The sequence below is a fragment of the Halichoeres trimaculatus genome, unplaced genomic scaffold (genome assembly GCF_033239565.1).
Source record: "Halichoeres trimaculatus isolate MK-OKI-2021-1 unplaced genomic scaffold, fHalTri1.1 fHalTri1_scaffold_17, whole genome shotgun sequence".
Classification (NCBI taxonomy): domain Eukaryota; kingdom Metazoa; phylum Chordata; class Actinopteri; order Labriformes; family Labridae; genus Halichoeres; species Halichoeres trimaculatus.
In genome coordinates this window covers 21,672,383-21,916,175 of record NW_027437195.1, presented here as the reverse complement: position 1 = coordinate 21,916,175, position 243,793 = coordinate 21,672,383, and the positions used below count along the sequence as shown (strand labels likewise).

The window sequence follows — 243,793 nt, the reverse complement described above, 5'->3', positions numbered from 1 at the left end:
ACAACTTTTCCTTTCAACTAGAACAGAGCTGAGCGTGCTCCTGTCTGACTCACACAGAGGTTTAAATGTGGTCGTCTTAATTGACGTCAGCATTTAAAAAATACGAACAGTGTGTTTTTGAGACAGGAGGAATCTCTTCTTCTGCTCTCCTGTTCTAACGCTGGTCAACCAAAGAAGCAAAGACTGTACTTTTAAAAAAGCGGGGCAGACACGTGTTTATAATTAATGAGGCTGAGACTGACTTCAGTGTCATATGGTTATCTTTACTTCTCCACATGCAATCAGAAACAAGACAGCCATTTGCAGAGTAACACAGAGCAGAGCATAACGCTGGGTGAAGGCAGCACTCTGTGCGTGTTCCTGCTCAATGAACATTTCTCAAAACCGATCTGAGAAGAGCCAGAGTGTTTGCTTAATGCCTTAAAACAGCAGCATGGAGCACACAGGTGAGTACAACCTCCCAAAAAGAAAAAAAATCAACTGTGCTTGGATAATCACAACATGTCTGGTTTCGTGTCTTTGGTATGTGTGTGGGAGCAGGGGCGTAAAAAAAGGGGGGTAGCAGGTCTGCCTCGGGCTCACAGAGACAGCAGAATGACCACCGGTCAAGCTAATCAAAACTACATCATGATTGCGTCCAGTAAAAGCTATAAGGGTTAAACAGGTTAATGGCAGCGCCTCCCACAAAAAAAACAAGTCAGCTGAGTCGAGACGAAAAAGCACATCCCACAGAGAAGCACTGCCCCCTGAATCTAAAGATCCCGTTCCCTGATAATTCCATTTAAAGATATGTAAAAGACATCTATGAGCCCTGTTAAAAAGATGGAGAAACGTACAAGTGAAAGTTTCTTTACCCTCTACCCTCTACTAATGTGCTGCTGTGGCCCAGCCTGGCCTGTCCTCCCTGAACAAAGGCTTGAAAACATAGAACAAAAATAAACCTGAAAAAACAACAAAAAACAACAGTTGTGACTAAATTGCACCAAGAAGTCACCCATCTTTTAGTCATTGCAGCAACAATTTTTTTCAATGGCGCATTCCAGTTAGCAATGCAAAATTATGAGGGCAGCAAACTGAAAAGATGATCCTACAACTTTCGACGTGACTGTCGACACCATAATAATAATGTTAAAAAAAATGTCCAAAAGGTATTAAGCAACTACTTGAGATTCTCTCTGCCATTGGAGTTAAAACTGTGCGGCCAAATCACGAGCAGTTTTCTTTTTTCCCTCCTTAAACCCCTGTATTAGCCCAAAGAGCTCAGCACAGGGAGTTTTGTATGGAAAAAAAGTTGATGCTTCGTCTTTAAAAAGAAGTGATTTGCTGTGACATCATGTCAGGGGCCCGTTGTCATGGTTATCACTTCTGTCCTCTTGTCACCCATAAATGGAACAATTCATTGAATTATTTAAAAAAAAAATGTGCGTATCGTTGTCGTAGCTGGTTGAAATGGATGTTCAAATCTGATTTTCAAACTCAGTTTTAATAGTGAAAATCACAGTTACCATTATTGGGTTTAGTTTCTACAGAAAAAAACAGCATACACTGCCATAATAAATATAATAGATGCCACAAACAGGTTCCTCTTTTTAAACTGGCACTATGAAATAAAATCAGATCAATCATCATGTCTCAAAATCATACAAACACAATGGTGAGGGACAAGGGTAGTATCAGGAGGAACGTTAGGTGGTGCTTCACTGGCACATGTTACAAGTTTGAAGATCTTAAAAAAATATAGTTAATTAAAAAATTAAGCTGTCATCATAAAAAATTAAGGTATTTGAAATTAGCAAAAACATGAACCAAAACTCAAAATCAGAGTTAATATGACACTATGCATCAGATACCACCAACAATAGCTAAGCTGAAGACCAGATTGTATCTTAGATCTGAATCATGCCATACTACAATAAGGATAAGCTGTCGTCTTTAAGACCATACGCTGGAACAACAGCTAATTTTCTCAAACAGGGATCAGAACTGTACTCGGAAAGTGGAACTGGGACCGGATATCCTTGAGGGAGAGTTGTGTCAAATTTGAAGGGAAATCAGCGTGAGGCAGCTCATTGAATTGTAACGCGCATGAACCAGACAGGAACACAGATTGAAGTAAAGGAGAAGACTTCGCTCCTCGAGTTTTAGGATGACTGAGGTGCACAGGGAATTCAGGTGAAGGGTGGCTCAGTTGCCTAAGCGACCAGCAACACACGCAGCACACATTGCAAGCTGTCATCTCTGAAACACACACACACACACACACACACATTCAACACTCCATTACAGAAAGGCACACGTGTAACGCTTACAATTCCATCAGTCTGCAAGCTGCAGTTGTAAGTCTCTCAACACAGACCCCCTGGAGGTAAAAAACCAGGAGCTGGTGCATATCGGCAGAGAGAAACCACCACATTAATGACGACTGTCTGATGCCAGCGTGGCTCGGTGTAAGCTACCACCAGAAGAGGTTCCCTCGAACAGCCACTAGCCCTTTGGCTGTGCAACAGGTGTGTATGTGTGTGTGTTTGCATTGTGTGTGTGAATATTTGTGTAAGAGACAGACGGGCAGAGGGAGAGTATGTGCAGTAAAACCCCTTCTTCCAATCCTGCAGCCACATTTGCATTTCTTGAGCTTGTTGTTTTAGCTTGCACTGGAGCTGTGTTCAGGCCAATACGACTTCAACCACTGACAGGCTCTCAGCAACAAAGTGGTACAAAGTGGGGCAGGAGGAAGAGGAGGAGGGTGAAGATGAAACGAACAAGGTGAAACCAACAACAAAGAAGGGGAAAAAGTAACATCTTTCATCTGTACTGTGATAGTGAAACAAAAGCAATGTGAGATGGTTAAAGTCAATCAGAGGTTAACTGTTAACTAGCTTGCGAGACAACTGAAAATATGGCCATCAGACCCAGGCCTGCATCCAATAGGAAAAGAGTAACACTGCTGGGTGGGGAAGCATTGATTTATCGGTAATATTTTTTCTTATTTGAGGAAAAAAAATCTGATTTTTGTCTTTTAGATTTCTGCTCAAAAGAGACAGGAATGAAAAAGGACTTTAGCCTATACATTGACTTGTGTGCTTTGACACAGAAAAATAATTACATTTTTACATTTTTTTGCATTATGCATCATGAAAAAATGTTTAAAATATTCAAAGTAAAGCTCAAAAATATAGAATCAGGCTTAAAGGATGTGAAAGCTACAAAATCACAATTATTTTCACCAACAAAAACCACAGAGAAGCTGCAAAATACTCAACTTTGGTTAAAGACTAAAACAAAAATGGCACAAAACATGCCAGATTTACCTCAAACAGAATGTACAGGTAAGAAATGTTTTATCATTAATCATGCAAGGTTATGGTTTTATTTCACAATCCTTAATAAAATCCCCGTTAAGCAAAAAACTGTAGTACCCTGCTGAACACACACCCACACGTGCACACACCCAGAGACGCACACACCAACTGAGCACCCGAGTGAGGAGTTTAATTTCTTTTTATTTGTTACCAATGCTTGAAAATCATTTTCACAAATGCTTATAAAACCAATAAAAGCTTGAAAAATAAACATTTTATCAGATCCAGATTATAAACTTTCATAAAAATATCATTCATATAAAAATCATCTGCTAGAAAGAGAGTTTGCTTTGCTGAGAAATCTTGAAGCGATCACAGTTTGTGTGTATGATCCAGTTTGGATTGGTAGTGAAATAAATACACAGTTTGTGTGTGTCTTAGCGTGTAGTGTGCGTTGTGTTTGTGCTGCAGTGGATGTGTGTGCACTGCAGCTGAGTTTAGAAGCTGCTCCTCAACGAGAAGTTGAAGTGATTGAGGTGTTTGAGCCTGAGTCCTGTGGAGCTCAGGTGAGGTTCATCTGAAGTGTGTTTGTTTCTGTGCTGTCATGTCAGAAATCTAAGCTTATTTTGTTAAAGGCTTCACTTAAAAATTGTGATAATTCAAGTTAAACTAAATAATTCACTTCCAAAAGTTTGACCTTCAAAAACCCTCTTTAAGAAATGCGTGGGTGTCCTCCTCAGATTCGACTAACTCACAAAAATAACCCAACCACTGTCATCAAAGTTAAGATCTCCATTTGTTTAAACTTTGACTTCTTAACACGCACATGTACATGAAATCACTCCTTCCCTGAACTCAGCACCACCTACTTCAAGCTGCTGAAGAAGGCAACAAAAATCAAAAACAAAAATACATCAATCTAAGACCTCATTACTCACAGTGAGGGGCTTATTGAGAGAGCAGGCTATCAAAGCCTTTAAGATTACTAACTCATTAAGAAATCTGTTTCCTGTAGGAACTGTATTTGTCAGTTTTTATTGAGCACAGCTGGATTTTTTCAACTTGTAATATGAAGATATTTTGGTTTCCTACAGAAATATGTGTTTCAAGATTTACTTTCTCTTGTTTTCAAAGTAAAATGTGATGGTGCTACTTTTGTCTGACTCAGCTGGAGTCAGTGGACAGTGGAGTCAACCAGACTTCATTGATAAGGCACTAAGTTGGTTTTCCTTTTTCCTTTTAACTTTTTTTTGTTGTTACCAGTTTTTCTGTAGCCATTTAGACACGTACTCATAGACCAGCAGCATCACGGCTCCACCTGTGTGAAGAAAACAGAGCCACAGTGAGTCAGGGGTCGTGGTTCAGGAACCATGTGATCGGCAGAAGAGGAAAAAATTAATATATATTTGTATAAAAGGATTGTGGTTAAAATATCAAAAGCTCTGGGAAGAATTCTGTGTCGATGGGTTTGGGATTTATTGGGCACATGGAATGAGAGTGAAAGTATTAAAATGTCTCAGAGGAAAGTAGTGCTTGCTCCACCCTTTCCCCTCAGCAACACCCAAAGCAAGGTGAATTATTGTCTTTGGAAATTCTGATTAGATTAATAATTTCAGAGTTACTGGGCATTAAATATTATTTTCCCATCTAAACCTGAACTTTTTGCATCTGTTGTAAAAGGCAACATGTGATTACTCAGACAGTTTGAATATCAGTGTGAAGGACTTTTCCCATTACCTGGTCCAAGCCTCATTATCTTTGGCACCAACCCTTTATACAAGGCCAAATACCTAGAAAAGGAGAACAGGATGTTCATAATGTACAGTATACAGGAGTAACACACAGCAGAGTGTAAGTGTGTGTGTGTGTGTGTGTGTATGTGTGTGTGTGCAGTGAGATCTTGCCTGTCTGTCTGTCTGCCTGCCTCTCACCCTTTCAGGTACACAGAATCAGGGTCTAACGGCCAGCGTCGGCGAGGACCTTCCTCTTAATGCGTTCAAGGTGATCGGTGGCTGCCTGCCTCCGCCTCGTGCTCCCTGTCCCGCTCCCTGCCCCCGCCACTGATGGCGTTAATAAGGCTCGACCCACTTCCTCCCTGGCCCTCTGTCTGATTAGATTGACCCGTGGAGCGCCGCGCGGCTCGTTAGGGTCTGCTTAACGACGTCTCCCATAGGGACCACTAATTAGCTGGGACTGTGTTGTGTTAGAGCGGGGGGGACTGGATGTGGCAGCGGGGGCACCCTCCGTGCACCCCTGCGATGACAGCGTTCCAGTGGCGTTCCTGTAGCAGCCCCTGAGGGCTCCTGTGTCCACTAACGACAAACATCTCGCTGGCCCTTGTCTTGTGGAGCCGCATGGGGGGAAGTGGACGGCTGAGGGCAATTGCTAACATAACATACATCTTTCCTTGAGCTTCCATTTAGAGCTGTCATTCTCCGAGGCTTGAAAATATGTTAACATTTACTGTACGACTGACAGACTGCAGAAATGTATGATCACACACGAGGGGAGCACAGCCCGGAGAGTAACGTCACTGTTTGGATTCCAGTCAGCAGATCACGGCTTTGCATCAAGCTGCTCTTGCACTTCCCCTGTTGTTAGTGTAGGAAACTCACACTGCACAATCAAACCTCGCTAACTTGTAGCTGCAGCTGCTGCATTTGTCTTTTCTGACAGCCAGCTTGGCAGATTCCCAAGTATGAATTGCTAACAAAGCACACAAAGTGCCTCATTAATTCTTGGATGGACCAGTGACAGCATTTTCAAATTTCACCCCGAGTACCCTCCTCCAACGCCCCCACCCACACCCCCTGTTGTTCCTACCCTTCCTCCCGGTAGACCAGCGCCATGGTCTGGAAGCAGGTGCGGTACTTGATCTCTCCGGGCACAGGCTGGGGGCCTTGGATGCGGCTCTTGGCGACGTCGAAGGGAATGTTCACTATGGAGGAGATGGTCCCAGACACCAGGCCGATGGTGAACTTTCTCAGGAACTCCAGAGTGGGGTTCTGGTGAAGAAAAGAGGAGCAGGGGGAAGCAAAGGACATTTTACTTTTTGTCAGTTAATATCAAAGATCAGCACTTTTTAAGAACTGTAATTATTTGCAAGGCTTCATCATAGATACAATAAAAGAAAGAAGCAACGAGACGACTCAGAAAAGTCTAAAATCAAAACTAAAATTGTTTCAAAGCCTCAGTAGCAAAAACGAAAGAGTCAATTTAACAACTTGAGTCACATCACAAATTTCTGTAAAATAAAATAATACTCCACCCTGACTTTAACCTCAAGAAGCTCAGCCTTTCTAGAGTGCATTCAGGTGTTTGATATGATGAGACGAAACATGATTCAGACGTACCGCGGTGGAGAAAAGCAGCATCACGGAGCTGACATAATAAACAGAAAGGCTTTGTGCATATATAAATGTAAGCAAACGTGAGTGCCAGCATGGAGGGGGGGTTGTGCATATGATTGCAAAGCTGCCATGAAAGCCCTGATCATTTTATGGTAGCGGGGGGCAGATTAGTGCTTCCTGGCTGCGGTGCCGCACTCTGATTGGCTGAACAGAAGCACATGTTCTCCAGGGGAGCCAGGACGGAGGATTTATAAACAGGGTGCATGCAGGCAGACTGGGGAGGCATATGGGGACAATTTGGGTAATTGGGCTGTGACTCGGCACAGGGGTATTACTGTACCAAAGAAGCCCAGACTCAGAGAGCTCTGACAGCTAATTGGCCGGGATATTTTTACAAATGACAGCAGCCTCTCTGGTCCGGGCCTTTCTCAAGCGGCTGGACACCCTGAGAGCTGAGGTAAATCAACAACTAATCCTGCCTCTTCATGTCTTTGTGGATGCGGGGAAGGGGCTAACATACCCTGGGCCTAAGTACGGCCATCAACCCACTTCCTAACAGCCTTAAGCAAACATCCCCTCACACATTCACTCGCCAACGACGGCAGAGTGCTATCTGCCTCCGACAGTGACACACGAGAAGCCTGAGCTCGGCCTGCCTCGATTTGAATATGGACACGTTTGAGTTGCAAGCTCATTGCTCATGTTGCTCACAAAAGGGGTTTGGAAGAACGCCACTCTGAGCTCAGCCTGTGAGCCTGTCGGAGGCCGCGGTATTTATCCTGTTCTGCCTCAACAATAGCCATCGTTAGCCTCTCACAAACTGAATCAGTCCGTCAATGCTCATACCGGAGGATCATTCCCAAAAGAAATGGCTGCAATCTAAGACGAGAGCTATTTGGGTCATCCAGCCACATAATTATCATTCAGAGGATGACCACTTGGTTCTCTGTACAACATGCGTCACTGGAAAAATGTTGAAAATATAGCAAAGCCTGAGCTCCCAATGTAACCTCCTCTTGAAAATAGTATTGCTGTCTGCTTCCAATTAGTTCATTAGGGTTAATCTAATGCTCCAGTTTGTACATGTGGAACTGGCGTATGGTAACGTTTCCATTAAACAAAATTAACTTTTGTTTGGGCCATCAGGCTCTGCCGGATGTGTAATGTGAAACTTTGAGGATGTTATGAAGAGCAAACAGACGGGGTATTAGCCAGGCTGATCTTACAAGCTCCTCTCTGATTTTGAGCTTCCTCCTTGCCATGGCAGGCAGGATCACTAATCATACTGTCAAACACCCGCAGTTCCTCCGCTGCTGAGGTGGCTGGGACACGTGCAGATCATATAGCCTGGAGGTAGCAGAAATTAGGTGAAGTCAAGGTCACCAAAACAAAGAATTGAACGTGAATCAGCGTGACGGTCAAGTGGCTGGGTTAGCGAAAAGTGAAACACTGGAACAAAAAGTGTGCTCATAGATTCTGCTGCTCATATTACCGGGTTGGTAGGAATAGCATCCTTGACGTTGAAGTAGAAGCCAAAGTAGATCATGTTGAAAACTCCATGTCGTCCAAGAGTGGAAGTCAGTCCTTTATTCAGGCCCTTGAGTCCAAACCCGTCCGACTTTATTATGAGTCTTGCTTGGGCAAACGAAGAGGGTTGCTGTGTTGGAAAAACCAAAAGGTGGACATGTCAAAAAACACAAAACTCCTTACGGACACTTCATGAGTTAGACAGCATTTTTTTCTATCAACCTCTTTGAAGGCATCTCTGTTGGCCTGGAGACTGACTTTCACCACCTCGAACGGGTTGACGACAACAGCCTCAGTCAAGCCTGCGCCGAGCCCCGCTACAGACAGCGCCTGGAGGGAGGATGGACATAATTTAGGAGGTGAGAATGTGGAGATAATATTTGGGTAGAGACGCGGCAGTTTGGACACATTTACGAAGACAATGAGGAACACTGTCTGCACTGTGCGCTGGGGCTGCAGGAGCTGCTGCAGGATTCTTGTTAAGATTTTCAGAGAACTTGTTCCCCGAGTCCTTTTGTCTCGACTTAAAATGGAAATATGTTTCTGTCACGTCTGTCAGTGTGGTCGTTTGACAAATGTTTGAAGACGCACAGGACACCTGTGTTTGTTTTTATTTGACAATATCTTGGTTGACAGACTGGAGAAAGAGATGTGAACAAAAAGAAGAAATTAGTCCAAAAATAGAAAGTGTTTTAAAAGTTTTCTGTTATTAATTTATTGTCCTGATTGAATATAAGAGGCAGCAAGTGCTCTACCTATTCATGAGTATTATCCTGGACATGTAATTAACAGCGAACGTGGCAGTGCTACTTGTATTTGCATTAGGACTGAATACATATGAGTCTGTGTGTGTGTGTGCTCACAGAGGAGCGTAATGGGAACATGTCAAGAACGTGTCTATAGCTCATTACTCTTCCTGCCTCTTTATTCCGCTGTCAGGGCCCGGGGACCCATCCTCTCAGACATGCCTGGTGATGTTTACACAGCCAGCTGGCCACGGTTTAATTCCTTATTTGTATTATTACTGTGTGTGTCCTCATTAATCAGAGTGAAGGCATTCAGCTGTGCCATGCTGAACGGCAGAGAGGGAGTCTTTCAGAGCCCATCACTAATTTTCTTGCACTAATGATCTGATGTGATTACTGCACTTGATACGTCGGGGCCTCTGGGGGGAAACGGGGTTGGAACCACTCGAGGAAGGGGAAGATGAAGAGATAGAGAAGAAGGAGGGGGAAGAGAGCATGATGGATGGGACAGGTAAACATTTCTCCACCATTGGCTGTAAAAACAAGACGAGGATAAGCGTCGTGCTCGGGCAGCTGACTCCGCGCTGAGTTGCAGGTAGGTCATCCATCACGGCTGACACTTGACTGCCACCTGAATAGGTGGTGTGTGGTGACCACACCCCCGCAACGCAAATCTGTCTTGCTTAAAACTCTGACTCAATGTAACAGAAGTGAGGTGAGGCAAGGATGAAACTGCGATCATGCTCAAAAGCTGTGGTGTAACCAGTCCAGAGAATCAACCACTACCGAGCAAACACACCAGGAGTTGGTTTCTCCGGAAAGTGTTGAGGCTTTACGACTTAACCGTCCGTGTTTTGGGCGTACACGTTGTTATTGATGCTAATCACACCTTTTATCTCCAAGATTGAATAAAGCAAAGTTCGTAGTGAAATCGTCCAAACAGCCCAACTAATCCTTTTGTGTTCTCTTTTATAATAGATTTTATTTATATAGAATCACAGTCATAGGAGGAGAATGAAGAACTGTTGAAAAGGGGTGGAGTTTGGATGAAACTTTGATAAATGTCAGTATTTTGGGCTGAAATTAAAACAATCGAACACATTAGAAGAACATATTTCATGTTTATAATCTGTGTCTGTAGATTAATTTATATAAACGCAACTTGTACAGATGCTGCATTCATGTGCTCATCATTCTTCTGACTTTGGTGTGTTGCAAGCTTTGATTTCATAAAGCGTAGTTTATGTAGTTAAAGTTCAAGCAATGAACAATAACCAGCGGTGGTACGACATTACAAAGTATACTGAAGCAAAAGTTGAAAAGTGAATGTCTTGATAACAAAAAGTTGTCTGTCTTCCATGTTAAAGATGAATATGAGGTCAAGTTTGCGATTCAGGCACTAAATTCCAGCTAGATTCTTAGATGTTCCCACTCAAGCAGATATCCACGTTCATTTTCCAACTCAAAACAGACCTTACATGAACTCAAGCAATCCACACTGAAATCTGCAACTTTTATCTGATGACATAAGAATTGAAAAAGCTTTGATTCTTTTTTTGTTTTGCTCTGGTTATGACTGCAGACAAATCAGATCTTTAAGACAGACTCTCCTCATTTTAATTTATGAGAGATCAGTTCAGATTTCTCTGCCATGATGTCTCAACTCTCTCTGGGTTGCTGTGTCAAAGTTTTCAAATGTGGCAACATGGAAAATAACAAGTCTGTTCAACAAAGCTATGAATCATGCTCCTTCACCAAAATTGCACTGAGGTGTTTGGGCTCCGAGGAAAACTGATTTAATGCTGATATGTGACAAAAGAAACTTTAAAAAAACCTGACCAGCCAGAGCATCAGGGACTCTGACTCATCTGTACAAATCCCAATGTGATCACGTTCAATCCAGATTAAGTCTACAAACACCAGCACTGATTTGGACAGGCTATCGCTGCAAATTAATGGTTATTAAAATCAAAATGTGATTAAATGTAGTCAACACAGAACTGTCCAGACACTTTCAGTGCCTCTGTTTGAGTCATATTTTGATATCATTCATTTTCTGCTGGGACGATACACTATTCTCGCAATTCGATTCTATTACAATTTTTGGGGTACGGATTCGATTTCAATTGCGATTCTTTGATATTGACGATTTTGTGATTTTTGGTTTGCTTTTTTTTTAAAACCAGACCATGTGAAAAAGTTGCATGATGATGATAATGTCTAGAGACTAAATCTGGAGCCATGTTTTCCCATAAAATGCACATCACATGAGTCAGAGAGAAACATTTCCCCCTCTGCTGGAGAAAAATGGTAACTTTTTTCCAATCCAGTTTATAAACAAAGACTGAAATGAAGAATTTTAATTTGGAAAAAAAAAAAAATTCGACAAAGAATCCCGATTTCGATACCAAAAACTCATGATATATCGATTTTCGATTTGTTCTCCCACCCTTACTAGCTGCTCTGTTGCCTGAAATCCATCTCATTTTTCATGGTGGGGATTGAAGGCCACTTGGTACTGACCTGACCAGCTTATGAGAAGCTAAGCTACAACTTCCCTTTGACACATCTTTTTAATCCTACACTCTGTTCTCTTCAGTCTTCTGTGTAGTTTCCTATGAAACTATGAAATAGGACACGATTCAATCTGATTGACATTTGTAGTCATAACCAACCTTACAGTTGGCCCTACAACCTCACATCAGCGCCATGGTTTACTTTACTTGGTTAGACGAGAGGGAGCATTCTTCGCTGCTGGAGGCAAGTGAGGCACGTTATTATTTCAGCGCAAGGTTTGTTCACTGGTTGTTCTTCACCTTTATCATACAATCAGCGATACACCCGTCATTTAAAGGCACTCGTTTATCATCAAGGATACTTTAATGTGTACCTAACTCATTATTTACGTGTTATTTTAGTCTCTGTTCATTTAATCCAAGTTTGAAAAGTCATCATCATTGTTATGTCAGTTATAAGGTGATCTGCAGGTTAAAGGGCAGAGCCAGTATTAGGACAACTCTGTCTATCACAACAGAGTAATCGTTTATTTAGGCGAGCCAGAACTGGAGATTAGAATTAAAAGATGAAAAGGTTTGAACAAGACATTAAGTGTGTTCATGTATTAGATGGATTTCAAACAGCGCTGCTCACAACTCTACGGCAACAAGATTCATATATAGATTTATCCAGCTGTTTAAATTATTCTTGGCGTTAGTCTTTGTTTTCACAGCATCCGAGGTTGATTTTCTGGACACAGGGTGTAACGCGTTTCTCTGATTCTCCGTCGTACGTGTGTTTATTTTCCAGGTGCGAGTGTATTCAGGTGTTTCTGGGTGAACGACTCACCAAACCAGGAGACAAAGGGGTCAGATTCAGCAGCTTCTTGTACTGCTCAAAGGTGAAAAACTGCAGAGGAGAGATTGGGGAAAAACAAAGTCATAAACTGCCACACACTCGCACGTACACACACTTATGGTTAAGAGCAGCAACATAAAAAACAATGAGCTGGAAAAGGGAACTTGTTGATCCTTGATAATAGCACATGAAAATTAAGACGTGCTGGAAAATGAGAAGTTGGTCTTTAAAAGGAGACACATCCACTGATTTGTTTATTTGATCAAAGGGCAAAATGCCAGCAGAGGCGTCTTAATCGGACCTTTAATTTGCTTTAATTCTTCTCTCCAGACGGTTCTCACCATTGGTCCGCTTTGTTCGCTGTGTGAGCGATTACCCCATCGTCTGAGTGAGTACTTATTTTTAAAGATCTCACATCCTTAGCATCTCATTACAGAGCTGCCTCGTCCTTCCTCTACCTCCCCCAATACCCCTTTATATGTTATGTATACGTTTGTGTAAAACAAGAGATGCTCAGCCGTCCAGTTTACAAATATCAAAAGAGCGAGCTCTGGGGAGGGCTTGCTGTAAATGCTTGTAAGTCAATATTTGGTTGACCGACACAGCAAATAGGAGGAGGCAGACCAGGCGGAGGGCGTCATGTGTTTAATCAACATGTGCGTACCATGTTAGAGCAACTGCGGTCAGAGTGTTTTCATATGGCAGCAGAGCGGCTCCTGGTGAAACCAGAGGCTGAGCTGGGCAGAGCGGAGCCAAAAGCTGTGTGTTTTTTTTAACCTAAGCTGATGTTCACATCCTTTATCTCACCTTGACCGCTCTCTTTGGTGTCTCAGCCAGAATGGGAGGCAGGATCCCTTTGTAGAAACCGAAGACTCTGTGAAGAGAGGTAGTAAAACAGTCGGGTTGAATACGATCTGGTTTTGACACAGTTTGCTTTATTTTGTAAGTCACTGGGCGTTTATAGAAAATTTTAGGATCCCTGTCCTTATTGTGTTTGATCTGCCCTACAGTGATTTGATACGTCACAGCTTGGGCATCCAGAGAAAATTGGATAGTTGCAGATATGCTGTGACCTGCGGGAGCAGGGGCGCAGCTAGACCCCAATGGAGCAGATCCAGTCTAAGTTGACTTGAATGGAAACTTGTCTGACCCAGTGCTGTGACGAAGCAGAGCTGCACCAGAGAAACATACAGTGTATTTGAGTCGTAAGCCCTGCGATTGGTCTACTGAGCCGGATTGTGCTTCATGTTTTCACAATATTTCTGAAATAGTCGACATCGGCAGTACATTTCATCTCCTCCTAAATCTCATCTCTATCCAGTGATAAATGCAAACATGTATTTGCTTTAATATATAATAACCTTAAAATCGCTGTGAAGAAGCAAGCAGGAAAACTAGCAGTGGTTTGATGATCAAACAGACCACACTGCCCTCATGTGTGTTCTTAGAGGACTGCAGAAAAACAGATCAAAGCAGAATTAAGTAGTGCCCACGACTGCATCGATCATTATGGCGTAGATTTAATGCAGGAGTATCAACCAGGATTTCCGCAGTTAAAGAAAGTTGGCAGTTTGTAAAACCTTTGAGTATGGCAAAAGCTAATGTTAGCCTCGAGAGACAAGACAGACTATAGCGTGTAAAGCCTCAAAAAGTTTGAGCCTTTATTTCCTGTACAGTAACCCAGAAAAAGCATTTGGACCCTTTTGTCTGCTTATCACCATCACCTTTTTAATTCAGCACCCTCAGTCTTGAATGCATTTCAGTTTGAAATTAGCCGTTGCCAAACCAGAAGAGACAACCCTCCAGGGCATGGCGAGAGCTACTGTCTCAGGTATGAAAAAGTCTCTTTACCACATTCAATTCATGAAGAGCTACTTTCATTTTCATTGGCTTTCATTTGTCCTTTCACAAAGCACATGCTCCTCGACTCAAGTCTCTGACATCGCAAGACTGATACCAAGGACAGAAAGTGGAAACAGAAAGTCAACTGCTGCCGTTTGGCATCGCAACTACTGAGATATGTTTTCAAACCACAAACCACGGCAAACAAGTTCTCTGGGAATCTGGGAGGAATGATTTAAGAGTTATTTTCCTGGGTTTGATATACTGGATGTTTCTGAAGACGGTAGCTGTGTAATTTTAGTCCATTTGGTAGTTTTCCTTTCCTCAATCATACGCCCAGCAGTGATTTAAAGCGCACTCAGACAGGAAAAATAACAAAATGATACAGTGAGTTATGTATATGAAGATGTTTACCTACAGTTTACACAAGCTTTATTTTGTAGGCAATCCATTTTATGGAGTGTATTTACAGTGTAAATGGACAGTCTGGTGAGTTGTGTAATGCAAGGTCCCAAATTAAATACAGGAAAAACACAAACAGAAATATGGTTGGGTGCTCCTTAAAAACTCATAAATGTCTTGATGGTGATAATTTGGAATTTCTTCAAAGTGAGTAAATTTTCTGGACATCTTAAGCTTTTACTAACAACTTGATGTGACAGCCTGTCGATCCAGAATCTTTTGAACCTTTCAAGGGACGCACAGTCTTGTCTGGGTCGACTGGAAGATGAGACAGACTTCAAGTGTGAATACTACGGGTATAACAATGGACAACACGACAGCTCCCTTACAGTGAAGCCAAGCAGTTAAAGCTCCTTTTAACAAAGTGTAATGTAATTGTGGAAAAGAAAGGACAGAGCTCCAGCTGTCAAACAAAAGATATCTTGCATGAAGTCGTATCTTTTAGAGCTCCCCCTGGTGACCTGCTGCAGGACGGGTTATAAACTCGACCTTTTCAATGTTAACAGACGGAGCATGGGTCAAACTTCAACATCACATTGCATGACTGTTTTTCTTCAAACTTGGTTAAAACATTGTTAATTTTTAGTGATTTTATCCAAATATCCTTTTTTGCAGGAGTTCTTGAACTTTGAATTTAAACAAGCAGAAGGGGCGAGGCATCAACGTATGTAGATTTACTGAACTACTCAAATTACGGTTTTAAACTTTAGCACTAGGGGTGCACCGATCACAATTTTCTGGTTGATCACGGATCTTTAAAAAGCCTGACCTGCTAATACTAATTTTTCATTTTTTATAATGTTCCAATCTTATTTTATTGAAAATCATTGAACATTACCAGTGAAACTATAAGGTCTTAATGTTTTAACTTAAACAACCAGTAAAGTGTGTTGAGTTTTAGGTCTCAGAGCAAAAAAGTAACAATGGCTGGCTGTCAGACCTTCCTGCAGGTTTGTAAGATCAGTTTCATATTGCAGTTCAATTCAGTTGCTAGACGCCACCCTGTTGGCTATGGCTGCCTTTTGCAGCAGCTCTCTCTTCTTTGTCCGTTTCTTGTAATTTTTTCGTCTCTTTTTCGTAATCTTTGTATTTGGAGTGGGTCATTACTTTGTATGACTCATTTGTTGGTCATGGACACCAAACTTTTTGTGGCTTCAGTGATATTTTTACTACTTTTCCTCCTGTGTTTGTCTGGAGATCCTACATGTAATCGTGGCTGCATTGTTTATATGTGAACTCAGCTGTTAGCAGCCTGTAGCATGTCAATGCTGGTGCAAGGCCTGATGTCTTGGAGAGAGGAGGTGAGTATGACGTGCTGTTCTCAGGTGAGAGCTAAGAAGTGACAACATGGACCTGTCCTTCCATCCAACGTAAGATCTATCTCCAATAAGATGGACGAGCTAGCTGTGCTAACCCAGCAACAGAGGGAATACCAGAGGGCAGAGTAGCATCATGCTATTCACAGACATGGCTAACAGAGCTAACACCAGACACCAACGCCTCATTGGAAGAGCTTCACCTGATGTGAGCAGACAGGATCTAGGAGACAGAGATGGAGCATGACTGAAGAAGCTGAGTCCTGGACCCTGTGGAGGTGGAGACTGACTGAACTGGAGAATGATGGACAAGCTGTTATCATCTATTTTCTTATGGACCTTTTTGCATTTTCTATTCACTTTCTTACTTTTGTTTTCTTGATTGCTGATGTGACTTCAATTTCAGTGTACTTGTTACAATGACAATAAAGTTCTATTCTATATGTAAGGACAGGCAGATCGCTGATCCCTCATAGTTAAGGAAATCGGCACCAATCGATCGGCGCATGTCTATTTAGCACTTGTCTAAGGGGGTTGTGTGATACTTGTGTTTTAAATAGAGCATTTCACTGAGGCAGCTTGATCAGGGAGAGGTAAAAGTGAAAGTCACTGTTGGCTTTAAATGTAATTTCAGGTATGTTGATATAAAATATCATCATGGTGAAGGTTTCCTCCAAACATCTGGTCAGTTTTTTGATGTAATCATGTAATTAGATAGCTGTATGTTTTCTGTTTTCCAAATAGAGCGTGAAGCCTGTTTTCTATACATACAGTAGAGAAGTGCATGCATGTGCATTTCCCCCACTCTTCGATCTTTAGTGAAAACATGGGTCGGACAGATCATTTGTTTGAGCTTGTCAAGTTCACAGCAGGCCGGGTAGATGAGGTCAGTTAAGTTGTCAATCAAACAGAATTGCGCACTTGTATTTTAAGATTTCATCATTTACTTATCGTTAAAACCCATAGACTCAGGAAAGTAGTGTGAATCAGAAAATAGGGACAAAAGGAGTGTCTTTGGCTGAAACCCACACCTGCTGACAGATGATAACACACTGTCCTGGCAGCAGCAGACTACCTTTGGGCTTTCATTCTTAAATGTTGTTTTAAGGGGATTGTCTCAAAGTGAAACAGGTACAACAGGTCTAAATCTTAAACAAGAGAAACAGTAAACACAATATCATCTTTCGCCGTCTTTTAGAGCTAATTAATGTGTTCCAGGTGCTGTAGATGTGACTTAAATAATTATCTCCACCCACATGCGTTTATAAAGACAATCAACCAACCACCAGGAGGAGGTCAGGGTGATGTAATCAGAGGTCAGATAGAGGTCAGTCACACATTTTGGATCTATTCTGGTAAGTTCTGCAGTCTTGATAGCATGGTATAACATAAGAGCAGGGTGATTGAAGTTTTAAAGAATGTGATGAGCTCAGAAAGTAAATGCAAAAATTCCCTCTCCTATTATTATTTTATCTGAGGGATAAAGAAACTTGACCTGATGTTAACTTTGGGCGGGACAATATGTCAGTATGATTGAATTATTGCTCTGCCTACGACAAATATCTGTTCTTTTTACTGTAGGATAATATGACACTCTAAACCTATGACACTCTAAAATATATTATATTTATGAAGAACACTATTTAGACCAATTAAACACTATGAGTCAACAGAAAAGTGGCGGCAAACCATGCTGAAAAATGCTGGTTGCAGTTACACAGAGGGCCTCAGCCTGCAGGTAGCAGAGAGAGCGTATGAGGGAGTGAATATTGATAGTGAACACAGATCTGTGGACAAGGAGGACAACGTAGCGTGACCGACTGTATCCTGTGAACGGCGGCACCAGCTCTGTTGTGACAACACTCTCTACAAGTCAACACAGATGATCTTGGTTGATTTGGTCCAAGTGTAAATATTTTCCCTGCTGGCAAACATTTCAGGAGAATTTCACCTGAGAAGGACAAGCCATTCAAGTTCACCTGAATCCCCGAGCAGCCGTCCAAAAACAGCAGTGAACCAACACTAATCATGAAAACACTTGTCATCAGGTGACAGAGCCAACCTGCTTCACCCACACCTGTAGTAACACAAGCAGCGCTGGTTGTGGGTAATCCAGTCATTGTGATAACAATGCTGAAGGAATTATGACAGAGGAAGAGCCCCCTCTAAATTAATCCCTTCTATTGTTTGTGTAAATAAGTTATTTCAGCCAGACGGAAGAGCCTGCCCTCTGCTCTCTTTGTCCATGCAAATGCTGGCCACAGATTTCCCGGGTGTGGTCAGGCTGGGCAGCCGCCAGGTGATGGAGAGGGAGTGAAATTTGTTACAGAACAAATATGGCTTCTAGTGAGTGGCCGTCATTTGAATCCTGATTTGATTTCCAATGTAAAGTACACACTAAGTCCCTTTTTGGCTTTCCTATACAAATGGCCTCCTGACACAGAGCGCGGGGAAGGGGGGCAGAGGGGTGTGTTTATGTGTTTGTGTGTAAACGATTTGTCTTTGATTTTCATAAACCTTTCCTTTTTTAACAGCCGCCATCCATCTGGAGAGGAGTGTGGCTCTGACAACGTGCACATCAGGGATTAAATGAGCCGGCCGATGATATCAATCAATCTGACTCAAATTCAGGCTTCTTATCTTGTAAGAACATATGCAAAGTTACTTTTTTCCCAATAAAAAACTAACACGGGAGGGAAAATCATTATGTGCTGCAGGCTAGTGAATTTTCTCAGCACTGTTGTGATGAAATCTGCGGGAAACATGAGCCACCCAGGGGAACATTTTACCACGTAAACAGCCGGCATGCTTCATCTGCAAATATTTTCACTTTCCCAGTGTCGAGTCTAACCTTGACATTGTCTCGAATAAGGCAGCAGAAACCACTATATCATGTTTATGCTAATGTGCAACGCATTTTCGAATGTAGAAGCAAATTTTAGCCAAGAGTAGGACAAAAAAAAGGAGTTGAATTACAAAGTTAGTTGTAACTGCCAGGAAAAAAATAATCTACATCTCATGTTCATTTTCATATTCTGTCAGATTCTGGAAAATGTGATGCCACTCAAAAGACGACACCTTGAAACCCTTACTTTCGCATGAATGTTGACTGTGTACCAGAGATAATCAACAGTTTACAGTTTCATTCAAACAATCACACTCTCAAAAGAATAGTTTGACATTTTGTAAAACATGTTTGTTCACATTCTCGCTGACAGTTTTATGAAAAGACAAACACCCACGTCTGTGCTATTAATACGAAGCACCAGCCGGCAGATGGTTCACCAAAACGCTAAGATTGAAAATGAGGGACTGCAACTGGTGTAAGTGAAAAAGCTCCCAAAAGCCACTGAGGCTCACTAATTAACGCGCTGCTTCTTGTTAAATCCTCTAGAATAACTGAGGTGAACAAACATGTTAATCTTGGTGGAGAAGTTAAGAAGCATGTTTCATTCAACGATTGCTGCTTCATACAAACCAGGCTGGAGTAAAACATGTGTCATCGGGTGGTCACACTTATCTGCACTTCCTCCGGTGTAGAAAATGTTGCATGGGTGGTCCTAGCTGTACCCCTCCCTCCTTCCTTCCCCTTTTTTAACGTGCTTTGGTTAGGCATCACTCTCAGATCTACTGTACACACTGTGCTCCACTGCGTGGACCTCTTTAATATTCCTGTGGCCGTGCTCCGGGTCTCGACCCAGCCTGTGGATACAGCACCGGTAAAGAATGCTTGAGAAAAGAGACTTTTTGTTTCCCTCCAGACGGAAACACTTAACACATGCTCAAACTGCTACACCCACACGCAACACAAAGAGGAGCGTGGCGTGTAAGGGAATACACAAACTGAGTGTTGGTGAGCGTGATTCACACTGTCACACACTTTGCAGCTCTACTATATGATGTCATACTGGATTAAATTCCAGTTTAATAAAATTTAATAATTTCAGATTCAATTATTCTGACTCTCAGAGCTCTGCTCTCTGCTTTGGGTGTTTTGGTACTCAACAGTAGACTTCAAAACAGAAAAAAAGTTATAAATATAAAATGAACTGATTTATATGTGCACTACTTGGAGATAAATCAAGATAATCAAAAATAAAACAAAGCTTTTTTGTAGGATTTCCTAATACAGTTATTAAGTCATGTTATTATTACCATTATTATTAAATACAATCCAATTAATATCGCTGGGGAGAAAAGAGGGTGAGACAGAAAAGAGAATATGAGAAAGGGAAAAATATGAGGTAAAAGAAAAAATAGGGTGAGAAAAAAAAAGAGAGAAAAAAGTGAGAGAAAGAAAAGGAAGTAAAGGGTGAAAGTGTAAGAGAAAAGAGTGAAAGGGGAAAAAAAGAGAGCAAGTGAGCGAAAAGAATAAAAATGAGAGGTGAGAAAACATTAATGAAGGGAAAAGTGAGTGTAAAAAGAGAAAAGAGAGACAAAGAAGAGAAAAAACAGTAAAGAGATAAGTGGAAAAGTGAGAGAACATATAAAGACGGAATAGTGAGAGAGTAAAGACAGAAAACCGAAAGAAGAAAAAAGTGAGAGTAAGGAGCCGTTTACACGACAACGGTTTTAGGATGAAACGCAAAAGTGTTGTTGTATTTGGCCTCTCGTTTACACAACCTTGATTTGTTGTGGTCCTGTTCACTCACTGCTCTAAGTTGTATGCGCCTTTACAATTCCCAGTTTTGCATGGCGCACAGTGGAGTTCTCCCTGCTGTGCGCACAAAAGACACACAGGAGAAAATAGATTCCACTCTTACTATGATCATTTACCTAACTCTAGGTACATAAATATTCCATGAGGCGCAGAGAAAACTTTCATCTCTATTTCAGGTTTATATCCACATAAAGTCAGCATCAGCAGAGGTACTCTTTGTCACTCTGTGTGGCTTGTGTTTTTGTGTTTTTAATTTTCTTATTTTAAGAATGGATCGAAGAGCCACAGACCAAAAAGAAAAGAGCCACATGTGGCTTGTGAGCAACATTGCCAAGGAGGAGTTGCTGCTCATCAAATTTGAATCCGAAATTCTTCTCATTAAGAAAAATGGATTAACGTCAATTCAGTTCAGTTCAGTGCAGCACTTTAGGAACAGGCATTTTGTTTTGGAAATGTTTTATTTTTTTTAATGTTTGAGATTAAAATGTTCAGTTTCAATGAAGCACTTTAAACGCTTACTAAATTTTCTTTTTCTATATTAATTGTGCCTCAAATAAAAACAAACATTTCTCTACACCATATTTTGGTTTGAAAATTAACATTATATGAAAGCGATGAAAAAGTAACCTGATGGCATTTAAGGTGGGGCAATTGCAAATTTGGGTGCAGCTTAATTTTGTTCTGGTGCGCCTAAATAACAAAAGTTAGGCGCACCAGTGCAACCAATGCAAAATGTTAGTTTGGAGCGCTGCTGTCTTTCAACAAAATGTGCATTTGTTGCACCACTTCTGCACTTAGCATTCCCTAATACACTAGATGTTCAGCCTAACTCTATTTTAGTGGAGATCTACCAAAAGCCACTTCTGGACAAGACAGTTATAGCATCCACTACAGGCCTGGCATGCTTACTACAAAGTTTTCAGTCCCACAGTGCTTCCGTGAAACGTAGATTTTTTTTTTTACTGTTAATGCATTTTTGTATGAAATTTTCAAAAAGAAAAGATGGAGGAAGAGAGATAAATGTGTAGATATCACTCTACCTGTAGTACTTAAACTACTGTAAACTAAAAATAGGGAATGTTATGCAGCAAATGATTGTGGCCTGGATTTGAATGAACCATCGACTGAAGCGATGAAGACAACAGCCTCTGTGCACAAGTCACGTAGTTAAACTGCTAAGCCAATGTGACCCCGAGAGTAAAACATTTAACACAGCAGGCAGATAAAATACACAAACTGACTGTCTCCTTTCTTAATTTTGTATTTCTTTAATATCCACAAGGCTTAAATTTGGTAGTTTCTATTTCCAGGCCTCAAAGATGGTGTCATACATCTGCACATTTCCATGTCTTTCCTCAATTATATCACCACACTCAGACTCAGGGCTCAGATTTCCTCCCTCATCACCTCAGAGAGAAAACGAGCTCTGGTTTTGGCTCAGTTCTGCCATCAGCTGACAGAAGGTGTTTATTTTTAATAATAATTCTGAAACGCTGAGGCATAACTCTATTTGTACAAGTTATAACTAAGTGGTTTGGCCTGGAGGTAATTCACAATGTGCTACTGGGGAATAATTACAGTTAGTAAAAATATACTTTCTGTTATAATCGGTGGATGAGGAGGCAGCTGATCAGTCAGAGGGGGTGCTTCAACACGCAGCACGGCTTTATCTCTCAGGCCGTCACTCAGAAAGCTTTCATAGCTGATGGTGTAAATGCTGTGTAATTTGGCAACCTTTTTATTGTGTCAGAGAATTCTTTGGAAGTACATGCAGACCTACTCCCTGAGGACACACCCAGAAAGCATGCAGGCGCAAAGGTATTAGATTTCACCCTGAGAGACTTTGTGTGTGAGTGGGTGTGTGGGGTGAAGAGGGCACAGCTACTGTAGCAGGATCGCTGTGTCTGCCGAGCTACAGCCCGGGTAGCACTTACAACCGTCACCAGCAGGCCTCTCGACGCGCACTCGCTCACACCTCGCAGCAGATCAACTTTATATCCGCTGTAAAGCTGTCGACTCGCCGTAAACAGAGCGAGTGGCAGCCACTTTCTCTTGCACCTGCACTGTCTCACAGTCCTGTCACCGGCAGGCAGAGGAGGAGGAGGGGGCATGGAGCTGGGACCGTCTTTAGGTAAAGTTTTATGTTAAAGATTTTAAGAGGCACAGTCCTTTACACTGTGAGGTACAATTATCAGGCACACTCAGGGGCCAACTGCAGGAAACTCATGAGGACCGTTGACAGACTCAAAGGTGAGTTAACAGAAGTGGAACCGTTCAAAGAGAGCACTCAAGCTACTTCAGTATTTATAATCAAAGACAGTCTAAACACTTTCTGACAACACAAATCTTTGTAGTGCTGGAAACTTAGAAGTAATGGCACTGATCAACACTTTATGCTGTAGTATACAAAAAACAACATCTTTTCAGGCAGAGGCGGGGTCTGGTTGTGCTGTGTCTTAGATTAAGATCTGGTGACAGCAAGTTCACTATTGTAAATGCTGGATTCAGATTTAGTGATTGCATTTCCCTAGACCAGCTCTACCTACCTTTAGTCGTAGTTTTACCAAGGGATCTATACTCCTCTGCTCATGGCAAACATCTCAAGCTCCTGTTATGATTGTTCTAAACTTAGCACAAAAAGTCAATTTGTGTTTGTTAGATTATTTCTTTGTTCAAACTTCCTGGTTTAAAATCCTACACCATTTTAGAGCCTGTTTGTTTCTCTTTAAATGAAGCCACATTTGTAGGAACTTGTATTTGTGGGGTTAGCAGCTGAGATGACTTTGTGGGTTGCCAAATCTACACTGCCAATGCCAAACAGCTTGTTCTGCTGTTGCTACTGACTCTTTCAGATTCATTGCCAAGGAGCTTTGTGACAACAAAAGATACTCAAACAAACACAAATTGCCCTCTGGTGAATCAACAAAAAGTTATTTCTTTGAATTTAAATCATAACCCATGAAACACCACCTTGTTGGTCAACTTGCTAACTATAACTGAGGAAAACCTACCCCTCATTGCGGAAGATGGTCCTGAAACAATCGCCCAGACCCTTGTAGCTGCCCGCTTCACTGCTCCCCCTCTGGATTTGGAACCTGAAAGCACAAAGTTGATGACATTAAGAGCTTTTATCATTATTAAAAAAAAACAAGACATTAGCATGATTAATTGTGCACTGGCAGTGTCTTACATTGTTAGTATTTTTTGTTTTTATTGTCCTGATTGTCTGGGACACCTGTGTGTAAAACACACTCAGAACAAACTTGATCGCTTCATAAATGAGCTCATTTCCCTCTCCATTTTCCTCCCCTCTCCCTTTCATCCGGCGTTTTTTCCTTCTCTGCCAAGATTAGAGGCTCCCACCTCCAGGTCCCCCCTGTGTAGGGGAGAACTCAAACATTTATTTAACCCAACCGATCCAATTAGCCACCCAACTCCCCGGGACAAGGCTTTTTGGAGCAAGCGTTTCTACTACTTACATGCTAGTAAGCCAATTGAAACAGCTCTTGAGTTACGTGTAAATTTTTAATATGATGGAGCCAGTCGAAGGACTTTTTTGTTGTATGGCAAACATGCTGGTACCTCCCTAATAAAGGCTGGTGAGCTGTGTGTAAACCTTTTACACAAGAGAGGTTGAAAGGATGAATATAAATGGGGCCTGTTAGAGATAAAGTTTCAGGTTTTGAGGAGACAAGAAGAGATCTCATTATATACCTTTTTTTAAATGAATGAAATTTGGACATAAATTCTATGTTTAACTGTGTAGGCAACTAAGATGACCCTGTGAATTAGAGTCATTAATGCAGATCAAATAAAAGAAAAAAGATAGGTAGTTCGATGCTTGAAATGTAAAATTTTTATCAGCAAAAATCAAGAATATCAGTTCTGATGAAAGAAACAGGGGCACTAAGAGAGACCAAGTGAACAGGACAAGAGAAAGATTCCTCCTCATATGGCTTCAACTGCAAGGTCACAGGGTCAGCAGTAAGTCGTCCATGCGGGTGCCTGATGGGGCCATAAAGGGCCCCCAGGTTCCAGTGATGGGGGGGTTTAGTGGGGTGAGCGGCCTTTCATATCGCTAACAGATTAACATCTTAGAGGGGTGTCCCTCAAATCCTATTTGGTGGATTCCCAAATAGCTTGTAACTCGTACCTGAAAACCAGTTAAAACAGTGTAATAAATAGATGTCTGACACCATATTAAAGGGAAGAAGAAAAAGAGGGTCTTGAGGCATGAGGGGACGGTGGGATAAAGGATACTGAAGGGGGCATAGACTGGGAAGATTTAAGACCACTGGGGCTTGTAAACAAATTCAAATTTGGCTAATTAAAGGCATATGATGCTGAGGTCAAGAATGGAAGGGATTCTGTCCCCAGACTCCCCCATCTCTTTTGCATTGCCTTCCTCAAAGCGGACTGTCCCTCAGAGAGTGGGGTTGGTAGGGCCGTGGTCCAGTTCTAGCCCCCTGACTCCATTTGTGACCCTGGGGTCACCTCATTTCCTTGTGGCCCTCTCCTACCCTGCCATAAAAGCCAGGGACCAAACAGCAAGGCCCAGGGAGTGGGAGATAATAGGGAGGACTACAAGAAGTCTTTGCAGCAGGGGAACCATCAGGCCCCTGGCTAGGAAGGTGCTAATGTTCCTTTTCACAGCAACAAGAGTGGAAAATGAGACTTAGCACTTTACTCAGACCTGGTTTAGTGTTGTTTTTATAAACAGGCAGAAAGCTATAGACTCTGCTAATCAGGCCTCTGTGAAGAAGTACTGGTTAGCTGAAAGAGAGGCAAAAGATAGCCTCCTTGGCTCTCCCAGACTCACTTGGCCTTGGAAATCAGCCATGTGGATCGTAAACTCAGTAGACAGAAGCGCCAAGGAAAACCCTTGGGCTTCTTTAAAACACACTGCTCAGAGTAACCCCCTCAATCATCGGCAAAACCAAGTGGAGATTCAGCATACACAGAGGTGATGAGATCTGTGAGTTCATCAAGAGGACCCCCCCCTCTCTTTTCCTTCCCTTTTTTTCCTTCCACTGTTTGTGCTTTACAGGCCCAGAGCTGCCCAGGTGAGGGTGAAGGCAAGGGCAGGTTGGCGTTTCTGTGAACGAGACAAGCACTCAGGGGTAAATAATTCAGAAGACCAGGTCCACCTGACCTCAAGTACCAATAAAAGCCCAAATCCTAGGCGTCCACAAAGAAGTTAAAAAGGTAAATGAGGGCGTTGTGGCTGGCAAGAGCCCCATTCTTTGCATTTTTATAGACAGGGGTATGGTGTGTGAGGGCCTTACAAGGCTGTGTCCGCTACTAGACCCCATGGTAATGGGCTGGATTGGGGGGACCAACAAGATGGGCTGTCACCTCTCAGAAGATGAGATGTTGCGGTGAGGCTCATTAATGATGGTGGTAAAAAATACCTGCGGAAGGGGGGGGTCAGGGTTTTTTGGGGGTTGATCAAAAGGTAGAGGCTTGTTGGGCCTTCTTTTAAAAGAGGCAGCACATGCTTTTAGGAGATCTCTTAAAAATGGCCCATTAAATGACCACTATTCCCTTAGTGGCACTGAGACCATTTCTGATGACTTGGTCACTTTAAGATTTATTGTCTAATAAGGCTAAAGTGAAATATTTTTTGAAGTTACCCGGACCGACTGACATATAATTTAACTCTCAATATTGGGAAGTAATGACCTAATCCAAAACAGGTAGTGGTGTTATGCTATTTATTTAACAGCAATATTTCTGAAAAGGCAAGTTCCTCCAAGAATGAAAGTTATGATTTATGTCTGTTGCTGTGTATTTTGACTGGTTGCTAGAGTGAGAGCCTTGATCCACATATGCCTTTCTTCTAGGAATGCTGTGACTAAAAACAACAGAGACAAAATATATGATTGAAGAAAAAGAAGAAGTGACTCCCAGAAGGGGGGAGGGGGAAAAGTACAGCAGTTTCTCATGTAAGATCTGAAGCGCATAAGACAATCCAGAAGGCTACATAAAGTGGAAATCTTTCTTTTACAGCCAGACAATTAATTTTAATGAGCAGAATCATAAAGATGGTAGAAGACCATTGCACTGCTACATAAGGTTAAGAGCACTTGTCCAACCTAAATAGTCCAATATGGCAAATGTGGCCAATTGGGACTTGACTTCAAGAATATTAAAGGTTTTGCTGTAGATCCAGTTGCCTCTGGTTTTGGCAACTCTGTTTTTCACAACACTGCTGACCAACTTTCATTGAGTAAGAAGTTTGTCTGATGACTCACTTTAGAGTTAATATAATCAAAACAAATTTATTTACACACTAAATATTTGGCTGGGACTCCTCAACCACAAAATACTGCATCACTGTGGCCTGTGGTACCTCTGCTTTGATGTCTTTCAGCTTTTCAGTATTTTTGTATTGGGTGGTTCCTAATCAGGTAAGGACAGCTGGCTGGCCTATCAATCCAATATTATCATGGCCAGCAAACCAATCAGTAGAAGTCTTGGCACTGTGGGCAGGTGCCAAGTTGACTGATATATCATATCATATCAGCATCGGCCTTTTTTAAACTCCGACAGCCAATATGAAACCTATACAAAACTGTGTTGTTTTGGCTCTGATGCTTCTCTGCACAGAATTTCTCCCTGTCTACACTATGGAAGCCCTAGATGGTCATTTAAAATTAATCATGTAAAACCAAACAGAAAATTAATTCAACTGCATTACATGCCTGTAAAAGGCAGCACAAACTCAATTCTAGCCAGTTTTACTGCAGTTCAGAAATAGAAGTAGAATTTTTGAAAACTTTTTTACTGTACAAAACTTAAGTCATTTATTTTTTTAAATTTCATGTTAACTTTATAAAGCATTCTGCTAAGCGTGGGAGCTGTTTAATAAACAAATGCTTGAAGGCATTTGAATGCAGTTTAAGGGGACATATCATGCTTGTTTCTTCTTTTCACTATTCCAGACTAGGATGCCTGTAAAGCATTTCTGCCCTCAGTACAAGTCATTTAGTTCCTTCATTGCCCCACAATAGCGTTCTCAATATCCTCAGTTTAGGCCATTCTGAAGATCTCGTTGGATCGCTCCGTTTCGAGAATGACCTCCAGTAACACCGCAACGTCACAGCCCTTTGTGCTCTGATTGGTCAGTTCTATCAGAGGGGCAGAGGGGGTAGAGCCAAGGGGCGGTTTTTGCAGCATGGCAGTATTTACAAAATTGCCATATTGGATGTAGCAGACCGAGCAAGTTTGCTATTTGCCAAAACTTCACTGCAAGGCATTGATAGCAGTAACAAAATGGCAGAGTGTGGGACACGTCCTTTTGTTTTGGACCCCTAGTCAGACCCAGACGGTTCTGCAGCTCAGGAGGAAGAAAATCCACCTCAACACAGATCATCTCAGGACGCGAAGTTCAGTGTGGTGAGTCAAACCGGTACTGTAACACGGCCTCTTTGCCTACTTATAATCAGTATCTGTATCGGCCCCAAAAAATCCATATCGGTCTATCTCTAGTGGATAATCCTGTTGACTTTCAGCTTAATAAACAACAGTGGATGATATGGAGCTTCACATCATGGCAAAATGCTAAAACTTTGCACTGAACTTTAAACACCTTGGATTCTGTCCCTCCAGACTCCAGGACCTTGATTTTCAAAGGAAAAGAAAAATTAACTTTTATCTAAGAAGAGGACTTAGGAGCACTGAGCTACAGTCAGATTCTGTTGCTCCTCGTTTAAGAAGCTCATCACTCTATCTCTTGTGGATGTCTTGGTGTTATGAATGCAGCAGTCGTAGTCCTTCAAGAGGTCTGCATGGTGGCTCTTGAGGCACTGGTGCCAGACTCAGCCCACTACTCGTCAAGCAGCTCTAGGTTCTTGAATCAATCTTCTTTGACTATCCTCTTCAGGCAAAGATCACCCTGTTGCCTGTGCACCTTTCAACACTTTTTCCCTACCTATAAACTTTGCATTAATTTGATTAGTTACAGAACTTCGCAGACAGCCAGCTTTTTCAGCAATGACCCTCTTTGGTTTGAGGGTGTTGAACAGTACATAGGGAACACTGCCAAACACCTTTTTGTACTATTTGAATGCTAATTTACTAAAAGTTAAACTATTCCAATATAAAGTATATTCAATTTGGACTTTATTTAATAACTAGTGGCAAATATTGAGCTTTTCCCCTTGTTTTATTTTCTTAGCTGCACTTGAAGATTACAAACACATTTAAAATGTCTTTCTGCACAGTAAACAAAGAGCAAGGAATTCAAAGTTTTGATGGACTGGGTATATTTTATATTTTAAAACTTAAAGGAAAAAGTGTTTGAGCATAGCAGGAGGAGGCCAATAAAGACAGACTTTTGGAGAGAGCAATAGGAAAATAAAGTAAAGGGGAAGAAGATGCAAGATGGGAGCAAAGGGGAAGTGATAAACCTTTGGCGCTTGTGACACCGCAGGCTGCCAAGGCTTGATCTGGACCAGGCCAGGTTGGGTTTCACCAGCACCACAAACCTTTGAGTCTTGGGACAACACAGGTTATGGAGCAGGCATTGCTAAGTCTAAGGGAGAATAAGATACTCTGGTTGTTAAAACGGTATGACATCCTTCCGTCATTGTGGATTCTTTCTCACTCTGATAAAACAGACTCCTGTGATTCCCTATGGTGATGTTGGGACCAGTGTGCAGGTCCAGATGTCTGCTCATATACTGTGACCTCTGTGACCTGGGAGCAGGCTGTGTTACAGAGAAGGAGCAGGAAAAGAGCTGCATAAAACAGCACGAGGACAGGGCCAGGCCAAAGACTGCGGCTCAGATGTTTAGAGTATTACAGACCTCTAGTTGACAGACAGATTGCTATATATGTCTGAGTAGACTGCAGCACATTCAGAAAGTCACTAACACCAGAGCAGAGCAGATAGGTGGAAAAAATGAGAAGCCTTGCTGCCATTTCCACTATGTGGTTGCATAACCGAAAGGATTTCTTGGGTGTTTAAACCGGGGTCTCTTAACCCCTGCCAAACGCTGTTAACTGAAATTATGGTGCTAATGTCCGAGCATTAATTTTGATTATAGCATGCATATAAAACTATATAACAGATATAAACCAACATAAAAACTAAGGGCCCACTGGTACTTAGTATAGAACTTTCTCTTTAACATAAACTAGACTGATTCACAATTTCTATGAAGAAGAAAGACGCAAACCCACAGCTGGAAAGAAGCCATGACAAGATAATAGCAGGCCAGACAAGCTGGGTCAGGACTTCCCAGTGATGGACTGGTCCGGGGCCAGGACAGTTATAGCTACTTTGATGTGAGGGGACGCTACTAGATTTCAGAGACTCCCCTGACAGCAGGAAACCCATATAACACAGTTAGTACCAGACAGAAGACAACTGCCAGGGAGAAACCCGAGAGTCAGTATAACTTGTCGAAGCCTTGTTTTGCAAGGACAAGACTTACTATTATGTATTGAGGCCAGAAAGTACTCAGAAATGTTGAAAACAAATTAGAACTTTAGAAGACTCACTGGTGCTTTAAAATGGACAATAAACCTTCTCATTGTAGTCTTAAATCTGTAGAAAGATTCAACAGTCTCTCATTGATTTTCCACCTCAAATAAATTGGTCGCTTGTGCTGCTTTGTATTTTATTCAATGTACCTCTGGTGGGAGAGAACTGTAGAGGGTGAACTGATAAGCTCAGGCTGTAGTGCATGTCTGAAAGGGGCTGGTGATAGGGAAGTCAGTTTGCTGTAGCCTGTCAATAAAGTTTGTTATTGAAAACATACAGCAAGAATGTTTTTTTTTTCTGAGTGAATGAGGAAGCAGAAAGAAACAATGTGTTAAAAAAAGACCATAAAAACTTGGTTCAACAGGGCCAGAAAATGGATGTATAGAAATGCATGTGTGTGTTTTGATAGTCAAAAAGAACGACAGAGATTTGGGGGGCTGTGGTTGCAGCACAGTCTGGGTCTAGTGAAATCAAAGCACACAATGCCTCCACTCTGTAATTAGTGCACTGGAATGTGAACCCCTTCACTGATAATGATTACAGGTGCTCCAGTACGACACTAACACTCTGACATGCACATCTGTGCTTTATGGGTTCCCCTATCTATATGTGAAATCTTCATTGTAGTCATACATTGATCACTGCCAGTTATAGCTCCAATATCTCTGAGCAGCTGCAACGTCTGTTACAACATTAAAAGTTACAGCATATGGTTTTTAAAGCTTACACATGATGCAACAGTTACAGGGTGTATGCATCATATACATCGTGGACCACTGGGATGCTTGATCTTGCTAAAGAGTAGCCTATAGGAGCAACATCCAAAGCTTCAGGCCCTCAAGTGAAGAAGGCAGTTAGCAATGAAGTGCGTTTGGTCATGGCTTCCTCGCCTGTTCATTTCTATTGTTGACGGGCTGACAAGCATCATAGAATACAAGAAAACTGCAGGGGTTAAGAAACAAGGAATAGCATTTAAAAGCTAAAGAGCTATCAGGTCCTGAGGTTGCTTCTAAGCCAGTTCTGTTGACCTTTTTCATCCTTAGCATGCGATAGTGGCAAAGCTACAACCAAGTGGTGTTGTGACCTTAATGTTGCTGTCTTTGATAAGCAAACTAAAGCCTTGTTTCCACAAAGAAGTCTGGTTTAAATCAGTACAGTTTGGTACGGGTTGGCTCGGTTAAGCTTGGTCCTGTTTGCGTTTCCACTGCCAACTGTGCCCCCTTGTGGTAGGCGGCGTGTAAGCTGGATGCCAACAGCCGCAGTAGTAACATAATAGCGCGACGCCATAGCAGAGCAACACGGTGTACTCCGCTAATAAATCCAACGAAGTAGAAAAATGTGACACAGCAAACAAAGAGCAACAATGGAAGACATCCAGCATTTTGTACACTTCGTGATTGGCATGTGGCTCTTTGATACAAAGTGCATCAAGCTTTGTTTCGGAGAAGACTGTGTGCTGCCAGGAAAATGCAGCTGCTGTTGTACAGTAAGTGACGATTCTTTTGGCCAATCAACAGTCTGCAGTGTTGTAGCCCCACCTTCCGAGATTGGATCGGTTTAGTCTGGCACCCCTTACAGAAGGGCACCAAAAAGTGAGACTGCTCATCTCGGTTATTTGGGGATCTGTCCCGGGATTAGTCAGTGGAAATGCTGTAAAATGCGTGCCATGACGAGATGAACCGAACTGAACCGCTTGGTGGAAACAGGGCTTAATTGTCCTGACCTGAACCACGTAGAGAATTTATGGACTATTGTCGAGAGCATTCCATCATTTCGTTTGATATTCTTTGATAAAAATCTTCTTTTTAACAAATGTACAAGCTAGCAGCTGTGTAAGTACCTCCTGGAGAACTAATAATTACAGAAGTTGCCCGTCATCAAATTTGACTAAGAAATTTGAGTTGAGATTTTCAAACACACTTTCCAAGGTGGAGATTTTTTAAAACTGACGTAGCTGTGCATGGTAATTGTTGTTTGTATGTATTGTGCATTCGCCAAGATGGGCGGCTACTGGTTTGTTTGCGTCTGCTTCATACAGTTAGATTTAATTGCATGTTTAGAAAGACACCTTGTGGTTCTTAATCATTATACTGTGGTGCAAGGTGGAATAAATATAATAATCAATAGTTTTTAATTTGCCACACAGTAAAAGAGCAATTACCACTCAATCAAGAAAGCCACCCAACACAAATGCACAGTAAGGTCTTCCAGGGTGTTTGACGTGACTGGCTCAACACATCTTCTCATCATTTACTGACTTTGTACACTTATGCAGGTGTTTGGACCAGTTCTGTGTTCATGTAGACATAAAAAATATTCAAAAACAATTTTAGCGTATACCGATTTTGAAAAATGAGAGGAAGCAACCTGTTAGAAATTTACATGCGGACATTACTCTGATGATAAGTAACACCCACTTTCACAGGATCGCAGGCATGTTTTCTCTTGCACTGGCACTGCTAATTAGGCGCTGACTGACTGAGTATCTTAGTTGTTCTTCGAGAGACTGCCGGTTGGTGTGTTGAAAGGTGGTTTATTTATCATCTGTTCATCCCTCACATGTTCAACATATCGAACATTTTTCCAGAGCCACATTTTGCAACGACAGTGCATCGTACTGAAAAGTGTGACTGGAATCTGAGCACATTTTTTAATCCTTCCAAATGTGCTTCTGTGTTTTAGTCACAAGCTCTTTTCCTTTCCCACTAACTGGGCTCACTTGTCCTCAAGCTTTAGTATCACAGGTGATGCACAGACTGAGCTTAGCTCAACCCGCAGGCCTGCTGCACATATTTGCCTTTACACTGTGAGTAAAGTCTCACCCTGCAGTCTCAATCCCGGGGGAATTTGAGGTCCACTTGATGACTGCTGACCTGCCTACTCCTTTACAAGCAAAGATCAGCTATCAGGCTGCTGCTGCTTTGTGCCCTGCTGTTTGAGGGTTGTGTCAGGGATTCCTCCAGAAGTGCACCGGGGTTCACCGAGCAGTTGGAGGCAAAGGGAGGTGGAGGTGGGAAGCAGGGGGTGAAGCCTTTGGGCCATCCTTGGCGCTGTCGTGTTTTCCCCAAACAGACTGGACGTCATCTGTCAAAGACCTCATCAAAGATCACTTTCAAGCCCCCTGAGTGGGACACACTTTCATGCATGCTGTGACCAAATGGAGGTAGTGTTGCTATAGATATCACCACAAGCAAGAGTTAGCAGCAGGTTTTTCTAATCAGGCTTTAAACTGGGCGGCTTAGTGGTTTGCAACGGCTCTGACAGCCATGTCATACAATCGATTTAGAGAATTGCATGATTAAATACAAATACTCCAGAACATATGTATGACTCAGTTTAAAGGAAAATAGAACATGATCCCTCAAAAAGCAAATACAACAACTTAATGCTCTCAATGCTGTTATATAATCCGGTTAATCTGAACAAAAACAGAGACCGGCCCAAAAATAGAATGACAGTAGGTTGCAGTAGTCTAAAACATATCAAAAATTAAAATTGTAAAAACAATCTTCTGAGTGGTTATTTGCCTGATGTGTGACGTGACAGAGAAGTGAACATGCCTCTCACTGACCTGACTACTGGCCATACCGTGAACCGGCAACAAAGGTTTTGATGGCTGTCTGTGAATTACTGCTACTCTTTAAAATGTCACTTTTTCATCGTCTACCAATCAAAAGATGGAGGGAACTTTTGATATCACCCTTGTCTGCAAAACTGGCATAGGCAAAAATTCAAGATAAGTAGTTGCTATATTTTTTAAGTGATGAAAAGTAGTAGGTTGTTTCCAAACTGAAAGCTTTGCAGTGGAGTTTTAAATGATCAAAACAATCATTCCCTATCATCAAAAGAAAGAAACGGTCAAGGATTGACTGACGTTGCGCTGGTTGAAGCTGTTTTGGGCTTTCTGTAACGGCTTTGACACAGATTTGCCACTAGCACTCTCCTTCAAAGTTCTGATTCAACAAATCCATTTGAAGTGCAATGAAGGACGATTAATGCCAAGACAGGCTAAAAATCCTTCTTTTTATTAAGCTAACTGTAATGTTTGTATTTTCGGAGTGATCATTATCGTTGTCTTACTGCCCCTTGCTGGTCTGGTGGTGAAGTGCAGTTGCTTTTATTTTTTCTCTTTTAGTCACCGGTCTAACTTGAATAATCTTCACAGACTTTTTGCATGGTGAACATGCAGACAATGGGCTACAGGATCCATTTAGTTCCTGGAAGAGTTCCTGGAACTTCTGGTTGAAAAGTACCTTTAGATAAAGTCTGCAGGTTGTATTTAAGCATAAATTAGTCCTCAATAGCCACGTATACATGGACCCAAATATTCCGCTTGCATTCGGTTTATATGCTCAAACGGAAAGAATTTGACCTTTGTATACACCTCATTCCGAAAGAAAAGTGCCAATCTGAATGGACATTTAATCGGTTTCACAGGGGTGGAATATTCCTTTCCCCAAACCGATTGAGGTATCATGTATCCACTCAAACGGAAAGTTGTCAGGGTACGTTCTTTCAGCACATGCTCAGATATGATGTAAGACGCAACTAGGGACGTTCCTCAACTTTAAAAATGGCCGCGAGCCGTCAGCACTGGACTGCTGCGGAAAGTTTGTTTTTGATCCAAACTTTGAAGGAAATTAACATAATATCAAGATTGGACAGACGACACACTCGCAATACGGAGTATTGCAACACAGTGATAAACAAACTGTCGTCCTCCAGCTTTGAAAAATCTTGTGATGTTTACGTTTTTCTGCGCATGCCCCTTTGACTTATCTGTTTGATTACAGCGGCGCATGTAGACCAGAGATTGGAATATTCCTTTCCATGTATACTATTGTTTTCAGAAAATTCATTCAGAAAGATTCCATTCGGAAAAACGAAAAACTCTTCACGTAACTGTGGCTAATAACTCCAGGTGAGGAGATTGCTTCCACTTCAGCCAGGATGATGCTTATTGTAGAAATCTCCTCTGGCCAAAGAGAAGGCAACAGAGGATATGAAGGGTTTGGGGACACATGATGGTCACTCAGCAGGGCGATACATAGAGAAGCTGTCAGAGGGGGATCTAGCACAACAAATAAACGCTGTATGCTTCATTTTCACGGGCTGATAGATTTTTTCATTTGACAAATCAAAACCCTCAAATATAACTCTGTCTGAGAGAGCAAAGAGGAGGAATCAGATTTTGGGAAAGCATGAAAAACAGGATTAGAGAGAGAGGAACCTGAATGGAGCAGAGAACCGAGGAAGAGAAGGAGTGGCTTTGTCAAGATCTATAGCACAAAAAATCTGTCTTGGGGGATCATTAAGGCAAACACATTGGATTATTTGCACACTGCGGAAACTGCAGGAAGTTCATGATGACAGGAGGAGTTGTTCAGGGAGAAACAAACATGAGGAAGGCGCGGCTTCAATCTTCGAGCGGAAGTGAAAGGGGGTGATGAGAAGCTGCCTTCAGATGAGAGTGCATGTGCGTATAAGGGTGGAGCTCTGTGTAACAGGATCTCGACATGAAGGGAAACGCAGGCTCAGTGCGACTCTCTAATGAGAGCGAGAAGCTGATCAGAGTCAGATGGGGTGCCCCGAGCGCACAGCCCCCTGCAGAAAGTGCCGCCCGACACCCTTTGTTACCTCCAAGTGAGCTGAGACCAGCCCATGAACCATGTAACTAGGTGGTTTCCAGGTTAATGAAAAGCTGTAACTCCGGTCCCACTGTCTCTCTCAGCTAAACTGACGACTGACCTCCCTCCCCATGCCGCCTCACGCCCACTGTCCTCACCCCACATTCCTGCCCCTGCTCATAGAGGGGGTCAAGGTGAGAGACAATTAGGGCTTTACTTTGTGCAAAGTACTAGATTTACATTAAAGGCTAAGTTTTATCAACACAACACAAAAGAGGGGTTCAGTTTCTGTTTTATGGGTTGTTTTGGACTGCATGAATCAAAAGCAACAGGAACAGAACAGACCTTGATAAACCAGATCATAGAGACTTATCACTCACACCAGTCTTTTGCGTCATTTGACACTCTGCGCCCAAAATGCTTTTGGATGTGACATCTTTATCTGACTTGTCATGTCTGCCTGTATATTTCATCCAATTTAAAGTCCTCCTTATGGACAAAAAGACCAATATACCAGTTATCTTTAGGGATGCACCGATCCAATCCTGGTGTTGGGTATTAGCAGCGATGCAGCCCTTCAAAGCTGGATCGGGTATTGGTGGGAAAGGATCAGTCCAAACTTGACACTGAGGCTAAACTATGATATAGTCTACAAGGTATAAAATTTTACAATCAAAGAGTCATTTCTGTAAATTCTGAAGGATTTTTTTTAAAACCAAACTGCTGTTAAACATTTAAACACTTATAGTTTAAATTAGGGATGCACAATATCGGTATCGGCTGATAAAAGCTGTCGATAGGCACAGCCAATAAGGTGCTTTTCAGTAAGGTTTATTATTATTTTCCATCTGAAAAATAAGCTCCTTAAATAAAATGTAGCACTTCATTTATTTGCATACTGCAGAGCTCTGTGTCTGTCACCAGGTTGTTACAGTAGCTCTAAAATAATCAAATGCAACTTGGTTATGTTTAAAAATGCATTGTACATTTATAGTTCATGTGATCTAAAGAAATTATTTTTCTGTATTTCAATACTGAATGTCTTGAGTTTGAAAAAATAATACATTTCTTATTTATAGTAAAATCAAACATTTTTTGTCTTGTTTTATGTGTGTTTCTTAAACAAATAAGACCGTCACAATAAGAGTAACATATAAATTCCAGTGCAGGATAGACTTAGCTTTCTTTACAGTGAAAAAAACAAACAAACTTGTGATTATCAGTATCGGTATCGGCCAAAAGGGGTTTCGATATATCGGCAACAAATCCAATATCATGCATCCCTGGTTTAAAAAATGCCAACTTCAGTAATTCCATATGTATTCATTTTCGTCTTTTACTCAAAACATTACCCGTCTTATCCCATAGTGGTATCGGATCAGGAACAGGTGGATACCCAAAGCCCAGGTATCAGTATCAGGACCAGAAAAGCTGGATTGGTGCATCCCTAATTATTTTGATCAATCAGAGTGTTTTATGGATCCTTGAAGCTGAAGATGATGTCCATAGATTTCCTGATTGTCAAAAACTCAAATAAGTTTGGCTGTTAATTATGTGGAGGTAGTGAAACCACAAATCATTTTTTTCTAAGAGCTTTAATTCTGCTTTTCAATCCATGACTTAAACTGATCGCCGATTGACTTTTCCCTGATTCATTGTTCCAGCATGATTGACAGCCATCAGCTCAGTAAAAGAAGTCCCTTCGAACATGCAAAGCCAATATGCACTAATTCCAAACATGCCATAAAAATGCATGCATGCCATACTCTTGTTTGAAAGTGGCTGTAAGTCTCTCTGATGGATGCTTTGCTCTGCAGGAGTCCCTCAGATGTAAGATAGATGGACTTGTTAGCAAAGGTGAGTAACAGGGGTCATGGCTCGACTGGTCAGCGAGCATCACAACGGGGAGTGAAAGTGCAACAACAAAGGAGAAATAGAAACACTGTGAATCATTTGACCAGACCTTCGCTCTACTTCTCATTTTGAAGGTTCTGACTGCTGGTCGTCCTGTGGAACAGATTTCCTGAGCAGTGTTTCAAAATACTGATTCCTTTCTTGCTCAGCTCCCCCCCAATCAAATTTTTGGGTTATCAATCATGTTTTTAGTCGTGTCACGATTTCTCCAACCTCTAAATCTCAGTGTTTCATTTATGGGCCAAAGCAGTCAACTTAAAGAATGAAGCCATGTTTGTTTACACAAAACAGCCGCCAAATCCTCCTTTTTCATTTTCAACACCACTATCTGGCTCCTGGCGGACTATTTTCACACCAACTGCTGCAAGGATCCCTAAGTCTTCAGCTCACCACCCTGCTCCTCCTCCCTCACTGAGAGGAAAAAGATAAACCCTCATTTGGAAAGTGGGTAAACATCAGCTCCCAGGCAGGTACACATTGAGTTACATTTACCTTGCCAGGAGACAGAAAAAAAGGAAAAGAGGAGAAAAGAAAGAAAGAGAAGAAAAAAATCCCTTTGATTTGGAGTTGGTGGAAAAAAGTAAATTTACTCCAGTTGCCGCTCAATTTGGACCGGTGGACATTAAAGCAGGAGCCGGTGCTTAATAAGAGCCATGCCTGAGCGAGGGTGAGCCAGTGGAGGTGTGTCTGCGTCTGATTCTCGGCTCCAAGGTTCCTGCTAATAGATTTCAGCTTCCTTAGTGTCCCAATTAGCTGGTATGTATGCTCGCTTTATGAATTCATGAGTGGATGTAAAGTGTGTGAACATACACGAACAGATTACCCACTCGTTGACGTGTAGTGATTTTTTGTGTGTATATCTCAATCAAAGAGAGCGTCAAACGTGTTGTTTTGAGAAGCTTAGAACAACCAAAACAAGCTTTTTACTTGACCTGTGGACATAAAGACATGGCGACACAAGCAGAGAAGACAAACAGATAAAGCTGTCCACTTTTAGAGCTTTTAACACTTTTTAAAGGAAGAGCATTACAAAGAAAGTTGTAAGTGCACTTTTAACCCTGACCCGGTGTAAAGACGGACAGGCCGAGCTCAAGACTTACCTGCAATAAACCCTTTTAGCTCCTTCACGTGGGCATAAATCACACTGTGTGCCTTCAAAGTATCAAATATCGACTAATACAATGCCGCTCACCCCGGGGCTTTTATCCCCTGCGTTTCCCTCCCCGCGTTCTGACGGTGGCACTGCCTTCAAAGTGCAACCATCTCATTTTTTTTAAAGGCACGCCAAGCAATTTATTTACCAAGAAACTGCTGCCGTAAATGACAGAAAAGGCAGCACGATTTACTGACAAGTAAGGGGCAAAGGAGGGAGAAGGGGGGCTGAAACTGAAGCCAGAGGTCTTGGCTGGGCCTGTGAAGGACTATAAAGCTTTAGTAGTAGCCCACGACCTGTTTATGGCTGGCTGGGACACTGTGGTGTGAGGCTCCTGATCACTCTGTGGAAACTGCTGCCGCTCTTGCAGAAAGCACAAACAGGAGATGGCAACATAACAAAAAGTCATTCATTAATCCATTCTTTTGGTGGCATCTCATTCATCGTCTGAATTGTTTAAAAGAGCCACAAGCCGAAAACTGAAACGCTCACTTTTGTTCATAAATTCAGTAAAGAGGTTTTTAAATTAGGGATGATGTGGGAACACAGAATCATCTGACCTTTCCAGTGTGGGGAATAAATGAGTAAATGATGCATTTCATATCCCTAACATGGTTTAGACTCTCAGGGGAGGATTCAAAGCAGATGTGGACTGTAACAATCTTTAAATTGGCTCATGGGTTAGGGTAAAGCTGCTTTTCAACCACTGGAATTTTGTTCCAGGAAAGAGGGACTTCTTGAGGAACTATGAAGTTTTTGACTACAGGAACTTGATATCTTGAGAAACTTGACTTTTTGAGGAAATATGTGCCTCTGACAGCAGGAACTAGGGTCTAAATATTGTTCTGGGGTAACAGTCTCCACTAGGGGAGGGGGGTAGTTCCAAGAACCACAAGGGCAGAACCTGCAAGCACCAAACGCCTCAGATTAAATCACCACGAGTGTTTTTAATTCACCAGCATCCATGGATTAAAACCAGCTGAGGCTGAAAATCCTTCATGCTAACAGGCTAACACAAATGAAGCCTACCTGACTGTCTCTATGGTGTGATTTTAGCTGAACGGCCTTGCATATTTGTCTTACTGCCCTCTGTTGCAATAACTTTTTATTTTTCTCTATCTAAACTGGTTTGCATAATCTACCCGGGTCTTCAACCCTTGATAGAAACAGACAAAAAAATTGGCCTCACGAACCATGTAGTTCCTGGACCTTATTGTCCAGAAGCACCTTAAGCTACACAACATATGAGATAACATTAAGTTAAAATTGCTGCTTACCTCGTCTTCACCACATCAAGGGGATGCATCAAGCAGATCTCCACCAGACCTGGGAAGAAAAGAATGGTCAAGGTTCAGACTTAATAAACCATCGATCTGAAATAGCCTGCAGACAATTTATGCGTTTTTGAAGCACTCTGGGCTTATTTTTAACACATATCTTAATTTTATTGTATATATTTGTTTTGAATTGCCAATAATAGTACCCATAAAATTTCATTTAAAATAACCACCGTTTGTCTTTTTTTTTTTTTTTTACTTGAACCTCCTCATCCAATTACATGATTCGCTTCCTGTGTTCCCTATTGGTTCCCATAGTTCAAGTCCTGATGATTACCTCCACCAAGGAGGTTATGTTTTTGTGAGAGTTTGTCTCTTTCCTGTGAACAACATAACTCAAAAAGTTATAAACTGATCTTGATGAAATTATCAAGAAATGTTCAAAATGAGATAAGTAGGAATTCACTACATTTTGAAGGTGATCTGGATCACCGTTTGGATCCAGGATTTTTTTAAAGGATTCTTTATCATTGCGAGATAGGGCCGTTTTCACCATTTGTGTATATAACTCTACGATAAACTCTACTGATTGCTTTGCAAAACGATACAAGACAAGGTCACCATAATTTTTGACAGATGTAAAGGTACGATCCAGATCCTGACAATAATCTGGATACTAAGATCTGGAATATGAAATATGTACTGGGTCATCATAATTTTCAACACTGTCAGGAAACAAATTATCGCACAAAACAACTAACAACAAATTGTAGCAGACAGTCAGCTGAAAGGGAGTATAACATTAAAGTAGGACTAAAGTGTTGCGCGTGTGTGCTCTCAGAGTACTTTTATAGCCAGACATTTGACAGTAAGTGTGACATTTCACCTGAGAACCATCTGATGAAAAAGACTGCCAATGAAGTCAGAGAAAGTTTCAATAATTCAAGTTTCCTCAAGTCAAATGGTTACATCTGCCAACCACCCACAAAAAAACAGAAAATCAGAACTATATCCTGACTCAATAATTCAGGACTTCTGAACAATCATTGTCAGGATTGTGTCAAAGGAAACTCTTGTCAGTGACTCAAATTCCCATCATTCGAAAGGCTGAAGCCACCAACCATATCATGCATGCAAACCTGTTTTTTCTTGCCAGCAGCTGGAGAATCAATGCAGCCGGATGATCAGCGAGGGACTCTGAGGTTTCACACACACGCTAACTATGTGCATCTGTGTTTAAAAAGCCACTGCTTTGGCACGCACGACTTCTGACTCAATCAGGTCTTTTTTTAACTCACAATCCTCCCTGCATCCCTTTACTGCTGCTCCGAGGGCTTCCCCTGCAGATTCCACTGTGTGTGTACACAGCTGCTGTGCAACACGGACTCTTTCTAATGTGCTCAATTAAACATATTGTCTATAAAAGAATGTGTCTTCTGGGCTTTTTCCATGGAAGTAATTATCAAGTGAAATACCACTGAGAAATGACTTTGTCCACAGTTGCAACCAAATGTACAAATGTGAGGAACCAGAACTACTGACCCGAGCTACCGGCAGGAAAGAGTCAAACAAAACTCCATCTGTCACGGCTCAGTTCACCTGACTGTGGCTGTTAATGAATCTCTATTATTAAGGTAAATACGGTGGACGCTTCATTTTCTGGCCCGGCTGCAGTGAAGAAGAGCAGCACCAGTTCTTTCAGCAGGTAATCAGATTGCATGGTGACACCAAACCTGCTTGATCAGCCTGTGCAAACAGGGGGATGCTGGGAAGCCAGCGAACAAGCTGCGACAGGTGATGCAGAGGTGAGAGCAAAGTCTGGGAAATGAGAAACTCTGAGCAAGATGGTATTCAAGGGAAGCTAAAACAAAAGTGAAAAAAGTTTACAAAATTCTCCAGAATTGTCCACTGACTTGTTCTACACTCTTACAAAAAGCTGTACAACAATCTACACGTTTTTAAGGCTAGCATTCCTATCAAAAACAATAATAAATAAAACGACACTGAGCAGATACAGTGATTGGCTCAGCGTGTTCACATCAGCTCTCAGCTAGATGATGTTAAAGTGCACCACGGTCTTCAGACGCAAAGTTGACGTCAGTTGCCGCATTGCATTTTCCTCAAAGATGGCAGTTGCAAAAAGATCGGGTGATGACAAGTATGCATGCAAAACCAGGCTGTGTGTATTTGAGCGTCTGTCTAACGCCCTATCCAACGAGACACTTGGAGAACAGCTGATGGCAGACGAGTCGACAGGCTGTAGGGGTTTGAAGAAAAAGTGAAAGGGGAGAAAGTGTGCAAACATAATCCTTTGAGTGACCGTACTTTGACATGTCATACGGGCTGTAAAACCTTATTTGATTTGTCTTTAACCTTAAGTTGGCTTTAAAAGATTAAAAAACAAACAAACCTGAGTTATTCTGCTCTCAAAGAAATAACTCTCACTCAGAGGGTTTGTGATTTCTTTCTACATCCTGGAACCTTTGTGACCAGGTCCAGTCACACTAGTTCTCTGTGTTAATGTTAAAGTGAAAAAGTCAACAATGAGAAGTTTTTCAGAAAGTAAAAGTCAAGAAAGAACACATGCTATACGCTATTGTATGCCCTGTCAATCAAATGACAAAAAAAGCAGCAGAAATGGGCGTTGTGTTGCAACTGACGACAGATCCAAGATCCAACCTGCCGTCGCAACACGTTTTATTCAGACTATTTGTAGCGAGCCAATTAACACGGATTAATTCTGTTTAACATGTACAGGAAATGTTTGGCAATTACACTCATTAAATTTTATGTCAAAATAACCCGTCATTTATTTCTTGAGGAGACACTTCACGGGAATACGTCAGCGTCAAATGCCTGAAGACATCATGTATGTATTTTTCCCTGACACCTCTGAGAGGCAGCGTCTCGCTCTGCTGCACCCCAGTGCATCATGGTTTTTCTACTATAGCTGTCAGCACATACTACTGTTTCATCATGCAGCCACACACACTGGGGAGCACTTCACACCCAGCTGCAGTCGGCGATGCTCTGTCACTGAGGGGCAAAATGAGGAGGTGATTCTGCTTAGCTTAGCTTTTACTTTCTGGCTCCTCCTGCAGGCACCAAACCAGGAAGAGGAGGAGGAGGAGGGTTAATATTACAGTGACCTGCCATCTGGTTGACATTTATGGCTTTGCTACGCATCATTGAATGACATATTGAGAGATTCCTTTATTTGAAGGTTCCTTTGTTGCAGGACCACAATGGTAGTGACAGGGCTTGTCACCCGGCACCTTGCAGACACACACAAAGACACACAAATACACACCTAGGCACAAGTGCTAATTGTAAAGAGGAGTGTCTGGAGCACAGCCATCGAGAAAAATACTTGCATATTTGCTACAGGACTGCAGTTTTTTGTGCCAAGACTTAGTGTAAAGGCAAATTGCATAGTGGAAACAAAAGAGCTGCCAGGATACAGTGAGATGTTTAACTGATTTTATACCGCAGCAAAGTGAAGGTTCAAGTCAGGGCCCGGTTTTCTCAGTGTTCACAGCTGATGCCATGTGCAGCTTTTACAGCAAGAGAACTCAACTTTTGTTTCGGGTATGACAGAACAACAAACAAGCCGCATCGCAAATAAAAGTGCTGCATCATCCCTTGTAAGATGAGGTGATCTTCGAGACTTAAGAAGTAGCGTCACAGGTAGCGCTGGTGTTGCCACCGCCAAACTGGCACGACATTCCAGGTCATCTGATGACTTGTCTCCCGGAGAGAGATGATCATACATCACGCGGATGAGATGATTATCTAAGTTGGTTTTGGCTCGGGAATGCACACGGTTTCGCTCCCACGCAAAAGTGAGAAAGAAAAACAATAGTGCGCCAGGGAGCGATTGCTCAACGGGTGCAGGTGTCATCCATCATGCTGAGACACCCGGTGAATGACTGTAATTCCCAGCAGCCACAGGGAGAAGGTCACTGCCACAGGAAGCAGAGCTCACATGGTTAAATGGGCTAATACATGAGAGACGTACTGGAAGTGTATTTCACACGCTTACTTGACCCGCTCAGTACCAAAGCCTCTAATGATAGCTTTCACCCTACCATCTTAAATATGTTAATTATAGCTTCTGGAATAAAATGAATAAAATAATAAAGATCTTTCCATTAAGTGTTAAATATTTCCTGGTTTGAGGATTCAACTGAAGTAGACTGTCAAAACTGTATACTTTTAATTACAGCAAACAAAATCAAGATCCTAAAAGTAAATTAATGTACAAATGAGTAGATAAAGAAAATGAGGAAAACTTGATCTCAGAGAAAGCTAATTTTCAGAAAAAGTTGTTTTTCCACTGCAGAAACTACAGATACTAGAAGGACTAAGTGTCTTTAAGCAGAAAAATGTCAGCTCTTGCAATAAGATTGAATCTTTTAATGCTAAGAATAGTGGCTTGTAGAGCATTTACACTGCAAGAAACACTGTCAAAAGTTCCCCCAGGAGTTCAGGAACTTTGGGGTGAGTGTGTCCACTTGGTGGACTTGTTGCATGCCAACCGTAGATTGTGAAAAACACAGAAGTGGTTTATGTGAGGTCATTCACCGTTTCTGTAGAGATACCAAACAATGGCAGGCATCCTATTAAAAATGCTGAGTCATCCTAGCTTTTAAAAGTAACCTCCAGCCTTTATAATTATGACACATATAAAAATTTAATCAGACTGTAAACAGGTTACTATAAAAAGGGACCAAACGAGAACTCCTTTGATTTCACAGCCAGTCTCAAATGAACAATTTTTTTTTCTATTTCTCTATGGCATTGCCTTCATTTTTTGACAGTCATTGTTGCAATGACCTGTTGATTAATCCATATTAGTTTGAAGGCCCCAGTGGAAACACAGAAAGTGAAAAACTTCAGGGAACCTTAAAAAAAGCCTCAGAACCTTTAGTTTTCAGGTATACTCAGCTAGTTCACAAAGCTTTTTAAATAACATGTAACAGAAATGTGGACATGTACAAGGCAAATTGTTTTAAAAACATGTTACGACACAAGAATTTACCGGTTCACTGGGATCCAAGCAGAAAATCATTGCTTTTCCCCAGTTTTCCAAGAACAAGACAAATGTAATGACAGATTTTTACCTCACAGGTCTGCTCCAGTTCTGACAGGAGCTCCTGACTGAACCTGCAGGTGAGCGCTCAGGCCTCCATGTCCTCCATTAATACTTTTCAAAACAAAGCAGATCAGGAATGCTAAACAAACCCGGTGAGCTGCTGCTCCCTCGCAATTTGTCATCCGGGGTAACAAAGCCAAAGTGATACCTATCAGCGACAGGGCCAGAAGCTTTAATCACACCACGGCTCTTTCAGCGCCACAACGGAGGTCAAAAAGCCGAAATATTTACAAGGATTAATAAGAATGCATAAACACAACAATCATTACACACTAAGGTTTTTCTTGATAACATCTTTTGTGTGACTTCTACAAGGTTATGCCGATTTTATCTTTCATTACAAACCATTAAAGCCTGCCTGACTACATTTTTATGGGACATTTATTGTGTTAGTTTATTAAAATATAAACCTACTGTGACAGATGACAATAACTTTACACGGTATCTGTGGGAGAACACATACACTTGGCATAAACATGACAAATCAAGGAAGTAGGTGAAATAAATGTAACATAAAGGGAAGCCGAATAACACGGGGCCCGCCTGCTTATGTGAGGCCAATAAACTATAATTACGGCCAAATGAGGCACGCCATGCCACTGAAATACGGCTACAGTGCAAAACCTGTTTTCAAAGCAAACATGTGGCGCAACTATCTGAAACTTATCGCATTAAAGTTGAAATGGATTGTAAAACATTTTGATATAATAACAGAAAAAGTAGACCTTCATGAAGATATATAATCACCTCACAGAGAGCAGAGGGTTATGGGTACACTAAGAGCTGGGATTCCTGAATATTATGTTTTTTGAGCAAAAAAACTGTTATTAATGCAGTAGAAGGCAACCATTACTAAAAGTGATTAATGCTCCCATCTAACTGTGCTTTCTGTGAGAGGTGGATGAATCCGTTCCCACAAATTAGTGGAGAAAAAAATAACTCAGAGCAGCAGGAAAAGAAGAAAAAAAGATTATATTAGCTCTATCTCCTAAACCAAACACTCTGCTAAAGAGCGACTGATTATGTAGGAATCTACATATAAAAAAAACACGCATGTTAATGGCTCAGGACGTCTGAGGGGAGAGAGAAAGAGAGCTATTAATCACAGATATCACCAATCAGACTTCCTGTCTTGGCAGCTGAGACGCGTCCCGTGAACTCCCCAAACAGTCCATAATGCTGCGCTTGAAAAAGCTCAAAGGGTGCTTAGAAAAACAACTGAGGCCATCTCCAATGACAGTAGGGGGTTTTAAACTCAGAGTTAAAAAATGCTGGTGTCGGCTATGCTATGCTATGATCACACGGATCATAGCATTAGTATGATTGCGAACTATTCAAGTTTTTTCGAGTGGGTTATATCCACTATATCATCATTTATAGGTCTCACTCTTTTCTGTATTTGTCTCTGCTAAAATGTAGATCAACTGTTGGTAAATAGGTCCTTCTAACTACAATTTTGATGGTTTCATGTCCACTTCTTATTTTCTACTTGCAGGTCCATGGTTTCCAAAAAGACTGTCAAATCATTAGAAATGAGATAATTTAATATGATGAGAATTCTATTTTTAAGTCTTGTCTGCTCAAAAGCTATTCAGAATGGAGGATGTGGTATCCCGATATGATGTAATTCTTAAAATGAATAAAAGTTTTTCTAAGTCATTTGTCGTCCCCTCTGCAAATAGACTACTGAATGCTTCTTACCCATCTTTACGCTGCTTATCTCTTATCTTTTATCTGTCTTTTATCTTATTTATTGAAACTTGTATTTATTAAGTCAGACTGACTTTTAACCTTGTCCACTGTCATCATCTCCTTTAGTCTTTTTATGTTAACTTTTAACTCCTTGTGTAGTTTTTTACTGTTGCTTTAAAATCAACTTGTCTTTGTTGCTGTTTGTGTATCTGTCTTGTGCAAGCTGCTCCACACGAATTGCCCTATGTGGGATTACTAAAGTTGTTTGAATTTGAAAGATAAGCAGACTGATAAATGCATTTTAATTTGTCAGGCTTCTCTCTTTCTCTTCGAATGGTAAAGTTTAAACCAATATTTTTAAATGCAGTGACAAACTTCACAGACAAGCTTCATAGAGATATTCTTTTATACCCATACAGAGACTTCCACTACAGAGTCATTCACATTTTTAATGCAGTGCTGCCTATGTCTCCCTCCTTGATTATTTAAAATGTTATTCAGAGAATTTCAGTGAAGTTGTTCAAAGTATTTGCTCACACAGTCTCCCACAATGTGGTCTTTGCATGTATACTTCAGAGTCAGCATCTCTGAAATACATTTTATGGACCTGGTTATGTTGATAACATGTTGCACTATTTTCAATTACACATTTTTTTCCAGTTTACAACTCATATGAATTATTTTTTGCCAATATTTTCAATATTGGCTCAATGTTTTAGGAATTGAGATTATAATGTTATAACCACAAAACTTCTAAATCAAAAAATTTAAATTGTTTTTATCTAAATGGATCATGATTAATCGATGCCTCTTGTTTTATACTAAACACTTACAAACTTAGAACTTTGTCCTCAAAATTTTGTTCATAATTTTTCTAATTGATTAATTACATTTGATTTGTTGTATATATGTATATATCTATTGTACACACACACACACACACACCTCTGTTAATACTCTGATTATGGCTGCCTTTTCCTCACATTAGGATGAATAGTATGCAGTTTAAACCCTCCTTAATGTAAACTTGTTTAAGTTGACTTGTCCATAAGGGCGTGTATATCCTGGAGAGTTACTCTGTGTCCTGTTTGCGGGTCAGTGGACGCCCACGCACGACTTGCAATGAAAAGACAGAAACAAAACAGGAGAAGAAGGCTGATTTGCTCACTACACCTGAAACTTTAGCAGTTTTTGCATAACAGCCAGCTGCCAACACCCTCAGAAACCAAGCACCTTGTTTTTTTAATTAAACACTTAAAAAAAATCAGAGAAAAACAGAAGGTGAAATAATCAATCATTTCAAATATGGAGTAATAGATCATGTTTGTAAATGAATTATTGATTTTTCCGTTGCCTGTGCTGTCTCCAGGTTAGATTTATCATTGACAGTCATGCATCACGGCGGGTTTTCCCCACTGGCTATATGCACAGACAGCTCGGGTATGTCCCTGTCTGTCAAACTTGAGATGAACTCTGTGATATTGATGAAGTGTGGAGGGGTGTGTGTGTAGTGTGTGTGTGTGTGTGTTGATGACTGGGTCAGGGGCTGAGCAGCTTGGGCTGGCGTGGTAATGACACCTCAGTGACAGATTGACAGACAGACCGTGCCGACAGTGCAGCGCTGTCACTGTCTGACGCTCCCTCCTCCATTACTGTCACTGTTTCCTTCACACCTGTGGTCACATTTTCTTTCTTTACACACAACCATCCGATGCAAATTTGTACGCCAGCAGTGCGGAAGTGTGTGACAGGAGGAGAAGAGAGAGGACAAAATGGATGCAAAACCTGTTGTAACTGATGTTAGAGATGAAGTGCTCTGTGTCACTTTGGTGTGATTCTTTTAAGAGGAGTGCTTTTAAACAAATTGTCTCCAACTCCTGCAGGACACCTGTCACCATCTAAATAAACTGTTCATACCAGAACAAAGGTTTCAGGGATTAACACCAAGTCCTAAAAATGAGAGAACAGCCTGCAGCTACAGGCACCTCAGGACATTTCCATAATGAATGCTTATGTTGTCTACAAGTGGATCCCGCACCGAGAGTTCAAATGCTGTGCAGGGGCTGCAACAGAAACACTCAAGTGTGTAAAAAAACAACTAAATAAATCTTTAACAATAAAACGGAGGGGAACTTTTTGAGAAGTTGAGGTTTATTACCTCTTGCCTGTCAAAACCCTTAACTCAAACCTTTATTTTTACACACCTGAACCAGTCAGGTGATCATGGAGTTAATGCTTTATATCTAGAGGTCACTGGAAACATTTTTTAAGCAGCTACACCAAACTTATTTTAGTCTGATATGCACTTAAATCAACTAGCCCAAGAAACAAGGAGCAAGTATTAGAGATTGGCATTTCAACCACTGATATTATTTAATATTTGCGGCAAACAATTTGATGATTAATCTAACAGTCGCTGGGAACTATCTGACAATTAGCCTAATAGTCACCGGTAGGGATAGGTACCGAATTAGGTACTTTTACAGGTACCAACCGTATTTAGGTACCAACTGTATGAAGAATATTATGCTGAATTGAAAAAAATTGAGATTTTATTTTAATTGTTTAAATATATTTTTTACCATATGAACACAAAAAAGTACCAAAAATTGGTACCGTTGAGTACCGATACTGATTGCCAGGTACCGGGCATTGGTACCGGATCATTTCAACGTGAAAGGTACCCATCCCCAGTCACCGGGAACTATTTCATGATTGTTCTAACAATCACTGATGATTCATCTCAACATCAACTGGAACTATTTGACAATTAAACACATAGTCATCGGGAAATATTTGACAGTAAAGCTTACAACCAACAGGAATTATTCAGCAGCCAATTAAATAGTCACAGAGAACGTTTCAACTATTCATGGAATAGTCACCTGGAACTATTTCATGGTTGATATAATAGTGACCTGGAACTTTTTTACCATTCATCTATTATCACCAGGAACTCTTCAACAGTTACTGTAGTTTTATCTGCTTTAGAATCTTACAGAGCAAACACGCTTTGGCGGAGACAAAATAGCTTTCAGAAGGGCCACTCTGCCATATATACAGCTATAAGTTAAATAATATGTTTTGAAGGTGGGAAAATAATAACAGGAAATATCTGAATCTTCATGAATTAACAACTATTTGAAAATCCTGACCTATTTCAACAAATATCCCCAGGTAAACCTCGATGTTTCAGGTATCTCAGGCATAGTTTCAGGGAGTTTGTAGTATGGAGGTCATGTTTTTGAAAAGATCCATCAATGTTAAACTATACACCTACAAAAGGTTGTAAAGTGATTTATGTATATTTGACCATTTTGACTCAAAACATTGGAAATCAAACAACTATGTATGCAATAGGGAATAAAGTCATAGAAGAAAAATAAGTCAAATCAGTCAAGTCTTGGTTTCCTCAGTTGCTATTTTGTCCCTTTCAGCACACTGTCGTGAAGTGTTGCAGTGTCTTCTTGCTTTCTGTCATAAGCAAGAGGACACAAATGGATCTATGGATTATATATTCACACATGTCCTGGTGTCTGTTATAGTAGTGGGCGCACAAACATGGAATCACAAGAGTGTTATTATTTGGATGTGAAAGTTATTTTTCTATTCGAAATTAAAATAAGTATAGAATTATTTTTTATTTTCACTCATTGTAAAAGTATGAAAACACATTTCTTGGAATGTATCCTTATTTTATAATTGACATAATTCAGGATTGAAAGATGCAGTTTTCCCTAATCAACTGTATGTGTTGGCTCATTTTAGTTTGGCTTTTTAGGAGATAAGTCAAGTCAGTTAGGCCGCTCAATGTCAGCATCAGCCCTGTGTATTTAATATGACGCAATCCAAACACACAATCTAATCAATCTTCATTCTAGCAGGGATCTGTTTCTTGACTTAATCCGGGAGGTTATATGATGAAGAAACGCAGGGAACTTGTTTAAATTAGTTTCTTTTTCTTTCTTCTGGCGGAGCACCCCAACACCTCTGAGAAATATGTATCTTTCCAAGTTTGCACTCCATCCAAAAATGCAAGCAGGCGCCCTGGGTCCTTAATGAAACACTTTAAGAGTGCTACAGTGATTTCGTATGTGGCTTTAGATACCTAACCACATATTTATGATGTTATCCAACTGCCTCTACAAGTCTGTGATAGCATTTGCTGACTCAGGAGTCGACTGTGTAGTTCTTTAATTCAAGTAAAAACAAGAAAATCATCAGTATGCATTTTAAAGATGTTTTCACCTGACCAAAGTTATTTCACTTTTCCCAACCTCTAATTGAACTTTAGCTCATCAGTCTCACACGCCTACAGGTCATATCAAATCTAAAAAACCACAAAAGTACTTGTTACTCAGCTGTTGGCACCAGTTCTGATTACCAGACTGTAATTATATCAGCTTTATAGAAAGGAATAAATGATGCATGATGCAACTTTATTAAAATGTACTTCAAAAGTGACAAAGATTTATTTTGAAAAATTGGAACTAGAACATAAAGATCACTCAGAGCAGCTGTCACACTTCACTTTTGGGAGAATTTAGACAACCCGTCTGCGCTCACTCTTCAACTATTGTCTAATTCAGAAAAAGAGATACAATTGGAATTAAGTACAAAAAGGGTATTCTGCTGAATCACAGTTTTTTTAACTGGGTCACGCAATGCTTTCACTATGAAAAACGATCAGTCTGTCATTATTTTTCGCAAACAGCCAACCACTCGTCAGGTGAACTACCTTCTGTTTTTAGTTCCGTGCTGGCATGTGTCGGGTGTACGTGCAATCTGGCTGATTTGATTGCAGTTTACTGCGGCCATTACTCATTATTCTGCGGTTATCAGCCCACACTGCTCCAGTTTGCACATGTTACAGAGATACATTCGACAACCGCCTCCTGACACACACAGATACAGGAGAGGAGAATGACGAGGAAGCACTTCTTCCATAAAACCAACAGGAAGACGTTGTGGCTAACAACACCCAGAAAGAAGGTTGTTCTGACAGATAATGCGTCTCAAATTAACTTCAATAAAGGAACAAATGGAAGACTGTACCTTGTTTTTTCAATGTAAACACAAAATAAACAGGCACAGTATGATTAATTAACATGTTGCAACTGATACCATCGTTATCCTGGCTTTTCACCTCAAGAGTCTTGTGGAAAATGGTTTTATAAACTTTAACCCCTGTTTTTGTCTATATTTTACAATAATTTTCAATTAAGTTTTTGTTTTTATGAGGTGTGTCAGGTCAAGTTGTTCTAGCGAAGGTGTAAAACAGTCTTTAACATTTCAAGTGAAGAGACAACTGCAACAATCAGTCAGTTGCAAAGATTTAAATCTGTCATGACAACATTTGGAGATGCTGTCTTTTTTGCAAAACGACGGTGATAGTTTTGTAGTGTTAGTACAAAGCTGGTGAAAGTTATAAGAAAAAAAAAGTTTTGCATGACAAATATTTATATTGCTTTATGAAAATGCATCAAAAAGTGAAGTTTTCTTGCACTGAGCTTTAACTCATATCCACAAATCTTGAAATACCATCTTAAGAGTTCATCAAACAAAGCTGAGATACACATCATGACTAGGGGTGGGAGAAAAAAAATCAATATATTGTAGTATTGGGATTTTTTGTTTAACTTTTTAAATCCTGAATGTTTTTGTTCAAAAATCTTTTTTTGATTTTTAAATGTAAGTCCTTCATTTTAGTCTTTGTTCATAAGCTGGGTTGGAAAAAAGTTGAGATGTCAGATCCCCTGAATAAATCTTAAAAACTAACACAAATTATGTGCATTTTTGGGAAAATGTGGCTCCTGATATAGTCTGTAGACATCATCATCATTAATCATCTTTTTGACTAGGTTGGTGTTAAAAAAGTGAGCCAAAAATTGCAAGAATCAGAACTATTGAAGAATTGCAAATTGAACTGAATCAGCACCCCAAAAATTGTAAAAGACTCGAATTTAGAGAAAAGCATATTACCCCAGCCCTAGTTATGACTATTATTACCATCAACTCAACTACCCCTGCACTGCATCCTCTAGCACTACTCCTCCCATTACCTTCTTCATTCTTCTCCCATAGAAATCAAACCATCAACTTCCTATGTTGCACTTTTTGAGCTTTCACAGAGCACATGGACCAGACCATTATGGTGAGCCTTTATATGCTGCTGCTGAGTGATGTGAAGCAGAATGGTTAACGTGAAGTAAGTGGACTTCCCACTGCAGACACCACCATCATTACCTCCACCACCACGTCACCACATCACTGCAACATCACCGCCGCTGCTCCTGACACACCCACCCAGCCTACAACCTGCACTCCTCAGCCCATTCACCTTATGTAAACAAGAGATTACACCTCATCCCCATCCCCGGCACCCGGAGGAGAGAGCTGTGTCGTTACTGTCACCTAGTGGACGGAGGGGAGACAGGGATTGATTAATACACAGAGAGGTGAGACAGAGAGGGAGGGAGGGAGAGGGAGGGATGGAAAGCACATGTGGGAACCACACAAAAGATGGCTTTCTGCCTGCGAGGGAAGAAAAGCAGCTGCACAAGTACACTCTGTTTAATGTAAGAAGAAAAATACATATGCAAATTATCCATCAGTCCAATGTGTCACTTTAGAAACCATCATCTGTCAACACCTGCAAAACGTTGCACTTTCCCGTCTCTTAGTTGTGGAACTGGTATGAGTGGTGTTTCTCTTTTTTTTTTTTACACGCAGAGCGCGCTGACCACTCTGCCACAACAAGCACAACTTTGTCCGGAAGCTCACCTGAGTCCATAAAAGCTGATAATAGAGCCAATAATTGGGAGGGAACAGCAATAATGGAGTTTTAGTGAGGCAGTAAATACTTTAATTAGTTGTTAACACCCTGTGTCTATATGGATAGGCTGAAGCTTCCCCTCTGGCTGCTGTCTGGAATAAGCTGGATGGACATTAAGGCAGACGACATCTGTCTTTAAACAGAGAGAGAAGCAGCGAGTTACAGAAACAGAGAGTTTGGGATTTATGTGTTGTGATAGCAGGTTGCTAAAAGACGTCAAGTTGTATTGCTAAATTTGTTTTATTAAAATGGTTCCATGGCATGGGATGAATTCTTAAGTGTTTGTCCTGTTAACATTTTTTCTGTTACATGGAAGCTAACTTGGGATAACATGGGTACTAGGGATAGGCACTAGGGCTGAAAGATTTTGGAAAATAATCTAATTGCGATTTTTTTAGACCAATATTGCGATCGCGATTTGGCATACAATTTTTTTGGGGGGGGCCTTTATCCTCTGCATTGTTCCCTTAACACAAGTTTTAAGTCATTTTATAGTATGACTAACCAATAAAAGATACTGTTGGCATTTAAGCAAGTCTTTTTTGCATCTCTTGATTGAAAAAGAAAAAGGAACACTGTGAAATAATACTGACCTCCAGTTGTCACTAAGAGTAACAAACCATACAGAAAAAAGTGACCAAGGGGTATTGCTCTACGATCTTCTGGATAGATCTTTGTAGCCCACTAAGGTTTTTTTTGCCGGAAAAAACATTTTGACTTTTGCTGGTTTTAAGGGAGAACAAGTTCAAGTTACTACCCTCCCTCCAGGTCTGTGTACATGAAACTTTTTTTTTTTTTTCAAATTGCAGCCTTTGCGATTTGAAAATTGCATTCTATTACATTGCAATGTTGGTTTAAAATCGATTAATTGTTAGGCCCTAATAGGCACTACAAGAGAAATACTCGTTGGAAGTCACAATTCACCAATTATTCAATAGTTCCACATGCAGACATAAGGAGATAGAGATTCATTTACTAGTTGTATGAGGCTGTGGCACTTCTATCACTTCTATCACATTAAAACCAGGGTCTAATAATAATAATAATAATAATAATAATAATAATAATAATAATAATAATAATAATAATAATAATGTGGGTTAAAAAGTCATTTAAACTGTTTTTTTTTATTATCAGACAATTATTTGAAAATCCTGACTCATCCCTAGACTGTAGTTGTAGCATGTGTACTAGAACTGTATGTATTTGGACATTGTAGATAAGATGTTCTTGAAACAGACTGACTCACTCGCGTTTAAGAAATGCATATTTCTTCAAGAAAATGAATAATAAAAGGGATGCCTTCAAAACTGCTCAATGAGACCCTGGCACTGATAGTCCATGCTGGCAATGCCATTCTAAGCTCAGTAAAATGAATTAAGAAAAATTGTATCTCACCTAAATTTGTACAGAAGTGTGCACGTTCAAACTGGTACAATGGTAAGGTTTGTAAGTATATGAGAGTGCACTTTTGAACATTTTCCTTGTATTTCAAAATGTCCTGATCTACATGAAAATCAATACAATTTAAGTTTAAGACAAAAGAAGTGGATGCATTAACTGTGATGTCATCCAAATTTGTGTTAACCACTTCTTAGAAGTCTGAAGTTCAGCCTGTATGAAGTCCCTATTTTGGAAATCTTGGTGCCATGTATTAACACATTTGAAGAAAGGGTTAAATAGGCATTATAATTCTGAACATCTATGTAGATCAACTCATTAATGTGTCTATGATATATAAATATAAGATGGGAACACTCTAAAACATGGCCTTGACTTTTGTCAAAGGTAGGAATGCGAGTGTTTCACTGGCCCAATAATTACACAGCCTCACGAGTTGACACCAGGATTATTTTCAAGTTAAACAAATTATTCATAAATCTTTCAGGCATAAAAATGCTCCTTGGTTATTTGACAATTTTAATTTCTGTTTAAGCAACTATCAAATCAGTCCCTTTGAATCATCTGTAGTCTTAAAGGGACCATATCATACATAAAAACGCAATGTTTAAGGGCAGAGTTGACTTGGTATTAAATTCATAAACTTGATAGGAAATGTTTACTAAGCTAAAAGACCATCAAAACAAACAAACAAAAAAAAAACATATTTCTGTTTCTATCTGCCACACTTTTTGACGACAAGAAAGCCATGTATGTTTTTTAAAAGCTGTCCATATATCTTCATAAGATTTGAAATACAGTCGCTGTGAAGATCCAGTGTAACCCCCGAATTTCTCATTTCTTGCGGCTTGGAAGAAACCCCCATGTTGGCTGACATTCCTGGATGCATCAGAGTCGGGACGTCCTCCAAACATACAATTTTCTTGGGTAAAGAAACAGGCTGCAAGGTAGATAAATGCAAATGATGCAGCGAATACAAAACCAGCGGACATTCCTAAGGAGTGATACCATCTCTCAGTCCACAAACTATCCAAGGATGGGAGTGATACAGTGGAGAGAGTGGATAATCTGCCAGGGTGGTCCGACTTTGCGGTGCCGGGTTTGGATGACGGACTTGAGGGTGTAAAAGCTGGACCTGCAGCAGGAGTGAAAGGGGAGTACCCGCATGGTTTGCCCTTGTCCTAAGCCAGAGTTGAAGGCAGGAAGCCATTACAAAAGTGTAAATGCACTCAGCCATCACTGCTTAAACACAGTCAGAATTTGTTCCAGAAAAAAAAAAGTCAGCATTAATGTGAGGCAGTGTGTCCCGGACAGTTACACCAAGGCTCTCCTGTCCCCTCTGAATAAAAGTTGAGGTGGCACACAATCCTCCAAGCTTTACACATATTGTTAGCAAGCTAGCTGTGTGTCTTTCCCAAACATTGCATAATGGCGCTCCAGATGCAAGCCGCCGCTTTGAGCCTGATGAGAGGCAGTGATTACGTTACATACGGCGGCGGTTTGATGCAATAATTATGCAATCAGCAGCACGGCTTTGTGCTGCGTCTATGATTTATAACATTATTTGGATTGGGGTAATTAATTGTCACAAGCAGGCAGGAGGGTTTAATGGATCATTGTGTGACGGAGCGTCTATGACGGCTTTTGTTTTGGCAGATGGCTGTGTGCCACGTCGCTTACACATTCTCAGGCTTATTCACAATAAAGGCAGGCATTCTACGCTGTGCCCATCAGTGCTCTCTAAGCCATACACAAACAGATCTACAGATAGGGGAACAGGCCTTAAGAGACACAGATACTGGCTCAGTGTGGGGAAAAAAGGTCAAACTAGGGAAATCCTGCCTAAACCAGAGCAAACATGGCTTGATTCCTGCAATCTTAGACAGTTAAGTCAAGATTTGTATACATGATCGGCTGTCACTCAAGCTGGAAATGAGAGGCAAAGGCTCTCCGGTTGTTGTCATTAAAGAGACGAACCCTGGAGCTGCTCCACTGGCGCTGAATGACAGAGCGACTTTCCGCGCTGACTCAGAGTCCAAGGCGAAGCCGAGAAAGGTCAAGCAAACAACCTTTAAGTCCGTAAGTCTCTGATTCATCGTCAGTGGAGCTAATCCACAGATGTGTCCCCGGATGGCATCAGATTAGAGTGTCAGTTCTCTGGTTTCTGGCTTTGTGAGAGGTTTGTCGCAGAAACTGAAGATTACAAAATGCACTGAGCTGTATTTAGGAACTATTTGGGGAGACTGTCCAGAAAATAAACTACCAAACACACGAGAATAAAGGTGCACCAACTGAGTTCATTTCACATATGTGGATGTGAAAATGTTAATGAAATTCAGCTCCACGCAAAAGAAACAGCTCCATCATCCTGTAATTGAGGGGTCAAGATCTCCTCGTTGGACAAACTCCAACTGAACCGTGCTGAAATAAGGTGGTCTCTTTTATCCCGCTGGTTGTCAGGGAGGCTGAAATAACTGTAGAGACTTATGAATGAGACTAGTTCCTGAGAAATAGGAAAGTCACAGAAACCAGACTGAGAAGATCAAAATCAATTTTTATGGAATCTTGAGGTTTGAACTATTTTATTTCAAAACAAATAAATGAAATCTTGACCGTTGATATGCTTTTGTAAGCTTGATTTATAATTTCAGGCACCATTTTTATTTCTACGTCAAATGGAAATCCAGTGTTTTCACTTGGCGTTGGTTATGTAAAGGTTCATAAAGTAACAGATGACATCCTTGGCTTAAATTTCTCCAATGTGTGGGGGATCCTGGGACAGTTCCTAACAGGTCCCTCAGTTTGCTTACGTGAAGCCATCTCTGAGGCCAGTTTGGCGACAGCAGTTGCGTGGCCTGTGTACATTTGAATCACGGGCGAGGCGCTGCTGCGGTGCGAGAGAACCAAATAGTTTTTGGGCACCGGCTTTGCTATGACAGATGCTGACGATGAACTCTTGACACCAGCTCGACCGGTTTATGTTCAACATGTGTGTCTTTGTTACTGTCTCTGCTTTCCACAAGGCTGGTGTGGACGTAGGTATTGTGTGTGTGTGTGTGTGTGTGTGTGTGTGTGTGTGTGTGTGTGTGTGTGTGTGTGTGTGTGTGTGTGTGTGTGTGTGTGTGTGTGTGTGTGAGATGAGAGGAGCAGCAGGATCTGCAGCTATCTGGGAGGTTGAGCGTAATGACACACTGGGGACAGATTAGGTTCCTGTCCATCAGGGTTCCATCAGGAAGACTCTGATTTACAGCCGTGCTGACCAGCCGGGCAGCCCTCCACCCAAAGCAAACACACACACGGAAAACACCACGGCCTCTGTGTGGTGGCAGCTGCTGGGCCGCACACATGCTGCAGTTTGTGGACTGGGTCAGTTTTGACTTCAAGACTGGGGTAGAAGTCAGTGAGGGTGGTTCAAAAAGTGAAAGTTTAAACAAAAGGTAACTTTATATGACTTCGGTGCTTTTCATGTCTGTAATGCTTTATATGTGAAGTCAACATCTAACTTCTTCAAACTGGTCTGAACAAAAAACGTCAATAAAATTTGTGAATAGACCACATGACATTATCTAAAAGGCTAAATGAGGTCTTCAGGCTGCTTCTTTTCAACAATGATCCAATGCAAGAAGACACTTCTTCATAATTACAGAAGAGAAGAGAAATCAGCAATTAAATATTAAAACACTAATTTTCTTCTGTTCTACCACTTTGCAATGAATTATAAGCCATTAATAAATGAATTCATCAAGCCAAGTTGGGCCATGGATCCCACACACACCTCCTGAGAACAGTAAGAGAGGGGAGATGGACAGATCCATTAAACAAGACGTCACCCCCAAACACAACAATGATTAATCACACACTGCAAATTATAAGCACCTGTATGTATGAGTAGCAAAGCAAAGGCCTCCTCCACTGTCTGACTGCATGCTTCACTCCCGCCCCCCAACACTGCACACACACACACACTCACAACCCCCTCATTTTCCCCTTCCCTCTCCTCACTGACCCCAGCACTTGTACCAAGAGGAAGTCTGCCTGAAAAGAAATAACTCAGCACCTACACAAAAGGTCGTTTTGACTTTAAGTCTTCTTGAAATGATCAGTTTGGAAGTTGTGCGTGGAGCCTGCAGACAGGAGCTGTGAAACAGAGCAACACGCTAAGCTAACATGTGACACTTTGATTTTTTTAAAAATAAAATCCAGGAAATCAAATAAAGGTAGTTCCTTATTCTCCTTGCTTTGACTTATTGTGCAGGAGCTTTTTGACTCAGGTCGAGGTAGACTAATCATAAGACAGCTATGGACCAAGTTCATAGCAAACAGCTTACATTTGTCAAAAAACATATCAGAATTTTAACCTTTGACGTGATTAGAGCTGAAACTATTCAATGATTCAAGGTACTCTATTACAAAAAATACTTGAGTAATTTTCTCCGCCTCGAGGAATCGTTTAATTTTAAAAAAGATCAAAGAGTGGTGTTTCAAATAGAGCTGAGGCCATATTAAGAGAGTTTTCAGACCCAACAGGTCATTCTACGAAATGGGTGCCATTTGGGTCCGCAACATTTGATGAGATGTACAAGGCACAAAAAATGTGTCAAAGTGTGTTTACAGATTTTGGAGCTACCAAAGCAAGTGCTATTTTTGACATGCTGTATCAGAAAATTCTATTTCTTAAAGAGAACATTTTTCATTTGAAAAATAACTGCTCTTTAGCTAAACAAAAATGTATTTTATCCAATAACTCGATTAATCGATGGGATTTTTCAGTAGAATACTCGAATACTAAAATATCCGATAGCTGCAGCCCTAGACGTGATAACAATAAAAATTAAAGGATACTCTTATTCCATCTTGATACCACATTAAAAAGGAAAGAACCCTGGGAGCCCATAATGGAATTTGAATTAAGTTTCAGACATGTTGCTAGAAAAGTGCACTATAAATAAAAATAATAACTATAAATAAAAATGTAGCCCGTGTGTCTTCATGTGACACAGAATGGATTTTTTTGCCATCCTGTGAATGAAGAAGTAAAGTGTCTGTGACAGAGGGCAGAGCAGAAAGACACACAAACCCCCACCTTGGTATTTGTACCTCCTTGAAAATGCATCTTGAAGGTCATTTCTTTAATAATTCAGAGTTCTTTAGAGCATAGCTGCATTGAAAAAAACAGGAAATGACTTCGGATTTCTTGGTTTTACTGTGTTGTTTTTAGCCAATGGTCTTTCTCCACCTTGTGTCTGTGTCACTCCATTCTTGCTGCTCACTTTCTGATATCAGCTCTTGGTAAAAAAAAAAAAAGAAGTTTTTGTGATTCTGGTTTTCTGATTTTCTGTAGTTTTATTTGCAATAAATTATGGAGTCAAAAAGTATCAGAAACGTTAAGAAATTTCTACATACAAAAAAAATAAGCATGCATTTACATAGTGTCAATTCCTCAAAGTGTTTTTTGTTCTTACATGACACTTACAGCACTTTTTACAAGAAATGTGTCCTCAATGGTGAACAGACTTCAGCTGGCTCAAATATACAAAGTTGTGATGCAATTTTTAATACTCATTAATTTAGTTTCTCAAAAGCCAGAGTCACAATTAATAGTAGTCTTTGTACTTTTTAGAAATTCAGTTCACCACCTAAATGAAGCAGGAAAACGACGTGTTTGTATTTTATTCATCTCTAAACACACTGAATCCACTCTGAGAAGACTGTGGCCCTCTGTGTGAAACCACCTGAATTCATTATGCTAACAAGCCGGCCCTCCTGATCGGCACCCGGGCTGATGTGAGGAAATGTGAGTTTGATTAATGTGGCCAAAATTGAGCTGTGCAGACCGCTCCCCAGCCCCAGTTAAAGGAGTCGCCTGCCATCAGGCTCAAGAAGGCCTGCAACACTGCCGCTGTAGCTTCCAGACACTTTAAACCTGCAGACAACCCCCTCCTCCTCCTCCTCTCTCCTCAGTCCTCTCTCCTGCCTGGACCTGAATACATTGAGCTGGCACACAAAGCTGGAAATGAAAACCATACTTCTGATAGCTTACACAATGCAGGAGATGTGCTGGTTTCTGTCTGGGATCCTCCAGAGCTCTTTAACTTAGCCAGACCACAGCAGGCAGAAGGACCAACAACTGGGCCAACAAGGCAGACTCTCCTGAGAGCCAGTCCCAGGAGACAGACCATCTCACGGAGCTCAGCCAAGCAGCTCAAAGCTGGGCAATCTGCAGCCCTTAGGGGAGCATGGCCCACCGCCGCGCATGGAGGAGGCACAGAGGTGGAGAGGTAAAGGAAAGAGAGGAGGGGGAGAAAAAGAGAGATGGAGGAAGGGGGAAGCTGAGCAGCTAACAGAGCCCCCCAGGTACCTGCTCGTACAGTCGCCTCTCTCCAAATGTTTACTTTGGAGCAGACTGGCGGCCAACTGGTTGCAATTGACCCTCTACCAGGACGAGTTAGAGAGCGAACATGAGACTTTTCCTTCTGGGAAAAAGATGGAGGAGAGCCACACACGCTCACAACACAGGCTCTGCAACACACACACACATGCACGCAAATTCATCCAGACAGATGAAAAGCAAACACAAAAACACACAAAGCACTTTAATAGTCGGAAAAATACCTGCTAAAAAAAGACATGGATATGTTGGGCATCAGAGTTAAAAAGTGCCGACGTAAAAGTTTGAGAGCAAAGCTGGACTGAGGCCAGGAGTCAACATCAGACCTGAAAGCTGCACCACTCCACCTGCCACAGGTGCTAAAGCTCAGACCTGAAGAGAGTCAGACACTGTCACCACTAAAAACCCAGAATCCTCCTCTGCTGCCTGCTCATCCACCAGAAAGGTGAGACTGGGATGTGAAGGAGGAGGAGGGATGCAGAAAGGACGGCCGCTGGCCCCTTAGACTAAATAAAACCTCTTAATCCTCATAAACTGCTCCATATGAGTATTACATCTCCAACTCTGCACGGCTTTTCCAAAGGAATGGAACTCATTTCGAGGGTAAAACATTACCAGGGTTCCTTCATCCTCAGATTTTTTATAATCGGTTCCATGCCCAGGCTAAAAGGCCCGGACACTCAACTTCTCCGCCAGAAATATCGATGACAGAACGCGCTTAGCTTGAAAAATGCCCCGGAAAATGTAAATGAGGAGGAGGAAGACGGAGTGAAGTGATTGCTGCCTGAGCGAGCGTGTGTGTTCGGACAGGAGAAGCATGGACAAGAAGAGAAAGTATGTGCCGGGCAGGTATACATTGCACAAGAGGCAAGAGAAAAACTTGACATGCCACCCATTCACTAAACGTGATCGCACAGGCCTGCTCGGTCGATATGATTCATCAATTAAAATCACATTTAAAATAAACACGTCTGTGTAATCATTTCTCTTGTCAGCCGGGCTATTCATGCTCAGCACGCAAGCCCTCGGAGCGCACACCTGAGCAGTGTAAGCAGCAGGAAACAAGGAGGGGGGAGGGCAGGTTGGCATTTCACTCCGGGCCACTCATTTGTCACAATTGTCACAGAATGCACAAACACAAATTACTGAATTATAACTGCGGATGTGTGTGTCCTGTCTCGGCTGAGCGCTGGGAGCTGTCATAACGAGAGTGGGGGAGGAGTCTGAAAGGAGGTGGTCCAAGTCATTCCTATTTTAGTTGTTATATGTTTGTTTGCTTCATAAAATGTAATAAGTGTGATTGCATGGTTGACCAGGAATGAGGGAACAAAAATAAAACAATCAAGTTAAAAAGATACTCAAACTAATACTGATTTCTTCTGTCACTGACGTTTCCAGGTAGAAAACAAACACTACTGAAGATTAAATTTGCTTATATTAGCATTTAAAAACAGTGTTATGTCTCTTACTTTGATTTATTGGTGTTATGACAACAAACAAATGAGAAAATCACGTAGAAGAGCAGCCGCTCCTGAAACACTCAAACCTTCCCATCAAGAGAAGAAGTCGGTTCTTTGTTGAGGAGCAGATTTATTGCAGACAATAAATAATCCCTGACTGAGGTGAAAAACACAGTTGATTAATGATTATTATTGTTTTCTTGGAATTATTATTTGGGCTCTCTGCCTTTAGAGAACTTTAGAAAGACAGGAAACCAAGCCATGGACCAGGAACTGATTGTAAAACGAGTGCAATAAGGCCTGTAGCTTAAGTACATGGGGCACATTTAAAAAAAAAAAAGTCAATCTTTTTTTATCTTGTTTGAAGAAAAACAGTGAGTTTTTCTAAAAACTCACTGCATTCAGCTTTATGCAAGGATTTGTTGCATTTCTTTGCTGACATTACTTTGAGTTGTGTTTTTCTTTGGTTTGGAGGAATTCAACACAACTCAAGATGCTACCTTCCATAGCCCAATAAATACTGGTTGTCCAATGCTAGCATGGTAGCATTGTTTCAACAATATGTTACATATTTAATCAGTCAGTTACTCACTATTTCTTTAATAGGGAGGATCAAGATTTCAAATATTTTAAACATGGATCTTAAGTAACAGTCCTCAATGTTCAAACTAAACTTGTGCAGATTTTAAAATTACCTTATACTCATATGTTGTAGAAATCTCTGAATCGGTAAACCTCTCGAAACAGTCATGTGTAAAAGTAGCACAAGATCTTCACTAGATCTTTACTACATCTTTAAGAGATTTTTACAGGAACTCCTGAAATGATGAGATCACAGCAGTAGGATCTCCTAACTGTCTATGACACATTCGAGGGTTGGGCCTCAAACACCAAGGTCTGGCCGATTAGGGGGGGAAGGGGGTTTGTGGAGGAGGAAGCCTTGAAAAGACAGCAGCTAAAAAGAAAAGTTTTGAACGTAGGCTGGAATTTGGCTTTTCTAAAACACCAGTGTAAGAAAAAGACTGTAATACATGTAAAGCTACTACGGGATACAAGTGGGACAATATCTGTTTGAAGCAACCAATTTCATTGTGCACATATTCAACTTATGACTAATGGACAGAAAATAAAACAGCAGAGCACTGCCAGTCATCGGTCACACTTGCCTGCGCTGGTTACACTTTGCTCTGGTAAACCAGTTATATGTCTGTTCAACCAGACTCAGCCTACATAGGTGACATCACTCATTTGTGATTATTTACATCAGGGTAGTTGCACATCATAGCATCAGTCCTTGCTTTTGGCAATTCTGGCCGACAAAAATGTAAATATAAATAACCTGTTAAACTGACGAGTAATACTTGTGCAGCCTTGCAACAGTTACAACATTTCATTGTTTGGTTGACTTAATGTGTTCATACCTCAAAATAAGCTGTCAGACAATCAAGGTTATTGTAATCTGCACCCAAAATCAGCAAAATTACTGATTAAAAAGGAGAAGAGCAGTGCCAATTCAACTATAAACTTAAATAAATCAGAATGAGAATGTGGTCAATTCTGGTGCAACAGGGAAGCCTCACAAACACATAAGTCTGGCTTTACAGAGAAAGAAATTTGTTCAAAATTATTCACCCCAACTGAAAGATTTTCATTGTCTTCTTCAAATTTTACAACCATGAAAGCAGAGAGTACTGTCCGGCAATCAGCAATGGGATCATGATTCTAGGCTAATAAAATTCATCATCACAAGATGTTAAGATGTAAAGATGTATTCTGTGATAGAAGGAAGAGGCACGATTCCCTGCTCCTTTACGTGACACAGTCTATGTCCATCCTGCACGTACTGAATCCACAGCATGTCTAAAAGAGGTGCTGGTATGTGTCTGACTCGCTCTGTTGTGCAGCGAGTGTGTGTCGAGGTGAACCACACAGGTACGCTGGGCCAGACACAGGAAACGTATTAACATGGACCGCCGTTTACTCTCCTAACCACAGCGAGTCCCACAGGGACACGGATAAAGAGGCAGAGCCAAAGTCTCTTCTCACACACACACACACACACACACACATACACACACACAAATCCAAACATATAAATCCGGATGAACTAGACAGCTACACAGACAGACATACAATAATTTTAATATATGCTGCAAAAATTAAACCATAAAAATGCAAATAGAGACTCAGTCGCACAAAAATGCTGATATTAAACACAAATCAAGCCAAACACACACAAATAAAAACATCAATTAAAATATTTCTAAATAAAATACCCAAATATTTTTGCATGCATACAAACACACACACACAGACTCACTCATACTCAGACACAGTGACACTCTCACAGACAGAGACTGGCGTCACCTTCTCCACTCTCCACGTTAACACCTGTCCACACTATAGACATTCACACACCGTCCATTAACACCTACATAAAACACCTACAGGCACCCATACTCCATTAGAGGTCAGAGCCCAGCTCTTCAATTTCATGGCCCATGTATGAGGGCGGGAGAGGTGACGGTGATGACAGAAGGGCAGGTGGGCTGCACGGCTGCAGAGCCACAATCATGAACGCAGGAACAGACGTGTGCTTGTGAACACAGCTTAACTTCTCAATTAAAGCTCTAGGTATCGGATTCTACAAGAACTGGAGTTGAAACGGTGGATCTACTCATATTTCAGTCACATTTTTATCATGAGATCCGAAATGTAGGGATGCACGATATTATCGGCACAATATCGGTATCGGCTGATAAAAGCTTAAAAACACGTTTATCTGCCAATAGGCACAGCCGATAAGGTGCTATTCAGTTAGGATTATTATTTTCCATCTGAAAAATAAGCTCCTTTAATAAAATTTAGCACTTCATTTATTTTCACTGCAGAGCTCTGTGTCTGTCACCAGGTTGTTACAGTGGCTCTAAAATAATCAAATGCAACTTGGTTATGTTTAAAAATGCATTGTACATTTAAAGTTCATGTGATTTAAAGAAATTATTTTTCTGTATTTCAATACTTAATGCCTTGAGTTTGAAAAAATAATACATTTCTTATTTATGGTAAATCAAATGTTTTTTGTCTTGTTTTATGTGTGTTTCTTAAACAAATAAGACTGTCACAATAAGAGTAACATATAAATTCCAGTACAGGATAGACTTAGCTTTCTTTACAGTGAAAAAAACAAACAAACTTGTGATTATCTGTATCGGTATTGGCCAAAAGGGGTTTCAATTTCTCAGCATATCGGATATCGGCAAAAATCCAATATCGTGAATTCCTACCAAAATGGATACAAAACACATCACATTTTACATTACACATTATAATTCAGCAGTCATTGAGTGTATTTTTTCACCAACTAGAGCTACTTTTCCTTGCCTGGACTTGAGAAAAGTTTTTTTTTTTCCATTGTGTAATACTGAAATAATATCAACTGTGATATGATGCATATCAGACATGCAACAGTTTGTTGAAGTAGTATGATGGCATGTGTCACTTAGCCCCCCAGCAGGTCTGGAGATCTTCCAACAAACAGTTGGATGTGCAGTCTTTGCGTGCATCATTTGTGCAAATTGGTGCAGTATTTACCGTTCATACAAATGTTTCGGTTTTCTGCCGCACGATTCTTCTAAGGTGCGTTTTTGTCCTTGAGTTTGTTTTGCATGTGGTTTTGGATTTGCATAATTTGAGGAGTTGCAGAACATCACCTGCCCTTGTTGGCCACAGCTACAGTTTACAACACTAAACAACATAATGATTATGAGGCATGAAAACAGCAACCAGGGCATGACAGGTAAACAATGTGGAGAGCAACGACACTGGTCCTAAAACTTCTCAAGTTGAGGAGTCTTTCCCTGTCACCTGCTACCTTAGTATGTAGCTGGCTTAGTGTTTGAGGTCCCTGTCATGTTGCTAAGTTGTCTTAGACTAGATGAGGCAGACTCATGGGATACACATGGTTTTATGATTTTATGAGGTTGGTTGAAGAACGAACACAGAGGAAAATCAAATGAACACAGAATTTTGAAAAAAAAGTTGAAAGGAAAAGAAAAGGGAAAAGAACCGACATATGGGCAAGATGATCGGTCAGTCAGAGGTTCTGAAGGTAGACATCAGTAAACTTCTGATTAATTTCCAAGCCCTTATTCTAATGTTTATTAGCTAGAACTGTATGTCTGCTATTTCTTACAGAAGCCCTGAAAGGTCATGACTTTATATATTTCTATTTTCTTGAGATAAGTTAGTTTCAGATTTTTTTTTCCAAGATCAACTTTTTTCTTGTTATTTTGAGAAAACAAAGTAAATTTTTCTACAATAGCAAGATCATTTTTTGAAGGATCAAATTCAGTGGTTTCCTCAAGATCTTCACTTATTTTTCTCGTTATTGCAACAAAATCATTCTGTTTTTTCAAGATAACCGGATCATTTTTATGCAATCTAAAAAAATCAAACCAGTTGGTTGATAGCTGGCGTTAGCCAGGGGTTGGCATACCAAGCTGTCTACCTGCCAATGCCCACATCACCAAGGTAAGTGAAGCATATTTCTATTTTTCACTTTAAATAAAGTACCAAGGTGCACTGTTGTTTTGCTAATGATGGGAGTCAACCTGGTGATTTGATTTTTTTTTAGTTTTCTCAAGACATTGGAATAGTTTTAATCTTTTTCTAAAGAAAATGCCCCCGCAATAGTAAAACAACTTGAGAGAACTAGAAGCTAGTAAAACAGGTCAAGATCTTGAGAAAGCATCTGAAATGAACACAGATAACCTGAGGGATTAAATCAAAAGGTTTTTAATTATGACCTTCTTGGGCGTCCATACCTCTCACATAGTCAGAGATACTTTTGCATCATGACCCTTGTAAACCCAAACTTGCTTTTCTTTCACCACTTATTTTGCATCAGTAAAGCTAACTGCATTAGAAAGTATCATTACATCCAGGCCTCCATCCAAAACAGAAGTGGAAACAGCTCATTTACAGAACTTTTCTTTGTAACTGATTCAAATACAGACTTTTGTCATGTGTTTATGGTCAGTACTCTGACTTTGATAACGATGAATCTTATGTTTGGGGCAGCACGTCTTTCAAGGGATTTTGCTTGCTCTGGCGCTCCAGCCTCTCTGCTCCTTTCCCTCCCTCTCTCACAGGAACTGCGTCTCTTCCATGGCTGGGAGCTTGTAATTTGTTACAGGCGGCAGGGCGGGCTCGGAGCGCTCCCTCTTATCTGGACAGGGGATCACCGGGAAAATCATATCAGAGGGAAGGCGTGTTTAAATATAGCTGTAATTGCTGCAATCATTTCTTGCTGTCTCTTCGACCCCCCACCCCCCGAAAAACCGCCTGCTTTTCAGAGACCCCACCTCCAACTTTCTCCTCCTTCTCTGTCGACCCCAAATCCCTGCCTCTTTCCCCCCTGGCTTTTCTTTTTCAGTGCAGCCTCCCTCTTCCCCAGCGTTTCCTCCTCTAGTATCCAGTTAATCCCGGCTCGTGGTGTGGGCTCGGGGGCTGACAGTTGCATGACAAGGAATGTTTCCCTTTGTAAGGGCCTACTTCCTCCTCGTGCAGTTTTAGCCTAATTGAAATGTTTCCTATTGAGCTCAATCAAGGGGGCAATTACCTAATTATTCGCTTATGCCTTACTCGACCCTGTACAGAGAAGAGAGAAAGGGACGGGGAGCCAGGAGAGGGGGAGCGAGGAAGAGAGAGGCAGTACAAAGAAATAGATGAGCTGAGGCGCGTTTTTCAATGCAGTGAAATCAGCAAAATGTGCAACAACAGATCTGATTCTCAAAAGTTGCATGGTGAAAATAAATCTGTTGATTAATCTTTGCACACTTTTCTCGAGCCTTACTGCAAAAGCGAATGCAAGACAGCTTTAGATGCACTTTTTCTGCAACGCACAGAGGAAAAAGGCGCATGTCTGAGAAAGCGTCAGGTTTTATGGGCTCATAAGGAGACGTATTATCAAAGAGAGGAGCGAGGGGGACAGGAGGGAGACGAGAGGGAGACATTAAAGGAGCTGGAATGTTTTGTCCCAGCTCAGCCGGCCTCCTAACACATTTAATAATGAGACAGGTAATAAAACACACCGGCACACGCAGCCTCATTTGGGCACACATGCACATATCACGGGTTAAAAACGGGAGGACGTGTTTTCGTACGTTTCTTTCCAGGCTGCTCCCGGACATTAAAATAGATTGCCTATGTCATGTTCTGAAGCATAATAAACAACATTTTATAGCTCATTTGAAAAAGGAGTGTGTTAAAAAGCAATCAGTACGTCGTTAAAAGTATCCATCTTGCGCAAAGTAAAGCTTTACTTTTGAATAATTTACTTGAGCTCTGTGAAAAATGTCCCCCAGTGGGCGATGGACGGCGTGAATATGGCTACCTGTGTGAGGGAGGCTGTGTAGGCTCTGATCTGAATCCTGCCCTTCTTCTCTCCCTCTCATCTCAGCGAGCCCGCCCCCCCATCTGCTGATTCAACAAGTGTTGGCCGGGCTGCTCTTAAATCAATCATTTAAATATATGGATAAATCAGCGAGGGTCTGGGTTTAAGCACACATGCCGTAGCTTAATTCACCCGAGCAAACGAGCACAGCAGCCATATTTCAGCCAACATGTGCACCACTGTTGTCTAAACAAGCGCTGCGAGGCACGCCGCAGAGGAGGGTCCTGGCTGGAGGTCATGGAAAGCAGTTATAATGCGTGCACACAAACACAAATACATATACACACACACATATATATACACACACAGGCTGTGAAAGGAGTGAGCGCCCTGGCTTGAGGTCATGGAAATCCGTTATAATGCCGCCTTTCACCAGGGAAAATGAGAGGAGCAGCCGATCAGACACAAGCTGCTTTCCTGTGACACATATGAGCATGTGGACACACAATCCAGCACATGCACACACACACACATGACCTCAAAACACACAAAAATAGAGGGCCAAAACATATGACAGCACACACACACACACACACACACACACACACACACACACACACACACACACACACACACACACACAGAAAGAGTCACATTGACCTCCAGATCCACAGAGAGAAGAAAAATGGAAGCCCACTCTCTCACAGGCTGGGTGGGCTGGTCAGCTGGACTTAGCGGGGCAGTGCATCTGGGAATTCTGCTAAAACACTTACACACACAAGCAAATATATATTCTTCAACTTCAATGTTTTTCTTTTTTTTATAAAAAGACTGTCGTTTGTCCCAGTTTAAATGCACACAAAAAATAACGCTCCAAAAATGTATATGTACATTTTCACCGTGGATCGGTTTCCTGTGTAAAATATGAAAAACAAAAAATGTGCTGAAAACAAACGTGATGCAGGGTTTTTGAATGCTTGTTGTGTTTGAAAGTAGAAAAGAGGAAGAAATTCTGTCATGAATGCTAATGACAAAAATTAACCTCAATTTTCTTAAATTGTTTTTTCAAGTTACATTTTTTGTTGTTTTTTTATGCCACTTTTAGGGAGGGAATAGTGAAGTGGAAAGAGGAAGAAACCTCTTGAGAGACTGAGTGACAAATAGAAGAAGCTGCAGGTTGGATAGCTACTTGAAAATACCTCCATACATGGGGTGCCAAATTACCGCCTCCATTTTTTTTCTGGCTTCCACATTTATTAAGAGAGGACAGTGGATAGATTAATAAACAAGGTGAGATTGGGGAATTATGTGCAGGAAAGGGGTCCTAGAGTTAGATTTAAGCCTGGGCCAACCACTGGATGGCTAACTTCATTGGGTCTGCAAACTAACTGCTAGGCCATCCAAAAATGTTGCTGTTAATGCAAATTTATTACCGTTTCCAAAAAGAAAAAAAACCCAATACACAGAAGAAGAAAAAGAAGGACAAAACATAAAGAGAGCAAAGATCTGTGGAGCCATACTGATATACACTGAATGAAAATGTTAAAAAGGTAAGGACTTCTTTCTGCTTTTTTTACTATAAATAAAAAATGAATATAATCAATAAAAAAAATACAACTACTGCTACTACTACTAATAATAAAAATAATAATAAATAAATAAATAATGATAAATAATCAAATAAATACCAATAATAATATAAAATAGAAATGAAATAAAGGTGTAGAAAAACAAAAGGTCTGACAAAAAAACAACTAAATTACCGCGCTCCAGGCAAATGTGTTAATTATTCGAGCAACAAAGCCAGCACAAAAACAAACAACAAGAGACTAAAAGAAAAGATCTAAAAATAGATCTCAAAGAGGATTTGATCCAAGTGAAGACTGCAACAATAAAGCAGAAACAGAAGTCTCGAGCAGATCTGTGGATCATCCAGGTGGTCTTACCCCACAGCATGCACGGGCACTGCACTGACTCAGAGGCCAGAACCTGAAACCCATGCAAATGTGATCAGCAGAGCTGCTCTTGATTGGAACGGCCGCATACGATTAAACATAATTGCAAAAAACCTTTCCCAAATGCCTCAGTGGTTTTTGAAAAAATAGGAAGGAAGGATTTAGAACCAATTCCCTGATTTTTTTTCTTAAATGGGAGCAAAAGAGAGACAGAGAAGAAGAGGAGGTGTGTGTGTGCTTGTGAGAAAAAGTTGCAAGCCGTCGAGATAAAAATGTGGCTGACTTTTTTTCACATCAGGGCCGGTTTTTACATGCACACGCTGAGCGGGGAGGCTTTGCCGGCAGATAAAGTAGGCCGGGGTTCGGGGCAGAGCCGTCACACTGGGATGATTGATGGCTCAGTGTGAATGCTTAAGTCAACAGAGCGTGAGCACGTCTCAGCAGCCCTGCCCGGGCCCTCCACTCAGCACCTATTTAAGGGTCAGGTGCTTCAGAACACACTCACTGTGCAGCCGCTCCCATTATCTTATCAAAGCCTGCGCGGAGCAAAGGGAAAGGGGAAATCGGCACTCAGAGCTGGAAAACATGACACACATGATATTAGGGCCAAGTGTTGACGTCCTGATGACAGTGCAAAATTAACAAATGTATCTTTTTTAAATTCTTTGGGTAAACTCAAGGGTGACATGGATATGATCATATTTTTTAAAGCAGTCACACTTTCGTTCACACTCAGCCACTTTAGCTCAGCCAACACATCTGAATGGACAAAGTTTCACTTCAGGTTTCTGGATATTTTTAGACAGTTTTTCGAAAATTGGTGCACCCCTTAAAATAGATGATTGGTTATTTCGGAGTCAAAATGCATCATCTTTAAAGAGGGGTTGCAATGCTTCCACATATTTTAAACATAGATATAAAGTAAAAATACAAGGCGTTCATACACGAGATCTTCACAAGATATTCACAAGACTTGCTGGAATTATGTCATCACATTTATATCTCCTTACTGGTCCTTGACAAGTTTAAAGGGTGGACCTCAAAGACCAGGATTTGACCATAGCTCTGCCCAGACAGGGCTCCATCGGGCTGGCAAATCAGGAAGAAGGGGTTTGTGGAGCAGGGAGCCTTAAAGAGACAGGAGCTTAAATGAAGTGTTTCAGACAGAGGCTGAAATAAGTTTCCTTAAACACCAGTGTTAGGACAAACAGGGATTTTTTGAGCTGTACGTCACACAAAACTGCTACGGAGACACCACAGGGACAGTATAGGGGAAAAAAAAACCCAACAATACCCCTTCTTGAAAAAAATGTCAAGCCTTATTTATAACTTTAAGTACCAAAAAATCATAAAAACGTTTTGCAGCAACACCTGATTTGACTGTGAGATTGTGTGCATTCACTCATGCATTAGCATTTAAAGGACTTTAGGGCTAGCCAAAAATGTATGAATATTCTCCTGATATGTGTTTCAGAGCAACTTTAAAGAGTTGTGAGTTACGTGTTGCAGCAGGCAGGTGTCCACACTGCTGATCTGTGGGGCTGTTCCACTTCAACACCTAGTCAACAAACCCCTCAAAGCCTCCCCCAGCGCTCCACCCTCCCTCCACTCCATCATGTCTTAAAAGAATCCAGGTAAAAGAGCTGGCTTTTTTCTCTCCTTTGAATTTGCAGAACTTTAATTCCCATGTCTCACAGGGTGTAATTAGAAATGTGTATCCCCTCATGCTCCATCTGGGGACAATGATGGTGTTTACAGTTCACCAGGAGGCCGCACATTGTTTTAAACCTGAATCTTGTTTTCATGGTTTAGGGCATCTTTTTATTTATTTTATGATAACTTTCACTCACAGGGCACTCTTTGACACAGGGCGGTAAAGAGAGTAGTCTGAAGACCAGACAGTAACTGAGTTAGAACGATAAAGTGAAACATGAGTTTGTTTACAGCTTGTCTAAATGTCTGACCACCCTTTATACCCTGCCTGATGGACTCTTCTGTTTAAAGGCGAAGCTGTTGGACATAACATTGTAAAAATCAGAGTCAATGAAGAATGTTTTTCACGACTACAAGAATGTTGGTTTTTTTTGTACCAGGCATGTTTGTAAACATGCTTTATTAAGCTTTGTAACTGGGCTTTAACATGGACTCCAGTGAGGCCAAAGTGGCTTCAAAGTTTTTCTGCAAAAGTGCAAAAAACTGCAGTTCCAAATGTGTCCACTAGTGACTGGCTCCAAAAGCCAACTAAATCTCCATAAACAGCCATTTTAAATGTTCTGTTTAGTTCTTTTGTTTGTTTTATTCAATTTACAAATCAAATAATAACCAATAAAAGGAAGTTATTTTAAAGGCATCTGTTTAGATAACACAAAAGTTGAGAGCAACAGTAAATTCCCATATCTTAAAGGTACGGTGGCACTGTGGCAAATGATGTTTCAAAGCAAAAGATTTATTTGTTTGAGCAATTTTTTTATGTTAAACTCCTCAAAATATGCTTATTTTATGCACAAACTATTATTAATTATAATTGTTTTCAAAGATTGTTATTAAGACACAACATACAACTGACATTTGGGCCTAGGATAATAAACATTTGAATAATTTAACTCAGATCCAGGTGACTTTGTTAATCCCCAAAGGGCAATTCGGTGTGTAGTTAACCTGGCCTTATTGAGTCCATCATCTAAAACAGAACAAACTTCTCACTGACTGATAATTCTGGTTCCATTTTGAAAGGTTTTCCAATTTTATTGTTCCATCAACTAAACTTGTACATCCCTAGATGTGGCTGCTTCCCAGGATGCTATGAACCGCCTCGTTCCAAACTATTTGCCTGGTCCCTGCTGATTAAAAGTTGCGCTAATATGCTGAATATTTGAGCCGCAAAACTCATCGTACATTTCCGAAACGACGAACAAGCATTTTGAAACCTCACAGATAGATGCCTTCAAGGTGCATTTTGATTTTAAAGTTTGCAACATGTAAACCTGTGGAATGAAAGACAGATGCACCACAAGTACGCTCATGCATCTGAGTCTTCAGTGGGGGTTCGAAGCAGATTGGCGACATTGCCAAGGCAGCTCTGAGTGTGTGTTTAAACAAAGTGAAATTCAATTTTGAAGATGTGACTGGAGTTTGAAATGTGGACCATGTGCTGTGCAAATATATGTTTAAAATGCTGCAGATATGAACGTATACAATGGAGCTGGAAATGCCTGGTTGCTACTTTTGTAGCCCCCCCCCCCCAGTTGGAGAAAAAGAAAGAGCAAGGGGGGGGTGTCCTGTGGTCTGAGTCATTTTCATCAGTGTGTTTGTCTTCTACTCCAAATGAATGGCAGATGCTACAAGGTGGGCTGCTAACAACAGCAAGACTGCTACAACAAACAGAAGGCACACACACACACACATGCACACACATTTATACATACACAGCTCAGATTTATCGCTGTGATACGCTGCTGCTACAATCCCTGTCTGATTAGGAGCGGGCCTGATAAGCTCTGAGGGGCGGAAGGAAGAGGAAGCTGACATAGCTTTGACGTGCTGGAGGTCTCAGCTCAATAAATCAGCAGCATTTCAGGCTCTGTCATGGTTCCACCCAGCTCTGTGTGTGCATGTGTCCTGGCCCATTCACAGATGTCTCCCCAATAGGCGTACAAGTCTGACAGGACCTACACACCCCTGCATGTGCACCGTTTGTGTGTGCATGCCCTAAAGTGTCTTATACTGTGTGTCTTCCTGTGGGGGCTTGCAGCTGTGACGGGACCTACATCACAACACAAACATCAGGAAAAGAACTCTGAACACAATCACTGGATCACAAAGGATCAGATTCAGTGAGTCAGCAGGGGCCTGAGGAGCCCAAACGGAACAATCACATGTAGACGAAACACACACACACACACACACACACACACGCACACACACACACACACACACACACACACACACACACACACACACACACACACACACAACAGGAACAGAGTTTACGCTTCGCTCTGTGGGGGGAGTCTAGTCTCTGATTTCCCCAATTTCCCCCCGTTGATTCGCTCCCTGTTGGAGCCAGATGAGGACGAGGATGGCACAACAAAACCGCTGCTTTTGATCTTCCTCCTGGTCATCAGTGTCCGCATCGTCATCCCTACCAACCAACAACCTCTCCCTCGCCGTCTCACTCACCCACCCGCTGCCACCCCTCACCCCGGTTGGATTGGGTGCCTCCCAGCTGCAGCCCGGCTCGTCCTGATTGCGCCTGATTTGGGTTAAGTGATTATTACCCTGCTGCGGTTTGGGTAGGGACTCTCCCACAGGCTGGAAACAGGGAAGGACACACACACACACAGATACACACACTTACACAGTCTGTTTAGGTGACGGACTGCAAGAGAAAAAGACGGCCTGTAGGGAAAAGATGACTATGAACACACATGACGAGAAAAGACAGACATCACAGGAAAGTGTGTGTGGTTAGCCCTTGTGTGTTAGAGAGTGAGTGACACTATCCATTAGAAGACAAACTTCTGATCTGCTATCCTTAAATCAGCATGAAACACATATTAAATGGTCACAATAACGTGTTGTTTTAGCTTCACGCTTTAACACTAGTACTACATTTTCTTTAAGTGAAACCCAGTATGCTACTGAGGCTCATGTCTGTTGAATGAATAATCTGTTAAATACTTTTTTCTTTAGGCTTCAATCATCTAATCCAACAAAAAAAAAGTCAGTGGCAGACTTATCTGTCTGGCATTGGCAGGGAAGATTTGGCATGTTCTTTACAAACGTTGCACCATTCAGAAAGAAATTATAAGCCGCGTTTTAACCTAGCAGTCCGGTTTGGTTCAGTACGGTTTGGCATGGTTTGGTACAGTTAACCTGATCCCGTTTGCGTTTCCACAGCAAAACTGTGCCCTCTCGTGGTAGGTGGCGTGTAAGCCAGATGCTGAAAGCCGCAGCTGTCTAACAACAGCCTGACGTTGTAGCAGCGGTACACAGTTTACCCCGCTAATAAATCCAACGAAGAAGAAAAACGCGACACAGTAAACAAAGAGCATAGATAGAAGACATGCAGCATTTCATCCTCTCTCTGATTGACATGTAGCTCTTTGATACCAAGTGTAATCAAGCTTTGTTTCAGAGAAGACTGTGTGCCGCTGTTGCGGGGTGACAATTCTTTCCAATCGACCAATCAACGGTCTGCAGTGTTGTAGCACCACCTTCCGAGAGTGGATCGTTCAGTCTGGCACCTATACGAAAGGGTCCCAAAAACCGGGACGGCTCGTCTCGGTTATTTGGGGATCTGTGCCAGATAAGTCAGTGGAAACACAAAAAAATGCGCGCTGTATCGAGACGAACCGAACCGGTCTGCTTGGTGGAAACAAGGGGAACGCGGCTAAAGACACTTTCCAACAGGATACAATTTCTCATCAAGAAGACTTGTTGTACGAAAGACAAAATTAACTTAATTGCTTTTGTTTTCTGCTAAATTAGGACTCTCAGCAAACTCTCAGATTACTGATTACGTCAGCGTTCTGTAAGAACTGATGTCTAAATATATCATCTGAATCATGGTTGATCAGATGGGTTACTCATAGAGATGTCCTGATCTCAATCTCAGCTATCCCATTGGGGACGATCTGGGATGTTTTCAATTGTTTCGAGATGGGTGATCTCCATTCTGGCCGCAAGGGTCGCTTCAATGTTTACAGCAAAACAAGCTGGACCGAGTTGCAAAGTTTGCGCTTAACCTCATTTTTTGGTTTTGTTTTTGTCAAAGTTCTTCCAGAACTCTTTGGCCATCATAGTCTCATTAACTGTTTTAGATGTTTTTTAATAACTAAATGATTATATGAACATTAAAGAATTATGATTTATCTCTAAAACAAAGTAAAAAAAGAATTAATTCAATGCTAAAAGATGAAACTTTCTAACTGCTCCAATACCCATTTAAAAAAAAAAAAAAAAAAAAAAAAAAAAAAAAAAAAACTTGGCACAACAATTTTGGTCAAAAGTCTGATTTCACTGGCAGGTCTGTCTTTATTTCACGTTTGCAAGATCATCACCTTTAATGTTTCTTCCTCATTTAAGAACTTTGTGTTGAAATATCTAAACTTTCTGATGTAATAAATGTGTATAAAACAGGTGAATGGAGACACATTTGTTGAAAGAGAGTAGATGAGAAGGCGTGAGATGGTGTTCAAGTCGACACACATCTCTCAAAAAACAGCACAGTAAAAGAGAAGAAGCGCAAAGGGAGGGAAAAAGCGAAAATGTTCCAAACACATATTTATGACCTGGAGTTAAACTGTCTCTCAGTCTGTAATTCTCTGAGATTTTTACTGCAGGCTGGGGGTGAACAAAGTGCACGTTCTGTTATTCTACTGTCCGTCTCCTCTTACATCCACCCATCAGATTTAAGGGCTGAGGTTTCAGGGCCTCCGCTGCTGAGACTCGGGGCCGTTGGCTGCATGAGGAACACCCTGAAAACTGGGCAGAGTTCAGGATGAGTTGCTTTTCATGTTGTACTTTTTGATTTGCTTCTGGAGAGACAGTGTGATTTCCATGGCCAATTTCTGTGAGCACTTTTTTTGCTAAATCCTTTTCTGACGGATATTTGGGTGAAATCACTCATACTTTGATTTGTGGCTCTTGAAGGATTCATGAAAATCAGGATTTTTGTTTAATGGGGCCTCAAAAGTTTCACTGTCATCTAAAGGCCAGAAATCAAGGTTTCAATCCACACAACCTATGAACATAAATGCTTCTCCTGAAAGTATTTTTTAAACACTTTTCAGTACTTTTCCAGACCTAAAGTACAACACGGAGAGGACAGTAGTTTTAGATAGCAGTAAGAAGCTTATCTTTCCATCAGTAGATGTTGTAAGAATCCCAAAACATTTCCCTATCTTCCTCTCTTAATCAACAGCAGGATCTGATTTCCCCGTCTCATCACATGTTCCTATCTTTATGAACTCAAGGTGTCCTCAGTTCACATCTGAGTCTGAACAGCTGCAGTCCAGCTTTGGCTCCCTGATCGTGGCCCGTTTTCAGGCCGTTTTCAGCTCCCAGCTATGACACTCGGCCCAGGAGCGTATGAAAAGAGAAACAGAACTGAGTTCAAAACGAATCCACGCACAGCCTCAGCACGGCAGGGAGCCAAAGAACACAGCATAATCTGAAACATACCAATTTAATCACGGTGGGAAACATCCAACCAGGCATGCACACACCTGCTCGACGGAGCATTTCCTCACAGGAGAGATATTTCAATAGTCCGGTGATGAATTTTAATCATGTGACCGCAGCAGTCAGAATGCTAAGTAACTGTCAAAGTCAAAATGTGTATGGAAGCATTCCTATATGACCAACAATAATGATCTTAAACACAGCTGACGGGCATAGCAGGCGGTGAAATTTCTAGAGAACACTCCAAAAGAAATGTAATATACCATGGTGAGCTTCATGCTTCTGTCTTACACTTCTGCTACCACAGCAAAAAGCTGGAACATGGGTATCTTTTATAAGAAGTTTATATTACATAAATTTAGTTAGTAAATTTAATGTCACTATCAGGGCTGTTGGTATGTCAGATCTATTTTTTTTTTTTCCTTTTCTAGTTGTATGCTGTTTTGATCCTTTGGGCACACCGTAGACCAGAGGTGCCCAACATCTTCTCAGTGAAAGCCAAAAATGAATCAGGGTGGAGCCAAAACTAACCAATCATGTTGCAGTGCATGATATCTAATATGCCTATAGCATAACTGAGCAAAACAAATACTCATACAAGTAATTGTGAAAATGAAAACACTTTTCTTTACTATATTTCACAGCAAGAAGTTGCCGAAAATCCATATAGCACAAATATTAGGCCTATGTCTTCAGAGACATTTAGCGCAGTATAACCTAAACAACATGGGACACAACATGCTCCTATGAAATAAAATAATGCATTTCCCATCCTTTTATAATAATGAATAGTATTAAAACTGGACACCTGCTTTAGACTTTTCTCCCTATAGATGACTACTATTATCTTTCAGAGATAGACCGATAAGGAATTTTTGGGGCCGATACCAATTAGTGCTGCACGATTTGGGGAAAAGGTGCGATTTGCGATTAGGTGGACAATATTGCGATTGCGATTGTGCTTGCGATTTAATAAAAAAAGTTGTGTCATGATGAGTCTACGCGATTGCGATAACCTCTTTTGCGATTACGTAATTGCATGTGCTGACATTGCCATTGCGATAATGGTGTAGCCCTAATACCAATACTGATTATTAGTAGGCAAGGAGGCCGATAACCGATATTTGAAGCCGATATTCATTTGCTGTCAAAGCAAAAATATTGGCGTAAAAATTTTCCAACACTTAACTTCATTCAAATGCCTTTAAGCATATGTTTATTAAACAGCTCCCAGGCTTAGCAGCATGTTTCATAAAGTTAACTGAACACTTAAAAAAATAAATAGCTTAAGTTTTCTACAGTAAATAAAGTTTTCCAAAATTTCTATCTAACTGCAATAAAACTGGACAGAACTGGGTTTGTGCTGCGTTTTACAGGCATGAAATGCAGTTGAATTAATTTTCCGTTTGGTTTTACACAACTGGTTTTCAATGACCATTGAGGGCTTCCATAGGGTAGACAGGAGGAAATTCTGTGCAGAGAAGCATCAGAGCCAAAACAACACAGTTTTGAATGATTTCCATATCGGCTGTCGGAGTTTAAAAAAGGCCGATGTGGATATGCCCCTAAATGCTGATCAAAATCGGCCCTGATAATCAGCCTGGCCGATAATCGGTCTATCCCTATTATCTACACAAATTTAAGATATATTTGTACTAAGAAATCAAACGTGGACAGCGCCGCAATGATCCACAAAAAAAAAAAAAAAACATTGCGGGCCAACTTCGGCCCCTGGGCCCCAAATTGGACAGCCCTGCCATAAACAAACCACAGCCAAAACAATGACAGACCAGCGTTAAAATTTTAAATCTGTCCGTCTAACTAATATGAAAAAATGATTACGGAAGCTTTAAGCCTACATTTCACCTGTAATTTTCTCCCCTTTCAAACATATTTCAGCAGAGTATTTCATATAAAACTAAAATGTTATGGCTACAAAAACAGAGACAATTGTTCCTTATTTTGTTTTCAATGTTATCATGTTGGTCTGTACTTTTTACAGCCCCTTCAGGCTCATCATCTGTTTTGTGTTGAAGCGGTCTTCATTAAATTTCAAGTACTACACCTGCATGGCTCACAAAAGACCATGCATACATGCAATTAAGTCAAACTCAGTGATGATTAACAGCTTATTTCAACACTATTAAATAAACTAAAAACTAGCCATGCTTATGGTTTACCTAACTTTTAATCATGACTAAAAAGCTCCCTTATTATTATTGTAGATTCAAAATTCGCGAACATGTCTGAAGTATTGATCCCATTATTTTTAAAAAATATATGTTATATTGTAGGGAAAAACAGTTTTCCTCGTTTTAGGCCACCCAATATAATGATGTACCATTCAAAACCTAACAGAACAGCTGATAGTAACAGTGTTTCTTTTTAGCTACCCAATTAAATGATTTATTCACTCAGGTCCACAGACTCCCTCAGTGCTCTTTCCGTCAAGCCACCCATTATCGGACCAGTACAACGGTAACAAACCATTATACCTTTGGACAGTACTAATGAGTGAGATGTATGAGATGATTCCCGGCATTCAGCAGCTCAGGCGCGGATCCTGAAGCCCAATTACTGAAAAACATGGTGTGAACTTTTCTGAGAAGCAAATTGGTCTGCCTTTAATTATGTAGAGAAGCAGTTGGACATTAAGGCAGGAATGCAGGGTGTGAAGAGACTCTTCAGCAGCAACTCATTTCAGATGTTTAGCACGCATGAGCTGCTTTCAAAGCTGAAAACGCTGCGACCAAAGTGGAAAACATAACACTGAATATTATCAGAGCTGCCTTATGGAGATGAACAGAATTGCGTCTGACATTGATCATGCTGCATAGTGCTATAAATACACAGAAATCTGGAGTACTGTGCCATTATAAAGCTTTCATTTTCTCCTCATCAGGCTGCAGGACCAAACTCCTGACAGCTTAAAGAAGCACAGTACAAGAAATATATTTATGTTTCATTTGGGTGTTCTTGATGGAAAAAGGTGCATACATTGGTGTGTTTTCCCTGCCGCTCCATGTTTCTCTAAGTGCATCGACAGAGACCAGTGACAGCATGAAATTAGGCTCATTTATACTCGAGCATCGTGAATGTACAGTAGTGTACTCTCCACTAAAGAAAACTACCCGAGCACACCACTGGGGCAGCGCACAACACTACACACTGTTTTCCAAACAAGGGCAGAGGAGAGGGAAAACATCAACTAACGAGGGGGGAACCAAGACCCCCAGACCACCAGGGCTAGCCCCCCTCCCTCAATATTTACTTAAACTTTCATGGTTTGGCTCGGGTCCTGCAGGGCCATCTTTCACCCCACCTTTTCCCCTCCTTCACACCCAAAAACAGCATGCAGAGTGAGAGGTTTCCTGTAGCAGCAGACTGACGGGCATGTACATCCTAAACATGCCTGAACACACAGGAGGAGGGAGGGAAACACTCCTCGGTCAGTCTGACCTGTGGGTGAGGTCAAACAAATGGGAATGTTTCCCATCAGGAATAGAGATGTAGTGTGACAACGAAGATCACGGCTTCCTTTTTTTGACAGAAAATCAAAGCTGGTTTCTTGTAGCTGTGATAGAGTTTGTTTATTCTTATTAACAGAGAGTTTAAGGCACCAAAAACAGCTCAACCTTTAAATAGTTTCAGCTCAAACCTTTATCTGAAGTTAGTACAAACCATGTTGTTTCCACGTCTATAGCCAACCAATCTTTACAGAGAGCAGTGTACATTTTTTTTTACATTAAATTTCTTATTTTTTTGGAAAGCTAACCCCACTCTTTTAATCATGGCTTGTTGCCATAGTTAACAGATGATCACGTGGAAAACTTTTCTTTTTTTTTTTTTACTAATTTGGTGCAACAAAAAAATTTAGAGAGCATTTTAATTCTCTTGATACAGTCCAATAGCTTATAGTTATTTCGAAAAGTCATAGTATTTTTTACTTGTTAGTTCTAGTTCCACCAAAAATCTTAGGAGCACCAGTCAAATAATGCAAAACTGCAACTCTCTGAAGGCATTTCTGATACACCACTGGTCACTGAAAGAGAAAACATTTGAAAAAGAAATTGAAAATAGGTTGTCCAGGAAACAACAATTTTTTGCACAAATGCTACCAAATACATTTTAGCGGCACCTGTATGCTTTACTTAATGTTGGGGATTAAATTTCAGTGCCAATACCAACAGCTGATAGCTCAATACCTGGGTTTTGGTATAAGGTGAAATCACTATGATCTGAGCAGATACAAGTGTTTATTTAACATTCTTGATTCCTTGATAAGACTGAGGATTCTGTCTGGAAACTTAAGGCTTTCCAAACTTTTTAAACCAAAACTGAATTCAAATACATTTAAACTGACTTTTATTTTATGGGGTTAGGAATATGCAACTGTGTGGTGTGTAAATCTGCAGTACTAACAAGAGTTTAACTGTAAAACTCAGCAGTGAATAAGTGACGGACTAAACTCGCACATATTGCAAGTTGCCGACAGAGTTGTTGGTGAAACAAGCGTGAAATACCCCAAAACTGCTGAGTCACTGTAGTTGTCTACCTTCATATTATTTTAGCTCTGCATATCACAAATGCACAGATAGAATAGCATAGAACTCAGCTAAATCTGTCATATAGATTGACCGTTTGTCTGTGATATCTGATGAAATTTTTTGAGTCTGTATTGGACCAATACTAGGATCAGATCTCTGCAACCACCACCACAATGATCCACATGTTCACCAGTGTGCTGCAAGGGGAAACAATAGGTTTGATGTCCCCAAGTACCGGCTGGAGATGTAGCATTGGAGGCCTTACAGAAACATAACTCTGTATGTCAACAGCTAGGCCTGTCACGATAATCAATAAATCAATTAACCGAACAATATAAAAACGTCCCCGGTAAGTTTGCCAGCCTCGATAAACTGACACGTGCATGCATGTTTGTTTTCCTCCTCTCTTTCGACCAAAGAGGCTGAATGAGAAGATGGCTCCCTGCGTCTATCTTTCCTAACATCGGGGTGCATAGATTCTATAGCGGATTTAGCGGATTTATAGCGGAGTGAGCATCTGTCAAAAATGCGATCTTTGGGGACAGGGCTGCTCGCGCGTAAACACGGAGAGAGCTGAAGCGGGCGTCCTGAGGGGTAAGGAGGAAACGCGCTAACATGAGTGATGGCACGAAGGATACGGTTCTTAAGCCGCCTGCCACAGTCCCAGTGTGGGAATTTTGTTTTTTATCAGAATGAACAAAGTGTGAGCTCATGAACACCAACGAGCTGATATGTCGCATTTGTTTGAAAATAGTGGCGACGACGAAGAAGAAGAACAGGGAGGTGCGGCGGAGCCTTGTTCTTTGACAGTCCTCTCTTACTGAGGCTTTTGGTCGGCAAAGTAAATAGAAATAAAAGCGCCAAATGGTGGGCTCTCAAAGACCGCTACATTGCCAAAGAAATGCAGCCCTTCAATACGGTTGAAAGCCAGAATTGTTAAAAATGTTTGACAGACAGTACAGATTGACTGGTAAAAAGTACATGTTACAAACAATTCAGGAACTGTATAAACTCCCTTTTATTTAGGCTATAGTTTTTATTGTTTTAGTTTTTTTTGAGTTTTGTTTTTTTCTTTAGAGACAGGGTCTATGTTTTATTGTTTTTGATTAGTATTAATTATTTTCATTGACATGTATTTTTTTCTAAAAGAGAGTCCATTTCATTTTCATTGTATTTTTTTCTTTCTCTTTCTTGTTTGTTAAATTTATTATATTTTTTGTTTAATTTATTTTATTTAAAAGATCCTGACCTTTTAATTACAGTTAAATACTCCTAAGAAATTAAAGTTTCTTGCTTTTGATATGGTGTACTCACTTTATTATCCCATTTGTCATAATTATATCAATGAAAAAGTGGGAAAAAATTATATTGACAATAATATTGTTTATCGACAATAATATTTTGGAAAATCATCGTCTAGCAAAATTTGTTATCGTGACAGGCCTATCAACAGCTAAGCTAGCTAGATATGATACATATGCGTAAATATTGTGCCTCCTTTCCTTTAACAATGCTGTAAAGCTCTGTAAAGACAGCAATGCACAACTAGACTTTTTGGTCTGGGACTGTACAAAGGTGGCAAATATTCAGTCCTGGAGTCAAAAGGTCTGGAGTCCACTTGCTCTTAAGCATTCAGGATATGTTTTCCTCAAGCATTGGTTGAGCTTGTTTGGACTTAACTTTAGGGGTACAGCATTTGGAGTGGCAGGCAGACAGACAGCCTCCCTGCCTGCGTGTTTGTCCGTCTGGGTTTGGCATCTTAGCCCCCCCCAGGGGACCAGTACCACTATTTGTTGTTCTTAAGTCCCCTGGGATCCCCCTCACTGCCTAACACAACAACTAAACCACTAAAGTCACTGATGAGTATTCAGATCATGACATCATGTCAGGACGTAGCAGTGTGTGTGTTTTCTTGCGGCATGGAGAAGCTCTCACTTAGTATGAAGTAAGACCTCCTTGTCTGAGAGCGCGCACACACACACACACACCTCTGTAAGATACAGACTTCCCACAGAGATCTTCTGCTTTGACAGGGAAGGCAAAGGAGGAGGAGGAGGTTTTTTTTCTAGCCGTGGAAAATGGGGGCGAGTTTTATGACCCATGTTCCCTGTCCTCCTGTAAAAATCACACCAGCCGTTTTCCAGCATCGCAGCATCACCGGCTGCACAGCCAATGAAAACAAAGGAGCGTGTGGAGAAGAAACAAGGCAAACAAAGGGGAGGAAAAAAATGGTTTCTTGAACGGAAATAACTGCAGGTCTACTTTATACATATACATCATCCTTTCCCTCGCCATCAGACACTGAGGTTGACTCCTCACCTCACACACACGTAGAAATCTTTCAGCCTGAGAGGTTCTCATGGGTTTTCAGTGGCAATCCAGCCTGGCCATCTTCCAAAACCCTCTGCAGGCACTTTGTTTTGCAGAAGGGGGTCTTTTGGGCCGAGACCAAAAAAGATGCATGGACCCACCACGTGTGGGTGGGTGGGTAGCTGGGCACAGTTTGGTAATTCCATATTACGGAGAAGGAAAGCTGCCAAGCTGCTCTGCCCTCGCTCTAATTGTGATTGTCAAACTTTCTATTGAATTACGCTCAGAGAGAGGAGCGGGGGAGTGCCCGTCTCTGCTAAGCCTTGAAGATGAGAGAGCAGGAAATGCCAAAGTGGCTGTCCTGTGAGGTCCTGTCTGCAGAGGTCGGATGAAGACATGCATTGTGTGTATGATTCATATGCCACTCTGAGTTAGAGCACAACAAGGGCTGAGAGGAGGCAGAGTGGCTGGAAACGCCAAAGGAGCAGGACAAGGCATTTGTATTCTCCTGCGCTGCTAATGCATGCTAACAAGGGTGATTTGCACAGCTAAATCAAAACCAACTGATGGTGACATTGAAGTCTAATGCAGCTCAGGATGATGAAGCTCCTCGGCGTGTTTCACATCGAAGCCCACTGCGATCCATTTCGCTTCTCAGGAGACTCAGTCACTCGAGGTAACATGACGAGTTGGTTAACCTGCGAGAGCGTGCCTGGGCCTTAATGCGCTGCAGATGTAGTTGCTTAGAAGTCACACGTTTTATTGAAAGCTTGCCGCACCGCTGCTTAGTTGCTTCTCTATCCCCTTAAAATGTTTAGAGAAGGAGACTTGTATCTGTTTTATCCAGGGGGATGCAGGGAATGATGTTGCAAACACTTTGATCAAGACACACATGGTTTGCGTTTCCCTGAAATGACTGTACGGCTATTTGAGAGCATTTAAGAAAGAGCTAACGCAGGTTAGGTGCAAGATGGACGCATGATAGGCGCCTTCTGCACAGGCCAGGATGACACATTACTCATGTAGTTAGAAGGTCTATTATAAAATTGGCTGTGCATTTCAGGCAGCTCCTGGCGGTCCTGCACACAGCCTGCGGTCAGGCTATCTAACACAGTCAGACACGTTTATCTTCTGTTATGATCAGACCCACAGCAGACCGGCCTAAATACAGCTTATCTCCCTCTACATCCAAGATCGCATCTTCAAGCTCCGAATAAAGGTCTGAAAGAGCGCGAACAAGTCCAGATCACATTATTCAACCTGGAATCAAGCAAAAAAGCTCAATCCAGACCCGACAAGAGCCTCTAATTCTCCATCAAGGCTCCTCCTCGCTCAGACCCCCCTCCCTCCCTGGCTCCATTGCTCCAGGAGATCCTATCGTTTCTCCCGCAGACTAGATTTCTTGGGTGACTTCAAAGCTTGTTCGCTAAGTGTTTAGAAGAATGCAATGGAAACAGGAAAATAATGTTCTGATTTCTGTAAACTTTATAACATCTGCTTCTGCTTAGTGTCGCTGCAGTGCGAAGCAGCGGCTCCATACTGCGCTCGGTTTGGGACATTTTTTCCCTCCCACGGTTTAAACAGCATCACGAAGGGGAGGGTCTAAATAAAAGTGTCTGCAGAGCACGTTATTAGGGATGAAAAATTAATGAAGCTTCGGCGAGAGCTTGTTTTCATGGCGGGCAGTTTAATTTGTTCCCATTTTCAGCCACGTCACACACCATTTGAGAAGCAGGTGAGGATGAATCCCACAAGAAAGGTAATAGCTTCACCCTTTAAGACCTCATTTCCATCGCTGTTTGTGTAACCTTCATGTTTTGAGAATTGAGAGGATGCAATGAGTGGATTTCCACCGTAAGGGGAAAGGAACCAGGCGAGGCTGCGCTCGTGTCCCAAAAGGCCTGTGAGTAATGTTGCTGGCACCGTGCGAGCATACACACAGACTAACGCGAGCTCCTTGTGTATACACAAGATGACAAGCCGGTTTCAGGGCCAGGCCAGATAACTCCATCACAATCTCCCCACGCTAACAGGGCAGCATGACAAGAGCGCTGTGTATACACACACACATGTATACATACACAGCATCCGACTGGCAGCCTCAGGGCTCCTGTCTCCTTTCCCCCCTAACTCAATCATGCTCAGGTTTCACTCTCGCCCATCCGAGGCTAACTCGCTTCCTCTCTCCATCCCTGAACACTACCCCCAGTCCTTAAAGTCCTGCACCCACATCCCACCCATACTGTATCACTTCCTGCATGTAGGCTAAAGGCTAGGATTAGATTAACTGATTTTTTTTTCAAACATATCACCACCCAAAACTGGAATAACCCAGCATTCTGAATATTTTTAAGACATGAGCCTCTTCTATCCTCAGCACACAGCATTATTTGAGTCTTTCTTGGCAGGATTGAGTCCCAGTCCATGGAGCACACACGTCACAGACAGCAACTCCAAACATCAAATCCTCCATGAACACAGTTTAAGGAAAAAGTCCTCTCTAAATCACTCTGACACCGCCGAAGAAAAATACACACTGGCAACACACCTCGCTCGTCTCCATTTCATTGTTTGGTTGTATATTTCCCATATTCCAGTGGAGGTGCCAAAATACCCCAAACATGAAGTCACGTAGAGACGTCTCCTCAGCGCCGCCACACAGACGAGGAAACGGTTCAGCTGTTTCAGACAACAAATGTCAGATTTTAGTGTCCGAGTGTTTCGATTCAAGAAGATTTTTCTGAGATGTTTAACAATCTCACAGAGCGTAGCTATTGTAGAGGGGAAAAAGAAAACCTACTGTCAGCAGCCTCAAGAAACCATGAGCCACAAGAAACGCAGATATTTCTTTAGTCTCTGACCCAACTTTTGAGGCACTAAAACACACATTAGCAAAGTGATCAGAGCTTTCATCAGAAGCCTTGACTTTTTATGCTTGATTCCCTGCAATTAAAATGATTCATCATTATAACGTCATCCAAGCACCATTCTTCTTGCTCATCGTTTCTAATAAGTTAATCGTCTTGAAAAACTGGCAAAAAAAAAGCAAGCAAAGCTTAAAAACCAACTCAACTAAAGCTGTTTTTTGTGTTGAAAGCCCCAATTTTTTATCCAAAAACCAGTAAAATTGTGTTTCTTGTATACTAAGCATCCTGAGCACTAAAATGTATCCTTATTCTCCATTAAAAGGGGGCCCAATTTCTCTTGTTAACTTCATCAACCACAACAGAGAGAAACTAACTGCACTACTGATTTAAAGGGGTGAATTTCCAGATTTAAAGCTGCTGTCAAAACTGTCACATCAATGGTCACTACTAAAAAAAAATGAGAAGTGCTGTGTGACAACTGCTCTAACTGAGGACTAGTTAGCTAAGGGGAAAAGCGCGCTGAAATTGAGATTACGGGTGCTGCAAGTGCAAAAAAGGATGAAAATAAACACAGGATCTTATGCTAGTGGGTCTCCTAGGTTTGCTCTTGATGCCTGTTTCCATTTTAACTGAGAAAGATGCAGGTGAATGATTTTAAACCTATAAATTTGCAGCAATTGGTTGTGAATACACTGCACAACAACTATTGGCAACTACACAGGAAACACTTGCAGAAACTATAGACTGTATGATTAATGGAAGTAGTCTCTGCGACTTCACCCATCTGTTTCTGAAACAGAGTTTTGAAGCAAATCGTTGGCAGGAGCCATATTGGAAATGAGGCTTCCACACTTACAGCTACAGGGCGCCTGCCTATCAATCAGCTGAGTTGTGCTTCTGATTGGGTAAACTTGACGTCTTAATATCTTTTAAACTGCTGAGTTAGAAAAAATTTGCTTCCCCTACAATGTGCCGTTACAAATATTTGACTTAGACTTAAGCAATTTTTTATACCAGTCTGTAAACATGTTTATTGCGGCTGGGAAAGTTGTCTTATTTGACTTGGGACGCGGTCACACTGGCCAACCGTGCTGTGCCTAAGCACGCTTCAGCCGTAAAGCACGTTTGGAATGGCCAGTGTGACTGCAACTGTGTCGTGCTCTAGCACGATTTGCTTCCGTGCTTTGGCATGCTTCAGAGAGGTGGGCTTCGGCACGGTTCACTTCATGCATGGGCACACACACGCGGACAGGGCATGCGATTCATTACGTATGATCGCCGCGAGCGCATCTCTCGACAATCATTTTAAACAAAGCGGGGGTGTTAGAGGGCTGTGCCGGGCGAAAACGACTTACTATAAGTCCAAAAAGTCCCTAAAGTTGTAGCAGTACTCTCTCTGTCTCATTGTGCTGACTCTGATGAGATTGCGCTTCATGTAAACAGATGCTTCACGATGACGTAGGCGGACCATGCGCATGTGTGATACCCGCCAAAGTCTGGTTCATATTGGGGTAGTGTGACTGCTGGCCGTACTCTACAGCTGGGGAACAGCTCTGCAGGGGGGCAATCGTGCTTAAACACGGCACGGTTTGGATGGCCAGTGTGACCGCGCCCTTGGTGTGCATGTGGTTTCTGGTGGATACTCAACAGACTGCAGGTTTGAGCACTTCCACATTGCCTCATATCTTTAGACTGCTGCTTGGTAGAAATAGACAAATTTAGGTAAAATGTGCCAAGTAATCTTAACAGGAAACTCGTTACATTGTGATAAAAAGTGATATAGTAACATTTATTAAATGTTTTTAATGGACCACAAAGGGGTTTGAGAATGTAATGTTTGTTCCTGAAATTTGGTGGTGAATTTATAAAGTCACAGAGCGGATCACTGCAGGTACTTGAAGGTTAACTGAACTGAACTAGGCCACAAGTGAGGGGGTCCAAATCCTTGTCAGGTCAGTGTGAGGCTGAACATGTGCTGGCTCCACTCTACTCGACCCAGCTCTGGTCTCTGTTAGCTCAAACTTCACACATTCACTTGTAGCAACTGTGACAATATCATGTTGTTTACAGCATTGTTGTACTGCACATGTTTAAGGGTTAATGACTTGCAGATGCAGTGTCAGGTTTGTTTCTATGAGTTGGAAGCAGGGTGTTAAACACTGGGCATGTTTGGAGGGTCAGGTTTGTTGTGCTGTCAGACTCGTGTTGCAACATGCCAGGCACAGAGTATGAGGTCGAATGTGGGAAATACATGTGTTCACTGGGCTCTGATGCAGGAATAAACCCCCTCCTATGTGGTGAAATACCCTCAGTCACCTGTGTGCATAACTCTGCATTTCATACAGCAAGACAATAACAAATCACATTCACCACGTATTACAACAGCACAGCTCTATTATTGAAAAGTCCAGGTGCTAAACTGACCTAAGACATGTTAGCAGTCCCAACTTGTCACTTATTGAAAAATGTGGTTTATAATGAGTTAAAAAAAACTATACGTTTTTTTAGCTTACCTAACACAGTTAATAACCCATATTTCTTATTCAGTTACAGAAAACATACTGAATGTGTTCTGTGGTTTTGGCAGGAGTGCCTCAGATAAGAATAACCCAGATGATGTTATCAGGATAATTTCTGCTTTGCAGTAAGCCTTTGTTTGTTACAAATTTGAATCTGGCACTGGGGAAACATGTTTTTTTTTTTACAAAAATGGGGCTGATACCGCAGATTATTTAAGTCATTTTAATCATGAGATTCAGCTCCAAAGTCGATAACTTCATTGACTCAGTGAATCAAACAGGTAGAATTGATAAATATTAGCAAGTGTAGGTCTTTCCACTCAACACAGTAAAGCCAAAGATTAAATAATTTCATCTTTTGCTTTTTATTAAAATTTGTGATTAAAAAATCATACCAAAAAAGAATGGATTGCATATTACCAAGAAAAATCTGATCTTTTTGTATGACTAAAGATTGATGTTTAACAGAATATGAACAAACTATATTAACACTGAGGAAAGAGCCACATACTGGCAGAATAATCCAGGAGATTGATTATGACACTATCTCCACTGATAATCTTTTGCAGCTAACCGTCAGGGCCAAAGGAAGTGAGTTCTGCTGCTGCAGCTCTCCTTTGCAGGGTAAACATTAATTTCATGCCCACTTGGACCCAGGTGATGTCTCTTCTAATTGGTTAGAAGAAAAAAAGCTAAGTCTTCCTTCTCTAATGGCCCGCTCTTCCTCCGTTACCCGCAGGTTCCTCCCTCAAAACCTCTCTATCCAGGTCCAACGGTTTGTTTCCTGTTCTGGACCCCCCCACGACCATGATGAATGGGCCCAAGCTCCATTCAATTACGCCCAAAGTGCGAAGATGCAGGAACAATGGAAACTGGCCTCGGCAGGGCGGCGCAGACCTGCAGCATTCTTCGCAACAATTTAGTCTAATTAGCATCAACTCCTGCCCCATCCATCATACTCCTCAAGAAACATAAACAAACTGTCAGCTCTAGCGTAACAAACAGATCGCCCAGCTACTTAGCACAAATTATTCTTACATGAAACGCAGCTTCTCAGGCAACCTTCCCCCCCTTCAGGCCATCTGGGGGAACGGAGAGCGGTTCAAATTGAAGACATATGTTTCAGTCAAGTTCAACTCTCTAGAGTGCTGCAGCAGACACTGTGACAGTTTCCTCTGCTGGCTGCGGCTGTGGGCTGACTGAGAGGGGTGTAGAGACCAGGATCATAGGGTGTGTATGTATACATGTAAATACTCATGCAGTTTGTGAGTATGTGTGTGCACTCACACTCTGAACATCACGTACGTGTTTGCAAAAAAGTAATTGACTTGGGCATGTCTTCGAGAGGAGTGATTTCATTCTTTGCCATTACATACATGATCCTCTGACATACATGATGCTAGAGCCCGACCAGTATGGGATTTTAAAGTGATACTCAGATTTATATTTGAATGAAAAGGATCACAGTAACAAAAACAGGAAGTTTTATGAGTCTAAAAGAAAAATAGTATTTTTCATGAAAAGTATTAACATGTGAATTGTGCACCTATTTTATTTTGCAATGGTATTTAGAGGCTGGTGTGTCAACCAGTTATCCTCCTGCATTTGGCCAGTCATCTGTACAAACATTTGTTGATAAACTATCAAGTATATCAACCACAAAGAGCACCACCTTTGCTCGACTTCTGTTCTGACTTTCTTACTGTCTTTTTTTTTTCACCCAGATTTTGGCGTTGTCGGCAGGACACTAATGTTTTGAGTTTAGTTTTGATTTAAAATTTGCTGAAGGTAAACTGACAAACTCTTTCATACAATTTTGTAATATGACTAATCGTGAAATTCGACAACTTTGTAATTAAAATTAATGTCAGCTCCAAAAATCATTTATCAGCCTAGTGAACAACAAATAACCTCTATCTGTATTCACCAAAAAAAACAATATCAGTTGACCTCAAGTGAGCTTCTCTAACTGTCATGAGGGACAGTTCACGACTTTTGAATATTTATTTATTTATTTATTTATCTATTTATTTATTATTTCTAAATGACCGATGTATGAGTCACTGGGGCATTAAAAGGCACTACTATCTAGTTTGTGATGATTTTGTTTTATGGTCATCTCTCTTTTGGTTTGTTGGTTTGTTTGTTTCTTTGTCAGTGAAACTGGGAGGGGCTTTTACTTTGAAGGCTGGGTTTGGTGCTCATAGTGCAGGAAATAGGATAAAAACAATGCCGGTAGGTACGTCCTGCCAGGTGTACTCGCACTACTGAAAGTGATTAGACTAGCTTCTTGTTAGCTGTGTCTGGGGTCTCTGGCAGCCCCTCCTTTCTTTCATATGCATTAGTTTGTTTGTTTGGCGCTTTAAATGTTATGCTAACAGCATTACATAACTGTAGAAGAAGAAAGGCGACAGCATCAAATTAACCTGACACGCCATACACACAGTTTCATATATCTGCCACGGAAATATTTCACTAGTCCATCTGGGTCCCAGCTCTTCAGATTTGTTTTCAGAGGCGGGACCTTCAAAAAACAATCAGCAGCTGGTGATTGGATGACCGCTCTGATTGACACACTCAACACAGACAAATCCGCATCAAGCCACGGTATGACGTAGCTTATGTTTACCGCTGCTGAGAAACAATAGACAAACAACTACAGGAACACGAGAAACAGTTGTGATAATAACGTTAGACGACTGCTGCTGTTTTTGTAAAGTCCACTAAAGAATCAAAGGAACGCTGACAAGTACGAAAGTCTGCTGACGTCACGTCTTCTCGTCACTTACGCTGCTCCCACAGCTTCCACCTCTCTTCCCTGATTGGGCCGGTCAGAATTTAGCCGAGTGAAATCGTTGGTCATTGGAGCTTGACAAGATGGATCTACAGGATTTCAGGAACTGAATCAGGCAGGTCCATCTGCTCTGCAAGGTTAGCATCAAATAGCTTAAGAAGAAAAAGAAAGATAAGAATACAGAGTTGGTCATACAGTGACTTCATTATAAAACATTTATTGTCTCTGTATTAAAGTATGATTAAGTAATTGATGGAGGCGCTCATCTCTGTGCTTTTAATCAGTAATGAGGCCTTTAATTTGGACCGTAAATCAGCTAATGCATTGAAAATAAAATATCTTCAGTAAGGATAAAAACAGGGCATTAAAAAAGCCACAGCTGTACTGATTGGTGCAAATTGGACAAACTTCTGCAGCGAGCTTATTTTAAAGTGACCATGTGCTGCACTGGATCTCCACCAACTCTCCACTCCAGAAGAAAACCCTTCCAACTCCACACGGACCATGCTTAATTTGTCAATTTTCCATTTCCTTTTTTATGTTGTGCAGAGTGTGAAATGCTTCCCTAATTATCTGGGAAGTTTGGCAGGCGCGCCTTGTTGTTTTTAGGGAGCTGATGGCGAGCATCACACATCCCAGAGAAGAAAGAAGCATGACAAATAAACCTGCCTCTCTGTTAACGGCAAAAAAAGAAAAAAAAAAAGTTCAATAAAAATAACAAAATCGAGCTTTGCTTAACGTCAGCACTCATGCTCGGATTTCTCTCCTCTTTAAATGCACTTACTCCACATTTACACAGCACAGCGGAGGCAGGGGGAGTTGAGGAAGGCTTTGACAGGCAGATTCTGGAGCAGCTGGATGCCTGAGCCGAGGTGAGACTGAAGGGTTATTCTAATCAAGCTAATTCCCTCCAAACCTCAAAATGATCTCATCCAGTGTTTGCTCATTAGACATTCTTGTCAGAAGGCCAACACTAATTCTCATCCAGGCAGGAATGCAAATATGAACTCCTTCTTCATCGTCTTCTTCTCTGTCTTTTCACAGGACAACCTCCACACTGTATAAGACTACAGAAAGGGAGGGTACGGGCATCTATAGAATGACTTTAAACTAGATTACATTTGTCACATAGTCAGCTAAATGGGCCTCGGATGAAATGATACTCGCTTCACCTACATGCAAAAACACCCTTTTCCCACAAAGCTCAATTCTTCACTCTGGGTTTTTCTCTGCACGGCTTTCTGCCCCGTTTCTCTCCTGATCGGCGTCACTCACAAGCTGTTAAGCTCCTGAACGGCTCTCTGGCTCGCACCGTCAGTGCTGTGACTCAGCTTGAAGACTGATGCTCGGATCAGGTTCATGAATAGATCTGAAGGTTCTGTTGCTCTGTCTGCTTTTTCTTTATGCCAGTCTGTCATGTGTGCCGTCCCTACCTGCTCTTTTGTTTCTCATCTTCACTTCTCTGATTGTTTTTTGGATGCACCCTTCTTTTGATGACCAGATCACTCAAAATAGGCCTACTTCTGACAACTGCAATTACAGTATTTGTCTGCTACAAGAGAGTACTTTGTACTTTCAGTGAAATAAAGCTGCTGATTTCCTACTACACTGGCTGTTTGTTCTATTTAGCCATTTTTGAGTCCCCTCTGGACAAATCTTTTTGCTGATTCTATCTTGTGCATGACTGGGTCTTGTTTTCCTTTTTTTGTTATCAAGGTATTTTTGGGGCTTTTATGCCATTTAAATGAAGGAAAAGGTCATCCGTTTGGAGTTGAAACCAGATCAACCACTCGAGGGCTAACCTCATGAGGCGCATAATCTAATCTGCTAGCCAGTGTTTCTCAACCTGTGGGGACCCATTTCCACTGTTCTGTGTAAAATTCTTCTGCTGTTTTGAAAGGGATGTGCCATCTCCTTACACTCCAGAACAGTAGGTGGCGATAATGCCCTTTGATGCTAAGTGACACCATTTATTTCACAGTATAAAAGAATACAATCAAAGTAAGTTTGTTTATTATGGGAAATAAGCTCAGCAAAACCCAAATACGACAGGGACTACATAAAATATGGATTTAAATATATTTTATCAGTGCATTTTGAGCTGCAAGTATTGGCAGATCAAAGTATAAAGCCATAAAACTAAAGTGGCACATGGAAACAAAACACTTTTCTCTCAAAGACAAACCTGTCCAGTATTTTCAAAGATGATTACAAGACTTGAGGGCACGACAAAAGTATTTTCTTTTTCATGCTTGAAACGTAAACAGGCACTCCTTGCAGCCTACCAGGTGGCACATTGTTCAAACTCCACCATGTTTTTATTCAATGCATTTAAAGAGTTGAAATTTTTTCCTCAATTTGGGATGCAGCTTGTCATTGAGGGGGTAAAGGTGGGTCCCAAAGCAAGACCAGTTGAGAACCACGGTGCTAGACCATACTGACTAGGGATGGGTACCTTTCACAATTGAAACGATACGGTACCGATGCCTGGTACCTGGCAATCGGTACTGGTACTCAATGGTACCAATTTTTGGTACTTTTTTGTGTTTATGTGGTAAAAAAATATCAATTTGTTTCATAATAAAGTATTTTTTTCACTTTGACATATCTTTTCTTCAATATATTAACTTGCAATGCTGTGTTCATGTCCAGCATGGAAAATCACCTACTCTCCCACTCCCTCACAGTCACAAGGATGCATTTAGGTACCTAAACATGGAAACATGGTACCTTTTGATTTTACATGAATCGGTACCCGGCACTTTTGACAGGATTCTGTCGGTAACATTAAAGTACCTAATCCAGTACCCATCCCTAATTCTGACATCCTGTAGGTCTTGTTTTTTGGCTTCAAGCCTCATCCTGCTGTTTTACCTAGGGGTGCACCGATCACAATTTTCTTGCTGATCACCAATCACCAATCTTTAAAAAGCCTGACTTGCGGGTACTCATTTGGGCCAATACTGACTTATATTTTTTATTTTTTTATAACTGACAGCATTAACCACTAATATTACAATCTTATCTTACTGAAAATCATTGAACAATACCTGTGAAACAATAAAATCTTTATGTTTTAACTTGAACTGCCAATAAAGGGCCCAAGTTTTAGGTCTCAGAGCAAAAAGCAACAAAGGCTGGCTGTCAGACCTTCCAGGAAGTATACAAGATCAGTTTCATATGTAAGGATGGACAGATCACTGATCCCCCCAAATTAAGAAAATTGGCATGTCTACTTTTTAGTAGTTAGGTTTAAAGTTTATCTTGTCAGATATTCCTGTGGTGTGAGGTAGCTTAGAGTGGTTTTACTTCCTGAGCCACTGTAATTTGATATCTTAAATATTCAACATTTTCAATATTTACGACCTGAAAACCTCTTGTATTGGGGGAACCCAGTAGACAGCAGAGTAAGCACTCAGTTGAGTGTAAGGTTGGATGAAATGACAGCCAATCAGAAAGCATGTTGGCTAAGGAAATTCAGTCACAGATGGAAGACTTAACATTTAATAACCATTTTTCAACTGGTTATGAATTTTCATTTTTGGTATTTTGTGCGTATATTGGTTGAAGACAACTAAAAATCTCTTTGCTTCTCTCTTCCATTTGCGTTTGTAAATTAAAATTTCTATAATACAACTTTTCAAAGACATTTTAACAAAAAAATCTAATGTAAGACTCCAGGGAAACATACAAATCCTGTTTTATGTCCATTATAAGTCTAATTCATTTCCTCTCATTAAACATTGTGATGAACCATTAAAGTTAACAATTCTTTTCTAAACTTTTTTTGGGATGTTTGACTTATCTAAACTGAATGTGATATACAGCAGGTATTCACGTTGTGGGTTTGTTGTTAGTATGATGTCACCTGAACACCTGGACTCCTGTGTCTGAGCTTTCATCAAAGATCATTAGAGAAGTAAGTTTGAACTTTATTGCATTAACTCTGACACTTTTGTAGTTGTTTTCCATTTAGCATAAAGTCAACTAAACTTCAACTGCACTAAGATTTTCCTTTCAGTCTGGGCCTGTGCTGCGTGTTTCCTCGTGTTAAAGACAAATAGTTCAAATGCTGAACTGTTAGCTGACATGATAGCGGAATGGAAAGTTTGATTTATGCTGGTTAAAAATATGAAAGATTGCAGTGCAGGTTGATGATTCTTTTAAATAAAATCAAACCACAGAAACCACATTTGCTTTTCACATTCACATGTACTTATTAAGTTGCAGTGTTTGCATGCTGCCAGTTTATGACACAGTGTGATATCATGTGGGTTGTGCATGTTTATGGGTCCACACAAACATTTTCAAGCAGCCAAAAAAAGATGGCAGAGAAATGGTTTCTAAGGTCTCAACCACCGACGAGCTCCCTCCTCCCTGATCCCTGATCCTCTACACGGCTCTCAGAGTGAGGAAGCGGAGTACGAGTGCAGTAAATCACTCCCTCTGCTGTCTGCAGAGAGAGAAGGAGCAGGAGAGGCGCTGTGTTTCAGGTGCTGTTCATCTGGCAGAGGTTTCAGAGGCCTGCCTCCGGAGAAAGAAAACAAACCCTGATCCACTTCCCCACGCACGGCTCCCCGCGAGCCAGCCAGCCAGCGGCCTCCAGGAGGCTGTCCAGCCGCTCCGGCCCCTCGGACCAGGATGTTTGGGTTAGAAAATGACTTTCCTACTCCCTCAGCCCCTTTCTCTAATTGCCCCAAGGGTAATTACCTTGTCTCCTTTCCACTTAAGAAAAAGCGAGAGCTGCGGTGTTATTGTATCAAATAGAAAGTAAAGTCTTCTAAAATTAGCATGGCTCATATTTAAATTATTATCACAGTTAGAATAATGAGTGTTTTAAATCTGAGTGGAGCTGAGGTGGGTATCAGTCAAGGCCGTGCACCCACAGACGACTGGTGGGCTCATATTCGTGTGTACCTTTGTTTATCCAGCAGCGAACAAAATTACTAAAGAACGACAATTAAAACGAACAATTTTTACTAACAAAACATTTCCTCAAGTAATCACAATAAAAACATCTGCAAAACCGCAAAGGCCTGTGCACGATCACTCAAGACGTTTCCTTCGTGGAGGGGAAGAGAAAAAAAAACATCTATTTAAAGTACAGGGTGAATATGATGTGGGGGAGGGAATCACAGGGGCCTGACTGTGTCATTCTGTCTTCCTCCTGGGCCGGGGACTGATAGATTAGTGCAGAGAGTAGATTCTCTCCTGGGTGCTATACATCAGGCTGCAACGGTCCAAGTATCATTATGAAACACACCCGGGAGGACCGCAATTCAGGAAAGAGCAGAACACCAATGGAGCTCGGAGAAAAAAAAGAGTTCTTCTTGTGCGGTAGAGGGAATCTTAGACTGATAATTCTCGCTGTAGAACGAATTTAAACCTCCAACAAATGACAAACAGGAAAAAAACTGTCACCTGCTTTACTGCACACACAACAGACTGGAGGTAGACGAGTGGCCTGCCCTGAAGAGACGCAGACTGCTCCAGTTATTGTTGGATTCACATCCTCCTTTTGAAGACGTGAACATCAATGCCTTACTATGGAAACAGCTGGCCGCCTGTGTGTTCCCTGCAAAGCTTCTTATCGAGAAAGCATCTGTCAGAGCCTGTGATTACAGAGCTGCCCAGCTGAGCGCTCGCTCTGTCAGACCTGATAACCTAACCTTCCTCCCTGTCCTGTCCCTCGGCCTCAGCTCCCTCCTCCTCCTCCTTTTTGTCTCCTTGGTGTGCCTGCTTCAAATGCTCGCCCTGTGTGGTCCCTGTTCCACTAAACGCATCCCAGTGTGAGCTCCTGTTTTAAAACTCACACAGGCCATAGAAAACACAGCCTGTGTCGCGTCTGACTCATGATTTAGATCTCACAGTGGGATGAAACAATCTGAAGAATCGGTGCGCTGAATGAAAGCTTGGAGGCTGCTCAGAATAAATAAGTATTTCATACTGGTTACATTAACATCTCCAGCGATACCTGCGGAAAACTGAACGCAGATGTGAAAGGATTATGTCATATTTTCAGAGCTTTATGTCATGCTCAAGTAAAATCATTTTGTGCGTACATGTGAAAGGATCAGCAAAGTTATCCGTCTTTATATAAAGCTTTCAATCCAGGACTTCTTTCAAAGTGCCAGCTGGGCGCAGAACAAAGTTTAAACTCAAACATCACTGAGGCTGATTAAAACGCACCAATGTGGCTCTCTTCTGCCCTCTAGTCTGAGTCATCATATTCATAACACACTGAGGTCAAGCTCCCTTTAAATACAGGTCTGACTTTCTAAAAAATCAGGTTTCTATCAATCAAGATCCTATGACACAAGAATCAGAGCACACAGTAAGTCTTTAACTGTTATTTAACAGAAGAAGAACAGTTTTGGCTCATTAGCCATCACAATATTTAAGCCTTTGATGAGTGATCACATAAAACTTTAACTTTCAAATCTGCTTCATCCAAAGTCTCTTTTCTTCTAGATTACTTTCCATTTTACCAGAAAAACAAAAAAAGACACAAAAAACAGGTCTCAACTGTTGGACAGAGGACGTCCAATAAATCAGCGCTGAAACATGTGGCCTTTTGCTTTTGGTACATTCTGCTCTTTTAAAACGCTGAAGAATTCAAATAAAACGCATGATCCGCCATCAGAAGAACTACCAATGATTGACTTACAAAATGATAACACTTCGGTCTGGATTAGAATTTTAAGGCCAATAAACCAAAGCCTGCTGTTGTTGATCGACCAGCACACAGAGGACACACTCATTATGTAGCTCCAACTTAACTGACAAACTGTTGTTGTGAATGGAAAGGAATTTGAAGCATGTTGTCTAGTTTAGTAATCACTTTCTGAAAAAGCTGAAAAAGCTGAAAACTACAGACTTTTTAATCAATAGTTTAAGTTTATGTTAGTTTTCTAAACTCTCAATTCAGATTAAGTTATTGTTTTTTTGTAAAGCCTTGTTTTTATTTTTCTTTCAGGAAACAAAAATGTTTTCTCCCCCCACGATTTCGTTATTTCTCATTAACATTAATAACCTTGGTGCTGGAGACGAGCAACACCCTGACATGAAAATTCACTGACAGGCAAGTCCAAAAAAAAACAAAAAAACAAAAAAAAACAAAAAAACAAGTTAGATAAAATTACATAATACAGCTGATCAGTAAATAGACTACCTGTGTGCACACAGTGCCACTGATGTGTCATTGTCCTGGTTTATTCACCTCTAGGTGTCTTGTGGCACAAAGAAGAGTGAAAAAACACCTCAAACATTTTCTGTTTGCCTGTCTTTACATAAAATCGAATCCCTGTTTTTGTTTATAGTTAACAATTTTACTCTGGAAGGTGTTCCAAGTAGGAATGGGTACCGAATTAGGTAATTTTTTAGGTACCGACCGAATTATGTCAAAAGTACTGGGTATCGATTCATGTAAAATCAAAAGGTACCATGTTTAGGTACCTAAATGCATCCTTGTGACTGTGAGGGAGTGGAAGAGTAGGCGATTTTCTTTGTTGGACATGAACACAGCATTTCAAGGTTATATATTGAAGAATAAATATGTTAAATTGTAAAAAATATATATTTTATTATTGAACAAATTGATATTTTTTACCACATAAACACAAAAAAGTACAGAAAATTGGTACCGTTGAGTACCGGTACAGATTGTCAGGTACTGGGCTTCAGTACCGTATCGTTTCAAATGGGAAAGGTACCCATCCCTAGTTCCAAGTAGGGATTCACCGATCCAGCTTTTCTGGTCCCGATACTGATACCTGGGCTTTGAGTATCCACCGAAATAGATCCTGATCCAATACAGGTGTTAAATAATAACCTGCATGCTCTACTGTGGGATAAGACTGGTAGTGTTCTGAGTAAAAGACAAAAATGAGTACATATGTAATTACTTTAGTTAATATTTATTTAAAGTGTAGGTGTTTAAATGTTTAACAGCAGTTTAGTTTGAAAAAATTCTTCAGAATTTACAGAAATTTATTTGATTGTGAAATTTTATACCTTGTAGACTAAATCATAGTTAAGCCTTAGTGTCAAGTTTGGACCGATCCTTTCCCACCCATACCCGATCCAGTTTGAGGGGCTAGATAAGCGCCAATACCAGGATCAGACCAGTGCATCCCTGTTTCAAAAGAGTTCAAATATATAAGCTACTCTGCTTTTGGTTTTTGAGATCTCAAGCTCATTTAAATCATTTTTTTATTATCATGTAAATCTGTTTATCTCTAATGGACACCACAAAAACTTCCTACGGTAGAAAAGTGGAACAAAAGTGTGGCAAGGTTTGGTAGACAATTTGTAAAACTCCATATAAAATCAAAAATATAGATGTGACCCATAGTTTTGTAAAATGTTTGTATCACTTGAAGAAGACTGATTGGTTCAAATGCTTCAGTACCATTCTCTGAACTGCAGCTTTACCGACATGCTACTGGTCTCTTCAGCCTCCCCGTCTTTCTCTTCCCAACTTGTACACAACTGTTTTGTACGAGCTCTTTCCAGATTGTGGCATTCATGTCCCCTCCCGTTTCCCTGCGCGACTCTTTGATACCAAAATGATAATGAAATGCTGCATCAATTCCTGACATGACCTTTCGTTCAGTTTCGTTTGTCACTATCACATTTTCCCTCGTCTCCTGCCAGCGTTTGCTCTGTAAGTAAGTCGTCCTGCTCCCGCTGGGGATCAGAAATAATACAAAGTGTCCATAAATCTGGACGCTCCTTAATTAAAGCCTTCAAACATGCACTCACGTGGGCCACCAGGCGTGCATGGGATATTTCATGTCGAAATACGACACAAATTGGCCCGTGAGCACAACAAATTACATTATGATTACTGCACTGGCCTGGATGCTGCTCATCTTGATAGAGTTAAGCTCAAAGGGGCAGGCCTGAGAGCTAAAAGGGGAGGAAGAATTACAGTTTTTGGCCGGGGCTTACTGTAAAAACCTGGGCTGTAAATTTCCAGCTCATCCAGGGAATCACAGGGCACACACACACACACATACACAGAAACAGGCATGTAATTCAGCCTTTTTAGTTTGTCCAGTTTTGTTTTTGTTTTTTTGACAGTACTTATTATGTTTATTTATATTTCAGCGCTTACAGCAGGAGCATGGAGGGCTTGTAATTACTGTATCTGAACTCTTGAATCATCTATCAAATTCAGTTGAAATAACATGAGGTTTGCTTTGGTCTTGATTTTTTTTATGTCAGGGATTTCCTGAAACAAACAAAAAACTATTAAACAAAAGATCAAAAACCAGTGAGGTGGAAAAATCAGCTTTAGGAAGGCATGCAGCGGTTTTTTGTGCCCCAGTGCAGCGGGCCCATATGTCTGACCTGCTACCAACTGTGGCTACAAGCTGCAGGGCAGGAGGTTAAATGCCCAATTCAAGACTTTTCAACACACGTCAGTGTTCATGAGGAACAAGGTGGTGGAGGATAAACAGAGGGAATGCTGCGGCTCTGTAGCAACCAACCTAACATGTAAAAAAAAAAAACCCTCTGTTGTCTCATTTTTGATATTTTTAACACAGAAAGCAAGAACTTCAAAAACCACACAATGAGCCTACTGAGACATAACCTCCGACAGGATGAGCCTAGGCTCCTATTGTGGCTTAATTAGGAGGCTCACGACACAGCCGGGTCCAAAAATACACACACACACACACACACACACACACACATCTAAAAAACATAATCCAGATGCATGCAGAACACACACACACTCCGACGCTTAAATATATCACTTTCCTCTCATGCGTCTCGCACAAACGCACGCAATTATATCCAATTTCCCGGCATCAATCTCCCGCTCGGATGCACGCACATGCAAAACAAACAAACAAACATGTACACTTGACCAATTTGTGGCATGAAAACAGAGGCAATGCACGCACACACAGACATCAGCTTCTGCACGAATACATAATCCAGATGCATAAATAACCCACTCACACACACACATACACACACAGTGTCCAATCTCCTGACTGTAAGCGCTGCTTTTCTAACGGGGTCACTCTTTCTCTGCCCCTTGACTACTTAGTCTAAGTGTTCAATTAAGCATAGCTTGTTTAGCTGATTTCCCTCCCAGTTTTATTATTGCTGCCATGTGCTGCACGACTTCACGTTATACTTTTCGGTCGCCATAAAGCGATCTTATTTTACATTTGTCTTCTGTTTAGCATCTTCCGTGCTAAAAAACCTACTTAAAAATGATAAATTCCACTGTGTTGCTGGCTGGTGAAGGCTGAGAGTTATCGCCCCGTTTAAAACATGAATCCACAAAGATTTGAGGAAATATCGCTGCGGTTTCAGATCAGCTGCACTGCACTTCCTGCAGCGCTGCGTCCTGGTTTTAATAACTGAAACCTCTAAATAAGAACTAATGATCCAGAGAGAGCCTCCAATGCTCAGCAGTTACAATTATCTGACTGAACCTGCTCTTACCATAACAGTGTGACTATTATTATCATTACTGTTATGGATGATAAATGGCCTCTGTGTGTGTGTTTGTTGCCATGTCAGACCGCCGTGTTAGCAACAGGCGGTCGTGAGAAGAAAACATTGATGATTCTGACGGTAGAAATCATAAATTTTAAAAAAAGCAATTAAAAAAAAAGAAAGAAAGAATTTCTAAACGTTGATGTGGAAGAATCTATCAGGCAGGCATTGTTCCTAATTAGATTTATACAGTTAAAAGTTGTTTTAAAATAAACGTTTGGTTTTATACCCCATTTTCTACATTCAATATGCTGTTTTATTTTTTTTAATTACATTCACACATCATATCTTTTTCTTTGTGAAATCTTCTTGCAAAGACAGTTTTTTTGATAAGTCAACAACAATAAAGAAAAATTTGGCTTTTTATCGCAGCAGCAGCAGCAGCAAAAAAAAAAAAAAAAAAGGAAAAATGGAAACGCTAATCTAAAAAAGAGCTGCATATGTTTTCCTCACGCGTGAAACCCTCTCCTAGCTTGATGTTTTTTAGAAGCAACAAATAATTACATAAAGCCAGTGTACTTCATGAACCAGGCTGACTCTTGCCAAAACATTTTTCACCAATCTGGGAATTTTTGGCTGTAAAAATATTTTATAAACAGGGAATGAAAGTAATGAGAAGTATAATAAAAGGATGAAAGTCACAGCACCAGAGAAGTCATAAATAAACATATAAATCTCTGATTGGATACAAAACAACTCTTGTATAACAATTTCAATTGATTACTTTGGGCATCCATCTGTGATTGTTACTCCTCACATCTTTGATCCCTTCTCTCCATAGGAATCACATCTTTACTCATCTCTAACTTCAGCTCACTGGGGAAACTTTAAGCAAGATTTAATGTTCTCTAAAAATAATCTGACTTCATTCTCCTGTGGGATTGTCAATCTGTTAATTTGATCTGTTGGACGCTGGCCTGTGTACATGATGTAATGTTACGTCATCACTTAGTTTGTTAACTCTGTCCATTACTGAGCACTACATTCTTTCACATGTTGCAAAGTTTATTTTTTTCAGAATCAGTAGTTTTTATGTTTTTAATGTAAAGTTTTGCCCGTTTTTTTTCACATGACAATTCCAGGAACAGAAGGCAACAGCTATTGTTAAGTGCAAACTTGGCTATAAATTAATACGCTAGGAAGACTAAACTTTAACAAACAGTAATTTTAAGGGAAACTTTAATTCAATCTGACTCCAGAGGCTGTATAAATAAAACGAGCAGTATTTATAACCACAGCTTTCTTAGGCAAGAAAAAGATATGTACGTAACTGTTACAAGTTCAATTGTTGTCAATAAAAGTCAAGTATTAATTGAATTTTTTAAAACCTGTTGATGTTACACAACGTTAAGTTTAATTATTTGTGCACTAACGTAACATTGGACGTTGTGCATGGATAAAACCACGGCATTAATGTGTGTCAAATGCTTCACTCGCTCCCTGACATTCACAGCTGACTCAGGAGTCACTTCAGCGCGCTCAGCCTCCCAACCCTCGAAGCTTAACTGCACACGTGTGCCCAGTCCAGCAAATACATCCTATAATTGAGGGTGTTTTGCTCTTCACTCGTCTCGTTTCCCACTCAAGTCGCCGATGGAGATCTCTTCCTCCGCGTTCCCCTCAAACTGCGCCATGAAGCATTTCATAAATCACGTTATGAAGATAATGTTGCGAGCTCGACTTTAGCTTGTGTGTCACATCACAGAAATCACTAAACCCTGGAAATTCTCCAGCCCTTCATGCATGTAAAGCAGGCTGTAGTTAAACAGAATTACCGTCACAGAAAATAACTACAGGAAAACAGGGTTTCTGGCTAAATCAACAAAGATTCTTTTTGAATGATGTTGAATATTTTGTTGTTCTATTAACAGATGTGTTTGTTTTATTTGTTGAAAGGCTCTCGCAGTGTCTCAGAGTTTGAAGGATTGAGTTATTTCTGTTTGACACATCCTGACAGTTTGACAGAGATTGATCTCAGTTACGGACAGATAACTTTAGTTAGAATTGATGGCTCTTGTCAGATCATGATGATTCACGTGCAGCCTGAAGCCTGTCATGCCTCACCTGCTGGAAGAGAAGTCAAATATGAAAAGTCACGCATGGTTTTTATTCTGCTGCTGGCTGTCCATCAGCTCAGAGTTAGATGAGATACAAAAAAAGATAGATCCACATCTTATTTAACAAACAGATATGAAGTATGCTTTAGCCAAACCTGCTTGATACCAAATCTGTATAGGGGCCCATTTATGTCTGTTTGAAGAAATTAGAAACTAACGTCAACGAATGACAAGAAGATCTTGAACAAAGTGTGAGCTCATGAACACTAACAAGCTGATATGTCGCATTTGTTTGAAAATAGTGGCGACGAAGAAGAAGAGGGAGGTGCAGCAGAGCCTTGTTCTTTGACAATCCGCTCTTACTGAGGCTTTTGGTCTGCAAAGTAAATAGAAATAAAAGCGCCAAATGGTGGGCGCTCAAAGACAGCTACACTGCCAAAGAAGTGCAGCCCTTCAATACGGCTGAAAGCCAGAAATGTTCAAAATGTTTGACAGACAGTACAGATTGACTGGGAAAAAGTACATGTTACAAACAATTCAGGAACTGTTTAAACTCCCTTTTATTTAGGCTATAGTTTTTATTGTTGTTGGGTTTTTTTTTTGAGTTTTGTTTTTTCTTTAGAGACAGGGTCTATGTTTTATTGTTTTTGATTAGTATTAATTATTTTCATTGACATGTATTTTTTTCTAAAAGAGAGTCCATTTCATTTTCATTGTATTTTTTTTCGTTTTGTTTGTTAAATTTATTATATTTTTTGTTTAATTTATTTTATTTAAAAGATCCTGATCTTTTAATAACGGTTAAATACTCTTAAGAAATTCAAGTTTCTTGCTTTTGATATGGTGTACTCACTTTAGTATCCCATTTATCATAATTACATCAATGAAAAAATGGAAAAAAAAATCAAAATAATATTGACAATAATATGGTTTATCGACAATAATATTTTGGAAAATTATCGTCCAGCAAAATTTGTTATCGTGACAGGCATACTACTGCAAGAAATGGACTGCAGTTATGGTAATTTTTGGAACTTTTTAGGTAATCAGTGTTCATTTTTAAGAGATAAATTAATCCCAGGTAAACCAAGATGACAATGAAGCATGTTTTTCAGCACGTCTGCCCTAACGTCAAGTCCAGCCCTCGTCATGTATGAAGAGCAGCTCTGTGAACAAAAGACAGATGTGACGGTTAAGTAGCCATCCTTCAGCACTACCATGGCTCATTTTAACCCAGCCATCCACGTCCCCCCCTCCCTCCACACAGGGACGTCTGTCTGTCACGGAGGAGACCACAAATGTTAACGTGTGCTATTTAATGCGAGCCAAAGCACACATTAATACATATGAGGGATGTGAGCTCTCCCACACTGAGAGGCGGAGGGGGCTGGGAGTCGGAGGGAGCTGATTCAGAGGAACAGAATCAACATGACTTCAAACATGAGGTCATCTAAACATCTGTCTACAACATGTCCACCGGGAGTTCAATCAAAGCCGCGCTCCAACATGCACAATTGTTTCTGGAAATAAATATTAGGCCTAATTCTGCTGTGATTGGAGGAGTCGCTCGGGGATCGCTCACTCTGACTGCAGCCTCTCTGTTGACACACACACACACACACACACACACACAGTTTGTCTCTATTTATTTGATCCCCCTCTCCTCCTTTCGTCCTCTCCTTCATTTGGAATAAGTGGCTTTATTTGTTCTTTCCTGTCTGATTTCAGGTTCACTGTTTAAAACCAATTAAATGTGCAGTGCAGCCTGAGCGCAGCTCTGACAGTCTGGAGGGAAAGGGGGGAGAGGGGAAGGAGCAGGGGGGAGGCGGGGGTCTGCAGTAATCACACGCGGGGCGTCTGTCTCATGTCGTCACAGTCCATTTGCTTGAGACGGATCGATTTACTCATGGAGTTTTAAAACATGCATCTACCAAGGAAATAACAAAGAGCTTAAAGAAACATTACAGCCATAAGCATGAAAGTAGATTTTCTATTTTTAAATATGGCTCACAAGTACGTATTAATCATCGTGACATTATTATTTTAATGACTTTTTTATACCTATACTTCCACCTTTTAATCTACCTTTTCTTTCAAATAGGAGCGTATACATTTCATTTTTTACTGACTATACAAACAAGAGTGAGAGCACATATTCATCACGTCTGTCTCCTTCAGTCTTAAAGTTTTGACTTTAACCTAACCAGTGAAAAGTTTTATCACTACTTTACCATGAGGAGAGATAGAGCATGCAGCTACTGCCCCCTTGTGGAGAAAATCTGAATAAATGTTGAGTTTAAACCTTTGATTTATATACACTCCTGCATTGCAGGATCAGAGTTTAAAGAAACATAAAGATTTTAAAATCATATTTAGAGGGTGGAGGGGCACACAAACTAGAATTCCCACAGAGGGAGCAAGACGAGTCTCCTTCAAGCTTTGATGGTGACACACCTTCAACAAATGAGGCAAATGTCACAAAAATAGACTGCACAATATATGAAAGTAGTGTCTATGATGTCACCCATTTTTTTCTGATATGTGGTTTTGAAGCCTGTTGTTGATGTGGGCCATACAGATAATGCTAAACTCAAACTAGCTTCGAGTATGGATGAAGCAAAGAAGCAGAGAGAAATTAGATATTCAGACCAAAACAGTTTCTTTTCCTTCAGGCTAGCAATATGTTATTTTTTGCTGCTGTAAAAATCTGTTTTTTGGTATTTAGCACTTCTGCTAAGGCGTCAACTCATAAATCAGTCACAGATCAAAGCATTACTGCCATTATCACTTGTTCTGAGAGTTTAAATTACATTATAGCAATCAGCAACTTAGAGTTACTTTCAACAGCTCTGCTACCAGTGCATGGATTTTAGGATGGGATGATGCAAGTTTGTTGGCTCCTCAAGCTGCTGCCATGATTTTTAAGATTACAAGTGTCATGGGATTTTGAGCAATTCAGAATCATGCAATAGCCACAAAAGTAACTTTCAATTCACATAGAGGTCAAAGGTTTAATAACTGACTCCACATAAATTAGCAACAGCCTGTCTCAGTTCTCGTTAGCCCAGAATAAGGATTAAAAAAAGTATTTGAGCTTGAGCTGGGTGAGAAGAAACACTGCGTCCATTCTGGTCGGGGTCAAAACCCCTGTCCCATCATTCTCACCGAGGACAGACAAGACCTCCCCTCGGCTTCAGGGTGGAGGTAGAGGACAGCAGGTTGTCAGACCCAGGGGGCTTGTGAGTTGGGAACAGGAAGAGACAGGCAGCAAAGCCAGACTGCATGTGACAACCTGGTTCTCATAAAAAACACTACCTAAGACAACGGAGTACTTCAGGAGAACGTGAGAGTGTGACAAGAAAAGTTCATGGTTATCAACCGGTGAGTCAACTAAAGTTCAGACAACCAAGGAGCATAAATCCAGCATTCACTAATCCAGAACTTTTTTTTTGTCTCACAGCGGAAAAGCTGGTGCAAAGCCTAAAAACACTGGGTTATAAATTGACAAATCATGGGTTAATATAACATCAGCAGTAGGCTGACTTCACACAGAAACAGTGAGATGTTTTTGCAGGGTTTACTTTCACATTACTGCAAAATCACTAAATGCAAATACAGATCCTGTATGGTCATTTCATGTGTGATGATTCAAATTCAGATTCAGGATTATAATTCTATATCTTTAAAAGACTGATGAGGTTTTCAAATGAAAACCAGAAAAATAACACTGTTTGCAGGTTGTTTTAAAAAAAAAAATAAATGTAGCCACCATCACAAAGTCCCCTGAGTGGAGGTAGCAGACTTTATAGAATAGAATAGAATAGAAAATACTTTATTTATCCCCGAGGGGAAATTCAGGAGTCACCGCAGCATTTAAGAAAACAAAAGTAAGAAAGAGTATAGAAAGTGCAAAAAAAGTCCATAAGAAATTAGATGACGACATCCCGTCCACCACTCGTCCACCACTCTCCAGCCCAGCCAGTCTCTACCTCAACCTTCTGGAGAGGAGGGTGGTAACAAGAGTCAACACCTGCAGACCAAGTCAAATCTATGTGGTAACAAACTTACACCCTGCTTTTTGTTCCTTTTAGTCTTAGCAGGACCAAAACTCACTGAACAAACATGGTTCTGCATTAGAATACAAATATCTGACACCATTAACTCTTAAAGAGGATCTCAACTGACATACAGAGGCAGGCTCACCTTCATTAGTTTCCAGTCAGTCTAGTTTATGCAGACAGAGCAGTCGCCCCCTGCTGGTCATTAAGGGGAATGCAGGTTTGAAGCGCATCACCTCTGGCATCACTTTTTATAAAAAGAGGTTTCCAAATCTCATCAATGGATGAATCACAACTCTGAGATTTAACTGCAGCTGAGGGGAGAGGGGTTGTTTGTAACTTCTTGTAAACACTATGAATGTTTGTGTGGCGTTGGAAAGATGCAATTACATTAACAAAATAACATTTTTTGGTTCCTGTTTTTTTTGTTATGAAGAGTACACATTTAAAAAAAAATGGACAAAAATATAAATGCTGAAGAAATATTTCTAAAAAAAGATACACTTTAGCTTTCATTCATTTAGTGAGTAAGAACAAAAACAACACCAAGGATCACAACATGAGGAGAGGGTTAAGACGCCCTTATTGTTTACAGCTGTTAGCTCCCTGGGTTAAAAAATGGAAAAGAAACAATAAAGGAAAAAAACCCCACTAAAAATAGACTTTACTCTTCACTAGGTGTGGCAATCCCCTTTTAGTTCATCTTGCAACATTAACTTAAAACAGATGAAGAGGGATAAAATAGAACTTCAAATTTACACATCCTACTTGAATTATTTAAAGCTTGACTACAAAGATAAAACTGCAGAGGGTTTCTCTGCTAAACATGTATGCACTGATGACTTTATACCAAGCAGCCACGTCAAATGAATGTACTGAATGCATTCCACAAACAACCGCAACCACAGTCCTGCAATCCAGGGCTGGAGGATGGAGACTACAAATTCACAACAGCTGTTAATGAAGAGTTAATGATTTCTTGTTTGCTGTTCTGAGGGTAGAGGGTGAATGTTTGCCATCTTTCACTGTCATTACTGATGACAAGGCCAAAACCAGACACCATGCATATCCAAGACTTCTTAACCCATACTGCAATTGCACAATCTTGTCATGACCTACAAATGACAAACTGTATGCAAAAGAAACACTGCTGGAAACTACTCACTGATGTTGTCTTTGCTCACAGTTTAATGTCAAATGATTGCCAACCCTTTGACTTTGTCTTTTTACTCCTCAGAGGAGAAGTTTCAACATCTTTCTCGTATTAACCTTCATCTAAGTCACTGCGGCTAATTTCTTTTCAATGGGACATACGAGGCAGAACAGACAAAATCATGCAACAGTAACTTTAAACACACAATTCTTCAAAATTGCACTCTGCATGAGGTGCACTGCTGATCAATCAAACGTGCTCCACCGTAATGGCACGGATGTGTATCATAGACTGTGTTTTGGTTGTCAAGTTTGTTTTTTTTTACTTTAATGTTTGGTATTGAAATTAAAATTTGGCATCGAAAATCATATCCTGAAATTGTTAAAAAAAAACATGTATTATAAAAACTGTTTAATGACATTGATAACATTTTGCTGAAGTTATAAACACGGACATGAAATGATTTAAATTATTTCACTTTTAATTTTTTTCACTTTTTTATCAGTGACAGTTTATAATTTCAATGATGTTTTACTTTTTTGATCACACATTTTTTTTGTCTTTTTCAGTTTCAGTGGAGGGGAGGGTTGAGGGGGAACAACTAGGAGATTGGGATTAGCATGTTATTTGCATTTCGTCAGTGCAGCACTTGGCTAGACACCATACATCTGTGAAACCCTTGAGCGTGAGACATCCACAGTTCACCAAGAAATTAACACGTTAGTCTGTCATTCTGCTTTTATTCACCAAGAAGTAGGAAAGATTAAAACAGGCTTCAAAATAATGTGACTAAATGTTTGCAGGGGTCTGCTGAAACAAGCTAGCCAATGTTTTCTAATACACGTTATCTAGCTGACATGTGTCTAATCGTGTTAAAAAAAGTGTGTGTGAGTGTGAGGCTGACGTAATTGCTGACAAGGCCTCATAGGTGCATGAACTCAAGATATTCAGCTGCATCAATAATCAGTGCTGTCAATTCAGCAGGAGTAGGATTATTATGTCATTTTAGAATGGATCTTTAATCCATTCCACTTCTTGATAAACAACAGCAGAAAGATACAGACTTTCTTGTGGTTTTGAAGCTTCAGGTGAACTTGAAGATGTCCAAAGCTTTAGGGTCTTGTAGGTCTGTGGGGTCCAGCAGAGTGCTGTGATATTTACCAACAATATGCAGTAATATGCAAATGGCAGCCTCCCAGCCCTTCCCCTCAAACCCTCCCCTCCACGCCCAAGACAGCGACAGAAAGTTGAAACTAACAGTAAATGAAAAAGTGTGATCAAAAATGAAAAACATCATTGAAATGATAAAATGTCCTTGTTAGAACAGTGACATCAAATAAATATATGATTAAAATTTGAAAACAGAATCCAAAAATTTATAAAATGAAATAATATTAAACATTTGGTGTCCGTGTTTTTAACCTCAGCAAAACGTTATGAATATTTTTTCCTGTTTCGATACCTTTAAATTTTCTATAAAATGAATAATTCGTTTTTAGTTTACGTTTCATCACTGTTTTGACTTATATGAGCTCTTAAAACCTGATCTTCTCCTTTGAAATAACATACAGACTAAACGAGTAAAGTTATAGAAATTCTGACTTGTTCACTCGTAATTTTCAAATATATCACCTTAATTTTACAAATCTGTTAAAATCCAACCTTCGCACATAGCGTAGGAAACAGGTGTGTCGCTACCAAGTTAGTCCTAAAGATGGCGCCGCGAGAGCTGAGTGACGCAGCATGAAATTTGAGAGTACACGGCACGCTAGCTTACGACCTACTGAATTCACACACCCCAGAAAACGAAAATGCCAGCCGAAATAGCTTGACTGGACACAAAAAGCAAAACAAATATCGCCACCATTACAAGCTTCTCACAAATTCAACACATTGTCAAATAAAGGTCTCACAGCTTAGAAAGTATGGAGGCGAACACAGACCTCAAACGCCGCTTCTCCGTCAACATGTCACCAGACGTTCCAAACATCCGTTACAAGAGTTAGCTTAAAGATATAAACTCACCAAAAGCAGGACGACTTTTAGTTGATGTCTGTGGCGGCAGAAAACGATGTCAGGTGAGCTTAAAGCCATTAGAAACATGATAAACGAAGCCACGGAGGCGATGACTTCAGACGATTTTAAATCCAAAACAAACACGGCGCGGATAATCTTCTTCACTCGCTAAGTGAAAAGGGCTCAACCGATGGCAGCTCACTGCTGCCACAGGTGGCCAAAATGTGAACTGCTAAAACACTTAAACTATAAAACTTTCGCAGCATTTTTCCTCCCTTGTTGGAACTGTATCTAGTGCCAAAGGGCCTTTTAATAGTTGCGTCATGCATAAGTAATGGTATAACTGTTACAAAATACAGTCATATAAAAAACAGCAGAAACATAACTTGAAAGATAACAAATTACCAACATCTTTAGGAAATGAACATTTTCTGATTTCAATTATGCAAACCATTGACCCCTTGTTAAATTTACTGTAAACTGTACTGTATGGGTCTTACATAAGGTTTAGTCACAAACCTCTTGACCTTGATATATATCCCCAAGTCTGGTCTAAACAATATTTATTTATCCACTTTGAAATTAACTTGCAACACTGCAGTCATACTGCCTATACAGGTACCTCCATCAAATTTAACATGAAAGTAATTCCCAAAGTTGAGCAGTTTTACTGCAAAACTTTCAAATATTTAAGTTTTAAAACTAGTGTAACAATTTATTCTAAAATGGTTTATGCAAAATTCAATGTCAGTCAATACCTTTTTGGATTTCCTATTTAATGCATATCCACCTTACACGTTTCGACTGGTGTAACAGAGAAAATCCAGTCAAATGTAACATGCAAATTAGTTCAGACATGACAGCCAATGCTTCAAAGAGGTATAAAAGCCAGACGGAAGGAGTTATTGTTAAAGGCGTTACACATGAAGTTGCCACCAGTAGTACCTGTTTTTATTTAAGTTCCTATAAGGTAGCTTACAACAACCGAGTCACTCGATTGCTGTCAGACTTTAATAGCTGTACGCATGCGCAGAAAAATTTCTGCCCTGAGGTGCTTCCGTGTTCACAGTCTATGGTTCACACTCAAGCCCGAGCGCGTGGGAAAGATGAGAACTATCTTGGGGACACATGTCTCTTTGGCTGTTGTGTCCATGTGGACTCTGCGCTGGAAATCCAATACGATAGGTTTTAGATTTCATGTTTGATAGCTAACTGACTTTGTATCGGTCTCGCGGGAAACGAACTGTGAGGGGCGTTACTTCGTTTAAGCTGAAGGAGCTACACTTTACCTATGCATTTCTAAATGGTGTGCAAGTGACACGAACTATTACGTAATCTACATCAAGAAGTTTAAAAGAAAGGGTTGTTGGACTCACCAGCGGATCCACCGGCTATTATCTGATGAGAAGCTTCCCTGAGTATACTCTGCGGCTTTTTGGTTGTCATGTTGAGTGTCACAGGATTTCTACCAAAGCGGAGATATAACAGAAAACCGTTACAAGAAGGTGTTTTTAAATGTACATGAACAACATGAAGCCTAGTATTGCTTCTTCTAATGTGTCATAACCGTGTAAACGGTACGTCAAACAGTGGTGAAAGGCAGACCTACCTCTCCTGTACCGGCTGTGTTGTGGGGCTGGTTGTGTTGTCTGAGGCAGCCCACGCTGCTTGAAGGCGCAGCAGTGATAGCTCTCCGAGTGATTACACAGGCTAAGCTAAGCTAGGCTAATATGGAATCAATTACGAACAGAGAACTGCCTGTTCTTCGTACCCTCCCTCTGCCTCAAAGCAATGACTTGTTTGAATATTGTAAACAAAATATTGATTAGCCATGACCTCCTGACTGTAATCAATAATGCAAACAATCACATAATGAGCACAAAGGTCATTTTATTCTTACTGATGTGAAATTTTGTGTTGAGCTTTGACCTTGTCAACACTATCTGCTGTACATTTCAAGTTCCTGGGTATTCCACTGCAGCTGTTTTGTGTCTGGTATTTTATTTAATATGTATTGAGCATATTTAATAGATTAAGAGAATGGGATAATAAACTCAGATTAAAATCCCATTTTTGCAAATTCTGATTTAGCAATAAAAACTCAGCACTCAAAGCAATTGCTAAAACTACAAATGTAATGCTTTAAACTGTACTATTTTTTTATTTTTTTATATTTTGATAATTTTACTAGATTTATTGAGATCCCAGAACTTGTAGCATAGTTGCAGAAGCACAAAACAATCCAAAATAGTTCAATTTAACACGATGGTGTCAGCAATGGCAGCAATCATTTCACATTTGATAGTATCGCTTACTATAGGAACCAGTCTGTTCTTATTCTAGTAGAAAAATAAATAAATAAAAAAATAAACAAAGCTGCTGGGAAAGAATAGGCTGACACTTGAAATGAAACTTAAAGGTTTTTCCTTTTGGGCCGCCAGGTTATGCTGCTAAAGTGTCTTTTTGCTGCCCGCAGCACTACATCTTATTATAGCACATTGCAATTCAAAATACTCCAAGATAGCTGGTTGGAAACTGTAATATCAATTTGTTTTCTATTATTTTTCCAATACAATACAATACAAAAAAAACCTAGAGGCTGTCTTGAAGTGCAAAAAAATATGACAAAAAAGAATAGTACCTCCAAAGGGCATTTGTAGATATATTTAAGTCACTAAACTTTCAGTTGGAAAGGGGATTAAATGGGATTAATTTGTTACAGCAAGTTCCAACAAGTTCTGATTTCACAACTTTTTGACGTACAGTGCTCCACAGGGTCAAGCACCTGAGTATCTATCTGAGCTTCAGGTGTACACTCCTGGCAGGACACTCAGGTCTGTGTGTCACAACATTTTAATCGTTCTGTGCACCAAACTCAAGACTAGTGATTATGGAACTCTGTCCCCAAGACCCCTATCCCCTGTTTTAAAAAGCTACTAAAAAACCTACTTGTTCAAGCAGACGTTTATTTGACCCTGTTTGGGTTTCTTCTTAGTACAGAATGAAGCAGTGGTCATCTTTTGTGTTTATCATTATTTAAGATGTGTCTATTTTACCTTTTCTTTGGAAAAATGTATCACTTAAGGAGTCAATTTTTTCTACTGAAGAAACTTCGCAAGCACATGTTATAATTTAGTGTTTGACTCTTTGGATATTTTAATACTTAAGATTATAATTGCATTACTTATTGTAAAATGTAAGAAAAACCTAAGAACAAGTAAACAAACACCATCATGAAGACTTTCCACATCGTATTCTTTACCTCTGTCAAAATCTCCTGTGAGCTGGCAAGTTTACACAACAGGCAAACAGTGAATGAGTCGTCTACAACACACTCCTCAGCTTATGTAAAGTACACGTTGTACTTTAAAGACATTTTGGCCAGACTTAAATTGCAAAATGTTGTATTAGATTATATAAATTTAAAGAAGGAATGTTAGTCCCAAAGCCAGTTAATGAAGATGTCTCAACAAGTCTATTACATCATGTGCTCATAACACGTTGTACTACCTCGACGTGACGTCACAGACTTGTTTTAAAGGTGATGCATCAGGATGTCTCTTGCTCTCTTTTTAAAGGTGGCTGAAGTACTGCATCACAACAGGAGGTGGAAAGAACAGTTAACAGGATAATTACAGGGGTCCTTCAACTACAGTAAAACATTACAAGACCAACATTATGTAAGAGGTTAAGTGTTCACATCTTGATCATTAGAGTTACAATGAGTGTTTACAATGAAGAGGGAAGAACTAAAAATGAAAATCCAGAAAATAAATAAAAGAATGAAAGTAGAGAGTAGAATTCATGGTCCAGTGCAGATGAAGAGCTACTGCTTTACTGCAGTAAAAGAAAATATCACATGCTCAAGTAGATACGGCTTATTGAAGTGTAAACATGCTTGAGCTCTATATCCATGTTAACATGTCTGACTACTTTTTACCCTTAGTATGTAACAGTTCAGGAGTTGCACTTTTCACCCCAGCTGGAGGCCCAAAACATAAACACGTTATGCTGGTATCAAATGATGCAGAACTGCACTACTGCAGCATAGTTATGTAAAGCATCGACAACGGACAAAATTCAACATGCTACTGCTTTTATGCACATTTTGTTGGAATAAAAACAGCAGTATAATTTAAAGACAAATACTTAAAAACTAGTCATTCCAAATTATGAGAGCTTATTATATGTGATTATTTAAGTTATGTATTACGGTTGTACCATTTGTAATTTAACTAAAGTATCACAGAGGAATAATTATGATAATAAGACTGAAATATTTCTTTTAGTCCAGTAAAAGTTCAATTTTTCAGTGTGTATTTTTCTTATTCCTTGCCACTTAGAGCATTTTGATAATGGCCTTGGAAATCTTATATATTTCTAATAACCTCTTAACCTCTCCCAAGCTTTTGTTAGGTTTGCGTTTTTAAAATTCACCTTGCTATTTGGGATAAGTAAGATCTAATAAGTATAATGACTAAACTTCGTCTTTGGACAGGAAGTTTGTTTTTTTGTGTTATGTGTCTGTTATCAGGAATAGCATACACCCAGCAGCCAATCAAAATTGAGTATTCACCCCATTAGCGTCATTATGGATAACAAAGGGCAAACTGTTAAAAATAAATGCAACTATGCTGAGGAGAAAAACCACAAGACTTTATGTGACTTAGAATAAGCTTTAAACTATGTGAGTATCCCTTATTTACACACCTTTACAGTTAAATGTAATTTTTCCAAAATCATACTTCTGTCATATTTCACAGAGCATACATAATGACACAGTCAGCCTGTAAATTACTGTTCAAGTTTTACAGTGCGAGGAACAAAATGCTTTTCTATCCAACAACACTGGAATATTTAACTCTGGATTCAGTTTGATTTATAAAGTCACATTGCCACATGGAAAAAAAAGTTGTTTTTGTACTTGATGAGCACTGAGAAATTCAGCGCTGAGCCCTATAATGAGCATTTCATTTCGAATGAGAGCTGCTGTGGAACAAACAGAGCTTCAGACGACCTATTAAAAGCATGAATTTACAGCTTCTAGTTGGCAGGAAAATGCCATTACCACTTTGACCCCCTTGGATAAGAAAACGCAGAACAGCTTATATTCTGCAACCTGGACTCCAGTAAAACCTGTACACTGTGCAGGGAGGGTAACAGCAGCACAGAGGGGGAGTGTGTGGTTAGTGGATGGAGGGTTTCAATGCAAAGAAAAATGGTGTGTAGACACAGTGTTACTTTAAGCATAATATGACTCATGCATGAACCAGTTGTTTGTTGCAGATTGTGTGGGAAGGGGCAAGAGCAAGAGAGCTCCCACAAAAGAGCCATCGTGATACAAATAATGTATTTTGTTCAAATAACAATTTCAATACATTTCCTTTTATATACTTACCACTGCCTCTTGTGTTAAATTTTATTTTTTAAGGTTTAACCCTTAAATTTGGAGCTTCTCAGTCAAAGAAGCACATGATCCTACATATTACATAATTTCCTGTGCGGCAACATTTAATAACATTTGAGAAGTTCTGTTTTCAGAGACGTATGCCGTAACCAATTACTTTCAACTTCAGTCAGATCGCAGAACAACAAGATTGTACCATTTCATTTATTATCACACATACAAACAGGCAACACAGAAAATACCCTACAACCTCTCAAACATCTGCAACACATTCTAGTCCAGAAACAACACCCAAACATACTCTGCTCTTAAATTACTCTGCTACATAAAGGAAATGGAAGTATTTCCAAAGTTAAATGTGGAAAATTTAAGCAACAAAAAGTTGAAAATGAAATAAATAACTAACATGGACACGAGTGAAAAAGTGGTTTGATCCAAAACAGTTCAAGTCTTTCAAATATTCTGTTAACCCTTTTTTTTTTAGATTTATAATTGGCTTCTTCTTTTGTTTGTGGTTATGAAAGAATTTGGTGATCAGATGATCAACCTGCGGTATGTTGGGACAGTTACAGTGAAATGTGTCTAAGGATGACACCGTGGTATCTCACTGTTTTATGTACCTTAAAAACATGACATCAAAGTAGATACGGGTCTTACTTTCCATATTCTTCTATGTTAGATAAGTGACCCAATTGACAACTTTAACTTAGAATTACCTAAATGAGAGATAATGGTTGGCATTATGGTTGGATGGAAAACTAAGTGGATCATATGCTAAATCAGACTTTTGTATTACAGAGGTTTCATGTGGATCATATTGAACAAAAAATGTGGGTTCTAGCAGCTGAAAGTGAATATTTGCACATTGTTTTTCTTTAGTTCTCTAAATATAAACATAAACCTCTTGTCAGCTTGGTTTCTACAAAACTTACAAGAAACCTCTTTTTATTTTCTGACATTTTATGGACTAAAAACTTAATCATTACACTGAAAAACAACTGTCAGATTAATCAGTGATAAAGAAAAATAGTTGCTGAATCTCTAAGTTTGAGATTAAGATACTAAAAAAACGATGAAACTGAAGTACCAGATGCAACGTTAGTTCTTTTCTAACAGCACATTCAGTCATTTGAACTACTGTGAGCTGTATTGTACGACTGATCAATGGGGACTAATACACAGCGACAGCACTGTGCTCCAGTCAGCTGCAGCTCTCAGGGGGACAGATGTGTCTCACTGAAAAACTAGTAAAACACGTACTTGTAAATTTGACTAAAAAGGATTCCACTGCAGGTGAAAACAAGTCCTCAGAGCTCTATCATAGTCAAAAACATAAATTCCAATGCCAGATTTTTACATTTTCAAGCATGATCTTAGCTCCAGATAAAGCAGAGTTAAAGACTCCTTTGTTGTAGAAATAAATAGTCTAAGGCTGATCCTGACTTTTCTAAACCTAAATCTCCTTTAAAAAAGACTTTCAAAAAGAATCTTCTAGTACCTGTTCTGTAAAAATGTCAAACCCAGACATGCAACCTGACACTCCACATGTAGCTGGCTAAAGTTCACTGTTGTCATCGGGCCTCCCTGTACTCAAACAGTCTGTGTTGGTCTTCACAGTAAAGTGGGGCCCTTGGTGGTGTAGTTCATGGCGGGGAAGTGTCGGCTGTCTCCATCCCAGTGGCCAAGCGGCTGCTGGTGTGAGGCAGCCGGGAGGTTCGGGTTCCAGTGGTTCATGTAGCTGGCCATGAGCAGAGTCACCTCCAGGATCTGAGACAGGGTCAGAGCAGGAGTAATGACTTTAACATGATGATATGATTGAGTTTCATTTGATCACAGGGAGCAGGAAGCCCAAGCTGAGAGACCAAACTGACGACCTATTGAGAATTGAGTTACCCTCATTAAGTCATGCCACAATAGTCATACAACTCTGGGTAACAGCTCCGTTGAGATTCTGCATGTTAAACCAGAGGAAAAGCCTGTTTTCTCCATCAGCTATTATTTGTGCAAAACAGGTAAATAAATCAATCCTGCGGAGAAAATTTATTACACCTCCATCACCCTGACTCTAAATCTATTTCAAACATGTTTTAGCCGTTCATCAGTGGCTGATGGGCTGGATCTGTGATCCTGAGCTGTCTTTGAAAGACCCCAAAGTCCTGTAAAATACTCTATGGATATTTTTAATACTCTCAAACTGTATGTATGTTTCCATAAATCTAAAATAAAAATGTCAAATACCTAATTGGAGCCTTTATTCATCCTAGACGTTAGCGAGCAATCTCAACAATCCAAAAAATGTTACCGGTTCAATTTTCAGCTGAGGTTGTTGAATTCCATCGGTTTTTAAGTTAAATCTATTAAGAATGATTAAGCTATCAGCAACAGCTTTAATACCTAACCATGCCCAAAATGTGTGCATTTGCACTTATTTTCTGAAATGGACATGCTGGTTATACAACCCATTGTGACAGGTTAGCTTAAGGCTAATGAGCTACATTTCTACAACCATTTCTACAAATTACATGTTGTTTGACACAATACAACTTAAGATAACTACCAAATTTTGTATACAATACTAGTTTTTCACTTTTGACCTTTTATGGGGTCAACTTTAATCAAATTTCTGTACTTTAGTGAGAGAATCTTGGCAACGGTGGAGCCTACTGTTAGCCACTATGTATGGATTGCTACTTGTCTTAGAGAAAGCAGATAACCTCCAACTATTAGCTACATTACACTTTAAGTTTATCAACCCTACCAACTCATCAATACTGTTGTTTAAACTATTTATCAGTTTCTTTAAGCTAAATAATAAACAATCTTAAAATTGCTCTTTGCTTTTTATTCCTTTAAGCTAAACATTAGCTAAAATACCTTAGCTTTTTAACTATTAGTTTAGAGGTTTTAGCTATGCTAGAACTTTAAGCCATACTTTTAGCTTTTTTTTTAACCATTTATCCATTTATTTAGGTTTTATTTATGTATTTTTTCTTACCTCAAGCTGGCTATTCACACTTTTCCCCAACAGTATCAGCTGTAAATGTATTACTTTTGGTAAAAACAGGATTCAACTTTTTTCCAATTCTTTTAAAATTGATTATCCATTGACGTTCAGCTATGTAACAATTATCTATTGCTTCTAGCTAACCACTTAAATGAGAAAACATTTTCTATTGTTTATTCATGACTGTAGGCCATACAAACCATTTAGCAATCACTATTAGCGACTTAATTGTTGGTTTACTATTTAACCATTGATATTTCAAGTAAAAGGAAACATTAAACTTTCTTGTGCTTGCAATTTGTTGTCTTTCACAATTTAAGAAATAAAACAAAACAGCTAACTCAGCATTCAGATTTGTACTCAATTAAACTAACTTACATTTACAGACTTTACATTACAATAATGCCACATACTGATCAGGGATTAACCCATCGGGAAAAACTGCTGCATCTGTGTTTCGGTGAGGATCAGACAATCAAAGTGAACATCTGATTTCACTCACCTTTGGTTTCGCCATAGTAAAAACCAGCTTCTCCACGCTCTTCTTTCCTCCTCCTGGCTCCCTCTGCTGGCTCGTGACTACCATGAAATCATCACGACAACCACCAAAGGTTATCACAGACTGGTAGGAGTATGAGTGCAGTGTGTGCTGAAAAATGAAAGCAGGGCTGGTGTGAAATGTGTGGGGATACAGAGGCAAAGTGGGAGCATGCTCAGGTGTTACTACTGATCTCAAAACTGAGCCAGGAAGTCATTTTGGTTTCTGCTTTTTGGAGAGAGGAAGAGTGAAATAGTTTCCAGATTCTTCCTATGATTTTGTTCTTAACTATCTGAAAGCTTTTGAGCAGCACTCTCAGCCAGACCAATAATGAAATATATCCAAAAATTACAAAGCTCAAGCAAACATCCACATGGTGCAAGTCCTGTCTGTCAAGAATGTCTGCTGGGAGGCTGCCCATTTTATTTTCCTTTGGATATGTGGTGTTTGGAGCACCACAAAATGAAATAACTTTAGACCAGTGGGTCAACAAAGCTCTACATCTGTTCTCAAGCCAGCTGAGCAGCACAGCGGCAAAGAAATCCCCATTTTTGAGCTATGAACTTAAGTAATGTCACATAAAATGTATGAGTGTAATGAATTTAACTTAAAATGTTAAATGGAAGAGGACAAGAAATACAAAACAACTTCTCTGGATGTGAGGCAAATAAAGAAATAGAAGATTTCTTTCTGACACATATTCTGAAGATTCAGGTCAGAATTTTGACTTTAGTTTTGCTGGATCAAGATTAGAATTAAAAATAGTGTCTGCCTTCTATAAAGTGATGATTCTACAATTAGAGAGTTTTTTTTCTCCCCAAACTTTTAACATGGACATGAAGTCACAACACTGGACATACTGAATGTGCAGATTTTCAAACTGCTGCATAATTATATGTCATAGAAATCCTTTAATCTGTTGACCAATTGTTATAAAAAATAGCACAAGATCTTTATTAAACTTGTTGAAATCATGTTGGAGGAGTGGGCCTCAAACACCAAGGTCTACTCATAGATCAGCCCCCAACAGGCCTCAGGATGGCTGGGTAATCAGAGAGAAAGAGGTTTACTGACCATGGAGCCTTAAAGAGACAGCAGCTAAAACTAAGCGTTACAGACAGAGGCTGAAATAAGGGTTTTCTAAAACACCAGTGTGAAGAGCAAAGGGACACTATGAACATCCCCTCTTTAAACTCAGATGACTGATGATGCCTTATAATTCAAACTCACCATTGTATAATCCAACACACACAGTCCGTCTTCATTGACTGCCAGCCAAACCTGGCTCTGCTCTACAGGAGAGGGGGGGACTGGCTGTGGGCAGAACAAACACAGAAAGGTCATGTTTCTGGTGTAAACTGTCACAGCACATACTCCAGCTTCCTGCCCGGGTCTTCTTCAGGGGCTTAAACTGGTCTGACCTGTGTTTAAAAGTGTGATGGATGGCTGTGTTATGGTTGAAGACAACTAGACCAGTTTCCTTCTCTGGATGGAAGACTTCAAAACACAGAGGGACAAAGAGATGTGTACTGGTGTGAACTTTAACTCTCACCTTGGCACTGAAGAGTTTAGCTCCAAACAGCGGCCATTTCCGAGCCACGGTCAGGTATATTCTCACACACTCGGATGCACTGCACCCACGTAGCAAAGACCACTTAGTGGCCAAACGCTCAGTAAGATCTCTGAAAGCAAACAAGAAAAATTTTTAGCTTCTGGTGATTCACACAAAATTACTCTGTCACGGCTTGCTGAAAAACACCAATTCATAAAAACTTCAACTGTTTGAAAACAAGGATTTGACTGTTCATTTTGTGCAGCAGCAGTGTTGGGTCTACCTGAGCTGCTCTGAGCTGCAGTCCTGTTTGTAGCGTTTGGGGTAAAAGCGCTCTAAGGCCTGCAGGAGGATCAGCTGAGACTTATGCTGAGGAGAGGCAGCAGGAGAAGAGGCAGCCGGCTTCTCCAGATCACCGTGTTCAACCTGGATTAAAAAGAAAGTTCAAGGAGATACAGAATTTAACAAATCTACGGCTTATTCACTTATTTTATTTTTTAGTTAAGTTTATTTCGGTCACTTTGAACATAAAAACTCATATACATGATCTTCTTCTCAGCTTGCTACTCAGATTTGTATATAACAATAAGGTAAACATAACTACTAATTTATCAGAAATATACCCTTTGTCTATCCAAAATCTCAGACACACTATAATTTTACACCCCATTTCTGTAATTTGCAATCATCTTTTGTTTAAATATTTTTTTAAACCTACCATATGTTTGACATTCTTTCATTTCTGTGTCTAATCCATTCCACAGACTAACTCCAAATACCAAAACACATCTTAGCTAGTTTGGACAGTACAACAGAGGGCTAGTGAATAGACTGGTCCTGAATCCAGGCACATTACCAACCATCTGCCAATAAACCTGGGACCCTGGAAATGTGAGTATTTTAAATGCTTTGTGCTGTGGAGCAGATGTAAGAGGTTTTCCTCAGTGTCCCCCCTGTCTCTGTGTTAGCTTCAGGATGCTAACTTTAGCTGCGGTTAGCCTGTTGTTTTAGCCTGTAATGTTACAGTAAACAAGCTTTGCTCGGAGCTCGTGGCGCCACCCCCAGTGACGTGGAGAAGCGGTATCAGCAGTGGCTTATTAACATACGAAGGTCATGCCCACTAAATCAGAGCGTTCTGAACAGAGGGGCAATGAGAGCCTGGAAACAATGCTGCTGTGCTTGATTTATTGGCTTTTTGGACCAAAACATGTTACTACCATTTCATGAAGACATCAATGATCCATATTTAACTGCAGAAAAGGAGCATAATATGGCAGCTTTAAATCCACAAGTTCACAAAATTTTAGAGTCTGTAGATTTATAAATAAGTCCTGTGTTGGCTCTCGATAATCAGCTCGGTTAGGAGCCTAATCGCTTTCTTTGGAAGCAAAAAGGTGGGATTTGTGATTGCTTTGTATGTTCTTCCCCAAACTTCCGCACAGTAAGTCATGTATGGAAGAATGACGGAACAGTTAATAATCTGTAATACATTTAAATTAAGAATTTCTTAAGTTTTATATAGTATGGCAGTTGATATTTTGGTTTGAATGCAATTTACATGAGGTTTCCAACACAGTTTGTTAATTTCATAAACTTGTTTTATCTCCATATCATTAATCATGAGTTTTTTCTTGGCATTTTTGTCCGACTTCTAAATATCCTCGGCAAAGAAAATAAGATTAAACAATTCTGACACATCACATATATCAGTAATGTACAGTATATACAATTTAGGACCCAGCACTAATCCCTGTGGGACCCCACACGTGACCTGTAACATGTTAGACTTGTTATTGTGTATTTTTACATACTGTCGTCTGTTTTCCAGGTAACTGCTGAGCCATTTATGTGCTGTTCCTCTGATTCCATATCTTTGTAGTTTAGACAGTAATGGTGAATGGTTCATGGTGTCAAATGCTTTTTTTAAATCTATTAAAATCCCAACTGTATATTCTTTATTGTCAATTGCTGTTTATATTTGTTCCGTAAGATCTGTGACTGCCCTCGATGTAAAGCCGTTTTGATGTTTGTTCAGTAAACAGAAAAACATATTTTACTAATCAAAAATTACATTTACAGACCTGTGCCATGAGGGCAGCCACCTCAAGAGCCAGCTCTTTGTTCACAGGGAAGTGGCCTTGTTGAACTTCATCATTCACCTGGTACGCCAGCAGGAGGCGCTCTCGCTCTGTTTCTCCTTTCACCTGAGACCTGAAGCTCAACCTGTTTGGGCAGAATTGAAGAAATCTGTATGAGACATTTCTAATGAAGACTTTCATTATGTTTTTGTTTGATTTTAACGGCTGAAGTTTTACCTGTTTTTGTACATTAGACGGACAATCCTCGTCCCCTCGTTTTTCCCAGGATGCAGTTCTTTTAGAGCTTGCTCCCATTTAGAAATGACATCACAGATCTATCAAAAAGGATGCAAATCAGTTTCCAGTTGGTCACACAGAAGCTATTTCAATGTGCCTTTACTGGCTGGAGTTTTTACTAAATTGAAAATCAATAACTCACAGAAGAATGCCTTCATTTACTTTCTACTCCCCCTCATGTTCAGCGACCCATCCTCTTACCTTGGCAGACGGCTGCAGGCAGTGCTCCAGGTCTTTGCCTGACGGATCATCAGTAAAGAGGGCGAAACCTGACAGCTGAGGCTTTCTCACACAAATCCTCTGATTCAGCGTGTTAAGGAACTCTTCCACCGAAGTGGAGCCGTCAAATCCCACCACCTGGATTGAAGGGAGGACAAAGCAAACGTCTTATACCAGCACTGGAATGTTCAACAGGGTTTAAGAGACCTGATTTGACAAATCTGCAAAGTTACAGTGAAGAAAAGGAACACAAACATAACTGCAAAAACTGAAATCTGAGAAAGCACTTTGGCAAAAACTGGTTTTACTTAAACGGGGGTATTTTGCTTCCTCAAATTTTATACATGGATGTTAGGTAACACTGCTGAATGTTTATAACAAACGTACAGATTTTCAAATCACTACACATTCATATGTTGAAGAAATCCCTGAATATGCTTAAACACTGAGGTCAACCCATAGCTCTGGCTGCAACAGGCCTACAGAAGGCTGGAAAATCAGAAGCCCAGTTTCCACCAAGCAGTCCGGTTTAGATCAGTATGGTTTGGTCCTGTTTGCGTTTCCACAGCAAACCTTGCCCCCTCGTGGTAGGCGGCGTGTCAGCCGAATGCTGACAGCTGCATCAGTAACATAATAGTGAGGCGCCATAGCAGCGCGACGCAGTGTACTCTGCTAATAAATTCAACGAAGAAGAAAAACGCAACACAGTAAACAAAGAGCAACGATGGAAGACATCCAGCATTTTGTCCTCTCTTTGATATAAAGTGCAATCAAGCTTTGTTTCAGAGAAGTCTGTGTGCCACCAAGAGAAATGCAGCTGCTCTTGCGTCATAAGTGATAATTCTTTCGACCAATCAATGGTCTGCAGTGTTGTAGCTCCACCCTCCAAGATCGGATCGGTTTAGTCCGGCACCCCAACGGATGGGTGCCAAAAAGCGGGGCGGCTTGTCTCGGTTATTTGGGGATCTGTCCTGGTATTAGTCAGTGGGAACGAGACGAACCGAACTGAATCGCTTGGTGGAAACGGGGCAAGAGAGATGGGATTTTGTGGAGCAGGGAGCTTTAAAGAGACAGCAGCTTAAATGAAACGTTTCAGACAAAGGCTGTAATTCAGTTTTTTTTAAAAGCCAGAGTGATAAAAATAGATAATCGCAAAGCAAAAGACTTAAAATGAATCACCCTGTTGGACCCTGAGTAAGTTGCAATGATACGATGCTATGGTACTTAATTTTACTGATCAGTAGAAAATTAGACATCTTGTTGTTTCCTAAATTTGCCTGCCATTGTTATCTTGTCGTCCTGCTGTGGTCACCTCCAGGATCATGTGGCAACACATAAATGTGGAAAAGAAAAAAAAACAGTTTGTATGGTTTGTACAAAATGTAAGGAATCTTTTTGTTTATCTTTTAATGGTAGTATATGAAATATGCAATCCTCAATAGTTCTTGATTTTGGCAGGCATTTCCAGGATCCCCAGGGTGTCCTGAGCCCACATTTGCAAGCCGGTGGTTTACTGTACAGCAATGAATGTGTACCTGGTAGGTGTTGTTCATGAAGTGCACCGGGATGCTAAACGGCAGTGAGTGGTGGTACGGGTTTCTCAGCAGAATAGAGACGATCTCCATACGTGATGGTTTGGCTTCCCGCTCTCCGTTCTGCAGAGTTCTCTCCACAGACCTCTGACAATACACGGCGTACTTTCCCACCTCACTCCTGCAGGAAGAAAAAGTGAGAAACTGAAAAACTGCAAATAAAATACATGTCAGAGCACAGTGAAGGTTTTTGTTTTCCTCATGCTTTTAAAGGGAAACCTCACCTTGGGTCAGCGTTGCGCTGCAGGTACTGTTTCAGGTACCACAGAAAATGTTGCTGAGGCAGAAACAGAGCCACACAGAGAGACAACAGCTGCCAGCACTGTGGGTACAGGGGATAAAAAGAGGAAAACCTTTAGTTTAATTCGTCTTATTTCTCTTTACATGCATTTATTTTGAGGCTCCACTCTGCACCTGTGTCAGGGAGTAGTTGTGCGGCGTCCGCTGGTTGGTCTGCTTGATCAGCTGACAGTACATCTCGTTCTGCAGCTCAGGGTGGGTCAGGCACACTTGCAAAGCATTCTGGGCCAGGGAGGTGTGATAATCGATTGATGGAGACTCGACCAGTACGTTGATGAAGAGCTGACAGGACTGCAGAGATAAAAACACTGAGTTAGTTCTTCTGTTTGACCAGCAGGTGGAGCCAAACACACACGCTTGAGACTCCAGGTTCAGATAGGTGGTGTGGGTGCATCCCAGAGCGGCAGGGATCTTTTTGTAGCATTTTTGGGATTGATAGTTTTTTGCTTTTTCACCGATGTATAAATAGAAAATGCTCAGTAAATGTAGAGATAAAAATTAATTTGCCTAGCTTAGCATCAATGTTGCAAACAGGTGGAAACAGCTAGCTTTGCTGTGTTAAAATTTAGATAACTTGCTACTAGAGCTCTAAAACAACCAGTGAACATCACATTACATCCACAGTAATAATAGTGTGTGTATGTTTAAGTCAGAAGAAATAAAAAACAAAAGTAGATGGCATGAGGTCGGAAAGAGCTCAAATATGTGTCATTATTTCTGAAACAACCTTTGTTCTCATCCACATGCTCGACTGAAGACAAAGAACCAATTTAACAGTTTTCATCAGTCTTGTCAGATTCATTAAAACTTCAAAGGCCCGAAGCAGAGCGGAGACTTGAAAAGCCCATCACTGGCATTTATTCTGTGTCTTTGTGTGTGTGTGTGTGTGTGTGTGTGTTTGGGACTGTTTTTGAAGGCTGGCTGGTCAAAGAGAGAGCCGATCCATTCAGCTTTCAATCCAGCAGCGTGGTGACTGGGCTGTGAGGCATGAGGAGGGGGCTGCGGAGCTGAAAACAGAGGAAAGGGATCTGACATCCTCCTACAAGGTCTCTGATCTCTCTGCTTTATTTTTCTCCCACCCCATCCTGTGGCTTCTATATCCATGGCTGCCACTTTCTGAAGGCCCTGACCTCCCATGTCTCTGCTTCGAGGGCCTCCTTTCACACCAGAGGACAGTTAGCTTCAATCAGAGCAGATAATCAAGGCCATTATCTCTCTTCCACACTTTTAATGAGCTGGGGCCCTCGTCCTCGGCCCTTTGATCTGGTTTGGAGGCAGGAGGGAGGAGACGAGGAGGGCAACAGAGTGCATCTAAGAGTAGGAGGGGGATAACGGGGGCTATGGAGGGGACAAACTGGAGTAGGGTGCATGATGTGTTGAACAGACTCTGGTAGAAAGAGCAGGACAGACAGGAGGAAGAAAGGGATTCAAGAGAAAGGGCTGAAAGAGAGAGGAAAAAAGATTCAAAAGAGACAGACAGAGAGGTTAGAGGTGGAGAGGCGGACCTTGAAAAGCTTGAGAGCTTCTGTCTGCAGAGCTTCAGAGGGCAGCGTGGTGAGAGGCGAGCGCAGACCCTCCTTACAGAAACTCAAGGCCTCGCTCTTCCACAAGGTGGATTCTGGGAAAAGGACACACACACACATATAAACACATAAACCCCACATTGCACACACTCACACACACAAGTACAGATTGAGTTTCAAGGCTGTAATGACTCAACAGCTGACAAAAACTCACACACACAGAGCTGCAGTTGTAAACACCGTCTGCAGCGTGGATTACAGCAGTCAGACATCGGGGATCAAAATAACAAGTTGAGAGCTTCTGAGTGAGTTTGTGTCCGCTTATAGAGACACTTAGCAAGCCTTAAGCCTCTCAGTCAATTATTTTTAACTACTGTATGTGTCACGATGTTAGAATACAATTCTACTGTGTTTACCACAAAGGATATGATAAAAATGGACCAAGTTTTTAAAATTTTAAGCTGCTTTTAAATATGTTACGACCATTAGTTCTACTTTAGGTCTTCTCACAGAAACCCCTCCCCCTGACAGCAGCTAATGATGTTGGTTTTCTCACCAGGCTCCCCCTCAGCGTCCAGCAGTTTACCGATGAGCTGTTCGTACTCTGTGCCCACTTTGAAGGACGCATTGCTGCCTGCAGCCACCGTCAGATGATACAACCACGTGTCCTGTGTGGACAAAGGAAAGTATGTTATTAACATACCCTATCTAAGGGTTAATTACAGTTTCACTTTCAAAAGGTCTGCAGCAGTAACCTTCTCCTGCTTGGTGCCGATGAGCAGGTACGTTGGGCTCTGGTCTCTGGGTTGGACCACTAAGGTGCAGTGTGAGGAGAGGAAACCTCGACTGCCGGCTTCATAATCCTCGTCTGAGTCACAGGATCGATCGACTTCTTGTACGGAGGCCTCCCGCATCTGAAGCTGACCCAGAGGCAGCTAAGAACAGAAACATGAGACAATTAAACAAAATCTTTTCTTGCGTGGTTGAATGCTTAACCCTGTGGTTCTCAAAGTGGGATGCTTGTTGTAGGGGTGCACCGATCACAATTTTCTGGCAGATCTCCGATCTTTTAAAAGCCTGACCTGCCGATACAGATTTGGGCCGAAACCGATTTTTATTTCTTATTTTTTATAACTAACAGCGTATACCTTTAATGTTCCAATCTTATTTTGTTGAAAATCATTGAACAATACCTGTAAAACAATCCAATCTTTATGTTTTAAATTAAACCACCAATAAATTGTCCTGAGTTTTAGGTCACAGAGCAAAAAGCAACAATGGCTGGCTGACAGACCTTCCCGGAAGTATAAAAGATCAGTTTCATATGTAATGATGGGCTGATCACCAATCCCCCAAAATTAAGGAAATCCATACGTGCACCATAGTAGGACAGAACACATGAGCATTTGGCCAACTGTTTTACACAATCTTTTAACATAAAACATTTAAAGCGAAATCCCCATCTGATTCAAAAATCTGGGGGAAGGGAAAAAAGCTGATCAAAAAAAGAGTCTCCTGTCTTCAAGAGAGGATTACAGCCACTGAAGTGTTGAGACCAGTAAAAAAAAAAAAGAAAGAAAAAATCTCAAAATTCTGAGACTAAAGTCAGAATTCAGTTTTCTTCTCAGGGTTCTGACTTAAATTGTGGTATCTGGAAGTGATATACTTCTGGGAAAAAGTCATTATTCTAACTCTTCCTCAGAATTTGAGTAAAAAAAAAAAAGAATCAGAATTTTGATTTTTTTCTTAGAATTTTGAAAATTTTGATAGCATTCAGATTTCTCCTCAAATTCTGAGGAGAAAATGACAATTTTCTGCTTTTACTGTTTCAGATTTAAGACAGTGTTTAGATTGCTTCTCAGATTTCTGAGATAATTTCAAAATTCTAATTCTTGAAGTTCTGAACTTAAACACAAAAACAAAAACAGAGATTTAAGACAATACAGAACTTTTCCTCAAGTCAACATTTTTTTGTGGTCCTCAATGCTCTTCTATAGTTGCTCAACTTGAGCCAGTTTAACTTTTCTTGCTTGTTCAAACACAAAGTTACATCAGGCAAAGGTGACAACGATTAAAAACTGTAATTTTTCAAATCCAACTGCCTTCACATTTTGTTTGAATGCTAAATCATATAACGTCTTTTTAAACAAAACAAAATAACATTTAAAGCAGAAAGACAGAGAAGACCAGTCTTACTTACTTTATCTTCCTGGTTTCGGTAGTAGAAGAAGAGTTTTCCAACCAGAGAACACCACACCAGTTTAGAGTGCCCGTGTTTGACCTAAAAAACAAAACATAAGAAAAATACTTAGGCAAGTCACATGTCTGACAAGTAAATATGAATCTGTACTTCTGCTTCTCTGATACTAGCTTTACACGAGTCCTTATGAGAATTCCTGCATTTGCAGCACAGATGTCAGAGGTTTTTTTGTTTTCAAAATAAAACGTAAAATAGCGTTCAAGCTCTGATCTCTTTCAACTTTAATATAACCAGGAATGCAGCTGCAGATGATAATACGCCCTCTCTCTGTGCAACAGATTGTTTCAGTAAGTTTTGAAATATGAATGCTGCAGTGATGTCACTAAAAGACGCCATCATAACAAAGCCAGCTGTGCTCCTCTCAGAGGGGTCACCAGGGTTAACTATGCAGAGAGGCAGGACAACCCCCGTCTGCACCGAGATCACGTCATAACCAGTAGATCAAAGATGACTCTCAGAGAGGGGATTGGTGGGGGGTTTGGTTAAGAGGAGTGGGCGCCATCATCTCAGTTTGAGGCTTGTCTGTCATCTGTCAGACCCATCACACACCAGTTAGACGCTAAAGTGTCTTAATTTTACGCACAGACTGTCTCCAGCTAAAGAAAGGCAGGGAGAAGTGGTAGGCAGAGGGGAAAGAGATGTCAAGCATTCCAGCAGCTCCAGCCTTACAGCCATGTCTCAACGTGAAGGAGGTTTTCAAGAATCTGCCTGGAGAGGGTTCTGTCAAACCCCATCACCACCACCACCACCACTTCAGTGACAGACACTTCCATTTCTGTCTGAAAGAGGACACTGAGCCTGAAAAAGAGTTATCTCTGGGATACACTTCAGGGTAGAAAGCTGGCTATCTATCCCCCTTACATCAGTGCAGGGGGGGCAGGGCTGTAAAGTATCAGTCCCAAAAAGTGATTAACTCTTTAACTAGAGTCATGATGACTTTATAAAAAATATTCACTGCACTATACTAGCAACTGTTTACACTGTATACATAAATCACTATCCAGTTGGTAAGGTAGCCTCTAAATCCTGGGGGTTTGTGCTGTTGCTCTCCCTGCCTTTGCTTTGGCATTCCATTTAGGCCCATGGAAGGGCAGGGAGCTCCTGGAAGAACCATGCTGCCAAATTAAATGTATTGCATCCAATTCTTAAATTTTCAACAAGAGTAGTACTTTTTTAAAGCAGGGGTTAACCTGCTTTCCCATATATTAAACATGGACATAAAGAAACAATGTTGGATGTTCATGCGCAATGTGTGCAGATTCTTTAAGCTTGTCTATGTTGGTATGTTGTAGAAATCCCTGAATCTGTTTGATCCCCATGAGACTTGCCAAAATAATGAGGTCATCCCATAGGGATCTCCTCACTGGTTCATGAAATGTTGGGGTAAAGGGTAACTCAAACAAAAAGGTCTGCCCCAGTAAGTCACCAGGGGGCGGGCCAATCAGAAGGAAGGGGGTTTGTAGAGTTATGAGCCTTAAAGAGAAAGCAGCTATAACAAAGAATTTCAGACAGAGGCTAAAAAAGTGTTTTCTGAAACTCTGGTGTGTGAACAACAGAGATTTTTTTGGAGCTACAATTCATGTGAAGCTACTACAGGGGAACCGGAGGGACATTATAAAGCCTAAAAAGCACTATACTTCCTCTTTAGAGGTATAATGCATAAATTGTCCTTTCAAAAAAATGAAATGATTGATGGTTAAGTAATTTTAATCAGAATAGAGCCAGTGTCTGACATATGAAGGCAGAGACTGTAATGACTAGGCTTAGCTTAGCTTAGCCTAGCACAATGACCTAAAACAGCCATCATACATAAACAAGTCTTACTGTACTTTTTCTCTTTTTTTTTTTTTGTTTGAAAACAAGTATCAAAGAAAGGTGCTGAGATTTTACAGGTGGTTACAGACTTAATCTTGGCCTGGAGTAGTGACGTGCTGGAATCTCCATCAAGCTAAAAATACTGTACTCGTGTACGAGGCCATTAAACTGGAACCTATCATTATAACACAACACATATAGTTAGTGACACAATAGAGCTCTGCAGAGGCACGGGTAGACTGATTTTCTTACCTTTGGGAATAGCCAAGCTTATTTAAAGCCTCTTTTTATTTAGCTCACAGACATTTTTGTGCTATTGGTTTTATCTAAAGACAGCAAACAGACACTTTTTTTCTGAGTCTTTCATTGATTCAGTATCTCACAGCTTCTGTCTCCTGACCTTTGTGAGCCAACCTCTCGTAGTGGGCTTGGTGGCGGTGGTCTCCACCGTGACAGGACTGCTGGCCTGGACTTTAAGTATATTCTGCAGAACCCTGATCCACTCCTCCAGGATGTTGGGTGAATCGGCGGTCAGATAGAAGGTCTTCTTTTCTGTGATCAGCTGATGAGACACAAAAGGAGAAGAAATATGGGAGAAAGGCTAAGCCAAGCCGACTGAGATAGTATCACGGTGTCAGAGGAGATCAGAATCAGCCTTTCGAAGAGCCAGGAAAACATTCCAGGCCAATGTTATACCTGATGTAATTTTAAGCTGCTTCTCTGGTATGCAGCAGCAAAGCTCTACTGTAATGCAGTGCTATAATAAGACACAATCTGAGTGTGGAGTTGTATGTCCTCTCTAACTTATGTCCTCAAGTTTTTCTCTTTTAGTTTAAACATTGTTTAACCCATTGAAAGTAAATGACCATTTCAAGTCTGAAGAAAGAAGTGCAGCAGAACTCAAACTCTCCTTTTTTGGATTCTCTTACGTAAAAATGAGCTGTATTAAGATCCTGTGCTAAAGGGTTTGAAAACTTTAAAAACCATCTTAAAATTCAAGAAATATAAGTGATTAACATTTGGTATGATATTTTTTCACATTTATTTATTGTATCTAAGGTTATATGAAAGTAGTAGGAGAACTGTTTGTTTTGGGAATACCCTGCCCTTCCATGTGCTTATGTGGAATGCAAAAGCCAAGGCAGGGAGAGCAGCAGCAAAGACCTTCAGGAGTACAGGACTCAGTAAGCACCAGTGATAAAACATTGGACACTGGTAAAATCAGACACAGCAGTTCAATCTTATTTCATGCACCGTGAAAATTCAGGTATGTGAGTCTTTTGTGTTTCTACTTACTTGAAACGTCTGTGCTCCTTCTCCCCGAACTATACTGCAGGATGAGTTCAGCTCAATCTGACCCTGAGGTTTCCTGATGACATCACTCTGCATACACACATAAAAACAATCACAACACATTTTTAAATCCAAATTTCATCAATTTCTTTAAAAACTGTGTGCTACTGTAATCATAAATTCACATGTGCAATATTTCTAAACTACACTGTCAACATTGCCATTAATGAGCTGTAAAGATGATAATTACACCTTCACCTGCAGCCGTCTTATACACAAACACACAAGATTTTGAAGTATTCCTGCAATGTTTTCTGTGCGGATAATAAAACCTTAGAAGGAAGCAGACAGGCAGGCTCAAAGAAAGAGACACACACTCACAGGAGACTTGTAGTAGAGAATCTCTCCATTCCTCAGGATGAACCAGCGACGCTTCCAGGCTTTAACCTGACTGCCCATCTTCAGGAGGTACCCCGACTTCTCCAGCATCTCCTGCAAACACAAACAGCACGGGGATCATTCAAACATAGCAGGCCAGTCATACTGAATTCGACTTAATATGTATTTTGTAATATTAAATGCTGCATTTTTGCATGGAGACATCTGTTGAGTATTTCAGCTTTTTGGATGGCAAGTAAAAGTCTCAGGAATCCACTTACAGGCCCAGTGCTCTCACAAGAATAGGAAGACGTTCTTTGGACTTTGTGTTCTGGTTCAGAGTAGTCACTGTCCAGGGAGTAGGCATCAGGAGGAATGGCATAATCACTCTCTGAGCTAATGGAGGACATGGACACACCTAAGAAAATAAGAAATTGATTAAAAGGGGAAAATGAAGACAGAAACTCTTCAAGGGAATATCTAAGGGAGATATCCTAAGTAAGGTCTGCATGAAATCATAAAACTCAACCTCTTTTCACAGCCCGAGGGCTCCCTGGGACACTCCCCTTCCTGTCTGGATTCAGGATTGAGGTCCGTAAACTGGCCAGAGAGCTGCTGTCGTCCTCAGAGCCAGAGTCGTCGTCTGGCAGAGGGACACTGCTGATCTGAGTGGCTTTCTAAAACAAGCAATAGAAAAAGGTTCACATAACTTCCACAATTATTGCCCTGGTGAACATTTTTCACCATTTCAACGCAGTTAATTGCAGCTGTACTTCAGCTTTGAAAATAATAGGGAATGTTTCACTCACCCCTTTCAGTGTGGTGTAGACCGGTACGTTGATATTCTTATAGATCAACTGGGTGAATGGACCTGCTGCTGGATACTGGGGTAAGTTTGAAACTGCAACAAACAAAGAAAACATTTATTTATTAGCATTTTTAAACTAACAGAAGAGCGGTAAATTATTTGAAAGTAAGCGTACAAATACAAACACTGTGGCCAAAGAACCAGAGGTGAATTATCAATACCGAGGTTAGTCTGTTAACTGGCACTTAGGCGTCAAATACATCAACCTGAGTTAGCTTATTAGCTATTATTAGCCACCATTTGCAACTGTTTAGCATCCAAAGCAGCAGAAACTCCTTAGACTCTATAAATCAACCTATTACAAACTATTTGTAAGATGGATGTTGTCATTTATTTTTGCTGTAATTAATTTTTCCTGATTTTCTTTATTTTTAAAAGTCTCACTTTGAGCTAACCAAGTTAACAACGTGTGACAGAAACATTTCAATACAAGCTAGGACAGAGGCTCCATAGTTAGAATGGAAGTATTTCAGTCTATCACTCACTATTTGATGTCAAATATACCAAGACAAGCTAGCTAATATCAACCACCATAAGCTACTTATTAGCAACTTGCAACACCTTATTTCAACTTTATTTTTATAGGGAATAAGTTAGTTTCTGTTTGCTAGTTTCAGCCACTGTAAGCTACTAGCTAGCATCTGTAGCCAAAACCTCCCTTTAAATGCTGAATAATGTCATCATTATAAGCTTCATTTGTGGAAAGTAATGTTTATATTTGTCATTTTAAAGTTTCTAAAGTTAGTTCATTCTAAAGTTAGTTCTGCTTGCTTTACTTTCCTATTTAAAGTCTTTCTTCGGGCTGATAACTTTATAACTTGGGTCAGAGACATTTCAATACAGGCTTGTGTATGTAAGCTAATTTAAGCCACTTAAAGCCACTAACAAGCATCTAAGCCACAAAACCCACATGCTAAGTTGAGTCATTGTTGGTTTCCATATTACGACCTTCATTTGTAGAAGAAAATTATTTTAATCTTCCTTTTCTTTCTTTTTCTCAGTCTCACTTCTGCAAGCTAACAATGCTCTTACCCATTTGGCTAATACAAATGTACACAGAACCCACTTGAGTAAGAACCTGATTATTTATGTTTTTATCCAAGATAACTAAATAAAAAGTTATAATTTGGTTGGAAATTAATGCAAAAATGTACAAACTTGTTGTGTATTCGACTGAATTACATAAGTATGTGTGAGCAATTTAAAGAAATCCCAAACCAAATAAACTCGTATCAGAATCTATACAGACTTTTAAACAAATCTGCATTGAAGGGGAATATGCCATTACATAGATTTATAATACAATCTACACAAATTTAAAACAGAACTTTCAACATCAATTTCGCCAGGGATCAAAATAACCCAACATCATTTTGGGGTATAAACATGAGAAGAAGCTGAGTAAGCTACAAGTTAATCCACAACAGCCGCTTGGCAGTCAGCTCAGCGTTTCTGGCAGTCAGAATATTCAACATTCAGAGAGCTGTCAAACTTCAGCGTGAGCGAAGTGGATGATGTTGAGACAGAAAGCACAGCAGTAATTACACCCAGACCACGTCCTTTCATCGCAGCTGATTAAAAAGCAACCTCCCCTGCTGCTCCTCTTTAACCTCTACTCTTGTGCTCTTCCTCAGCTCTTTGAGAAGAAAGAGAGGGGTCTGAACATCCTCCCGAGAGCCCACACCTGTGCAGGTGTGTGCAGCCTCAGGCAGGGCGGGAAGTGACATCAAATGCGGCAGTGACAGATCCAAAGTAACCGCATATACACTCAAACACACACACACACACACACACACACACACACACACACACACACACACACACACACACACACACACACACACACACACACACACACACACACACACACACAGAAACACACCTCAGCTCCTCAGCGGGTTTAGACACAGCTGGAGGACATGTCATTTCAAAGTACTGACTCGTTTCCCATCCAAGAATATGACACACACGTGCACAAAACAAAATTAGACACCACTTTACAAAAAACTGCACAACATTCATTTTTAATGTATTGAGGGATGCTGAATTTGTCACTTGAGTAGCAACAGTGGATGATCAAGGTTTTTTTGTGTAGGTTACTCACTTCGTCCCAGGCCTCTGGCTCCAGGACCTGCCTCTGACACTCTCATTCCTGACTTTGCCACAGCATAGATCCGGCTCTCCTGCAGAGATCAACATAACAAGTTATAAGCCATTTAAACTCAGACATTTATCACATGAAGCTTCAGATTTAAAAAAAGTAAATAGTTCAGATGGGACACATAATATGAAGTGGTAGGGCTCTATCATACCCATGAAGGGAAGCGGTGCAAAGGAGGTGTTGGCGGCTTGAGAACCTCAGGATCCAGCCTCTCCAGTTCTTCCGCAAGCCCCACAAAGGAGACTCCATCCTGGGCTGTCTCCTCTGAGCCAGACCCCTCCACCACCCCATCCATGCTGTCAGAAAGCCCATCATCGATATCAGTTTCCTCAATGACCTGCGAGAAGGGCAAAGTGCCTGTGCTCTTCAGAGTAGAGGAGGTGGAAGAAGGGGTCATGATGTCGATGTTCACGTTCAGGTGGTGCAGCCGGTCCAGGCTGGGCTGCGGCTGGCTGTAGTGCTTCTTCACCAGCTGGATGCTGTCTCTGGGAGTAAGCGGAGTCCGTACTTTAGGTAACGTCATGCTGGTACCCGACAGGTGAGTTTGAGGGTTAGGAAAGGGGTTGTTAGTGGAGGGAGAGCGTGACAGGAGCGGACTTTTGGGTGTTAGTCTGATTGGGGGTTCCAGGACGCTCGGTCCATGGGCCATTTCATAGGCTGAGGATGAGGATGAGGAGGATGAGGATGAATGAAGGCACTGAGAGCGGAATTTGCTGTTGAGCTCATCAGAGGAGTTGTCTCTATCCGAGCCTCCTGCTTGACTCTCTTGACCTGCTGAGAGCTCTGGTCCACTGAGGGAAACAGGGCTGCTGGGACCTTCCCTGGTCCAGCTCTGAGAGAAGGCGTCGTGGGCTGCAAGGTCTCCGAGACAAATCCCTTTACTGGACTGTTCAGGTGACTTTTTCACATCTGAGGAAATAGATCACAATCATTATACGATGCTTTTTTACTTCTTTGAACAAATAATGTGAAAAGTAGCAATATTTAAGCTCATAAAGTTAAGATGTTGTAAACTAAAACATCTCATGATAACATGTATTAAGGGCAGCACACCTGGCAGTGCGGTCTTAATATTAGAGGCGGCCCTTCGAGGGCCTGTCTGCCTCCAGCTGTCGTCTTGGGCAGGTGGTGTGCCAGGGCAGCTGGGAGGAAACAGCGGACTACTAGGAACCAGGTGGGTATCCATTACAGGGGAGGTGGTGGGGGAACCACAGGATGCAGGTTTCTCCAAGAGAGCTGGAAGCGAGACAACAACAGTGATTCAGTCTCAGTCCGCTGATGCTCGGGGAGTCTGTTCATTAAATTCCTGCTAGGCAACATGATCGTTTCCATGCTTCACTAATGCTTAAAATGCTAACGCTTCGATGACTCTCCAGGAGATGTGATGCAACAAATAACAAAACCATGTCTTTCTTATGGAGACAAAATTAAACCATTATTTCTAAATTTATTCAACTTTTTTGACCTGTGTCACTGTATTATAAATAGTCCGATTATAGGCCAATTATCGGGGTCGATATTTGGCATTTTGAAGCATATCGGCATCAGCCTTTTTTTAATCCAACAGCCGATAAGAAACAAATTTAAAACTGCGTTGTTGTGGCTCTGATGCAGCTGCTCTGCTGTCTACAGTCACAGCCATATTGCAAAATTTAAGTCCCCACATTAAAAAACCCTTTTGACTAAATTCAGTTATGAACGTTCCACACCCTTTATTTCATAAAAATAAAGCTCCATAAATTTTCACCTTGTAATTTGTCCTGCAGCAACATTATCTGTTCAGACTGCTTCAGGTTGGCCATTTTCAGCTGCTGGTTCTCTTGCTCCATCTGTGGCACAGCACATACATCAATTTGATGACAGCTTTTAAAGCAAAAACAAGGACATGTGACTGTTTTTTATCTGAAAACTGCAAAAAATACAGATACACTTTGAAAAGAAGGGTTTTCAAAAACAGGACAAGGGCCTAAAACTATGTGTACATATGTGAGCTCACCTCACGAAGCTTAAACGTGACCCAGTCTTTGATCTTGGCAGCCTTCTCCTCAATAATCTTTGACTCCTGGGCTCTGACTAAGATCTGCAGTCAGAGAAAAAAGGCTTCATGGATTATTATATCCTCTTCATCGTGATCATAAATGGACATTTGTATTCTTCATCAGATGTCTTTCTCCATACCTGTTTTTCCAGCTGCATCTCTAATCTCTTTATTACAGCATCTTTGTCTTGAACCTGACTGCTCAGGTCTTGATACTTTCTGTACAACGAGCTTTCTGAGTCACTGGTTTGTATGTTTGCAGACTTCAGCTTCTCTTCCATGACATGGATCTGAAATGCATAATTAGAGGACTGAATGCATAAGGAAGGTTAAATTTGCACAGTTCATTTGGTTTTTAAGGGCAGCAGACAAAAAGCTGAGAAGAAACAGCTGAGGCTACTTTTTTTTTCGCCATCTCTGACGGGAAAAAAGCTTTCTAAGCCTTCAGGTATTTCTTGTTTTTAAAGAAAGGGCACCATCAAATTACCACCTACAGAAAACACCTGGAGCAGCCTGTAATGACAGCAAATGGCAGATTAAACACAACAGCAAGAAAGCGTATGTGTCACACATAACATATGAGGGTTCTTACTCTTAAACCACGCACTACTTTTGTTAAATCCCATCAAAGGCTGACTCATACTCAGACAAGAAACACTTAATCTGACTGCTTTTGTTACTTTATGGCGCCCAAATAGAGGATTTCCTCTTTTACATCACTAAGTGCTCAGCAGGTAACATCATTCTTGAGCTTGGAAACTAGTTTTGGGAATGAAAAATGTTTAACTCATAACTAACTCATTGTTTTTATCATTGTAACTTGAAAATACTCAGGAAAAAAAAAGCTGGACTTTAAGTCAAGACATCTTGAGTCTAGTCAAAACATCCAAGGTCGGCGGACCAACAACTTTTCTCTTTCAGAGAGCTTCTTAACTGCGCGGATTGTTGCTAAAATGTTATAAAAGTTGTCCATGGCACTTCTGAATCTCTCAATATAGAACATGATTTCTGTTTTAAAACACAACTTCTGTGTTTTTGGCAGGGATGTTACGTATATAACACAAAAATGTTTGATAAAAATTGGGTGTTTCTCTTCTGTGAAGCTGTTTCTGACTAAGTAGGTATCAGAAGTCCCACCTCCTCTTGATTTTGATTGGTAGGTGATAGAGAAATGATGCTGAAGAGCCAAATGTTATGTAAGATGTTGTTCAAAACTCCTCTCATCAGCTCACACTGCAAAAAAACTGAAATCTTATTAAGTTTTTTTGTCTTATTTTCAGTAAAAATGGTCTCATTATACTTGATATGGGCCACATTCACCTACCTAGTCCAGAAACATGTATTGTTTCAAGTTATTGAAAGACAAAAATGAGGTCTGAATTGCTTGTAACAAGTAAAAATGATCTGCCAATGGAACAATGGAAATTTGCTGGAAAATTTTCCCAAAACTAGAATAATGTCTTAATTCAAGTAACTTTTCTCTTGTTCCATTGGAAGATTTTTTTAACGTGTTAAAAGCAATTCAGACCTTATGTTTGTCTTTAAATAACTTAAAATAAAACACTTTTCTGGACTGGTCAGGCGAATGTGGCTCATATGAAGTCTGAAAAGACCATTTTTATTGAAAATGAGACAAAAACACTTGGAAGGATTTCAGTTTTATGCAGTGCACTGCTCATGTTACTTGATTCTAGTTGTTGTCACACATTCCCAGATCTCATCAAGTTTTAAAAAAGGGGGTACAGTCTTATTTTTCAAGCAAAAGATAAAGGACAACAACATCACTCTACCTGTTTCTCAGCACTCTCAGCTCGCTGGTCGGCCTCTGTCACCCTTTGCTCAAGCTCCTGCATCTGGAAAAGAGACACAAAGTTTCTGTTTTAATTGAAGCAGATCAGAAAAACTGGAAAGCAGAAGTTGTCTTAAAGGGGTCAGATTTAATTTGAAGAAAACAGAAGCACCCATGGCACGCTAGACATGCTCTGCAACCTGCTGCACAAAGTCCTATTGAACAGAAAGACTGTAAAAATAAATCTGTTTGTAATGTAAACATGTACACCAGATCATTTTTATTACACAGCTGTGCTAAATTATTGATTGTGATTGGTCAACAATAATCCACAGCAGCAGTTTTGTCATCTCTAAACAGTATTGTTTAGTACAGTGGCCCTAAATTGCAAAACATGACAAAAAAAAGTTGTTGGTTTTTTTTTCATTTTATTCTGTTTTTTTGTTCTCTTTTTGTTGTTTTGTTCATATTCTTTTTGGTTATGTCCTTTTTTGTTTTGCATTTTCTATTATATTGCTGTGTTTTCTTTTTTTTGGTTGTTGAGTTTTGCACTTCATGGCCACAGTTTCCTAGCCTTTGAGAATCTGATCCCTCAAATCAAATCAATCCATTTAAAAAAAAGTAATGCCACATTTCACATCTGCCTGTTGACACTGTGGCAAAATTATCCCATTTGATATATAGAAAACAGGTTAATGACCAATGAATTTATCTGTAAGCGTTAGGCCAGTGATTTCTTTCATTTTTCTCTCTTTATTCTGGGCTAACCTCAGAAAAGTTTATTCCGGACACCCCAATCCCTGACTCGGGTAAAGCAAGGAGGATATTTTTACTGTAACATTTGGTAGATAGAAGAGCAAAATACTTTTTTTTAATTGAATATGTTACTATTTAACAAGGAGTGTCACTTTAAGGCAAAGACTTACAGCAGGAGCCACCAATAGGCCCTTAGAAGAGGCCGGACATCTTTCATGCTGGTCAAACAGCAGTGTGATAGAAGAATGCTACTATGTGTGCACAGGCTTGCGTCACCTTTTGTGCAAGCATGCATACTCATGCTTCCAAAGACAAACACCCTCCATGCTGCAAGTATGCACACATCTGCAAGTGCCCTCTTCCCCTCGACAAGTTCAACACAGGACTCCCTTTCCTTTGAGTTCAGTGACCCAGGTGAAAGGAGAACAAACACGCTAATGGATTCACTCAGCCCCAAAGATGCATTTGAATTCCTCCCATCATCTTTGTTTCCCTTCCTATTGTTTCTTTGTCTCTTCTCTTCGCCACCTCCCTGAACACCCCTATTTCCCAGAATCCACCTCTCATAACATTTAAGAGCTGTCCTGAAGTCAAATGAATGCTCACAAAGGCTGGAGCCCACACTAATAGTTGATGATTGGGTGGCTCCTCACCTCAAAGTCAAAAGTCCTCACAGTGAGTCAAAAGAAGCGTGAGCCAAAAAGTGCAGGGCACTCTGTCCACCATTCAACAGCAATTACAGAAGAGGCGAGCAAGCACTTTAGGTGACTGTAAAGTGCGTCAGAAGTCACAATGTGGAACAGATGTGAGGAGAGGTTACAGAGGAAGCCAGAGGACTGCCTCTAAAGCTGCCACTTCCAGTTTATAGACACGTTAAAGGTCAGGAGAGGGTTGGACCTTCAGTCACTGGATTGAGTTGTGAGCTAGTGCTGTTAGCCTTAAGTTGCAACAGAGGGCTAAATGAAATTGGGTGTAAAGGTGGCGTACCATCAAAATATAACTGAAATGAAAAAAGATTATTCTGAGTCCCTGAAATTACTGATACTCTAACTGAGCCATCAGGCTGCATTAGGGCTACAATATTTATACCAGTTTTATAACCTAAGCTAACTAGCTTGTTATCACTTTTGGCTAACCCTTTCGCGTGTTAAATGCAAAATGCTACTGTCAGCTTACTGTTACGTACACTCTAGCTAACTGTTTATTTTAATGTCTAAGTTAGGCTAACTTTTTACATAAGCAAATGTAGCACCAGCAGATAACTGTAACACTTTAGCTAACTGTTCCCTTCATTTATTTGAATTTCTAAGTTTAGCTAACTTATTTGCTAACTGTCTGACAACATAAACTTACTGTTACAAACACTTCACCCCACTGTTTCGAACATTTGGTTCGATTTATATGTTAAGCTATTTTTCCTACTGTTAGCTAACCTTTCCTAGCTTGTTTTGTCATCTGTTTTTTACCTTCAGCTTCTTTGAGTTAACTTCTATAACCATTCATCCATTTGCTAACCTTTCCAAATACTTTTCTGTGTCATTAAGTTCTTTAACTAGATTATCCTCAAGCATGGTTCCACCTTTCTCGAGTATGCACATGCTACTTTTAGCTAGGTGATATAGTGTTTTTTTAAAAAATATATATTTAAAGATGCTATGAGGAGGTTTTGTTTTAATTTGACTGCCTTGCCCCCTTCTGGCTCAGAGTTTCAAGCACACTGTCGTAATGACTCTGAGTGGGGTGTGTGTTCGTTTTGGAATTAAAAGGAGATGGAAACAAATTTTCTTTGTTCAAGACAACTTTTTTCTGGATACAATGCGCAGAGGTTTTAGAGATTACAGATTTTATCGATAGACTCTCAAGTTTTAACAGACCACTGCAGAATAACTGCTGCATGTGGGCTAGAATGAACATTATCACAAACAGTTTAGTCCTCTGTGTTATAGTGTAAAGGCTAATTAGCCTTTAGCTTGGGCTGTATCACTTGCTCGTTTAGCTTTCTTCTGCTCCTCTGTCCTTTTTCTGTCTGACAGTTAGGCTGCTGTGTCCACCATCACTATAAAATTAATCACAAAAATAGTTTATAGCAGAGAAAAACACGGATCTATCCTCTCACTTCTAAACTTTGTCAGCCGGCATGGTGTTGTCAAAGACATAGATGTATCGTAGCTAAAAACTAGCAATTTAAAATAACCTGTAACCTGTAATATTGGTGCTGATAATCTCAATTTAAAGTTTGGATTATGATCAGGCATGTATCTAGAAGGGAAACTTTTTCAAGATCACTTAGAAACCCCTCACAGCCCCCCTGTATCCATCCATCCATTTTCTATACCGCTTCTCCTGTTAAGGGTCGCGGGTGGCTGGAGCCTATCCCAGCAATCATTGGGCGAGAGGCGGGGTACACCCTGGACTGGTCGCCAGTCAATCGCAGGGCTGAAGTATGGACAGACAACCATGCATGCACACACTCACACCTAGGGACAATTTGGTGTGACCAATTAACCTGATGAGCATGTTTTTGGACTGTGGGAGGAAGCCGGAGTACCCGGAGAGAACCCACGCATGCACGGGGAGAACATGCAAACTCCACACAGAAAGGCCCACCAGCCGAGGTGGGGATTTGAACCGGTGACCTTCTTGCTGTGAGGCTACAGCGCTAACCGTTGCGCCACCGTGCAGCCCCCCCCTGTATCCACCACTGTGAAATGGTCACTTTTAGCTCATTGCTGTCTTTTGGGTATTAACATTGCTAAAAGCTAAGCTAAAACTAAGCTAAAAAGCTGGATTAAATTTACTTAGAGTTGTGAGCAATGCTCTTGGCTGGTATTTAATCCAGTCATCTATTATGTTGAACTATGAATGAGGAATGAACTTTTTGCTTTGTTTTTCAAAGTGTAGGTTTGTGTATTTGTAACTTCCTTTCAGTTTATGCTAATTCATACATGCTTTCATTTTTGGTAACCTCTACTGAATTCTCTGCTTGTTTGCTGGATAATTTAATTTTATCTTAATAATCAGACTTTTATAAAGGTTATTGTTTACTCAGTGTCTGTATATAAATTATCTGATCTTAAAGGAATTTCTAGGATTAATTGAGCCTCTTACAAATGTTTCCAAGCCCTTCTTGGTGAGTGCAAAACTACACCCTTGACTTTAAGTGCCTTGAGCAATTGGGAATCAACACCACATATCATCTCCACCTAAATTTCCAACGCAAACTGATGATGTAATGCTACAAATTGCCATCTGTAACTGCTATCAGATACAAATACATGCTCTGTGAGGTCATGCTGACAGTTTATCTCTCTGTCTTTCTGTACGTTCAGTAACTACAGAGTCCAGCTGCCCAGGGCTGAGTCACCGGGCAGTCATGAAACGACTGTCTGCATCCATCCAGCATCTGCCAGGCCACAGTACTGAACGCTTAGCTGCTGCTGAGAGGGCTGAAATTTAACAGGGTAGGAGTCATGTCTCTTAAAGCTCTGTATATGAAAGCTGCATATAAGACCATACTTTAAAGAGGGGTGTTATCATACTCTGCATTTTCCCATGAAAGGTCTAAAATCAACAGGATTGATCTCACTTGCTGCTTCTGTAGCCTGATAAAGATTATTTCTCTGTGCCAAAGACCTCCAACACACAACAACCCATACCCAAAGACCTTCTGGAAAACTCTTGCACTGTAGTTTATTTTATCCAATCCCACATGCATGCCTACCTGCTGCTGCAAATACTCAATAAAGCACCAATCCACAGCTAGAAAACTCCTACACAGCACATTGTTTGTTAGAGCTATTTCTGCTTACAATCAAAATTCTTTAAGATGAAATATCAACCTTTTAGTTACAGTTACAACACACATTTGTAACTAATTTGAGGAATTTGACAATGACAGAAATATGGATTTGCTAAATTTTTTGCAGGTATGCAGACTGTGTCGTGCTCTGCTTTTGTATGGATTCCAGAGAGTCAGATAATATCCAGGGAGGATGAGATAAGATAAGCGCAAGCCACAAACAATGGATCATCTGCTAACCTGATGGCTAACAGATCCGTCACAGCTGAACAACTGTCGACTGATACTGCCAAGACTGAGCTGCCTGAGACTCAAGATCTGATCTTCCACATCAGCGTTACCCCAAAGGTCATGTGACCCAGATCTGGAAAACTGATGGTGAACCAGGTCCTGGGGCAGCTGTTCACACTGGCCATTGATTAAATAGAAGAGAGGGTAGAAAAGGAGTCATCCTATTTTTAGTCAACTTAATGCTCCATCTCCCTCCTCTATAAATCATTAACCCTTGTACACAGATGATGGTTAATAATGAGCATGGCTCAATCATTAAACACATAAAACCCCTTTTGCAAAACAGAGGAGTGAATGGAAGAGCATAAGGCACTGCAGGAAAATAAACAGACCCATCTGAAAGTCTGACATTACCCCAGTCAGTCTCCAGTAATAAATACTGTTATGATCTGTGCAAACAAAAGGGAGGCTGCTGTGGTCCAAACAGTACAGTAGGAACTCATTCAGTCTTTCTTGAAAGGGTTCAAAAAGTGCTATGAAAAAATATCCCACCCTTACATGCAAAACAGACTACAGCAGCTAGACTATTACAGAGAACTCATCCAAACAAATCCACTCATAAAATAAATGTTTATTCACACCAATGAGAACCCACTGACCTCGATGGCTGGTATCACCGGTCAGGACTGAAACAGCTTTTTGTTTCTTAAACCACGTGTTGCACATGGCATCTAATTTATTCAGTATTGAATTACCAAGGTAACCACAGAAACTCTAGTCCTATGTTCTGCACAAGCCAAGCAGCATTTGACAATGAAAAAGACACTTTAAGTAAGCTCTGTAAAATGCTCTGTTAATGAAATGGCTCCACACAAACTTTTATATCAGGATATTCTTGTGAATGTCCTGTCCAGAACGTCAGCTGAAACCCACCTGCAAACACCTCTGTTTATGCTGATCTACCACTAGTTATCTCTGCCAAGGAGTTTATGTTTTTGGGAGAGTTTGTTTGTGAACAACATAACTCAAAAAGTAACTCACTGATCTTGATGAAATTTTCAGGAAATGTTCAAAATGGGATAAGGAAGAAGTGATTACATTACGAAGGTGATCGGGATCAACGTCTGGATCCAGGACTTTTTAAAAAAAAATTCTTTATCATTCTGAGATAGGGCTGTTTTCACCATATGTGTATACAACTCCAGGATAAATGGTCGGATTGCTTTGCAAAACGGTACAAGACAAGGTCACAATAATTTCTGACAGATGTAAAAGTACGATCCAGATCCTGCCAATATTCTGGATGCTAAGATCCAGAATATGAAACATGTACTGGGTCATCATCATTTTCAACACTGTCAGGTAACAAATTATCGTACAAACCTGCAACTAACACCAAATTGTAGCAGACAGTCTGCTGAAAGGGAGTATAACATTAAAGTAGGACTAAAGTGTTGGTGACAATCACAATATGATTGGTGGAGGTCTGCGCTCTGAGTGCTTTTCTAGTGTCATATGTGTTGTCACTGATGCTGGCTATTCTGTTTCCCAGAGTAGGTGTTTGCTTCTGCTCTCCCTTCCTTGGCTTTTTATGTGTACGCATGACAGAGAGGGAAGATGTGCTCTCCCCACCTGTGGCTTTGCCCTTCCACTAAGGCACATGGGAGGGCAGGGAGCACCTCGAGCATGGCCATATCACCAAGTTTGACTTAGTGCATTTTTTTGACGAGTGTGGTCCTGATTGAAATCAAATTTTAATGATTTTTCTGGTCAGCCAGCTGCTCACATGAAAATATCCTTCTATTTTCTCCAAGTGATCATCAGTCTCCCTCTGTTCTTGCTGTATGGAAAAACTTGTGTTTTTACAGTGCCAAAAGGTGACAGCTGTCGATTGTACTTTCTGATCTACAGAAAAACTTCCAAAACAACTCATCCTGTTACACTCCTCACAAAGCAAATGGGGCATCTCCTTCACTCTCCTCTCAGCCTCTGGGGATAAGCGCTGTGTCACAGGCAACCACGTCAACTTTTTTTTCATGTTTTTCCACACCAAAGTGGGTCAATGCGTAAAACACTCCTAACTTGGCAAGAGGAGAGATGAAGAGCGTGAAGCAGACTTTCCAAACAGCAATAACATGACGGAATAGTAGTCACTCAGCACACCTCCCCCCACAAAAAAAATCAAAAAAACACACTCAGCAGCACGGGCCTCCACTTAAACCCTCCTCTGGACTCTGTGCGTATGTATGTCAGTGTGTGTGTGCACATATGTGTGTTTATTGCAGTTTAATTAGTGAGCTTTCCCTCCTCAAAAAAATAATTGGAGCTCTTTTTCTTTGCAACATGGCCAAAAACAACATACAACAATAAATGCTGTGTATGCTAGCTATTAACCCGCATGTTTTAATGAGGGAGAAAAAGTGAAGGACATTAATTTGTCCGGATACTAAAGACTTGGAACTCCCCTCATTTTCTTGGCATCACAGCTGACGAGGAAACAAGGAGCTTGGAGTTTGGTCCGCACAATGAAAAGAAAGGCAGCAATGTGCAAGATGCAGTTGTTCATCATTTCATTTCTGCGATTGTTTTCTTACTTTTTGGAGGATTAGCTAAACCTTATTGTCTGAAATACTTTATTTTCCTCAACTGTCTCTTTAATGCCCATCCTACGCTGAGTTATAAAGCACTTCAGAAGCCTCCACCACTGTTGCCATGCTAAATTATGACTATTATTCTACATAATTTTTTTTTTTTTGTGTAGCATTGCAACTTAATTTTCATTACATTTTGACTCTGATCTCATAACATTGCTGCTTCAGTCTTGTTAAATTACAGCTTGTTGTTTCTCGTAAACAGTACAAGTCACTTATTCCCCAAAAATACTTTCCTTTTTGTAAACCTTCTCTACTTCTTTAAGCAAAATAAAATACTATGGATTATGGCCGTATGTTTTAGAACCTGAATCTGACTGGGAAAGTTGGGAGAAGGGGGTTAAAAAGCGGGATTTACAGTTTTAGGAAGATTCCCCAATCTGTGATGTCACAAGTTGTGTGTGTCCCTCTCAAGTTATTTTTATACGACTTTTTGAAGAAAAGACAACAATATAACTACATATTTGTAAATAAAGTAAAAAATGCCTTCCCTGTAATGACTTTCTCACAGTCAGTTCGAGGTGTTGGAGAGAGTTTGTGTGTTTTTCATGGGACCTATCAGACCAGCTGGAAGTCTGACAGAGCCTGACAGCGGACACAGCAGGGAGTTGTCGTGCTCTTATCAAACATCGAGGTCATGTTTGGACTGTAAACATCCTGCAGACTGACTGAATGAACTTCTCCAGCGCTCCAGAATTAATCGATCTCGCTTCAAACCAAAGCAGCTCAGAGTAATTAATGTCCTTAAAAAGCAGCTCTTCACAAAAAAAATGGAAGTCAAGACAGGAGAAGTGTTTTCCCCTCTCCCCTTCATTTTAAGGCCTGTCCTTTTACCAACATATCTGCAGAGCAGAGCTAAATCACGTGCTGACAGCTGATTACTTTCCAAAGTGTCTGGTACACAGGCTTTACAACAACCACAACTTTTACAAGAACTTGGCCGGAGGCTGCTTCCTCCAAAGTTTTCAGGGAAGCACCAAGACGTGATGAGTGAAACGTTAAACATTCATCTTGGATGAAACTGTAGCCAGTCTCTGGTGACACAGAGTGAGTGGACCAAATGTTTACCAAATAAGCTGAGTAATCTCATCTGTCTTACTTCACACACATAAACACACAATCACCCACACCTGTAGTTCAGGCTGATTCACATGCTTTAATCGACTCCTCGTGCGGAAAAACACTGCAGGGAGAAGGAGATGATGACGCTGTGACATCTGCAGAGTGTTTGGCAGGCTGAAGGTTGCACGACACGTTTAAACAGACACAGATTCAGTCCAATTTGCATTATTTATACACAGGTGGATCAAATCAACAGTTCAAATTTGAGACGTGCGATTACACTGCTTCTTCCTCTGACTTTTAATCACACTTCAGAGCCTCTTTGGCATCAATCCAAGTGTTTATAACAAGCTTGACATTCTTTTCACAACCCTTGTCATGTTTCGAGAAAATTACTCCAACAGAGAAAAACGATGTAGCCTGGATAGACAAAGAGAACATCTAGAATAGTTTGTAGGTTTAAGGGAAATATCTGACATAAATTACTTTTAGTGAGTTGTGTCTTTGTTTTGGAATTAAATGGAGATCGGATCAAAACAAAATTTTGGTTCAAGGTAACTTTTTACTGGATACATATGTTATAGAGTGATACAGTCTGAGCTAAAGGCTAATTAGCCTTTAGCTCAGACAGTATCACTCTCCCCTTTAGCTTTCTTCTGCTCCTCTGTCTCTTTTCTGTCTGACAGTTAGGCTCCTGTGTCCACCATCACTACAAAATTAGTCATAGAAATCGTTTTCAGCAGAGAAAAACACAGATCTCCGTGTGTTATCTCTTCTCTCTACTAAACTTCATCAGCCAGCGTGGTGTTGTCCCCACTGCGTAACGTAACGTTGAAATGACGAATATTTAACGCAATTTTTAACGTCTCCTGAAGGTGCAGAAAGAAAGTTTTTATTAAGTCTTTTTCAGAAGTCGTATAGAGGTCAGATTAACGTCTAAATAAGGTCTACTAATGACGTCTGAATGTTTGAATCCATTTTGAAGGTCCCATTGACGTCTACATTTGGTCTAATGATGTCCAAATGGTGAACGTCATTACAACTTTCAAATATGGTCAGATTTAGACGTCAAAATTTGTACCCATTTTGCATGTTGCTCTGATAGATAGATAGATAGATAGATAGATAGATAGATAGATAGATAGATAGATAGATAGATAGATAGATAGATAGATAGATAAATAGATAGATAGATAGATAGATAGATAGATAGATAGATAGATAGATAGATAGATAGATAGATAGATAGATAGATAGATAGATAAAATTTATAGTCATTGTGACATGTAAAATGCACAACGAAATTAAAAAGTGCCATACAGTTGGTGCAACATTAAAACTACAACATAAAAACACAAAACTCTGATATTTCTGACATCGACCCAATACTGACGTGATCTGCATGTCTCTCCAACGTCCGATGTTTGGAGGGACAGAGACCCAGAAATGCCATAGATCACTTCGGTCCTGGTTGACCTGAACTGGGAGCTAAGAAGTAGCAATTTAAAATAATTGGTAACTAGCAATATTGGCACTGATAATCTCATTTTAAAGTGTGGGTTATGATCAGGCATAAATCTTGAAGGGAGACTTTTTCAAGAGCAATTTTTAACTCCTCCAGCCCCTTAAAAATAATGATTTATAATTTAAGACATCAAACTTCAAAGCTCCTGTTTCAAATTTTTAACTGCTTTGAATCACTCTTAAATCAATTTTGATGCTTCTTAATGAGCAACAAAAGCAAACGCTTGCTTTAGCATAAAGATCAACAAACTAATTTGTAACCACTGATACAGGTTTTCCTGTTTTGTCTGCTGGGGGCCAGGACTAAAGGTAACAATAACTCAAAGTTCCTTACAGTAGCTTTAATTATCAAACATTCCTATCTTACATGACCAAGTTCCAGGTTTGATATATCATCCATATTTCATGTTGTATCTTTCTATTTCAAATATTAGCATGCCAATGCTAAGCTGAAAGATTAGCTCATTTAGTTAAATCAGCCACTAAACATTTATGGGAACAATACGCAACAGATCTCGACCCACCTGCTGGTGAATCTGAGCCTTATTACTTTGAGTCATAGCTCATGTGTTAGAGCTTTTTTGTTGTACAGTTTTGTTTTTTGTTGTTGAATAAATCTCTACTTGGTCCAGACTTGTGTTACACCTGCACTGAGTTTAAACATTAGAATCAGGGGCACAGCTGGCTCCAGAAGACTAAAAAAAATCCACATTAGACCGATCGGTTTCTCTCTTACCTTCTCTGCCAGCAGCTCTCGGATTTTCCCCGCCTGGAGCCGGAACCTCAGCAGCTGCATCTCCAGAGCGATGCAGCGTTTCTGCCAATCCACAGTGGCCACTCTGACGGCTCCTGACCCGCCACTCTCCAGCACATCCGCCATGGCGAGGATTCAGAGCTTCTCTGCCTCTGGACTCTGACGTACTGGAGAGAGAAGCACAAGACTTTGTGTTAAAAATAAAACAAATCTCAACAAAATGAAGAAAAAGAGACACATCAACATGAGGGTGAAACACTAAAGTGAGGCTTTCTTTTCATTCACAAGTTAAGAGGACAAAAACTGACTTAGCACCCGTAAATGCCTTCCCCTAACCGCACTTCCCATGATTCATCAGGGAGATCTGAGTAAAGCCAACACTAAGGATTGAAAAATGACACAAGCTTCCTCTCACTTTCTGTTGCTCCACGCAGAAAAACCACAAATATACATTGATTCAGTCACACAGCTCGAGAGATTACAGTAGCTGGAGACTATTGGTCTTTCTCCTTCGTCGTCTCTCTCCACATGCCCACACACACTGAACAAAACCTCAGCAGGGAGGCTCTGTGTCAGTGGGGGAGTTAGGTTCATGCGTGCCGGATCCCAGGCCTGCCAGCAACAAAGCAGGTCAGTGCTCTGCTCTTTAGCCAAATTACCTACTAACCCAATCCCCCTTGCTCTCACCCACCTCCCAACCCACAACTCCCTCACCGCGCAATCCCTTCTTAATTACAAGGCAAGACTGAAACAGGATCCTGCGCAGCACAATGGTGTCTTTCTGCATGACAGTCCCATCACAGCGAGAGAGGGGGCCGACAGCTCTCCTCTGCAAAGAAAGGAGGAAGGAATGTGTGAGAATGAATGGGCCAAGTGCTGAATGTGGGAAACTGGGGCGTTGAGGTTATTTTTACCTGAGGAGGATTGACTGGTGGTTCATTCACAAAGGTTATGGCCCTGCTGCGTGAGCTCAATAAAACTTTGATTATCTGAAGATAAAAGTAGCCGAAACAATACGCTTTATGGGTGTAACTCTGGAGACGGATGATGTAAAGATGGGTGAGGTTATGAGAGAAATAAACCAAATTAAGTTCTGAGCAAGTTAAAACTCAAAGCAGCGTTCAGACAGACCTAAAAAGCAGCCCAGACACTGTCAGCAGAACAGCAGACGTTCAAAGTCCAGCAACTATAACTGCACCATGGCACTCCCTACAATTAGCATGCTCACAAATACAGGCCTTGCAAACAAATTACAGAAGTCATGCATGTGGAGGTTTTCCTCAGCCGACCGCTCTGACCAGGCTGGACACTCAAGGTCCAGTTACCAACTTCTCCTCGTCTTTCTGGGGGCACAGAGGAGCACAAAGGTCAAGCAAAGCAGGAAGTTGGTGCGGGAATGGGAGAAAATCCAACCGCTTGAATAAACCCTGCTGGGCCACGATGGGGCAAGCAAGGACAGGCGAGGCCAGGCCCTCCTTCAGCAGCTCACAGCTGGGTGCAAACAAGCCATTTGATGGTGCAACACTCTCAACACTGCCTTGCTAATTCCCCCTTGAACACGTCCTTTAGTACTCCCTGATATTTGGTGACAAAGTTGTAACAACTGGTCCACGTGAGGGCCGGAAACTCTTCAATCAATACATCCGCACCTCTGTCACAGAGGCTAACGAGAAAAGTTCTCTAACATCACTGTAAGATAAGGGTCTCAAATTCAAATAACCTGAGGGCCACTGGGCTTTAAATCTTGCCACAAGGGGGCCACTTCAGGTGTTCCACAGAATAAATGAAAAAACTTTCAACTGTTTCAACAACTGTAAATCTCAACATTAATTATTTTACAGTCAAATTTGGCTTTTCTTGCCTATTACTAGCTGGGCTGCCAGACACACAATCAATGTTAAATGTTTTAGTATGTGACTTGTCAACAATGAGCATTTTGATCGGTCGGATGTGTACTTGTCTCAAGCAAAAATTTGGAAAAAATCAACCTCAATCCAAAAAAATAAAAGCTGCATTTTTGCTCAGTGAAAGCACGTTGCTGGTGTGAAAGCTTGTATTGAGAAACAGTGGGTTCAAAAAGAATAAATAACGTGCAAAATACTTGCATGAAAAGAACGTGTCGTGTGAGCAAAGGGCTTAAGTCTTGAAGATGGTCATCACTAAGTCATTTTTTGGTAACTGTAGCTGCGTGTGTACTACTGTAGCAGCATTTTTACAAGGATAGCCGAGATGGATGCAGCTGTAGCTCTGTATGTTTCTTACAAAGTGTGCTTGTCAGTTACATTACATGGTGTTTGTTGTGTTGGAGAGCAGCAACCATATTTATCATCGTCATCTACTTCCTTTTACTGGTTAAATTTGCTTGTGCTGAACACTGAGGCTTATTAAGACCTGCTAAATCTTTCCAAATCCAATTGCAGTCTGATAGCAATCACATTATCAGTCCGTTCTTGGTCTGACTAAGCTGTTTACATGCATCTTAGCAGTGCGCTTTCATGCTGACTCAGCTTATAGTCTGGTTTCTTAAGATGCATGTAAACGTACTGACTGATGTCATAAATGGCATCTTATTTTCTTGCGGGCCAAGTCCTTCTGGATTAGCTTTGGTGTGTTCTGTGGGATTTTCAACATTTGTTTGTGGATTAGACATCTTAAAATCACATTTAACCATGCACTTCTATCTTTGTTTATTCAATGTTTACATTTTTTTGTCACTACTAAGATCACAAAATGGTTGGGTAACTACCCAAACTGTGACGTCAGTGCAAACATTTTAAACATTTTTAAACTGCTCTTTAGCAAGCTAGCATTAGTGTTAGCTTTGACAACATGATTGCCTATTATATCTTTTTATCTTATTTCAATGGAAGTTTAAAAGTTATCATTTGTTATTGTATTAAGAAGCCAATAAAAAAGCTAAAAAAAATGTTTTGACTTGAAAACTAGCAAACATAACAGTTAGCTTGAAAAACATGGCATCCCCATCGTATCATGTTATCTTCTTAAAACAGTAATGTTAGCTTTGACGTTTTAAAGGGGTCAGTACTTTGTGTATTATGAAGCTAAATATGAGACAGTTAAAACTCATAGTTATCAAATTGCGTTTTAATTTCGAAGCTAGCTACCATTATTGTTAGCTTGCTTTTTACATTTACTTTTCATACATACAAGGATTGTATGTTAAAGTGGAAGTGTTAATTGTTTGTCGATGAGGCTGAGGATGATCAAAAGAAGCTGCTTTAGATTTGATAATTTTTGAGGAAGTTGTGATTTTCCAGAGGGAAAAAATGTGACTTGCAAAAATGATGAATAAACAAAGAGTTCAGTTAGATATCAATGAGAAGATAAGTAAAAATGGTAACAAGATGCTACAAAACCTGTGTGTTTAATGATAACAATCAACCACACACTGCATGCCTGTCACAAGTTAGGTCATTTTTATGGTTTATGTGTACATGTGTGTGTAACAGCAAACATTTACACTGGATTCATTCTCCTCTTTGACTGGACATTACCCTTACACTGTGGGGTGGTTTATAGAAAAGCATCTGACATTTTCCACTGAGTCAACCATTATGTAGGTTCTGATAAATACTTTTCATGTCTGCAGTATATTTTCTGTCTGTATGGCTGCCTGTCTGTCTGTGCACAATGCCAATGCTGGAAAAATCAAGGTGAGCCATCCAAGAAATCAAAATTAGCTTTCCAGGTTCTGCATGATGGATCCACGCAAGGCCACCCAGAGTGACCGGCTGGGGGTTGGGGGTGGGGTGTGAGGCAAAAGTGGAGTTTGAGCCCAGAATGGTGAGTCCTCTAAAGGCACTTGGGGCTTCTCTGCTTCCATGTAGCTGCAAGAAACTTTGCACATGGACACAGCCAGAGCAAACACTTGGGAAGACGACTGAATGGAAACGCCACCGCAGTGATCCCTGCAGATTGTTTCAGGGGCTTACTTTTTAAACAACTGCTTTCCATTGACTGCACTGACAGTTACACTGCTTAAGCTCTGAGTTTCAATATTAAGGAAGGTGATGTTTTATCTAAGCTTGAGAGCTATTTGAGAGTGTTAAGAAACTTTTTGGATGGGACTGTTGCAAAATCAGACTCAGCCAAAAACCGAAGGGTGTGTGCTGCCCTTCAGAGGATGCACAAGTCTCACGTCAAGGCGTCCACCGACTCGTACCTCCTTTATCACCACATATTCAAACACACACTCTCCGTAACTCTCCAGGGCTGGTTTGCCAGAGCCCAGATGGAGATACACTGACCAAAATATATTGGAAACAGACACACGTGCACACACACACACACTGACACACTGCTGAGCATGCAGCTGCGGTGATGTAAGTGATTAGGTGGTTCAGTGATATCATCCCCGCCAGACATTTCAAATCCCTGCTGTTGTTGTCTCCACCGAGGTCCAACTTGGCTTCCCCCACGTTTTGGCATCCATCCCCCAACATCCCCCCTTCAAAAATAAAAAAGGTCTCCTGTCATAGAGCACAGGAGCATGTGTGTAAATGTGGGTCAGTTGCTGCAGATTTGTGTCAGCATCGCAGATCTCTGTGTGTACAAAACAGAGACAAAGACAGATAATCTGAGAGCACGAGGAGTATGGGTAGGTTAAAGACTGCCATATCTTCTCCTCAGCAGCCCTGAATGTTTAACAAAGAGGACCTCTGTCGACTCCCATCCGGTCAAGTAGGCCTCACACTTTTGTTTAAATTAGTGCCCCACTATTTCTGCCTGTTTTACAACTGCAGCCGGGGTTAAGTCCTATAAATAAAAGGGAGGGGAATCACCAATACAGCTGCACAGTTCTTAACCTTTGACCCTGCATTCAGAGAAGTGACTTATTTTACTCAGTGCAAGAGAGGAGTTTGTTGCCCTAGTTTTATAGTTATCAAATAATGATTTCAACACCGCAGTTACTCAGATTAGACAATTAAAGCGCCATAGAAGCCAATGCAAATCTTCAGCCTCCTCTTCAAATGATGAATCCACCTCATATGTTTGTCCTCCCCTCTATCAGCCTATCTCTTATCATACTCCTCCTCCATCATCTCCTCTCACTTCCCATCCTCCTGCAGCACCTTTCCCACCTTCCTTCTCTCCTTTCTTTCTTCCTTCTTCCCTCCACATCCTCTCCTACCTTTTTTTCTTCCCAGCACTCTCCCAGCTCAGGTTAATGACAGGCCTCTGCAAACTGACCACACTCATTATCAGTCTCAGGCTTAAACACAGGCCCTGACATTCTTCTGTACTGAGGTGTAAACACCTACCTCTGCAGCACTCCTGTCCTGCAGGGCTCACTCAAAAACTGGGTAACCTTTGCAGCACTGCAGCTCCTGCAAAATGCTTTAATTTTTTTTTTTAGAAGAAATGCACGATTTATAGCGCACTTTCACACATTACGAGAGAGATCATCTGCACATGTTTGGTTTGAGGGTGTTCAATAACAGAGGAGTCAGATTGATAAATGGACCAGAATTACGATTACGATTTCTCCAGATGCTCACAGAAACGAAACGTGTGCATATGTGGAAGGCATAAAAGCCAAGTCTTGCAACCAGGAGCATGCATTTCCGTCTAGATTCACATACAGGCTTAGTCTGTCCCTGTTAGATGTTCTCTGAGCTTCTCCTAAGTCGAGCAGTGGCCAAGATTTTGTCCATAAAAGTCCACAAGGAACAGGTGTGCCAGACGCACACGGTTTAGTGGAATAGTAGCAAGCGTAAAACCGTCGGTCAGCGAAAAAAAAAGTTCAAGCAAGCTGCAGATATCTTTCAAAATACTTATTTGCGTCCATGGCTTTTGTCCAAAACAAACTCCAGCGTCTGAGTGAAACTTACGCCGTGGCACTGCAGTCCAAAACAGTAGGAGATATGATGCAAGCAAAAGCACATCGGTTTGTTTCTACAGCTCTCGCTGTTACTTTACCTTGTGACTTTGTTGTCTCTCCCCCCTCAGTCGGCTTTCTCCGCTCACGGACACTTTCCCCGATAATTCGTCGCAGTTCGGCTCATAACTTCTCCCTCAGTCCGTCCACTTTCCCTCCGCTGTCGTGTCTCATTCATTTGTTTATCAGAGTTTCATGACTCGTCCCCGCTGTCCTGTCCTTCGCTTTCTTTGGAGCGCAGACTTCAGTGGGACTCACTCTGAGCTCCATTCAACAGACTCATCCCATATTCCTTTAAAGGGCCCATTGCAGGATCAAATTTCTCCAGGAGTCAGGCCCCCCTCTTATGTGCAGGAGCTGCTCAGGATATTGCATTAAGGCTGCCTTGGGTTTTTTTCTCTCAGGATGTAAACACAGCCTTGTGAGGATTTCTTTGAGCTAAGAGGAAAAATCTGTTGCCCTATATTCTTAACGTTAAACAATAACAGAAAACACAGTTTGTTTCAAAGCTTGACACATACGTCTAAACGTACTTAAGAGGGAAACAACTTATTTTAAAATAAAATTCTTGGTTTTTTTTCTAGTTAACAAGTCTAAAAGTAGCTGTTGAGTGAGGCTTTTTAGTTCAACTGGACTCCAAACTGCCTCCTATCTACTATGTATGAATGTACTGCTTACTGCCTACTGCTTTAAAATGTAGTATGTCCTATGACTGTTCTGTAGTTTTTGTAGTTTGCTCATTTTCAGTTTCTGAAAGCAGAAGAACAGCTGGTGGGAAAATTACATCTGAATAATCCATGTGTGGTTTACAAAAATGTGAATAAGTGATTTATATTAACTTAAATGAATTTTGCAGCAGTAAAAAGTTTGGTAAGTATCACCTCTTTTGGGACACTTCTATCCCGCAGGCAAACTAATTTTAGTCTTGTTGTATTGTAGTTGTAATGCTAATTTGTTCCAGTGGGGTGGCAGGTGGCAGTATTGAACCGACAGTCAAGTGCCACCTGCAATAAATAGAAAGGAAGATGAATAGCATTAGAATTGAGCATTGTGGGCAACTGTATGTAAACATACCAACATGTTGCTAGGTGTTGCCCTATTGGTTGTGGCTGCCTGTTGAGGCAGCTCTCTCTTCTTTGTCTGTTTCTTGTATTTTTTCAACTCTTTTTTCGTAATCTTTGTATTTGGAGAGGGTCATTTTTTTGTATGGCTCATTTGTTGGTCATGGACACCAAGCTGTTTTTATCTCGAGTGATATTTTTTACTATTTTTATTCCTGTGTCTGTCTGAAACAGACATGTAACCATAGTTGCATTGTTGAAATCAGCTGTTAGCAGCCTGTAGCATGTCAATGCTAACTGGTGCAAGGCCTGATGTTTTCCCACAAGATGAGGAGAAGGAGGTGAGGATGACGTGCTGGTTCTCAGGTGTGAGCTAAGAAATGACGACATCGACCTGTCCTTCCATCCATCGTTATTGGGAACGTAAGATCTATCTCCAATGGACAAGCTAGCCATGCTAACCCAGTAACAGACAGAATACCAGAAGTCAGAGTAGCATCATGCTATTCACAGACATGGCTAACGGAGCTACCATCAGACACCAACGTCACATTGGAAGAGCTTCACCTGCTGTGAGCAGACAGGATCCAGGAGACAGAGACTGAGCAGACTGCTGAAGAAGCTCAGTCCTGGACCCTGTGGAGGTGGAGACTGGCTGAACTGGACAATGATGGACAAGCTGTCATCATCAATTTTCTTATGGACCTTTTTGCACTTTCTATACACTTTCTTACTTTTGTTTTCTTGATTGCTGCTGTGATTCCTGAATTTCCCCTCAGGGATAAATAAAGTATATTCTATTCTATTCTATTCTATTCTATTCTATTCTATTCTATTCTATTCTATTCTATTCTATTCTATTCTAATGATAACAACAGTTTGGTGTTTGGCTAATATTTGCCATTTTGGGCATAGCCTAGCAGTCTAGGATGCGCCCCTTAATAAATAACTATATCTATAGTTTTTATCAATTAATGTATAAATTAGTTCCTGAACTAAATTTTTCTGCCATCAAACCAATTGTTTTTTGACATTTCCAAAGACTCTGAAGAACAACCATGCTGCCATTGAATGCAATGCCATGGGTGTCATGGAACCATGAATGTTGCTGGATTTCATTGCCATGCAGTAGTTGTTTAGATATTTCAGTCTGAACAGAAATGGTAAACTCAAACCACCCAAGACAAACAATGTATTCTTGCTAACGTGGGAATGATTTCTACTCTGAGCTTCCATCTTCTCCACCTCCATCGATTAAAATTTACAATTTAAAGATTTGCAGATATTCTTAAAAATCATCCTATGCCCAAGCTCACAAGTCTGACAGTCTGTTTGTTGCTTTAAAGACCACCATGAGGGAGCATTGAGAAATCCAACGTTTTGGTTTTAAGTAGCCTAATTACAGTAGTTTGTTTATTGGCGGGGTTTGCAGGCTGAGCTTTACTGGAATCAAAAGTTGTTAAATCACTGCGTGGAGCTTTGCAACCGTAATGATTCATTATCTGGGCAGTAAAAGAATTGTGAGGGGATAATTTGGGAAGGGTTGAGACCACACCAACAAAACACAAGTGTGCTCAGGTCTCAGTGCTGGTCTTCATTCTGTAAATCTCACAAGGATTCCCTCAAATGTCAGAAACAGTCCAGAGTCAAGCTGCTTTAATCAGTTTTGTCGTTTCGAAACAAATGGAGGCTAATCAAAAAGGCAGTCTTGTGGCCCTGGTGGGAAGATCGGTTTTCCCCTTTTTAGTCTTAGACCATCTCCATCTGGAACGTTTTATATCGTCTCTCTGAGAATTTGATTTGTTGTACGCTACACCCAATTAAATAATACACTTTAGCTACTAGCTTCTTCCAAATCTACACATGGTGTTTCACTTTGAGATGGTTAAACAGAGATCCTATAAGACAAGGTTAGCTTTTATTTTATACTTCAGCTCAAAGTGGAGCCATGGCATGGCTTTCTCTGGTTTTTGTTTTAATGTAAGAAGCATGCAGTGGTGTGACACACCCTGCTGTGTCCACTGACTTAAGTATTGCACAAATACAGCGAGCGGGAATGAGGGCAGAATCAGACACAGTCATACAGAGAATGCACACAAATAACCACAAGTATTCCTCAGCTACTGGTCAGTGTGAAAAAAAAAACCATGAATACAGAATGATGTATGACACGGAAATAAGATCACATGCTCATAAATACTCTGTGCCACCGTGTTCCATAAAGAGCATCTGTTTATTTCTACAGAACACAGATGTTAGCAAGCTGGTTTGTGGGTGTAAGCATAAATCTGAAGCTTCATGTCTTTGAGGCTGTGCTAAGCACAGATGCATTTTGAGCAAAATGCTAAAGACAGGGCATCTAAAGTGTGTTTCAGTGCAGAGATGGTTCTTAACTTCACTTTAGCTCCACTGTTAAGCCATATAGTGCCTTTTTACACAAGTTTCTAGCTGATTAGCTTCCCAGCTTGGCTGTGATATGACAAAGTATCAATGCTGTGTCTCCGCTCTATTCTGCCACACTGGGGGTCTTTGCTTTTGGCGGGGTGTGTTAGACCAGAATAGTTTAACATAAGCCAAAAAGTAACAAAAGGCCATGCGTGTCGTATTCATAGACTGTATAAAACACGGTCGTAGCCTCCGTGACATCACCCGTCTGTTTATGAAACTGTGAAATGAAGCCAATCCATGGACGTAGCCACATTTGATATGACGCCGGCTGTGAGTTTAATTTCAAACAGATACAGGGCGCCTGCCAGTCACGTGACCTGAGTTGTGTCCCTGATTGGACAATCAAATGATCCTAATATCTTCTGAACAGCTGAATTAGAAAAAAAATCACTCACCGTACAGTCTGTGCTGATAGTGACATCAGTGTTTTGGACCCAAGCTAGCTGTGAAACTCAGTTTTTGAGGCTGGGCGTGTACGTGATTTCCGATCTTCCTGCAGCCAGCCTCAAGCGGATTCTCAACCAATAGCAACTTTTAGCACTTCCGCATAGGCTTCATTTTTACTAACCAGATGTTGCCATTTGGTCGTATTACGACATGGTGACATATGTACAAGAGGCAACTATACTTACAGCCCCATTTACACAACAACCTTTCGCTTAAAAAAGCAAAAACACAGAGAAAAAAAATCTAAGATCACATGGAAACACTGAGGGACTGAAAACGCTGTAGTAAGCATGCCAGACCTGCAGTTGGCGCTATAACTGTCTTGTCCGGAAGCGGCTTTTGGTAGATCTCCACCCAAGAAGAGTTAGGCTAATCATCTAGTGTACATCAAAAAGCAAAACAAGATGTCATTGTCTCCACTGGAAACAGCAACTGGCTGTTTAGACGGCAATCATGGTTGCAACATTTCGGAAAAAATCCACTCTGGGGGCCGTTTTCAAAAGTTTGCATTTTAAGGTGGGTACAACGCCATTTCAGTGCAAATGACAGCTGAAACTCGACAATACTTTAGCACTTCATCCTAAAATCATTGTTGTGTAGACGGCCCCTAAGTTTGGGTCATTTTGAAGCAGTGCGACCGTGGACTGTACAGGCCAGTGGGGGGACTGCGTTGCAGGGGACCATCTTGGTTGAGTATGGTCCAGATGGCCAGAGTGACTGTCCCATTAACTGATGGTGAACATAATTTATATATAGTTTTATTCTTTTTGGTTCAAGCTAGGTTTACAATAATAAAAAAAATAATAATACTTGGGTCAAAAAGAAAGACTGTTGAATCTCATATCTAGATGTAGATGACAAACCCAGAATACTAACACAAGTCTGTATCCTTGCCGACTGTTCTTTAAGACTGTTAACTAACACCTAAACACACAGACAACATTGAAATAGCTTTGAACTGGTTTTTGATATGTTTGAATAATAGTGGCTCTTCACATATTGGCTGAGCAGGTTATGACTGGAACTATGAATAACTGGAACCCTGCTCACTGTTCACAGAACTATCATTTTCACTCCACGAGGAGTTGATTTCCAAAGAACTCAGTTATGAGAAACACATTGATCCTGTACTTTTTCTTTAAAAAAAAAAAAACTGAAATCATTACCCCACCTTTCCAGAGAAAACACTCCCTAATTCCATCTGATGCAGGTCAGTTTTTGGGTGTACAGCAGAGTTTTTGGCCTTGTGGCTCTCTCAGCTGAAGGCTCTGACTTGTGTTGCACAATAAGTCGGTGCCTCAGTGCTCTCAGTCAAAACAACTGGTGTCAGGCTTACATGGTTTACATGCCTATTCTCGGGCACGGCTGCCAGCGCTGTGAGGGGGAGGAAGGACAGGGACGTTAAGGCCAGTTTATCCAAGTGTTCTTAGACTTGTGTGTATTCTTAAAGCAGTTTAACCTAAAGAGTTTTATGATAAGTGGGTCATGCTTTGGGTGAGGCTAGTGGAGACATCAATGCACTGTGGAAACTGAAATCTAAGCACATGTTAGGAGTAACTGACTTATCAGACTATGGGCAACATGCACTGGAAAAATCATTTGTTTGCATCAATTTTGGTACCCCCTGAAGTCAAAATGCTACATCTTCCGTATTTGTAGATTCTGGAGAAACTTTCTTCGAACAGAAAATTTAACCTTTAAGTCAAATGTAGCATCAGCCAGGAGTGTTTGTTTTGCAGAGTACATAGACTGTAAAAAAAGGACACCACCTTGCTCAGCTTGAAGTGAGGTCTCCACAAAAACTGCTCCCCCTGGTGGCTGGCTGCAGTATAGGTAAAAAAACCTGTCTCTCCAGTCATTCCAGATGGGCTGTGGTCAAACTTTAAAAAATTAATACACCTTGAAGAAATGTTTCTCACATCCAATTATTGTGGTTATTTGAGTTATAAGAGGTTCAAAACGAGATTTAATGTCACGTTTAACAAAGCTGCTGTTCTTGTGTATTTTTTGGGGGGATTGTAAAAATATGTGCGGAGGGAGAGCCAAAAAGTGGTTAGACTCTCAAAAGAAATAAATAAATATTATTTTCGTCACCCGGCTCCAATCAGATTCTCCCAGAATCCCTCACAGTCTCTACTGCGCAGACTCTGGCTGCACAACTGTTGCCAATGGCTGCGCCTGTGATGGGGTGTTCTGGCTTTAAAACTGTACAATGGTGAATGATGGAGCCACACTGTCCACTCTTTATACAGTCTATGACAGAGAAAACCAACTTGGGTTTTCTTTACTGTGCTCAAAATGCCTACAGATTCAGACACCAACTCTAAAACCGGAGCATCCAATTCTCACATATTTTGTTAGCTGCCATGTTTTTTAATCAATGTGAACACGTTTTCCTTTTTTTCCCCATGGCCTGACCTCAGCCTCTTATTGGCATATTTTTCCATTAAGTTTTTACAGTGACATGACATGGAGTTCACTCACTCATATATGTATTCAGTTAATGCTTAAGTTAGTTCAGTTGTGTATATATAGCTCTTAGACCCCCATCAGCCTCTACCTAAGTCACAACAACTCTACTTAGCATCAGCAGAGGTTGTATTAAAAACACTTGAGTGAGGCAGCGACACAGATTTGTCAGGACTGTTCAGTTTCAAAATGTTCCAAGAGCCACAATAAACCAGAGCAAAAGCTGCTTTCAGTTTTCATTCACTTCACATCCAAATGAAAGCGACACAGAAGCAGGAAAATCTCCACACAGACTGAGTCATTCTGCTCACACTTCAAAGCCTCATTTTAGCAAACACAGCAGTTACCATCACTCATTTTATGATGACTTAGCATGCTCTTTATGTGAGAAAAGCTGCTTCTACTTGAGTTATGTCCTCAGTCTTAAATGTTTATACTCTGCTATTTGTATTCTGCTTCTCCGCAGCTCTTTGGTCGAGTTTTGATTGAGCTTAAACATAAAAAGAACCGCCCAACAACATAAATAAAAAGGACTGACTTCAGCTGTTAAATGTTGGGAGACTGACTCTTGGACCACTTGTCTTTCCTCTCACAAAGGCGCTGAAGCAGAGCCTCCCCCTTTATTCTAACAAGTTCACTGCCGATGAAACTACCGGGGATTCTGTTAGGCTAACAAATAAGTCTCCTTTTCCCTCTCTGATGTCCTTTGAGCATTTTATAGCCATTTGGCCAGCCGCTCTGGAACCACAGAGGGAGTGGAGCATGATGGAAACTCCATATAAAAAGAAAATAAACCAAACGCACTTTAACAGCAACATTGTGAAAGAAAGAACAGCACTGAGGATGAGAGATGTGAAGGATAACACGTGTGACACCGTGGGGAGGTGGTGGACATACATCATGACTTCTCATGGTGGAAAAAAAGTCCTCACCATTTCATTTTTCACCCCCTGTGATAACAAGAGTGTTAACTCCTCTCTCCTCAGCCTCCTTCTCCTCCTTGTTTCTCTTTGGCGCTGTGCTTCCTCCTCCTGCTCTCCGTGTGTGGTCTTCTTGATGAGCTGCAGTGAGGCTTTGGGTTGACAAAAGCTGGTGCTGCAGGTAGGGGTCATCTCTTTTTGGCCTCTGCTGCAGGAAATAGTAAAAAGTCTGTCAAAGTTTTACATCTGAATACCACACTTAAAAGGCCCTTAAACAAATGTAGTGACTGGGTTTACTGAACCCAGTAAAATGAGCATTTGATGAAGTATTGTGTTATTTTCCCAAACTAAAACTATGTAAGGTGCTAAAAACAAAACCTCTCGCTCGTTTAGATTTTACTTTTGATGAACATCAATGCTAAACCCCCAAAACAAGGAGCATTTTGACACAGTTTTAAGTTATTTACTTACATTCCTGTGGTACAAATCTACACCATAAAATCATACGCTTCCTGGTTTTAAATGTACTCTTATTGAAAATTAACTTGGCCCTGAAAAAGTTCAGACAGACTGGTCTTTGAAACAAGCATTCGAATTATTACTTCTTTAAATTGCTAAACACAATTACTTGTCGTAAACCTAGGGATGTAAGTAAATGCTTTATACATTTAAGTTAAAGTCAACTAAATCTGGTCAAGAAAAAATGCTAAAAAATTACGTTTTACATTCAAAGCTTGGCTGAAAAAAAAGGCAATAAAAAAGAAATGAAAGAAAACAAGACATTTGTTGATAATTGCTGAACATAAGTATACAACAAACATGATAGAGAACAGAAGATGTTAAGATGTGATGTGTCAATTTTTTAATGTATTTTATTTACCTTTTTTTTACCTTTTAAATCAGTTTTCAAGTAAAGAAAACTGAAAGACAAATTCTTTTTTTTTTTTTTTTGTGAATTCAGGCTTAGCCAAAAGCAAAACCTTTACTTAAATAATAATGGAAAAACACTGATCCTACATTGCTCACAAACAGGTGAATGAGAGCCTTTGAACTAATTTTATCTGAGTGTTATGTTTCTTTTGTCATCATGAAAACATTAAAAAGCCAAATGTCTCAGTATCAATAAATATTTGTCCTGTAAACAGTCAGCTCTCTTCCTTTGCTACTGAAGCAGCAGACCAAAACTGAGAGTCCAGTTTTTACTGTAAACTTTCTCGTTTGCTGCTGTAACTCTGTAAATTTCCTCACTGTGGGACTTATAAAAGTGTATCTTATCTTAAACAAAACATTCTTCCATGGTGACTTCAAGATCCAAGGACATCACAAAAGCGTGTTTTTACTAAAGCTGCAATGAGGAGCATCTGTTTCGATTGCACTCCCCCGCCCCCTTGTGGCTTGGAGTCTCCACACACTGTGGTAAATTACTTTCAGCAAGGCGTGTGTTTGTTTTGGAACCAAATGGAGATCATATAGAAACAAATTTTCTTTGTTCAAGACAACTTTTTACCGGATACAACGCGCCGAGGTAAGGTACTTATCGGTACAGTTACATAGCACTATGGTTTGAAATGTGACATCAAGCAAACTTTTTAGAGCTGGATATATGTGGCAACATTGGCAGCCTGGTGCTCCGGCGTATCAGTAGGCTAACATGACAACAAGTAAACACTGTCACTTTGTCAGTAGTTTAGTAGCTATTTATATTTAGCGCAGCCAGCAGCCCAGTGCTCTAAGACACGTCCATAATGTGTAAAGTTAGTGAATCCTGGTTGGCTATGTCCTGTCAGTCATCTACCAAGCAGAGCTAACGTAACCTCACTCTTCATTTTATTGACAGACTCTCAAATTTGAACAGACCACTGCAGAATAACTGCTGACTGTGGTTTAGTTTAGCCCCTGTGTTATAAAGTGATACAGCCCGAGCTAAAGGCTCATCAACCTTCTGCTCTTCTGTCCTTTTTCTGTCTGACAGTTTGGCTCCAGTGTCCACCATCACTACAAAATTAATCATAACAATTGTTTTTAGCAGAGTAAAACACAGATCTCTATGTTATATCTCTTCTCTCTACTAAACTCTATCAGCCGGCGTGGTGTTGTCATAGAGACTTAGATGTGACGTAGATCAATCCCGTCCTGGACGACCTGAACTGGAAGCTAAGAAGTAGCAATTTAAAGTAACCTGTAACCAGCAATATTGGTGCTGATAATCTCATTTTAAAGTGTGGGTTAGGATCAGGCATATATCTAGAAGGGAGACTTTTTCAAGATCACTTTTAAGCTCCTCACAGCCCCTTTTACATGAACATGAGAAGTTGAGAATTTGGGTTGCAGCTTGTCGATACCGAATGAGAATGGGTCTCATAGTTAGACCAGGTGAGAACCACTGACTTATATCGTGTTAACATTTTGGGGTAGTCTAGTTTTTCTTTGTTTCATCCTGTTAATATGGTAAAAATGTCGGAAGTCAAAAAAAATATTCCTTCTCGGTCTCTCGCCGACAGCTTTTGCACATCATTGTCCAGACAACTTGTACTTTTGCACAGCCAGAAGTTGCCCCTCATCTCAGCTAGAGCACAAAAGTGTACCCTCATATTTATCCTCCTTTTATCTCTGTGTAAAAGAGATCCAAGACAGTAAAACAAAGTAAAACCAAAACAAAGAGCTGTCACTTTATAAAATGTTATTCCATTTAGCCTCATGTCAACTTTACTGTTTATCCCTTTCACATGGTGGCACTGTTTTAACATTTTCTTTATCGATATGTGTTAAGATGACACCAACACTGACTCACAATCTGAAACAGACCCAGTGTGAGTAAAAATTCAACCCCATGATTTATAGAAGGTTGTACCCTTTGTGAGTCAGCACTGGGCATGAACAACTGACATTAAAGCAGGAGTTTCTGCCAGCATTGTTTCGCTGTCAACAGAGCTGACACTGAAGTTAGGAGCTATTGGAAAATCAGTCTGCTACAGTAAGTGAGATGTACAGCATGGTGACAGCGTGTGTGTGTGTGCATATGTGTGTGTGTGGAGGCAGGCAGTGTGAGTGTGGTCACACAGAGATCCTTAAATCACAGGTCCAGAGAGTGATGATTGTTTAGCCACTTCACAATAACACTCATTTCATAAAGCTGCACGTGGAACTGCATGTTTCTGAGTGTGTGTGTGTGTGTGTGTGTGTGAGTGTGTGTATAGCTCCATAACACATAAGTAGCCATGCAGTGCGTACGCAATAAACATGTGTTTGCACGTCAGTGTATTTGTCTGTGCGCAGGATGCAGCCCCATAAAAAAAATCTTAATTACAATGCAGAAACCCTGGGTCAAGCGCTGCAGTGATTTACTAAAGGTGATCCGGCCAAAGTGTTTACGAATCACAGCCAAGGCACAAACCACACGACCACAAAAGTTGAGTGTAGTTTTCCACCCTGAGTGAAGCTGTGAAAGCATCCACGTTCACGTCCTGTGGTTACAAACTCACAGCTGTGGACTAAAGAGATTTAACTCTGACAAACCCCCAGTGTCATATCTGATACTTTAAAAGCTCTGTCCTCTTATTGGATTATGCAGCTAGGAGTCATACAAGAAAACATACATGTTTACCAGAGGGAAGAGTTCAGCATCTCGAAAAAGAAGATTTAGACAGAAAGAGATGACAAGCAGCTGCTACAGGAGAGGGGGGTCTAAAGGAGCAGTTTGGAAAATAAAACTATGACATAAAGATTGACAACACTCCCATTAGTATTAGTATGTTGAGGTGGTCATTTAGCTCACCGTACTGTTGGAGCTAAAAATCCAGTTTGCCTCTGTTTGAATCATTACCTTCACACAAGTTTCGTTATATTTAATTTTTGAGCAAATACTGAAGACACACAGTACCAAGTATCTATTCTGGTTGACTGGTGAATGGACTGTACGTATGTAGTTCTTTGTAACCCCTCAAAACTCTTTACACCACATTACGTTCACCCATCACACACTGACAGCAGGAGATTCTTTGTAAAGAGCCTATCCAATGCTTTCACACAGTGTGAGTTAAGCTAAAAGTTGCAACATTACAGCGATGTGGGAGTACAAGAGACTGCAGTTCATCAAGTGTCCACTAGAGGCAGGCCCAAAAGCCACAAATACCCCATTCAGTCCAATGTTGAAATGTTCTTTTCTACAACACAATTCATGGCTTCTACTAAATGATCAAAGAAATGTTAAATGATTATTAGCTAATCTTCTATTTGTACAAACTGTATTGGGTGAATTTTCTACAATCAGTTGTAAACTTTTATAATTAGCTTGCACTTGTAACTGTTGCCAGGATACTTCAAAGTCAGTCTCAACTCCACGTCTTCACCTGTGTTTACGCTGACAAAGAGTCAGGATGAAGCAGCAGGCTTATTTTTAGGGCTATGGTTGAACTGATCCAAGCCACAGCCTCCAACAAAGACTCCACAACAGGTCCTACATGTGGAGCCACATCTGAAAACTCAGCCTTTTTTCTTTATCTTTATTTGTCTTTCTTTGTCTTTCTTTCTTAAAAGGACCAGACTCAAATGAATAATAGGGAGCATGCCTTTGTTCCCACAGTCTAATTTTCTCACATTTCTGTGAATTTTTTCTTTCTTTCACCAAAATCTTTTTTTGTTCGTCAGACTTCAGGAAATGAAATCAAGAGTTCTGTACACTCTACTTCAGCTGAAACTCTTTTTAATCAGCCTATTTTATTTTTTCTTGTCATGATTGTAATGGTGACAATTTCTGCTTCTGCAAATCAAAATCCAATTACTTGCTCATTCGTTCATTTAAAATAAAGAACTTCAAAAAAATCTTGTGGGGAAAAAAGGGCTTAAATTGAAGGAAAATGAAGACACACAAGACCTAATTTTGAAAATGACTAGGAAATGTGAGCCCATAGGACCATGGGAACATTGGGTTGACCCCAAATGAACATCAAGCTGCTAATGTAGATCCCTAGAAACTAGAGACTGATACCATAAATGTACAGAAAACAACTTAACTTAGATAATAAACTTGTAGAGTAAGGTCACTTTCTGGTACTATTACATACAAATTCAGGTTCATTGCACTTTTTACTGTCAGCTTTTCTTTGGAAACCAAGGACTTAATTCCACTTCTTTTAAACAAACTTTAGATATTGAGCTGAATCCCAAAAAACTTCTGGGGGAGAAAGTCAGAGTACAGGTACGCATGCTAACTCTTATCTGAACATGGAGTAAACCAGGGAGGCAACAGTGAATCTCCATGTAGCCCCTTCCTCACACAGTGCATCTCTCAAAATCTGAACTATCCCTTTTCTGTGAAGACATGAAGTTAATCACCTTTGCTAGATGAAACTCTCATGCATGGAAAGAATAACTCTTTGTGCGTTATATTTCACCTACTGGCTGCACAAAACCACATCAACACTCAAAAAAATTAAAACCTTTGTGGAAAATAAACAAAAACAGTTCATTTGTCTTTTTATTTACCATCCTGACTCTGAGAGGAATAAAAGCAGTCACAGCACAACAAAACCAAACCTCTTTGTTGTCTACATGCTGTCAAAACAGGCTGAGAGAGACAGAGTGGAAATGTCTGCTTTTACACCTTGCGGACAAGTGGATCGAAATCCATCATTTCCCTCAGACAAAACAGTCAACAGACGAGATCTGAGGGCACAATACTCTCCTTGTTTGCTCAGTAAAATCAAGGGAGCAGGAGCAGAAGAAGATGTGTGTTTAAAACACTGCAAAAAGCACAGTAAAACAGGGTGGAGGAAGAAAAGCAGGGCGTTCTGCAAACACAGGGATGAGGCAATGTCACATGATCTTTTGAAGCTGTTGGGATGGGGAGCTGTGAAAGCTCGGGGACAATGGAGAGTATGAGAGCATGAAATGGAGAAAACCCAGCATTGTAAACTGTGACTCTGCAGCCCGAAGGCTTCGCTCCTCAGGGGCGAAATTTTGGCTCTGGTCCTGCCTCGCCACTGGCCCGCTGACAGCCGCAATAGAGTGAAAGTGTTTTGCATGAAGAGATGATAAGATCCAGTTTTGATAAGCGTCTCGTTTGACACAAGCAGACAGGATGTGAGGTTTGGGTGTTTGGGTTGATAAGGCGAGCACAAACAGGGATTCAAAGTTGAATAAAGTTGATCTCTGCTGGATTGTGTTTGTTGGGGAACAGAGTGATCAGAGGTGGGCTGAAAACTTTTTCCACAGATCTTTTACAGCTGTTAGTTATATAAATGCTAAAATGTTTGGATTTACTATGCTTTACAAGTCTCAAGTAAGTCTCATGTCTTTAATCTCGTATCGAGTCTTGAGACTTGACTCGAGACAAGTCCAGGAATTTTCCAGTCCTTACAAATCACAAGGACTGTTTACCAAATAAAATGTTATTTTAATGATTTAACAATCTATTAAATTTAACAAATACAATGAATGCATTTTAAATTCTTTTATATTTTCAATAAAACCAACATGACAAGACTTAGTCTTTGTGGTCTCATCATAGTTGAGACACAGTGAGATACGCTGCTACAACTTTAATGATTCGACAGTAACATGTACGGTTGCATAAAATGGATGCTAAGCTAGAGCTAGCTAAAGCATTACATCTCAGGATGGGTGCCGAATTGGGTACTTTTAAAGGTACTGACCGACTTCTGTCAAAAGTCCCGGGTACCAAATCATGTAAAATCAAATGGTACCTTGTTAGGTACCTAAACGCATCCTTATGACTGTGAGGGGGTGGAAGAGTAGGCAATTTTCCATGCTGAACATGAACACAGCATTGCAAGGTAATATATTGAAGAATAAATATGTTAAATTAAAAAAATGTACATTATTAAACAAATTGATATTTTTTTTTACCACTTAAACAAAAAAAAGTACTAAAAATTTGCACTGTTGAGTACCAGTACCGATTGCCAGGTACCGGGCATAGGTACCGTATCATTTTAAATGTGAAAAGTACCCATCCCTAATTATATACAGGTATCCTTAGATATACTTACTTACTTATTGTGCAACCTAAGGTGCCAAACAAAGTTCAAAGATGTCTCTTGACTTATTTTGTGTGGTGGGTTTTGCACACAGCAATTGTTTTTCTTCCGACCTTGTAATTTGAAATTATCCTCAGTAGCATCCTGGTGTAAATAACTGCCACTTTTGAGCAGTTTGGTGCTCACACAAATGTAAGAAATGTTGTAAATAGATGCATTTGCTGAGGCAAATCCTGAAAATATGTTTTCCTGAAATGACAGAATCACAGTTGCGTTAGTTAAATACTTTGAATGGGGGCCCATTTTATTCAGCACACTCTCTTAAAAAACAAGTATTTTCAAGTCATTCGACTAAAGTCTGAGTCAAGTTACAAGTCACTGATGTCAAAGTCCAAGTCAAGTTTCAAGTCTTTGATGGTACTGTCAAGTCGAGTCCAAAGTCATCAAAATTGTGACTCAAGTCTGACTTGAGTCTATGTCATATGATTCTAGCCCACACCTCTGCTAATTTCTGCAGATTTGATGACATGCCCTGTTCTGTACCCCCGGGGGTCTCTGCTGCTGCTGCTCCCCCTGCCTTGACTTCTCATGTATGCACATGAAAGAGAAGGAAGGTGTTTTCTCCCCTCCTCAGGCTTTGGCATTTCACGTTCACACGTAGAAGAGCAGTATGCTCCTGGAACAGAGCCATACAACCAAACTTAATCCTTAGTGTAGCAGCAGTCATGATAATAATAATTATATTCAAAAAATGATTCAATATTTTCTGTATTTGTTTGAGTAGATAGTACAAGAACCGGAAATTTCTTTTCTGTTCGATTTAACTGCTGTTTTGGATTACCTGCTCATGTCAGGGTGGCAAACACTGAATGTTTTGTTTTCCCTGACTCCACTTCCTCCCTCTGCCCCTCTGAGGACGCCTGTGTGAACGTGTGAATACATCTGTTATTGGTAGTGTTTATTTGGGAGTGCAGAGAAAGGAGAAGGTGTGAAGCCCACACAGACCTTCATACAGCGTGTTTGCTGTTGTATGCTTCACCTGTTCAAAGTGTGATGTCTTTTCAGAGTCAGAAGAAGAGACAGGAGAGCTTGGATGTCCTACATAGGGATTAGCACCAACACGCCAATGTTTCCTCGAGGGGCTTCAGACACACACACACACACACACACACACACACACACACACAAGCTCACACTGACAGTCGTGATTTGGCATGTGATATTCAGTCATTTAGAGGTAAGTAACAACATCCAGAGGGCATCGCTTTTGCCAGATGCTGCTTCAAACTTACTATCATCGCTCTGAGTCTGACGTGTTGATAGAGCAGAAAACAGCTCACAATGACCTCCTGAAGGGAAATTGTTGAACATATTCCCAAACCAGACTTTTTTATAGAGCCATAAATGCTCAGGTCAGTCAGCTCTGAGAGGTGTTTGTTATCTGTCAGCCAACGTCTGCAGAGGAGGAGAGGAGACACTGAGAGCTGCTCTGAGTAAACACATACCAAACTGGCCTTGTTGTTAAAGGTCCACACGAGACTTCAAGGGACAAGAAACAGGATACAGAAAGCCATGCACACATGTGGGACACCCTACAGGGACAAAGAGGAGGGCGTTAGGCTGATCACTGGTGTATTTCACACCGGGGCCTGTTTTTTTTATTTATAATACAGACATTAATTTATTTTAATACAGTTTCAACCAAGACAACGACAGAGACTCATAATGGTTATGAAGACAATATGTTTGAGGCTAGCCAGCTAGCAGCGCTTTGAGGGTTGTCGTGTGGCAGCACAGCAGGTAAGTGTTTTGATAACTTAATATTAACTTTTAGATAAATCAGTGAAACAACAAATGATAAGTGTGGGAGTTAGGATGTTGGCGCTGCTAGCTTATCGCTTACATCAAAAGCAACCAAAATGCTAACATCATTCAATTTTCCATGTTATCTAAAGCTAGCAAGCATCAAAGTAAAGCTGTTAGCGCTGTGGTGAAAAAAAATGAAAAAATGCTGAAGTTGATCTTTCAAAGTTATTAACCCTTTGTTTCCCCACTGATATTGAAGTGCCTGAAACCTTTATTGTTTGTTTAGTATGCTAACTTGTACTTATCAGCATTTATTACACTAAGCAGCAGATGCTAATTAGCAAAGAATTTGATGTATTAAAATTATTTGATTCAGAGGACTGAGCGTTTTATGATCTTTTTTTGAAAAGGGTCATAAATATATATCACAAATTTAATGGTGATTTGCTTTTATGTGACATTTTGCTAATTGCTAAGTGATTGGTTTATTGAAATTCAGAAACAAAACAAAAAGACAAAACAAAGCAAAATGAAACAATGCAAAACAAACAAAATGCAACGATACCTGTCCCTAAAGAATAATTGAAATAGAACTTTAATTTTAATTTTTAAAATAAACTCCTACAGCTATTGGACAAATAATGATATATTTTCATATATTAGGACTATTTTGGTCTGGAGGGAGAAAGAAAAACAAGGCCAGAATCTGTTTTTTTCCTAAATCTTCTTCAAGACAGAAAAAGAGAGAAACATGAACCCGGGTGGGTGAGAAGCCCACACACTGGCCTTCTCTCACCTTGGCTTTCTTTCGGCTTCTTTCATCTCAGTGAGCGCAGAGCTGATGTCATCCGCAGTGACTCATCTGGACACAGAGGGGAAGAGAAGAGATACATTCACAGGTGAAGAATGAAGAGAGAAACAAATGGGAAGTGGGAGGAGGTGGAAAGGAAGACAGATGCACGAGGAGGAGAGTGAGCAGGAAGGGAAAAAAGGAGACAGAGGGTCGAGGTTTGAGGGGGACAGATGGAATGATGGTTTTTGCAGACTGAGTATAGAGGGGAGGGCAAAAACAGCTACACAACCTAAGGACCAACTCATATGGTCTGCTTCTTTCTGCCTGTGTGTTAAAACTTTACTGAACAGGCAGTAAACAAAGGGACAGGGGCAACAGATTGAGTATAAAAAAGAAGTCAGGGAAGTGAAATATGACATGAAAGTGGCACAAAGAGAAGAGAAAGGAGTTTAAGCTACCCTCTGTTGCCTTTTTTTTAACCAGAAATCTAGGAATGTGCTGCCCTCTGCTGGACTGTGGATATACTCTGTTGCGTCTAACTTTTCAGCTGCACCACCAGAGGCCGCCAGACTCAAAGCTTCTCCTGCAAACCAATGAAGCTTTCTTTGAAAGGATATATTTTTTAAAACTAATTCACATATTATGTAGGATTAGAAAACATAAAAAAACAAAAACAAGGCACTCTCCTAGGAAGAGTTCAAATGTCTCTATTTTAACAGCAAGATCATGATGACCCTGGAAACACACTTCCATGTGTAACAACATTAGGTCTTCATCAGGAAATCAAATAGATGCAAGAAAGTGATATGATCTTTTATGGTTCCCCCATGAAGTCGTGTCTAAAACATAAAACATCCAGTAGAAGGCACTATTTGGATCCATGAGGCGTATATATGCACAAATATATACTTAAATGCAGGCTCTACATCTCTACCACTCAAAAAACAACCAACAACCAAACAAACAAATTTGCATAGATAAACAACACCGACAAACACGTACAAAAATTACCCTGGTAACAGGAAATTCAGCTGTCAGCTCACCACTCAACAGAAAATCAGCTGGTATTCCCAACACACAGCCAAACCCAAATCTTTATGTAGTCCAGGATGTTAACAGTCTTCAAATTATAAATCCATAAATCCAAAAAGTTTTCCCTCTGTACTGTCCTTTAGAAATGACTGCGGGCCACTATATCTCACCACCGGAGGACGCTGTCTCTCAAATATTGATATGGAAATTTACAGAATTGGGATCAGAACAGTCTTCTCAGGATTACAACAGCTGTACTTGAGTTGAGAGGACTTTTTTGTATTTTGATATCAAATTGCTAATTTTTACCTCCTCTGTGTTTTTTCATTGGCTTTTACCCAATGGGTGAATAATAAAACAACTGCTACCCTTAAAAAAGTGTTAAGGGAAGGCTATAGTTTAGATTGCTAGCTATCTAGATGATACAGTGTTGTTAGCCTTGATGTTAGCAAGAAATTCCAGTTGGGGTTGGTCGTCACATTCTCTTTAGGGTTGGTAAAGATGTATTAAATCATGCATTAGTCAACTTGTTGAACTGCCAAATTTAGTTCTGCCTTTTGCCTTATTCAAAGGATTTCTCTGATTAAAATAACATTAGCCACGTTTACAAGAGGGGTTTTTCATCTTTTCGAATGGAATCTTTCTGAATGACTTTTCTGAAAACAATAGTATATATGGAAAGGAATGTTCCAATCTCTGGTCAACATACAACGCTATAATCAAACAGAAAAGTCAATGGGGTATGCGCAGGAAAACGTAAACATCACGTGATTTATCAAAGAACATCTCTAGTTGTGTCTTACGTCAGATCTGAGCATGTGCTGAGAGAACGCACCCTTGACAACTTCCCGTTTGATACCTCAATCGGTTGGAGAAAGGAACATTCCACCCTGATTAAATGTCCATTTGGATTGGCACTTTTTTTGGAATGAGGTGTATACAAAGGTTAAAGTTATTCAGTTTGAGCAAATAAACCAAATACCACCAGCTATCTACCAAGCAGAGCTAACGTAACCTCGCTCTTCATTTTATCGATAGATATATGCGCTATCACTCTCCGGTTTAGCTTTTTTCTGCTCTTCTGCCTTTTTCTGTCTGACAGTTTGGCTTTAGTTTACCAAATCAAATCACAGAAATAGTTTTCAGCAGAGAAAAACACAGATCTATGTTCTCACTTAAATATCTAGAAGGGAGACTTTTTCAAGATCACTTAGAAACTCCTCACAGCCCCTTTAATGTAGGAATGACAGGGCAGAACTCAAAAGATACTTGTGATGGAAAATACTTGCTTATAATTGTCCTCAGATTCTAATGTGTGAGAACCTGAGCACAGAACAGTTTCAGAGAACATCTTCATTGTTCAGGACTAATCCAGTTTTTTCACCAAGGGCGGTTACTTTGAGGTTATTGGATTGTTTGTAATTTACAAAATGTAATAAAATTAAATTTGAGCATGTGTGACTAAACCACTCTTAAGATTCCCAATGCGGACGTGTCTCACGTGTTAGTGTTATAATGAGGATTTATCAGATTGTTTAAATCTAATTTCGACCGTGTTGAGATTTGAAGACAAATAGTATCAACAACCAGTCGACTGACACAGCTGCACATGTGCTGTGTCATAAATTTGTTTATCAAGAAGACATTTCATCAGACGAATGGTTTAAGATGCATAACATCTGTGTTCCCACCACACTTATTTGTTTCTTTTTTCATGTCGGTTGTTTTTATTGTGGACTTTCTGACCTCACATGACTGCACACAGTGAAAAGTCAGCATTGTGTCACTCTTTTTGATGTTATTTCTGTCCTTCTAGCGGATCACTTACCACTTTAACTTACTTAAATAATCAATGTCGCTATTGTAAACTCACATGTTTGAAAAAAATACAATAATTGGATTATGTGTCCTCTTTTTCTTTTTTTAAGTTTTGGATTAGTAACTTATCGCTTTGATTTTCTCTCAGTCTGGGTGAGGAAATTGAAAAAATCAATGCTGAAGGCCATTTGAGTGCATCAAACACACACTACAGATGCCTTTTGTGCCGATTTATTGCTCTATGAAGCATTTCCAAGACTGAAAATATGTTATACATCTGTCAAACACTACAGTTCTGTTAACGACCAAATGTTCTGGTCTTTGATGGCTTGGCTGCACCCACACATGTAACAATGGAGTAAATAACAACAGACTCTTGGAATAAACAGCGGCCTCCTTCTGCTGCACGCCTCCTCTGTTTCTTAGAAATGCTCCTCCAAAAACTACCAGATGCTACCAGAACTATAACACACTCAGGCTATTTGGCTTTGTCCAGATTTCGTCGGTTTTTGTCTCTTTTATCTGAAAAAGTTTCCAGACCGACCCCCCTACTCCACCCCCCAAGCCAAACGTCTTAACCTCCACCTCCTTCATAAAGAAGCAGGGTGGCAAGAAAGTACTTGAGTGAGACAGTTGAGGGAGGATACGTTTCTGAAAGGGGGTTGTTCAGCAGTTATACATGACAGAAAGCGTCCCACAAGAATGAGCCAAAATGAGGGGGGGCAGAAGGTCTTGACCTCGGTATCGGCTTCTTAGTGGGGGTGTATGTCTCTGAGAAATTAAAAAGAAAGGAGCAAGACAATTGAGCACTCTCTCTCTGTGCTCGCCGCCTCCTTGCACACCCCCAGCAAACGCCATGTCCCATTGACCAACGGACGCAGTGATCAAAGACGAATTCCAGCTCTCCGTATCTCTTCGTACGCGCTCGACTGGAGCGAAGGATGGAGGACATGTTGCTTATTCAGCTCCTGGTATACTGATTAAGACACAATGGAGCCTCATGCTGTGTCAGTTAGGTGTGTGTGTGTGTTAAAGCATCCTCTACTCGTCCATATACAGACACCCTTCACACGCACATACAGCGCAGATCCTAAACAGGCCCGCACCGTAACCATGACCCTATAGCAGGTGGTGTGAGGGCCACAATTGCTTGGGCTGGAATCTGTTCTCAGCCAGCTGTGGAGGCGCCGGCCAACGGCACAGAGGATCTGTTCAGATACCAGAAGCATGAAGAAGCATCAGACATCGCCTTACGCTCAGACCAGCCATGGAAAGTAAACCAGGTCCTCATTGATCTAAAGTAGAGATGCACCAACCTGATCCTGGTATCAGGTATAGGACCAGCATACACTCAATATAGTTACATCTAATATCCTGGCTAAGGGCGAATCCATGGGACATGTCTTAACTCAGTTCTTTTCTCTTCTGTTTACAACAATGTGTGTGTATCACGTCACCAGATGGTCAGTGCATTTTTGCCAAGCAGGGAAGCCAGAAAACTACAGCGGCTCAGCAGTTTGGAGGTGTTTAACACTTGTTTCACCAAAAACTCTGAGAAACTTTAGGAAATATGCAAGTTTAAATCCTCACTTAAATTGCAATTTGTGTTACCACTTGAATTTACTCACCACACATTTACACGTTCATTTATTTTTTAATTGATTTTGGTAACGCTTTACTTTAGAAGTCCACAAATTTCATCACACTTAAGTAATAATTAGACAAAGTTTTTTCTTATTTCTGTGAAATTACCCCCGAAATTTAATAAGAATTTGGTGAAAATTAGCACATTACATCTGGCAAGATTCAGCAGGGAAAAGAAAGGGCAAAAAAATTCTCTTTACACTGATTTTTTTTATTTGTATTCCTACGTTTCTTTTTTCTATTTCCTTTCTTCACGCTTCTCTGGCTTCCTCACTTGAGTTTGGGGCGTTTAAAGAGTTCCTGTGCGGCTTTATTGGAGCAATTACCTGCACATTTTCAACATTAAACAAGACTAATAAAAACAAAGGGGTTGATGTAATCTATTTACTAATTTACATTTGAGGTGCGCTGTCTGGTTTAGATTTGAAGAGGGACCTTTTAAACTCAGGAGCATCTCTTCAAAATCTTGTCTTGATTCTAAACAAGTCCCTTGAAAAGTTAAACCTAATGCTTTATCCAATGCTTTCTCCATCATATGTGCTTTAGGTAAAATCTGTCAGAAAATATGATAATGTACACTCACCGACCACTTTATCAAGTACACCTTGCTAGTCCCGGGTTGGACCCCCTTTTGCCTTCAGAACTGCCTTCATCCTTCATGGCATAGATTCAACAAGGTACTGGAAACATTCCTCGGAGAGTTTGGTCCATATCGACATGATAGCATCACACAGTTGCTGCAGATTTGTCGGCTGAACATCCATGATGAGAATCTCCTGTTCCACCACATCACAAAGGTGCTCTATTGGATTGAGATCTGGGGACTGTGGAGGACATTTGAGTACAGGGAACTCATTGTCATGTTGAAGAAAGCAGTCTGAGATGATTCCAGCTTTATGACATGGAGCGTTGTCCTGCTGGAAGTAGCTATCAGAAGATGGGTACACTGTGCTCATAAAGGGATGGACATGGTCAGCAACAACACTCAGGTAGGCTGTGGACTTTAAACCATGCTCAGTTGGTACTAAGGGGCCCAAAGTGAGCCAAGAAAATATCCCCCACACCATTACACCACCAGCAGCAGCCTGAACTGTTGATACAAGGCAGGATGGATCCATGCTTTCATGTTGTTGACGCCAAATTCTGACCCTACCATCCGAATGTGGAGCAGAAATCCAGACTCATCAGACCAGGCAACGTTTTTCCAATCTTCTGTTGTCCAATTTTGGTGTTGCTGTGTGAATTGTAGCCTCAAAGTCTTTTAAATCAACTTTCTTCTCCATTCTGATACTCGGTTTAAACTGCAGCAGATCCTCTTAACCATGTCTACATGCCTAAATGCACTGAGCTGCTGCCATGTGATTGGCTGATTAGAAATTTGCGTTAATGAGCAGTTGGACAGGTGTGCCTAATAAAGTGGTGAGTGTATGGACATTTTGTCATTTTTTGCAGAAAGGCTTTGAATTTCACTGAAACAGTCTGTGTCTTTATCCAATGTCTGTTTTTTATTGCTTAAAGCTATAAATTCATAGAGTTTTTATAGTTAGCAGAGCTGTGGACTCAAATGTGACTGTTATACTATTACCAGTGACAAAACAAAAAGTTTTTTGAACACGTTTTTGCTTTAAAATATAATTTCAAAGTAATTCGAAGCAAACCACATAGATTTTTTAATCCTTTGAAATCTGGAAGTCTGAAGCTTAAAAGTTGTCTTTCTCTGTAGTTTAAAGCTGAAACATAAAATGCTCTCTAAGGCTTTATGTGAATAGAAATGCACACACTGTTGTCAATACAGAGCAGATACAGAGCTTCCTTAAAACATCACTACCCTCCACCTCAGAGGTGACTTCTCTGAGAACAGGGAGGGTTAGGTGGGGAGGATTTGGTCATGCAGGGCAGTCAGAGTCTCCCTCCTGCAGGGAACGGAGTTTCCTCTCACCACCTGATTCAGCACCCGACATCTGCGCTGAATTAGCATGCTAACATTCATACCCAAACCCCTTGGAGCCAGCCGGCGAGGGGCCGAGGAAAACACATCCCCATGACACACAGACTAATGCAGCCAGACGGACAGCCCACAGGAACGCCTCACATGTTCCACAGAGAGAATGCAAAACATCCTGAGCTCAGCGGCACCTCAGAGCACTGTGGCACATCTGGGCCGCAGATGTACCATCAGCAGAAATGGGGTCGCTGTAACGGCTCTGGATGCCCATGTGTAAGAGTGACTGTGTGCATCTATATTTACACAGCACACATTGCTTTTTGTATACAAAGGCCGCGCACACGTGTGTCTATGTATATTACTAAATGGGCCGTAGCAGGAGCAGCAGTTTGGGTGGAAGGAGACGAGGGCAGAGGAGCAGCTTCACAGGAGTCCACACAATCCGCCATTCAGGGCTCTGTTTAGAAAGGCGTGTCAGATCTACATCTCTGGAGGAAGAGGAGTTATTTCAGGTCAGCAGAAGAGAAACATACTGATGGACACAGATGTTCTGACCGCTACTTAAACTCCCTGGAATAACAAAAAGAGAGAGAAGGGAGGAAAATGGACAAAAACATATCGATAAATAAAAACCCTTGTAAAAAAAGTGGGCCCACCCTGTTCCTTGAAATCCCAAAGTCTTGAAGTATGCATGATGTAATGTTGGAGCAAATCTCAGGAAAGACAGCGTCCAATTCTTGAAGGGAAGTGTGTGACCTCATTGAAGTTATGAGGCTGTTTTCAGAGCATCACTCCGCAGTATTAAACACGTGTGAATAAACCATAATGAACCCCGCAGAGTCACAGATTGTACAACTCATGACTCATCTCATGGTGCAGGACACCTGCCAATGAAAACACAATATTCAGGGTTCATATGAGCTGTATTATGCTGGAAGAATATAAGACCACCTAGTATTTTGGTTTTAGCAATGATACATGCATTTCTGGTTGTAGGCTACTTGCTGCCTTTAACAGAGAAGCAATAACAAAACATCAAATGATCTCATCACCATTTATCAATGTTGATCCGTCTTTCTGAAGTGTGTACTTAAACAGATGGAGAAGGTCTCAGGTACATGAATTTCAGTCTTGTGGAGCTGGTCTCTAAATATTGTATAAAGAGGGCATTTAGATAAGAGGCTCAGTTGCACGGACAAAGTGACTTTTAAATATGTAAAACAGAGCTGTATGTAACTGTTATGTGTCATCTGCATAGCCTGTATCAAAAATAGATGTAGTCTCTGTGATGTCACCTGTCTGTATCTGAAACAGAGTTTTGGGCAACCTAACTTTCTTGATATCTTCAAACTGCTGTGTTAAAAAAAATTGCCCAGTAAACTGTGTACTACTAGTGAAATTAACAATTCAGATAGGAGACAACTTTTGTACCAGGCTGTAAACAAGTTGATTTCTGCTGTGAAAATGGCTTTTTTTGCTTTGTGTGTATGTGGTTTCTGGTACTTCCAGAGCCAGCCTTGAGTGGACACTGGGTGAACTGCAGGTTTAAGCTCTTCCACATTGCCTCATATTTTTGGATCAGAAGTTGCTGCTCGTATCTCTGTTAACTAAACTCATTTCGATCAGAACCACATTGACAGGCAACTTTTTGGTAAATACATCAGTGGTTGCCACAGCAACTACAACTGTTGTAAGCAGTGGCAGACTGGGACTGAAAAACAGCCTGGGACTTTGATGTGTTTTGAGCCTTGTTATGTGAACAATTGCTTTTGCACACTAATTGAATACAATAACACAGGAAAAAAAGAACTCGTCATTCATGTCAAATTTTACACGGAACAAACATTTTTAAATACTCTTGTCGCTGATGTACATCTAAAACTTTATAGGTATTTAAGTGTTTTGTTTATACACTAATATATATGTATATTATGTCAATCTATTCAGATGAAGCAGGACCCAAAAGTTGCGAGTCAGTGTGGCACCGACTTAGACAGCACGCTAGTTTGGAGCACGGATAGAAAGTGACAGACAAGAGCCTCACTCATTTTCCTCAAACCAACCTTCCTTTACTCCCATTCAAATTAATTAATACTATATTTTTATGTATGGTATGAAGCCATGGCAGGCAGCTTCTTCAGTTTAGCTTAGCCTAGTTTAGCTCAGCAATGACACTGAGCTAGCTTTCAGGCTACTTTTTTAACACAACAGTGCACTGTTTGTCATGTGTTCATTGTTACTTTAAAGCAAGGTTTACCTGCTATAGCTACAAACTTTGTGTGTATAAATATGGGTGTAAATCCTGTAACTTGGCATTAACTGAAAACTGTGAAAGAGATTTAATGTGTTAATATCTTCATTGTCTATATAATATTTTACTTCACAATCTGCATGGCTTCTTGCTCGTTAAAACTGTTTGATACAGATGAAACCCTTTTATTTACTTTACAATGTAAAATCTATGCTTGGCAACAAATGGTCTAGAAGAGGAATAATTCATAAAACAAAATGCAGTTTGGCTAAGTTTAAGTGCAAGTGTTTGTCATATCTGACCAATTCAGAAGCCCTTTTATCAGCATTTTCTCCATGCAGTACCACTCCTGCCCACTAGGTGCCACCTGTGCTCCATCTCTGCACTGTCCAAGAAAAGAAAGGCCACACTGAGTTTGTTGTGTCCCTGATTGAGACTCCTGACACTGAAACATATATGAAGGAGGTAAACAACAAAAACTAGCACAGCCAATGTCTGCCTCTTCTTTGTGGATAAATCAAAGGATAATTGCATAATGAATGTTGCAGAAGAGTTATGATGTCTCCTTTTCTTCCATATCAAGTTTGACCACAGCCTTCCAGTAAGGAACAAACCACAGCCTCTATACATAAAACATCTGATACCCATGAATATACAATTTTATACAGACTTACCTCTGCACTTCTCTGTGCATTAACAGTATCAGATTTCATACTGGATGTTACTTGATGCTTGTTTCCTGGCACGGGTGAAACACCTGTAGGTCTCCTGAATAACTGGAAACAGCTTCCACAATAAAGTGTGACGGCAGGTGAACTTTCCAGGCATTGTTGTTGTCCTCGGATCACACAGGAGCTTCTGTTTTCCCTTCCTCTACCCAGCAAATTGTTTCCCCAAGAGGGACACCCAGGGTGGTGGTTCAGGAGCGCTGAGGGACACGGAGATGAGAGCAAGGTAAACACGTCGAAGGGAGGCTGTAAAGAAACCAAGAGGCTACAAGCTGCGGTCAGAAAGTGAGTCAACCTACTTCAGAACATGTTCCACAAACACACGCAGACATAGTTAAGAGCCCAAAGTCTGTTATGTAAAGTGATGAAGGAAAGGGATTTTCAAGTCATCGCTAAGGAGAAGTTTCCTGAGTGTTTAGGAAAATCAAGCATAAAAATGGGTATTCTGTTTTTACATTCGACGATTAGATACATCTGTTCTAAAGCCATTCTTTTCAAGCGGAGGTCAACTTCATGGGAAGCAAACTTGTTGTTTTTCTTGCTGAGACTTAAATGCCAAGACTGATACCACTTAATCAACGGTTTAATGACTGTGATCAGGGGAAACCTGTTCTACAGCGCAGATTAGACAAATCAGACGTAATGTGCCAATTAAAGAGCATTAGAGCTGTTAATATTCAGATCTGGGGACCTTTAGACTGAAAACTGTTTTCCACTTCTCTGCCAGGCTAATCTAACCAGCTGCTGGCTGCTACAACAGATTTTTTGGCTTCTTTTGTGGAGGGTAAACCTTATGTAACCGCCATAGATATGTTAGAACTGTTTGGGTATGGCTAGTTTGTGGCAACAAAGGATGTGGTGTTAGCAACTCTGAGCAGAGTGAGATTCATGGGGGAAAAAAAACATAAACAAACTAACAAACATGAACAACAACAACAAAAAACAGAGAGCATGTTTCAAAAATACACTGACACTATTTTCTTCAGAGTAAAGTTGAGCTGAGAAATCTACTAGCATAATCTCATTACTCTATTTATTCACCTCAGTAACATGGGGCTTCTTGAAGGGCAGGGGCCAAAAGAAAAACAAAAGGCACAGAAAGCGCTTTCTGGCCACTGAAGAGGGCACTAAGTTCCATGTGTTTTCAGGTCTGCAAAGTGAGTTTTTGCCACCCAATAGGGCAGATTATCATGTTTTAACAAGGGATGCACCAATAAGAAAGTTTTGGCCGATATCGATATCCGATATTAATATTGCTGTTATGGCCAATAAGCAATATCTCAGTGCCTGAGATGAATGCGATCAAAGAAAAGTACATTTTGTCTGTTTTTTTGGATCAAAAACAGAAAGAGAGACATAAAAGAAGATAATCCACTCTTCTTAGGTAGTTTTGGTGTTTACATAGTTATAGAAAACATTATTTGGATCTTGAAAGATTGTTCAAGATGCTCTGAAAATGGCCAGCAGCTAATGAGTTAACATCGGCCCACTTTTACACTTCGGCTGATACTGATATGTTAAAAAAATGACCAACATAGGCCGATACCGATATTCAAACCTATATGTCGTGCATCCCTAGTTTTAATCAGCTAAGGGAGCAGTTTAGTGTATTAAGCTAACCTGAGGGAGAACTTTAGCGTACATTTTGGCTCTCAGGAGGACACTTTGAGTGTGTTTTGATTCTCACAAGGGGAAAAAGGATTTTAAAAAATGATTTTAAAAAAGGGTAAAAGAATGCATTAAAGGTCAGAAATCAGACTTTAATTTTAGAATTTTGAGAATAAAGTAAAATTTTAGCATATGAGTCAAAATTTTGAGACAGAAGTCAGCACTCTGACTTTAATCACAGAATTCAAACAATAAATTCAGATCCCTAAAAAAAGCTTTCTGACTTTAATCATGCAATTCTGAATTCAGACTCAGCCATGTCAATATGGGTAGCAATGGGTTTTTGGACTACAACGTCAGCACTGGCAGTTTCTGACTGGCAAAAACACTCAAAGCATTTCCTAAGATGTTAAACTATTCCTTAAAAACATTTCATCATGATCCCCGTCCAGTCAGGAACAGAAGAAGAAAAACAACAAAGGAGGAAATGTTTATTTGGCATTCAAACGCTGCTCTGCTCTGGAGGTATAATGACTTGTGTGAGGTGGTGATGAAGGGCATGATTCAGATGTTGAATGGGAAAATAAATACCCTGATGTAGACCCTGACGCAGCACTTTTATAGCTTATGTATTTACTGATATAAACCTCATCACTTGAACTGATTAAGGATCCCCCGCAGTGTGTCACATGTGTGTTCCTCTCTGTTTATGTGTTCTAGGGGCTCATTTGAGGAAAGAATTGAATAAAGGTTTCTCCTTGTGTGCGGTAAACACCTTTGTGGGTAGTTTAATCCCTCCCCTCCTTAGTTTCTCTTCTTTTTGAATGAAAGAGCGAGTGGGCTCAGGTTGTAATTACAGTAATGAATGATTTTGCTCTACCTTTCCGCCCTTCTTACATGTTTTCTGATCCCTTCCTCCTATCCTCCCCTCTTCTCCTCTATCTAAGCAGCTCCCCACCTCCCCTACTCCACTGGCTGTGGGTTGGCTGCTCAGGCCTCTTTGTTTTTGGTAAGGAGATCCACTGTATATTTGGAGGTGGGTGTCCCTGGGTGTTCTTTTTAAACCACATTTTCTTTGATCTGCTCCTCCTACTCTTGCCCCCAAGTGTTGGAGTCTGTGTGTGTGTGTGTGTGTGTGTGTGTGTGTGTGTGTGTGTGTGTGTGTATACACACATAGTTCTGATAACACCACCAGCCTAAAAACATAAAGACGTTGCTGCCTTTATGTGCAAAAACATGTGGTTTCTGTGTGTTTGTGCTTGTGTATGTGCAGTGCACTATGTGAATGGTTTTGGTGGTTTGGGGAGTCTGCAGGAGTGTAATAATGTGGTGTCAGACGTTTATAATTGAAATGTCACTTGAAATATGGACTTCAATAAGCCTCTGCTCTCTTTAAACACATGATCACATGAGTCTACATGTCTAAAACCTGGAAATAGCACTTTATCCAGACACATTTCAAAGCCATCTCAGCATGTGGACTTTATTACAAGCAGACTTCAAGTTTTAACCCTTGAATGTCCATTTTCTTTCCAGATTTCCTATGCAAAACTAATATCAGGGTAGCTGGTAGATAAGAGATACTCATTATACCTTTCTACCCGAGTCAAATTGACCAACTCTGCAGTCTCATCATATGAAACCCCTGAGTAGATCTGCACTCATAGATTTTTTCTTCTTTCCTTTATGAAAAGTCTTTTTGATTGTTTTCTCAAGATCTAGACGTCAGATGGTCACGACTCAGAGTTGGAAAAGCAAAAACAAACAAACAAAAACAAACCAACAAACAAACAAAAAACAAAAAAACAAAGGATTGGGAGTGCCGTGTTGTGATCTGGCCTGTCACTTTTATGAGTCTGTTGTCCAGTTTACTGGACAGCTAGAAACTCTCTAATGAGATGATGGCCAGGTTGCTATCTCAAAATATGACTGTGTTTTAGACCTTTTTAGGTTTAAATAACATTTTTGTATCTCTCTGCTCTTAGTGAAATGTTATTTGGTGTTCATCAAAAAAGTTGTAAACATTCTAGCCCACTGACTTTATGCTGGTTCATAGTGGATATTGGACATATTAACTCTTCTTCTAAAAAAACTTTATTATAAATGTACAAAACACACCATAAAAACATCTTAACATTCCAATTATTTTCAATTATTAATGTGATGATTTTCACTGATTTAAGGTACATTTTAAATTCATTTGGAAAATCAAATTTGGGTGAGTTAATGGGTGGGGGACTTAAGGGTCCTGTTTTTATGAATAAAATGGAAAAGCTTAGTATTATGTTACAGCAGACATAATCTTTTTTTTGTTTTAATCCTACACTAAAAGTTTTATTTTTTTATTGAGAATAAATCTGGAATGGAGTGAATTTCTGCTTTTAACCATTCATGGTCAACAGCCAGAATCACATTTTGGCACGAGTCAGAGACCTGGTACGTGGACTCAACTACATTTTCACAAGGGGAGCATCTTTGAACTTAAAAACTGCACAAGAAACTACTTAGAAGGATAAATGGCATATTTAAAAGTGTGTTTCTTTTGTGTTAGGTGGTGTAGTTAATATAAGATTCATTTATTTTTTTTATTTTTAAATCAAATTTGTGTGAAATATCACTCCTGTTCTTTCTGCGTGGGAATATAATGTCATTAAGGGTTTTCTTTATCAATTCATTTAAGCTTTTTTTTTTGGTCAACGATTGACTGTTATTGAATAAACAATTAATGTAATGTGGTGCTATTCTTTGATGAGTCATAATTTTGGTCAGGAATACAAATCGTTGGGGAAGTGATTTGTGTAGTTTAATCAAATCTGGCTCTAACAGGTTGAAATTCCTACAGATTTTTTCACAATTGAAAAGATTCCCGTCAGTATTCATTAGGTATTTTGAAAAGCACTTGTTTACACGTTAACACATCAACCGTTACTGTCACTGGGACGCTTCATGTTTTGATTTTGTTCTCATCAGATCCTACATGGCTACCGATAAGTGCTATTGCAAACATGCGATCGTTCCCCTCCAGAAGTTTCAAAAACCCAGCCTGGGACTACTGGACTATCCTAAGAGGCTTCGTACAATAACTCCACAGAAATAATTCCACTCTGGTTCATTCATTTTCTCTTAGAAACCATTATACCGAGTTAAAACCCGGCCAACGGTCTCATTAGCTGCACTCGTAGCCTACTCCCAATACATTCCAGTTGAGCATGCGACCAATCGGAGAGCTTGTTCTTGCACTGTTGACCAATCAGCGCCGGTGTCATTGAAATATCGTTGAGCCAGGTTTTGTACGCTACAGAACGAAACTGCTTTAAAACAGAGAGGAGGGAAAGTTGTGTCATCTTAACATGTTTTCTGGGACTATGAAAAGAAATGACATCGACAGTGGATGACACAGTGGAAGTAGACATAACTCTTGCTGAAGTGAATGACGATGATGAGTCCGGAGCAGTTTCCTCACAGATGATGAGGTCGCTTACCTACAAAGACTGAATCCAGATGAGGAATGAGGTTTTTTTTGTTGTTGTTGTTGTTGTTTTTTTTTTACCATTATACATTATAAGTACACGCAAATAAATGAATGACTAAATAAATGTATATTAATACACAATGTATTCATTAATTGTTCATAATTTTTTAACATTTCAGTGGTCATTTTTATGTGTTAAGAGAACTAGACTTCAGGTGGAAAGGCAAGTGTCATTTAGAATATTTCAATCAGGAGAGTTGCAGAAAAATGTATTGTTTTCACTACTGTGTGTCAAATATATCCCATGTATTTTGCAGTGACCATGCTGAGGACAAGGAAAACTGGACCCCTCTGATGAAATGCAAAAATAGTGTCAACTCTACTAAGCGTGGCAGCAGATCGACATCCAGATTGCCTGAATCCTGGGGACAGATCAAGATCCAGATCTGCGTACAAGATAGAGCCACAGTCCTGGAAATCAGACAGGTGTCTAGAAATGATGGGGTTTGCCTCAGAAAGACCCCCTTGACATCAACTCAACTCAAACAGCACATACACACCGCTGGGCCTTTTCAAATTGTTCCTGAGCAACAATGACGCTTTCATCATTTGTTAAAACACAAATAAATAAGCATCCACAGCAAAAAAATACCTTTGGACTGACCTCAACAGGCAGGAGTTTTTTTTAAGTTTATGGGGCTGACTTTCTGTTTGCCTTGGTAAAGCTGGAAGTGAAACAGCATCTTTGGTGTGCCCTTTCCAGCCAGCGTCTTGCCTTGAGACATGTTTCGGGTGATTTCTTGGAACATCCACATGAGCAATCCAGAGAAGGATGACCAGAATGACAAACTCAAGGGGACCCCGGAATATGACTACCTCTTTCGACCAAGGCCCTTTCTTGACTACCTCAAATATGTCTGCAAAACAAATTATTAGCCAAAACGGAACCTCACAGTCCAAGAGAAAGGGTTGACAAAGGTCCCAAATAGAATGTCATATCTCATGAATTCAAAATCCAAGTGACCATTCAAAATTTTTGTTTTGGCAGACTGCAGTAATTCTGCAACGGAAAGAAAGAGTTTTCCCCCAGGTGTAGGACTAGCATATGACTCTGTTATGTTCCTGATCATGCCATCCAATCTGGGTCAAGGCTATAATTTGTATCTGGATCCTTTCTACACCAATACAAAGCACTTCAAGGACCTGCAGAGCATGAACATCGGGGCAGGTGGCATGTACAGAGAGGGCAGAAGAAATTTCCCTCTCACACGTTTAAATGCTTTGAGGAAGAATTGTACAGAGTAAAATGTGGTGCTCTGTCTCATTCCAGACAGGAACTGCTTTGATGAGTGGCATATCTGGCTGTGGTACAGGACTAAAAGATTGACACAGATACAGTTTTAAGAGCTGCTGACATGGGTGTTGAGATGATTGTCTTTTTACATGTCACTGAAATAAAGATCCTCTAACGATGGTCATTCTTTGCAAACATTTTATGACATAACTGCAGCAATCATACTATAATAACACAGGCTGGCCTTAAAAAAGACGCCTTTTAATTTATTTTTCATTACAATGATGAGGTTATGTAAGCATTGTTATACAAGAAGACCAGACCAGTGAAAAAATATGTGGGAAAGAATAGCTCAGCAGCCTAAAGGCTAAACGTTTTCACTCCAACTTTTCTGGTTTTGATTTTTTAAAAGATTCACAAAATTACATTAATATTAATTCACCTGACTCAGCAAATTTAACTTTTTATTAGCACCATTGGCTTCCCTCTTTGGGAATTATAACTTTTTTTAAAATACTGGAATAAAAAGTTTCTCTTTTTGATATTTTAGAGAGGAGGACAGAAACTGCAAGTGTGAGAAAAATCATGTGCAAAAATAAAAAAAAGGTAAAAAAATGAAATATATCACAGCTATTGAGATACTTAATGCCTTTGTTTTTCCTCCCTCAGGTTATTAAATTAAAAACATGTGCAAATTGGAATCACATCACATGAGCAGGGGCTTAGATCTCGTGTTTTACAGCTATCCCCTGTCTGCCCTCTCACCCTATCACCTCCTCCTGCTCTGGGGCACAGCTGGGCCGCTCCTAAAGGCGTGTTGAGTGTTACCTGTCACATGAAGCAAGCAGCCACATTGTCCGAGCTCCGCTGTGGAGAAGCTGGGATCAGGAGTCGTTGGCTTTTTCTGCCTCCCTCAGACCCCCTAATGTCACACCCCCACCCTGGCCTCCCCAGCTAAAACAGCAGAGTGTCGGGAGGGGATGATGATATGAAAGCTGGAGTCGCTGACCCCTGGTTCCACGAGCAGCTCAGAGAGTTGAGTCAGAGGACAGCTAGTTAAGTGCTCTCTTCTTTAACGTGTCTCAAGAGTGAGCTTGTATTTCTTCTAAGACAACAGTACACGGAGTAGAAGAAATGCAGGAGTAAAATCTTTTAAAATGTTAACACTCTCATTTGATGGGAGATTTTTTTAAGTAGGCCTAGTTGTAAATACCATAGCTGTAATTTAGACTTTTACCTTGGGTTCAATAATAATTAAAAATCTGACATGTAAGTATAATTAGCTAAAGAAAATAATCAAATAAAATAATAAAAAAAAGTATTAAAATAAAAAACAGGATCTGTATGAAATCAACACAGGTGCATTTTAAAAGATCAAAACAAAACAAAGAAAAAAAAAATAACAAGGATATCTAATCCTGAGAAGTTAAAATACTCAGCACTTATTTGTTAAATAAATGAAATCAAGAGTAAAATCTACCTTCTTCAATTTGCTCCTGCAGTTCCATGCCGGTCCAGTTTGTGGCTGTTATGCTTGCACCTCTAAGCTGGTATGCCATCTGTTAAGAAAAACCAGAAGAAGAAAAAGAACAGGAGAAATCCTCTCAGTATCTGCATGTTGGGATATAAGGTAGCCAGTCAAACAACAGTCAATGTTTGGGGTAGAATTAAAGAGACCTTGTTCTAAATACCCAAGGTTTTCCAGGTCTCCAGATCCTTTATTTGCAACTGAGACATACATGCATGCTCTGCAGACAGTACACAGTGCTTCCCACCGGTTATGACCACAACAAAAAGAGGGGTTCTTTTTCTGCAGTTTTTCTTCAAACACACAATTACATTTCAGCGTTTTCTGTCCGAGGAACAACACAGGAAGTTAGACCATGTTTTCTGTTTTGATCTGAGAAAAGGAGCTGCCTAGGTCTTTGGCGTCACAACACGTCACATGCATGCTCATCTTCTTGACATGGAAGTACATGGGAATAGTGGCAGTGGCCTAGTGCAGTGCATTATTATAACTATTAATGGTCTGTAGAACAAGCTGAACAAAACCCAGATTGTATTTAAAATACAGGGCAAAATTTCAGCCATAGCTCTTCATTTTAAACTAATGCCACAATTTTGGCGCTGTGTGTAGGATCCCTCGAGTGCAGCTCCTTCTCCTCCTTTAAGAGAGCCATACTCTGTAAAACACATTTCAACCAATTATACAGTTTTCTTTGAACACATCCATTTCATTCATTTTGATCAAGTCTTTTTATTTTTTGGGTGTTATCACAGAGAGAACAACAACAACAACAACAATAACACAACACATAGGACAGCCAGGACAAGAAAAAGATGATGCCCCCCCCCCCCCCCCCCCCCCCCCCCCGATGCAATATTCAGCCGGGCAATCAAAAAAGAAAAAGGAGTAAAAAATGCATTTAATATATATACACACACATATATACCTAACTAATAGGTCTCCATTTTGAAGCCATCAGCTGTTTATGACATAACTCAAACGTATGTCGACATGTTGCATGAAGTAATACGTGTAGCATATACAGTTGCTTAAAGCTGTTGAAATTTCATCACTTTAAACTTTTAGCATTGTTGAAGTTATATTGTCAGAAAAGGGTTTGAAATAATACCTCTACATGCTGTCACATCATCTCTGTTGTGAGAAATACATACATTTTCAGCCCATAATAAAGGTACATTTATCTGTTCTTTCCTTGTTATTTAAAGCCTGGCTTATGTTTTCCACCTGTATCTGTGAACGTGTCACTTCACGTCAACTCTTTTGTCTCTACCTGTTTCAGAGCAGCACATTATGTTACAGCTTACATAAACCAGATCGTGTTATAAATTACATAACCTCAGCGGTTGGTTGATGCAGGCGGTGAGCTGTGAGAGCAGAGATCCATCGGCTCACACTGGCCCTGCCAATAACAAACGACAGGCTTTAAAATGAAACACCCCACTTAATAGAGGGAGTGTTTCTAATCAGCCTGGCAAGCTGGTAAGCAGGGATACTTCACCGCGGGATATTAAACCCAAGGCCAGAAAATAATGGAGCAGAAAATGAGCTTCAAACCTTCTTCCCTTCTGACCTCTGTACCTTTCAGAAAGACTCCATATTGCCCACTTATCCCATCCTCAGCTCTCCCTGAGCCCTGCTCCACAGCAGCCCGAGGAGAGGCATGTAAATCTGGCCCCCTTTGAGCAAGCAACAGGCTCTGGAGAAAATAAATCTGCAGAGGTTCACGGTGAGTTCAGCCAAGCCACAGCTCGAGGCTTTCTCCCTCGATCCCCTCCTCTCTTTCTCTTTCTTTCTTTCTCCTTCAAATACTGCTTCTGTCTCTGTCAATGCATGCGTCTTTCCATCTCTCTTTTTCATTCCCATCATCACTCTTCTGCTCTTTTCCCCCTCAACAGTCGCCACATATTTGGTAATGTCACTGACTGAAAACACCACAGTGATGTCATTGTTCTGATAAGGACCTCAGGGAGGAAGAGGGACAGTCCCCTCACGTGTTGTGTCTGCGCTGGTTTGATCGAGTGTCTCCTTCAATCTAGTTTGGTCTAGTTTAAATCCAGTTTGATGCACCATTTCAAGCCCTGTTTCCAGAACTTCTGAGGAACTTTAAGATGTTCTCTATAGCCAGAGCCACATGACAAGAGTCACCATGTTTCTGATGGATTCTATAAAATGGACAGGGCGGTTGAGTTTGTGTTTTGTGGTTTTTCATGGCTGCTTTGACATTTATGAACATTGGACGTGATCTTATGGTAAAGCAGCTGAACCTCTGTATGAAAACATAGGAAACTCATGGGCGCTTTTCACAGTGAAATGACCCGCAGGGTGGATCAAAACTTTCAATGTAACAGTAAACACAAAGCAAACACACTGACAGCAAAAAAGACACCTTGCCTGTTTTCTTTTAACAGATTTCTAAGAGTTACAGAAGATATATTTCCTGTTAGAGCTGCCCATAGAAACTGAAGCTACAGCTAGCAGCTGGTTACTTTAGCTTAGCTGAGGGACTGGGCAAAAAATGATGGTAAAACAGTTAACAAGGCTGGTGCATTGTGCCTACCAGGTATTACACTGTAGAGCTCCAAAGTCTTTCTTCTAACTGTTATCCAATCTGACATAAAAAGCTAACCCTTCTAACATTTTAAGCTACTCAGGAAATAGAATCTGCTTCCTCTGCTTTTGGTTGTAGTTAGCTTTGCGAACCAACTAACTCAGCAGGTTTAGCTGACAAGACAAGCTTCCTCAGCTACATTAGCTAATGGTTTGACGCAACCTCAGCTGTCAGTTTTAGGTAACTTATTAGCTAACCAAATAATGTGACCCAGCTGATAATTTAGGCCACAGAATGCCCAAATGACGTTTCAAGCAACTTATGCCAACTTATGCAGACAGAATGACTTTGTCCAACTGATAGTTTGACCAACATTTTTGACTATCCATACAGATCGAATGTTTTCCTGTTACATTTTGAGCTGCTCTAGCAAACAGGATGTGCTACTGTAATATGCAGTTTGGGCTAGCATAGCTAACTGAAGAGTCTACCTTTGCAGACAGTTTGAGCTACCATACCTAATAGAATGGGCTCCTTTAGAAGATAGATCTGGCCACCATACCAAACAGTGGTCTACCTGAGAAGACAGTTCTGGCTACCATAGCCAACAGAATAGTCTTACTTAGCAGACAGTTTGGGCTACCATCACCAATAGAATGGGCTACCTGAGAAGACAATCCTGGCCACCATACCAAACAATGGTCTACCTGAGAAGACAGTTCTGGTCATTATAGCTAACAGAATAGTTTCACATTCCAAGACACCAAAGATGACAGAATGATCTACCCATATAGCTTTAGGTACAAAAGAAGACAAAGTAACCTAGCTGAGCTGACACTTTTCCCCACCCTGAACAACAGAATGAAGTATCTCATCACACCTTTTAAGTCATTAAACCTGATGGAATTAATTAACAAAGTGACGGCCATTACATTTGAGCTGCCCTAGCCAACAGCCAATAGCTTTAGCTACCCTACCTGCCTGGATGAGCAATCCAAGCCAACAGTTTGAGCAACCCAACTGAATTTTGATTTATACATGCTTCTGTTGAGAAATATCCCGATCAATAGTATTAGCTACGCTTGCTGATTGTTTGAGCCATTTAGGCTACATTATCTTGGCTGTGTTGCCTCGTTTACATACATCAGAGCACTCTGTTTGTATTTCTTTGTGCAACTGTGAATAAAAAGCCTCACATGATCTAGACATGCGTCTATTGCGAGATTGGGTGAAAACAACTTCTTGTTATGGCTAAATGTGGAGCTGCAAAACAAAGGAACAACAACAGTAAGTGCTTAACTTTATGGCCACATTTTTCTGCCAAATTTCCATCAACTTATTATGGTTAGTCGTGGAAGGAAGTACAAGGCTTGCAGCTTGTGTCTCCTTATTTAGTACTATGTTGAAGCTGCAGTTTGGGGATTTCACTCAATCTTATCCACAACAAAGAGGATAGAGTCTGAGTGAGTGTGAAGGCTGTTGACTAGTAGACACTTGGCTGCTGTTGTGCATTCATTTCAGAGCTTTAACAAGGTCTAAGTGTGTTATCTGCACCAATCTAAAAGAAAATATATTTCAGGGCTTGAAAACATTAAATCAGAGTGGTTATTTCAGGAGTTAAAACTTGAATTTACTGCAGAAAAAGCATGTTGGAGGGAGTACGTGTTGTTTACTGCTCATCTCACTGGTGGATCATATCAGGCAGCGCTGTGTTGACACTGCCAAGCCCTACTTCTCATGTAGTTGTTTATCAAAATCAGACAGATAGTTTTTAAAAGAAAGAGCGAGAGGAGGAGGAGGTGGTGGTCTGACCACTGAGTACTTCCAGACCTCTAATGAAGACGAATGTTAGATCGCAGTGTCCGTCCACCCCGACCCTGTGAACTTCGACCTTTGACACAGCATAGCAGAGCAGAGCAGCCTCGCTAAAAAGAAAAAAAGAAAAAGACGAGCGAAAACGGCTTCATCTACACTGGATAATTACGTGACATTCTTCCAACATATTTGCACTTTAACTACCCCAGTGGAAGAAACGTTTTCACGCCGTAAACCAGCTCAATTTGTGGAAAATATCAGCTTGCAGTAAACAAGCAGGAAAACAAAGACTTCATTGTAGCTCGATTCAGATCAGATCTATGAGGAGAGTCTTTGACCACGCATGTGCACAGTTTGTCCACGTTACACGAATATACAACACTGCTCATTATTTCAAATCACCGCCTCTGTGTTTATACTTCCTCGACAAATTGTGTGAGTAATTGAAGGTAACCTCTTTGTGTCTGTCATTAACCGCTCTGCCTCCTTATCTCTGTGTCTCAAACAAACCTAAAAAATCCTCTGAGATCACTGATGTCTCCCTGACAAGTGTGGTGGGTGTCTCGGAGTAATGTGCAGCTCATTCAGCTGGGCCTCCGTCTTAATCCCTGACCCAGAGGAGGGAGGACTCTCAGTTTACACAGTGAGAGGTGGGAGTGTTAGATTACACTAAGACTGTAATTATAAGGTCCCAAGACTGATAAAAAGAGGCAAACTCTGACGCACATTAATGCATGAATGTAGACAAGGGTGTAGAGATTCTGTAGCTTCTTTTTAAAAATGTGGTTAGTCAGGTTGAAACAGAGTTTGGTTCACGTTCCCTGTTTTATTTTGTTTGGCAGGACTTTGTTTTGTGTGGAAAACCTCTTAGCCAAGGAATCTAAACCTTCCTCTACAGAAAAGAAATGGATTCAGTCATTGGGATATCATGTCTATTCATCAGCTGGCATTTGAATTCTTGGGTTTAGCATTTCAACCTACACCTCATAAGAAACAGCAAAAAAAGAAGGTTTAAGATACTTAGTTTATCTGATAAGTTGGTGGTCTTGAGGCAACAAAAACCGTGAAAAACAGATTTAAAAGTTTCTATTTGCATGGGTTTCACATGAAATGTGGAGTCTCCTTCTCTGCTTGTCATTTGAAACAAAACAGGTCCAAGACACTTACGTGATTTAGATCAGAATAAAGAAATATGTCACTGTTTGGTCCTTTGGTGACATGACTTTAGCAGACGTTGTACTTCACTGTTTGGCTCCAACTGTTTTCAGCAACGAAAGCCCAAGGCTATAGAATAAAAACAATGATTGATTTGACTTGTGAATTCCCCTTTTCCATATTTGACCCTTCCAAAAATGGTCAAATAGAAGCTGATTGCATAAGCTGAAATGTAAAAAAAAAAGATGGTCTGTTTTTTTATTTGGGCCACACATCAAAAGAGCTCCTCTCAGCTCAAAGAGTTGCTCATTAATTGTAATTGCAGTTGTATAATTTGTGATGCTGCTTCCAAGTTTTCCTTGATTGAATGACGCAAGAAACCAATCAGTTGGACATGCTTCTGCTAATCCTCCTTAAAAATAAAATCCATGTGATAGCCGTTATAATGAGGTGACTTTTCAAAGGGAGGAGAAGAGGGCTGTGTTATTTGAAGTTTGAAGAAGATGAAGGCCATATATTTAAAGTTTTGAGGCCAAAGACTCTAAGTGCAATGGTTTATAACCTACTTTTCAGCTGATGCCCCCCTTTTTTTGTGCATGTTTTCTGTTTTTCCTCTTAATAATACATAAGTAAACGGATGGATGTAAACATGAGAATAACTATAGTAGACCCTAAGTTCAAAATATACCATTCATGAGCGATGTTGGTTAACTTCCTGAGAAAAAAAATGGTCATGGATCCCAGCCCTCACACTTAATCATTTCCCTAAAAATACTATAATTCTGCAGAAATCACCAAGACCTGACCCTGATCAGTTCATGGGACTGGAGCAGTAATAGTGTGTTGTAGAGCATTTGAAGTTGGTAAATTGGATCTATGCCTGGGGCACGTAAGCATGCATCAAGCTTAAAACAGGCCCCACACGAGCTTCAGAGCCCCACGAAGCTAAGAGACAAAGTGAAAGAGGGTTTCTGATGTCCATTAGCGAAAACCAAACACTGATCTGAGCAGTGCAGCATCACTGAGCCACGGGGGTCTGTAGAGACATAACAAACACAACCAAGCGGGCTTGATCCAATCCTCTTCAAACAACCACTAATTTCATGTTGCATCTTTGAGCCTGAATGCCCAACTGTGTTTGCTCTGCATGCACTCTGACCCCAGTCCTTCATCCCCCTAACCCCCCTTCCGTCTTCCTCATCCTGCAGAGCTCAGCCCAGCTCAGACCGGCCCACTCACCAGGACAAACTGCAGGCCTCCTAATCAGCTCATTTGGAGCAGATCAATGGCACTGATGACAAGAGCCTAAGCCGAGACCGTGCACCAAATGAGGGTCGAACAAAACACCCTTCTTAAACGATGGCCTCGGAGCAAATAACCCGCAGGCGAGGGGGTCAGGAGGTTGGTGACCTGGGTGGGTGCGGCGGTGGAGGTGTCCGGCTGGGCTTGAGTAGAGCAGAGGAGGGAGGGGTTTGAGTCCCTGGTGTCCCTGCTGGTGGGCCAGCTGAACAAACAGCTGGGAACAAGGCCGAGCTTCAGCGTGCAGAGACACAGAGCTCCAGACATACAGGTCGGGACCTGGACCAGACCAGTGAGGGCTAGACTTTAGACCCAGGACAGGCTGAAGACAGTGAGCTGCTTTCTTCTGTAGAGAGAAAGCTTCATTTGATTAACAAAAAATGAAAGATGGGAATGCAACTGAACCCACACACATGCATGCATTGCATCCTCACACAGGATGCCTGCATGCAGAAATTCCCACAAACACATCATATCGGCTTTGTTTTTGATGGCCCAACCAGATTTCTACAATTTTAGTAGTTTAGTTGTTTTGATCTTCTAACACCCCTGTTATTGTTTTAAACGGTTGTCGAGTGGATCGGTCGCAGCAATCATGCTACATGGATTATGCATCATGCCCTCGTTTTGTGTGCGTGCTTGTGCTCAATGCATAAAGTGCAACACCCTGAAGCACACCTCTCCGAAGGCGTGCCAAAGCAGAAAAGCGAATCATGCCTGAGCACAGCACACTTGCAGCCACACTGGCTAAAAAAACTGGACTTTAGGGTTGAAGTGAGCTTGGGCACAGTTCAGATGACCAGCGTGACTGAGGCCCCGTTTCACGACAATGTTTCATCCAAAAATACGCTAAAACACAGTGGAAAAAATCTGCGTGTACACAGAAACGCAGAGGGACTGAAAACGCTGTGATAAGCATGCTAGGCCTATAGTTGGCACTGTAACTGTCTTGGTAGATCTCTACCGAAGTAGAGTTGGGCCGATCATCTGGTGTTTTGGTGAATACTAAGGGCAAAAGTGGAGCAACAGATGCACATTTTGTTGAAAGACAGTCAGCAGATTTAGCAGATTGAGCAGCACAAGCACAACGCGGTAGTTCGTGACAATCGTAACAGTAGAAGCAGAGTGTGACGTCAGCGTTTCCACGAAAAACGCCGGTGTACTGTTGATACGGCAACGGTGTCAGAAGCATTTCAGAAAAATGCCACTTTGGAGGCTGTTTTCAAAAGTTTGCGTTTTAGGTCGGCTAGAACGCTGTTACCATGTAAACAAAATGCAACAATACTTTTGCGTTACCCTAAAACCATTGCATTGTGCAAACAGCCCCTGCACCCTTACTAAGGGGCTGTTTGCACGACAAGGGTTTCAGGGTGAAACGTAAAGGTATTGTTGCATTTCGGCCTTGTGTTTACACGGAAATGGTGTTTCCATGTAAACACGTAACTCTAAAAGTCTATTCTGCATCACTTCTTATAACAAAACAGCTGAATTAGACGCTCTTCATGATGCATGGCTCATGGTGCATTGCACGTTTTACTGCCCATACTTAAGCCAGCACCAACCGCTGATGATTTATACACAAAACAGTGAAGGCTGCCAGATCCCTGGTTCAGGTATTTCATTCCTGAAGAACAGAAAGTTCAAAAATCAAGACATCCCTGCACGAGCACATCCAAACTCCCTGAATCCACACAGAAAAGGCCTGTGTCCAGCTACTCAAAATAATACTCCTCTGTCTCCAAGCGATTGATCTTCTCTGGTCCTCGCCTCCACAGGGCATCCACTGTTCCTCCTCACTTTACTGCTCTTGGGCAACCCCAGAAAAATCTGCCCTGGTTGACATCAATCCCCTAAGGGGAGCTGCATTCCAGCAAACTCTTCCATATCAGCACAGCGCTTTTCAAGATGTCCCTTCTTCTTTTGTAACACTGATTATGTAAAAGCTTGGAGCGCAGACAGCTGGAAATAGCTGAAAAGATGCTGCCTGTGGTTATTATAGGCTTGGGAAAGCTTGAGTAAAACTACAGCAAAGTGGTAGAGGTTTTCCAGATAAAATACACAAGGACTGTTCCTCTTTGATGCCAAACAAAACACAGTCGAGGCCTAGATCAGATCAGGTCAACCTGAGTTGGATTCCAAATTGTGTGCGCTCCATTTCTGACAAAATAGGGTCACAGGAAGAGAGACAGAGCGTTTCGCTGGAATACACACACATATACACACACACGATCGTGCACACAGATGGCCTTGTTCGAGGAAGCAGGGGGCACGAGCTCTGATAATGAGTGGCACACATGAAAGGGTGGCTCCTCGCTAGAAAACAAACTTCACCAGAGGAGCCGTTGTTAACAGGCTGACCCCTGAGCCTCTGAGCAGGCACATTGTCCCCCCGATGGATCCTCTCTGACAGCCCGTCACTCAGTGCAACCGTCTCTGTCGGCCAATCAGGGCTCAACGCCGGCAACCGTCTGGGAAAACTCCTCCCACTGAGGGGGACTTGAAGAATTTGGTGTGACGCCATGTTTAGATGGCAGTGGAAAAATGTTTCTGTGCGGTTTTCAGTGCAATCATAAGACTGATGACGACCCGCTGTAATAAATAACGTAATACAAACAGATTCAGTCAGGGAGCTAATTATAGGATTAAACTATGATTTATGCTTTGTAACTTAAAACAACTGGACTCTTTCAGAAGCTCAGTTCAAGGACATGTTTTTCTCTGTTATGTGTTGTATATTAGGATAAGTTAAAGAGACACTGTAGTTAATATAGGTCACACTTTTTCTGAGAGCAGTTTAAGCCTGTTGTGGAGTCCAAAAACTAGCCTGAGCTAGTTAATAAAAGCTAACGGTATATTGGGTTCTAGTTCAGTATATCGGATTTAGAAGACTTTATTAATCCCTGAAGGGCCATTCGGGTTGTCTTGTTGAATTCATCTAAACAAAAAAGCATCTAAAACAGAACAAACTATTGAAAAACTCAGAGAGTGCAGACCACTTTAGTCCTACTTTAATGTTATACTTCCTTTCAGCAGACTGTCTGCTACAATTTGGTGTTAGTTGCAGGTTTGTACAATAATTTGTTACCTCACAGTGTTGAAAATTATGATGACCAGCACATATTTCATATTCCAGATCTTAGTATCCAGAATATTGGCAGGATCTGGATCGTACTTCTACATCTGTCAGAAATTATAGTGACCTTGTCTTGTATTGTTTTGCAAAGCAATCCGACTATTTATTGGGGAGTTATATACATATATGGTGAAAACAGCCCTATCTCACAATGATAAAGAATCCTTTAAAAAGATACAGGATCTAGACGGTGATCTGGATTACCTCCAAAACGTAGTCACTTCTTTCTTATCCCAATTTGAACATTTCTTGAAAATTTCATCGAGATCCGTTTGTAACTTTTTGAGTTATTTTGTTCACAGACAGATGGACAAACTCTCCCAAAAACATAACCTCCTTGGGGGAGGTAACGAATGCAAAGCATACACAGCCCCATAAAAACATCCTCAATCACATTCACCTGTCTGTGCCACAGCAGTAGACATAATAAATAAAAAAAGGGAAAAAAATGACAAAAAAGAATTAGTAAGACACTCCAAGTGAGCATAAACCACCAAAAGTTTAGTTTACTGCTCAGCATTTAGCAGCCTGATAGCTAAAGGGATAAATCAGTGTGAGTATCTGGTCGTTTTCCTTGTAAGTGCGTAATAGCGCCTCCCAGAGGGTATCAGACAAAAGTCTGGTGAGAGAATATGGTCAGGCTGATTAATTATTCCTCTGGCTTTCTGTATCACACGTATCTACCAATGGGAGCTCAAGTCCATCAGCTGGACTCCAGTGATCTTGGAGCAGACTCAAACTATCTGATTCAGACTGTTTCTGTCCTTGGCCCTTTATTTTGTCTCTGAAGTGACTAACTTTTTGTTTGCAAGGGGGCGCAAATTTGATGTTGCAAATTGAAACCAGAATCTCCCAATTAAGTGGCACAGGAGTGGTTAAGTTGATGGTTGTTGCTAGTAAAAAGAGCAGAAACACAACGTAGCTGAGTTACTGTTGGCGCGCAATTGAATAGAGTGCCTGCCGCCTGAAAGACGTACCTGTTACAGGGTCCTCATTAGGATAAAGGTTGGTTTAAACTTATACTTCTGAGTTGAATCAACAATGTACCCTGTGCTGTAGGTAGGCATGGCCCTATACCCATGCAGGGGGCTACGCACGTAGCAAGGTCACGTTTCAAACATCCAGAATCCCTGCACATCAGCCATACTGTTTGTCTCCACATATGTCTCCTCTCTATGCTGCCTTGTAATAGTTGCTGCATGATGAGCAGTAACATGTATCAACTTTAATTCAACATAATACTCTGAAAATGGTTGTGATAAAGTAAACGGAAAACGCAGTGGAACCAGAAACATCTGACCATCACACAGACGTAAAAACCAGGCTTAAGAGTTATGCAAACTTTGTGTAATAAAGGGTGAAGGGATAAGTTAACAGACTGAAACAGCAGGTATGGTGAAGCTCCATGCCAGGATGCTCGAGGCTAACCTCAGTTCCACTTCTTTGCCATTTTAAATGTTAATCAAAAGTTTGGTTGGATCAGCATTTTCTGCCACCGTTGTGCTCCAAAAAGCCTCTTTGGAAGTCACTGGCTGGGGCAGTTTGGTTGGTCGCCCCATGAGTCTAGCCTTCGATCACGTGGCAGAGACTGCATCCATGTTTTACACATTCTGTGACTCTTACAACCCTATATTGGGACCATTTCATGTGTTAATGCTGGAGTTAAAAAGCTTCTCTTTTCATGTTGAATTTGGGCAAATTGATAACGGGACGGAAATAAAAAGTTTGCAGTCCCTTTTAAGTTTAACCACAAAAACTTCTTTTGTTTTGGTGAGAGCTGCAAATTTACCAAGGCTGAATTCTTTCCATGCAACATAAAGATAATCTGCCATGACGGGCAAAAGTTTCATTTCATTTGCACCATTTCAGTCACATAAAAACATTTATTTGAATATTGGTAACATGTGCATTAGGACCAAGCTCTGAAGATGCTAAGTTTGTTAGGCAACGTTTCTAACACGTGCAGCAAACTTTGGCATTATTTTTTAACTATGGAGCTGTCCTAACTTTGCTTAAGCAAGATATCTGCACATTGCCCAGCTTTGCTTTCCAGTCACTGAGTAATTCTGTCTGAAAGTGATATTTAAAGCTTTGACAGAGAATCAAACAGTTTACAATGAGTGCAAAAACGTTAAAAAAGTCCTCAGAGATGATTGCAAACGCAGAGCTGAGAAGTGTTGACTTATTAGTTTGTCACCAGTAGCAACAACTTTCACACCACACACATTTATCGGATTAAATGTCGTTTTTTATGAAGTGTTTTAGAGTTTTTTGGGGTATATCTGAATTGATAGGCAAATTAAAAGTATTGTCAAGAGAGCTTTTATATTTGTTATAGGTTTGAACAGAACCTGTAAGTCTGCACCTTTACAAGAGGAAAATATGTCATGGTTAGGGTGAGTAATGCAGAGTCAGACAAAAAGAGGTTAAACGAGGGTAAAAACATACAAACGCCATGCACGCACAAAGACACCCACCCACACACAATCAGGCCTCTCCCTGAGGAAATGCATGAGGAATCTGTATACTCCACATTGTGAGGAGACAAAGGACAGGGAGTGGGGATGACGGGTGGAGGTTTACTCCTGCTCACTGCGTCTCCAGTTTCAGCTCCTCTGAGGGTGGCCGTGGGCGCAGCGTAGGAGGAGGTGGTGGGTGATTGTGTCTCATGTACAGGGAGAAGGAGGGAGTGTGCTCTGTCCTGAGCTCTGTATGCAGGATTTTCACGTGTCAGGAACACCATCTCTGGGATCTTTGTGGATCTGGTGGTGAGCGGCGCCAGGACCTCCTTCCTCCAGCACATTCACACACACACACACACACACACACACACACACACACACACACACAAACACACACACACACACACACACACACACACACACACACACACACACACACACACACACACACACACACACACACACACACACACACACACACACACACACACATCTCCTCTTTCTCATGTCATCACCTTGATGGCTTGGAGATGGATGTGAGGGTCCTTTAGTGCGGCTGAGGTTTCTGTTCCTCCACGATAATGTACTTTAAGACCACAAGAAAATAAAGGAATTTCACTCTGAACTATCATTTATACTATGAAGGATAACAAAATAATATCGGATTATAAAAAATATGTCAAAGTTGAAGTAAAAGAAATAAACTAGATTTACAGCTTAGGCTAACTTTAAACTTTTAAAAGCAAAAACTTAAATCTAAGCAAGTGTTCTTAGTTTATTTTTTTTTTTTTTTTTAAAAAGGTCTTTACACAATTAACGCAAACCAATTTCATCAGACAAGTCAAGATTTTTTTGGTATTAAAAGACAAATTTGACATGAATAAAATAGTCTGGCACCCCTGCGGAAGGGTCCCAAAAAGTGGGACTTGGCTCGTCTCTGTTATTTGGGAATCTGTCCTGGGATTAGTCAGTGGAAATGCCGTAAAATGTGTGCTGTGCCGGGATGACCTGAACTGAACTGCTTGGTGGAAACAGGGCTTAAGTTAACAGAAGGAAAAAATATAAATAATTATTTGATACAAATAAATAAATACAAAAAAATCAGCATATGGGGTAAAAATATTTACTTTCTTAGTTTCTTGAAATAAAAAAGTTTCCTAACACAAGTCATTGCACATAACTTTTTTCTTTTAATATCTTTTTTAAAATTATCTTGGTATCTACCAAGCTAAATTTTTATTTCTTTATAATAACCCAAAGTTTTATTATTTTCGAGTTACAATTTGTCTGTTAAGACTATGTTTGGCTTTAGTGTCTTTAGTGTTTTGTATTTTAATTGCTTCAAAACCATGTTTATTATTTTTTCCGCAGAAAAAACACTCACAAAACAGAAGCTTGACAGACTGCCGTTTTCCTGAATGGTTGATGAAGCCCAACATACTTATTTATAAAGAGCGACCATCATGGCTACTCATTTCCTTATTGTTTGTTCAGAAAATTTAAAGTTGTATCTAACCAGCCAGTCAAAAGAGAAGAAACACGGTCAAAACTGAGCACATCGTAACATAGGGAAACACAGGGTAGCGATTAGAATGGTGAGTGTGGCCAACGATAGTAGACTCAACACCACTAGCTACATGTTACTTCAGTTGAGTGGTCAAACTCTAGTTTAAGCCCACACAGCCAATTTACAGCTTTATTTCTATTTCTCAGATAAAAATAGGACCTTAATTACTTCTGATTATTGGTCTATGGCTAAGACCCACTCTCAAACACGATGAGCCAGTCACAGTGGAAGCAGCCATTCCCATACACTCAGACATACTTCCAGTGAAATGCATTCCAGAAACTCAGTTTTTATAAATTTTTAATATATTTAAGTTTCAAAATGTTCAAATTGTGTTCAAGGGGAACAAGCAGCTCCAACACAAAGAATCCTGAGAGGCTGGGCAACAAGGTGTGTATTTTACTCTTTACAAAACCACACCCAGAAAAGTGTCTTCTTTGGATAAAGTCGTGCAGTAGACCACGATGTCAACTCTACATGAATGAAATTAACAAGGATGTCTGCATCTGTTCTAAGATAAACTGAATGTGTATTTGAGGCAACTTAAGCCCCGTTTCCACCAAGCAGTCAGGGTCGGTTCGTCTCGGTACAGTGCGCTTTTAGCGGCATTTCCATTGACTCATCCCGGGACAGATCCCTAAAAACCGAGATGAGCCGTCCCACTTTTTTGGGACCCTTTCGAATGCGTGCCAGACTGAACCGATCCGCTCTCGTAAGGTGGAGCAACACACTGCAGACCGTTGATTGGTCAAAAGAATCGTCATTTACCCCGACAGCGGCTGCATTTCTCCTGGCGGCACACAGACTTCTTTGTCTACCACTTCGTATCAAAGAGCTACATGCCGATCACAGAGAGGACGAAATGCTGCATGTCTTCCATCCGTGCTCTTTGTTTACTGTGTCGCGTTTTCTTCTTTGTTGGATTTAATAGCGGGGTAAGCTGCTACGGTGTCGTGCTACTGTTTACCAGCTGCGGCTTCCGGCATCCGGCTTACACGCTGCCCACCACGAGAGGGCACAGTTTGCTGTGGAAACACAAACGGGATCAGACTTAACTGTCCCAAACCATCCCAAACCGTACTGAACCAACCCGGACTGCTTGGTGGAAACGCAGCTATATTGTCACTCTGGTGGAAAGAAATATAAAGCTGTTTTCAACAACCCTAACGATAGCTAAAGTTTGACTAACATTAGCTCCTAACTACATTGTTCGTTGTGTCACTTTGAGTTCATGCCCAAATCCGACTAGGGGACTTTTGTCTTATAACTCAAGCTTTTTATTGACTTTCTCAACAATAAAAGGATTCATATATCCCCCTAATGTATAGTTTAGAGCCTTTGGTAACTTTTAGATTATATGTGATTTCTCTGTCTCTAAAAATCATCAAAAGCCTCCTGCCAAATGTCTCCTACAGTGACACCTGCCATAGCCCCTGTCACTGAACGTTCATTGTTTGTCCCCGTGAGTGGAAGGAGCAGATTTAACCATAGGTCAAGTGATTCTGGTGCTGGCTTGCAAAGATAATGAGATATTTCATTATTTGCTCAATAAATTGCACACATTTCATTTACATACTAGACGCTTCAAGTGACCAGAATCACGAGGGTACAATAATGTTGCTGATTAACTCCCTGTGTGGAACATAAACAATTTCTGTCCAGTGTTTTGTATCATAACTTCTCCACACTGCCCCCAAGTGGTCAAAAAATGCTGCCAATGCAGGCACAAAGATGTATTCACAGTCGAAGTCACGAAAACTCTTGATACATGTGATTTGAATAATCAAACTCACAACATGTGAGCTTGGCCAGAGCTACAAACTTTAAGGCCTCGTGTTGAAATCCACACAGAAAGGGAGTGACTCTGAAGCAGATGAATGCAGATAACAGCTCTATTGAATCATTCAGCTCTGTATACACTGTCTGCATATCAGAGCACTTTATGGCTTCAGCAGGGAGTGTTTAATGAATTTTTTCTGCACTCTGGGATTGATTGCATCTGTGGAGTCTGCAGCTTTAAATTTTTCCCTCTTCTTACACAAACACATATGCTGAGTACTTTTATTAAAAATCAAAACACCCACCAACAAAAACAGGATGTTTAAGCCTGGTTAATACAAAGAGAAAGGGGGAGTTTTTTTTTTTTCCAAGACTTTTGTACAGACAGACGACCAGCTGCTGATTGTGAAACCGGATGACATGAACAACTGCGTTCTCCATCCCAGACCGAGCTTTACATGACCCCAAACTTCCCTCTCCATAAGTAGGAACTTCCTCCATTTCACAACAAGTCCTCTTGTGCCTGCCTCCCCTGTCTTCAATCAGCAAAGCAAAACATGTCCTCCTGCAGAGCCACTAACATCTGATTCAGCCGTGTGAGAGCTTCTAATCTGTGCCGCATGGATGAGAAAACCCAGAGGATTAAAGGCCAAATCATTCTCTCCACGGCTGCTGGAACCAAAGTGGGTTTGTGCTGCAGCTCTGATGGGAGATAGGGGCTTTTTGTGTCTGCCTCTCATTGTTTTGTTACCTTATAAATCTTCCACGCCAACACCTGATACCTGATATCACAGCCCATTTGTCACCAGTGTTTACGTCTGGGATGCAGAGTGCTGTCGGGACTGGGATCCTCCTCGACCCCCTCTGCTGGGTGTGGGTGCTGATGGGGGAGACGACACTGTAAGCTTGGGGGGGGGTCAACTTCTGGGTGGAGGAGTGCAGTGCAGGGTTAGGCTGCCCTCAGGAAACACGGGTCTTATCATGTCCCAGAGAAGAAGAGCGAGGTCATCAGAATGAGTCACAAGAAGGAATTTGCAGAGTTTACAAAAACTGAAGGAAAAAAAAAAAAACGATTTTGGATGTAAATTGGTGGCATTTTATGTGCCCAAGTTTGGCTTATGTGTCCATTTTTTTTGGAAGTCTTGGAAAACACTCAAAGAACTCACTAGAAGTATCTCTTAGTAGACACATTCATTGCCTGAATTTGAATAAACACCTCTCCAATGTCAAAACAGGCAAAGCTGGGACCAACTATCAGCACAGTCCATGAAAAACTGAACCACTGCCTGCACCAGATCTGAGCAGGAGGGATGCAGGATCTGTGTCAAGCTCTCTTCCTCCCATATAGAATAGAATAGAATAGAAAAGAGTAGAATAAAATATATTTTATTTATTCCAGAAGGGAAATTCAGTCAAGAAAAAAATAGCAAGAAAGTGTATAGAAAGTGAAAAAAGGACCTTAAAAAAAAGGTGATAACGGCTTGGCCTTCATTCTCCAGTTCAGCCAGCCTCCACCTCCACAGGGTCCAGGACTGAGCTTCTTCAGCAGTCTGTTCAGTCTCTGTCTCCTGGATCCTGTCTGCTCACAGCAGGTGAAGCTCTTCCAATGTGGCGTTGATGTCTGTTGTTAGCTCTGTGAATAGCATGATGCTACTCCACCTTCTGCTATTCCCTCTGTTACTGGGTTAGCATGGCTAGCTTGTCCATCTTATTGGAGATAGATCCTACGTTCCCAATAACGATGGATGGAAGGACAGGTCCATGATGTCACTTCTTAGCTCACACCTGAGAACTAGCACGTCATCTTCCCCTTCTTCTCCTCACCTTGTGGGGAAACATCAGGCCTTGCACCAGTTAGCATTGATATGCTACAAGCTTCCAACAGCTGATCCCATATGTAAACAATGTGGCCATGGTAACATAAAGGATCTCCAGACAAACAGAAACAAAAAATAGAAAAATATCACTAAAGAGAAAACCAGTTTGGTGTCCATGACCAACAAATGAACCATACAAAGGAATAACCCACTCCAAATACAAAGATGACAAAAAAGAGACAAAAAACTACAAGAAATGGATGAGGAAGAGAGAGCTGCTGCAACAGGGAGCCACTTGGGCAACACCTAGCAACATATATATAAGCTTTGGGAGTTTTACACAGATCTATAAACCCTTCCCATAGTTTAAGAACCCTTAACTTGACAGCTTCTACTTTAAGAGAGGTTAGTTTGGTCAATTGGTTAGAAACAGGGAACAGGGATACACTCAAGAGTTGGGTAATTCATACCACCACCAGGGACTGTTACAGAGACAAGTCTAGCCTGTGTTGATATAAGAGAACCAGGTACCTTTACTGGCGTTTGGGAGTTGATGGATTCAAGGTAACGGCTGTTTTGTGCACATACAGCAAGGGTTTGAATTAGATGTGAGCAGCAACTGGCAGCCAAAAGAGGAGAGTGAACAGCAGAGCAAGATCTGCCATTTTAGATTAGTTAGAGACCAGTTGACTTGCTGCATTCTGCATCATCTGCAGAGATTTGAACGTGCATGAAAGGAGGTCTGCCAGTAAAGAGTTGCAGCTGTCAGTGCTGGGGTCCAGATTTCCAAGATTCATGGAATTGATAAGGCACGTGCAGTTTCATTCCACTGATCAATTCCTGACGTGGAATAAATCTTTCAGGATTAAATTTCTGTGAGAATTCTACAGAGCATGTTATGTTTTTCTTATCTGCTAAGACCAGGAAGGTTGTGTTACATTCTGTCGAATGTAATGAAGCACATAGAGGTCGGGAGGAAATGATCATGGGGTATCATAACAACCGTTTAAGTTTGGGAATAAGGAGATCTGGAAGTCTAACCAACCATCGTCAACGCATGCTGTTACTAGAGGAGGAAATACAGAAAAATATGAGGTGTTTAAAAGTGAGATCTAGGAGGCAGTGTGGGACTTTGTGATTGCAAAGCCTTCAGCCTAAACCTCAAGTGTAACCGTGACAACACATTGGACACTTTTTCTAAGGTGACGTTGGAAAACAACACGTTCTACAACTTTTTAGTTTGGCATTTTTAGCTCCACAAACTATCAGTTTAATATCTCTGGTAGAGTCGATCCAATGGAAACTGTGCTCAGTGAGTTTTGGAAAAACATCCAGAGCAGCAGGGATTTGATTCTTGGAAAAGGCGTTGCTGTGGAAGTTTCAGTCACTGACAGTTTGACTTTATTAACTTTCATAGTGGTGACAGAAATCTTCGAAAGAGATCCCAGAATCTGGACCAATACAAGCAAAAGTATTTGAAACCAAAGTTTTTAAATCAAGATTAGACTAGCTTGGCTATAGAAGACTAACTGTATCTAAGATCTCTGCAGTGCAACATGCATCCCCCAGTACTCAGCCTTTTGCTCTCAATCCAGCCCTGACACACAACAACCCTCAATGCCGGTGCATCAGTAAATACTCGCAGGCTCTCTGGCATAAAGAAAATAGCCGTGCAGGAAGAAGAAAGGAAAGAATAGAGGAGGGAGGGGTGCAAGAAAAGAAGCGGGGCAGGGGAAAGATTAAGCTCTGGAGAAGTACAACTTTTCCAAAGCTGGCTCGGTTCTTGGCAGAGGGCCAGAACAGGGAGACAATGCAACGCTGTGCTGATCCAGGAATCTATAGACGCTCACTGGAGCATTGGACTATTGGTTGGAGGGCTACAGAGGGAGGGGAGGAGGGTTCTGTTTTCCAAAGCCAAGCTCAGAGGACATGGTGGTGCTTTGTGGTGGCTGGTAAGCCAGTAGGGGAGCGTGATTGAATCAGAGCAGCAGAATTATTAATGCAGTCACAATGTATAGAAAATATTGACCTGACAGACTCCACCAGGGGATATATAGGGTCGTTACTGTCCAGGCTGATTCCCCCTGTCACCAACTCCCACCCCTATAGCAAACCAATCCCACTTCATTGAGCCTCCAGATCCCAAGCTCAAGTCTGGCCCTGGCAGCACCTGCTCTGTGTCAGCGCAGAGATGAGGAGGCCGAACAATATACTGAGAACAATCTGTCAAAAGGCCATCTCAGGACGTCCCCCAGGCCTTTTAATAAGAAACGACATGAGGAATATAACAACTGATTTTTGTTTTCCCTCATCGCTCAGTATTCTCTGGTCTCCTCTCCTCACTTCATTACATTTTCATTCATTTCAATCAGTGTTTCATTTCCTTTCTCTCCTCTCGGCCCCCTTGGCTGTACGTGGAGGGTCAAGGCTAATACTGGAAAAAAAGTAAAGAAGAAGAGAGAAGAAAGAGGAGGAGGAAGAAGGATGGAAGAGACAGGGAGAGGAGAGGTGCAGCCCTTTTAACATCAAAGGCTCCCATTGTGAAGACTGTACAATGGAGGACTACATAGAATATGCTCAGACGATCCCCCCTCCCGCTGCTGCTCTGGACCCCCCCACAGGCTAACTGACAGTGAAGCTAGGAGGGGGCTTCAGGGGTAATTGGAGGAATGAGTGGGACTGTGTACACTGAGGTACACTTCTTTCACATGGGCCACACAAGTTTGAACAGTTAACCCAATAACACAGATTGAGGTCAGAAATGCTTGAATCAGTTGTTATGCAGATGACTGTCTTCTTTCATCTGTGATGTCAGGGAATCATGGTCAGTGATGGGAAAATAAAAAATGTTTGTGTAAATAAAATATTTGTGAACATAAGGGGAGTTGGATGTTATCATGAGTGGTGGCTAGCATCTTATAACTAAAGCAGGTGACAACTCAAACACAACAACTGCTCAAGTACAGAAAGGGCACAGAAGGCTAGGGAAGGAACTCAAAGGGCGTATGACTTGAGAGCCCTTGAGGTAGCTAATATCATTTGATGAAGTAGGCTAACTATATCATGTTATCTGATTTTACTTGTATGATGTCCTAAATACACTAGAACAAAACTATCGACTGAAAAACATGATAGCCCAACGCCAGCCCTGCTCCTGTTTTGATCCACTGTAGTGAGGGTCATAGAGGTAAAGAAAATCATTTTTGTTATATGAAATGAAATTATTGATATTATTAATGTGTATCTGTTCAAGGTGAATACATGTTTAGAAATGATATGATGTTTTGAGTTTTTATCACACGATGTGTTCTGTCACATTTTTGATTCTCACCCCCAACCTCTACACCAAAAATACCAAATCTAATACTGTAAACTAACAAAAACTAAACTAAAACTAAATATTTTAAAAAATTGACGTGAAATAAAAATAAAAACCAAAGAAAAATCAAAAACTACAATAACTTTGGTGTGCAAATGGTCTATAATAAACAACTTTGTACTAAGAGTTGATATTGTGTACTTAAATACTGAGTGCATTGGAGGCAGTGTGAAGGATTTTGGCTGTACTTCACCTGTGTTCAAGGTAAACAAAGAGGGACACTTGAGGATCCTTAGCTTCAATATTTGATTATGTTTTGATGAGTTACTTTGGTGCAAGCATGTGTAACTTTCTTCCTCTAAAAGTCCTTCAATAAAGCATTTCTTCCGCTCTGTAAATGTGATGGAATTTTATGACCCAAAAAATAAGACAAGTGTACTGTTTGTTAAAACTGTTGAAAGGTAATTAAATAAACCATCATAATTGACGTCAACGGAAAAACATCAAGAAAAAAGTATATGAACTAATAAAAAGCTCTTTTCAGATAAGACTCTCACTGGAGTTTTTATTTCTCTCACTGTCGCATGAGATGCTCTGAGTGTGAAACCACAGTCTAAAGCTCTACAGAGGCATGACATACAATATCCTGCTTTGACACAAGCAGCATACAAAGTGTTTTGAGCCGCCTCCTCATATTTAAGATGCAATGACAGATAAACCATAGTGTCAAAGCTTGCAGATGCTCTATGAAACGGAGGAAAAAAGTCCCCAAAGATCCCCCACAGAGGCAAGCCGGCGGTTGGGGTTGTGCTCTCACAGCTGTAACCAGTGAATGACCTCAAGGCTGAGCTCCTCATCCACACAATGAGGAGAAACAAAAAACTTCTTCATGCCTTCAAAAAGGTCCCATAACTTCAAGATGTTTTCCTCTTTTCTTTTGACTTTGTTGTGCTCAAGTGCACTTGTAATTATTGCCCTCTTGTTGGTTCTTCTTTATGGAGCTAACTCCTTTTCTACCTTTTGCTTCCCCTTCCTCCCCTCCTTCTGTTAGCCTGTGGGGCTTATCTGCGGGGATGAGGGAGAGAGGAGAATGGGGAAGACAGGCACTTTCATGGCTGAGTTGGAAGCCATTAGCCCCCTGTGTGCTCAGTGCAGCTCTACCTCCTCTCAGTATTAATCTGCAGTGACAGCTTCACTGTTTACCAAATCCACCCAGGATCCTGGGGGATGACTGGCCGGCGCCACTCTGCTCCATTAACCTCTGACCTCCAGCGTTACGGCACCAGAGCCAGGCCCGGGGCTCGGGGTTAGCTGGCCTGAGCAACCGGTTGGACACCTGTCTGAGACGAGACTCAAGACAATCTGTGCAAAAAGATATGTCTCAGCTGGACTTTGAAGGATTGTACGATTCAGTGCAGTTTCTTTTGTCTCCTTTCATGTACATGTTACCTTAAACAAGAGGAACTTGGTGTTTAATAGTTGACACCCTTACAAGAAAACACCCATCAAAGTGCAAAAAAGCAAAAAAACTCAATGCTAGTTTAGCTTTGAAGAGCTATGTCCAAATTTATCTATTTATTTATTTATTTTTGTAAAGCTAGGATTACTTTTTTGTCACCATTTATGCTAGGCTAAAAAAAAAATTATGGTACCATCCACCTACAGAGATGGTTTAAAGGTTTTCGACAGTGCTCAATGGGACCCAGTTGAGAACTTAAAGAGGGAAGCAGAGCTCTGCGTGCAGTCCACAGTACTGCCTCTCTTTTTGATTGTATCCATTCACATGCCTCTGATCCATTTCCCAGGCTGACCGCTGCATGCAAGGAGTATTACTCTGTCCTCCTTTGAAGTTTCTGCTAAAACCAATCTCTCTTCAGATCAGTCATCTATGCTACAAAAGTTAAGCTAGAGGGTCTTGTAAAACATTGAAGCTTTAAGCTAGATGACTGTGTGTTACTTTTGAATGTTGCTAATAAAATGTTGCAGGCACAAGCACTGACATCAGCTTAATACATTTGGGAGTTTTGAAGCCAGAGCTTTATCTGGTATCAGTGGTGGCTTACTGAGGCTAATGTGGGCTGTTTCTGTTAGCTAACTCCAGGTGGATACTTTTTACATGCTCAGGGTGAGAAGTTAAATGCTGTTATAATACCCTGTATGTTTTAGCTAACAAGTTAAAAGTAAGAATTTAGTATAATGATAAGTCATGTTTTTAGCATATTAGGGAAACTTTTACTTTTACTTCCTTTGAGTGATCATCAAAGTTTGATCTCTTACACCTGTGCTAACAAAATTTAAGATAAATTTCCCTTTATAGTGTGTAACACTATCAAACAAGACCTTAGTAACTGTTAAAACAGCTAACACAACTACTATTATTTTTGATACCTAACAGTTTTATCTCTCAGAATCTTAAAGTATCAGCAGATCTAAAATATTTTTTGCTAAAACCCTGTTTGGAAACAGTAAAATATAGGTTTTCCAGTCATTTTATGTAAGACAATGAAAATTGTAAGAAGCTAGCATCTGTTGAATTTATTCAGCTACTGCTAACACTACAAACTGGTCTGCTGCTGGAAACTATTGATGAACTAGTTACATTTTCTGCTTCATTGCTTCCTGTAACACATTTTATATATTTATTTTGGTTTCTACTACACAACAGCTAAAGTTAGCATTCAAACAATCCCCATAGACTGTTTAAAACATGACCGTAGTCTTGCCGACGTCACCCATCTATTTCATAAACGAAAAATGAAGCACATCAGCTATAGCAGCCATATTGGTAGTGGCGATGGTTTCGCGTACAGCCATGGGGTGTCGGTCACATGACCCTCAGCTGTGCCTCTTATTGGGGGAGTTCGCGATCTTAATATCCTCTGAACGGCTGAGTTAGAAAAAAAATTCACGCCCCATACAGTGGGAGCCAATAGTAAAATAAGTGACTCAGACAGGGGATGTTTTTGGAACCAGGCTGTAAATAGGTTGAAATAGGTTGAAAATGGCTTTTTTTGGCTTGGTGTGTTTGTGACTTCCGGTACTTCCGGAGCCAGCCTCAAACGAACACTCGACAAACAGCAGATTTTAGCACTTCGGCATTGTCTCATATTCTTAGACTGGAGGTTGCTGCTTGACTGTCCCTAGTCAGTTAGCAACTGATGATATTTAAGGTAGAAAATCCAACTTGTCACAAAAATTACAATTTCCATTACTGCTAAGCAAAAAGTACTGCTTTTTGTGCAGTTTTTGTAATGTCACAGAGAAAACTTACCATTTAAATCTTCATGACTTCAGTAACTCAGTATGTGCAGTTTTTACAGACCTCAGATTAGATTCAGGTTGTGTTTGGTTAGATGCAAAGAAAAAAAACTGATTACTTATCAAGTTTCCTCATGCCATCTCCTGACTCGTGCACTCTTTCTTTGCCTACTGTACCGTCAGGGCCTTAGCTCTCAACCACCGACTTAATTACTCACCACAAGCCTTGATCTCAGTGGCCTAGCCCTGCAAGGCTGCACATTCATTAAACTTTGACACAGATAACACAGTGTTCTTCCTGACCACACGCTCTTGTAAAGCACAAGTGCTGTGACTAAACCGCCCGGGCTGATCTCATGATGTTTACCTTGTGGTTTTACACGGGTTTACTTGGGGGTAAAGCAGGTCGCTGGACAACTGACTAAGCAGCACTTTAATGTCACACCCCAGTGCAAATGCATAGCTCCGATGTTCCCGCTGGTGTGAATGGAGAGCATGTGTGCAGAGTAAAGCGAGATGTGTACTAAAGGTCACTTGATGGCAGGAAAATAAACACAACAGACAGTGAAAAAGTAGTTAATTTGGTAGCCTGGTGGCTAGATGAAGAGTTGAAAAAGACAGATGATGCACAGAAGTCTTGTCCACAGTCAGTACAAGAGAGTCAGAGCTTTGCTTGCCTTTGATTTGTTAACTAAACAGATTTCAGTTCAGGCTGGTAAGCATAGAATATTCACCAAATTTTAACTTCCTCACTCTTAGGTGAGCGAAAAAAGACACATTTTTAACAGAAGAAAGTTTTTTTTTTAAATTAAAGCTGGTATTTTATCTTATAGCTATCATCTATCAAGACAGATTATTATCTAAAGTAGTAGTTTATGTGTAGCAGCTATAGATAATCTGTAATGTGCATCCCAAGTTAGCACCATCCTCCAGCTGTGAGGAATGAAGCCAATGTGGAAGTGCCAAAAACTGCAGTTCCTCAACCCTCCACTTGAGGCTGGATCCAGAAGTACCAAAAACCTCATACATGTTGACTGTAAATAACCTATCTAGCGCATCCAAAGCAAGCAGAAACTTCAGGCTGCATTGAATGAAGCATAAGTAGAAGTGTCCAAAACTGCAGTTCTTCAAGTGTCCACTTGAGGCTGGATCCATAAGTACTGGAAACCCCATACACACTCATTCAAAAAAGCTAATCTTTAGGGCAAAATTAAACATTTTAACAGCCTGGTAAAAAAATGGTTTCAGATGACAGAAATTAGGTTGAGTTCAGTTTTTCCAATATGGAAACAGAGGGGCAACACCATGTAGACTACATCCATGTATTATAGGACCTGTGATCTCAAGTCTTCTAATCTTTCTGTCTTTTTGGTTTTGTACACAGGAGACTATGATTACTAATTTTTCACACAGAAGACATTTTATGAACAAAACTGTTTCTTTCTAATTTAAAAAGATGCAACTATAATAAAAGATAAAAGTATGGGACTTGTTAATCAACATGTTTCAAACCTCTGCTGTAAGATTCTTATACCAAGAGTGTTGCCCTACTAACTCTCAAAACTAAAACTAACAGTTGATCAAGTTCCAATATAGTCAACAGTAGGGCAGGGAGTCTGTGTGTGTGTGTGTGTGTGTGTGTGTGTGTGTGTGTGTGTGTGTGTGTGTGTGTGTGTGTGTGTGTGTGTGTTCTGAAACCTGAACAAGTAGCATCATGAACTCACAAAAAATAACTTTCATTAAAACAAACATCTGCATGACTGCTGACGGTGCAGATCCACTGGTGAGCACAGTGTCACACTTTACAGTCATGCACACATGCACACATTTCCCAGCAGTGTTGACTTGCTGCAAAGAAACACCAGCATGCCCATTCAGAGGCATTCTCACGTACACACACACACACACACACACACACACACACACACACACACACACACACACACACACACACACACACACACACACACACACACACACACACACACACACAAACATAAACTCCTTAAGCCAAGACAAACACACTCAGCCTTCTGACCAGACATAAGGAGTGACAAAGCAGCACACACTTCCATCAGCACACTCACTCCCCCTCCTTATTCGACCTCTGACCTCGATGACAACATTCTGTCATCACCATCACTCCTGCAAGGTAAACACCACGTCCTACAAAAACTAGAGCTCGCAGACAGAAAAGCCGAGCTGAGAGTGTGTTCTGTCCTCTTTGAACATACAGGTTTCTTCTTTAACAAACCTGAGTGTGCTCTGCTTTTTAAATAACAAACTCCTAAGTCCAGCCCACCTGCAAACTCCACCAAAGTTCAGATTTTTCTGCTGAAAGTTCAGGAAAAAAGTAAGTTTTTTGGGACACAAGTGTTGCCAAAAAGGAACTATTTACCCAAAGTGACGCAAGCAGTGCCCTGGTATTGAACTGGTCTCTGCTATATTTAGCAGCTCCTCAGCCACCAGACCAAGTGCTGCACTCATCAAGATAACAAGGGGAGACATAAAAAGACCCCTCTTGAGCTGAATCCACCCTAAGAACCCACTTCAGCAGATTCTCAGCGTTTCTGCTCCATGCTAGCCATGCTAACAGCTCATGTCGTTGCCTTTTTACCTCCTAACCTCGCCTCTTCATTTCAGGCATTGGACAGATTCAGCATGTGAAGCTTGGACTGCATTCACAAACACATACCCTCCTGCCTGCTCAGCCACTTTCCACAAATCATACGCAAAATGTTTATGGGTTTTTCCACAAATTAAACAAATAAAAAATGGGGCTGGGGTTGGGTCAGGGGGGTTGAGCAAGCTCTTGGACTGTGTGCAAGGCAGGGAGTAGAGCCAGCTTAGCCCCCTCCTCCTCCTCCTCCTCCTCCTCCTCCTCCTCTCCCAGGAGAACCACCACGCCACGGCCAGCTGGAAACCATTGACAGGAGTTTGGGGTTAGTGAGCTAGAGAGTAGAGGGGCTTGAGGGAGAGGATCAGGAGGGCAAGCCTGTCTTGATGAATCTACTTTCCACCACCAAAGTAAGACCAGAAACCGAAGCTGGAGAAGAACGAATATGTGTCATATATCTGTGTCATTTATTTTCATGCTGGGAGTGAGTGAAAGAGAGAGAAGGGGGTGTTTGAAAATCATGAATCATCAGCTTCATTTCCCGAAAGAGGCCTGACGAAAAACTGAAGGAGCAGAAATCTGGATTTTCGCCAAGTGGGGATGAGTTGGTCATTCATAAAAACCCAAAGTTGAATTCAAGAGTTGGAGAAATGATTAAAAAAGAAGAGGAAAGAGAAAAAACAGTTAAACTCTTTCATGCACAAACAAAAGCTGTGTAAGATGAAGACATTGCACTCATCTGAGTCATTCAGCACTTGACACTTAGGGGAAACGTTTCAGTGTACAAGCCTGTGCTGAATTATTGCAATTTTTGCAAAGCAAAAAAAGAGGAAACACAAGGAAGTGGTTTGAGAAACTTTCTCAATGCTCATTTCTTGATGGCTTCAATAAGTACGTGGGTGTAGCCTGCTGTTTTGAGTTTATCTTTGACATTTTTAAGGTTTGATTCAAGAACCACTTGAACTGGCGTTTTCCCTCTCGAAGTCTGCAGAAGAGGTAAGAAAAATAAAGCACAAGACGGACAAAAGAAACAGACTCCAGACATTTACACGTTGCGACATCGAAGGTTTACGTGAAACATGAAACAAACACTCTCCATCTGCACCACTTCAAACTAACTCCACAACGGTTCAGAGGAGTCTAAGCAGCGTGCAGCTTTATCCACTAAGCTCAGTGATTAGCAGATAAACAGGAGACAACTGCGCAACATCTCCCCCTCCATGACATCAGGCATTTGTTTTTGCTGCACACTCGAACAAGACTCAACACTTATACTTGCAAACACAAAGAGTGAGTCACTGTTTAATAAGAGCAGCACAGGAATGGAAGATGTCGGCGCCAGCGTGACGTAAACATTAACTCAAGATGAAAAAGATGTACAGTGGATTTAATGTGAAAGGATAAAACACCTCCTTGAATGCTCAGCGTGTCAAAGCTCAGACATCAATAAGTCGACCTTGATGAAACTTCGGATATACCGTATCCTTAAATCAAGCATGAAGTATTTCATTTTCTACATGATCTCCTCTTTCTCTGCACTCCATCTGCACATGTGGAGTTTCTATTTTTACTCTTATACCTGTGCCTCAACCATGGGCACAGCTGTTTTTCATTTCCAAAGGCAAAGACAAACATGGCTTCTCTCCTTATAGATTAAAGTTGGTTACATGGCCTGACAGACCCTAACAAATCAGATTTTATTTCTCAAAACTGCTTGTTGAAAATTTGAGACTTTACTTTGACCTTCGCTGTTTTTCTAAATATCAGCACTGACTCAGGAGGAAAGTTAGAGATTTAAATAGGGGGTATTCTGCTTTCCCATATTTTGAACATGGATGTTTCTACTAAATGTGTGCAGATTCACATGTTGTAGAAACCCCTGAATTTGTCGGTAACATTCTAATAGGAGCCTGTTCTAAACACAAGACAAGATCTTTCATCACATAAGGAATTAGAAAAGCACTCATGCAACACTTTGGTCCTTCTTTAATGTTATACTCCCTTTCAGCAGACTGTCTGCTACAATTTGGTGTCAGTTGCAGGTTTTTACAATAATTTGTTACCTGACAGCGTTGAAAATGATGATGACCCAGTACATATTTTTATTCTGGATCTTAGTATCCAGAATATTTCCAGGATCTGGATCGTACTTTTACATCTGTCAGAAATGATGGTGACCTTGGCTTGTATTGTTTTGCAAAGCAATCCGAACATTTATGGTGGAGTTATGTACACATATGGTGAAAACAGCCCTATCTTACAATGATTAAGAATCCTTAAAAACAATCCTGGATCCAGAAAGTGATCTGGATCACCTCCAAAATTTAATCACTTCTTCCTTATCCCATTTTAAACTTTTCCTGAAAATTTCATCAAGTTCTGTTTGTTACTTTTTGAGTTATGTTGTTCACAGACAAACAGACAAACTCTACCAAAAACATAACCTCCTTGGCGGAGGTAACTAAAAACTGATTCTGCGCCCTTGGCAGGCAGGCCTCCATTTTTCCTGTTATCTATTTTTTCCTACTTTGCAAAGCTAAGGAAGGCTATGCTAACAGTGTTGTCTCTCTTGATAATCAACCAGATTTGAGTATGCAATCAAATCAGAATGATCATTCACCTGCTTGGCTAGCAGTTTCTTTTTCCAAACGTTATGTTAGCTGAGCTCAAAGCTTAGCTAAATCTCTGGTGTATTTTCCAAACTGTCAAACTTAAAATTACACTGATAGGACTGGATAAACTTTTTATGATGCGGACATGAAATGCATGTTGCAGAAAAGAAATACAAAATGATTTAACGTGCATTACATCATAGCTTAAGCTTCAAAATACCAATTTAACCCAGAAAATTTATTTTTTCTAAAATTGGGATCCTCAAGGCTCGTAACTTCTTTAACAACTTCTTTGTAAAACTCTCGACTCTTTTTTTTTTTCAAAGCCAACTTTACAGTGAAGTCCATGTTGTTTCAATCCATCTTTGTTCATTTCCAAAATAATTCTCAGTTCCTGAGTTCTCAAGACATGCTAATCCCACAGCACAGCAAACACAGCTAACAAATGATTACAAGAACATGATCACAGTGTTTGGGTTTCTTACAGCCATGCCCCTGGGACAGTGGTCACAGCCTGGTGGGAGTCTAGTCATGTTTTAATTCCAACTGGCTTCCTCTCTGTGAGCTGATTAGAAAGTCTGTTGTCCATTACAGATATTTTTTGTGGAGGAAAACAGAGTGATCTCCCAAATGACTATTTTGGTTTGCACACAATTGCAGAAAAACACAAAGTTATAACTCATGTCTTGGTTCTTCCCTGTGGGTACTCACGTGTGGTTTGCACCTGAAACTGGATCTGCCGTTTACAGCGAGTGGAAAAATACCCGACAGCTAGGGCACCAAGAGGAAGTGCATGAGGAAGGCGGTCGTGATTTTTCAGTGTTAATGCTCCAGAATTTCAAACTGCTGAATCACCGGTGTCTATTTTTAACTGCTGTTTGGTGACATTCATGAAACTCAACTTTGTGTCATCCAAGGCCGTAACAATGGGCGACTTCTTTTGCTCATTTCCAGGTCAACCTTTTCTTGGATATACCTCAGTAAGTACTGACGCAAACGGACTGTGTAGTAGCTCCCTTCTCCATTGAGTTTCTGTACCCTGAAGTTTGTATACAGTCACATACCAAGAACAATATGGTGTGACAACTTTTGGGCAAAGGATCAACTCTTCTCTGACAAGCTGAACAGATGTTTGATACTTGGCCCAATCCCAATTCCCCTGTTAGCCCTACCACTTTGCTTTAGCACAGCTGCACTGAGTCTGCTGTCACAAATCCTTTATGGATCGAGGGACATTAAGAGAAGTGTTTTCAGATGTAGACTCTAAAAGGATTGGTAGAAAGTTCCCAGTACGTCAACAGACATTTAAATGGACCATGTTCCTTCATCTCTTCTTATTGAGTCACTTGACACCCAAATACTGCTTCATTAGGAGCTAAAATATTGGTGAGTCAAGCCCTTTACCATCTGTTATTACAGTGACCTATACTTGCAGCTGGTCACCAGGGGGAGCTCCCAAAATAATAGCTTCACACAGGATTGTGGTTGTTCTGTCCATTGTTTTGCCAACCCTTGAGGCCACTGATTACCACATTAACATACTTCATATCACACCACTTGGCTATGATGCCAAATCTAGAGAACAAATATGAAAAATACATTATTCCAGGATGAGGCTAGCAAGGTACTCAGACCTTTGTTTTTCCACAAGCTGACCAAGCTCTCAAATTTGTCCACTTTAGAGTCATGAAGAGATGAGTAGCTGGGGTGATCTTACTCCTGAGCTTTTGCTCTCAAAGATTACTTTTAAATACTCTAAGCCCATTATATAAGATTCCCCCTGTTTCCCAAATCCCACGGATCACAGCTGAAGTAAGCCCCCTCCATGCAGAAGATGATGACTACATGGTTTCCCCCCTGGCCTAACTAGGTAATAGAGGCCTGCTCCATCAGTAACTCTACGTGCAGCTTTGAGCTCTCATGCGGATAAAGACGACTGACACACCTCCGCAGCGAGGAAAACATCTGGGCCAGGGTGTCAGTGCTCCCTTCTCCTTCCCACAATGCCTTCAACCCTTTATATAATCATTAAATCACCGGCGAATGTGAAAGAAGAGCAGCAGGGGGCTGGGAAAGAGAAAAGAGAGAGTTCAGACGGAGAGGGAAACAAACAGGAAGGTGCAAGGTGTTTTCTGGCACAGCAGGCGCAGCGTGTCAGCGAGCAGCACAAGTGTGACCGGCAGAGAATGACGTGAGCTCTTATAAAAGGCAGATGTTGCTTCAGCATCACAAATATGGTGTGCTATGAGCACTTGTCTCCGTGTGTTTGTGCTTCATAATTAAACATTTGCCGAGTTGAGCTTCTAATTCGGTGTCATGCCTTCCAAACATGACTCACAGGAGAAACATTGCAGCAGTCAAAGGTTTGCATATCTGAGTGCGTAGGTGATGTTCTTGTTAACATGAATTACGTGCTTAGCTCCCAGTCATGTTTGAACTTAGAACATCACAATCAGTGAGTCTAACTTTATTTAATTATTTCAAACCAAATCATGAAAGTTTTATCTTTTACAAAGAAAGGGTTAAGATCTTACTTTTTGATATAATCATCAAAACAGACCTAACAGCAAAAGAGAACATCCTTCAGCAGCCCAACACGTCATGCAGAGTCAGGCTTATCTGATTTTGGGCCCAATACTGCAGAAGAGGATTAAGGCCACTGGAAATATCTTTAGTATCTTTCTCAGGGAATTCCAAATCTGTTTAGTGATCAGATTAAATTGGCTCAGCAAGAACCGGGTCTTTGGCTGTTCTCGGTACCATTTTGACATACAAGCTAGTTCTTAGAGCCAAGTTAGCCTACACATAGGCTGTGCCCCTCCTCAGTGTATATGCTGGAGAATGGTGTTGAAGAAAACAGAATTTGAAGAAAGTTAAAGGTTTCATCAATTGTGAAGGGCTATTTTTTAAGTTAAAAACAAAAAGTTTGCTAGCTGTTGCCCATAACAAATGAGAGGCTGGGTTAAAGCTTCACTATTTTTGCTACAGCCGCGTTTGCTCTGCTTCCGACTTCTGCCTGCCTGCACTCTGATTGGATGTTTCTCCGTTCCACATGATAATTCACAGAGTGTGAACACAGCTGTCCTCAGGTTTCCCCCCCAAGCTTCGGGAAAGCTAATCATAAATACAGAACATGTTTGATATTTATGATTTTAACTTGGTGCAGCCATGACTTCCTTTGGAGCAGATTGTAGGCAGTAAATAACTACTATCACATCTCACACTGCAGAAAATTTGGCAAAATAATCCAAAGAACAGTCAAAGAATCTGGACTTTTCTAACTTTGAGCAGAAGGATGGAATCTTGACCCTAATCAGCCCAGTGAGCTTGTATGCTCCCTACTTAAATGGACGATTTATTTATTTATTTTTTTTAACTTGCACTCATTGGTCGGTAAGGGTGGGCCAAGCTTAGGATAAAACAACTCCAACATGATAATACATTTTAAAATAAAGGCGTTTTATTTTTAAATATATCTAATGTATTAAAATTTAACAAAATGTTATTTCCAAAAAGCTTTTGTCAACAAATAAAACACTATATCCTTTTTAATGCAGTGATGATGAACTCCAAGTATGGATTTTGTTTCCTGAAATTTGTTTTGACAAGAGAAACAATGGACTTTTTATGAGACTAATATCCAACTTCCTGTGTAGTCCCTGAGCTCAGTGCACTGTCACGAGTCTAACCTCGAGATGTTGTGACATAGTTTTCTCCTCTGAGCCAACTCAGCCCTTTAAAACTCCAGCGAGCGGTGAGCTGTGTTCACTGCCTCTAGGACCTGAAGTGCAGCACGTATGGAGGAAATCGCTCCAGTTGGAGAAATTGGATCCATCTATGGGGAATATCCCAAAATAAACCCCTCTGTTCTCCCATATCAGGCCTTGTATAAATAAGATAGCACTGCAGGCACACTGCACCATGGGAATTAGCCAACCCAGTCCTGTAAACATCAGCCAATGACTTCTGGCAGGCCGGCCGGCTCTCAGGAGGGGAGTTTCTGCACTGGAATTCATAAATAAATCACTTTTCTGGGAGGATTATGTGTCCACAGTCCCCGTCCTCCCGGCCCCTTCCCCCCAAAAATAAACAGAGCCAAGCAGAAATAGCAAAGTTTAAGCACCGCTACAGGAAATTATCTGGGCTTGTTGCTATAATTTGGGTACATTATTTTCATAGCATTTGCATTTAAGTGAGACCCGAACGTTTTCAGAGCATGTTACTCAATCCCCTCCACTCCCCTCTACCACGGCTGTGACTGTACATTCCTGCTAACATGGACAGAAATAAACGCTACAAGTCACCAAAGCAGAACAAATCCCCCTCTGTTACATTTTGATGACTTATGATTGGATAAGAGGCATGCTCACTTTCTTTAATTCCTCAAATACTTTCCAGTACAAACCTGAGGTCAAGTGACCCAGAGCTGCTCGTGTTGATATGCAGCGGTTGTTCCTGTGGACAGTTTATGCCATTAACAGGTTTCCAGAGGAAGTAATGAAGCAGTATTTAAATCTACTTGGCCGGACCTCCCTGGTTAAATATGAGGGCCAAGTGACCGGAGCTGAATGAAGGTTTGGGATGGAGTCAGTGTAGAAAAAATAAAATGATTAAAATTCTGCTGTGATCATGGCTTTTTCCATTACACACATTTCCAAAGTTCAGCCTCTGCTATATTGTATTTTTTGAGACTAGCTACATGTGGAACATATTGGAAGAAGTTTACATAGAAATTACTATTAAGTAACACTGCAGAGTGGATTATTCCTCATGTGTGAGATTTGGAAAGTGAAGCAGTGAGTGTGGGAGTGATGGATGAGGGAGTAACAATCCAGCTTTGGTCCAGGAGCAGCTATGAAGAGCCTTTAAACTCAAAACACTGACTCCAACACAACTTCAAAGAGTTGCTTAAAATCCTCATGAAAATCTTGTTTCTGAAAATCTCTTCAGATTTAACTCCTCATCCTGCAACAATAATGTACAAGTGTACTCTATGACCCTGTGGCAGCACTATCGGTTGTTGAAACAAGTGCGGTTAAGACGTCAAGCTAACAGTGACAGGACATACCTCAGCTGTCTGAAATACAGGTCTAAAGTTAAATAAGTATTGTATTAAATGTATGTTTAACCAGTATTAACTACATACATAAGGATGTTGCTTGTCTAAAGTACTAGATGTTTTCAGGCCAATAATCTAATGTAATTTTTACATTGTTTTGTTCCTATGTATTTGAACTTTTGTACCTCTCTTTTATTTTAAGGTGTCCTTGAATGTCCTGAAAGGTGCCATTCAAATAAAATGTATCAATATAATTAATATAACGATTATCAAGCCTCCATTGACTCTTTTTTTTAAATTGAAGTTGAAAAACATGAAAAAATGATGACCACATATGTGCTGTATGTGACCAAAAAAAAAAAAACATTAAAAAAAGTTAACTTACTAACTATGCACCTGAACCTAAAAAAAAGAAAAAGTATGACTTTTTAATTTTGACTTGACCCAAGATTTATGAAAAAAGTCATGATGACAGACCTGACCCAAAAATAAATCAATGAAAAAAATGATGAGCCCAGACCTGACGAAAAAAGAGAAAAATCATGAAAAGATACGACTTTGAACCTGACATGAGAAATAACATAATAAAAAAAAAAAATTAAAAAGAAAAGAAAAAAGTAATGATCCAAGATCTGACTTTTTTTAATGATGACCTGACAAAAAATTATTTGAAAAAAAAAATTACCCAAGACCCGACCAAAAAATTATGAAAAATGTAGTTACCCCAGACCTGAATTTTTTTTAAAAAAGGGGAAAAAAGTATGATTTTTGGCCTGATCCAAAAATCATTAAAACTACATGACACCTAACCTTCAAAAAAATACTAAAAGAATATGACCCTTGACCCATCTCAAAAAATAACAAAAAAAGAAAAAGTTACTCTGAACTTGACCTTTTTAAATGATGACCCTGACCAAAGAATTATGAAAAAGTGATGACCCAAGACCCATTTTTTAAAACAAATGATGACCCCTGGATGTGATAATAAAAATGGTAAGAAGATAGATGACTCCTGACCTGACTTTAAACAAAAAAAAAAAAAACCCAAACAAAAAAAAAGTGCTGACCCTGGACTCTTCACAGCCACAAATCTTCCCTAAACTTAAGGAGCTGGCAAGTCTAATGTCAAAGTGTGTTTCTGTATTTAGCTTGAGGCTGCTTAACATTTGAATAGAGGCACTGGATTGCTGAGAGGTTAAATAAACTTAGACATCTCCTATTTTAGAAATCAGTCTGGTTTTAGTTGTCTGGTAAATCTCAAAGTTCTGCTTACAGGCTCTGATAGCTTAGAGAAACTCATCAAGTTTGGTTTGTGTGTTTTTGTGGGTAGAGTCAGGGATCTAAACCCCATATATCTGAGGAAACACAGGGGCTTCCATTGCTATGACATGTTACAAAACAACAAAGTCTCTGACCTAAATAACAGGATCTTTGGTCTGAATGGCGATCCATGAACATCATGGAAATGGTAATGAAGCATATAAAAGTGCTTTAAGTAAATGAAAGGCCCCAGTGAGGGGGGATTTTCCAAATGGAGGAGGTTGTTGTTATTGTTGTTCTTGCTCTTTCATGCAACTAACTTATTCTTGTGTGGGCATGAATGGGTTAAACGGCTGAGCGGTGAGACGCTTCATGCCTCCATATGTACACAGAGGCTTCAAAGAGCAGCGCGCTCGCCGTCTCCTCTGCATGTTCCATACAGCACAGTACAGTAGATGCAGAGACAGGCCTGGTAGGAGGATGCAGCGCCTGCAAAAGAAGCCACACAGAGCTACCCCCCCACATCCTGTTTGATACATCTGCACACAGGTGCTACAACACCACAGCATATCACAAACACAGCCTGACACATATGTGCTGTATGTGACAGTTATGAGTCAGGAAATGAAGTTAATTTTAACTTTATTCATGGTTACCAAATGAAATTTTTAGGTTATTTTAGCTCTGAAATATGCACAACACACTCTGTGGTTCTGTGATAAGTAGGTCTGGGGAAAGAAAGGGGGCTTCCTCTTTCCACATCAATAAGATAAGAAAGGAAATGACACAAGTTCCTGTGCTGGGTTTCACAGCAGCGGCACGAGGCTGATAGTGAGTGCTTCATGTGTTCAACATTCAGAGAAATATGACACTTTTATACAGACCACTAGTTTAACTATTAAATCTCTAAATACGTATCAATGACTTCCTGAGACTTCTCAGTACAAAATGTTACTTCTACAGTGGTAACAGGGGGGTGGCCAATGTTTTTGGACTTGGGTGCCCCAACCCAAGTACACTGACATAAACTGGGGTGGCCAGGACACGTGTGTGCGAACACACACACATATTGAAAACATCAGTCTTCCAGTCTTTTTGATATCTATTTTAATAACTATCATAATGACTAAAAGGAACCCTTTCATTTTAAAAGCTGTTTGTCGAAAGTAATAGCTGAAGGTAATGCTGAAAGACAATGTACTTTATTTCAAATATGAAGAAAACATGATTACAAGCTGGTCAACATAACCAGAATAGGTAATTTAAACAGAGGTCTTGCCTCTTTTTGGGGTCGCACTCGCAGGTCCCATCAGATTTGTAGGATGTTCCACTGGGTGTTGTAAATACAGGATTTTGCTGTTGTCATTTTTGGAGCAGCAACTCTTTAAGGATTTCATTCATGAGGCTACATTTGACCAAAAATTATTATTATCCTTCAAATACTGTTTTCTCTTACATATTTTTTTTTTCATTGTGTATCAGCATTTTCTTTTGTGGCTCATCTGACACTGCTCATGTGTCTCAAGTGTTTGTTTGAAATAGTCTGTACAAAGTTACTTTAGTCTGAAGTAAAAGAAACATGCTCAAAACATCACTAACTTTGTGAATTATTAGAATTTGAAGGTCTGTAGTGAATGAGCTTTCTTTTCTTGTCTCGGTTTGGATGTGTGTGTTTCTTGACTTGTGCCCTAGCTACCCCTGGCCAACCCAGTGGACACACCCCTGCATTGCTACTGTGCTTTTGACTTTAACAGACCATAAACTAGGTTACGCAGAAGGAAATCTCACCTCCTGTCATAGTCATAACCTGATTTTAAAGTTATGATAAGGAAATGCCCCACAGTAACCTGAGTTCACTTTGTATCTTTGCTGTTCTGAGAAAGTTTCACTGCTTAGATTTTATCAAATCAATCAATATTTCACATGAGGGAGTTCATCACAAGGCACAGCACTAAGTAAATTAACATTAGTTTAATTTTGTACCTCAAAATAAATTGTTCTAATCGGATTGCTTCGATATTTAAGCATTTGATCATGAACTTTATCACGTGGTGCCAGGAAGCTAGTTTAACTGATTAGAAAGTGAAAAACCAAAAAGTAATCTTTATAGAGTTTAGATCTAGAGTGTGTCCGTGACCAGAGAGGACATATTGTGCAATATTGTTTGTAAACCAAACCCTGAACCAGCGACCGCCCGGGTTCACGGCATGAGTCACAGCATGTGATGCCGCCAGGTTTTAGCAGCTCTGTAAACAAGGCAACAGATTGCCAAACAGGAGAAAGTGCCCTGGAAAACACCCAAGATGGAGGAGAATCATCTTCAATTGATAAGAGGGGACAGTCTAAGCCCGGATTTAATCTCTACACGGGGAGATGGATGCCAGAGATCACAAGTTAAGACAAGAAGTTGCGTGTAGGCGGAATGTGCTTTTGTCTTTGTGCAAGGCTGAAAGAGAAAGAAAGGAAAAAGAAAGAGACATTCAAAGGAAACAAATGAGGGAAATACAAAGAGTCTGCAACTTCACTTCCACTGAAAAAGTGAAAGAGTGTTTTTAGAAACCACCCAGACGTGGTCTCACCTTTTGTTCTGTGGGCAACACAGCAATGACTCAGAGCAGACGCTAAACTTTCCAAAATCAGAGTCTGGCTGAGGGTCACTGTGCCCCTTTGCTGCTGATAATGGACCAGCCGGGGGCCACATGAAGACAGAGCAGGCACACTGTCAAGAGAGGCAAAAGTCCGGAGTTTGAACCCGCTCCACTTTGGACTTGGCTGCAGCTCAGAGAGGCTACAGGCCGCATGTCCTGTCTGATAAACAACTCCCAGGCAGAGAAACAGGCCGACTCAGAGGGGGCAGAACTGAACTACGAACAAAACGTTAAATTCGTACCAAAGCAGATCAAGCAGATTGGAAAATAAACACTCCTTACGTTCAATAACAGCGTGCTCACAGTGTTCCTACATTACACCTTCAACTCACAACGGATTTCAAGTATTTTGTGCACTCACATGAGGACAGAGATCAGGAATGATAACTTCCTTCTCAGGCACACTGGTGATTACACTTGCAGCCTACAACTCAATGAAAGAAGGAAATTAAGGAGTAAGTCACAGATGGAGAGGGAATGTCGTCATGTTGGAGAAACTGAAAGTATGAATAATTAAGAGAATTGTTTTACTTTCTCTTTCGGAGCAACCGTTACTTTGGTTTTTAAAGCCAAGCAAACATGACTCTCTAAATTATGACAGAAAGTGTGTTTTCAAAAACAACGCACAAGCTGTTTGATCCAATCTTTAAGTTTAACCCATGCTCCATCTGTTATAACTGAGGAGGGATATGAGACATGTACTGCAGCTAGTCACCAGGGGGAGCTCTCGAAGTTATGGCTTCACTCGCTTTACCACAGTTGATGCTCAAAGCCCCTTATCACCACATTAGTGTGTCTTTAGTAACCCTAATGCCATACCCCCCGACTTGCTATGCTAGGAGACAGCGTCTGTTTTGGAGCTAGCGTGATGCCTTGCTGTGTCATGAGACCAATAAACAAGGTGGCTCCTCTTGGGTGAGCTGTTGTTCTGTTGATTCTCTTCGAGACTTAGTATTACCATCTACAGAGGGGGGCCAGATAATGTGGCTAGCTAACAGCCCATACTAGGATTAGCTGAAAAAAAACACTTCAGATTGAGTGTTAAGAAATATCACAGCAGGTCAGTGAGTTGATTTTGTTGGTTCTTAGAAATGCTAAAGGACAGGAAATGTTTGCTTATTCTGATAGTGGATGAGTTGATACCACAAATTAGTAAGTAGATTTAGTTTATCAAAGTTGCTGGGACATGTGCTATATCCATTTGCAATCATCAGAATAACTGTGTCCATAGTGTAATTTAACTAGGAAAGCTACATGAATTATATATTGTATATATTTGTATTTTAATAAGTTGACTTGTATCAAATGACATCAAAGCTTAGATTATGTTAAATAAATACAGGAAGTGATCCACGTCAAAATATACTGAATTCAATTGGTATTTAATAATTCAATTCAGAGCTAAGACTTTATTATGGCGATCCAAAGGCAACAGATGTGGTGTTTGCCTTAAATAAAGAAACACAGAAGTAAAGAAGATAGGGGGTATTTCAGAGAGTGTCATCATGGGCTTTTTTTTTCTTTTTCTTTTTTTTTTACCTTTAGCGCTTGTTAATGTCTGCACTTGCTGTGTTTGCATAACTTCACATCACATCCAAACCTGAGCACAGGAAGTGGGCACAAAGGGGAGTTCTCAAAGAACTTGCCAGACAGCGTGATGCACTTTCTAAAGTTCCTTGTCTTGGGCGCGTCCTCTATTGTGCCTCAGGGACAGCTCATTGCAGAAATATAAAGGGGAGATATTTTTAAAACGAAGACAGGTGAGAAGGCCTCTCTATGGAGGAGAACCGGTTCCCTAAGAAAGCTAGAGCTTACAGTCCAAGTAGAGGCTTATGCAACTGGCAAGGTAATTTATTTTAACCCACTTAGGAAAAGAAAGAGATCAGTGTTGTGGCTGCAAAGTTCATTAGCCAGTGACACTATTTTTTGGAAGTCTAGAGGGAACTGGAAAGTCAGTACTCCAGCTTCGAGGAGGTCACTTCTTTAACAGCCATGAATCACCTCAAAAACAGCAAGCCAAGCTGTTCCCACTGGAGCCTTTTTCCATCCAACTACTGCAGGTTATATAAAGCACCTAGCACTGTCATTGTAGGGGAGTGTAGGCAAGGAGATAGGTCATAAAATTATCCTTCACAGGACATGATAATATACCGATGCTTTTGCTTACTACAGGAAACATTAGAGCTATACATCTTCCCTGTTTGGGAAATGAAACTGTGACTAATTTCTCCCGTCTATCATCCCCTTTCATGACTCTTCTGATGAGATTGCAACAAGTTCATGAATTTCTGACCCACGGACGGTGGACAAACCAGAACAAAACATCACAGAACTTAGCGTATAGAGGCAGGAAGATGTACTGTGTGACCGTAGACTAAACATAAACACAGCAGGGGTTTACATTGGGAGCTGTGGGACTGTAACAGCACTGGCATGGCTGGTAGCGGCAGCAATAGCACAGCTACAGATGTGCAAAGTAATACTATAACGTACAGGGGATCCTTGTCAAAGACGCATCTGTTCCTGATCTGCGATGATGCCCAGAAAATCCGAAAATTACATGTCATAATATTATCCGATTACTCTTCATGTGGACTCAAGTCTTTGTTGTTGGGATGTTTTGAGCACATGAGGATTGTACTTTCTGTATAGTGTTCGAATAGTTCTGCTTTGTCATTCATAACTGCAGAAGTCCCAGAAGCAGCAGGAAAGCAGGAAGCTCCACCCTGCTCTCCCCTCCATCTTCCTTTAACCTGGCTCAGGCCTCTGCAGTCTGATCCATTTGTACTTTAACTGTTACTATGCGTGCAGACAAACAGGTAGGCCTCACAAAAACATACAGGCTCATCTCTATGCTCACTTTTCTCTCAACACAACTCCAAAACCTGATGACACACTGATGAGAATTAGATTAACATCATGAAATCTGTACAAACGTCTCCGTCTTCATGCTCACTTCCCCCTCCTCTTCTCCAAACTCCTTCAAAAACCCAGTACTCCCACTCGCTTCCTCCCCCTCCCTCCTCCTCCCCCTCCTCTTATGGGCCCTCTCACTGACAGCTGGCTCTGATTATGGCTGTGAAAAATGGGGCAGTCACGCCAACAATCCCCCCCTCCAGCATTCCTACAGCATGACTCCGCACTTTCTCCCTGCTCTGCAGCGGGGCCTGTCTCTGCCTCCCTCCCTCCCTCTCTGCATCCTCTTCTGCTTCTCTCTTCTGTCTTTCTTCAGCTGTCTTTATTCCTTTCTCTCTTGTTGTTTTTCCATTTCAATGCTGTCTACCAGCAGAGAGAAAGCGGTAAAGTTTATGCAAGCAGATGTTTGTTGGAGGGGATTTGTGTCCCACGGTAATGAATGATTTGAAAAAGAGCTGGACTTGAGTGTCAGAGGAGACAAACATGAATGGGAGATTACGTTTAAATTAGTTGTTATGACAAGATAGATGCAGGAGATACTAGAGCTGCAGTTGACAGCTTCTTCACATATGGGGCACAATCTTAAAACACAGCAAGCCCGCACAAGAGCAAACACACTCAATCACTGCTTCTCACTTTGACGTTTATGGTACATTACATGACTACATAATGATTACAGCATGTCCACAGGCACATTGTTTTGGCAGATTTTCCATACGTTCTTATTTATTTGTTCAGTCTGAAAAGAACAAAACCGCTCTGTAAGAACGCACACATAAAGACTGAAGTCTGCTCAAGTTTTGTTTCAGGATTTGGCTCTGTTTAAGTAATTCAGACCATCAAAAGCTGCAGTTTTAGCACATCTGTCCACACCTGAACTTGCCTGCCTGAATTTTCACCTCGGCTGCATCCACCCTCTTTGATACACTGGAAACTAGGAAACTTGCCCAGAATTCATAACACAATCTTGAAGCCATAAAGCAAAGTAGTTGGCTGGAAATGTGTTTTCTTCATCAAGAAGAATGATCAGGGGATCAATTGATAGGGTTTCACACTCCCTGTAATAAACCTTAATGTTAAAGCTAAATAATGTGGTGTAGCAAACACCTTATGAATCATTTTACTGTATCTTCACAGTCCTGAATGTACTGAGTGAGCCTGCAATACATCTGAAAGCAGGATACAGTTATGTGGCTGGGATTTATCTGTGGTTGCACAAGCTGTGATATTACTGAAAATGTACTTAAAGTGGGGTGTTTGCTTTCTAAAGGATAGGGCATGACGACTCTCAGCAGTTCAGGTTGTTGAAATAAGATCAGAAATGAATGTATAGTTAACCTTTACATTGGTGAACTACATTAGCTTACTTTAGCTACACTTTATTGCAGCTACTTTCAAAATAAAAAAGTACATAAAAGTGTTTACTTCTTATTACATAAATAACCCGTCTATCAAAAGTTTTTGTATGAGCACTTGACATGTTTCAGCTTGTAACTTCCTTGAACACATGAAATAATAACAATCTGATGACTCACCCTGCACCTTGCTAGCTTCCTAGCTAACCAGCTATTGCTCTCAAAAGCTAACAAAGCAATTTGTTTGAAATCTAAAACACCATCACAGTGATAACCAACAACTACAAGCCAGTTAGAACTACTTACTTCAACTACTAGCATGCCAGCTTGCTAGTAGTTAGTGCACCTGCTAGCTAGCTAGTAGTTGTGGGTTGTCATTGTGCAATGTTAAAAACTTAAATGTGTGACTCTGTGAAAAACAATTAATGTCTGTCGGCTGTACTTTCATAACGTGTGTTTTTACAGTAACATATAGATATCCTGAGTAAAATAGCTATATGCTAGCCATTATGGAGGACCATGAAGCTAGCTAACCAGCTAAGGCTAGTTTAAGAGATCGACTGCAGTCTTTATAAATGTTTCTTTTACTGGGAAGTATCCTGAAACTAGAATTTAAGTTCTCGACATCTTACAGGAGCCTTTTGTAGCTACAGTTTGCTTTCTGTACCAGGGAGCTAGCCATCTAGCACCTCCATGTTTCTACATAGCCCAAACAGCTAATACCAACGAAACTGATGAAACCAGGAAGGGTGTTTTGTGAAATTTGAGAGTAATGTTCCTTAAAGCAAAAGGGAGAATTTAAAAGTAAATCACTTGTTTTTATTATGTACAAAGTCTTTTTGTTTTTCATGTTAGCATTCTAACATTAGCACAAAATCATAGAAAATTTAAGTGTCTAACAAATGTTAGACTTCAATGCTAAATGATTGAGGTCATCAAAGTGAAAATGCAAATCTGTGGACCTCTTAGCCTCAATAATGTCAAACCATAATAACCATAAGGACTTTTGCAGCCAGCCTCAAGTGGACACTCAAGGAACTGCAGTTTTTTTTATGTTATAGTTGTTGTACTTTTTCATTATTTCCACATTGGCTTCCTTTTTCAACACTTTGGGATGCCACATATACTGAATACAAAGTGTGTCAAGTACAAGCTGTTGTAAAAATCAATATTTCAACCCAATTATAGGAATAAAAGAATGTTTTATACAAAATTGTTTGACAAAAACAAAGTACAAAAATAATAATCTTGTCTAAATTATAATCCCACATGCCAAGTCTCAGACCTTACTGGCCTGAACTAGAAGATTAGATTTGAGTTTAAGGGCCCTTTAAACATTCTGCCATTCTTAATTTTACCAGAGTTGAAATGTGCCAGGTATGTATTAGATTTGAGCAACATTGTAAAAGTGCAGATGAGGTTTCCGAGGAGGCCGAATTAATCTAATGTCCACAAACTGGCGGTTATTTCCTTTGCTGTATCTCCTGTATCTGACATGGCTCTGTAATCTCTGTTTGCCTGTCTAATAGGGCGGAGAGCGGAGCGGGCTGTTACAGCATGAAGCCAGCGCTCCAGAGACCAGCAGATGCCTTGTGTCAGGTTGCATAAACAAGATGGAACACTTTCATCCATCACGCCGCTGAACAAACTGGGAGCTTTAGCCCCTCTTATCCGGCTCAAGGCATCTTGTTGAAGAGAAGACATTTTCAGGGCGCCGAACTTGACATTACCTCAGTGGGTGTAAATCATGACTGAATACTTAGCTTAACTAAAACACCCTTAGAATCACTCTCTTTGACTTCTTGAACACAATTATTTCAACACTCTCTATCCTCTAATTGTGTCAAAATGTTTGACTTATTTCTAAGGAAATTCTTAACTAATAACAATGTAATGGAAAATTTTGATTTGAAAAGTTGACAACTGAAATGCTCATTTCCTGTGAGTGGGGACTGTGAGACAAAAGCACAACAACCTTGAGGCCCAAGTTCATTAAATGTCAGTCTTAATGCCAAGGTGTGATACTGGTCGAGTGGGGCTGATATTAGTCTGTCAAATGCTAATGTAAGCATCAAATTGTACGTCACCAGACAACAGGAGGAGAATGTTTATAGTGAAATTGCGACAGTTTTTCATTGGTTTTTTAAATGAGCACTCGTCTCATGCGATGAGTCACACAAAAAGTTACCCACAGTGGAAGCTCCAGTACTGTACTCCACCACCTACACATCTAGCCTCTGTCTCCACATCTGCACGCTTTATCTTTGCTCCTCACCTTCTGACTCTTTTCACTTACAAAGCCGACTCTGTGAACAATATTAAAGACCTTACTGTCTGGGCTTTTCGTGGCTGATCAAAGCAGGTCACGTTAAACTCCCATGGTGTCTTCAAACAGCTGTGTAGGCCGCGCTGAAGCTGAGATTTTAACAAAAAAAAAGGTAAATGATGGAGGTCAGCATATTAAACATATTAATAGGCATCCCCCATAGGGACGGTGCTCATGTGGAACTCATTTCATCCTCCTCTCCATAATAATATCTTTGATTTTATTGGATCGGTGCGTTGGCGTCGTCAGAGGATCTGAACGAGTGTCTCACACAGAGGTTGACCTCTCTTTCCCTAAGTGTACGTGTGAAAATCTGCCAGCACGAAAGCAAAGTAAAATGTGCTTTTTGAGTTTGGAAAGCCCAATTCCGAAAAAAAAGAGGAAAGCATAACAAGCTCATGTTGTGACTCACTTATTACTAATCAGTTTCAAGCTGAAGTCCTGCGGTGAGTTTTATTAATCTTGGATCAAATTTGGACATACTGTAGCTTGTGCAACACAACTCAAAGTCTGCTTTTGATGCGTGTGAATGACTGGTAAAGCACTTAAATCTCTTTATTATGATAAGGAAGGTTAAAAATGAGGACAGGAGTTTAATAGTGTACGTACGGTTCCCATCCAGCTGAATATGGACTGTTCTTGTCTCAGAGTGTGGAGTTGGATGGTTTTCACGGGGCAAACACTGCTAACAGACAGTTGGAAGCGTTCAATGAGGAGAAAGGGGGACTGTTTGGGTGTACTTTGGCAGCAGTTTTGGCGTACAGTTGAACTGGTAATGGTGTGAAGGTGGGGGCTGGCGGCTTGGGATTTTTGGTAAATGTGCTGTTATTTACGAGTCGGGTGGGCTGAGGGGGACAATAAACTTTCATTTCTGGGAAAGCCATTCAATTTTACTAGACTTTGTAGGACCTAAAAGAGTGCACAGCTAGAAAGAGAAAGAGAGAGAAAAAGAAGGCAAACCAAAAAGTATTTAACAAGCACAAAAAGTGTTTCCATCCTCAGCTGTCACACTACACAGTAATAATGTCACTTCTCCCCTGGGCTGACGGAGCTGCCATTTGGGCCTGATGTGACACTAATTGTGCTTACTGGAAAAACACACAAGCAGAGCTGTGTATGTTCCTGAGAGCATGCTAATGACATTAAATCGCTCACAAGATCTCAAACCAAACTTAACGCATAATTCGAGCCATTTTTGGCTTGTCGAAGTGCAGTATTGCAAAAAGGGAAAGTGCTGACACACGTGTTTTTGGTAAAATTACCATAAACATCGGGCTTGACAAGTCATTGAGTCACATAATCAGCTTAGAGATCTCATTGTTCTTAAATTAAGAGTAAAACTGCGCCAGCGGAGTGCAATATTCCCACTTGTTTTCAATTAGGTTTCTTTTTGCTTAAGGAACTAAGTGTTGATACCTTGAAATGAGACATAACCCAGCAGTAGCTCCAAAAAAATCAACATTTGGTTCTAATAATTCTTGAACAAGCAGCTTTTGTGTAAGAATATAAGCTAACCAAGATTTTTAAAGGCTCAAAATGGACTAATTGACTTGTTTAGAAGGGAGCTGCTGTTCTGGACTGGAAGGTGCTTCCACTCTGACAGACAGGCAATTGGACCCCAGTGTGGTATATGGCTACAGGACAATCCTCATTGTCCTGTTGGACACAAGTGGCCAGAGCCCGCGAACTGCCCTAGACTGGATGTTGCGCCCTGGCAGCAGAAAATTACAGCTTTGGCCAGGAAAAGTCAACCAAATGGGCCGATTCTTCTCATTCAGCCCGGAGGAGTCCTCACAGCTGCACCTCCTTTCATTGCCAGGGAAGAAGACGGTCTGAAAGAGGGAGAGGAGAAAGAGAGGGCGGAGTGGGGAACAGTTGGGGGCATTTGGACTGGACCAGCCTCAAAGACCCCGAGGTTTGTTTTTCTTCACGGCAAAAGAAAGAAGAAAAAAAGGCAGCTTAGACTCCTCTTGGACATCAAACTCTATTTTGAGGCTTTGCTCTGTTTGGGCTGTGGGCAATCACACAAAATCCCCCCGAGTTGTTTTCTTTCAGTGATTGGGGTCGCTTTTGTAAAATTACAATCAAAGAGGTAAAATGTATTCTGGCCCCAGTGAGAGCATTTGTCCAGACTCTTCTGAGGAAATCATTCTGCCATATAGGCTCCTTGATCTTTATCCTTACATAGCTTTAATTTTGCTCGTTTCCTCTTTGTTTTCCAGTAAAGTGAAGATGGAGAGACTTCACGAGCTCATGGGACTCTCTGGGAGTCAAAGAGGGTCACAGAGAATAAAAGAGCAGACGTTAGATGGATGTTTCAGAGGGGGACTTTAACAGATGAAGAATCTGCCGTGGAAGGTGAAACACGTGAAGCTCCAAAGACGACAAATTTCACAACACAGAGTTCAAACATCTTCAGCTTTTCCTGAGCTACACAACCAGTGTTGTGTAGCTCAACGCAAAATGTTACGGAGCAGTTCACAATAGTGCTGCACGATTTGGGGAAAAGGTGCGATTTGCGATTAGGTGGACAATATTGCGATTGCAATTGTGCTTGCGATTTAATAAAAAAAGTTGGGTCATGATGAGTCTACAAACCTGCTTGGTTATCATGGAGAAAAATCCGAATTGCATGTGCTGACATTGCGATTGCGATAACCTCTTTTGCGATTATGTAATTGCATGTGCTGACATTGCGATTGCAATTGCGATTGCGATAATCGTGCAGCCCTAGTTCACAATTAAGAAACCTACTGAATAACATCTCACAGCCTCAGGTGGACTCTTGAAGAACTGCAGTTTTTTAGCACTCACAAATCAGCTTCATATTTTTATTTTCCTATTTCTTAAACTAGCTGTGAGGAGTTTCTAAGTCATGTTGCAAAAGTCTCCCTTCTAGATAAATGCCTGATTGTAATCCACACTTTGAATTGAGATTATCAGAACCAATATATGTTATTTCAAAATGCTACTTCTTAGCGTCCCAATAAGGTTGAGCTGGACCAGGCTGATTTATGGCACGTCAAAAGCCCAGTTTCCACTAAGTGGTGCGGTTTTGATCAGTACGGTTTGGTACGGGTTGGCTCGGTTAAGCTTGGTCCTGTTTGTGTTTCCGCTGTCAACTGTGCCCCCTTGTGATCGGCGGCGTGTAAGCTGGATGCCAACAGCAGCATCAGTGACATAATAGTGTGGGATGCCATAGCAGCATGACATAGTGTACCCTACTAATAAATCCAACGAAGAAGAAAAACGTGAAGAGCAACGATGGGCGACGTCCAGCATTTTTGTGATTGGCATGTGGCTCTTTGATACAAAGTGCAATCAAGCTTTGTTTCAGAGAAGACTGTGTGCCATGAGGAGAAATACAGCCGCTGTTGCACGGTAAGTGATGATTCTTTCGACCAATCAACTGTCTGCAGTGTTGAAGCTCCACCTTCCGAGATCGGATCAGTTTAGTCTGGCACCCCTACACAAGGGTCCCAAAAAGTGGGAGGGCTTGTTTCCGTTATTTGGGGGTCTGCCCCAGAATTAGTCAGTGGAAACGCCGTAAAATGCGAGCCATGCTGAGACGAGCCAAACTGAACCACTTGGTGGAAATGGGGCTAAAGTCACTAAGGCAACACAACACCAGCTGACAAAGTTAAAAAGTAAGAGGAGGATAAATCTATGTTTGTCTCTGCTGAAAACGATTTCTGTGATTAATTTTGTAGTGATGGTGGACACAGGAGCCTAACTGTCAGACAGAAAAAGGAAAGAAGAGCAGAAGAAAGATGAACGGGAGAGAGATAGCGCATAGGCTAAAGGCTAACATAGGGGCTAAGCTGTTGGTGCTAATGTTCACTCCAACCCACAGTCAGCAGTTATTCTGCAGTGGTCTGTTCAAACTTAAGAGTCTATCAATAAAATGAAGAGTGAGGTTACGTTAGCTCTGCTTGGTAGATGACTGGCAGGACATAGCTAGGATATATCAAGATCACACATTACGGACATGTCTTAGAGCACCATACATATCTATGTGTTTAATGTCCACAAAGTATGTCATTAAAAAAAGCAAAGGTAAAAAGTAAGCTTACATATTCAGAAAACACAAACATACCATCAACAAAACACAACCACTGCGTTCCTGTTTTCAGCTGTTTTTCAAGCATTTACAGCTGCTTATATGTTTTTGGTTTGAGTATGTTTTTAAAAGGGCCATTTCTTTTCTGCATTGTAAAAAATGTTGTGCACATGTTGAGCTGTTGAATGTGCTTGGGTTGTTGCCATTTCTGTTCTCTTCAGTTGCAGGCTCTAAAACTTAACTGTTTAAATAGAGAGAAGTAAGAGGACAAAGCCAAAACAGTGAAACACACCAGACAACTCCTGCAGTCATGTATTCATCAAATAGTCTGCAGGTAACTATAATTTGTGGCATTCTTTTGGCAAAGGCTAAAAAGTCCAAATAAGAGCAGCAGTAACAATAAACACAAAGTTTTCACCATAAATCACCACACGCCTACGCTGAGGAGGAATTTGACATCTCCATATGTACTGGGTTGACTGAGGACAGCTCACAAACAACTTTTCCTCTTCATCATTTAATCAGAACCACACTTGCATAAGTTCACACACCATCAAAAGCTCATTACCAGAGTCTCATTGGGACGAAGGAGCTGTTGTCAAATGAAAACTGAAAGCATGTCAGAAGTTTGTTCTCAACAACAGCATCTGGAAGATTATCAATAACTGAGCAAAAAGACACATCCAATTCAATAAATCTACGCGTGAGAAAAAGGGGAAGGGTCACACAGGCAGTTGGTTTTTGTGTATTGTCCAGAGCTGGACACATGGACTGTGTAATTCTAGTCAGGAGTGACCACACAGGGCTGGTTGTGAGGTCTGAGAGCTGAGGAGAACAGAGACAGATGGGAGAGGGGCTGATTTTTTTTTTTGGCCAGAGAATGCTTTCCACTGTTTCTAGTCTATACAAAGCCCATTGATTTTTGTTCTCTGTTGAGAGAGGAGCCGAAGGACTATCTCGTTTCAGCGTCCACAGCTTGGTCATGACACCTGGACTAGGGTCAGGTCTATCTGGTCCCTTGTGGAAGCATGCTGAGCCCAAGGGAGAAGAGGACACAGCAGATTCATCTCAAAGTCCAAGAGTCTTTTGCTTTCAAGTGTGTCGCTACAAGGCAGCAGCCTGTGAGGTTCAGATATGGAGGGAGTACAACAGTGCCAAAGATGCAGTTCTCTGGGTGACCACTAGAGGCTGGCTCAAAAAAATGAGTCAATCCCCATTTGGCTTCATATTAAAAAGGTAAACAACAGAATAAAAATGCTCGTCAAAATGGTCTCTGAAGCTATTTTGATTTCTTTCTTTTTTTGTTTATCAGTGATGACTTATACACAACCTACTTGTTTAAATTATATAACCCTTAAAGCAAAGCAAAATTTGCAATGTTGTCACTTAGCAACAGATGTCTATAGCTAAT

At 40.7% G+C, this 243,793-nt stretch overlaps 2 protein-coding genes across 8 annotated transcripts; both read right to left on the bottom strand.

The window, feature by feature from the left end:
• Positions 1-3,467: 3,467 nt before the first annotated feature.
• Positions 3,468-115,073, bottom strand: slc25a21 (solute carrier family 25 member 21). Of its 2 annotated transcripts, XM_074692083.1 has the most exons (11): positions 114,937-115,073; positions 114,704-114,792; positions 40,018-40,066; positions 23,568-23,651; positions 13,084-13,150; positions 12,268-12,327; positions 8,399-8,506; positions 8,142-8,306; positions 6,123-6,304; positions 5,037-5,089; positions 3,468-4,617 (listed from the first exon to the last, which is right to left on the bottom strand). In XM_074692083.1, exons 2-11 carry the CDS (start codon positions 114,771-114,773, stop codon positions 4,556-4,558), a joined length of 900 nt encoding a protein of 299 aa, XP_074548184.1. In that variant the 5' UTR covers positions 114,774-114,792; positions 114,937-115,073; the 3' UTR covers positions 3,468-4,555. The 2 variants fall into 2 exon arrangements, with proteins under 2 accessions (XP_074548184.1, XP_074548185.1); XM_074692084.1 differs by lacking the exons at positions 114,704-114,792; positions 114,937-115,073 and adding an exon at positions 113,337-113,505.
• Positions 115,074-117,952: 2,879 nt separating this feature from the next.
• On the bottom strand, positions 117,953-159,427 carry plekhh1 (pleckstrin homology domain containing, family H (with MyTH4 domain) member 1). Of its 6 annotated transcripts, none has more exons than XM_074691937.1 (30): positions 159,157-159,427; positions 153,199-153,383; positions 142,441-142,503; positions 140,791-140,940; positions 140,609-140,692; positions 140,360-140,441; positions 139,666-139,848; positions 138,764-139,521; positions 138,556-138,634; positions 136,393-136,484; positions 136,113-136,260; positions 135,865-136,001; positions 135,587-135,697; positions 135,209-135,295; positions 134,313-134,474; positions 132,038-132,118; positions 130,593-130,772; positions 130,394-130,505; positions 129,820-129,932; positions 128,429-128,605; positions 128,239-128,336; positions 127,958-128,135; positions 126,405-126,560; positions 126,144-126,241; positions 125,910-126,051; positions 124,112-124,254; positions 123,829-123,958; positions 123,507-123,590; positions 122,241-122,317; positions 117,953-120,501 (listed from the first exon to the last, which is right to left on the bottom strand). In XM_074691937.1, exons 2-30 carry the CDS (start codon positions 153,340-153,342, stop codon positions 120,489-120,491), a joined length of 4,062 nt encoding a protein of 1,353 aa, XP_074548038.1. In that variant the 5' UTR covers positions 153,343-153,383; positions 159,157-159,427; the 3' UTR covers positions 117,953-120,488. The 6 variants fall into 6 exon arrangements, with proteins under 6 accessions (XP_074548038.1, XP_074548032.1, XP_074548034.1 ...); XM_074691931.1 differs by having other exon boundaries at positions 117,954-120,501; positions 122,241-122,387; XM_074691933.1 differs by lacking the exon at positions 159,157-159,427 and adding an exon at positions 153,632-153,745 and having other exon boundaries at positions 117,954-120,501; positions 122,241-122,387.
• Positions 159,428-243,793: the final 84,366 nt, after the last annotated feature.

What these genes read in the sequence shown, in the direction of transcription:
- plekhh1 (XM_074691931.1), bottom strand. Translation starts at nt 153,342, where the DNA reads ATGGCGGATGTGCTGGAGAGTGGCGGGTCAGGAGCCGTCAGAGTGGCC. An exon ending in CGAGAGGTTGGCTCACAAAG is followed by an intron (nt 132,119 to 134,312) that starts GTCAGGAGACAG and finishes TTTGTTTTTTAG; the next exon opens with GTCAAACACGGGCACTCTAA. An exon ending in ACAACTACTCCCTGACACAG is followed by an intron (nt 128,337 to 128,428) that starts GTGCAGAGTGGA and finishes CTGTACCCACAG; the next exon opens with TGCTGGCAGCTGTTGTCTCT.
- slc25a21 (XM_074692083.1), bottom strand. Translation starts at nt 114,773, where the DNA reads ATGACAACCAAAAAGCCGCAGAGTATACTCAGGGAAGCTTCTCATCAG. An exon ending in CTTGATGTGGTGAAGACGAG is followed by an intron (nt 23,652 to 40,017) that starts GTAAGCAGCAAT and finishes TTGTGCTTTCAG; the next exon opens with GTTCCAAATCCAGAGGGGGA. An exon ending in CTGGTCTACCGGGAGGAAGG is followed by an intron (nt 5,090 to 6,122) that starts GTAGGAACAACA and finishes CTCCTTTTCTAG; the next exon opens with GTATTTGGCCTTGTATAAAG.